The sequence below is a fragment of the Gopherus evgoodei genome, chromosome 6, assembly GCF_007399415.2.
Source record: "Gopherus evgoodei ecotype Sinaloan lineage chromosome 6, rGopEvg1_v1.p, whole genome shotgun sequence".
Lineage (NCBI taxonomy): Eukaryota > Metazoa > Chordata > Testudines > Testudinidae > Gopherus > Gopherus evgoodei.
This window is the reverse complement of record NC_044327.1, coordinates 16,875,193-17,163,550: the sequence shown is the minus strand read 5'-3', so window position 1 is coordinate 17,163,550 and position 288,358 is coordinate 16,875,193. Positions and strand designations below refer to the sequence as shown.

The 288,358-nt window shown below is 43.5% G+C and overlaps 1 protein-coding gene across 6 annotated transcripts; it reads left to right on the top strand.

Annotated features, from left to right (window-relative positions):
• The first annotated feature begins 112,000 nt into the window (after window positions 1-112,000).
• Window positions 112,001-234,677, top strand: LPAR1 (lysophosphatidic acid receptor 1). Of its 6 annotated transcripts, none has more exons than XM_030567458.1 (4): window positions 112,001-112,083; window positions 153,525-153,678; window positions 167,221-167,968; window positions 233,599-234,677. In XM_030567458.1, the coding sequence occupies exons 2-4, from the start codon at window positions 153,619-153,621 to the stop codon at window positions 233,898-233,900; spliced, it is 1,110 nt and encodes a 369-aa protein (XP_030423318.1). In that variant the 5' UTR covers window positions 112,001-112,083; window positions 153,525-153,618; the 3' UTR covers window positions 233,901-234,677. The 6 variants fall into 6 exon arrangements, with proteins under 6 accessions (XP_030423318.1, XP_030423319.1, XP_030423322.1 ...); XM_030567459.1 differs by lacking the exon at window positions 112,001-112,083 and adding an exon at window positions 112,582-112,893; XM_030567462.1 differs by lacking the exon at window positions 112,001-112,083 and adding an exon at window positions 113,492-114,154.
• The last annotated feature ends 53,681 nt before the right edge of the window (window positions 234,678-288,358 follow it).

Below are 288,358 nucleotides of genomic sequence, written 5' to 3'. Positions count from 1 at the left end.
AAATGGCTTGTTGGCTGGCAGAGAGCAGCAGCTGACCAGTCTGCAGCTGCTCATCTCCATCGTCTCCAGCAGGTGTTAATTGCAGGTGGCAGGAATTCCAAGAAGGTATCGGGTAGCTTGGCTCACACACTCAGATAATCCGTCGGCCTCTCTCTTTTACACATAATCATTGACCAAGAGTTCCCTGGATTTTACACTGTTGCTCATGATCACTGGAACGATCATCTCTAGAGCTGTAATGACTCCTGGGCCCAGATGCAAGTGGGCCCAGGTTTAGGGACACGCCTCTACTGCAAATGACTTTTTTCACAGCTTCGCCATTGCAGTGTGTAACGTAACTGATACTCTGTGCCAAGGATGCCCTGCCCACCACCAGATGAAGAATAACTACAAGATATGAGGGATTTTTTAAAAAATAAAATATTTATTAGAACACCACAAGAGCAAATGACTAACCCTGCATGCCAACAATCCCCCAAAGTGAACACGTACCATCTGTAATCTGCATCTACAGATTAAGGGGAGAACTTTGTACCCACCCCATAAATTGGAGTCTTTACTTGAAAGATGCCCCCTTCAGGGCTTCTATTCCCTGCCCCCCACCATTTAATCCTCTCCACAGTTGCTAATTGCCTGACTTTTCCTCTCTACTGTTCTCCATCTCAGAAGTGAGGTATTTAAGGGCGCTAGATGCCTCCTCCCTTCTTGGATTTCTCATCATTTTGCTATAAGAAGAGACAGCAAAGCCGTTCTCATCTACTGAGATCAGATTATGATATGGAAGGTGTGAGGGGCATATTCCTTCCCTCACTCTTCTGAAGAACTAGCCCCCGTTCCATGAGCTACAAGTCCCTTTTGTGAGGAAAGAGGGTAAACTTACATTGGGACCAATTTTATGGCCTATGGCCCTAAAAGTGGGCTGTCAGGAACAGTGAGGATGAAGGCAGAGACTCTTGTGGTAAAGAATGAGTGAAAAATGTCTAGCCTTGCTTTCCATGACCACTGCAGAGAAGTTAGTTCCTCTTCTGAACAAGGAATAGCTGCTTTGTCTGTGAACCCTGGAGAGATCACAGAAGCAAATTTTGGTTGGACTGAGTCCACAGTATTCTTGCTTCTTCAAAGTATTTTCAGGAAATTATATTGTGTGAGTGCTCTTGTGAAGATGTGAAGAAGAAAATAGTGCCAAGATTTTTGCAAAGCGCAGTTTTCCTATGTATGGTAGGCAAACTATTTGTAAGAATTCATTAGACATACTTAGCCCCCTTTCTGTTTGTTTATGAGCTGTCAGCAAACACATCATAATTTTCCTAAATCTAGTATTAATAATTTTCTGCAAGTCATTTGTTTAAATAAATTATGACCTATGATTATCTGAGAAATGAGTGCCCTGCCCTACAATTATTCAATGTGTGTGATTGGTCACTTAAATGACCAGTTATTGTGCCTATTTTCAGATTGGTTGACAAGCCTTTTAGATAAGAGAATAGCACATAGTGAATGTTCTTGCTTGCTCACAAATGCAGGTTTTCATACCCTAAACATTCTCATGGACAGAAAGTAGATCTCTCAATGTTTGTAGAAAAATAAAACAAAAAATGACCTCAAAATGGCTGAACCAAATCATGAGCTGGATTTCACAAAAGTGTTGCCGAAACCTTTCCCCCCACAATTTAGAGATGAAGAATGGTCCAGTGGCTAGGGTGTTAGCCTAGGCCTGGGGTGATCCAGGTTTCATTCTCTGCTCCATGGCCAGCTCACTGCATCTGACGAAGTGGGTATTCACCCATGAAAGCTCATGCTCCAAATCGTCTGTTAGTCTATAAGGTGCCACAGGACTCTTTGCTGCTTTTACAGCTCATTGTGTGACCTTGAGCAAGTCATTTAGTCTTTCTTTGGTAAAACTCTCACTGTCTTCCACAAGACCAGGATTTCATCCTCTCTGCTTCAGTTCCCCAGCCATAAAGTGGGGATAATAGAATTTTCCTACCACACAGGAGTGTTTTGAGGAAAAATACATTAGAAGATTGAAAGGTTCTCAGAAATTATGGTAATGGAGGGGCACATAGATAGCTTAGATAGATATTGATTATTCAAACATCTCTATTCTTTATGATAAAGTACTGTAAAGAGACAAAAACATTCATAGGGACAGGTTGTGGAGTCCTCCCCCCGGTGAGCACTCGGGTATGTGACTAGACTCACTGGCATCACTGGGAATGTTTGTGTCAGTGCTTGCCCATGTCAATTAGGATGTGGCCCTAAATAAGGGCCATTGATGGAGTTTGAAAATGGAATCCAAAAATAGAAAGGGAAGTACAACTCTTATAGTCCTAGTAGATCCTCTTCCACCTGTTCACTTCTGGAGTTTTCTCTCTGGAGACCTAGGTTGTCATTCTGACCTAGGTCACAAACCAAATGAATTTTGTCATTTCAACATAGTTCTTTGAGAACATCTAGCCATCTGACATTAAAATATCTCTCACAGAATTGTCATGAAAATGACAGTCCCTGTCCATTTATTTTGTGGACAAGGGGGATCTAGTGAATATAATGTACTTAGATTTTTAGAAAGCCTTTGACAAGGTCCCTGACCAAAGGCTCTTAAGCAAAGTAAACTGTCATGGGATAACAAGGAAGGTCCTCTTACGGATTGGTAACTGGTTAAAAAATAGGAAACAAAGGGTAGGAATAAATGGTCAGTTTTCAGAACAGAGAGAAGTTAATAGTGGTGTCCCCCTGGGGTCTGTTCTGGGACCAGTCCTATTCAACATATTCATAAATGATCTGGAAAAAGGGATAAACAGTGAGGTGGAAAAGTTTGCAGATGATACAAAACTACTCAAGATAGTTAAATCCCAGGCAGACTGCGAAGAGCTACAAAAGGATCTCTCAAAACTGGGTGACTGGGCAACAAAATGGCAGATGTAATTCAAGGTTGATAAATGCAAAGTAATGCACATTGGAGAACATAATCCCAACTATACATATAAAATGATGGGGTCTAAATTAGCTGTTACCACTCAAGAAAGAGATATTGGAATCATTGTGGATAGTTTTCTGAAAACATCCACTCAATGTGCAGTGGCAGTCAAAAAAGCCAACAGAATGTTGGGAATCATTGAGAAAGGGATAGATAATAAGATAGAAAAGATCATATTGCCTCTATATAAATTCATGGTACGCCCACATCTTGAATACTGGATATATTGGAATTGGAAAAGATTCAGGCAAGAGCAACAAAAATAATTAGGAGTATGGAACAGCTTCAGTATGAGGAGAGATTAATAAGACTGGTACTTTTCAGCTTGGAAAAGAGATGACTAAGGGGAGATATGATAGAGGTCTATTAAATCATGACTGGGGTGGAGAAAGTAAATATGGAAGTGTTGTTTACTCCTCATAACACACAAACTAGGGGTCACCAAATGAAATTTAAAACAAAGTTTAAAACAAACAAAAGAAAGTATTTCTCCACACAACGCACAGTCAACCTGTGGAACTCTTTACCAGGGGATGTTGTGGAGGCCAAGACTATAACAAGGTTAAAAAAAAAACTAGATAAATTCATGGAGGATAGGTCCATCAACAGCTATTATCCAGAATGCGCCGGGATGGTTTCCCTAACGTCTGTTTGCCAGAAACTGGGAATGAGTGACAGGGAATGGACCACTTGATGATAAGAGAGGGAATAACCACAGGAATATTAAAAGCCAGAACTGAAGTGCCTTAAAACACCTCCATGAGGCAGCTTACATAATTAGCCCCACCCCAACCCATACTATTTGTGGCTCATGTCACTCTTGTCTGTATTGCACTAAAAATCCCTACATGAAGAAAAGACAGTGCTCCAAATTTTTCTAAATTCTTGCATGTCAATCTTCACTCCTCAGGCTTGTGGACTAGAAAAGTGGGGAAGAGCCAAATTGTTTGGAAATGTCAGTATCAATTCTTTATCCATCCCTGTGCTTACTTGGAATCTCTTTCTTTCATTCTTTCATTCTCTCACTTTTTTTCCCCTGCCTTCCTTGTTCTGTTAGCTTGGTTTATTTGATTTATTATAAAGTCACTAGGGAAGCTCACATTACAGCTTTGAAGTATGCAGTGACTTCAGGGTCCTTGGCACGCAAACTCTTCCCCTGCTTCAGCCACAGCAGACTTTGTCCACTCTGAGAAAGAGGCCCTTTTTCTGATGAAGGAATTGTAGCTTGATCTTTACAAATGAACTATTAGGACAAAGGATTAAGATTTAATGAAATGTCATCATTTTCCTCACATTCAATTTATTGCATTACATGCAAAAAGTCTGCGCTACTCTAATGCCAAAGTGGCAAATTTAAATGGGAAAACAAAGCAAGAAATGTAAAAATAAAGGTACTAATAGCAATATTGACCTGACCACATTCCATGTAACGTTATGCAATTAACACCCTAATCACTAATTAATAAAAACACTATATACTTGTACAAAGTGGACAATTTAGTGTTGCTATTTGCACTTAGTATTTACTGGCATTTTTTTCTTTTAAATTTGCAACTGTAACTTTCCAGTAACATTGTTTTCTGCATTTAATTTCCTTGGTACGTGTTCTGTTTTGTTTTTTAGAGAACTAAAAGGAAAAAGAAGACCCACTCCAGAGTTGTAAAAATATGTAACACTTCATGGTTTTCATAGTGGTTTAGATACACAAAACACCATAGTCACAGTACTCGAAAATTGCACAGTAAACTTGTCATGCTGGCAAACCAGGTGCTAGCCAAGGCTTCAGGCCTCAGCTGAGCAGTGGGTGCTGCATGCATTAATCTCACTTGTAATAGCTTTATCATATGCTATAATATGATATAGATGTTTTTTCTTTGTAACTGTAAAAATGTTTGCTCTGGAACTGTGGCCCTATCAAGAAGGATAATCTCCTGATCATCATTAAGGCTTTCAAAACTAAATGGGCCATTGCTGAACATCACAATCATAGACTCTGTTAACTGCCCCTTCTCACCCATGGAGAAGCTATGTGCAAAGGACTTGTCCCCTCAACTTGAAGTGTGGAAGAAAGATAACTGATAAGAAAATTTTTCATCTCTTCCTGTTTGGACTCTCACAGGACTGGAAGCTATGAAACAGAAGCAGAGATCCCCAAGGTCAACCTGGGTTAGTCCCAAAAGACATTCAGAGCTGACAGATTGCTACAACTCTGTTACCTTTTGGACCCATAGACTGTAACTCTTATGTGTATATATGTTTGCCTGCTTTAACCTGTAAATAACTTTCTCATTTCTCCTTTCTAGTTAATACATCATTTGTTAGTTTACTATACGATTGGCTACAAGAGCTGTCTTCATGTGAGATCGGAGATACAAACTGACCTGGGGTAAGTGCCTGGTCTCTTGGGACTGGGAGCAACTTGAATCTTTTGTGGTCTTTGGTGTATGGCAGCCAACTATCACTAAGTCCAGCTTGCCTGGGTGGCAAGATAGACTGGAAAGCCCATGGGGATAGTCTGTGACTCCCTGGTAAGACTGTTATAGTGCTTCAGGAGTTCACATTTCTTACTGGGTTGTTGAAATCTAATTCTAGAATATACCACTTGTTTGGGGTGTCTGCCCTGCTTTTTGACAGTCTGCCCACTGGTTGGCACTTATGGTCACACACCACTCCAGACAGCATGACAAAACTACACCAATTAAATAACTAAAATTTTAATACATTTGTCATAACTTATTCCCAGATTTGGACCTTAGCGTCCAAAATATGGGTGTTAGCATGAAAACCTCCAAGCTTAGTTACCAGCTTGGACCTGGTAAAGCTGCCACCACCCAAAAAATTAGAGTGTTTTGGGGCACCCTGGTCCCCCCAACAACCTTCCCTGGGGACCCCAAGACTCAAATTCCTTGAGTCTTACAACAAAGGGGAATAAACCATTTCCCTTCCCCCCTCCAAGTGTTCCCTCCCTGGGCTCCTGGAGAGATATACAGAAGCAAGCTCTGTGAATCTAAACAGAGAGATTCCACCCTCCCTATTTCCAGTCCTGGAAAACAGAAGTACCGAGAGCTAATCTCTCTTCCCCCCTCACCCAGAGGGAATGCAAAGTCAGGCTAGTAAATCTAACACACACAGATTTCCCCCTGACTTCTTCCTCCCAGCAATTCCCTGGTGAGCACAGACTCAATTCCGTGGAGTTCCCCACTAAAGAAAAACTCCAACAGGTCTTAAAAAGAAAGCTTTATGTAAAAAGAAAGAAAAATACATAAATATGGTCTCTCTGTATTAAGGTGACAAATACAGGGTCAATTGCTTAAAAGAAATATGAATAAACAGCCTTATTCAAAAGAACACAATTCAAAACACTCCAGCAACTACATACATGTAAATACAAAATAAAAACCATATAAATCACTATCTTATCTTTTGTACTTACAACTGGAAAACAGAAGATTAGAAAAGCAGGAGGCAGAAAAATCCTCTCATAGCCGAGAGAGTACAGGCAGAAGACAAAGAACAAAGGACTCACACACAAACTTCCCTCCACCCAGATTTGAAAAAGTCTTGTTTCCTGATTGGTCCTCTGGTCAGGTGTTTCAGGTTACTCCTTTCCAGGTAAAAGAACATTAACCCTTAGCTATCTGTTTATGACAACATTTTTTACTAAATGTGCAAAAGGGAACTTTTAATCACATGTGACCAGATTCTGATATATTTTCTCAACACTTTATACTACTCAGCTTAATTCCCACTTCAGGGAAACAATTTTGTTGTTATTTTATTTTATTGTGGATTTTTTAGGGGTATTTATATAACTGGGTTATTTTAAGTTTCCCTAAAAAAAAAAATCTTTGGTTGATTTTTAAAACTTGAACCAGAGAAAGATGAACAGGAAAGGAAAGCACACACAAAAAAACAGTCCACAAATACAGAATTCTTCTTTGATCTTGATCCTTCATATGCTTTTGTGTGGACAGACACTTCTGTTCATGTGGAGTTATGTTAGGTGACCAGATGTCCCAATTTTATAGGGACAGTCCCAATATTCAGGACTTTTTCCTATATAGATGCCTATTACCCTCCACCCCTTCCTGATTTTTCACTCTTTCTATATGATCACCCTGAGACACACTGAACTCCATGCCAAGATTCCAAACTCCTGATTATAGCAATCACACCGGTCCAGGTGACAAACTTATTTGCTCAAAATCTCTTCTGATGCCCCTTACAAAGGCAGGTGCATGATTAGTACAATTCTGCACCCAATTAAGAGCCTGAGTTAGCAGTCAGCTTAGGAAATAAAAGCCAAGCTAACAAAGCAGTTTGAAGGTTTTGCTGACTTGAGAAAAGGAGAACTGAAGTGTGCTTTGAGTATAACAAGGCTGTAGCGCTGGCCTTAATCTCAGCACTAGTACCCACATAACAGGTATCTATTTTTCCTTTTGTGGTTTATTATTCTGTTTGATTTATTTAGCAGTTGTGTGCTGTTGAATTGCATAGTATAAAGGCAAAAAGCTGGCAGTTTAAGGGCCTCAAGTTTAATTAAAATCAAAGAAAGTTGTCCAATGATGGGCTCAGTCTCACAACCCTTCCCCAGCTAATCCAGGCTCCCACCAACAGTCCTACTGACTTCAGAGATATTAATTACGTTAGGAAGGGCTACAGAGTTGGGGTCTTTTGGCCAAGATTCTCAAAAGGAGGGAGTCTAAACATAATCACCCCGGTTTGTATGTAGTGCACTTAATTAAATGGTCTCTTTCTCAAAAGTGCTGAGAAGCACCACTTAGTCACTAAGGGATAATAAGCATTTCACAAACATGGCCCATGACAGAACCAATTCTGCACAGAGAAAACTCATAAACCAACCCAGAGCAATGTAAAAATAATCACAAACATTTCTCCAATCCATGGTTGAAGTTCACACACTGCCTTTTAGTCAGGGACAGAGCAGCATCCATCTTCCAACTAGATGAGGTCGGGATTAATTTGGAGAGGAGGAGATGGCATTTTCTGTGTTGCGTCTCAGTCCAACTTCACTTTCAAAACAGGTATAAAAATGTGGTGTAAATCACCTTCAGTGGAGCTCTGCTGCTTTACACCAGCCGAAGATCTGACCCATTGGATGCATTGGGAGACAAACATGAGTTGACCCTTACATAAGCCCATGTCCATTGTGCTCTGAGGTGTGAAGTGAGTGCTTGCGATCATTTTCAGACAAGTAACAAATACATCTCTGTCAGCTTCTGAGCTAACAGAAGTTAATCAGACACTTTTTTCTTAATTGTTTAAATACAGCCCAGCTGTGTGCCTGCAAACTCCTGTGTGGAAATGTGTATTGGCAGCTTTAGCTTTTTCAGGCACTGCTCTCAGAAATCACTTTGTTATTTTGCTGCACATTTAGCCTTTTCTGTTTTTTCTGTTTGTCAGTGCTGAGTTTTCATTATCCCACTCCAGCATCAATATTGCCATTTAAGGAGTGCCATTGTGGTCTGCACATAGAAAAACCTAAGACAGATGTAGAAATTGTTAACAGTGATAGTAACTAATCATTGAAATAGGCTACCAAAAGAAGTGGTGGATTTGCCTTCTCTGAAGTCTTCAAAGCGAGGCTGGATGCCTTTTTGGAGGATATGATTTAGTCAGACACAAGTTCTCTAGAGGCCCTTTTTGAGATCAAGGCCCCATTGTGCTAGGTGTTGGACAAATACATAGTGAGAGACAGTTCCTGCCTTGAAGATCTTACTTCTGAATAGACCAAACAGGGGAAAGAGAGAGAGAGAGAAAGGGATTTGCCCAAGCATAATAAAGGAGAGTCAGGAATAGAACCTTGCTCTCAGGTGATCTGATCTAACGTCCTATCCATTACACTACACTACCTCACACTATGATGGGGGAAAAAATGAGTCAGATTAACCAGTGTGTTCCAGTGAGGCAAAATAATCATAAACTGGCCAGCTGTACTGGGAGTGTAAATTCTTTGCATCACTAGAATGACACAAAGGAGCTAGAGCATCTGGGTGAATCTGGTCCATTGTCCTTTAGGTATCTTTTTGGATTTTCTCTCTCAAATGTACTAACTCTGTATCACTCGGACGTTGTACCTAATGCTGTCGTTTGATTTTGGCATTAACCCTGTAGCAATAGCTGCACTGTAGCAAGGAACAAGTGGTTTTTGGGCACTAATGGTCCTGAGACACTTTTTTCACATCTCTCCATGGTGCAGTCAGATTCCGTATGTTGTCGCCTAAAAAAAATGTTCAGCAAATCTGTGGCTAACTCCTATGTCTGTTATGAATTATTTAGTCTCAATCTCTGCAATGAATCTTGACCTATGTTTAGTTCAGTTAATGGCGTGAAAGGAAGTAAGGTACCATTCATTAGGCTCTGATTTTTCTCCAGTTCTTACTGAATCACATAACCAGTGTGTCCTTCAGAGCATATTAATTGCTGTACAGGTCTTTTTGGATAGTATATCAGCAAGAGCAGACATACAGTATTAGCAACATTAGGCATCAAATTGATTTTCAATCATTCTTTCACAGCCCATGGCCAGACAGCAGAGTAAATCTAAATCTCTTGCTTACAGTTCACTGAACTGTTGTGGTTTGGGAATTGAGGCCATAAAGTAGATGGTGTGCGTGTTGCCAGGTCCTAGCGTTAGTTCTACTCTGACTCTGGGCACACTGAGCAGGAATTTCATTCCACTGCAACTTCAGGAAGTACAACCCTGAACCGATTATGGACTCATTCGTGAAATTTCACCTTGTGTTTTACTTCATTTCCCTGTGTGCATCAGTGAAGTGTCCCCTTTTCACCTAATTACCGGGGACAGAATAATTTCCATTGTACTTTATCAAGCCTCACACTGAGGATGAAATTTCCCACCATGCAGAAGGCCAGCACAAAGCTTGTGTATTGCACAAGTCCTATTTTGAGGGATAATTCTCACTGCCTGTGATGGAGAATACTCCCCACACTGGCTTTGAGGTAGGTCAAGAGGGCCCAATCAGCCAATTAAGCTGCAAGATGGGGACATTAAGGGTGGGAGAAAAGCCCTAATGAGGAGGACAATTACCTAAGCAGAGGTGGGCTGAGCTAGTATAAACCTAGGAAGCTGGTAGCAGCAAGGGCTGCTGGGAGGAAATTTGCAATCACCCTGTGTTGAGAGAGAAGGAAGCAGGGAGCCTAGTGGAAAGAGTAGGTCCCTGGGGTCCTGGTCCAGAGGAAAGGGCATACCCTGAAGAGAGATCGGGGGAGATGTGTTCCTGTCGAATAGGAAACAGCCAAGGGAGTAAGCAGCAAGGTTGGGGATTAAACAGCCCTTGGTTGGTTGTTGTGGAGCTGGAATCCAGAGTAAAGGGTGAGCCTGGGTTCCCCTACCTGCCACTGGAGAAGTGGCACTGGCAGGGCAGTGAACTGGAAAATTGCCTGGGTTACTATAGCAGTGACAGAGACTTAGAAGGACTATACCCCACAAGGAGGTGAATGCTGAGTGACTTGGCTGGAGGGCCGAGTCACAAAGAGGCAGCACCAGCTCCAGGAGGGAGATAAGGTCTGTGGATTGAGAATAAGAGACAGAGGCAGTATGCAATCATTGGATGGTGTGTTGGTCTCACAGAGCAAACCCCCAGAACGGCCAGCAGGAGGTGCTATTCCAGCAGTGAATAGCACACCTTATCACACGGTTTTACTACTGGGCACTTAAGGAGCTCAAAGCGGGGTTTAGGGAATGGTGAAAACCTACATCATTTCTCTGCTTTATATTGAAAAACATAAAAAGAGGCATTTTAATAGCGATAACTGCTACAAATTGGGTCCCAGTCCTTATTTTGCCCTGCATTTAGGGAGTGATCCAGTGCTCATTGAAGCTCCCACTGACCTCAGTATTGCAGATCAGGGCCTCGAAACAGGACTAGATGCTTATGTAGAAGTGTGTAGTCCTGCACTGCTTCAGAATCTGTCCAGTGATGCACCACCTATTTAAGCAACACACTTCACAGCTTGATAAAACTTTCATGCCACTGAACGACCAACTACTCTTTATTTATTGTTTGTATCCCAGAAGCATTTAGAATCTTCAGCACCAGAATCCCACTGTGTTGTACATGGAGATTAAGTCCATTAATGGCTATTAGCCAGGATGGGTAAGGAATGGTGTCCCTAGCCTCTGTTTGTCAGAGGGTGGAGATGGATGGCAGGAGAGAGATCACTTGATCATTACCTGTTAGGTTCACTCCCTCTGGGACACCTGGCTTTGGCCACTGTTAGTAGACTGGATGCTGGGCTGGATGGACCTTTGGTCTGACCCAGTACAGCCATTCTTATGTTTTTATGTTCACACAATAAGGGACCGATAAAGGTAGGAAAAAGGTGATTCCAGACTCGCTTCATCTCTGCCAACAGAGTCCCCAAGTCACCAATTTGGGCTGCATTGTCATTGGTGAAATAGCAATGAAGAACTGCACATCTGATTACCAGTCCTCTAATAATATAACTCCCCAGTACTCCAGCTGGTTGAAAATGTTCTGTCAAAGCCCTTTTTTATGGAAAATGAGGGGGGAACCTGTTTTTGTCAAGCATTTGCTCTTTCGCTTTCAAACTGTAAACCCCCAAACCCAACAGTTTTAAATTAAAAAAAAGTTTTGTTCCAGAAATAAAAAATCAAACACTTTTTTTTTTGGGGGGGGGGAGAAAATTTTCAACAAAAATGGAGGTGGAGGTGAAATGTAATTTTCATCAATGCTTCATGACGGCAGGGGGGAAGGATCACTTCCCAACAAGTTCTGCTCAATACTCTTCTGTTTCTTAATTCATCTTTGTGTTAGTCTGCAGGAAATGTCTATTGTATTATATTGTATTTATTGCTGGTGGTTGTGATGTGGATTTGGCAGAGGAAGGGAGAGAATATGTGTGAAAACAATAGCAGGCATATGCTCTTTTATGATTTGCCCCAAATGTATACAGCAAGTTCAACACTCCTTTATTCAAACCATGCTTTTATATGCAGAGCACCAAAGTACAGTTTCTAGAACAGCCTTGCCAAAGGTACATCACAGTATGTTTGCCATCTGTTGTCAATTACAGCAGTAGACATGCCAGGCTTATGTAGTTAGGGCCCACAACCCCCAGTGTTCCATTCACTTAACAAGAATATAGGCAGATCTCAACAGCTGGCATAGAGCCAACTTTAGAATGCTAAGAGGAGTGTTTCTTGTTGGAAGATTCTAATACTTTGCCCTAATGGATGGTACTGAAATCTTGCTGCTTTTTCTAAGGAGTCGTCACTATGACATGGAAGAGTCTTGCCAAGGAACTTATGGACCATAAAACAATGTTGTGATGCAAGAAACATGGAGGTAAAAGGAACTTCCTCTGAAAACTGAAGCCAGCTTGCTACTGTATGTCTGTAAAGGGTGCAGGTACACCATGCATGAGTCATCAACAGAATCATTTGGCAATATGGAGTGGAAGGAAGAAGAAAAGGTATTGGGCCAATTATTGGAAAAATTATCTGCAATTATGTTTTAAGCACAGCGTTCAGAGGGAATGAAACATTAATATGGAAAAGTCTTTAGAAAATTACTTAACCCATTAGGTTATTTGACAGAAATGGCAGGCCTGCTTCTGATCTGGCTCTGGTGCAAATCAGGAGTACCCCTAATAGAGTTGCACCATGTAAGTCTGGTATAAATGAGATCAGAAGCGGACCTTCTGTCTGAAGCACAGTGTATTTTGTATCCGTGACCTGCCAGTGCCTTCTGTTTTTGTGCCTTCTGTGTCCTGTTTTTGTAGCTGATGAACTGCAGACAATGGCTGGCTTTACATAAAGCAGCTAAAAAGTGCACCCGAGCCATATACAAGCAGATTACATCGACATTGCTCCTAGAATTCCAAGCTACCCAGGGTGACCACGGTAGCTCTTGTCCACGTTGCTGCTCTGCGGTTCTCAGTAACGCAGCAGAGCAGAGGGAAAATTTAATACTGGAGAGGTTAGGTTACAATAACAAATGAACTTTCAAATTCTCTTAAACAAAAGAGGCTACATCATTAAGAAAGACAGGCTACTCTATTTAGTCTGAGGATGACATAATCACCCAAGCCAATATTTCATGTATTAAATGGCCCATTATCTTATATTTGGATGAGATTTTTTCTTTTCAGATGTAGGTAATGTGGTTTTATTATGCTTGTCAGTTTCAAGGTAAAAAGTGTTGGGCACTCTGAAGCCATGTCCTGTATCTCTGGAAGAACAACACCTGGAATAGTCACATCAAGTTGAAGAGAGAGTGGTTTACAATCTTCACTAGGGGAAAACCCCAAATAGAAATCATCATCAATGACTGGCTTCATGGAGTCTAATGGAATCTGACACATCATATGTACCACTGTAATATAGGAACTTTGCAGAATTACTAAACATGTATGACTTTAGTGCTATAAAAGTCCTGTGGATAAGTCCCATTTGACATAGAATCTTTTTGTGGCAGAATCTCCAACCACACATGTTAACCATATTTCTGAGATTTTTTTCATATTTTACCTCCTGCCATCTTTAATTTAACATCAGAATATTCAAATCCCAGACACAGAGGCAGAATCTATATAATTCTATGGCAGTATTTAAAAAAAATGGGAGTTTGATTCAATATTGCAGTGTTCAAGAGCTTTGAGCTCCACAGATAAAAAGGTGCCACATAAGAGCTGATGATGATTACTGTTAATTTTGTCCTTTGTCTTTTAAAATCATGTGGGCCGGATCCTCTGATGTAGGTGGGCATAGCTCCACTAAAGTCAATGAATCCTGTATACATCAGCTGATGATCTGGCATTATATGTGTAATGATGGAAAACACTCCCTCAGTGAAACAGTTTTTTGTGATACACAATAACACGATACTTTGTTTTTTGCCCTAATTAATCACGTATTCCTGTCTGAAATCATAATGTCAACAGTAAAAACTGAGCCAATAGTATAACAAAAGTTCCTCAAATATTAATTCAGATTGTGACAAAGTTCCTCCTCTACTCTGGTGGGTCCTGCGCTTATTGGCAGATTTGCTCACCTCAGTGATCTTCCCCACAGTCTGGATCAACTCCTCCTGTGTCAGATCAGGAATTGGGAGGTTTAGGGGGAACCCGGGCCCGCCCTCTACTCCGAGTTCCAGCCCAGGGCCCTGTGGATTGCAGCTGTCTATAGTGCCTCCTGTAACAGCTGCATGACAGCTACAACTCCCTGGGCTACTTCCCCATGGCCTCCTCCAAACACCTTATTTATCCTCACCACAGGACCTTCCTCCTGGTGTCTGATAACACTTGTACTCCGTAGTCCTCCAGCAGCACAGCGCCTCACTCTCAGCTCCTTGCGCCTCTTGCTCCCAGCTCCTCTCACACACTTCCTCTCCTCTGGCTCCTCCCTCCCTGACTGGAGTGAGCTCCTTTTTAAACCCAGGTGCCCTGATTAGCCTGCCTTGATTGGCTGCCGGTGTTCTAATCAGCCTGGCTGCCTTAATTGGTTCTAGCAAATTCCTGACTACTCGAGTGCAGCCCCTGCTCTGGTCACTCAGGGAACAGAAAACTACTCACCCAGTGACCAGTAGATTTGCCCTCTACCAGATTCCTATACCCCACTGGCCTGGGTCTGTCACAAGATTTAAAAACAAATTCAGTTTGTGTCCATGTCCCTGTTGTATTTGTAAATATGTGAAGTCCAGATTCAACAAAGCAGTTAAGCATATGGTTGGCTTTAAACCTCTTCTCAACTTCCATTGCTCTCAATGGGAGTTAGGTGCTTAAATACCCTCAAGGATCTGCTTAAAATTATGCTTAAAATTAAAAGTGCATAAAAGCTGTCCTGAATCTGGGCCTTGGAACCTGATCCAAAGCCCATTGAAGTCAATGGAATGAATCATATTGACTGAATTGGTTTTGGATCTGCCCTTAATAAGCAAGCTTTTTGAACTCAGATTGAAATTTCCTTTTGGCGAATACGCAGGCAAACTGTATAACAAGCAAATAGTAAATGTCAAACAAATATTTTTTGGAATGAGTTCTTGGCCTACTTGTGATCAGGAATACATTTTATGAGCACACAGGGCCACATCCAAAGCTAGTTTTCAGCAGTGTAATTCCATTTATTTGAACAGAGCTATGTGTAGTTACATGAGTTAAGGATCTGGCCCAATCTGTGTAATATATTTGCTGGACTAAACTATGCTAATGAGCGTCCCCAGCTGAGTAATCAATGGGAATCTCAGCCCACGTGTAAGTACACGTATCTGGCTAAGCTAAATCCGATTCCAAAGCACAATCCATCAAGCGTGGATTGCATATGGATTTGGATACTCTCTGAGGAACCTATCTTGGTATTATCAGAGGCACTCTACGTGGCTCTAATTCTGCTCTGACTGAAGTCAATGGTTGCTACCCTGACTTATGCTGAGGAGTAAAATGATACAGTAAATGTCACACTCTAGGTCAGGACACAGCCATGAACCAAACAGAGAAACGTGATACCTGCAGAGTTGTCTTTAGTGTGGCAAGGCTGTCAGTTAATTTTAAATAGAAACTGCTGATAGTATCACAAAGAAATATCCAGAATCTGGCCTTTAGGGTCTGTGTATGCTATGAAAATTGTACTGGAGCACAGCCCAGTACTGTCAGCACAGCCCTATGGTGTAGATGCAGCCTATACCAACAGTAAGAGTAAGACCTTCCCCAAATGACATTAGCTACATCATCAGAAGGACTTTGTGATCAACATAACTGCATCTACGTTGCGATTTATGTTTGACTGATGTAGCTATGCCAATGTAACTTTCAAGTGTATATCAAACCTCTGATACCTTGCACACATTTGAAAAGTGCCTCACTCCATGAGTGAATCCATTGGTTCAATGGGACTGCATGCAGAGAATGGTCATACCTAATGTTGGACCAGGTTCTGGCACTCACTCTCAGTCTGGCAGTCATTCCATCAGTCCTGGACCAGGTGCAAAGGAATAACCATTTAGGGCCAGGGGGACAGTGTTTGAGCACCTAGGGGATATATGGTGGCTCTCTAAGACATGAATTATGACAAGAGCAGGTCAACAAGTTTTCAGCTAAAATGTCTTGTCTTTGAAAAGTACAGTTTTGTCAAAATCTAAATGGTTTGCAAAAGCATTGAAATTTTAGTCAATTTTTCCATTTTTGATTAAAAAAATTGGAAACAATAAAATGAAGAAAATTTTGCTTTCAATTATTTCTCTTTTCTTTCCCTTTTTCTTAACTATCCATCCCTTTTTTCAACTGAAAAAGGAGGGGTGGAATAAAAAAGGGAAAGAAAATGAGGGAAAAGAGTTTTGTTGTTCCCTCCACTTTATCGTCCCTTTCCCCTCCCCACTGGAAATCTGGTTCCTGTTTCCCTCTCTGGACAGTGGGGGAAAGCCAAGGTTCTGCTCATCCCCTCCCACCTATTTTGCAGAAGTAGGACTAGCAGGTCATCATAAATTGTTCTGCCATCTCTCCTGCGTACACTAGAGTGCTATGAATAACTCATAATCATAAGAAAGTTCCTTATTTTCCCTTACTTCCTTGCACACATGGTTAGGTAGGAGGGTTTGTGACTGATCCCAGAATATGTGATTTAAAAAAATTCAGAGGTGTAGCCCTTATACAACATAACATACCAGAAATCAAAGTAAGCTTAAAATACATAAACTGTGACTATACTTTTTCACAGAGGTGGTTTTGGTTTATGTGCACATGAGTAAGTCTCTCACATATGGGAGCATGGCTACCACATCTGGCAACGAGTGTCACCAAGGGGAATGCAGTTCTGTGAAACAAAACTGGATATTTCAGCCACAGACACTGACTGGTAAAATACAATGTGTCTTGGAATTCCAGTGTAAGGAATATTCATGCTGATAGCAATGAAATGACATTCTTTATGGCACAATAAGGAAGTAAACGTAAGTGTATTTGCACTGATTGGTATAGTACTTGAATGTGTACAATGACATGGCAAAGCACTGTAAAAAAGTTGCCTAAGGCCATGGCTACACTTACAGTTTTGCAGCGCTGGTAGTTACAGCTGTGTTCGTACAGCTGTGTAGGGCCAGCGCTGCAGTGTGGCCACACTGACAACTACCAGCACTGCAGTGTGGCCACATTTGCAGCACTTGCAGCGCTATTGGGAGTGGTGCATTGTGGGCAGCTATCCCACAGAGCACCTCATCCCATTTTGGCGCTGTGGCTTGTGGGAAGGGGAAGGAAGTGTGCGGGTCTTTCCGCTTCCTGTTCCAACGCCCTGTGGTGCTTTGCTACACATTCCGAGCATTTTGCAGTCTTGTGAGTCTGCAGCGCGATTTCTGAGATTTCTGTTACAAATGGAGCCTGAGCTGCTGAGGACCTTGCTGATGAATGTTGCCAGCACATCACGCATGGCAGTGGAGCTATTCCTTCAGCTGCAAAGTGACAGTGAGGAGTCAGACAATGATATTGAAACGCCTGACGCTCAAGACACTCAATTGCTTGTGGCAGTAACAGACGTGCTCAGCACCATGGAACGGTGCCTTTGGGCTCGGGAAACCAGCACTGAGTGGTGGGATCACATCGTCCTGCAAGCCTGGGATGACGAGCAGTGGCTGCAGAACTTTCGGATGAGAAAAGCCACTTTCATGGGACTGTGTGCTGAGCTCGCCCCTACCCTGCGGCGCAGGGACACGAGATTGAGAGCTCCCCTGCCAGTGGAGAAGCGGGTGGCTATTGCAGTCTGGAAGCTGGCAACTCCAGACAGCTACTGATCGGTGGTGAACCAGTTTGGAGTGGGAAAGTCCACCGTTGGAATGGTGCTGATGCAAGTTTGCACAGCCATTAATCACACCCTGCTAAGAAGAACTGTGACTCTGGGGAACGTGCAGGACATTGTGGATGGCTTTGCAGAAATGGGTTTCCCTAACTTTGGAGGGGCAATAGATGGGACACATATTCCTATTCTGTCACCACCCCACCTGGCATCAGAGTACGTTAATCGCAAGGGGTATTTCTCCGTGGTTCTGCAAGCGCTTGTGGATCACCGTGGGCGTTTCACTGACATTTACTCAGGATGGCCTGGAAAGGTGCATGATGCACGCATCTTTCGGAACAGTGCCCTGTTCAGGAGGCTGAGGGCCGGGACTTTTTTCCCAGACTGCAAGATCACAGTAGGGGACGTTGAAATGCCCACTGTGATCCTTGGAGACCCTGCTTACCCCTTAATGCCATGGCTCATGAAACCGTATACAGGGAAGCTTGACAGGAGCAAGGACCGGTTCAACTACAGGCTGAGCCGGTGCAGAATGATTGTGGAGTGTGCTTTTGGCCGTTTGAAAGCCCGCTGGAGGTGTCTTTATGGGAAGCTAGATTTGGGGGAAAGCAGCATCTCCGCTATTATATCCGCGTGCTGTACCCTCCATAATATTTGTGAAGGGAAGGGTGAAAGATTCAGTGAGGAATGGACCTCCGAGGTTCGATGCCTAGAGGATGAATTTGCACAGCCAGAGAGCAGGGCTACTAGAGAGGCCCAGGAAAAGGCTTCAAGGATTAGGGATGCCTTAAGGGAGCAATTTGATGCTGAGAGCCAACAGTAATGTTTGGTGCCTTTGCTGTGCTCCTTTCTACCTTGGGGTACAATATTTACCACTTCCTGCAATAATAAAACGTATTGTAAAAGCCATAAAATCCTTTATTCAGAGTACAGTACATAAAAGGCCAGGGGGGTTAGAGTGGTGGACTGTACATTCAGAGGTTTGAATATGTCCTGTTTGGATTACTGTTCAATGTCTGCTGCACTTCAGGATTACTATGCTGCAGGGTAATGGGGGTGGAGTGCACAGGGTAAGAATTGTACTTATCAGGGCTGGTAGGTGATCATACAGGTGTTGGGGGCAGCTGGGGGTAATAAGAAACTGGCTGCTGGAGAAAGGTGTTTTGTGCAAATACTGGGGAACAAGAAAGAGAGCTTTGGGAGGGGTGTGGGTTACCACGGCACAGATCTACCTGCATGGCTACGAGAGACTCGAAAGACTCAGTTTGGCGAGCCAGGAGGCTTATCATCTGCTTTGAGGTTTTTTTGGTAGCCAATTCCTTTCTCCTGCTTTCTGTTTGCCTCCACTCATACATTTTCTCTCTCCATTCCTGCGTCTTCCAACTTTCTCTGTTGTAGTGAATCATAACTGCTTTGATCAATTCTTCTTTTGATTTTTGCGGATTTTTTCTCAAGTTCTGCAAACGACGTGAGGCCGGTGATCCGGCTGCATTAGTCAAGGTCACTAAAAAAAACATAGATAGAAACATGTAATACACAGAGGCTACATTGTTTATTATCACACAGTGAAGGAGTTTTTAGACTTTTTGTAGCATCCTTCCCACATACCTAACATAACACAGACAGGCCAGGGAAGTGAAGGCATGGCGAGCAATGGGGTGAGTGTTTCTGCCCCGAGTGCACCTGGGAGGGGGAATTGACCGATGGGTCACTGGGGTTTATCTGCACTGGATACAGGAGGTAGCTGGTGTCCTGCACAGGGGACAGTAGTGAACAGGAAGGTGGCGAGCTGCTGGCGGGGGGGGGGCGGTCCGCGTAACTGCCAGCCTGCTGGTGAGGGGGGGAGGGGAAATGCACAGTTGTGCTGGCTTCCTGCTGGGAAGGGGGGGAGAGACCTGTGGGCACTGCGGGGCTGGCTGCCTGCTGGGAAGCGGGAGGGAGAGACCGGAGGGCACCGCGGGGCTGGCTGCCTGCTGGGAAGGGGGGGGGGAGAGACCGGAGGGCACCGCGGGGCTGGCTGCCTGCTGGGAAGGGGGGGGGGGGAGAGACCGGAGGGCACCGCGGGGCTGGCTGCCTGCTGGGAAGGGGGAGGGGAAGACCGGAGGGCACCGCGGGGCTGGCTGCCTGCTGGGAAGGGGGGGGAAGACCGGAGGGCACCGCGGGGCTGGCTACATGCTGGAAGGGGGTGGGGAGACCGGAGGGCACCGCGGGGCTGGCTGCCTGCTGGGAAGGAGGGGGGGGAGACCGGAACGCACTGCGGGGCTGGCGGGGGGAACGCGAACCTGGCGCCCTGCACTCAAGTATCCCTAAATTCTCAACAGGGTTTCCTACTGCCAGATATATCACTGCTGCGTGTTACCTGGGAAGAGAGGGAGGGTCTTCTACAGCAATGTGGATTCCGCCCTGGCCCCTATGCAGCTTGCCTGTGTGCAGCCATGGTCCCCCCACCCCTTGCTGCACAGTGGATCGGATGAGTTAGCCTGACCGGGACAAGGACCACGGTGGCTCTCCCGATAAACTTGAGAAAGCACATTGCCCACGCTCTGGCTGCAACTTTTCAAGAGATTACCGAGGCAGATTACAGAGACGTGATAGAGCAAATCAATGGGCTATTCCACGTTTAGGCATGCATGCAGGCAGCCATAATCCAAACCCTCCTCTCCCAAAACATAAAAATCTGCTTACCCCGAGCATGCTCCTCTGCTTCTTCTTCACCAGCAACTTCCAGCTGCTGCGACTGGCTAGCCTCCTCCTGGCTTGAGAAGAGCTCCTGGCTGCATGCCTCCTGGGACTCCGGGGTGTCTCCCTCTACTCCAGTAGCCTCACTGTCGGCTTCCTCCACACCCTCCCCCACTTCTCTCTTCTCTGAACTCTCCATCGTGGTCCTCGGATTGGCAGTGGGGTCACACCCAAGTATGGCATCCAGCTCCTTGTAAAAATGGCAGGTTGTGGGGGCAGCTCCTGAGCGGCGATTTCCCTCACGGGCTTTGCAGTAAGCACTCCTCAGCTCTTTTATTTTGACCCTGCACTGCAACGCGTTCCGTTCATGGCCCCTTCTCAGCAAGGACTGTGATATCTGCCCATAGGTATCATAATTTCTCCTTCTGGAGCGCAGCTGTGCTTGCACAGCTTCCTCACCCCAAACACTGATGAGGTCCTGCAGCTCGGAATTGTTCCATGCTGGGGCTCGTTTGGGGCGTGGAGGCATGGTCGCTGATTGATAGAATGATTGATTGCACTCCACACCTGGCTGAGCAAACAGGAAGGGGATTTTTAAAATTCCCGGGGCATTTAAAGGTGAGGTCAGCTGAGCCCAGGGCAGTGGAGTGTGCATGATTACCAGAGAGGCTTCTAAGGTATACTGGGATACCTCCTTATACCCCGGATGTCAATAAAAGCGCTGGTGGGCATCCACGCTTGCTGACCAGCGCTGGATCACCAGCGCTGGAATCCCTACACCCGAGGCTCGACCGGGTGTACAGCCAGCGCTGCAACCAGGGAGTTGCAGCGCTGGCCGTGCTTTGCAAGTGTGGCCACATCCTAAGTTGCAGCGCTGTAAACCCCTCACCAGCGCTGCAACTCTCTAATGTAGCCATGGCCAAAGTCTGTAGACCGCAAAAAACAATATAATTTTATGGGACTATGAAATTACTGTACTAATTGCACTTGACAACTGTTTTGCATAGATAATGCAGAAATAGACAGAGGAACACAGTCCTCAGAACTTAATAGTCAATGGAAGTTGGTTTTGTGACATTTCATTGATCATATGCAAAGAAAAGCTGGTTTGCTAGGAATTTCATTTACATATATCCAGGCTCTCATTTTCTTTATTTACTGTAATTTGCTGATGTATCAGCCGTTAGCTGACCTCACTCAGTCAGTTTTCTGTTTCTTTTACGTTTTCCCAACATATGACATCCAAGCATTCAGGGCCCTTTGGAGTCAAGAAGCAGGTTAGGGAAGGAAGGGGTTACCTTTTAAGAGGGAAATGTGGTCACAGAAATAGAATTAATAAATCATCCTAGTCTAGTTTATTTATAACCTTAACTGTTCTAACAGTTGTGCTCCTGCAACAAAGCTGTAGGTGCAGGTGTTAGCACTTAAGCATCTTGCTACCTGACCTGTTTGAGCCTGAAGTAAATTCTGATCATCAAATGGTAGCAGACCCTTAACTACCTGACTTGTGGCTGTGATCTGAAATTAAACCAAAATCATTTATCTTTTTATGTAAACTAGTGTTTCTGCAACATATCACCTCCTCTTTTAGGGCCAGATTGTTCCCCACTCCCTGCCCAAGCTCACCAGCTTTGCACCTCTCTGGTGGTACAAAGCTGGCAGAAAATAGGCTCACGCAGTCAGTTGAAGATTCTTCTGGAATAGGGGGCATGTCATAAGGAGGGGATGTAGCCAGAGAATCGTTGACCTTTGACCTCTGGCACTTAACATCTTTTTGAGGCTTACGCAGACAAATATAATTTATAGCAGCCTTTGGACTGCTCTAAATTATCCCTGCAGCTGTCTCAACCCCAATCACCCCTCAGATCAGTAAGACAGGAAGTTTACATTCACCTTTTCATTGCTTCAGCTGTGCTGAGGGGAGTTCTGGCGCAGCTGAGGATCTGGCCCTAAGTCTGAGCCGCATGTTCTCACACACTGAAGGTCCTTCTGCAAATGCTGTCTGGAAAATATTTCTTCTTTTCTGTCTGAGAAAGCTGTGAAGGCACAGAGATTTTCTTCAATAGACTTGTTCTGCAGTAGTGTGTGAAAAGAGTCTAAAAGGAAAGAGGAGACTTTTTTTTAAATGGTATTTCTGAAGCCAGCTTGGCTGAGGAAAATACCCACTTTATGTAATACTATCTGCAGTACACAGAATTCCAAATAGTAGTCAAGAGATTTTTTTTTTCAAACCTCAGATAAACTTGGACTTTTGGAGACATTAACCGTACATCTGTGGGGGGTTTGTTTGTTTTTTTGTTGGCTTTTTTCTGCGGGGGCCGGCGGGGGCACTTCTGAGAAGATAACCGCAGCATCCGTGATGAACAAGATCTAAAAAGACTGCTCGCTAAATAACAACAGCTGCAATGACTGTCCTGTGCTCTAGTGACAGGAACAAACACAGTGCCTCTGCTTAGACTCAGATCATATGATCTTTAGCTCTCCAAAGACATCAAGATTTCCCTTAAGAGACACAAGTTCAGGAGATAAAGCCCTTACATGTTAAGCATTTTTTTAAATTCCCTCCAACACTTCCTGCTATGCACTGAAGTATTGCTGCTGATGGAATCCCAACTGGAATGAAAAGCCTGCGTCTCTTTGACTGGGCCCCTGTGAACTGTTGGCTTTGGTATCTGACAGAAGGACGTGCCAGCACAGTCCAGTAGCAGCTGCTGGAATCCACTGGCATGCCAAGATGTCAGATACTTAAGCCATTGGTTTCTGTGGCAGATTCCGTCACTTCAAAGCGGTGCGACCTTGGGAGAGAGAACTCTTGATTAAAAGGCTAAAATTAGGGGAGGGGAAAGGGAACAAAGAGATGACAGACCGAATTTATCTACTGAAATAAAATAAATCTATATAACCAAAAGGGACACCTAGTTTATGCCTACCTTGGGAGGCAACTGAAACACCGAGGGAGGGATATGCTGGAAAAGAGGAGAAAGAAAAATAACAGGGACAATGGTGTGACCAAAAAAGAAAAGACGAACCATCTCCTAACCATAGGGAGCCGGACTATGTGTCAGACACACTCTGTAATTAAGTGCCGCTTCTATTGGCTAGCTCAGCCACTATATGAGGCTGGGTTGTGTTTAGATCTGTATTTCTGTACAAATCATGTCATGCTGTAAAATTTAGTTTGCTTATTTTGGTGTTTTTTTTTTTTCCTGGAGGATTAAGTTTAAGTATTCTTGGCTATATGATTTTTGGATATAAAGTTTGGCTAACAATTGTGACAACAACAAAAAACCCAATAACAATGCATTATTCTCCCTACAGTGCTTCAAACATCAGTGCTTTGGTTTGGAAATGAGAACGTGTTCCTTTCTCACCAGCTTGTTGCAGAGCTACTGCCACAGTCCTATCCCCTTGGATAAATGGTCATTGGGACTGTTCAAATGCCAGAGAGCCACTTTGCAATCTAAGGATGTTTATAGCAGCATCTAAACAAATGTGTACATTTTTATGAGCTGTGTTTGCGATGAGATTCTCATTCATTTGCATTGTTTTTTTCATTCTTTATGCAGTAATTCATACACTTTATTATAATTATTTAATATATATATTGTATTAGCAACTAGAGTCCAAGTAGGTCCAGGGTCCCATTGTGCTTGATGTAAAATATTGTAAATTACAGGCCCTGCCCAAAAGGACATCCAGCAGGCTATGGGAGAACTTCACCATTTGATCTCCCCTACTCCTATCAGTCTAGCATCATCTGTGTGATACGTGGAGGTTGGCTGTGTGGTCAGCATTGTCATGTATTGACATGGCTGCTCTTTGACTCTGGATTCTCATAACCTGATTCACCAGTGCAATGAGTGTAAATCCATTGACTCAATGGAGCAGTGGTTGCCTATGCAGGTGGTGGCAGCAATAATTTGTATTCCCATATGGCCTAGGAGCGCCAATCAAGGACCAGGACTCTATTGTGCTAGGTGCTGTAGAAACTCAGAGGGGTAAAAAGGTCCCTGCCCCAGAGAGCTCACAATCTAAATGTAAGACCAGAGACAACAGACAGACCAACGGGGGAGTACAAGGAAACACTGAGACAATATTGGCCTCATTGATGCTCAGTAGTCACAGCACACCAGCGGTGTAACTGCTGTCAAGTTTTTTGTAGATTTCAAGCCAAAGGAATTTTAAGGAGGGCCTGAAAGAAGTATAATGAGGTAGCTTTGGAGATATTCACAGGAAGTAACTCCCAAGTGGGAGAAGCACTATGGGAGACAGCATGCAGGTGCTTGTTTGAAAATTTAACAAAAGGTGATGGCGACTGGCATCACTGAATTTAGTTCTCCATCTCTTGTAATTCTCTGCAGTCCTAAGACCTAAACTGGCAAAGTTCAACTCCCACTGGAGTCTATTTCAGTAGGTGCAAGGAGCTTGCAGGATCAGACCTGCAAGTAATGGAACTCCTCTGCTTGTTCCATTTACTCTGACCAAACCCTGATTTTTATTTTTTTTTTATTTTTTTTTATGCTTTCAGGTTTTTGTGGTTTGGGGGATTTATTCTTTCTTTAATTACTAAGCATCGTTGATGTGCTTGCTGCTGTACAAACATAGTAGGCCAGGTCCTGGCCGAAAGAACTTACAACCTAAATCAGATGCTTACTTTGAACGTCATGTCTTTCGCTTATTATGTGTCTTGTTTCCTTTAGCAATAGTTCGTGTGTGGTATTTAATTTTGCAGGGTTTTATTAACTCTTGCTGTGTCTTTCTAATGTATTTCTCTAAACAATATCGGCATGTCACAGGTTTAGGTTGTCATCCTCCAATTTCAAATAGTCTATCAATATTTCTCAAACTTCAAATCTGCCAGTGTTTGATGCCATCAGTCAAAATGAGTGGTCTCCTGGCTCCCAGATCAGGCTACTATCTCCTAGACTACAGCTATTTGTTTCCTCACCTCATTCTCTCCTCTCTCCTCCCCTCCCCTCCCCTGCCCTCCAACCCCCAAACACACTCTGGAGAACATTGCCTGATTTGGCTGAACTTGCCTCTTGATTCATCTCAAATGTAAAACATTCAACTGAATCTGGTACGCCTGAGAGCCGCTATGGAATCCATCCAAGGTGGCCATTGTTTGGAGGCTCAACCCTGTCCTCAGGGAAGTCAGTGTTTCCATTGGATTCATTTGGAACAGGCTCAGGCACTAGCTATGTTCTGCAAGATTCAGCCTTATCGACTGAATGCCATTCCCAATATTACACCATTTGGTCACTTTCTGTGGTGAGAACACTTTCAAAAGCACTTAAGTCCTACTGACTTTTAATTGGGTTTAGGCTCCTAAGTCACGTAGCTCCATTTGAAAATTTTGGCCAATTTCTCTTTGTCCTTTCTTTGCTTTTCTATAAGTTCTGGAGCAAAGCAAATGGAGGGAATCTGTTTTCAGTAGACAAGTGTTCACTTCCATCCCACTTGTGCCTTTACAAACTCTGCAGTGTCCTCTTCTATTCTCCACAGAGTATATACTCTTGACACTACACTTAGTGTGTGTCATAAACAGATAGCTAAGGGTTAATGTCTCTTTCACCTGGAGCAGCTGACCAGAGGACCAATCAGGAAACCGGATTTTTCAACTTTGGGTGGAGGGAATTGTGTGTCTGGGGTCTTTGTTTTCTGGCTGCCTGCTTTCTCTGAGCTTTGGAGAAGTAGTTCTGTTTTCTAATCTTCTGTTTCTAAGTGTAAGGACAAAGAGATCAGATAGTAAGTTATATGGTTTCTTTTCTTTGGTATTTGCATGAATATAAGTGCTGGAGTGCTTTGATTTGTATTCTTTTTGAATAAGGCTGTTTATTCAATATTCTTTTAAGAAATTGCCCTGTATTGTGTCATCTTAATACAGAGAGACTATTTGTATGTATTTTTCTTTCTTTTTTTTATATAAAGCTTTCTTTTAAGACCTGTTGGAGTTTTTCTTTGCTTCAGGGAAATTGAGTCTGTACTCACCAGGGAATTGGTGGGAGGAAGAAATCAGGGGAGATCTGTGTGTGTTGAAGTGGCTAGCCTGATTTTGCATTCCCTCTGGGTGAAGAGGAAAGTACTTTTTGTTCCAGGACTGGGAACAGAGAGGGGGAGTCACTCTGTTTGGATTCACAGAGCTTGTGTCTGTGTATCTCTCCAGGATCACCTGGAGGGGGGAAGGGAAAAAGGATTATTTCCCTTTGTTGTGAGACTCAAGGGATTTGGGTCTTGGGGTCCCCAGGGAAGGTTTTTCAGGGGGACCAGAGTGCCCCAAAACACTCTAATTTTTTGGGTGGTGGCAGCAAGTACCAGGTCCAAGCTGGTAGCTAAGCTTGGAGGTTTTCATGCTAACCCCCATATTTTGGACGCTAAGGTCCAGATCTGGGAATAAGGTTATAACATGGTGGTAGCGGTGGGATCTAGACAGAATCCAGAAGCCAGTAGGAATATTATATTTTTCTTTTCTCTGCTAAGGGCTTTTTAGCAGAGAGAAACAGTTGGTTTTAAAAGGGAACCAGAGAGAATTTCTTCTGCTCTCTCTGGCAGTTGTGGCTTGCATGTTAAGCAAGAAGCCATTACCAGACTATTAACAGTCTTTTGTCACACAATAGCACTCCCATTGAGAGTCATACCAGCACTATATAAATGCAAATAAAGTGGTTTTTCAGGTTTACTTAACATTGAAGATTAGCTAAAGGCACTGTTGCTAGGCAGACTTCAGGAGGCAACAGAGAACCTGCAGTTCAGAAGACAAACACCGGAGGGCACCCCAACACAAGAAAACAGGAACCATGTCTACCAAGGCAAAAAGAGAGGCCGAAGAGCAATTCAAAGAAGCTGAACACCGGCGACAACTGGAGCTAAAAGAAAAGGAAGAAAGCATCAAACTGGCAGCCTACCAAAGAGAACAGGCAGCCTTAGAGGCAGCACACAAAAGAAAACTAGAAGAAGAAGAGGTGGCCCACCGAAGGAAGCAAGCAGAAGAAGAGTTGGCCCACAGACGAGAAATGGAAAAACAACAAAAAGAAATGGAAAAACAACAAAAAGAGAATGAAGAGAAGGAAAAACAGAGAAAACATGAACTGGACTTGGCAAAAGCTGGGCTGCATGTGCCAGCTAACCCTAACAACCCGACACCAATTATTGCTCCACAGCACAGGAAATTTCCCACCTACAAGGCAGGTGATGACACCGAGGCCTTCTTGGAAAATTTTGAAAGAGCCTGTCTTGGGTACAGCATCCCCGAAGACCAGTACATGGTAGAATTAAGGCCACAACTCAGTGGACCTTTAGCAGAGGTGGCAGCTGAAATGCCTAAGCAGCAAATGAATGACTATAAACTTTTTCAAACCAAGGCCAGATACAGAATGGGGATAACCCCAGATCATGCCCGTCGGCGCTTCAGAACCCAAAAGTGGAAACCAGAGGTGTCATTTCCCAAACACGCCTACTACATTGCAAAAAACTATGAGGCCTGGATAACAGGAAACAACATTCAAACCTTGGAAGAACTGAACCTCCTCATACAAATGGAGCAGTTCTTGGATGGTGTTCCTGAAGACATCACACGGTACATACAAGATGGAAAACCCAAAGATATCGCTGAGGCGGGGGAGATTGGAGCCAAATGGATGGAACTGGCAGAAAGCAAGAAAGCTACTGTCAAGGGGAACGATTACCCCAGGGGGCACACAGACCATAAACCCTACAACCGAGGACAGCCAAAGACCCCACATACCACCCAAGTAAAGCCACAAACACCCTACCCTTCCACCTCACCAGTCTCCAGTAACTCACCTCGGCCCAGTGACCCATCAGATGGAAGATGCTTTAAGTGTAATGAACTGGGACATATCAAGGCTAACTGTCCCAAGAACACCATGCGAGTGCAATTCATTACATCACCATCACACCAAAGATCCCCAGGCCCGGATGCCTCTCAAATACCCTTGGAGCGAAGGGAAAATTTGAGAGTGGGCGGAAAGAAGGTTACTGTGTGGAGAGACACGGGGGCACAAGTGTCAGCTATCCACCAATCCTTCGTAGACCCCAAATTCATCAACCCAAAGGCCAAAGTTACAATTTACCCCTTCATGTCACAAGCTGTAGACCTGCCTACAGCTGAACTGCCTGTCCAGTACAAAGGCTGGTCAGGAATGTGGACTTTTGCAGTCTATGACAATTATCCTATCCCCATGCTACTGGGGGAAGACTTGGCCAACCAGGTGAGGCGGGCCAAGAGAGTGGGAATGGTTACCCGTAGCCAAACCAGGCAAGCTTCCAGACCCATTCCTGTTCCTGAGCCGTCCACAGAGGCCCCGTCTGTGTTACCAGAGACCCAGACAGAGGTAGTGGACCCGGATTCCATGCCTACCACTGAAACAGCCACAGCATCTCCAGTCCCAGGCCCGGAACTAGAACAGCAACCAGCACCAGCGATTGCAACCCCATCTTCAAACTCAACGCCAGTGGGCGCCAGCGAGCCACAACTGGCAGAAGCAACAGACAGCCATACCCAAAAGGCTCAGCCAGAGCCTGAAATACTCTCAGGTGCACCAGCGGAGAGCGGTTCACCAGCAACGGAAACAACCCCATCACCTACATCGCTTCCAGAGGGACCAAGCCCAAGTCCACAGTCTGAGGAAGAACTGGTGACCCCAGCCTCAAGGGAACAGTTCCAGGCTGAGCAGGAAGCAGATGACAGCCTTCAGAAAGCTTGGGCGGCGGCACGGAGCACCCCACCGCCTCTCAGCTCTTCTAATAGATCCCGGTTTGTTATAGACCAAGGACTTTTATACAAGGAGATTCTTTCTGGTGGACACCGGGAAGAATGGCAGCCGCAAAAACAGTTGGTGGTTCCAACTAAGTACCGGGGGAAGCTCTTAAGCTTAGCCCATGATCATCCCAGTGGCCATGCTGGGGTGAACAGAACCAAGGACCGGTTGGGGAAGTCCTTCCACTGGGAGGGGATGGGCAAGGATGTTGCCAAGTATGTCCGGTCTTGTGAGGTATGCCAAAGAGTGGGAAAGCCTCAAGACCAGGTCAAGGCCCCTCTCCAGCCACTCCCCATAATTGAGGTCCCATTTCAGCGAGTAGCTGTGGATATTCTGGGTCCTTTCCCAAAAAAGACACCCAGAGGAAAGCAGTACGTACTGACTTTAGTGGACTTTGCTACCCGATGGCCAGAAGCAGTAGCTCTAGGCAACACCAGGGCTAACACTGTGTGCCTGGCCCTAACAGACATCTTTGCCAGGGTAGGTTGGCCCTCTGACATCCTTACATATTCAGGGTCTAATTTCCTGGCAGGGACCATGGAAAAACTGTGGGAAACTCATGGGGTGAATCACTTGGTTGCCACCCCGTACCACCATCAAACCAATGGCCTGGTGGAAAGGTTCAATGGAACTTTGGGGGCCATGATACGAAAATTCATCAACGAATTCTCCAATAATTGGGACCTAGTGTTGCAGCAGTTGCTGTTTGCCTACAGGGCTGTACCACATCCCAGTTTAGGGTTTTCACCATTTGAACTTGTGTATGGTCACGAGGTTAAGGGGCCACTACAGTTGGTGAAGCAACAATGGGAGGGGTTTACGCCTTCTCCAGGAACTAACATTCTGGACTTTGTAAGCAACCTACAAAGCACCCTCCAACACTCTTTAGCCCTTGCTAGAGAGAACCTAAAGAATGCTCAGGAAGAGCAAAAGGCCTGGTATGACAGACATGCCAGAGAACGTTCCTTCAAGGTAGGAGACCAGGTTATGGTCTTGAAGGCGCAACAGGCCCATAAGATGGAAGCATCATGGGAAGGGCCATTCACGGTCCAAGAGCGCCTGGGAGCTGTAAACTACCTCATAGCATTTCCCAATTCCTCACTAAAGCCTAAAGTGTACCATGTTAATTCTCTCAAGCCTTTCTATTCCAGAGATTTACAGGTTTGTCAGTTTACAGTCCAGAGAGATGATGCTGAGTGGCCTGACGGTGTCTACTGCGACGGGAAAAAAGACGGTGGCGTGGAAGAGGTGAACCTCTCAACCACCCTGGAACGTCTGCAGCGGCAACAAATTAAGGAGCTGTGCACTAGCTTCGCCCCATTGTTCTCAGCCACCCCAGGACGGGCTGAACGGGCATACCACTCCATTGATACAGGTAATGCTCACCCAATCAGAACCCCACCCTACCGGGTGTCTCCTCATGCCCAAGCTGCTATAGAACGGGAGATCCAGAACATGCTACAAATGGGTATAATCCGCTCATCTACCAGTGCATGGGCATCTCCAGTGGTTCTGGTACCCAAACCAGATGGGGAAATACGCTTTTGCGTGGACTACTGTAAGCTAAATGCGGTAACTCGTCCGGACAACTATCCAATGCCACGCACCGATGAGCTATTGGAGAAGTTGGGACGTGCCCAGTTCATCTCTACAATAGACTTAACCAAGGGGTACTGGCAAGTACCGCTAGATGAACCTGCCAAGGAGAGGTCAGCATTCGTCACCCATGCGGGGGTGTATGAATTCAATGTCCTTCCTTTCGGCCTTCGAAATGCACCCGCCACCTTCCAGAGGCTGGTAGATGGTCTACTAGCTGGACTGGGAGAATTTGCAGTTGCCTACCTCGATGATGTGGCCATTTTTTCAGACTCCTGGCCCGAACACCTACTACACCTGGAAAAGGTCTTTCAGCGCATCAGGCAGGCAGGACTAACTGTTAAGGCCAAAAAGTGTCAAATAGGCCAAAACAGAGTGACTTACCTGGGGCACCAGGTGGGTCGAGGAACCATAAACCCCCTACAGGCCAAGGTGGATGCTATCCAAAAGTGGCCTGTCCCAAGGTCAAAGAAACAGGTCCAATCCTTCTTAGGCTTGGCCGGATACTACAGGCGATTTGTACCACACTACAGCCAAATCGCTGCCCCATTGACCGACCTGACCAAAAAGACCCAGCCAAATGCCGTTAAGTGGACTGATGAGTGTCAAAAGGCCTTTACCCAGCTTAAGGCGATGCTCATGTCTGACCCTGTGCTCAGGGCCCCGGACTTTGACAAGCCATTCCTAATAACCACAGATGCATCTGAGCGTGGTATAGGAGCAGTGCTCATGCAGGAAGCAACAGATCACAACTTCCATCCTGTCGTGTTTCTCAGCAGAAAACTGTCTGAGAGGGAAAGTCACTGGTCAGTCAGTGAAAAGGAATGCTATGCCATTGTGTACGCCCTGGAAAACCTACGCCCATATGTTTGGGGACGGCGGTTCCAACTACAAACTGACCATGCTGCACTAAAGTGGCTTCATACTGCCAAGGGGAACAACAAGAAACTTCTTCGTTGGAGTTTAGCTCTCCAAGATTTTGATTTTGAAATTCAACACATCACCGGAGCTTCAAACAAAGTTGCTGATGCACTCTCCCGTGAGAGTTTCCCAGAATTCAGTAGTTAAAAAGTGTTCTTAAAATGTAAAAGTCTGTTAGTTATATACTTAGTAGTATATGTAAAGGTGCATGTGTCGTATTAATCTGTTTATTTTCAAGTTCTAGAAGGAAATCGCCGCCAGTGAGCTTCCCCACTGTCTGCAATTTGGGGGGCGTGTCATAAACAGATAGCTAAGGGTTAATGTCTCTTTCACCTGGAGCACCTGACCAGAGGACCAATCAGGAAACCGGATTTTTTCAACTTTGGGTGGAGGGAATTGTGTGTCTGGGGTCTTTGTTTTCTGGCTGCCTGCTTTCTCTGAGCTTTGGAGAAGTAGTTCTGTTTTCTAATCTTCTGTTCCTAAGTGTAAGGACAAAGAGATCAGATAGTAAGTTATATGGTTTCTTTTCTTTGGTATTTGCATGAATATAAGTGCTGGAGTGCTTTGATTTGTATTCTTTTTGAATAAGGCTGTTTATTCAATATTCTTTTAAGAAATTGCCCTGTATTGTGTCATCTTAATACAGAGAGACTATTTGTATGTATTTTTCTTTCTTTTTTTTATATAAAGCTTTCTTTTAAGACCTGTTGGAGTTTTTCTTTGCTTCAGGGAAATTGAGTCTGTACTCACCAGGGAATTGGTGGGAGGAAGAAATCAGGGGAGATCTGTGTGTGTTGAAGTGGCTAGCCTGATTTTGCATTCCCTCTGGGTGAAGAGGAAAGTACTTTTTGTTCCAGGACTGGGAACAGAGAGGGGGAGTCACTCTGTTTGGATTCACAGAGCTTGTGTCTGTGTATCTCTCCAGGATCACCTGGAGGGGGGAAGGGAAAAAGGATTATTTCCCTTTGTTGTGAGACTCAAGGGATTTGGGTCTTGGGGTCCCCAGGGAAGGTTTTTCAGGGGGACCAGAGTGCCCCAAAACACTCTAATTTTTTGGGTGGTGGCAGCAAGTACCAGGTCCAAGCTGGTAGCTAAGCTTGGAGGTTTTCATGCTAACCCCCATATTTTGGACGCTAAGGTCCAGATCTGGGAATAAGGTTATTATAGTGTGTCCTTTAATTAATCTTTGGTGATTTATTTGGATTTCCAGGAAACAGCATCCACATCCTATTTTGCCCTCACCAGATCTCTGCTGGTTTACATCCAACAGAGTTTTGATATACTTCTGTATCAGGTGTTACCTAAATGGATTCATTCCAGTACTGACTGTGCTGCCCATATAACAGTGTGCCTTGACTCTGCAAGGGGATAGTGTCAAACACTGTATTTGAATTAGTGTTTCAACAATTGAAATACAAAGGTCAGACAAGGAGTCCTAGTAAATATTGTGGAGGGTGTTATTAGACTAGACAGAGATGGAGGAGTAGAAAAATACTTGATCAATTTACCACAGTTACAGTAACTGTACATGGCACAAAAACACTTACAAATAAGAAGGCAACCTGAGTTGGATGGGACATTGGAAAGTGAAGCTGGGTTACTCTAAAATCGTTGACTGTGGTTGGACCAAATATTTTGTAACTAACGTTGTCCTCTCCCAACATTAACTATGAATAGGGACCTGCTCCCCCCACACCTCCCCTCAAAAACACATGCATGAGAAATGTGTGAGAGCAGTTAGAAGAAAAAGCCATATTAATTGTACAATAGACGTTTGGTTTGATTCCCAAAGCCTTCATAACACATCCTAAGACAAGCAATAGTCCTATGGTGTGTTGAGCACATGTATTAGAACCTCTTCGCTCTTCAGAGCAGCTTGACAAAGCAAGGACCTGATCCATTTGCTTCAGTGGCCTTCATCTTCAGAAGCAGCTGGAGCAGAGTGAAAATGCTGCTTCCTGTCAGATCACGTGACTAGAGAGTGACGTTATTCTCCACTCAACTTTATTCCTCCTCGGGCACTTTTCACATTTTAGTGTAAACATTAACCCATTTTCTATCACTGTGCAAACATGCTGGCAATCCCCATCTGAGATTCCACGTTCACACTCAGGTACAGAAGACAATCCTCAGGTTTAGGGGGTATAGAAATAAAGGGCTAAACCAAATATGGGGTGACCCCCATTGATTTCAGGAGTTTCACAAGCAGTGAATCTGACTTGCTGTCTGCAAGACCATATAAGTCTCCTAACTTCTTGTGTAAAAAGGCCAGCCTGTTTCCTTTTTCTCCTTCCTTAATTACCTTTCTTTCTTTCTTTCTTTTTTTTTTCCACTGTAGCTGCCTGTTTCTGTAATCTATTCAACAGCATTTTATCCAGGGGCCTCAACTGTCCTCCCAGGGATCCAGTGAGGATTTGCCATTCTTCTTTCATATGGAAGTAACATTAACAAGTTAATAGAAAGGGTTGAAATCCATGCAGAGTGCATCTTTGCTATACCTCCTGGAAGTGAGAAGATGGGGTCCTTGCTCACAATATGTTTGATGGTTTGGAGGGCTCTGCATTTGCACTGTGGCAAATCCCTGATCCTCCATTTATGCATCAGGTTCCATGTAACATCGCCTAATGTTGGTCATCCACTGTCTTTGGCAGAGCAAGAATCCTGGCAATTTGATGCTCTGGGTTGAAGCTGGATGACAGAAGAGCTTCTCCAGCCACCCAGAATAGTCGGTGGGACTTAAAATGAGTGCAAGATGGGGAATAAGATTATCACGGAGTACGACCTTTTGGTTAGTGAGAGCTTTTTTTGTACTCATGCAACATAGCCATCTCTCACCAGATGGTTGGAGGAAGGATGTTTGCAAGGACTGGAAGCTAAGGTGGCAGAGTGAACTTCAGAGAGCCAGTTCAAATCTCATCTCCACATTAGCTGGATATCAACAAGGTCCATGTGTGAGCATATTCCCCAGATGGATGCATAATACTCAGCCATGGAATAAACTAAAGCCAGTGGTGCCATGCATAGTTTTCGAGCCTCAGAATACCAGCTAGAACCTGGTAGCTTCCAGATTATATTGATGCAACTCTTTGTTTTATGGCTCACCTCTTTCAGGTGTTGTTGATAGGCCAGGCTGCATTCGAGAGTGACTACTTGGGTAGCAGGGGTTAGGACATGAACAATTGCCTTGCCGCAGAAGCTTATGTTCCATATCCTCTTAGCTTCAGAATTGTTGAGATGGAAAGCTGACAGTACCATTTTTGATGGATTGGGTTTGAGCCGTGAATATTGAAAGTAGTTTTCCATCCTCTTTAGGTCAGTATTAAGCATATCATCTGCTTCTCTGAGCAATTTTGCCATTGATTTCTATGGAAGCAGGGTCCCATCCAGGATTTCAATTCTTGAAACTTGTCATGGCCCTCTGTGGGGCTGGGTGTTTTTATATAATGGTCTTTAAAAATATGTAATTTAAAGAAACCCTCATGACAGTATGTGATTGGACTGTATCCTTTTGTGGTATCTCTTCATGTTGCATGTCTAGAGAACAAGTGAAAAAAGTAAGTCGGAATGACAGGGAAATGCTGTGAGTCATGGGATAGCCAGATAGAAGAACAAGATGAATTGCCACAAAGCCAAAAAGGCTGTTTGTAATAAATGTTGGAAGATGTACAGATGCTAATCACCCCAGGTAGGCTGCTAGGTCAACGTAGCCGCACAGTGGCCAAAACCACTTAAAGGCAACAAATAGGCCAGACTCTAATGGTACTGAGCCCAGAATTTTATTTCTGGATCAGTCAGTAGTACCCTTGGGAATCTCGCAGACTTTTTAGAGCAATAGGTCTGACATGTAACCTTGAAATGTTTAAACAGGCCACATTTTAATGGGACTTAGGGTGTATCTGATTTTTTTTCATGTCATTTGATAGTTTGAGGTGATCCAAACTGATGTTACATTAATCCAAAAGTTTTTGAATGCATTATATTATAATGTTCTGAAGAGGCTATCCTGTTTTGTGCTGCATATTGAATATGGGATATTGTGTTGCATTGTATTGAGTGAATGTTTCTGCCTCTGGCACGAGGGAATGGTAAGTGGTATACAATTTAAGGAGATCAGAAGGATTGGCTATCAAGGGACTGTCCCAATAGGCCATTAAATTTCGCTGGAATGCTGAAACATTATCTACCCACCTCCAGTCCAGCCCCTTGCACTGCTCACCTAGAAGCCTTCACTGAATCTGACACCCACTAATTCATGGGAAAAGACATGTCTGCTGAACATTAAGGAGAGAGGGTCTTCCAAATTTTCAGACCAGACACAGCAGGGATGATGTAGTCCAGTCACAGGAAATATCTTTCAAATATTTCTTCCCCAAGGACAAGATGAAAAATTGTTTCCTTTTCCTGATACCCTTGTCATCCAGAGGCCAAGGAGAAAGTCCAGTGAAAGAAGAGGCTTAAACCTATCCATGACTTACTTGCATTTACCACACTGCTTACGTTTGAGTTTCATTTGGACCATATGATAGATCTTTTTTAGAGTCTATGTGAGAAAAAGTTGTCTACCTGGATTTAACAATAAAATAAACATTTGCTTAGACAGGCTTTTTATCCCCACAAATAATTTACAAAATAATTATACAGGAATGCTTTATCACCACCCCCTCCACTGAATGGCAAACATTGCTTTGATTTTTTGCTGGGGTTTTTTTTTTTGTTGTTTTTAAAACTGTTGCAGCAATTTAGTGATGGCAACCAGAGCTGGAATGTTCTTGTGGCAGAAAATGCAATTTCATTGAAAGCAACACTTCCTCTGGGCAAAAGTCGATTTTAATGAAATCTCATTACAAAGAATTGGAATAAAAACATTTTGGTAAGGTGGAAAAATTTCAGTTTGATGTTTACAGAACAGCATGTTTTGTCTTTTGTTGTTGTTGTTGTTGTTTTGTTGTTTTGAGATGACTTTTGTTTTGAAATTTTTTATATCTTTTTAAAAATGTTGACATCAAAATGAAATGTTTTGACTCAAAACTTTTTTTTAATAGCAGCAAAGAATCCTGTGGCACCTTATAGACTAACAAATGTTTTGGAGCATGAGCTTTCGTGGGTGAATACCCACTTCCTCAGATGCATGTAATGGAAATATCCCGGGGCAGGTATATATATGTGTGCTAGCAAGCAAGCTAGAGATAACGAGGTCAGTTCAATCAGGGAGAATGAGGTCCTGTTCTAGCAGTTGAGGTGTGAAAACCAAGATTGGAGAAACTGGTTCTGCAATTGGCAAGCCATTCACAGTCTTTGTTCAATCCTGAGCTGATGGTGTCAAATTTGCAGATGAACTGAAGCTCAGCAGTTTCTCTTTGAAGTCTGGCCCTGAAGTTTTTTGCTGCAGGATGGCCACCTTAAGGTCTGCTATAGTGTGGCCAGGGAGGTTGAAGTGCTCTCCTACAGGTTTTTGTATATTGCCATTCCTAATGTCTGATTTGTGTCCATTTATCCTTTTCCGTAGAGACTGTCCAGTTTGGCCGATGTACATAGCAGAGGGGCATTGCTGGCATATGATGGCGTATATTACATTGGTGGATGTGCAGGTGAATGAACCACTGATGGTGTGGCTGATCTGGTTAGGTCCTGTGATGGTGTCGCTGGTGTAGATATGTGAGCAGAGTTGGCATCGAGGTTTGTTGCATGGATTGGTTCCTGAGCTAGAGTTTTTATGGTGTGGTGTGCAGTTACTGGTGAGAATATGTTTCAGGTTGGCAGGTTGTCTGTGGGCAAGGATTGGCCTGCCACCCAAGGCCTGTGAAAGTGTGGGATCATTGTCCAGGATGGGTCGTAGATCCTTGATGATGCGTTGGAGGGGTTTTAGCTGGGGGCTGAATGTGATGGCCAGTGGAGTCCTGTTGGTTTCTCTCTTGGGTTTGTCTTGCAGTAGGAGGCTGCTGGGTACATGTCTGGCTCTGTTGATCTGTTTCCTTATTTCCTCATGCGGGTATTGTAGTTTTGAGAATGCTTGGTGGAGATTTTGTAGGTGTTGGTCTCTGTCTGAGGGGTTAGAGCAGATGCGGTTGTACCTCACTGCTTGGCTGTAGACAATGGATCGTGTGATGTGCCCGGGATGGAAGCTGGAGGCATGAAGGTAGGCATAGCGGTTGGTGGGTTTTCGATATAGGGTGGTGTTAATGTGACCATCACTTATTTGCACCGTGGTGTCAAGAAAGTGGACCTCCCGTGTAGATTGGTCCAGGCTGAGGTTGATGGTGGGGTGGAAGCTGTTGAAATCACGGTGGAATTTTTCCAGAGTCTCCTTCCCATGGGTCCAGATGATGAAGATGTCATCAATGTAGCGTAGATAGAGAAGGGGTGTGAGTGGACGAGAGCTGAGGAAGCGTTGTTCCAGGTCGGCCATGAAGATATTGGCATATAAGTGGAATCTCTCAGGCAGCAGGTGGGAGAGCTACAGGAGGAGGTGGCCAGGCTGAGGAACATCTATGTCCATGAGCAATTCCTGGACAGTATCCATGTGGAGACAGCTGACGGTGCTGTCCCAGTTGACAGGACTACTGACACTCCAGTGGAGGAGGAGGCTCAGGGTGGACACAGCCAGCTGGTTACTTCTAGCAGCAGGCAGTGCTCCACCGCTGCTGCGAACCCTCCTGTTGTGGTAAAAGATAACCATTATGCTCTTCTTGATACAGGAGAGAAGAAATCACCCCCAACAGTTAAGGGGGTGAAGCCTCGTACCCCTAAGGAAGGGAGGTCTGCTGCCACCACTGATAAGAAACATAGGGTAGTGGTGGTTGGAGACTCTCTGCTGAGGGGGACGGAGACACCCATCTGTCGCCCTGACCATTCATCCCGGGAGGTATGCTGCCTGCCAGGGGCCCGTATCCGAGATGTTACAGAGGCTTTGTCGAGGATTATCCGGCCTTCTGACTACTATCCCATGCTACTCATCCATGTGGGCACAAATGATACTGCGAGGTGTGACGCTGAGCAGATCAAGAGTGACTACAGGGCTCTGGGAGTACGGGTTAAGGAGTTTGGAGCGCAGGTGGTATTCTCTTCGATTCTTCCTGTTGAAGGTAGGGGTCCGGGCAGAAACAGATGCATCGTGGAGGTGAATGCCTGGCTGCGAAGATGGTGTCGCCAGGAGGGCTTTGGCTTCCTCGACCACGGGATGCTATTTGAGGAAGGACTGCTAGGAACAGATGGCGTTCACCTTTTGAAGCGGGGAAAGGCCTTATTTGCGCACAGACTGGCTAACCTAGTAAGGAGAGCTTTAAACTAGGTTCGACGGGGACAGGTGAGCAAAGCCCACAGGTAAGTGGGGAACAAGACCTGGGAGATGGGTTGGAAACAGGAGGGAGCACGGGCTATAATGGCAGAGAGGAAGGAGGGTCAGGGCAAAGCTGGGAGGCAAGATCAAACCAGTATCTTAGATGCCTTTATACAAATGCAAGAAGTATGGGTAATAAGCAGGAAGAACTGGAAGTGCTAATAAATAAATACAACTATGACATTATTGGCATTACTGAAACTTGGTGGGATAATACACACGACTGGAATGTTGGTGTGGATGGGTATAGTTTGCTCAGGAAGGATAGACAGGGGAAAAAGGGAGGAGGTGTTGCCTTATATATTAAAAATGTACACACTTGGACTGAGGTGGAGATGGACATAGGAGACGGAAGGGTGGAGAGTCTCTGGGTTAGGCTAAAAGGGGTAAAAAACACAGGTGATGTCGTGCTGGGAGTCTACTACAGGCCACCTAATCAGGCGGAAGAGGTGGATGAGGCTTTTTTCAAACAACTAACAAAATCATCCAAAGCCCAAGATTTGGTGGTGATGGGGGACTTCAACTATCCAGATATATGTTGGGAAAATAACACCGCGGGGCACAGACTATCCAATAAGTTCCTGGACTGCATTGCAGACAACTTTTTATTTCAGAAAGTTGAAAAAGCTACTAGGGGGGAAGCTGTTCTAGACTTGATTTTAACCAATAGGGAGGAACTTGTTGAGAATTTAAAAGTAGAAGGAAGCTTGGGTGAAAGTGATCATGAAATCATAGAATTTGCAATTCTAAGGAAGGGTAGAAAGGAGTACAGCAGAATAGAGACAATGGATTTCAGGAAGGCGGATTTTGGTAAGCTCAGAGAGCTGATAGGCAAGGTCCCATGGGAATTAAGACTGAGGGGATAAACAACTGAGGAAAGTTGGCAGTTTTTCAAAGGGACGCTATTAAGGGCCCAAAAGCAAGTTATTCTGATGGTTAGGAAAGATAGAAAATGTGGCAAAAGACCACCTTGGCTTACCCTTGAGATCTTGCGTGACCTACAAAATAAAAAGGCGTCATATAAAAAATGGAAACTAGATCAGATCACGAAGGATGAATATAGGCAAATAACACAGGAATGCAGAGGCAAGATTAGAAAAGCAAAGGCACAAAATGAACTCAAACTAGCTATGGGAATAAAGGGAAACAAGAAGACTTTTTATCAATACATTAGAAGCAAGAGGAAGACTAAGGACAGGGTAGGCCCACTGCTCAATGAGGAGGGGGTAACAGTAACGGGAGACTTGGAAATGGCAGAGATGCTTAATGACTTCTTTGTTTCGGTCTTCACTGAGAAGTCTGAAGGAATGTCTAGTATAGTGAATGCTTACGGGAAGAGGGTAGGTTTAGAAGAGAAAATAAGGAAAGAGCAAGTAAAAAATCACTTAGAAAAGTTAGATGCCTGCAAGTCACCAGGGCCTGATGAAATGCATCCTAGAATACTCAAGGAGTTAATAGAGGAGGTATCTGAGCCTCTAGCTATTATCTTTGGGAAATCATGGGAGACGGGGGAGATTCCAGAAGACTGGAAGGGGGCAAATATAGTGCCCATCTATAAAAAGGGAAATAAAAACAACCCAGGAAACTACAGACCAGTTAGTTTAACTTCTGTGCCAGGGAAGATAATGGAGCAGGTAATCAAAGAAATCATTTGCAAACACTTGGAAGGTGGTAAGGTGATAGGGAATAGCCAGCATGGATTTGTAAAGAACAAATCATGTCAAACTAATCTGATAGCATTCTTTGATAGGATAACGAGCCTTGTGGATAAGGGAGAAGCGGTGGATGTGATATACCTAGACTTTAGTAAGGCATTTGATACAGTTTCGCATGATATTCTTATAGATAAGCTAGGAAAGTACAATTTAGATGGGGCTACTATAAGGTGGGTGCATAACTGGCTGGATAACCGTACTCAGAGAGTAGTTGTTAATGGCTCCCAATCCTGCTGGAAAGGTATAACAAGTGGGGTTCCGCAGGGGTCTGTTTTGGGACCGGTTCTGTTCAATATCTTCATCAACGATTTAGATGTTGGCATAGAAAGTACGCTTATTAAGTTTGCGGACGATACCAAACTGGGAGGGATTGCAACTGCTCTGGAGGACAGGGTCAAAATTCAAAATGATCTGGACAAATTGGAGAAATGGTCTGAGGTAAACAGGATGAAGTTCAATAAAGATAAATGCAAAGTGCTCCACTTAGGAAGGAACAATCAGTTTCACACATACAGAATGGGAAGAGACTGTCTAGGAAGGAGTATGGCAGAAAGAGATCTAGGGGTCATAGTGGACCACAAGCTTAATAGGAGTGAACAGTGTGATACTGTTGCAAAAAAAGCAAACATGATTCTGGGATGCATTAACAGGTGTGTTGTAAACAAGACACGAGAAGTCATTCTTCCGCTTTACTCTGCGCTGGTTAGGCCTCAACTGGAGTATTGTGTCCAGTTCTGGGCACCGCATTTCAAGAAAGATGTGGAGAAATTGGAGAGGGTCCAGGGAAGAGCAACAAGAATGATTAAAGGTCTTGAGAACATGACCTATGAAGGAAGGCTGAAGGAATTGGGTTTGTTTAGTTTGGAAAAGAGAAGACTGAGAGAGGACCTGATATCAGTTTTCAGGTATCTAAAAGGGTGTCATCAGGAGGAGGGAGAAAACTTATTCACCTTAGCCTCCAATGATAGAACAAGAAGCAATGGGCTTAAACTGCAGCAAGGGAGATTTAGGTTGGACATTAGGAAAAAGTTCCTAACTGTCAGGGTAGTTAAACACTGGAATAGATTGCCTAGGGAAGTTGTGGAATCTCCATCGCTGGAGATATTTAAGAGTAGGTTAGATAAATGTCTATCAGGGATGGTCTAGACAGTATTTGGTCCTGCCATGAGGGCAGGGGACTGGACTCGATGACCTCTCGAGGTCCCTTCCAGTCCTAGAGTCTATGAGTCTATATTGTGGGGCCATGCGGGTGCCCATAGCAGTGCCACTGATCTGGAGATATATATTGTCATCAAATTTGAAATAGTTGTGTGTAAGTATAAAGGCACAGAGCTCAGCAGCCAGTTGTGCTGTGGCATCATCAGGGATAGTGTTCCTGACAGCTTGTATTCCATCTGTGTGTGGGATGTTTGTGTAGAGAGCCTCTACATCCATGGTGGCTAGGATGGTGTTTTCTGGGAGGTCACCAATGCATTGTAGTTTCCTCAGGAAATCAGTGGTGTCGCGGAGATAGCTGGGAGTGCTGGTGGCATAGGGTCTGAGTAGAGAGTCCATATATCCAGACAGTCCTTCAGTGAGAGTGCCAATGCCCGAGATGATGGGGCGTCCAGGATTTCCGGGTTTGTGGATCTTGGGTAGTAGATAGAATAACTCTGGTCGGGGCTCTAGGGGTATGTTGATTTCTTCTGGTGTTAGTGTAGGGAGTGTCCTGAGCAGATGCTGTAGTTTCTTAGTGTATTCCTCAGTGGGATCTGAGGGAAGTGGCCTGTAGAATTTGGTATTGGAGAGTTGTCTGGCTGCCTCCTTTTGATAGTCAGACCTGTTCATGATGACAACGGCACCTCCTTTATCAGCCTCTTTGATGATAATGTCAGGGTGGTTTCTGAGGCTGTGGATGGCATTGCGTTCTGCACGACTTAGGTTGTGAGGCAAGCGGTGGTGTTGTTCCATGATTTCTGCCTGTGCACGCCGGCGGAAGCATTCAATGTATAGGTCCAGGCTGTCATTTCGACCCTCAGGAGGAGTCCATGTGGAGTTCTTTTTCTTGTGCTGTTGGTGGGAGGGCACCCGTGTATCAGTGCACTGTTCAGTGTTGTCCTGGAAGTATTCTTTGAGTCGGAGATGGCGAAAGTAGGCTTCCAGATCGCCACAGAACTGTATCATGTTGGTGGGGGTGGCAGGGCAGAAAGAGAGTCCCCGAGATAGGACAGACTTTTCTTCTGGGCTGAGTGTGTAGTTGGATAGATTGACGATATTGCTGGGTGGGTTAGGGGTACCACTGTTGTGGCCCCATGTGGCAGGTAGGAGTTTAGACAGCTTACAGTCCTTTTTCCTTTGAAGAGAGGTGAAGTGAGTAATGTAGATCTCCTGTCTTATTCTAGTGAAGTCCGTTTGTATAGAAGTTTGGTTATTAATGAGAGTCTCCAGGTTGGAGAGCTCTTTTTTGATGTTTTCCTGTTTGCTGTATAGGATGCTGATCAGGTGGTTCCTCAGTTTTTTTGATAGAGTATGACATAATCTCTCACTGTGGTCTGTGTAGTATGTAGATAGCAGTGGATTTTTTACCTTTAGTCCATTTGGTCCGAGAATGGACACTCCCTACACTAACACCAGAAGAAATCAACATACCCCTAGAGCCCCGACCAGGGTTATTCTATCTACTACCCAAGATCCACAAACCCGGAAATCCTGGACGCCCCATCATCTCGGGCATTGGCACTCTCACTGAAGGACTGTCTGGATATATGGACTCCCTACTCAGACCCTATGCCACCAGCACTCCCAGCTATCTCCGCGACACCACTGATTTCCTGAGGAAACTACAATGCATTGGTGACCTCCCAGAAAACACCATCCTAGCCACCATGGATGTAGAGGCTCTCTACACAAACATCCCACACACAGATGGAATACAAGCTGTCAGGAACACTATCCCTGATGATGCCACAGCACAACTGGCTGCTGAGCTCTGTGCCTTTATACTTACACACAACTATTTCAAATTTGATGACAATATATATCTCCAGATCAGTGGCACTGCTATGGGCACCCGCATGGCCCCACAATATGCCAATATCTTCATGGCCGACCTGGAACAACGCTTCCTCAGCTCTCGTCCACTCACACCCCTTCTCTATCTACGCTACATTGATGACATCTTCATCATCTGGACCCATGGGAAGGAGACTCTGGAAAAATTCCACCGTGATTTCAACAGCTTCCACCCCACCATCAACCTCAGCCTGGACCAATCTACACGGGAGGTCCACTTTCTTGACACCACGGTGCAAATAAGTGATGGTCACATTAACACCACCCTATATCGAAAACCCACCAACCGCTATGCCTACCTTCATGCCTCCAGCTTCCATCCCGGGCACATCACACGATCCATTGTCTACAGCCAAGCAGTGAGGTACAACCGCATCTGCTCTAACCCCTCAGACAGAGACCAACACCTACAAAATCTCCACCAAGCATTCTCAAAATTACAATACCCGCATGAGGAAATAAGGAAACAGATCAACAGAGTCAGACGTGTACCCAGAAGCCTCCTACTGCAAGACAAACCCAAGAGAGAAACCAACAGGACTCCACTGGCCATCACATTCAGCCCCCAGCTAAAACCCCTCCAACGCATCATCAAGGATCTACAACCCATCCTGGACAATGATCCCACACTTTCACAGGCCTTGGGTGGCAGGCCAATCCTTGCCCACAGACAACCTGCCAACCTGAAACATATTCTCACCAGTAACTGCACACCACACCATAAAAACTCTAGCTCAGGAACCAATCCATGCAACAAACCTCGATGCCAACTCTGCTCACATATCTACACCAGCGACACCATCACAGGACCTAACCAGATCAGCCACACCATCAGTGGTTCATTCACCTGCACATCCACCAATGTAATATACGCCATCATATGCCAGCAATGCCCCTCTGCTATGTACATCGGCCAAACTGGACAGTCTCTACGGAAAAGGATAAATGGACACAAATCAGACATTAGGAATGGCAATATACAAAAACCTGTAGGAGAGCACTTCAACCTCCCTGGCCACACTATAGCAGACCTTAAGGTGGCCATCCTGCAGCAAAAAAACTTCAGGGCCAGACTTCAAAGAGAAACTGCTGAGCTTCAGTTCATCTGCAAATTTGACACCATCAGCTCAGGATTGAACAAAGACTGTGAATGGCTTGCCAATTGCAGAACCAGTTTCTCCTCTCTTGGTTTTCACACCTCAACTGCTAGAACAGGACCTCATCCTCCCTGATTGAACTGACCTCGTTATCTCTAGCTTGCTTGCTAGCACACATATATATACCTGCCCCGGGATATTTCCATTACATGCATCTGAGGAAGTGGGTATTCACCCACGAAAGCTCATGCTCCAAAACGTTTGTTAGTCTATAAGGTGCCACAGGATTCTTTGCTGCTTTTACAGATCCAGACTAACACGGCTACCCTCTGATACTTTTTTTTAATGTCAATTTTGTGAGAAACTTCTACACTTTTTTTTTTATTATTATGGTTCCGAAAGAAAACAAATCTCAATCATGGAGTTTCCCATGAAACAGAGCTCTGTAGGGACCAGTATTCCTAACACAACACTCCGCTACCTGTTTTTCAGTGTGTGGTATGTGTTGTCCTCTTTGAGCAATCCACCAAAAATACGAGTCTGTTGTAAGACCTCTCCCAAATCTCCTCTCCTTTAGTCCTAGTTCAAGCTGGACAGCCCTGTGCTTTTACTTCAGGAGGCCCCAGGTTCAATCCCTGATCATGACAAAGATTTTAGTCATCACAATTACATAACTGTTTAGGACATGAAGCAAAAAAGAGAAGATCTTACCAAGAGTTGAGCAAAAGACTTCACAATAAATAACTTATAGGGTGAGATATTATTTAGACCAAAGGCTTTTCAGGATTTTACAAAAATGCATCAGACATGTATGATTAATGAGAACATCCACAGTTATAGTAGAAAAAATTTAATAAAAAATAGCAATAACATTTGGAAAGGATATAAAGCCTCATGCTGCAGAACACAAAGCAAGATCTAGCTAATGGTAGATAGGAACATAAAAAATTGCACACTAGGGCTTCTTGCACCTTCCTTTTGAAGCTCCTGGTGCTGGTCACTGCTGGAGACTCAATGAACATCCAGCATGGCTATTCTGATGTGGGGTAAAGAGAGATTTGTTGAGCTGGAGACTGGACCTCCCAAGTTTTGCGAACATTGGCACTCATGGATTTAGTCCAGCTCAGTGTATAAACAAGGACTATTTGCAACTTCCAAATCTGGACCTTGGCTTGGATCTGAAATAGCCCCAAGATCCAAAATTTTGTTTTAAGCCCATCTCTATTCTAAAATAAGAGCAAAATTGGGCAGGGGCCATTATTATTATGACAAAGCTACTTTATGCTCATCAGACCATTTCCATCAAAAAAATAATTGCAGTAACATGCTCATTTAGGGAAATAGTTCCACATAATATTGTTTGGGTAGCAGTCAAACCTCTATAGTGTAGAGAGAGAAACATGCTTGTGGTGTTCCTTAATAAAAGCACCTGTTCACATTCTCTCTCCTTATAAATAAGAAGGTCTCTTATTTTGGGGCCTAATTAAATTTATTCACCCTTCACATACTCTCCCTGTTGCTCTCCCTTCAACTAAAGAGACTATAGCTACGTCCAATCCCTTTAGGAAGGCTTATTCAACAAGCCATTGGTTCCCTCCTCCTTTTAGCCTTGGTTTTATTTTATGCTGACCAATATTTCCAATACATAGTTCCAATATTTCAAAGTCTATTGGTCTTTAAGATTTCAAAGCTGATCCACACACTGCCATGTTTGAAGTACAAGCACATTTACCAAAGGCAAGAGACCCTTGATGCCAAGACTAAAATTTCCTGGCATTTCATTAAATACATTATATGAATTAAATGTCTGGCCTTGACAACAGGATTGCTCAGCATAGGCTTCATGTGTTCAATGGGATGAAACATTTGCGGTTTTGCAGTGCGAGTCTTGTCTTCTCTATCTGGTATGAGAAATCTGTTCTTGGGCGGATGCGCCTTTCGCTGAGGTCATGCAGCACAAACTGTGAGGATATTCCTCTTAGATAATCCGCATGCCTCTTTCATGTTTAGATTACCATCTACTACGAGTACTGTCACATAAACTAGAGGAAAAACACTGCAGAGAGAAGGAGCTAATTCAAGGATGGGAGCTTTTCTGATGACCTCCAGAGTGGATCTGATGTTAACAGCTTTTTAATGGTTTGAAGACAGAGGCACAAAAAGTCATGATGAAAAAGAAGGCAGATGTATCCCATAAGTTTACTCCCATTACATATTTTTTTAAAAAATACATATGCAGTATTTATAGACCACTTATTTGGGAGTTGATTTTCTTTCCTTTCAATGTCAATGAACTTGTGCTTCATCTTAAGCACATTGTAACCAAAGTCACATTCAACCTAAGGGAATCACTGTAGTGTGCTTTTCTTGGGCCGTGGTGAGCAGAGTACCTACAGAGAGTCCTCTCTTGCATCAGTGCGGGGTGCATGTGGATGGGTGAATGTGTGCCAGGGACAGAGAGAGGATTTGAACATTCAGCAGAGGAGCCATGTATCCCAGAGGAAAACAGACGTCCTAGCACACTCCTTTAGAAAGCCTGAAAAATTCAGATTGATTCGTGTCACATGTGGGACAGTGTTGCTTTTTCTTCAGCAGAATCTGTTATGGTCATTCCAGAATAACTGTAAGTGATGGAGGAAGAACAGGAGTAGCTGTGCCACCTTAGAGACTAACAAATTTATTTCAGCATAAGCTTTTGTGGGCTAAACCCCACTTCACTGGATGCATAGAATGGAACACCCAGAAAGAAGATATTTATACATATAGAGAATATGAAAAGGTGGAAGTAGCCATGCCAGCTGTAAGAGGCCAATCAATTGAGATGAGCTATCATCAGCAGAAAAAAAAAACCTTTGAAGTGATAATCGAGATGACCCATATAAGGTGTGAGGAGAACTTAACGTGGGGTAAGTGATGGGGCAACCATTCAGCTAGAGAAATCTGCAAGAAGAACACATTTTCTTGAGTTGCACCAGATGCCTTTATAGCTAGCCAGAACAGCAGCCATGGCTTGGCACCCACTGGTTATGTTTACTGATTTATCAAGCATATGTCTGGGATGGTGATTTTGCGTAGAAGTCCAGGCATATGCATTTAACACAAGACTGTAATGTGTTTGAGTAGGCATTAAGATTTACAGAAGTGGGGCAGTTGACTGTATGACTGAAGGTTTGATCACCACCAGGCTACTAAATCTCATGATTTTGGGGACCTGGCTCGTGATTTTTGGAATGCCGTGGGCTGGCAATACTGCACCTCCTTTCTTGAGTTCGGGGAGCTTTGCAGCTGCTCTTGCCATTTCAAATGCTTCCCTGGTCAAAAAAAAAATGGACCATAGTCATGGTGAGTGATATTGGCCCAAGCTACTCTATACCACTTAGACCCTGCAGTATGCCGGCAGACTGTGCACATGGATTGACTGCATGAAATGTGGGGGCTTCGTGCTGACTCTGAAGAAAAGGAAAATTGGGGATAGGCTGGGTATCTTGCTGTGTCACTCCTGGTTATGTTGGCTCTGGAAGGATAACGGGAGTGTTTTTTAAAAGGGAGAGACAGCAAAATCTTTATTGTCCTAAAAGTCAGCCGCTGTCATACTGAAAACACATAGGAAAGCAGATCTGCTGAGTAAGAATGTCCCATTTTTGCATTCACTTTTCAGTGTGGACCCATACTTTAAAAGGGACAGAAAGTGTGTGTTGAAGTCAACTATGTAATGAAGGCTGCATTGCCAATGTCAGATAAAGCTTAATTCTGCTTAGGAACCAGTCTTTATCTTGCGGATTCAGAATCCAGTAGAAAGATTTAAACCAGGAAAAGATAATACATAAAGCGATGCTTGGCCAAAATACAATGATAGTTTTTAGCAGCACAGGGAAAGACTAGACCCAAACAACAATGAGAATCTAATGCCCCTGAGATCAGTTATGTGACTTCATGTTTAAAATACATGCAATACTCCAAAGCTGGTCCCTCAAAGTAGTACAATCCATCCAGTAATCCTGTTAAGACGGAGACCATTGTCATGTGCCAAATACTGAAAGATTTTATGGAAGCAGTACAAAAATAAACAATTGGATGGGAATCTGAATACATCTGCATCAAAATGAAAACTAACAGTGCTAAATAATGGTGTACCATTTCCAGGCATAGGATGTGTATGTCAGAGCAGAGTTTCCGATGAGAAACACATTATTAAGCATTCTGCATTTAGGGCACAATTCTTGAGGGGGGCTGAGCACTCTGACTCCAATCCCGCAAAACATTTAAGCACATGTGAAACTTTACTTAAGTCTGTACTCCTGTTGACTTAAATAGAACTATTGAAGTGGTTAAAATTAAGCACATGCTCAAGTGTTTTGCTGGATCTGGACCAGCGCACTCAGCATCTGTTCATAGATTCCAAGGGTACAAGGGGCCATTGTGATTATCTAGTCTGCATCCTGATTATCACAGGTGACAGAACTTCCCCAAAATGATTACTAGAGCAGATCTTTCAGAAAAAACATCCAGACTTGATTTAAAAATTGTCAGTGATGGAGAATCCACCACTGCCCTTGATAAATTATGGCAATGGTTAATTAACCTCACTGTTAAAACTGTGCACCTTAGTTCCAGACTGAATTTGTCTAGCTCAGCTTCCACCCGTTGTATGGTATTAAACCTTTCTCTGCTCGATTGAAGAGTCCATTATCAAATATTTATTCCTCGTGTAGGTACATATAGACTGTAATCAAGTCATCCCTTAACCTTCGCTTTGTTAAGCAAAATAGATTGAACTCCTTGAGACTAACACTAAAGGCATGTTTTCTAACCCTTTAATGATTCTCATGGCTCTTCTCTGAACCCTCTCCAATTTTTCAACAACCTTCTTGAATTGTGGGCACCAGAACTGGACACAGAATTCCAGCAATGATCACACCAATACCCAATACACCAGTAAAATAACCTCTCTACTCCTACTCGAGATTCCCCACTTTATGCAGCCAACGATTGCATTAGCCTTTTGTCCACAGCATCATACTGGGAGCTCACGTTCAGCTTCTTATTCACCATGACACCCCAGTCTATGTCAGTCACTGCTTCTCAGGATAAGTGTGATAAGTGAAGGAGGGGGTCGCTCCCTTTTATGGACACCCAGCCAGCCAGTAGCTATAAAATCCCTATTAGTAGCTGTTCTCTAATTGCTCTACCTGTGAAGGGTTAAAAAGTCTCACTGCTTTGCATAGGTAAAAGGAAGTGAATGGCACCTGGCCAAAAGAGCAAATGGAAAGGCTAGAACTTTTTAAAATTGAAAATAGACTCCCCTTTTTTCTGTCTGTATGTTCTTCTGGGGAGAGCCCGACAGGGAAGCTGCTATGTTGTAAGAAGCTTGGGCCAGGGATGAAAAATCATCAATATCATACCTAGAAATTAATCATTTAAAACCCCAGATATGTAAATAGATCAGGAAATGTCTAGGAAGATGCAATTAGGTTTATCTCTTTTATTTCATTATGGCTTGTGGATTCCTCAGTGCTAACCCCAGGTGCTTTCCTTTTGCTTGTAAACTTTAAGCTGGCCCTCAAGGAAGTTATTCTTGGTGCTTAATCCTTGTAATTGCTCTTTTAAAATCTAGCAATAGCCTAAGTTCCCAGATGTATTCTCTTTTTTTATTAATAAAATTTGCCTTTTTAAAGAAAAGAATTGGAATTTTTGGAATTAGCTGGTGGCAACAGCTGATTTCCTTCTTTCTTTCTTTCTTTCTTTCTTTCTCAGCTCTTCCCTGGGGGAGGGAGGGGTGAAAGGGTTTGAGGGTACCCCACAGGAAGGAATTCCCAAGTGCGCCTTCCTGGGCTTTCAAGCGGTTCTTTACTTGGGTGGTGGCAGAATTTACCAACCCAAGGTCAGAGAAAAGCTGTAACCTTGGGAGTTTAATACAAGCCTGGAGTGCCCAGTATTAATTTTCAGAATCCTTGCAGGCCCCACCTTCTGCACTAGCAGTGCCAGAGTGGGGAATTAGCCTTGACAATAGAGTATCCCATTCTGTGTCTTTGCAAACTTTATCAGTGATGATATGTTTTCTTGCTGCTTAGTGAGTTATAAGATATTCACTATCATTTGCCTTGTTGGTTCCTTTACAACATAGAGACATAATTAATCGGAACCTTCTGGTACTTTGCCATATTGGTTGCTTGCAGCCAGCTGACCAAGCAACCCAGATCACTCTCTATCAGCAACTTGTCCTCTTCACTCTTTACTCCTCCTCCATTTTTTATCTGCAAACTTTACCAGTAATTTTGTTTTCTTCCAGCTCACTGATTAAAAATCTTAAAAAGTATAGGGCCAAGAACTGATTCCTGTGGGACCTCACTGGAAACACACCCTCTTGGTGATTTCCCATTTAAAAATTACATTTTGAGACGTATCATTTAACTATTTTTAATCCATTCATGTTAATTTTATACATGTTCTAGTTTTTTTAATCAAAATGTCACGCAGCACCAAGTCAAATGCCTTACAGAAGTCTAAGTATATCACATCAATACTTTTACCTCTATCAACCAAACTTGTAATCTCATAAAAAAAAATCAAGTTAAACAGGATCTAGCTTCCATAAACCCATGTTGATTGACATTAATTATGCTACTCTCCTTTAATTCTTTATTAATTGAGTATTATATCAGCCACTCCATTGTCTTCCACAGGATCGATATATCAGACTAACAGGCCTATAATTATCTGGATCGTTCCGTTTACCCTTTTAAAATACTGGCACACTGTTAACTTTCTTCCAGTCTCATGGAACTTCTCTGGTGTTCAAACCCTTATTGAAAATCAACATTAATGATCCACCAAACTCCTCAGACAGTTTTTAAAACTCTTGGATACATGCTAGCTGGACCTACTCATTTAAAAATGTCTCACTTTCGTAGCTGCTGTTTAACATTCTCCTGAGATACAAGTGGAATGGAAATACAACATATGATATGACTACATCTGTTTTTTCCCAAATACAGAACAAAAATATGTATTAAACACTTCTGTCTTTTCTGCATTATTATTAATTCTACCATTTCCATTTAGTAATGGATCAATACCACGTTAGGATTCTTTTTGTTCCTAATGTACTTTTAAAAAAACTCATTCTTATTGTCCTTAGATCTGCTGGCTGATCAGGTCTGATGTTAACCTGACAGTGTTCCTTTCAACTTTTTGGGTGAAATCTTGGCCCCATTAAGTCAGAGTGTTTTGCCATTGACTTCAGTGGGGCCAGGATGTCATCTTGTTTCCATACCACTTAAAGCTCCTTCAGCTCTATCCAAGCCTCTAGTCAGAGTGGACATCAGTGGATTTCTACCACTACCTTTAAAATGGTCCTGAGCACTGTCCAGTCTTGTGGATAAGTCTGATACACTATTTAGAGAAACAGGATATCAAATAATGGCACAGAGCATCTAAAAGCCCAGAAACCTCCAGGGGGCATGGTGAGCAGGCCCTTCATTAGATTTTTCTTTGAGTGGTAGCAAAGCAATCCAGCTGAAATTGGCCCTGTCTTGTCTTGCATTGGCTCTGCCATAAATACTGTAAGTTCTGAGGATGGGTGAAGAGGGCTACCTGCTGATGAAAGTAACATTAATCAGCTGGAGAATTCATTCATCACTGTTGACTGAGACTCCTCATGTACACTGCTGCAATTCCACACTCAGTCCTTTCTCTAAACCCTTTCTCCAAGCCAGCCAGAGACCTGGGAGAGTGACAGTGAAAAGCAACCCAACCATAATCTAAGCCTTTGAAACTCACTCCCTAGGGTGGCTCACTAGTGCCCAACATTTGGCAATTTTCAGAAGACAAGAGGTGTTTATTTAATTTATTTTTTGTTAATGTTTTCCTTCCCTCCCTTTGGTGGTCAACATACATCTGAAGGCAGTAGAGATGGTGTTTGGTTCAACCCACTGTAGAATGCTTATGTGTTTTTGATGCTTTTATAAATAGCACGACTTGCTACATACTGATAGTGGTGTTGTAAACATGCAAAACCATTTTCCGCAATACGAGACATATTTAATTTAAGAAACCCTGCTTCTCTTTACGTAGGATGACATGTTTTTCAAAAGGTTGTTCAATATTTGTTCTTTCACCACAAGCCTAACACCAGTGAAATAGCCATCAGACCTGTGAGGATTTGGATACCATAACGTTCAGCGGTATCTCACATGCTGTTTTATACATGCTGTATAATTAGAAATAAGTAACTTCCAAGCCAGTGTGCACTGGAAGTGCATTATTGGATTAATACTCCTAGGGCCATGTTGTATGATAGACTATTCCAGAAGATGCAGTGACAGGCAGAGCTGTTAGACTGGCTGCAACAAGATTGCTTCTGAAAATGGGAAGAGTGGGAAGTATTAACTGCCATAGCTAAGACACTTAAGATGGGGTTTTCAAAAGGACTCATTACTGAGCTTCTCCCACCAACTTCAATAGGAGACAGAGTAAGAGCAACACGGAGTGCTTTGAAAATCCCACCTTTCCTCTCTTCAAAACTGAGCGTCGCTCTTGGAGCCAAGGCCTTCCTGCCACCGGTGCTTCTGAAGCAGCGTTGGGGAGAGAGGGGCCACAGGGTGAGAGGACAATGGGTGGAGAGACCATCAGAAGGGCATAGCACCTGGAAGGTGTTAATCCCCAGAGTGACCAGGAGGAGGTGCCTCTAGCAGGGAGTGGACTCTGTGACACCATGTCACATATTTTGCTCAGTTTCCTCCTCTATAAAATGGAGTTGAGAACATTTCTGTGCTTCATAAGAGTGTGGTGAAGCTACTATGAAGTCCTTGAAGATGTTCATGTGGAAGGCACCATACAAGGGCAGACAATTATTCTCAATCCTCAGGGAAACTTTTCTCTCTAGCATTCAACAGGCGACCTTCCTCTACCTGCTAATCATAAACACCCATCAATTGTTAAGGACTTGCCTGAAGAAAGTTTGTATGTAATACTGAGACACCTGATAATGTAATCAACTTTAAAGCAAGAAAAATAAATGACCTGAGGGGGCTTTTGCATGCCTCATGGATATTAACCACACCTGCTTAATTCAGTTGTGTGTGTATATACAGAGAACTACATATGGGGCATAGCCTTTCTTGCAAGCTGTCATGCAAGGTTGACTTACTATGTATGTGTTGCTTATTAAAACTATTGCTATGAAGATAAAACTGAGCAAGAGACTTTCAGAGAAAAGACTATCTCACACAAAGTGAAAACATTCAGGTAACTGCTTTTAAGGTATTGATTACAAACAGAATGGGAAGGAATCTGCCTCATATTGCTTCATTTTACACATCTCTTTTGTTCAGATCAAATATATGTAAGAGAAATAGGTTTGAACCTATTCCTGTTGAAATAATGGCAAATATCCCACTGCCTTCAATTGGAACAGGAGTGGGGCCCAAAAGGCTGGGTCACAATTTTTTTCCAATAAAAATATTTTTTCATTGCAAAATATAGCTTTGTCAAAAATGAAATTCCCATGAAAAACTGTTTTCAACAAAAGTGATCCCATGAAGCAAAATGAACATTTCTAATCCAGAATTTCATTTTGTTGTGGATGTTTAGGGTGACAAAGTCCATGCCACTGTCATAATATCAACCATTCCCACATTTAGATAAATCCTGTAAATCTGGATTACAAGTTAAAAGTATCCTAGTAGATCCCAACTCTGCTCCCACCGAAGTCAGTGGCAATATTGCCGTTAGTAAGAAAGGGAGCAGGATTGGATGCATTTTGTCATTTAATCATACAGTGGTTTATTTTTTTCTGGCCTTCTCACTTCCTGTGTTGTTTATGGGGATTCAAAAATAAGATTGCAAAGTTTGCAGGAAACAGCTCTTGCTGTGAATCTGCACACAACACACAAAGGAGAGGTCTGTAACCCAATCCTGCCATGCAGGATGTTCTGACACTGAGTATGAACAACCCCAGGGAAGTTTTTTAAGAAGATGTAAGGGAACACAAATGGTCTGGAACCTCTCCTTTGTTCCCTGACAGACAAATCTGGAAAGTTGTAGGAGCTTGAGGCCCTTCCCCAAAAGGGGTTATAATAAGTCAATTGTGAATTACTGCCAGTGCTTTGCAAAGCCTCTAAATCCAAAGACAAAACACTGAATTGTGGAAATAGAAATCGGAGGGTCATTGGGCCCTTGTTCCTGTTAATCAATGTGCAGCAGCTGTCAAAAAAGCTAAGAGAATGTTAGGAACCATTAGAAAAGGGATAGTTTGTCTCATTATCTATCATAATGCTACTATAAAAATCCATGGTACACCCACACCTTGAATACTGCATGCAGTTTTGGTCACCCCATATAAAAAAAAAAAGATGTATTAAAACTGGAGAAAGTATAGAAAAGGGTAGCAGATAGAATACCTCTGGTCGGGTCTCTAAGGGTGTGTCTGTGCAGATTTGTTCCTGTGCTTCTTCAGGGAGTTTCTTGAGCAGATGATGCAGTTTCTTTTGGTAACCCTCAGTGAGGTCAGAGGGTAATGGTCTGTAGAATGTAGTGTCAGAAAGTTGCCTAACAGCCTCTCGTTCATATTCTGACCTATTCCTGATAACGACAGCACCTCCTTTAACAGCCTTTTTTATTATGATGTCAGAGTTGTTCCTGCAGCAAAGAGTCCTGTGGCACCTTATAGACTAACAGACCTTTTGGAGCATGAGCTTTTGTGGGTGAATACCCACTTAGTAGGATGCATGTGTTGTTCCAGAGGCTGTGAATGGTGTTGTGTTCTGCACAGCTGAGGTTATGGGGCAAGTGATGCTGCTTTTCTACAATTTCAGTCCCTGCATGTCAGCAGAAGCAATCTATGTAGAAGTGCAGTGTGTTTCAACCTTCAGGAGGAGTCCACTGTGATAAACTCAGGACAGATCGCTGCAAGGGAGGGGTAGGAATCAGTAACAGAAGGTTAAAAGGCCCTTCTCCTTATCAACTGAGAGGCAACCACAGGTCAATCAGGTTCAGCTGGGAAAGGTTACCAAGGTAGTAAATTAGAATCAGCTGAGGGGGGAGCTACCTGAGGTTAACTGGGACCAGCTGATTCCAACTTGGGGCTGCCTGAGACCTTTTTAAACCCTTCCCTGTGGAAGGAAGGGGAGGAGAGTAGAGAGAGAAGAAGCCCTGCTGCCAGGAGTAGAAAAACAGTGAGATCCTCCAGGAGGAGAGGCCGTACTTTCTCCCACAAGGGGGGGGTAAGAATTCACTAACCAGAACTAGTGGAGATGCAGGGAGCAAATTTCCCTTGTATCCCAAGGGGGACCGCATTACCTGAGCCTGTCTCACCAGGGCTGAAAGCAGCGGAGACTGAGGAGGTGCCTTGCCACACGACACAGAATCCTTCTTTTTGTAGTGTTGGTAGGAAGGTTTCTGTGGGTTAGTGTGCTGTTCAGAAGTGTGTTGGAAATATTCCTTGAGTCGGAGACGTCGAAAGTAGGATTCCAGGTCACTGCAGAACTATATCATGTTCGTCGGGGTGGAGGGGCAGAAGGAGAGGCCCCGAGATAGGACAGACTCTTCTAATGGCTAAGAGTATAGCTGGATAGATTAACAAAGTTGTTGGGTGAGTTAAGGGAACCACTGTTGTAGCCCCTTGGCATGTAGGAGTTTAGATAGTTTAGTGTCCTTTTTCCTCTGAAGAGAAGCAAAGTGTGTGTTGCAAATGGCTTGTCTAGTTTTTGTAAGTCCAGCCATGAGGAAGTTTGTGTGGAAGGTTGGTTTTTTTTATATGAGTTTCTAGTTTTGAGAGTTCATTCTTAATCTTCTCCTCCTGTTTACTGCCTAGGATGTTGATCAGGTGATTCCACAGTTTCTTTGACAGTGTGTGGCACAAAATCTCTCATCATAGTCTGTGTGGTATGTGGATTGTAATGGATTTTTTTACCTTCAGTCCTTTTGGTACGATGTCCATCTGTTTGCATTTGGAAAGGAAGATGTCTGTCTGTATCTGCATGAAGTTGATGGATTTCCACTTCATATAGCTAAATTCAATGCCTTGCATGTTGACAGGTTTCAGAGGGGTAGCCGTGTTAGTCTGTATCAGCCAAAACAACAAGGGGTCCTTTTGGCACCTTAGAGACTAACAAATTTATTTGGGCATAAGCTTTTGTGGGCTAGAACCCACTTCATTGGATGGATGGAGTGGAAAATACAGGAGCAGGTATAAATACACAGCACGTGAAAATATATAAATAAATAGCAATAGCTATTAGCCAAGATAGTCAGGGGTGTAACCCCATGCTCTGGGTGTCCCTAGCCTCTATCTCTTAGAAGTGAGGGAGTAAACATCAGGGGACGGTTCCTTGATGTGTAAACTATCACATCTCTATTGAAGTCAGTTAATACTAGCTGAGGCGCTGGTCCAAGATTCAGTCCCAAGTCTCAGATCATAACTCCATCAGTGGGATGATCGACTGGCAAACACAGAAAAGCAACATCCAGGAGATTCTTCAGGATTTTTTCCAAGTCAAGTTTCCTAAAGATGGAGAATAATAAAGTAAAGATTCCTAAAACCTGGAAATAATTGTGCTATTAAGGTGACATGTGATCTCATATTCAATTCATTGCTAAATAGGAACTGGATGAGAATGTGCTTGTAGAGGTCAGGACTGGAGCCCAAATGTCCCATTCCAGGTCTACATATAGATTCCTGAGGCACCTGGGAGATTCAACAATGGAAGTTTCAGTGGTTAATGAAAGACAGAAGGAACCATTTTCCCCACAATTGTTTCTTAGAGGAACTTATTTGCTGTGCTTTTCACGTTGGCCCTGATTCTACCATCCACACTCACACTGAAATCTCCTCTAAACTCTTAAATCCCCAAAACAGCTGGTTGATATTGAAACACAGATCAAATATTTTCATGAATAAAAGCCCTGTGTTTGCTGTTATCCATGCCATTGTATCATAAGTTATTCATGGGCATTCAGATAATCACCAGGTATTTTTGAAAATCTTTAAAGAAGTTTCACCAGTGTTAGCACAAATGCTTATTCTCCCTACAAGTGTATTACTTACTGCTTATCATTTATTACCCCCTAGTTCAGTGATACTCAGACTAAGGCTCACAAGCTGTAACTGGCTCTTTGATGGGTCTCCTTTAGCTCTTTGCAGTACATGCTGCTAAAACACTGTGTGATTTAATTATTAACCAGTCAGGATGCTTTTACTATGCTGTTAACCAATTGTAGATGATTTTTAAAAAATACTTGGTCTGTCATTTTGCTGTGAGAATTCCTTCGTGATTCAACGTTCTTGCATTACAGCGTCAATAATGCAATGTACCGTTTAAAAACTACAGTGTGCACTGGTGTCATAACACCTATTCGGAACTACAAGGAACTTACCGGACAAAACCTTTTATCAAGATGGAGTTATGGCTGGAGTTGTCACTTTTGCTTGGAACTTCTAAAAGCTTGGCTGTCTTCAGCTAATTGTACCTAGCTGCAAATTCCAATAAAAAGGACTCTACAAAGCAAACCCAGCCAAAAGTCAGGGGACTGTTGCTTACATTTTCAGTTTCAAACAAATCCAAAATATCAAAGAAGAAATCAGCAAAAGCCCCAAATGACACATAGGTTTGTGGTTTGTTTGTGTTTTCATCAAAAAGGTAAGAAACTGCTTATTTCTCATAGTTTGAATAGAAAACCATAAACTGGGCCATCTTTGAGCAAACTGGACCTTGGTTCACTTACTGCATCAAAACTTTTGATTGTGATCTGAGTTTGTAATGCCAAGAGGAGATTTTCATGAGGACTGAGGTTTGGTTGCAAACATTTCACACAGCTCTAAATTTCATGTCTTGACATCAACTTGTAAAATACAGATCTGTAGGAAACTATGACTTCTCAGGTGGTTTTGTGTATTTTAATAGTAATAAAACGGGCACTATGAAAACACGAATCTGATTGAGTAGAGATAATGGTATATAGCTGATTAGAACTTCATCATTTCAAAACACTTCAACCTGATCAAGGGAGCAAGGTTTGGGGGTCTGGAAACTGGAGAGCTGAAGGGATGAGATTCAGCCTGGGAAATCCTGGGAGTGCTGGGCCCAGTTTGAAACTGGTGTAAGATTTTGTGTTTGTTTTGAACAACCAGGGGACAGACACCACTATGTCCAGTTTCTGACAGACTTTGTTGCCAGCCTGCAGGGCCAGATTAAGGCATAAGCTACAGTTTAGGGCAGGGGTGGGTAAACTGCAGCCTGGGAGCTGTTTTAAGATGGCCCATGATCAGCACCAGCAGCTTGGCCCCGCTCCGGTGCTCCAGCCGGGGCGTTGGGTCGGGAGCGGCACTATGCAGCTCCTGGAAATCAGCTCTAGCTCCTACGGTGCTCCAATGGGACCTGCAGGGCAGTGCCTGTAGATGGGGCAGCATGCAGTGCCCCCTGGCCAGGCCTTCTCATAGGAGCTGGAGAAGGGACATGCCACTGCTTCCAGGAGCTGCTTGAGGTAAGCATTGCTCAGAGCCTGCACCCACTGAGCCTCACCCCCGCCCCAGCCCTGATCTCCCTCCTGCTCTCCAGCCCCTTCGATCCCAGCCTGGAGCACCCTCCTACACCCCAAACCTCTCACTCCCAGCCCTACTCCAGAGGCTGCACCCCCAGCCGCAACCTGCACCCCTTCCCAAACACCTGTTCCAGCCGTGATCCCCCTCCCGGCCTCTGAATCCTTCAGTCCCAGCCCAGAGCACTCTCCTGAACTCCAAACTCCTCATCCCCAGCCCAGTCCCAGAGCCCGCACACCGTCCTGCACCCCAACCCCAATTTTGTGAGGATTCATGCCCCACCATAAAATTTCTATTCCCCAATATGGCCTTTGGGCCAAAAAGTTTTCCCACCCCTAGTTTATTGTGGGGACTCTAAAAAAGAAAAAAACTGACTCCATTTCAATTTTTATCAAAATCAGCTGATAGATAAAACAGACATAAGAATATTTGGAATGTAGGCTTTCCTTATTTCCAGATAGCAGAGTTTTAAAATAGAGCTTAATATAAAGTAATGGAAAATGCCTTAAGTTACTAAATTAATAGAACAAATTTGGCAAATATTAATATGAATTTTATCAATTTTTATTAAAAAGTTTTAAATAAGGTAATAACTTGCTTACTTAAATGTTTAGGAGTGGGTGGGTGAGATTCTGTGGTCTGCATTGTGCAGGAGGTCAGACTAGATGATCATAATGGTCCCTTCTGACCTTAAAGTCTATGAGTCTATAAAAATACGATTATCTCTAAATAGACATTTTTGTTCAAATATGGCAAAAATATACACAGCTAGCTACACAAATACCCTTACTTTACCGTTAACCTTCTCTAACTGTTCACTGACAGGTGGTTGGCCAGGGCTGAGGGGGAAGAAAAGATAATTGCTCTTGTAAAATTAGTATTTCTAGGTGTTAAGTCTACTATCAGTCTCCTAAGGCAGTGTTTTGTTGGCCAGCTGCTACTGGTAAAATTCTGACCGTGCCTTCATAACTTATTTAAATAAATAAATCTACTGCCGATAAAATCAGGAAATATGTGAGGTCGGAGATGGCAGTGTAGAGAAGCAATCATGCCAAGCTCATACACGTATGGGACTCGTACTAGGAGTGACATCATGCATAGCATCCCCCTGGGCTAGTAATAGCCGGAAGGCCGCCATCTTTTGTTTATGGTGCAGCACACTCAGTTGTTTAATGCCTTCGCTCCTGTTTTTTTTTCCTTAATTTTCTTAAGTGTTAGTGTATTCTTTCTTCTGTTGGTCTGTAAATATGTACAATTGTGTATTTTAATGTGCACGCTGCTTTCTGCTTCATGCACTAGCCAAGCTTCACATGATTGAGTTTGCAGGTGATTGTCTTATGGACTTGGGTCGAGTGGATCTTGAGGAGGATAAATTTGTGTTGAGTTCCCTGGGAACCTTCACAGTAAATGTCAGAGTGCTGACAAAAGGATTAAAAACAGGGTTTTGAGGGAAATAAAGGAAGATATACATATATATCAATATATTCTGAGTACTTGGTGAGCAAGTTATATCAAACTATGTGCATATATGATTTATAGGCTATCAAAGTCTATAATATTAATTATATTTGCTTGAATATAGGCTAGTTTTTCTCACTTTCTCAATGCCCTTCTAGAGACTACCAGCCTTTTTTCTGGTAATTTTTTTCTCTTTCTCACATGTAGCTTGTTGTCACTCTGTCTGAGGCATTTACTCAAGAATAATTAGCGGTCCTGGGGGAGACAGAGGATAGAGAGATGTCTGCCTAGAAAATGCTGCAAGAAAAGCTATCTGCCCTCAGCATTCTGTGCATCGAAAGTGACCAATTCCACAGCTTATCATTTGAGGACGTCAGTTATTTTGCTGTCCAAAAACCACGAAAGAAAATATCTTAAATTTCAGTGTTAAAATTAATATGATGTGCAAACAGACATACTGCAGGTTGTACTGCTTCCATTATGTAAGCTGCTCTGTCTAACTGTAACTGCTCTGTTGTTGCTGTAGATATAAAGTTTTCATATCTACTAATTAAGACATCATAGACAAAAATGTTAATTTGAAACTATTTTATAATGCAAACAGGCATTGACTTGTTTTAGTTAGATTATTTTATTTTTACAACTTTGCCGTTGTATATATGCAAATATAAAGCTTTCATGTTTATATATTGAATGTCCTTTCTGTGGAAATAATAAATTTAATTTTTTAATGGTACAGGGCCTCTTACGCTTGACATAGTTTAGGGCCTCAGAATGCCATAATCCAGCCCTGCCAGGGTGAATGGAATGGTGAAGGGTGCTGAAGCAAAGGAACCAGAGATAAGAACAGCCCAAGCCCTGAAAAGAGGTTGTGGAGTTTTGTTAGTCAAGATGGAAGAGCTTTGGGCCTAGAGGGAAACTGGAGACTGTATGAGAGATTAAATAAACTGGATCCCACCCAGAAGAGGGAATTTTGTTTAAAATACGGTGAAATTTGTTTGAGACATTTGAGGGGGAAACTGAGTCAGGCTGCCTGTAAAATGACTTCTGGCCAAGAGGGGTTGCTCAGGAGATGGTGGCCTTATTACAGTGACATTGATGTTATCCTGGGAGACAGGGTGTTTTTGTTTGTTTTTTGCTGGACTTTGCCAGTTATGAAAGGCAGATGTCTACTTAACCACTAAAGCTTCCTGATATTCCAAGACTTCTCTTTTGTAGCATGACATGAATGTCATCAAGACCAGTGGACTGAGGGCAGCTCGTGGTTTTAGACTTGTTTCCGTTGTCCCAGTGAACCTCTACAATTCTGCTGATTTTCTTGGCAAAGTACAATGACAGTTCTATAGGTTGGGCAAGGCTTGTGTGTGGATATATGGTGGGAGGAGGTAAGAGGGGGTCATGTGCACATTCTGGGTCAGTTGGGCAGCTGACTTTGTAGAACAACTCTGCCAATGGTGATGTGGTGGTGAAGGTGAATGTGGCTAAGAGAAAAGGTCTTTTAGCTGGTCTTACAGCGTAGCATGATTCTGCAAGTGGGTCTAGATCAGGGATTCTCAAACTGGGGGTCAGGAACCCTCGGGGGTCGCTAGGTTATTACATGGGGGGTTGTGAGCTGTCAGCCTCCACCCCAAACCCCACTTTGCCTCCTGCATTTATAATGATGTTAAATATATAAAAAAGTGTTTTTAATTTATACGGGGGGGGGGTCGCACTCAGAGGCTTGCTGTATGAAAGGGGTCACCAATAAAAAAGTGAGTTCAATACTGGTCTAGAGTTTAGCACAGGCTGCATGGGTGTGATAAATAGAGGTGATAGAATGCAGTTATCTCATGAGAATTCTCACCAATTTCCCAACAAAATCCTAGCTAAACTAAATTCAGACCTGTACAGAAGCCTGCAACTATTAAGAGAGGGAAGTAATTAAAGAACTAGAGCAAAAGGTGAAGGCAGGAAAGTGTTGGCCATGACCATCTGAAAGAGTGACTGAAAGAAAAAACACTAATACAGTTTTTTTAAAGCACTCAGCTACTGAATAAAAATAGCTCTCTGAATACTATTTTTAGAGTCTGCATTAATTTGAGGAAGGCTATAGTAAAATACATATTTTAATTGCAAATCAGCTTGATATGGTCAGCAGAAACAGAACTTATAAGAGAGAGCAGGGAAGGAAATAAGCCCATCTGCACTTTACTATATTGTGCAGCCTCACGCTTGACTACATTCCTGGTATGCAGGGTATAAGGTAATATAATCTGAGTAACTGCTGTGTAACAATTTCATGTGTGATATGGGTCTCCTATTACAAAGGAAATTTTGGAATAATTTTAAATCACTTCTTATACGTATAAGTTATGCTTATCCCATGTACCCACTCTCCTTGGATTATTCAATGCAATTTGTCCTTCAGCCTTGTGCCTCAAAATATGTCCAATATTTGTGGATATCTGTTATAAACACATCTTAGTGTGTGTTATTGTGCATATAATCCATGCTTACACAGTTTGGCTCTGTCCCCCTTTAGTGGTTGGACAACCTAGAGGGTTTAGTCAACTACTGGCTTCAAGCTGACAGAGCCGGTTCTTTTAGATCATGCAGTAGATCAGGGGCTGGCAACCTTTCAGAAGTGATGTGCCGAGTCTTCATTTATTCACTCTAATTTCAGGTTTGGCATGCCAGTAATACATTTTAACATTTTTAGAAGGTCTCTTTCTATAAATCTATAACTAAACTATTGTGGTATGTAAAGTAAATAAGGTTTTAAAAATGTTTAAGAAGCTTCATTTAAAATTAAATTAAAATTCAGAGCCCCCTGGACTGGTGGTTAGGACCCAGGCAGTGTGAATGCCACTGAAAATCAGCTTGTGTGCTGCCTTTGGCACGCATGGCACAGGTTCCCTACCTCTGCAGTAGATGTTCACACTTTTAGATCCAGTATTGATCCAGAGGTTTTGAGTTCAATACTGGTTGCTGATGACCCACCTGGTCATAGTGTGAATTACATATTGAGAAGTCCTAAGAGGCCTGCTTCTGCCCCCATTGAAGTCATAGATGGTTTGTTACTCGATCTGGAGATGAGAGGTGGGATTCTGGCCATGTCCCAGTAGTTAATATGCCTATCAGTGTTTTTACAAAGGCATCCTTCAATCTACTAGAAAGGGAGCTTCTAAGGGAAATCTCCCTCAGATCTCCCACTTCAGGCTAACAAAGACATCTCCTGTATTATTAGTTATTGTGTGTATTGTGGTAGAGCCTACAGCCCCAGTCGTGGACCAAGGCTCTGTTGTGCTAGGTTGTAACACTCTCACTGAATGGAGGAGGTCCCTGGGTATCTTAACCTGAAAAGAATCCCAGACCAGAAAAGAGTCTGCAGATAGCTCTGCAAAATTAGAAGCTTGATGAGCGCACTGGAGGTTTGATAGGATTTGCAAAAATGTCGTCAACTGTGATTGAGAGGGGAAAAAAAAACAAAAACCAACCCTGGTAACTGATAAAGATGTTTAGTTTGAAGCATTCTAAACAATGGTTAGAAGCTGTTGATTCACAGTTTGCCTTGGCTTGGTGCTTGTTGCTAGGTGACAACTGGTTTGGAGAAAGCCACTAAATGCAATCAAGAAATGCACCCCTGTTTTCAGAGGATGATGTAATCTCTCCCTGGAACCCCACTCTTTGCCCCACCCCTTATTATGGATGAATGGCATGCAGCCTATTGTGCAACAGCTTGTTCTTTTGGCAAGGACTCTGTACTGCAAGTAACAGCCTCAAGAGGATGGGATCCTCCAGGGCCAAAGCCAACTGTTACATCACAGTGGGATGCTGGAAAACGTCCCTCCCTCCCGATAGTTATCTGAAAAAGAACCCAATGTAAATTAAGAGCTTTAGGTAATTCTTTGGCTTTACAACTGGAGCACAGGAAATATAGGGATTGGAATACCAGAGTCCGAACTCAGTCTATAAAAGAACCTAAAGCAAATCTTTACATATAAAGACTGGTAAACGTTGCCTGGTGCTATATGATCTCAGACTGTGCTCTTGAGAGCTGTGGACAATAGCATGGGAAAAAATGTGAGAGCCCTATGCTTTAAAACCTAGCTGAGGGCTCCTTCACTACAGAGCTCTTTGAAGGCTAGCCCAACAAAAATATACTGCATACCATGGGTGTCATAAAGTCTGTTGTAATGCACATATTATATACAAGTCCTCAGCTCATAAGAATAGCCTTGTAGAAAGACTTACTATAGACACTACTCCAGTATTTAGATTTACCAAGCCAGCACAAAGCAGCTTCTATAATACCTTACTTGTTATCCAGAAGCCAACAACACATTTCCCTTAAAGTAACCCCACCTTAGGCCTTCACATAGACACTCAAGTTAAATATGATGAAGTTTACTGAAAATCTTAATCATATAGAAAGTTATACCAATCCCAAAAGATCAGACACATTACCTCCCAGGTTAATGAATATTCCAGATCTTACCCAAATACACGCTTACAGCCAATTCTTATTAACTAAGCTAAAATTTATTAAAAAAAAAAAGAACATTGGTTAAAAGATCAGTATACATACAAACGTGAGTACAATTCTTGAGATTCAGATTCATAGCAGAGACGGTGAGCTTTGTAGATGCAAAGAGTTCTTTCAGAAATAGTCAGGTTATAGTCCAATGTTTATATTCAGGGCAGTCCAGTCAGCACTGGGATCTCAGTCAGAGTGGCTTAGGCTTCCCCTGCATTGAAGCATCAAGCAGATCTGAGATGACCCAAGCCCTTTTAATACAAATTTAGGCCTTCTTTGACCGGTTGGAGTCCCTCTGCAAACAATAGGCAATTATGAAGACCTATTTCCTGAGCACCACTGGTAATTAGTTACACAAATTAACATAGGGCAATTTATTCATTAGCCAGTTTATTACAAACTTCAAAGAGACAATGACATTATATCACCCTAGATTTATCTAAATGTTAATATTCCCTTTTAGATCTCTAAATAGCTATTGTGATAGACAGGAACTGTCTGTTTACATGGCTAGCATCTATAAGTAAACACACACAATTAGCATCATCTTTACTTTTTTAACAATACAGGTTTGTACTTCAACGTTCTAGCCTATTTATCATAGAATAGCCCTAATTACCATTCGCATACTTTCTAACATGTCTTTAAAGGTTGGCTTTGGGTTAATTTGCCTGCAAGCTGTTTCTGGCCATGTGGTACACTTTGTATAAGGTTTGTTGCAATTATATAACAATGGTAGCAATAATTTGCATGGCTATATTTTAATTGGACAATGTCACAATTTGCCTTCTGGTTTTTGCACCCTGAGGGTACACTTCAGTCATGTTTGCATGCTTTTCTCTGTGGCCATAAGTGCTAGAAACTTTTTAGAAAATATTTCTGAGCTTTCCATAAGTCACTTGACTTCAGATGCTGGGGCTTTACAAAAAACATCACACACTGCGATTCTCAGAATAAAATAGTGAGAGTTGGCAACACTGCTACTGCATAGAATTTCACCCAGTTATCCCTCTGATAGAGGAAGCTATTCTGTGGGCAAAAGGTGCCCAAAGCCAACATCACAGTTTATGGTTATTGACAGATCATCTACTAGGATCAGAATGGAGTTCTCTTCTCCTGAGTCTGTGGGCATGGACCCAGCGGCTATTGCAGCTCATGGGCTATGATAATTTACTAGAGGTTAAGATGTTTGTGAATAATTGTTCTTGCTCTTATCCTAGTTATTCTAAGAAGGCTGGTCTTTTGTCACAGCTCTTTTGGGAGTTTTGCACTCCTTTATTTTCATATTTTAAAAATGAGTCATAACTTTGATCTATTTAATTTTTTAACTTATTTTTTGCCTGTGATTAGGTAGATAGGCAGATGCAATGCTAAATCAAACAACTGAGCAGCTTTCAGAGGAAAGTGAATCAAAACCAAGTGAGACAGCATACAATATCAATAGATCTGTCGTATACATTTTAAAAATTTTAACAAAGAATCAAAGGATTTTATCTATTTCCTTTTATTTTCCATTTGAAAAATGAAAAGCCAAATCACTCTGATTCTCCGCTCATTTAAATTGCCTTAACTCCATTGACTTTATTCAATTATTCTAGCCTTTAGCAAACAAGCGTCTGCCTGTGTCTGTGTAGTGTGAGATGAATGACATTGAGACCATATTTTTTTAACTACTGTACAAGAAACATTCAAACTCAAGCTGAAATCTCTGGTCAACTTTCAGCAGATTGACAAACCTCTGATGAATTGATTTGGCTATGTGCTGAGAATGCCAGTGTGAGGTTCACTGGAGCTGCAGTTGTGGACTGATTTTGGACATTGCTATTGCCAGCTGTGACCACTGTTTTTATCATATTTAGGAAAGCAAGAAGAGAGAAAAATAGTTGCCCTGGGAAAAGGATGTGCTCTCAGTGAAGGAGTGGTGCATACTGGTAATTAAGGAGATGGCAGTTTTATTGCCTGCTCTCATGCTAACTTGCTGTGTGTGGCTGTGGACAACTAATTTAACCTCTCTGTGTCTCAGGCTTCATCTGCAAACAGATGTCACATCAATTTAAGTGACTTCTAAATCAATGTAGTTAAACAGCTGTAACTTCCTTGTGTGGACACTCTTAAATCAGCTGCAATCAAATCAATTTAGCTTAATCTGAGTTCAGACCTCAGAAAAATTAAGAATTCCATGGGCCAGCAGACTCCTGATTGATTTTAGGGGGGTTGATCAGGCCCATATAGGAGTGTTCTTAGATTTGTCTCTCCAAATTTTTACTGGCACCTATTTTTATAATTAGGCTCCTAAATACTTGATGTGCATGCACCCATCTGCATGTGCAAATACTGTATTTGCATGCACAGAATTAGAGGCCACTTTTTGAAATGTTGCCTCTTGATGGTGAAATCCTTGGCTGAAAGAAGGCTAGAGATGCAAAGTATTTTTTGCTTACAGCATGCCAGGTTTTATATGCATGGCTCTATTTGACCTTTAATGAGATCCATACTGCAAAAGCCCCATGCAGTGCATTGGGAATATGTGCAACTGCAGTTGATTGTTTAATGCCACTTACTTCAAAAACCTGTTGAGAAGAAAGCTTAAGGTTTGGCTGCCCAATTGGGATAATGAATGTGCAGGATGTGGGGGGTGGGGCTAATGGTGCTGTAAAATTAAAAGCACACTTGGAATTAATTATTTGCTGTATTGGCTTTGAGAATATTCAATGCTGGGTTTGTGGAGTGCAGCTGCTGATGTCATCTGCCATGAGAGCACAGTTGGAGCACAGCTTGAAGGCAGCAGATCCTCTGGACAGAATCACACTCTTGGTATTTCAGCCACAGCTACGTGCAGCGTTTTGGGAATTGATCATGTTTAAAGCAGAGAGAATCACTGTAAAAGCCGTTCAGTCCTACAGGCGAGAAAGTTTCCTGCCCAATATTCAGAGGGAATGTGCACACTAGCATAAGCTAGGCTCCTTTCCATGCAGTTTCAGGGTTGCCCAGGGTGGGGGAGCAAGTGGGACAATTTGCCCCTGGCCCGGCAATGGTCCAGGTCTTCGGCGGCATTTCGGCAGCGGGGGGCCCTTAAGTGCTGCCGAAGACGTGGAGCAACTAAAAGGCCCCCACTGCTGAAATGCTGCTGAAGACCCAGACCACCGCCAGGTGAGTACAAGCTCCACAGCTCCTCCGCTTTGCCCCAGGCCCCCTGAATCCTCTGGGTGGCCCTGTGCATTTTAGAGGCTCTTCTGTTTACTTTAACCTATTTGTGCCCACACACTGATGTTTGAGTGTAAAAGAGTCTGTTACTGTTATCTTCATTTTGGTAACACCTCAGGACCCCAGCTGAGACCAGGGCCTGTGGTGTCAGGCACTGTCCAAACACAGAGTAAGACCATCTGTGCCCTGCAGAGCTTACAGTAAACAAGACAAGACAGAGTGAGAGAAAAAATAGTAAATCCCTGGTTTATAGATGGCAAAACCAAGGCCCGGAATGGTGCCATGATTTGCCCGCAGTCACCTAGACACTCTGGGAGAGCAGACTGTAAGGGAACCAGATCTATTGAATCCTAGTGCAGCACATTCACCCCAAGATAGCCTTCCTCTCTATTGGTGAAAAATACTTGCCAAAGAGCTGGAAGAAGGGGTAAATTGAAGCTCAGGCATATCTTACTCTTTGTAACTCATTCCTATTGTAGCATGAGGATGGGAACTGGAGAAAGAGGGACACGTTTCAGATGGGACCTTGTTCGGTGTGAAATCTGTGGGCTCAAATGTCCAGCTGGGCCATGCTGGTACCAGACAAACAGCCTTCTCAGTATGCAACACAGGTCACCATGCTCTGTAAAGATCTTTCCTACAACTCTGCCTGCTTGCTGCATCACTGACTGCTAATGAAACATATTCCCTTCCATTAGTTGCTTTTTAGCTGCACCTCTGTCTTCTGACCACTTGTCCTGGGACTCATACAAGCAGAAGATTAGTTCTTTCTTACTCCAGTGTAAATAAGTAAAAACTCCACAAAAGTCAATAAAGGTCTCTTAATGACTGTATAAGGGGATGTGATCTATCCAGAATCTGGGCCTATTTAGTCCTCCCTGAGCCTTTTTCTCTTTGGGATTTCAAAGAAAAATGCTCACTGGATCTCTGTTTGAACCAAGTGAAGCTAGTACATTAGGAATACTGCAGCTGTCTGCACAGACCTACTGAGAGAAATTTTCTCCTTGCCCCACCCAACCCATTCAGGAGTAACAAAATAGCATTCCATCTCCTGTATAGTTCAGTAAATGCATTGTCACCTTCTCATTTAGGCTCTGCTATGCCACGGATTTTCTCTCTCCTTTGCTTTGGTGATGCATTAAACACACATAATTTTATATGCATTGCTGAACCTGGAGTGAAGGTTGGGGGGGAAAGAAAAAACCCTCTAGCATGCAGCACCCTTCTTCTAGACAAAGTAAAATAGGTCTGGTTTAGACAGGTGTATTATGCAGTACAGCACTGGCATGGTGGAGAAGCTCCTATAGTTGGAATTGCTTAGCCAGCAGTGATAGGAGAAGTACTGCTGATGTGTGTGGGGGCCAGGGCTGGATTAACACAGGGGCTTTAGGGGCAGGAGCCCAGGGCCTCGGGCTATGGGGGGACCCTGCAACAGGCCCGCCAACAGATGAGGCAAAGGGGAAAATTGCCCAGGGGCCTGGGTGATTTAAAAGAGCCTAGGGGCTGCCACCAGTAGCACAGTAGAGCTAAGGAAGCTTCCTTGCCGCCCTCACTCCCAGAAGTGACTGGCACATCCCTGAGGGTCCTGGGAGGAAGATGTTTCTGAGCTCTGCCCCCTCCCCAGGCACTGACTCCGCAGCTCCCATTGGCTGGGAACTGCAGCCAATGGGAGCTGTGGGGGCAGTGCCTGCAGGCAGTGGCACACCTCAGAGACCCCTTGGCCTTCCCTTCTAGAAGCCACTGCCAGAGGGGTGGGCCGGTTGCTTTCAGGAGCTGCCTGAGGTAAGGGCCAATCCCCTGGCCCCCTCCTGCATCCCCCACCCTCTGCCCCAGCCTACAGCCCACACCCCCTCAGACAGGGTCCCCACAAAATGTTATAGCCCTGGGCCCACAGAAGAGTTAATCCAGCCCTGGTGGGGGCAGAATATATTTTTAGTATTTAGTGCCCTAGTGCCTGGGGACCAGGAAACAGCTTGGAGGGTTATACTCCAGTTGTGCAAAACCTAAACAAATTCCAGGCTGAATTCTGAGTTGCCTCCTATAGAGCTCAGGCTGGGATCTCTCAGGGTTACTTGCCTGTCCTGACTGGGCTCTCCTCACCCACTGGAAAAAAAACATTACAACTTGCACAGCAGTTTGTCTCAAGTGCAAATGATGATGAGGGCAGGTGTCTTGGTGCTAAGCACCAACACACCAAAGTGGCTCAACTAATTACAGCTCAAAACCACAGGAAGTTAGTGTGACACCCTCTGAATCAGAAGTGTAATAACCACCATCTCTGCAGCAAATCCTTCTAGATCACATCTCTGTCAGGTGAGAAAACTGACCACTCTTCTGAGAAGTATTTCACACTCCTTGCAATGGCAAAATGTTCAGCCCAAAGTGGCCAGTGATTCTTTGAAAAATACAGTATGGGCTTGTAACCATACGTCAAACTGTTGCTGCAGCTCAGCTCCACAGATGACTTACGAGTCTGTCAGTGGCCTGATAGAACCATACAGCTAATTGCAAACACCATCCTGATTGCTTATTTTACTGCTCTTCACCAAGCTCTTGAAAGCAAAGATATTAAACTGAGGGGCCCTGTTGGCAAGTCAATTGGAGTTTTGCTGATTTACACCAGTTGAGGATCTGGTCCCACAAATGTGAAATATTTTTCCAGCTCCCAAACACTTCAAGCTTCTTCACCAACCCAGATGGGGGATTCAGTCCTCTAAGAGTGGGCAGGAAATCACATGTCTGGAACTGATCATAGAATATGGCCCTGTCAAATATTGAGCTCACAAACCTGGGTTTAGTAGGTCTATGCTCAAACCACTGAGCTATCCCTCCCCTGATAATGAGTGTGTGTAAGAAAGTTAAAGGAATGGTGGGTGGAAGTTTCCTGTTAAACACAAAGAGGGGGAAACCTGTGAGACAGAGGCAGTAAACGATGACTGTCATAATTCAGGCAGGCAGGCAGTTACATGCCAGTGCCATGCTATTTCTTCTATATCACTCCGCTGGAAAAGCTGAAGCAGTTTCCTCAGGGGTCAGCATTATGTTTCTGCTTGGTCCTGCCCTATACCCATTAAGGGCCAGATTAAGAAAATCTGGGTCCCTGTATCTCTCGTATGTCAAATTGGCTCAGTTTATTAACTATGGTTGTTGCAAACCTATCATCTGAAGGTTGGTCTGTTTCTTGGCTCTTGCATCTTCACCAGAGATAAAGATTTTACAGTTAAAACAATTCAACAATCCTGGCGATTATGTGTGAGTCAGATTATGTGTGAATCTAGTTTGCTGTCCTTTAGCTGTAGGGGTTTTGCAGTACTAGCAGATTTTAAAGTTATTTAAAACAATTAGTCACTAAGGCAAGCAGATATGATGACTGGGAATACGCACTCACAGCAGATCTACTAACAAGAAAGACATTTTGATCAAGTGACTTCTGTGACAATATCCTTACTTTAAGATGTCTATCATATGTTGGCTTACCACTAAAAGGCAAAAAAATCACAAACTTTTCAGCAAGACTGATTGCATCCAGCTGAGGGCTATAGCACTCCTACATGATCCACTACTTCACATACTAATGTGAGAAAGCACTTCTGATGTATGACTACCGTGTACCTGGATTTAGCTAATGCTATTCAGCAGGGATGGTCCCAAGCCAGGCCCTGCTATGTAACGGAGCTCTGAGTTCAGCTCTGGACTTGAACCTAGATTCAGGCTTCATTATGCTTTTAATGGTCCAAGCTATAATTCTGGATTGAGACAGCCCCAAACTTTGGAAATATTTGGATCTGAACTTTACAGTTCAATCCCCTCTCATCTGTTCAATCTCTTGCTTTCGTGAGTGTAAAAAGTCACCAATTCCTTTTTTAAGCATGCTTTTAATTACACAATGGTCCATTATTAATTTCCTGGACTTAATGTGTCATCTAGATGATCTGCATAGCGTGTTAGGCAACGTAACACAATAGGACAATGTAACTGCCCGTGAAACCACATCCCAGTCAGGATTTGCCCCAGGAAATGCCAAAAGGCATATTGGAAATGGTGTGTGTTCAAATTGGGTGGTATAGGGGAAGAAGCATTTTCAAATAAATCACCTTAAAAATGTGGGCATAAAATTAAAATGAATCATGAGTGGGGGAATGAGGTGGTGCACAAATCACATCCATACTTGTCTCTCCTGGTCCATCCTCACCGGAATGCTCCTGCCATGCACCTTCAGTCAGTGCCTATGCTCAGCCACTCAGCATGTGGCAGAGGAAAAGGGACACCATATCAGAATGTTCTGTTCTCCTCTCCCCAGGACCAGCTTCCATGCATCCCAAAACAAAAAAATAGAAGACCCCCAGAGTGCAGTTCATTCATTAATCCTGTACTGTGGGAAAAGATTTTATCCTGACTTCAGCTGAAAATCGGATTCTGCCTGAAATCTGAGAACAGGGAACACTCAGCAATCTGACCTCAGCTAGCCCAGTTCCAGAAGTTATCATTATTCCTAGAAATGTATCCTTGTTTTGAAAAACTTACTAAATGATTTGCCTCAATGACATCTTATGGCAGTGAGTTCCACAGGTTAAATGATGAAGAATTTGTTTAAACCAGCATTGTATGGTTGCCTAACATTGCACTCTTTCCTCCACCCCCTTGCAACTTGTCCAATCAGAAAGGCCATGACAGGGAAGTGAATGATACCAGGAACTTTCAGGGCTGCTGTTAGGATTTTGGAGGCTTATGTTCTTTCTTTCCCCTTGACAGTCCCTTTCCCACTGCAGCGCTGACTTGTGATAGGGAGTAGGATTGGTGGCTGATCTTCTCCCATGGCAGTCTCTTAGAGAGCATCCTGACACTGATCTGCACTCTCCTAGCTCCACTCAGCGTGAGGTACAGCTTGTTTTGAGTGTGTCAATCAATGCACACTGACAGCAACAGACCCCACACTCCCAAGGGGTGTGTGGGAGTTGAGTGAAGGCTACTCTTGGCCTATGGCTTTTGAAAATCTCAGCCCTGGGTATCCTGTTTGATTTAACCTTGTGCTATTGAATACATCAATAAAACTTAAAGATGAGCCAGAATTAAAACCCCAGAACACAAGACCACCAAACTTTTGAGAAAGTCCTATCTGGATCTGATCTTCACACCTGACTCTTCCCTCTGTATGGGGCTGCTCCAAACACCCCTGAACTTTGGGGAGGCTCATATCCAGCTTTGGCATTGGTGGCCCCAGCCCATCTCCCTTTAGAATGTTTCCAAGGCTTTCTCTGTGGGCTTTGTGTCTGGGTTTTTTGCTGGCATTAGGAGAAGTGGGGCTCTTTGCCTTTGGATGTTTTGTTTCACAGCAAAGCCCTTGTTCTTAAGCATTTGTGAGCCATGGAGAGAGAGAGAAACCGATGTGTCCATTTTGCTGCTTTTGTTTGCGGGGACATTTTGTTGAGCTTTGGCAATAGTGTTTAATTAGGCATTAATGATCTGAATGATTTTATCAATGGAGGCAACATATTTCCTTCAGCAAGAAAGATCAGCAGGTATGATTGGGTACATGGCAAAAATAATGGGTAGAAATGCTTTTCCATTCAAGACAAAACACTGGGCCTGCTGGAAGGAGAGAGTGAACCTCAGAGCCCTCAGATGTTGAGCTTTTGCTTTTACAGTGCACACAACTGCATGTGGAACACCAGTGCCAGGATCCAGTCCTATCCTGTCTAGAGAGGGGAACCCTGGAGCAGCACAGGGCTCTGTTTGGGAGGTGGGACAGAAGCATGTTTCTGTAAGCCAAAGCTTGCTGCAGACCCTTGGCATTGGATTTCAGCGCGACCACTGCTGAAGCACGGAGTGAGTTTGCTGACCTTGACAAACAGCAGCAAGGGGAGGCCAGCTTCCTTTTTTGTACTGCCTACAACAGGGAGGTGACGACAAGGGACGGCACCACTGGGAATGAAACTGTATCTGAGCCATTGCATCATGCATCCTTCGACATCAGTGTCAAGAGCTGGTCGAGTTCCACCAGTTACAGTATCTTCTAACACCAGGAACTTTATTTTTTTTCCCATTGATCCAATGGCCAGAGACTGTAAGGGAACATTTCACAAGGGGTGGCATAGTGGGCGGTGTGCCAGCCACAGACGAGGTCATCCCTTGAAAATGTTGTCACTCTTCAGACTGGCAAGGTGGCCGCTTCAAACGCTTTCGCGCTGTAGCTAAGATCCCCCCAGAAGCAACATTGACACAAGACCAGATAATCAGCGTGACACCATCCCTTAAGGTCTCCAAAGCACAGAGCAGCCTTTTGTTTGGCTTTGGAACTTAGAGCACATTAAAGCTCTTTATGTGGGAGCTCTGCGGTGGCCTATAACAACCACAAGTCATTGCATGGTCAGCCGGGAATGCAGCAAATGAAAGCTATTTTTGTTCTCTGGTGTTGGTAAATAGTTGATACCCATGGCCGTTTATTGGGCCGAGCCTGTGCATTTGGAGCCTGAAATGATCCAAGATAGTTGCAGAAAATGTGCTTTACTATCCCTTGCGAAGAAGTAGCCAGAGTTAGATACTGTAATGTGAGGTAACTCTGCACCGGTAACATACAATCTTTCAGATTCTCTGTGGGGATAATGTTCCATGTGCTGGTACAATATTGATTTAATAGCCTTTGGGCAGTTATCTAGCACTGTTAACAACCCTCTCTTTACCTCAAATTGTACACAGAACTGGTCTGTGCAAAAAAAAATGTTCATGCTCACTTCCTCCATCCAGTGGTCCCTCCATTCCCTGTCCATTTTTTTTCTCCAGCGTTTTGTGCATTATGTCAAACTTAGGCCTGATCCCATAACAGACTCTAGGTGGGGGGTACCCCAGGTCTGTGGGGCTCCATGTTAGTGTGGGAATCTGCCTACATCGAGTCATTTGCATGGTTATGACTTAAGATTGTATGCTTTTCTGGGCAGGCATTGTCTACTATGTCTTCAAAGCACCTAGCACAATGATAAAACAAATAATTATGAGTGTATTGTACCATAATTAGCCGAAGTAAGTGCAGACTTAATGACAACAACCTTTAGATGTCTGAAATGTCTAGGGACTGTCTAATGGGAATGAAGAATACATACCCACACATGCCCCTAATCCTTTACTGGCTGTAATAAGAAAGGCATATGATTTTAATTTTAACTGGCTGCCACCGGTCTGAAACAGGAAAGCAACATTCAATGTTAGAAAGTAGTAAGAGAACAACTCTGCCGAACAAAAGCTAAGCAATTTAAAATGCACCACAGAACAAAATAAAAAATTGCATCTCTTGGAAAATGCCGCATTGAGTAGGTAAGACAACAAAAAAAACTATTGTTTTGTTGTTTTTTTTTAAAGAGCTACACACATTTTAATGTGCCATTGTGTCTGTAATGTTCCGTTTTCCCTGTCTATTTGTGTGTTGATCTCTCTCTCTCTCAATAATCCAGTGAGTCAGTTGAATGGGTGCTGTTTAAAGATACTTTTCATCATTTTAAAAGTCCTTTTTCGTATTTGTTTGTTGTTTGGAATCACCCTGTGGAATCCTGAAACTGAAATCTCATTACCTGATCACCAGTGTTTACTTTCTTGAGTTGTACTTCCACATTTGTTTATTTTTTGTGGGGTTGCTCCTGGGGATTGAGCAGTTGCCATTTTAGCTAAAAGGGAAGTGGGGACAGAATGAAGTTTGAATATGCTGTAGAGAAAGAAATGGCAGGACCTGATACCAGGCTGGAGGTACTGGGAGAATGACTCCAAGGTTGTGAGCCTGGGTAAGAAAGTAGTGATTTCAAGTCAAGTGAAGAAGAGGAAAGAGGCTCCTCTTCTTTCTTCCTAAGCTTTTTTTTGCCATGTTGGGCTTACGTCAGAGGCGGGAATATCTCGGATGATAGGTCAGACCATCATAGATACACATAAGGAGACAGGTGAGGGGTAGTAAGTTTTCAGCACAGAGATGACACATGCAATACTAGAATGTAGTGTCTCCTGAGATGTGTAGTGGAGAAAGAGGAGCAGAGTTTGAGCCCTGAAGGACACTTTGCAGACTTTCTTTGGTTTAAAGCAATCAGTGTTTTTCCATGACATCACCTGCCAAGAGTCATGAAAGTAACATTGTTTTTAAATGATGTGCTAAAAGCACCTGTCCAGGCTCTCCCAATAAGCATTTCCAGGCTTTGGGTCATGGTTGTTAAGGCTGTCAATCTCCTGTTACCTGTGATATAGCTTGTTAGGGGGTAAATTTACCTTCTAGATTATTATTATTGCTTAAACCATTGTGCTGGGAGAAAATAGACCTCCAGAGCTGGACCTCCTGGCTCAAACTGGGCCAGGTTGACAACCCCTGAGAATCTTTGGAATCGGTTTCTTTTTTTTTTAAAGTAAGCCTAGCCATCATATTGCAAAGAAAACCTTGATAATGTGACCTGATTGTAACCAGGATAGCAATCGCATGCTTACAAAAAGTGTTGTCCGAAAGCCATTGCTTCCATCAGCACAGCACCTTCTAAAGCCATGCCGGGGAATTGTCCATACTGACACAGAAGGAAGAGTAACATCTCACTATCTTCACCAATCACTTCCTGAAGCACCATGACATTCTCCAGAGCTTTCATAACCGAGTACTCTTCAGGTCCGGTTCAGCTTAGTTTGTGAAACCTGATGTGATCAGAACCCAAGGTGATTTGATTACAGGCCAGATACATCATGATGTCCTGCACCTACACATAGAAGATTAATGTTTGGATCAGACATGGGAGGAAGGATAGCTCTGTGGTTAAGCTTAGAGTTGGGAGACCTGGGGCCACATCCCTGCACTGCCATAGACTCCTCGTGTGGCCTTGGGCAAGTCATTTAGACTCTGTCTCAGTTCCCCATCTGTGCAATGGGGATGGTAGAACTTCCCTACCTCGCAGGGGTGTTGTAAACATAAATACGGTAGAGTGAGAGCCGCTAGAATACAATGACAGCGCCAGATAAATCCTTAAGAGAGATACTAGGTATTGAAGCAGCAAATATATGGTGGATTTGTAGTAGGTGAGATATCTTCTGAACTGTGATATGATTAAAGTTATCACAAAGTTAGAAGTCTAAGAGTTTCTAATCTGCATATTTATTGCAGAACTTTGGTTTAACCCTTAACAAAGGTATGGAATTTTGGTGTTGATTTTATGTATAATGTACCTTTTTTGCTTTGAAAATCACTCACCAGAGTCACCCCGCGTTAAAGAGTGAATTCCTCGCCGGATTGAACTGGATTGTATACAAATACATCAGTGCCTTTGTCCCCTGGCAGCACTGAGTGGCCCTTGTTTTGCATTTACACAAATTTAGCTTGCAAGAGAGCTCCTGGAAAAATCAACAGAAATGTCAAGGGTCATGCTAGTTTATTCTCTCCCAGTGCAGTTCTATTTGATGAGACACAACATAGAGCAGGTGTAGTGCCTTCCCAAGTCATACACTAATGAACAGGAAAGTGGATAAAAAGCAGGAATCTACCTGTGTAATAGTAGTCTCTGCTTGCCAGGTGATAGACTGTAACACTGTTTCTAGGCGTCTCCATCACTCTCCTCGCTGTGGTATCTGGGTGCTGACCACCAGTATAAGCTCAACCTGTAGATTTGCTGTAAATCTTTCCCCACTTACAATGTTGGTTTTAGGCACAGCCATCTGTCACAGGAAGAAGCAATCAACTGGAGGTAAAACCTTGCCAATCTCCCCTTATAAAAGGGCGCAGCTATCTTTGCCATGATCTTCCCATTGAGAAGGATGGCAGTTCAGTTGAGCCCAGAACTGACTTTACCTTGGGCCAAATTGTGAGTTCTCTACACAGACAAAACTCCCTCTGCAGCAAATGAGAGGTTTTCCTCAGTCAGGGCTTCAGAATTTTGGCCCCTTGTAAAAATTGAAAGAATTCAATGAAAAATAAAATGTTTAGGGCCTTTGATTTGCTCACTGGCAGTAACACTGCAATGAAGCTGTGCCATCACATGTTCCCTGGCTGCAGCTAGCCCTGGAATCCCCCTTAAAATGGGTTCCCTGCTCCAGTGGTTATGGTGCTGGCTCTGGATTTGAGAGACTGGGTTCAGTTCTTGGCTGTGATTCCTTGCATGATGCTGGGGCAAGTCTCTAAGGGTACATCTACACAGCAAAGAAAAACCCAAGGCAGGCCTTTGCCAATCAACTTAGGCTCATAGAGCTTGCACAGACTGCAGGGCTGTTTCATTGCTGTGTAGATTTCCAGGCTCAGGTTGGAGCCCAAGCTCTGGGACCTCTCCCATTGCCCATCCTGAGCCCAAAAACACAACAATGAACCAGCCTTGTAGCCTAGGGTGACCAGACAGCAACTGTGAAAAATCAGGACAGGGGATGGGGGTAATAGGTGCCTATACAAGAAAAAGACCCCAAAATTGGGACTGTCCCTATAAAATCGGGACATCTGGTCACCCTACTGCAGCCTGAGTCAACTGACATGGGCCAGCGGCAAATGTATAGTTGCTTACTGTGTAGACATACCATAAGACTTTGTGCCTCAGTTTCCTCCATCTGTAAAATGGAGATAATAGCACTTCCGTACCTCACAGGGGTGTGTGAGGATAAAGACATTAAAGATCATGAGTTGCTCAGATATTATGGTAATGGAGGCATATAAGTGCAGATAAGGAGATTGTGCAGAGGGTCTTGATGGAAAAAGTAATACAGCCTGGCAATTACCATAGGACTGATGGCAGATAATGTGGTCCACCCATTCCCTGACTTCCTCCTGCCTAAGCTCCACACCAATGGTCTCTTGCAGAGTCCCAGAAGGTGGGTGTGGGAATGATGCTCACTTTTCCTCCATGGGTGGAAGGAGATGTAAACAGCGCTCTCTGCAGCCCAGGAGTTTACTTTCCCTTAGTAAGGATGTTGGATGGATATGCACAAGCAAAACTATCATTTTCGCTGTAAAAGAAAATTATTCACAGACTTGTTAAGAATAACACCCTGCTGATTTTTCTTTTGTAATTCCCCAACCTTTTGTCCTTAGAGCTTTTTGTAACTGGAACAGGTTTAAAATGTTCTTTTGTGCTGAGCATGACTCACAGCTTGGGCCAAAGCTGGGCTTTCGGTTTCCAAACCACACACAGTGTGTTTCCATCTTCCATGGCAAGTTTGCGGAGGCTTGCGAAGAGAGGAACAAGAGGGAGAGGCTTGTGAGAGGGACTGTTCTGTAGCCTAGTGGTTCATATATCTTTGCCTGACAGAAAAGGAGATCACTGGCTTATCTCCAGAATGGAAATGCTTCCAAACACCAGTTCTTGGGTGATGGACTAAAAGTGGTTTTTTATTTTTGTGCTAGATGGAGTGAAAATCAGAGTGCAGGTCAAAGGGTGACACCTCAGGCCAGCGCAAACTGACTTCAAATAAATAAGACTAAGAAAACACAGAACAGAGATGGTCCTAGGAATTTCAGTTAGTGAGAAATTTGGAAGTGATAGACAGAGGGACGGTTTTATTCTCATAGCCAAAAACCCCATTCATCATGTGGAATAAACACTAAACTGCAAAGTAAAATTTCATTTAGAAAATCCTCAAGAGTCCCAAACTGAACATAAATTCTAGCATGGTCATAACCAAGATAATATATTGTTAATATTTTCCCTGGGGCTAAAGCAAAAGCTACAAAAGGAAAGTATTGAGGACACAAAGTTTTATGTTCCTTTGAGTGAGAGCTGGCCATTAATCAGTAGCTTAGTTGGTTGTCCCCCTTTATAAATAAGTAAAGGGACGTATTTTGGATTAAGTCACTGAAGTTGTACTGCTGTGCAATAATTTCACCAACATATTAGTCACACAGATATTTTCTCCAACTGAGTGCTTTTCATTCCACCTTTTTCCCCCTTTATACACATTTGCCTTTGACAGAAGAAGCAAAACCTCACTCCCCTAGATCTGTTTGTTTCTTGTGTTCCTCAGATGGTAATGTTCCCAGGTAGTGATTATACAGAACAGATGTCTATGCCAAACCAATGGGCCAAAGTCAGCCCTTACACAAGCAGCTGCCGCTCTCTTGACTTCAATAGAGTTGCAGCCACTTGTGCCAAGAATTAATTTAGCCAAGCATCTTCTTTTTAAAATCTGATCTTCTTGACTTTAAGGCCTTAAGGGCACTTGATATCCAAATATCAATTTTAAATTTTGAAACGTTAATGGGTAGGTGCAGTGTTCCTGCTGTGGAAGAAGGAAAGGCTACTTTTAAACATACATGGTTCCCATTATCATAGTAGGTTAGTACCTCACAATCTGTAATGTATTTATCCTCACAACACACCTGGGGAGGATAGAGAAGTGCTGTTTTTCCCATTTTACAGATGGGGAAAATGAGGCACAGAGTCTAAGGCCCAGAACTGCAAAGGTGTTTTGGCACTAGACTTCCACTGAAGTCCATGGAAGTTAGTCCCAGATCCTCAAAGGTATTTAGGCTTCTAAGTAACTTGCCCAAGATCACAAAGTGAGTCTGTGATAGAGCAGGAAATTGAACCAAGATGGCAAACTCAGCTCTACTGAAGTTTGGATTCTGCCTTCCTTGCTTGGAGGGCCTGGGTTTGTAGGGGTTGGAGAGCAGGGGAAAGAGATGAAATCACAGAAAGCAGCGCCAAAAAAAAAAAATTTCACATGAAATTTTGTATAATGAGACTCTTAAATTTTTGCAGTGCTTCAGTGAGGACGTGTTCCAACAGATGCTCTGCTTCAAAGGAGAAAAATGTGATTCTTTTCTGATGAGAAAGCAGCTTCATAATTTCAGATGATAGAATTGTGACTCTAAATTCTTGGGGCTGGTCTGGCAAGGGAAGCCAGTCCACTGAAAACCTGCTCTCTAGAAGACAGCAGTCAGGGAGCTACTCAGTTGCTGTTTGCCAGCGTATACATTTGTGGGGTTATTTATTCATTCCTTACTGATATTTTGCCCAGCTCACTCTACTTTCAAAAGCCTCTTCATTTATTTACAGGCTGACTCAAAGTTATTGGTGCACCCCACTGACTTCAAAGTGAAAGTGGGGCCTGCAAGGAATGACGGATTTGGCCAATAATAGTAACGGGCAAACTAATTCCAGTCGAAGAAGGAGCCCCGAATCTGAGCACAGTTTTAGAACCAAACGTTTCTGAAATGTGTGGCTGAGTGTTTTTTCCAGATGGGTGCAAAACTGAATGTTCCAAAGAAGTAGGGGAAAGGCAGCTTCTGTCCAGAAGCAGCCTAGGTGCCAGCAATGCAAAAGAAGCCTGCATGTGTGAGATTTCCAACTCAGCTGTTCAGCCTTAGATTATTTGATCGGTTTGGTAAGCATCCCAAGGTTCGGTAGCTTCTTCAACCAAACCCAAATCTTTTGAGAGTTGCCCATTATTGATTGTTCCTGGCTGCATGTGAGACTGCTGTGCTGTCACATGAAGCCTGCTGCGTGCACCTGTAGCGTGGCCATTTCATTTCCGCTTTGAGCTGTGCAGCAGGGCGATGCTAAGTGGCGTGAAAAGCACTCCTAGAACGGTAATTAGTTACACTCGTTACCTTTTGACCCGCTTGAGAAATGTATCCCACTCCACTAAAGATATCTGAGAGCAATGCAAGCCCTCTTGGCATTTGTTTTTTCCTGCCACGAATCTTCAAATGTTGTGTTCCAATGCTTGAAGGCTGCAATGGGACGTGATGGGAATTAAGCACGATTTTTTTTTAACCTTTAATGGGCTGACTGAATTGTTCCTACTGTGCCAGCAGATGAAATGGATACTTTTAAACACCTGGTTTTCCTACTGCTCCCACTTTTACCTTGCAATGGTACAGCTAGATGGGTTGCACTTTAGGGAATATTAAATGATGCTGCCTCTGTCGCTATGTGACTCACTCTACGTGGTTCTCTACCTCCCTGTAGGGGAGGCTGGGACACAGGTTTGATGAGCCTGCTTTAGCCTTGGTTAACAGCCTTTTAGCTCAGGCAGGAGAGGCTCCTGCTTTAGGATCCAGAGATCCTATGTTCAGTCCCCATTCCTGATGACTCAAAGGGAGATGGGGTGGGAGGTGGTATTACTGTTGCTACCAGTGATGCTCTGTTCACCACAGTCAGGGCAGCATGTTTGGGTGTTTCCTGGGGAACACAGAAACTCAAGCCTGCCCTCTGGATCTCAGACAGCACCGCTGATGATCTCCATCAACCCAAGAGAAGCAAGAGAGCCATGACTGCTCAGAAACCCGGGTCTTCTGCAAGGCAGCAGGTCTCCCGCCACACTACACCAAATAATTTATTTGAAGCCATTTTTTTTTAAAAGTCAACAAATAGTCACATTTGCAGAAGTGCTGAGCAGTGTTCCCTCTAATTTTTCCCACCCGTGTGTGGAATGAATTTTGTTATGTGAATCAATGCGGAGGTGACGTATGACTCATCACCTCCATATTGGTGCACATAACAAAATTCATGTGGCGGGGTTGGGGCCAAGGGGGTTGGAGTGTGGGAGGGGGCTCAGGGCTGGAGCAGAGGGTTGGAGTATGGGAGGGTGAGGGCTCCAGCTGGGGTGTGGGCTCTGGGGTGGGGCTGGGGATAATAGGCTTGTGGTGCGGACTGCCTAGGGCCTATAGTGGGGAAAGAAGACTCTCCCTGCTCTCTCTCCCTGCAGTAGCACATGGGCTGGGGGCGGGAGGTGCCTCTCCCTGCTACGGCAGCTCCAGGGCTGGGGCTCTGGGATAGGAGGCTCTTCAACGTTGTGACAGGTCGGGGCCGGAGGTGGGGGGAGGGGTGCCTCCAGCAGCGGCACCAGGGTTTTTGGCGCCCTAGATGGGAGTCCTTCCATGTTCCCGGTCGGTGGTAATTCAGTGGCGGGGGGGGGTCCTTCCGCGATCCCGGTCTTCGGGGCACTTCAGCTGCGAGTCCCAGAGCAAGTGAGGGACCCGCCGCAGAATTGCCGCCAAGACCCGGAGCGCGGAAGGACCCCCCCTGCTGAATTGCCGCCGAAGACATGGAGCGCAGAAGGATCCCCCACCACTGAATTGCAGCCGAGGGCCACAAAATGCCGCCCTCCCAAATTCTGGTGCCCTAGGGAACCGCCTAGGTCACCTAAATGGAAGCACCGGCCCTGGGTGCCTCTCCTCACCGCAGCAAGTCTGGGGCTGGGCTGGGGCCGGCAGGGAGAGGCATCTCTCCCCACCACAGCCCTAAGCACCTGCGGAGTACTTAATAGATTGCTGCATGGCCACGCAACTTAGAGGGAACTTGAGTGCTGAGCACCCACAAACCCACTCCACATCTGTGGACTGCCTGAGCCAGATACAGAGGAGAAAGAAGACATGGGCTGACATGTTCCAGGAGATGGGAAATGCAGGTGTTCAGTACCTCTGATAAATCAGGTCACAGACCCCTTTTCCAAGCTGAGAAGAAAAAAAAACAGTAAATTCCATGAGGGGTCCAGTAAATCACCTTTTTTCCCAGTACAAAAGTTCAAAATGAGAAATATATATCTAGGTTCATTGATTGTGCCATTCTGAGTGCCTACCCTCTGCCTCCCTTTTACCCCCGCCTCCCCTGCAATGTCTTGTGTGTGAGCTAATTCCTGGTGGCACAGGAACGCAGGTTAGTGATTCAATATCAGCTGAGGATGAGCAGGGTCAGACTGGGAACATCCATGGAAAAAGGAGTGCAAGAGGACTGCACTGATGACAGTATAATGATGTCACTCTCCTGTTAGGAAGACTTATTGTAAGGAATTATGAGTGAGCTGATTTCGAATAGAAGAACAAAAATAAAATGTACACTAGAAGCAGAAATATCAAAATACTATGAGAAAAGCTGTTCTCAGAATATATCCTGACTACTTTTGCTATCTGATATAGCAAATTTTTTGGTTGCTTAAGAATGGTAGATTTTCTCTGAAAAGTGACAAATAGCACTTACTTCCTCTGCTGATCCCCTCCTCGTTTGTGTCACTCCTGCTTACATTAGTGACAAAAATAAGGTGTAAGCTGATTTCTCACTCTCATTAGCCCTCAAGATCCAACAGAGGTATGAGAGAGGGAGCTGGGTTCTATACTGTTCTCCAGTCTGTGATTGAGCTGAGTTCTTTTTATTATCAGGAAATGTCATGTTACATTGTCACTAAAATCAACCAGATTCAGACTGAACTGGTTTTATCATGGAGTCAGGCAACATCTGGAGAAGATAAACATTGTGACCTGGTCTATACTATACAGTTAGGTTGACACAAGGCAGCTTAGACTGACCTCCTTCTGCATGTGTCTGCACTTAAATTTGTCTCCATCTCTGGTGTTGAAGTAGGGATATGTGTGTCGTCTTTTGCTCCACCACAGCTCAGGAACCCCATTCCTGCAAATCCATCCACTATGTCCTGCACAGTGCTGAGAGTCCCAGTCCTGCGTAGCAGGAGGCAATTAATGGCCCTGCATGCTTGCATCACTATGGTACCCAAATGGATTTCCTGACTCCAAACTGATTCCCAACTGACCTGTAGCAATCTGGTGTAAGTTTCAACAGTACAATCACCACTCTCTTCTCCACTGTCAGGACAACTCTCATTTTGGTGTCCCTGTGCTTGAGGGCTGGGGCTAGCTCAGCACACAGATCCAAGAATGTAGTCTTGTGTGTCTGAAAGTTTTGCAGCTACTGTTCATCATTTCAAACCTGCTACTTGATCCCACCCAATCAGTGCTTGTTTTGGGGGGCCCAGAAGCAGCACTCCATTTGCAGCTGCTCATGAATGCCATCAACAACCTTGAATTGGTTCTCTCTATGTACCAGAGCCATCTAACCTCCAAAGAATCGTCATGTTCCCCACTGATTTGGTTCTTCTTGTAGCTCTGCAAATACTCTAGGATAGTGCAGCCTGTGCTTGAAACGCTCCTAACAATAGCGCAGAGCTGAGCAGGCTCCATGCTTCTGTCAGAGATGGTGGCTAGTAAGGAGAACTAAAAAGGAGGGCTGAGCCAAATTATTAGGCTCATTGTCTTGCTCAGTATCAGACACCTTGTGCCATGAGGTGAACTGACAGCCCATCACACAAAGAACTGTCAAAACCTCCCTGTCACAATATCCATTACAATAGCGAAAACAACCATGTTCCCACATGTTCGCCCACATAACTTTCCAGCTCCATCCTTTAGGAACTCTACAGGAAACAGCTGTAATGTCTACGTTTCGTATTGTAGAAGGTTTTGGAGTCTCATTTTGGCCACAAATCAAACTGCTGTAAACTCAGAAGGAGAATCTCCTCTGGCTTGCTCAGCCCTTCTTTTTAAAAATGATAAACAGAAGGAGAAGGAAGAACTTACATTAAAGAACGGCTTTGCAGACAGGTACTCTGTCCCCAGAACTCTGTGTCTAATTATGATCTCGCAATGGTGTAAACCAGGAGTTACTGTACTGAAGTATTGAAGTCAATACAGTTACACCAAGTGTAAAACAAGTGCCAGTGGTCAGACCTGAGCCCTAGGCACTGGATGTTCTCTCAGATGGAGATGTTGAAAATCACTCATTAACTTAATCATACCAAAAAAAAAAAAATGTGTGTGTGTGGGGGGAAAACCAGAATGCCCCCTCTGCTGGCTGGGATGAAGTAAGGAGCATTGTTTCCAGAACACACTGAGCCCAGAGAAGGTGGGTCATTTTACTGAAGGCGAGATCAAGAAGTTAGAGATCCACTCAGGCCTAATTTTAAGGTCTGATCTGAGCACAAGCTGACCTGAACCCTACCCGAGCCTGAGAGGGTTGAGTCACTTTCAGACCTGACCCAAATCTGACCCTTCCCCGCCCCCACCAAAACCTGTTAACAGTGATGCCTGCTCATCCTTGGGGCTTGACCTGGTGTCTAAATGTGACCAGTTATATCTTATTTGTGTGTGTGTGCGCGCGTGTGTGTGTGCATTTATATATAGGAATGTACGACTTTTTGAATTGATCATAGATTTAAAATACTCCTGTCTCTAGAGCAAACCCTACCCAAAAGGTCAAATAGTGCAATTTTCTGAATATAACATTTAAAAAAATGTCTGCATGCAAATCTGATTGATGTTTACACCAAGACTCCATTACGCCAATCTCTCCTTGCAAAGTGACCTTAAAATGAGAGTGATTGCAAAGAGGCCTTAGTGTAAATAAGATGTGGGCTCTCGATATACAAAATTTGTCTGTACGTGGCTAGCTGAGCTCTCTATGAATCAGACCATTCTGAAATTTGTAGCAAAAGGAAGAAGTTAAACAGAGCAAGCCAAACAATGTTTGGAGGATTCTTAAAATGTCAGCACACTTAAAAATGCTGGACACAGCCTCCCACAAACTCAGGTTTTTAGTTTACCACACAGCTGGCGAAAAAATTCTGTGTAGTGGCAGCTTAGGCTGTGCCAAATTTGAAAGAGTTCAGCTGGTTTTTGACCAAGGGAACAGAGTAACCCAGGGATGAGATTCTGGACTGCATCTCGCACAGAATTCACAGCCTAGGGGAGAGAGCAGGCAATGCTGGTTTTAAGCCACCTTTGTGCCCTCCCAATCGTCGGCTGCTTTGGGACCTCCAGCATTATTTAGACAGCCCTGGAGGACCTATCCAAGTTATGGCAGCCTCCCCAAGCTGTCCTATAGGCCACTGCACTGCCTGGAATTCACAGTGCTGCAGACACAACCCCCACCCCCATGCCCCCCTATATCAGAGCTCAGAGCGAAGCCTCCTGATTGTCTTTTGTTGTGTCTGTGCTGGGGGAATCCTCTACCACAACTGGGGCTTTATTCCTCTGCCACCCTTTTTATACTGCCTACAGGGACTAGAGAAGGGATGGGGAGCTTTAACAAGAGCCATGCTTCAGCATTAGCTACAGAGAGACGACACGTCCCCCCAGTAATGTGAAACATCACAGAACAAAATCATTTAATAGCGCTGAGAATGAACAGTTCCCTTTACAATCACTGTGGTAGCAATGGTGCAATATGAGCTCCTTTGTCATGCGAATTCAAGTGCATGTTGGCTGAAGGATTAGCTTCCTTTTCCTGCTTCCTATCTCAGGGTATGTCTACATCTACAATTTTGCAGCGCTGGTTGTTACAGCTATATTAGTACAGCTGTATAGGGCCAGCGCTGCAGAGTGGTCCCACTTACAGCAACCAGCGCTGCAAGTGGTGTTAGATGTGGCCACACTGCAGCGCTGTTGGGCGGCTTCAAGGGGGGTTCGGGGAACGCGAGAGCAAACCGCGGGGAAGCAGGTCTCCTTCCCCGCGGTTTGCTCTAGTGTTGAACCCCCCCCCCAAGCAGGTCTCCTTCCCCGCGGTTTGTTCTCGCGTTCCCCGAACCCCCGTGCAAGCAGGTCTCCTTCCCAGCGGTTTGCTCTGGTGTTCCCCGAACCCCCCTGCAAGCAGGTCTCCTTCCCAGCGGTTTGCTCCGGTGTTCCCCAAACCCCCCTGCAAGCAGGTCTCCTTCCCAGCGGTGTGCTGTCGCGTTCCCCGAACCCCCCTGCAAACCGCTTGGAAGGAGATCTGCTTGCACGGGGGTTAGGGGAACGCGAGAGCAAACCGCGGGGAAGGAGACCTGCTTCCCCGCGGTGTTCTGTCACGTTCCCCGAACCCGCCTGCAAACCGCGGGGAAGGAGACCTGCTTGATTACCAGAGAGGCTTCCTCTGGTATGCTGGGATACCTGTTTATTCCACGGAGGTCAAGAAATACGCTGGTGAGTGTTTACACCTGATGACCAGCGCACCAGCGCTGGATCCTCTACACCCGAATTTCAACAGGTGTACGGCCAGCGCTGCAAACAGGGAGTTGCAGCGCTGGTGATGCCCTGCAGATGTGTACACCTCCTAAGTTGCAGCGCTATAACTCCCTCACCAGCGCTGCAACTTTGTGGTGTAGACAAGGCCTCAGAAGGGCTAGGTTCTGCCACCCTTTCTCATGCCAAGAAGCATCTTCCTCTGCAAGGCATCCCACTGAAACCAAAGGAGGAAGATACTGCTTAGCATGAGTGAGGCTGACAGAATCAGTCCCATTACGAATTATTTATTCCAACACTTGGTGTGCAAAGTGCTGACAAATGTGCACAACCCTAAAGGAGAGAACTCAATCCTCAACGTTTAGAGGTTAGAAACTCAGCCAGGAGGTGAAAAGTTTATTTAAAAGCAGATTGAACAATTGAAGAGTGTGTTTCATATGCATACACATGATGCTATTAGCCATGTGTGTCCCCAAAAACTTAGTGGACTGAGTTCACCCCTGATGTAAATAGGAACAATTCCAGTGAAATAAACCAAGTTGTACCCGTTATATTGGGACTACATTTATCCCACTGAGCATGTGTATGTGATTTGTTTTTTTGTTTGTTTGTAGTTTTTGCCCAAATACAAAATTCTGGGTTAATTAAGGTACCGTTTAGCTACTTTCTTTTCATCCCCCATCAACAAAGTGTACAGAAAGGAAGGACAACTTTGTGGTTTAGGCACTAGTCTGAGATCCCACAGGTTTGGTTTCAATTCCTAGCCCTGCCACAGATTTCATGTGTGACCTTGCGCAAGTCACTTAGTGTCTCTGTACTTCAGCTGCTAATGGGGAAAATGGTATTTCCTTTCTCTGACTCTTTACGTGTCTTGCCTATTTAGATTGCCAGCTTTGAGCCTTTAAGCTAGGATGACCATACATCCCATTTTGGCCCGGACAGTTACCCTTTTCAGCTCTGTCCCGGACATGCCTACTTCCTCACCAAAAACTGGACAAGGCAGAGCAGAGAGCAGCAGCTCCTGGCCAGGGATCAGCTAAAGGTAGAGCTGCCCACGGGCGGCAGAAGAGAAATTTGCTGCTGGTGGGCAGCGTTGGCTTCAGAACTGAGCCCGTGGGCAGCGCGTACCTTGGTGCGTCCGCCCCAGCTGCGGGTGGCATTGGGCTCAGGCGCTTACCCTCAGTTCTGGGCAACACTGAGTTTGGGGGATCAGCCCCAGTTCCACTGCAGAGATGTGTAATTAATTCCTGATGTTCCATACAACCCAGGCCCAAGCCCCTTAGAAACTGCTAGGGTTTGTTTATATTTATGCATTTATTTTGTTTTTAAAAGAATAATGAGTTTTCCTCCTGCACTGATGACATTCCCGTCTGGCAACCTCAGTCCTGGCTGCTTTGATCCTGTGCTCACCTTTCAAAGCCTTGAAGAGGTCGTCTTTTATGTGAAAAAAAAAATCCAGCCAATATTTAATATGAAGGAGATCTTTATCAGGGCTGGCATAATTGCTTTGCTCTCTTTCATTGCACATGCAGCCTCTGAAGCTTTGAAGCACAGGCACAGATGAAAAGCAAAGGAGGTCAGCGACTATGTTTATTTTGAAAGAGGGACACTTGGGATAATGAGGAGGAATGCATGTTTGTGTATGTGTGTTTCTGATTCAGTCAGTCCCCTTAACCTTTGACTGCCAGTGGGCCTTGATTATTTCCCTAAACTGTCTCCTTGATTTAGGATATTACATTGGCCAGATCTCAATTTGAGATCCAAAATGTTTGGTGAACAGTTTAACTTTTCTGGACAGGACCTTTTTCCTCTTCTGAGGAGAAGGGACGCAGTGTAATTATCAGAGTTCATGAAATCACCAGCGGCTCTCCAAGGTCTTTGTAAAGGAAAGCAAAATGTGCTGTATTTTAAAATGATCATCCCAAAGGAGCTTTCCAGGTAGAAAAAAAAACCTCCTAGGCTAATAAACAATACAGAAACCAGCTGTGTTGCTCCCTCATTCCTGGGACATATGGATGACTGTAAAATGGAGATATCCCAAAATACCTGAGAGCAGTCCTTGGACTAAATGGATTTTTTTTTTTGGTTAGTTTATTTTCCAGACAATCTTCTTTCTCTGAGGAGGCAATGAAACCCAAGGGATTGTACTGCAGACAACAAGTAATTTTTGTTAGTACACATTAGATTTTTGTTTACACACAATTCAGTTTTTCACTTGCCTTTCAATAATCACTTATTTATAGTCCAAGAATATTCTATAATATTTCAAAGTTTCTCTCATATCTAATCTATTCAGTCTGCACAATCCAATGACATCTGTGTGCCCCACACAATTTTTTTGAACTGCTGCAAACAAAATATTGCTGATTAAATCAAGAAGGAGTGATGACCAGATTTATTTATTTGTAATGTTCCAGTCTCTCCCCTCTCCTCCTTCCCCTCCCCCCCCCACCCCAGGACCTTTTCCAAAAGTTCTCTTTCACATTCAAATTTAGTGGAAAAGAAAAACAGAAATATTCCAAGTTAGACTGTTTGAAGAGTTGTCTCAGAACTGAAGGGGGATTTTATGGATTACAGCTGTGCTTATTTTATCGTTTCCTGGCTTTTTACAGTTTTGCAGTGTACAGTCTCTAAGACTTCAGACTGCAGAAAAGAGGGTGGAGCTTGCGTAGAATGTTTCCAAGCTGTGATCTGATAGTTTCAAATCGCAGCACAGGGGTTATATTGGTATTGGAAAATGGGCTCAGTTGATCACATAGGCTTGTATTTCAAGTTCGTGCATTTCTCCTCTGCACAGTATGTATCTATCTTCTGTATAAATGAAAACTGAGTGTGACATTTTCACTACCAATTAGCAAAAAGAATCAGGCCTCATGGCTATGATGTCATTAAAGGGCTTTAATCCATAGCCGTGACATTATAGCTGTGAAATTACAAGTTTTTTCAAAGTGTGAGGGGAAACCAGGACTATGTTTACTTAAGTAATAGCATGTAACATGGTATGTCAGTAGTAGAAATTTATATCAGGTGCCAGTGCATCTCATGTGCATTGGAGGCACAGAGTCAGAGGCCCCCAGGTATTCAACCACCCAGCAAGAGCGGATATCCAACATATCATCATTCTTCATTCGCATTTATATTACTGTACTGCTCAGTAAAGATCAGGACCTACCGTGCTGGGGCCTGTAAAAACACACAGTACAGATAGTGCCTGCCCTGAAGAGCTTACAATCAATGCTGTTGCTTTCATAAGGTTTTATTCTTATGCTTTTACATGGAGTAACTAAAAACAGTGTCCAGGGGTGACAGGGGTTAAATCTATTTTGAAGCTGTAAAGATCACTTTAAAACACTGAAATAAAGTGGAAACGGTAGGATGAGGTTCTGTGCAGTACCTCTTTCATAGACCAGGGTGGTGGTGTGGGTGTGCTAACGTGGCTTTATTCCAGCTGATCCTGACCTGCTCCAGGGCCTGTGTAATTTGGACACCCCTGGGGACTGAGTTACATTATAAAAGCATCCCAAGACCATCCTAATAGCCACTACATAGCATGCTGAAGCAGCCCTATCTCTTACACACTTCCACAGCCTTGTCTCTGGTACGCAGCTCACGCTGCGGTTTGGTAGGAGCATTATGGCTGTCCTGGCAGTAGCTGTACCAAGGGAATCCTCCCCTGGCCTCAGCCAGCACACGGGATGAACAGGGGAGATAAAATTATGATGATTGTCAGTCTCTAGTATTCACAGTGGCACTGCTACCACCAACTGGAAGAGAACAGGATGAAAGGAGAGAAGAGCAGATGAGGGCAGCATGTCCTGGTGATGAGGACTCTTCCTTACTTCCAAATCTTTGATCCTTGCTTTCACGATGAGAGAACCAGACTTGTCTTGGGCCCAGATTCTACTCTCGGTTACATTCAAGAACATCCAGAGAAACTCAGGCATAACAAAATCCCCAAGGCTGGGAATCAAACAACTCTGCCTAAGGGGAAGCGGGATAGGAAAAACAGAATGCTGTTTTCCATCACTTTTTAGAGTCTTTAATTTTATTCTGTCAGCGATTTGTTTTGCAGAATGAGCAGCCCAAGGATTATTGCAATGCTGTGGGCCAATGTCACATGAAGGAGGAGAGTGCAATCCAAAATTATCTGAGTGACAAAAAGAGTATCTGGAAACCACCCATGTGGAACCAAAGTGACTTTATGGCTCTAGGCTTCTTTGTAATGTGCTGAAATACCAGGGTTATGGTCAGAGAATTTACTGTACAGCTGAAACTCCTTTAAATGTTAGTGCAAGTTGTGTGGTGTACTGTACTCCATGCACCAGGATGACAATATAGATCAGGGATCGGCAACCTTTGGCACATGGCTCACCAGGGAAAGCCCCTGGCAGGTTGGGCTGGTTTGTTTACCTGCCGCATCCGCAGGTTCGGCCAATTGTGGCTCCCACTGGCTGCGGTTTGCGGCTCCAGGCCAATGGGGGTGGCAGGAAGCGGCGGCCAGCACATCCCTTGGCTCACACTGCTTTCCGCAGTCCCCATTGGCCTGGAGTGGTGAACCACGGCCAGTGGGAGCCACGATCAGCCAAACCTGCGGATTCAGCAGGTAAAGAAACCGGTCTGGCCCACCAGGGTGCTTATCCTGGCGGGCTGCATGCCAAAGGTTGCCAATCCCTGATATAGACTATTTCATCTAAAGTTACTAAAAGGGTATTTGTTCCTTCCTAACACTGAGAACTTGATCTTGACTCCCAATATATGAGCATTCATCACAACAAGTATCATGTGCTAAGAGCATGGTCTGCCCCTTTAAGGGCCAGGGGGATTTGGTGCCAGCTAGCCCTTTTCTGAGGCAGAGCCCCTTTAAGTACTGGTGTTTGGGACTGGTGGAAGGGATTATCAGACCTATTTGTGAAGGGCTCGAGCATTTCCTATACAAGCTGTTGAGGTACAGGAAGCAATTACAGGATTCTATGAGTCTATGAAGCAGTTACAGGAAGCAGTGTCTGTTGGAGGGTGACTTTTAGGGAAATGGCTGGTAGAGCAGAAAGTTCTAGGGCAGTGATTCTCAGACATTTGTACTGGTGACCCCTTTCACACAGCAAGCCTCTGAGTGCAACCCCGTCCCCCACTTATAAACTAAAACCACTTTTTTATATATTTAACACCATTATAAATGCTGAGTGCAAAGCAAGGTTTGGAGTGGAGGCTGACAGCTCGCAACCCCCCATGTAACAACCTTGCAACCCCCTGAAGTGTCCTGACCCCCAGTTTGAGAACCCCTATTCTAGGGAATAGATAAACCCAGTCTTTTCCCTTGACTTGGGATCTTCTCCAGGGGCCTATGTACTGAACTGTAGAACAATGAAACAGACTGCCTAGGGAGGTTGTGGAGGCTCCTTCACTGGAGATTTTTAAAAGGAGGCTGGACAGCCATCTTGGATGGTTTAGACATAACAAATCCTACAGTTTGTCAGGGGGTTAGAGTAGATGACCCTTGAGGTCCCTTCTAACCCTGTGGTTCTATGATTCTATGTTTTACTGTGAAGAAACAAAGTTGAGGGCAAGTATCAGAGGGGTAGCCGTGTTAGCCTGTATCCACAAAAACAAGGAGGAGTCCAGTGGCACCTTAAAGACTAACAGATTTATTTGCACATAAGCTTTCATGGGTAAAAAACCCACTTCATCAGATGCATAGAGTGAAAATTACAGATACAGGCATAAATATATGTTGGCACATGAAGAGAAGGGAGTTACTTTACAAGTGGAGAACCAGTGTTGAAGGCTAATTCAATGAGGGTGGATATGGTCCACTCCTGGCCAATCCTCAAACTGAAGCAAATACTCACCAGCAACTACACACCACACCACAGAAACACTAACCCAGGAACCAATCCCTGTAACAAATCCTGTTGCCTTCTCTGTCCCCATATCTACTCTAGTGATACCATCATAGGACCCAACAACACCATCAGAAGCTCATTCAGCTGCATACCTACCAATGTGATATATGCCATCATGTGCCAGCAATGCCCCTCTGCCATGTACATTGGCCAAACTGGACAGTCTCTACGTAAAAGGATAATTGAACACAAATCAGACATCAGGAATGGTAATATACAGAAGCCAGTAGAAGAACACTTCAATCTCCCTGGACATTCAATAACAGATTTAAAAGTAGCCATCCTTCAACAACAAAAACTTCAAAAACAGACTTCAAAGAGAAACTGAAGAGCTACAATTCATTTGCAAACTTAACACCATCAATTTGGGCTTGAATAGGGACTGGGAATGGCTGGCTCTCTACAAAAGCAATTTTCCCTCTCTTGGTATTGACACCTCCTCATCAGTTATTGGGAGTGGACCACATCCACCCTGACTGAATTGGCCTTGTTTTTGCCCACAAAAGCTTATGCCCAAATAAATCTGTTAGTCTTTAAGGTGCCATCAGACTCCTTAAAGTTGAGGGCCTGAATCAGACTTTGGTTGCGGTCAGTACCTTCTGGGCTGGGGAGACAAGCCTGCAACCTGCACACCTCTAGTGCTTGTGTTCATAAGGGAAGCAATGCATCGCTGGAGTTAAAAAAATATATATACAGTGCACCTGTATTTTGGAAGGACAGGACTGGCCCTGGAGGATTGCTGTTGTTAATATTGTAGTTATTACAGTCCCCACAAGGTGTAATCTTTAACTTATTTTAGTAAACACAGCTTTGTGTTAATAACAATATAGATGGAGAACTGGTCACAGTTAAAGCTAAAAGAAAGAGACATGTACAACAGCTTTGCTGAATGACCAGCTGACATTATATTCCTGGTAGGTCATCACAATTATGGAGATAAATTTTTAAAGAATTTCCTCAATGCAATTACGCTTTTACATAGACACCATATTTCTAATGCTATGTTCTGTAAAATATACCTGCTATATATTTAGGTATTTCTCTGCTAAAACAAATCTGATTCTCACGTATTTTCTCTTGCCATACTTAGTTCCCAGAGCTCCTTCCTTTACCTGCCACTAGCTCTCTCACCTCAGAGTCACTCAGCCTTCTCTCCTACAAGCATGCTCATAGGAGACAGAGGATAATTCTTGGGACCGGGTGTCTTACGCCCTCATAATCAGTCTTCCTTCAAGGGAAAGACTCGTATTTCTTTCTTATGTTTTCCTGAAATCTGGTGAACATAGGTTTCAAAAGTACAACTGATTGTACTGACTTCTGCTAACAGTGGGTGAGCTGAGCATGATTGAGGGCTGCTCTGTCTTGGGTCTCCTGCTGGCTAAAAAATATCTGAAGTGTTTCATCCAAGCAAGGTAGTTTTTTGAGATATATACAGGCAAAATTGTATTTTTATGTGCCCTCATACTCCAGGGATGTGCTTGTGTTGCTAACTGCTTGGGGACAGCACACAAGTTCTTTCTTGAATTTTAGAATTCACACCTTTTTCCCACTGTCTCCCACAGGTTGGCTATGACATGTCACAAACCCATTGTTGGCCTAACCAGGTGCCAATCCATTAATGTAAATGGAGATGTGCCCATTTATGCCACGTCTAAATTTTACCCATAGATTGCTTATGGGTTTTATTCTTAAAATACACACAATTCGGTGGTCAAATAATGTTCCAAGACATGTCCTGCAACAGAATCAAATATTTCCTCTCACTTTACGCATACTATTTCTGATACATGTTTGCAAGTCACATAGAGCCAGTGCCTTCAGCTGGTTTAGGGCAGGATTTTGTGCAAATGAGAGGTGTATTTGTAGTGTTATTCTGCCTGCGAATCTTGCCCCATCATTGCCAACTGAAAGGAAGCAGGCATCGTGGTGTTTCCTGCCAAAAGGAAGCAGGCACAATACCACCTGCATCTGCATTCATATAATCAGGAAACTGTAAAATCCTGGTCCTATAAAATTCTTCCCGTCTTTCAGACATTCAGGTGGGATTCACAAAGGTACTGAGATGCCTAACTCCTCTCCTTGGTATTCTTCAGTGGAATACACCTGGTAGAATAGGAAATTCCATGCAGGATGGAACAAAGTTTTAAAAGATTTGGATCATATGGCTTAGTTGTGGGGCAGCAAGAATGGGCCATTGAGAAGTAAGATTATCACTGTACAGAAAGACTTCCCACATCTGACTCACTCTCTGCATTATGCCATTTAACCAGTTCCCCAGCTACGGGATTAAAATCCCATTGGCTTCAATGGGAGTTACTCTTTCTGAGTGAAGAACAGGGTTCTAATATGTCTATGTTGAGTGCAGATAGAGAAACAAACCCACAGACTTCTGTCCAGCTCAGGCATTTTAATAACAGACTTTTCATTAGCCTTCACCCTTTTCGGTGGTAAATTCTTCCATACCTCTGATTAATGTTCAGAGAATATTCAGACCTACAAAAGAACACTCTTGTGTGTCTTGCTGGAGGGGGATAAAGGGGACGGCTTCTTAATTTGGGCTCTGTTTATGTCAGCAAAGTGTTGACTGAAACCTGTCTCCTGCTTTTCAGTGAGCAGAAGATACAATGTGTACAATAAGAGGGGGGAGGGGGAAACAGAACATTCTTAGGTGCTCTATCTTGTTATTAACCACCACTGATTGTATGTGCCAAAATCAAAGTCTCTCAGTAACCATACAGCTTTATTGTAGTAGCCACATATCCGGCTGCATTTTTCTATTGTATCTATTTGGCTAATTATCCTTACTGCTAAGGACTTAGCTGTGATTCCATCTTGAAAAACTAGGAGCTGTTCTAAGTAAAAAAAAAAAAAAAAAAAAAAAAAAGTGTAAAATTTGCTAGTTTTGATTCAGTTCTCCAGTCAGAGTAATACCTTTCTTGTTCTACTAATCCCAATCAGTTTCCTGAAGTCAGTAGGAAATACATTCAACTCACCCAGCCAATGTTTCTAATTATTCAATCATCTTTTCCCTGAATGTGTGAGAATCTCTGTATTCTGCACCACCTACCACCATTGTGTTAAGGTCAATGCCCTCTCTCTGAACAGGACCATACATTTTCTGTCTAATCACTGTTTGTCATCTCTTCTGAACAGATGATAGATTTCCACACCAGGCTGGCCTAGAATCAGGCCAATGCTAATTGGTCATAGATTTTTAAGGCTAGAAGGGATTGTTATATCATCTAGTCGGATCTTCTGCAAAAGACAGGCCATAGAATTTCACCCAGTTATCCTTGTACTGAGTTCAGTACTTCTGTCTGATTAAAGTAATCTTCCAGAAAAGCACCCAGCCTTAATTTGCAATCATCAGGAGATTGATGGGAGTATGTCATAGAGCAGGGGCTTGAACTCAGGTTTCCAAAGACCCAGATAAGTGCCTTAACCACAAGAAAATCCATATTATTTCTCTGATGAAACTATAGGAACAAGCCTCCTAGATCCTTACATATTATCCCTATTGTAAGAAATGTTCTCTGCTTTGTCTTTATTCTTACATGACAACATAGTTAGGATAAAGCAGAAAGCCAAATTCTGATCTTGTCTCTACAAGTTTTATGGGGCAACTCAGTTGATAAAAATCAAATTACTTCTGATTTCCATCAGTATTAGCAAGATCAGAATCAGGCTAACTATATCTGAAAGAATTAAAGCAGGGAGTGTTAAAATGGCCTAAGCAATTTAGACAGCCAATTCCCATTAAAAAAAAATAATGGGAAATGGGAATCCGGACACCTAGGCAACTTTGAAAATAACCGCCCAAGTGTACAAGGAGAGAATTAGTGGCATTGATCAAAATGCAAATGCAGGGAAAGAAAGGATAGGCTTAAAACACAAATTGGGTTGATCAGTTAAAATACTGGGGCCAGATTCTCAGCTTGTGTAAATTGGCATAACTCAAAGGCAAGGGGGGTACTCCAATTTACACCGGCTAAGGATCTGGCCCCTATATTACATAGCCCCAGACAACACAAGCAAAGTAAATATCTCTCTGCTATTGAAACTAATAGATCTGTAGCTGTTCCCTGTCACGCTGTAATCTTGCTCTTAGACAGTAACTTAGGTGCGCACACAAACAAATGCATAAAACAATAATGTGTGCAGGTTTGCAAATACAGCCATTCATAACTGAAAGGTAATGGTTAATTGCAGGAGACCAGGGTCTTTAATTATTAATTAAAGGGGCTGAGATGACTGCCTACACTTTCTGTGTTATTTGTGGCAAGTGGAAATGTCTAACTGGGCAGCTTAAAGGGAAGCATGAATTTATTTGAACAGCAACACTGTATTCATTTCATACTGGTAGCCAATCTGAATGCAGCATTTCTAAGCGTAAGGGGCTCTTATTTTGCTAAGAGTGCTGTCGCAGTTTAGAAAAGTAGCAAATAAAATATACTTTTTAAAAAGCTCTAAAAGTAAAGCTGTGTTTAGTTTTCAACATTAAGGGATTTACACTCTGCTTTATCAATGATGGATATTCAGAGATCAGTCCCAAATGCGGCTGTGTTAAGGAGGACAACGACATTTAACTCATTGGGTATTTTTCACGCTTTTAGAGGCACAGATCTGAAAGATTTAAAATCACTCCCTTCTGTAATTTCCTCCCTTTCCGGCTTCTATAACGGCTTTAGACATCACACACTGAACACTGCACATAGGCAGAAGATGGCTTTTAAATAATTAACAAAGGTTATTTTGCTTCTGCTTCATAACTGGGATATTTGCCCCCGAGAGGTGGGCAAAGCACTGAATCTTCCCCGAGAACTTTCTTTCTCCAAGGCTGCCACCTTAGCCCTCCTGCTTTGTGTTCCCCACTCTGGTTTCCAGGCTGAAATCTTTTAGCCACTGCTCACCCTAATGGCCCTACCGTCCCAACCAGTAGTAACAGTTTCTCTCAGAGAAAGTAACCTTCTACAATGGGAGTCCACTAAACGTGCAGGTTAGACTGCTGGTATGCTGAAATCACCGCTGATCATGCCGACTGATATTGTTTCATTGTACTCCCCTGTCTGTCTGTATGTCTGCATCTATTGTTTCCCCTACTGAGATTGTATGTTCCTTGGACTGTCTTTTTGATCTGCACCGAGCACAATGAGGCCCTTGGTCCCTGACTAGATGCTCCAATAATATAAATACCAAGTAGAGTCCATCAGACTGGGACTCCTTTTGAGCAAACCACAGCAGGCCCTCTCGAGAAGAGAGTTGCTGGCTCAGCTTCTACAGCAGATTTCACTGCAGCTGTGCCCACACCCTGCTCCCATGTTCTGTTACCAAGAGGGGCCAGAGAGAATGACAGGAAGTTCTCCAGAGAAGGACAGTTAGCAGCTTTCTCCCTCTGATGAATCTGCTGTCTCTCCTCAGAGCGACGCCCTGCTCTCGGAGACTTTGCCAGCTCTGTGAAATGGGACTCTTTCTGTCAAGCTTAACACATCTCACTGAGGTCTGGGGGGAAATAAATGATGGGAAGGCCCAGATGTCCTCAGTTCTGGGAAGCAGAGATGGGCAATAGGGCTCCCTGCTATGTTTCCCCAGCCCTAGTGAACAGCCTTGCTCCCTATTCCCAGGCTCCCACTTCCATCTTTCCTAATCTCCTGTCTCCCAGGCATGAACAAAATGGACTGAGGATTGGAGTGGAACTGGGGGACCAGAACTTCCCTATTGGGGGTGAGGGATTTGAACTCCAGTCAGGCTGGGCATGGGTATGCGTGGAAAGCTAGCGTGCTAGCTGTCCACTTTTCCTGCCAGTTCCTACACATCCAGGACCCCTCTCCCCAGTTTGCTCAGCAGAAGTCCCAATCCAATAGGTCTGCTTAGGCCCAGGGATCTTGGGTGGACCACAGCAAGGTTAAGATATCTCACTGATAACGACAGAAGTGCAGAGTTACTCTATTATATATTGTTTGTGAATAAAAAAAAGGAAGGGGTCACAGTGACAGCTCTGCGTTTGAGCGTGGTTGGGAAGAAGTGGGCCTGTGCCATTGTGGATGGATATCTGTCCAAGCTGAAAGTGAGTATGTGTGGAGTTGTGCAAGTGGTGAGCAGGTTTGGTTAAATTATACCTAAGGCAAGGTTTAGCTGGACACTGATTAATTATGACTAGCGAGTCCCTTAATAAGAAATACATTTAAGCAAACTGTACTCTGGGTAAATGAGATGTTCTGTGAAGTCATCTCGTAAGGCACTTGAGAGACACTGTCATATCCAGATGAGATTTCCCCAAATATACTCCTCTATGAACAACCAGGGTCATATTCATCGCTGTGTTTAATTGAGTTACACCACAAGTGAATTTAGTCCATGCTTTAAAAGAAACCATTGTTCTTTGGTTCTGCATCCATTCGAAAACTGCATGACATATATATGCAGAGGTACTGAGCACCTGCTGGTCTCATTGCAACGAATGGAAAACAAGGCCTAGAACTGAATAATTATGGGAATAGTATCCAAATTTTTTAATGCTGCAATCAAATCATTACACACAGAAAGATACACAATCATATTCAAAACAATGAAAACATCAGTTCATTAATGGAACAGCTCCTGCCATCTGGCATTCATATGTTCCTTCTTGGAGCTGTTATTTCGCAGACATACATCTCCCAGTCTTGCCTCCAAGCAAAGGCTTTCATTAACTAAATGTATCCAAACCCTTTGTAGTTGGCTGATGTTACAGTCCTCCTTGTCCACTATTTTATATGGTTAAAGTTGCAGACTTTTGAGCATTGCAGATGCTGTGAGGTGTTCTGTACCCTCCACTCCCATTGAATTTAGTGATAATGGAGGATGCTCAACACGTCTCAGGATCAAGATGTAGGAGAAGGAAAGAAAAAGAGCTGAAAATGTATTTGTATTGTGCAAGGGGGGCCTTGCTGTGCAACTCAGCAAAATTCACTTCAGTTAAAATAATATTTAATAATTGAAAGTAAATACTATTGCATATATTCTAGCATGTTGTTAGCAGCCATAGTTAAACATGTCACTTGCACCTATTTCAGTTACCCAACTGGCAATGAGCTCACAACTCTTTATAAAGCTGGAATTTAAACAAAGTCATCACAAAAGCATGTGTGGGGCATTATGTGCACGAGAGAAGGATCTTTCAGACTTCTCCATATAAAACCTTTTTTCTGAAAAGGGGTATGTGAGTCAGTTGTTTAGAACTCTCTCGCTGTGGTGAAACAGCACACAGTTTTCAGTCCAAATACCATTTAAAAAATATAGACAATGGGGCCAGATTCATCATAGAAGGCTTAGGAGGTGTTAGTTACCCTTCCATGGGCCAACAAGCAATCCTCATGGGAGAACAGCTTTGCGTTATTGTTGGAGCTCCAAATCACACCCACTAAGGTGGTTGCGGAGGAGTGTTGATAAAGCGGCACCTCTCCAGCCAATGCTGTTCTTCTGCAGGGGCAATGCTAGCTTCCCTTCTTCCCCAGGGAGGGTGCAAACCTTCTCTGCAGCTGGAGTATGCAAGGAAGAAAGGTTGACAGCAGGGTCTGTGCTTGATTGTCTGAGAATCTATTCAGAACAACATCCTGGCTTCACTACCAAAACATGCACACGTCTGCTCACTTGCTGACTCTCTCTCTGTGTCTCTCACTCACACACACAGTTTTCTAATAATAATAGATGAATGAATTAAATAAAAATCGCTGAAATGCTAACAAAGAATCAATATCCTGATGGCCTTTTCAGCTCTGAAACTATTTGTGTAAACAACCAGCTTCCCACATCACATCTGCATCCAGTACGGATGTCAGTATTGCTAACTTTAAGAGATCAAAAATCCTGAATCAGACCTCCCCAAAATCATGAGATTGGCCAAAAAAATCATGACACTTTAAAAAAAAATCTTGTATTTTTTAGGTCTATCTCTTGGTTTTTGAACCACCCTTGCCTTGCCTATCCCCAGAGTGTGTGCATGTGACAGTGTTGTCCCCTCTCCCACATATACTGGATAAGGTGTTTTTGGCCCCTGCTGCAAGAGCTCTCACTCTCACATCTGCCTGTCACCTGTCCAGCAATTAATCCTGTCCCTTAGTCTCCCATCAGTTCTGTCCCTACCCAACCCTTCTCAATTCAGCCCCTCCCTCGTTCAGTGCCCCAGCCACTACTGTCATCACCCCATCAGTTCAGCCCCCTTATCCCATTGACCTCCACCACCCTCAGTTCATCCTCCCAGCACTTACCCTAGCTGCTCAGAACTCACTCTCAATACAGTCCCCACATCCCATCAGCTCCTCATCCTCCTCACTCTAGCCCACCTGCAGCCCCCAGCCTCACCTCTGCTCCTCTTAGGGCCATTTTGGGCCCTTTAAAGCTGCTAACCTGCCAAATGAAACTTGTGCATTCAGGCCAACCCTATGCATTTCTGCAGCCCAGACTGAATGTCCTACGTTCAGCTGAGCTGCAGAAGAGACCTGCAACTGCAGCTCTTGATGCCAGATGCTGCTGCAGTGCTTGCTGAGCAGGCAGCCAAATGACCCCAGTCTTGTTGCTCCGCCCGCTGGATCTGAGCTGGGAAAGAGTAATTAGGAGGAGCAGGCAAGGAGGTGGTAGCTGCACGCAGATGTGATGGGGAGAAAATAAGTCCTGGCCCCAGGCTTCACTCCCCCAACAGATCCCAGTTGCCCCCAGCCCTCATTCTTTCTTTTTTCTTTTCTTATCCCAGATACCATCCCGGCAACCCCACACAAACCCATCTCCCTCCACCCACCCAGACCTCTACCCCTAGCTTTCCCCAGCCACTAAGCTTACTTCCAGCTTTCCCTCACTGGACACCTTCAGATTTGGCATTTCCCTGGTGTGTCTGGCCACCCATCCCCTCTGACAACTGCCCAGACACCCCTACAAACACAGTTTCCCCTACTCTACACAGCCCCCATATGCTCACCGCACCCACTCACCGGCTGCACCATCCCTGTCCATCCACTCATCTTCCACAGTTGTCAAGTTTTGTGCTGCTCTGTGTTCAATCCTCATCACTGTTTGAGACAGAAACTAAAGACAACTAAAGAGAAATTGGAGGGAGTCCAGCGGAGAGCAATGAAAATAATCAGGGGGTTGGGGCACATTTATGAGGAGAGGCTGAGGGAACTGGGGTTATCTAGTCTGCAGAAGAGAAGAGTGAGGGGGGATTTCAATTACCTGAATGGGGGTTCCAAAGAGGATGGAGCTCGGCTGTTCTCGGTGGTGGCAGATGACAGAACAAGAAGCAATAGTCTCACGTTGCAGTGCGGGAGATCTAGGTTGGATATTAGGAAACACTATTTCACTAGGAGGGCAGTGAAGCACTGGAATGGTGATGGAATCTCAATCCGTAGGGTTTTTAAGGCTCAACTTGACAAAGCCTTGGCTGAGATGATTTAGTTGGTGTTGGTCCTGTTTTGAGCAGGGGGTTGGACTAGATGACCTCCTGAGGTCTCTTCCAGCTCTAATATTCTATGATTCTATGACCTTCAGCTGAAGTCTCTGGCCCTATGAAAATTGTATGTGGAGATGCAACATATGTAATGAACTCATTTGCATGCCTGAAGATAAATTGAGTAAAATGTTGTGCATGGATCTGCACAGACAGACATTGGTGCCTATGATTCCAAAGTAGCTTTGTGGCAGTAGCAATGAACACAAAACACCATTTAAAAAAAACAGGCATTTTAGTGATTTAGAATGATGTTACTCTGATGCTAGCCTCTCACAGCCTAACTGTGATCAGTTTCTGGTACTTCCTCTGCCTTTGCGGGCAGAAGGTATAATGTTCATTATTCAGAAATGATGACAAAAAACACACAAACTTGCTTCCAGTATGGTCTCACTATCCTTCACGGTACAGGCTGAGTGTGGCAGGAAGTCTGTAAGAGTCCAGGACTGGGTTACAAGGACAGTACAATAGTGAGAGACCCAAAGTGGGTGAGATAATATCTGTTATTCGACCCGCTGCTGTTGGTGAAAGAGAGAAGATTTTGGAAGACAGAGCTCTTCTTCAGGTTTGCTATATAACACTCACTAGGTCAACACTACAATACAATACTGTTAACTATTTAGGGTATGAATACTTTACAGAAGGAAACCAAATTTGGTAGATCTGACCAGGGAGAAGGTGAGGCTCTATGCCAGAGAGGACCTCGCACAGAAAACTCTTTCTTGCCATGAAATCTTTACAGATTTTTGGAGGATCTGCTGAACTGTGAGGCTGTGGTGCATGGTTTCTTTAAAATTGTTGCAGGAAGCCATGCAGGGTCAGCTGGGGAAGGTGCACACAGGGGCGGCTCCAGGCACCAGAGCAGCAAGCGCATGACTGGGGTGGCAAGCCGCGGTGGGCGGGCTGACAGTCACTGTGAGGGCGGCAGTCAGGCAGCCTTCAGCGGCATTTCTGCGGGAGGTCCGCCAGTCCCGCAGTTTCGGCCGCAATTCGGCAGCGAGTACGATGAAGCTGCAGGACCAGTAGATCACCTGCAGAACAGCTGATGAATCTGCATGACCTGCGTACCTCCCTCAGAAATTCCACCGAAGGCTGCCTGACTGCCATGCTTGGGGCGGCAAAAAACAGAGCTGCCCCGGGTTTCAGACAAGCCAAACCCTCTGCATTGAAACCCTGGTTTTCCTTCAATGGAATGTCCCATCTGCACGAAGGTTCTTCTAGAAGTAAATGTTCATAGGATGTTGGCTACCATTGTTATTTACTCAAATCTGTCTTAACATGCAGGCCTTACAGAACTTACAATTACTAACTACCATTCTGGTCTTAAATATATATAGTGGATAAAATATCAAACCCTGAAAAGCATTTACAGTATTCTGCATGAGTCATAACTACGCTGCATAACAGATGCTGGGACAATGCTGAACTGCAATGGTTTGAGAAATTACAATATTTTAAGAGCTGTTTATTTTTAAGGCCATTTCATTTGTTCAGCTAAACAATGTCCACTTAAAATATTTTTCCAGTGCAGTTAATTGCGGTGATGCTCACCTCAGACTTTTCTTAAGGTTTGGGATTTTCTTATTGCTTTATTAAAGAAAAAAATATTTGTGGTCTGACCTGAGGCATCAAAAACGCAATTAAGGCTGAGTTTTTCCTTAAAATGACCTGTTGCACCTGAAGGTAGCACATCTCATGTGAAATCATCCACTGTTAAAGGAACTCTTTAATATTACACATCAACAAGTGAGTGGGCAGAGACCAGACTTTCCATCTTAATTCTGAATTTCCTGGATTTGTTTGTTCAGTTTAAATCAAAAACATTAGAATAATTTTTCAAGCTCATGATGAAGGGGAATTAGCTGCCAAGCTTCTATGGGATTTTCATGACTAATTTTCCAGAAGTGCTGAAAGTGTATCAGTTCTAAGAATTAAATATAAATATGTTTGTATGTGTGTACAGGTAAAAGGCACTTATGATTTAAATCTACTTACAAAAATAGGAGCATAGAATTTAGATAACATATTATTGAAATATGTATTTTTCCAGGCTTTTAGATGTGAGAAACTGCTTCCATATTTAATCATATTCAGTACATCTGTACATGATTTTGTAAATATGCTCCAGACGTCTGGTCGTCTCTTGATATTAAATGTCTGCCTGCTCCCAAGATTCAGTGAAGATCTCATTTCTTTCATGGTTACAGCCAGTGTGAACAATTGTTATCTGATTATATGAGATATGGATAAATAACAAGTCACTGTTACAATGCTGAGTAAATATGTCTGAAATTTATAATAGATTTAATGTTAATTAAAAGATCACTGCTGGTTTAGCCACACCCAAGCAAAAGATTTGAACGTCTACCCTTTCAGTTAGGGAAGCCATTTGTCCAGTTTTAAGCTGGACGGTCCTCTTTTTCTGCAGTTTTGTCCCCTGCATGGTACTGAGACAAAACCAGATGTGCTTTTGTCCAGAACTGTGGACAGGGAACACCATTTTGAAGAGCATGCAGATCTGCCTTCACTGACATGACCTCATGCGCTCTTCAAAATGGCATCCTCTGTCAGTGTGAGGTCACACTGGCGGGGTGGCCCACGCTGTTCCCAGAAGTACTGGAATGTCTGATATTCTGGGGATGTGGCAGTGGCCACTTTACTTTCAATATGTGTCATTGTCTTTATATAGCTCCATCCCCTGCACAGAGAAGTCTTGTGGTACTTGCCCGGATATACTGCGAGGTCAGCAGTCTCCCATGAGACTGTCATTTAAGGTATGTCTTAACTGGCAGGAGAATAAAAGGTTTAACCTTCACTTGGGGTAGCTAACCCCAGTTAGCTGACTGGGATTAAAATAGCAATGAAGACACAGTAAGTTGACTTTTAACTTGAGCTACCAGCTCAGATTCAACCTCAGGTCCTCTATAGGTGTTAATTCCAGCTGCTAACTTGAATTAAAAGAAGAGCTGCTGTGTCTTCACTGCTGTTTTAACTTTAGTTAACTAATCCAAATTAAGAATACATGCCCCCTCGTCCTTTTTTTGCAGTGAAAACAAACTCTTAGAGCCAGCTGCTAGAGAGAGCTGAAGAACAAATCAGACTAGCGCATCCCTCCCACCCCATGTGATCATCATCATGACGGTTAAAAAGTGGCAGCTCCAGGCTTGCTTGCAAACATAGGCCTTGATCCTCCCAAGCAACCATACCCCTGCAAAGAGTCCCATCCAACTCCGACTTCAGAATCAAGGCTCCAGATCTCTCACGTGACAGAAACTAGCTGTGCCATCTCACCCTTTCTGTTACCCCACGACACAAGATCATTGTTACTATTAAGGAGTTCTAAAATATTAAGAAATAGGTTTTGGATTTTCAGGGCAGGACCCCTAAGGTCACACACACAAAAAGCACGTGTATGTGTGATATTACCCCACCTAGGGTTCAATCTGAATTGCTGAGCAGCTATATCCCCTCAGTTCCCCAATCTTGGATGCCTTTTACACTGCTTCGCAGTGAGTACAATCACTCCTGGCCAGTTCATACACAGCTTCTAGCATGCAAAATCACTCCCAGCTGAATTACATGAATGCTCTGGCCAGTCACTCATGAATTGAATACAGGATGACACCAGAAAACTTTCAGTCCCAGACTAGTCCCCAGAAATGTGCATCTTGTATTGCCCAGCTCCCTCCCCCTGGACAATACAAGATCATAGAAAGTCTCTCATTTCATCAATGGAAGATGATATGCACAGAGCCTGTTATCTCAAGTGGAGGTTCCCAAACACTTCAGTCCAATCAGACATCGGTTTACACAAAACAAGAAGTTTAACAACTTCAGAAAGATAGTTTTTAAGTGATTGCAAGTAATGAGGCATAAAAATCAGAATTAGTTTGCCTTTTACCTTTTATTTCCTTTGTAACCAACACCTAACTTAACAAGCTAAGTAAATTTAAAGCAAAAAGGGTTTTCTCACCATAAGCTACAGCAGTCTGGCTAGATTGCTTCAGCCAGGATCCCCCCTAGTTCAGTGGTGTCTTTCAAATACTGTTGATGTTGTGAGGAGAGATGAGGGAATAGAGGTGATTTGGGAGACTCTGTTTTCCATTCTTATACCCTTCCTCCCTCTTTGAGGATTACCTTCAGCTGGGGTTCAGGTGACAACCAGTCTGTTTACATGGAAAACCCCAGCGGTTCCATTGTCAATATGTAAAGTTGTTGCTCACCTCTTCTTCTTGCCAAAGAATGGCCGCTTTGCTGGGTGATTGTCCATGAGATTCCATTTGATTACGCTGATACCTGTCTGGGGTATTTTGTCTCTGAAGAACTGGTTTGGGCCTGCTTCTCTAACTTTGGAACATATCACAGCAATGTTATAGAGTAGAATCTTATAACTTAACATGCAGTATTGCTACATGTATTTTACCAGGACAATCATGTTCAGCAGCTTATGATTTTTCAAATGATACCTCATAAGACATTTTGTATAAAATTTATCATAGCCTTGTAAAAATGATGTACATAGGGGTACAGTCTGTCACAATATGTCATTGAATTCAGATTTTATGCACAGGTATTACCATGGTTGTGTGTGCAAATCAGGTATTTCTGCATGCAAACAGCCAGTTAAACGTGTAACTGGTCTTTTCATCATGGAGATAACCAATGTGCATGCTCAGTAGCAGTATTTCAGTATGTGAATTAGATGTGCAATTTTGTTTAAAAATTTGAATTGTTATTTTTGATACACCAACAATGCTGGGTTCTTCCTAATGCCTAACAACAGAGAGTTAACCAGATATTATATTCAGAGATCTGCTCATGTTAATATTGATGATCTTTGTAACAGTAATACCCCTGTTATATGACAGTCTCAGAATCCACAGACTCCAGAGGATACTATTATATTGATAGTGTACAAATATGGATGTAATTTAAGGAGAGTTAATGGTATTGTCTTCTGCTTCCTTTGGAAACACAATAAGAAATATTTTCTACATGACAGGGCTTTGAGATACTTTATAGTGTATGTTTGAGAGGTATTGCAGATTTTGTCTGTATTCCTTCTTTCAAGTATAAGGAATATCTCTTAAAGCTATAGAATCTTTCAAAACAAAACTCCATCACTGCAGCCACTAGATTATAAATGCTGGGGCAGGGGTAGTCTTTCCATTATATGTGTGTACAGCTCCTAGCACAGTAGAGCCCTGGTCCATAACTGGGGCCCCTATGTGCCACTGCAATACAAATAAATAAGTTATTTGACAGTAAAAGCTTATGGTAAAATAGCCTGCACAGTGGAAACGTTTAACCTCTTTTATGTAGCATACAGAGCTGAAATAATAGCCTGTTTCTGTCAAGTCATAAAAAGGCTCTAATTTCAAATTATCCATTGTGCAAATAAACAGAGCTGTGCAAAACCTGATTCATTTTTGGTTGCCTGGGTTATAGCATGGATTTTTATACAGTTTTAGCAACTCCATATTCTGCTTTGCATTTCAGATACATGCAGACCTACACACTCTGAAATACAAACTGGAAACACAACATTGCTGAATATTTCTTCTTCACCTTCCACTCTCAGTTGCTAAAACAATTCCATCATGGCTCAGTCCTCAACAAACACATACCCCGGGCCATGCTTTGAAAGAGGGTGGATGGATCACACCCTGCAACTGCCTTTCACACATGAACATTTACAAGGGTTGCTGAGGTCCACCTGAAAACTTGAATGCTGAGTTTCCTGACTTTTGCAAATTGATAATCTTATTGGTGCACTGAAGATACATCATCCTCATATGCTGTCTCTTCAAATGAATCACAAATAATATGGTCCCTTGTAGCTTTAGGAGGACAGTAGACTCTCCATTAGCTCTCAGCTATAGTAGTAGTCCTGACACACCCTTTCATGTATGCAGCCACACTCTGTGAAGTAGACCCATCATCAACCCCTGGCCCTCAATTGTCACAACACCCACTCTATAAGTTACAAGTGCTGAAAATGGGGTGAGGTGTAAGCTTTTAAATTCTTAGAGGTATGTATAATGTAGATAATACATGAATGCTAATATTGAGGAAAAAAATCAGCCAGTGTCGTCTTAAAATAACTTCAGTACTCCCCTCCCCAATTTAAAAACAAAGAGTGTAATTCTTCTCTGATTAACTCCAGTTGTATGAACTATTGAAACTTTGTAATGTAGTTACTGTTCCTTTACACTGATATAACTGCCAGGAGACTCAGGCCTGGAGTTTGTAATGAAATGCTGACAGAACTTCTAACGATGGGGTGTTACTCTAATACATTTTTGCATACAATAGGCAAGCAGGATTCATTATTTCATAGCATGTACCTCTCAAGGGTACATCGAAAACGCTGATATCTAGAAGACAATATGCAGTCTTCTAGATATCATTGCAACTGATCTTTGAGAACTGTCCCGACTGCACAGAATAAGCGATCCTTGCAAGATATATACAAATAATGCACAAAGGTTTAATCTGGTGATATCATAAATCCAGATTGGACTACACTTGATTTTAAAAACTTTACTTTTTTAATTATTATTATTTTTTGTTGTTGTTGCTGAGTAAAGAACTGGAATCCACTAGCAAGGAAGGGGATTTAGGGATTCATGAAGCCCAGAGATGCCAGGATGGAGAAAGAGAATGTTATTATAAGACTAAATAGGTAGCATGTTTGTGAAAAGCAAGAGAGTTTCAGACAGGAGGAGACTGTTGAGTTACATGAGGTAAGGCAGAGGAATGAATGGAAAGGGAGGGAAGCAGATGAGGCTTTCATGTTGTGAAGAGGAAAGGCAAGGAGATAGATGGCAAAAAAGTCTGTGGAGAAAAACTGAAGTCTTTATTAATAATCAGTGGATAGGAGGATGTTATAGGGGATTGGATTTATAAAGCAAGTGTACCCCATCCTCAATGTAATGATAACAAAACCAGCAGTTTTTGCATGGATTTCAGGAAACTGTTCCCCTCACCAATCCCGTGTGATATAGATGCAGCTTAAACTATAGTGCAGGGCTAGGCAACCTATGGCATGCGTGCTGAAGGCAGCATGCAAGCTGATTTTCAGTGGCACTCACACTGCCCAGGTCCTGGCCACCGGTCTGGGAGGGGAGCTTTGCATTTTAATTTAATTTTAAATGAAGTTTCTTAAACATTTTAAAAACCTTATTTACTTTACATACAACAATGGTTTAGTTATATATTATAGACTTATAGAAAGAGACCTTCTAAAAACATTAAAATGTATTACTGGCACATAAAACCTTAAATTAGAGTGAATAAATGAAGACTTGGCACAGCACTTCTGAAAATTGCCAACTCCTGCTATAGTGTTTGCTATCCATGAAGGCTGAAATGACTGCTGTGAGAGAGAGAGAGAAATGGAAGAACCGAATGAAACCCTGAGTCCTGGGAAACTATATGCACATGTACAGGAGAGAGAGAGAGAGAGAGAGTATGTGTGTGTGTGTGTTTTTGCGGGGAATGAATGGGATCTGGACAGATCACTGAGACTAGGTTTAATAAATACAGGTGCTAAAGAGGAAAAGGGAGAACCGGGGAGTGAATGGGAGGAGAAGCTGCCAGACACAGGGCACAGAGATTTCCTGAATGGGACAATCAGGGAGACAAAACGGGGGTGGAGACGGGGCAGAAAATACCACAGGGGTTAGGGGGGCAGGTGGGCCATGAGCATGGGCGTGGGGGACAGCTGGAACAGTGTATGGGGGCGAGGGCAACAGGAAGGGTGTGGGTGCAGGTGGGGAATGAGCAAGGGGGCAGCACGTGTGGGGCAGGTGGGAACGAGGGGCATGAGCATGGGGGCAGCAGGAAGGGGGTGTGAAGCAAGTGGGGAGGAGGCGCATGGGGGTGGGATGTGTGGGGCAGATGGGGGAGGGGCATGAGCATAGGGGCAGCTAGGGGAGGGGCGTGAGGGGAAGGGCATCACCACGGGGCAGGGGGCAGATCGAGGGGGTGCGTGAGGAAACGGGGTGTGCGGGGCAAGTGAGGGGAGGGCCCGAGCGCGGGGCAGCCGGGCGGATCACGGGGGCGGGCAGGGTGACGCCCGCGGCGGCCGGAGTGCGGAGGGGGGGACGCTCTCCGTGCCCCCTCGCCCCTCCCCGCGGCAGCAGGCGGCGCGGCCAGGCCCCGCTGCCGCGCGGAGCCCGGCGCTCTCGGAGCCGCTGCCCCTGGCTGGCGGCGGGGTGGGGGAGGAGGCGGAGGAGCCCGCCTGGGCGCGCCCCCCGCGCGGCTCTCCCGCCGCAGAGCGAGCGGGCTGTGCGCGGCTGCAGGCGGAGGGGGCGAGCTCGGCCAGTCCAGGTAACGGGGGGGGGGGGGACTGACTGTCCGGGTTTGCCTCTGTCCGTCCGTCCGTGATGGCCCTTTGTGCGCCCTGCCAGCGGCTGCTTTAACCTCCGTCCCCCGCTCCTCTGGCGAGAGCTGAGCATCGGGTCCTAGCAACCCCCCAGGGCTGGGAGAACCCCCCGCCGCTGGTCCTGTGCCGGTCAGCGATGGCTTTTGGGGTGGTGGGGAATGAAATGCTGCGGCGGCGGCTGCTGCTCAGACGGCGGTTTGGGGCACGAAGAACTTGCAGGCGTTTCACTGCTGCGGACACGTCTGAGGCTTTGGAGCGGCTGGGCTCCCGTGGATTTGTCTCGGCTCTTCGTCCAAGTGCAACGTGGGAAATGGGACTCGCTCCACGCAGCACGCGGGCTGGGAAAACCTACCTGATCGCCCGTGTTTTCCCACGCGGGTGGCACTGCGCGTTTTATGTTAAGCTTTATTCTAGTTAAGTAAAGTGGCTTTTTGTCTTCAGTGTGCTAGCCAGTGTCGAGCATCACTGAACGGGTCATAATGGTTTAGCTTTATTGTTTTTTTCACTGCGTTATTCCCCTCTCATGATCCCAACCACAGCTTGGCTTTTAGCTCCGACCAGCCAAAAGAAATCAAAGGAAGGGGAGGGACTTAGGTTTGAGTTGGAGGCTGGAGTTTTAGAGACTTGTTGCTCTGGAATACGGTGGTTCAAAGTTTATTTTGTGTCTTTTCTTTGATGCCATATGGTCTTTGATGTCCAAGAGTGAAGATATCTTAGACCTACTACTTCCGTCTTGGCTGAGGTGGTTGATACAGGTGAGGAGCTCCAGCTCTTAATGGTTAACCCTTTCATTGCCTGGATCTCTCCTGTACCCCCGCAGGTCTCTTACTCATGTTGCTGACAACGACATACCAGATTCTACCAGCATGGTTATTAATTCATACGGTCTTAAAACAAATGTGTGTATTTTCTATTTTGGTATCTCAGTCTTTGATCTGCTTAATTTATTGGTGCATGTATGTATGAATATTGACAGCATCTAACTGTCACCTATTACTCTGTGTGTGTGTGTTATATAGTGTGTTGTCCTGTAAATAGCTTACCACTAATCGTGTTTAATAGGCAATCTTGCTAGACAAGTCTTGTTTCTTCTGGACTAACGTAATTATTCAAACAGTTAAAAATCTGCCTGGAATAATTAATGGTCATTTCTTTCATTAATGGACATTGACAGTGCTGCCAGCATTGATTTACTTAGGGATAGTACAGCTTTTCCATGCAATGTCCCTGGATTTCTCGATACCAGACACACACTGAAAAGTCCTACTTCAGTGGTTGCCACCCCTTTTTTCTATCGGTCACTTAAAAGAAAAGCTTGCTCAAGAGAGACCAAAACCATATTGCCAACATTATCAACTACAGTCTGAGTTGTCTAGTGGAACTTGTAAAAGGAAAGGAAAAGAGGAGGGACTATAATTCAGTGAATGAAGAGCAGATGGGAATGCAGGCGTATGAACAAGTTAAGAGAAGAGTGAGCTGCAGGAAAGTTTGAAGACAAAAGAGTTGAAGTTAAACTAAAGGAGAAGAAAGAGGAGCAAGAAAGAGCGAGTAGAACCAGAGTGAAACAGGAGATGGAGAGACCTATTCTGTTCCTCTCCCTCCCATTATTTCCCCCCTTTCTACTTTTCTCCCACCTTTTGTGGTGACTTGGAAACTTCTCTGCCTGGAAATTCTATAGAAGATTCTTTTGATAGATTTTCTATCAATGTTTCTCCTCCCCAAACTCCCATTGATATGAACTGTCTTCATCATGTGCAGCTCCAGCCTTTAATCATGGGAGCCTTTCTCCTTGTTTTCTTACATCCCCTAACGTCTACAAAGATCCATGGCTTCTGTTGATTGAGAAGTAGAAACTCTTTTTTGATATTTTTCCCTCACGGCTATAATCTTTTAAAAGTTTGAGAAAATATGGCTTCTGAGCTTCAGTAGATGACATACCTTCTGTAACTTTTTGTTTAAATTTTGGCTGGCTGGCTGTGACTTGACTTCGGTTAGACGAAACTACTGGAAAAGAAAGTAAGCGGATCTTTAGAAAAAAAGAGACTCTCTCGTGCCAAGTCAGGTTTGTTACGTTGTCCCATCTGGTTTAAAATGAGTTACTAAGGTCTGAGAATCATGTTTCAATTTGGCAGTCAAAACTGCATGCCATGCAGCCTTCTACTAGCATGAGTATACTGTGTCATTAAAATGAAATATTCCAGTGGTTTCAGCAACAGATTAGGTACTGACATTAGTTGGAGACTCAGTACAGAACTGGTTACTGTGATTTTATTTATAAATGCTCAATTATATAACCCCTTTGATAGGTCCGTACATAAGATTTGTATTTACAGTTGAACCTCAGAGTTATGAACTGACAAGTCAACCACACACCTCATTTGAAACCAGAAGTACACAATCAGGCAGCTGCAGAGGACCCCTCTTTCTCCCTCCCCCCCAAAAGGCAACTCCGGTACATTACTGTGTTAAACGTAAACTACTAAAAAATAAAGAGAAAGCAGCATTTTTCTTCTGCATAGTAAATTTTCAAAGCTCCATTAAATCAGTGTTCTGCTGTAAACTTTTGAAAGAACAGCCATAATGTTTTGTTCAGAGTTAGGAACAGCCTCAATTCCCCAGGTGTTCATAACTCTGAGGTTCTGCTGTAATATAAACCTGTAAATTATATTAATGACTCAAAAGGGATCTGGTGATCTTGGGTGGTGTGTATGTGGTTTTTGTTTTGTTTAGCATTTAACCAAAATAATTAAGAAAACACATTTAAATGTACTTCAAAGAGCCATCTTTTTGAATTCTGCCATTTGATGTTGTTCACTTGTATTAAGTTTTTCATTGTTGGGGTAGTGGAAACTGGGTGCTTAACTCTTAGTTACTGACTCCCTGGAATAATTATCAGCTATGCAGAGAGAGTTACAGAAGAAAAACTTCAGGAGAAAAGTGACTGGTGACATTTCCTTTCCCCTCTATTTCAAAACACATAGTTTAAAAATGAAAAACAGCTTTTGAGCCAAAACATTTGTGAGCTACAAAACGGTTAGTAACTCAACCAGTGATCTGTGCAAGTAGGTAACAATTAACTCATGTTAAGAGGTGTGAAGAGATCTAGTCAAGATGAAAGGTTTGTCACTGGGAAGTTTTGCAGTGCATTATAAATACAAAACAGTAATTGCTTTCATGCTAAGAAATGCAAAGAGAAAATTGGACAACTGTTGAAGCACTCTCAGCACAGGAATGAAGCTTGTTGGAAAATGTATAATGCAGAGCTGAAGGAGGAATTGTTTGGAACCTAAACGTAGATAGGGCAGACAGTAACACAGTTGTGATGAACAGCTCAGAGTACCCTAATGAGGAGTGTGTTGCTTCAGAAGGGCCTGATCATAGGGCTTGTCTACACTTATGTTTTGTAGCGCTCTAACTTGGTGGCTCGGGGGGTGAAAAATCACCCCCCCACCCCCGAGCGCAGCAAGTCTGAGCATTTTAAAGCGCTAGTGTCGACACGCTCCGAGCACTGGGAGCCAATCCCCTCGTGGAGGTGGATTACCAGGAGCGTCGGGAGAACTCCTTCCCAGCGCTTGCACACGACCACACTCACACTTCAAAGCGCTTTGAAGTTTCCAGTGTAGCCATGCCCTTAATGTAACGGGTTTTGTGAAATCTTTCATTGAACTTAACATGGCCAAAGTTAAATAGAAATCTCTCATTTAAACCAATAGAATAATATTTCTTTAAGCAGCTTCCCTCCTTGGGATTGTTACCATTTTGTCTCTCTCAGTTCCCAGATGTTTTGTTCATTAACTTCCAGATGTGAGAGATTTCCATCAGAAATCTTAAGTGCTGGGGGTTGGGCAATGTTACGTGGTGTCACCATGCTAACTTTTTATAAAACATATTACAGTGCCCAAGCAGTAAATGCAGAAGTCATATATGGTGACTGATTATATGTGAATATAGCTTGCTTTCCCTCACCCCCCCCCCAAATACCTTGTGTAGTTTTGCATCTTAAGAAAGCATGTGTCCACTTTGCATACATACTTGATTCTGGTGGGTCAGGAACACCTAGAAAAAGCCCAAGGAATGAAATAGTTACACAGTGGGACTGGTATTTTTGAAAAATGGCAATAAGAATATAATTTGGGTCTGTCAACTTTAGCTGTCCTCTTTAGGGAATGAAAGCTGTATGTATTTTTAAGGGACACTGTCAATTCAAAACTTCAGACAGAAGTGCCATTTTTAACTGCAGTTGTGACAAATAATACCAAAATGAGAAATATGTAACTGAAAAAAAGTCTAGTCTTTTCAGTGTGTTTACTTTGTGGATTAACATCTTGTCCATAGTCAGTTTCATTGTCTCCCCCCACATCTCCTCCATACACAGTTTTCTCTTGTTTGTGAGGATCTTTTAAACAGCAAGAAAAGAGAGAAAGAGACTTTTAAAAATAGGAAAATGAGGTTGTAGATATTAGCAGAAACTCTTCTTTTAATTGACTAGATTTTGAATTGAAAGGGCTGCTTTAATATCAGGTGTTTATAATTTCCCTTTTGAATGGAAGAGGTTTGGGACTGACCCATTTTAGCTGTTGGAATTAAATGATATGGAAAAAAAAATCCATATTATTTCCCAGTAAATTTGCTCATGAGCTATTTTAAGTAATAGTCAAAATACAACTTTCACCATGTGTGTTTTGCAACAATGTGTCTGCATATGCTTTTAGGCAATGTTATATAAACATTGCATTCTATAATATTGTGGTGTAAGAACTGTACTGAAAATTTTCAAATAACTGGGGAAGTACAGTTCTTTTTAAAAGAAATTTTAAAGGGCTTGATCCAAAAGCCATGAATGTCAGTGATAACACCCTCATTGACTTCAATGGACTTTGAATCAAGTCCAAAGTTAGGATTTAGATGAGGAAGGCAAGATTGCTTCCAGAAAGGAAAGTAGTACTCCATAGGAAAAAACAAAAATAAAAAACAGCTGTTTGTGTTTTGAGAGATTTGGGTTTTGTTTTTCTAGGTTAATCTTTATGGTATAACTGCTTTAAAAGAAGTGGAAATATTGCCAGTACATCCTCAGTGTTTCAGTACTTGCGCTATAACAAAATGGTAACGTATGAAACAGGTCCACTATTTTGTTTTTGTTTTTTTTAAGTGAAGAAACAGGGAAAAGTGTATGAAAAATGTCTGCTCTAGTATCTCCAGCCTGCTTCTTCCTCCCTTTCTGTTCCCACCCACCCTCTTCCCGGTAGCTCTAAGCTGATTAGAAGTATCCCTGAATTCCAGATTCTTGGGTATTGTTGGGTGGAAGAATACGCTCTAGAATTTGAATATGTTCTAATATGAAAATGCAAATACTACTTTACACATTTGTAACCTGACCATGAAAAGTATAGTTTGTATGACAACAGTTTGTCTATATATGCTCCTTTCTCAATTGGCTTCTCCATTCTCAGACTGCCCATGGCTCCGCTTTTCTGTATGGTGGAACAATATTCTTTCTAAAATCAATATGACCTATTCATAGTTTTTGCAGAGATAGTTTGTTCTGCATGAACCAACTTGTTAATCATGCTGTATGTCCTGCATCCTCTTCTTAGAAAGTCTGCCTTTGTTTTGACCTCCACAATGCAGACAATTAGAGTAGTGGGTATAAAACTATGAGTAGTTTAGTTCAAGTGGTGGTTACTCTAGAGGAAAGAGGAATTTCTTCTTAAAAAGAAAACAAATGTTCTTCTTCTACTTCTGACAGGAAAAAAAAAAAACATTACCCTTAGACTTGTGTGTCTGTTCAGGTTAAAAGATCCTGGTTGGCTGGCATGTTTTACCTCTTTCTGACAGTGTGTGCAGACATCTGGTGCGGATATGATATCCATGTTGCCTCTGACTCTGTTTAAGTCAATTTGGGGATGAATGGCCTGGACAGAATCCTGCACTGGCAAATGTGGCAACACTTATTTTTAAAATTATTATCAGGGAAGTTAGATGATTAAAATTACCCCATTTCTAATGGGGAAATACAGGGCAAGGTGTGGCTCAGCATTGTCCCTTGCAGTTTCATAGCCTGCAGTTCTCACACAAGCAGCTATATGGGAGATCTTTTCAGTGGATATTTTGAGCAGAGAACAAAAAAATAGTTTGCAGTTACATCAAAAAATGAGACTAAATGATATTAGCGGGAACACTGTCTGGGCTGTCTGTAGCAATGAGAATTGAGTGGTACACTAAAGTTTTGTTCCAATGTTAAGATTTGTAAACATCTTAGAGCCCATCAGACATTTGGGAATTTTTTTTTAAGCTTGATGTACAAACTGGAGACTATCTTACCCATTATTAAAAATGTGTTGGTAAACAGTTTGCAAGTCCAGTATCTTCTTTCTGCTTCCATTTCTGATTAACAGGCAACGTTCTCTGAAATGATGCTGTGTTTTGTGTTTTTTTTAAGCTTACTGAAAAGAGTGCTGATGAGCTTGGTAATCATGTGGAGTGAAATACAGCTAAGAGGAGCCTATGCACCACTTAAGTCCTACTTACTCCTTATTTAAGGGACTGAGTGCTGTATGAACCCCTCTGCAGAGGGTGAGTTTCAGACATGGTTTAATAAATAAGTTAATTTCTTTGTGTGCTAGAAAAATCTTATACTATATTACTCAGAGGAACAAGCAAAAAAAAAAAAGGTGGGATTGGAATAAAAATCAAGGCCATTCTGCATAACATACTGGAGATTTAAGAGAATGGTAAAATTTGGCAAAGGGAATCCATGCTATTTTCCATTTTTAAGTGTTTTTCTGTCTTTCTTTTAGGGAGGACATGTAAAATAATGTGTTGGCAACCTGTTCTAAGGTAGCAGTAAGCAAAGACTTGGCCATTTGAAGATGGCTGGCTCTTGTTTGGTTTAAAAAAAAAAAAAGACCATGATTGTATTTTTTATTATGGAGATGTTGGTTATAAGCTCATAGTTAAGTGAGTTTTGCACTTAGAGATTCAATCCTCACTTTATATGTCGACTAGGGCTGTCAATTAATCGCAGTTAACTCAAGTGATTAACTCAAAAAATTAATCATAATCAATTGCAATTTTAATTGCACTCTTAAACAATAGAATATCAATTGAATTTTATTAAATATTTTGGATGTCTTTACATTTTCAAATATATTGATTTCAGTTGCAACACAGAATATAAGGTGTACAGTGCTCACTTTATATTACTTTTGATTACAAATATTAGCATTGTAAAAATGGAAACAAAAGAAATAGTATTTTTCAGTTCACCTCATACAAGTACTGTAGTGCAATCTCTTTATCATGAAAGTGCATTTTACAAATGTAGATTTTTTTTTTGTTACATAACTGCACTCAGTAACAAAACAATGTAAAACTTTAGCGCCTACAGGTCCACTCAGTCTTACTTCTTGTTCAGCCAATCACTAAGACAAACAAGTTTTCTTACCTTTACGGCAGATAATGCTGCCCACTTCTTATTTACAATGTCACCTGAAAGTGAGACTTTTGTAGCTAGCATTGAAAGGTATGAACAAGAAGTAGGACTGAGTAGGCTTGTAAGCTCTAACATTTTACATTGTTTTATTTTTGAATGCAGTTTTTTAATGTAATTCTACATTTGTAAGTTCAATTAATCATGATTAATTTTATTAATTGTGCCATTAATCATGCTTAATGTTCTTAATCACTTGACAGCCCTAATATAGACCTATGTATTATAACTTCGTACTAGATATTGGTGGCTATTTAATATTACTGAGCTTAACACAAATATCAATGGTAGAAATAAGTAACCTGTACCTGTAGTCCCTAGTTGATACTGCATAGCCCACTTTGACAACTCCTTTTATTTGGGGGTGTGCACGTGGGATGAGAGGGAACCAGTATGCGCGTTGTCCTGTTGGAGAAAGATATGGGCATAACGTGTCTTGCTTCTTTGTTTGACGTTGTCCTGTCTGTTATCATGGGATATCTGTAGGGCCCTGCCAAATTTACAGCAATGAAAAAAGTGTCACAGACTGCAAAATCTGGTCTTTTGTGTGCTTTTATCCTATCCTACACTGATTTCACAGGCAGACCAGAGGTTCTCAAATTGGGGAATTGCAGGGGGGCTGCAAGGTTATTTTAGGGGGTATTATGATACTGCCATCCTTACTTCTGCCCTGCCTTCAGAGCTGGGTGATCGGAGAGTGGCGGCTGTTGGCGGGGCGCCCAGCTCTGAAGGCAGTGCTCTGCCAGCAGCAGTGCAGAACGAAGGGTGGCAATGCCATACCATGCCACCCTTACTTCTGCACTGCCTTCAGAGCTGGGTGGTCGGAGAGTGGCGGCTGTTGGCGAGGTGCCCAGCTCTGAAGGCAGTGCTCTGCCAGCAGCAGTGCAGAACGAAGGGTGGCAATGTCATACCATGCCACCCTTACTTCTGTGCTGCTGCTGGCGGTGGCTCCTCCTCCAGAGATGGGCTCCCAGCCAACAGCTGCTGCTCTCCAGCTGCCCAACTCTGAAAGCAGCACTGCCATCTGCAGCAGAGAAGAACTAAGGGTACAGTATCACAACCCTTCCCCCCCATCCCCACAACACCTTTCTGGGTCAGGACCCCTACAATTACAGCACCATGAAATCTCAGCTGAAACAGCTGAAATCATGAAATTTGCTATTTTTAAAATCCTAGGACTGTGAATTTGGTAGGACCCTACGTATCAGTAAAGGTTCCACATGAATTTCAGTTGATCTGTCAAATATAATACCTAGCAGCTGAATGAGTTATTGGTGCTGGCAAAGTAATCTTCAATTGCCTTGCTGAAGTTTGACTTTTGGGCTGAGGTTTAGTGGTGATACTGTTGTTACATTGTTTGAAGTATATCCATTTTTTCCTTTCCCTCCAGAAGGAGTATTGTATTAAACTACAAATATTAATTATTTAAATCAGTGGTGCAGAAGAATGCAAAGGCCTGCAAATTTCAGGTCTAGCTGCATAGCTGGGAATTCTAGAAGGGCTGAGGGATTGATCTTGGCAGTTGAATCTCCGTATATATAACTTTTACTGCTACATTCAGCTAGCAGTGCCGGCACATCAACAAATTGTCTCATGGATACACTTTGTGGTAATGAAAAGCAAAACAGTATTTCAGTTTGCATCAGCTAAGTTTTCTTGGGACATAACTTTTTAAAATTGTGATTCTATTTTACCAATTATACCAGTGTCCATTATTCAGGTCAGGAGTGGTCAACATGGTATTTTTATTTGTATCTTCCTAGACCAGTAGGACTCCTCTTTTCACAGTCTGGATAGTAGAACACAGAGGTAAATTTATATGAGCTGGGGTTTTCTTGAGTAATTTGTGGTTCTCATACAACACAGGCATTGGGACAGGTAGGAGTTGAGTGATTCATTAGATTGATTAGGTGTGGTTTTTACAATGTGTAAGTAGTTGTGAGATGAGCTGTGTTAAATGGAAGGGGTGTTGCTTTGATGTGGTAAGGAAGCTGTAATGCAGGATGTAAATGGACAATTTGGTTACATTGCCTGGGGTCATGTTTATTACTTTAAACTTAATAGCATTTTGCAGTGTTTACTTGATAGTTCTACACTTCATGTTAATTACTAGAGTATAAAAGATTTCACATGACAGGTTATGGGGATAAGCAACAGGTGAGAATAACATCAGAATCAAAATAACATACGACTGATTTGAGAATTGCCCCTCCTCTTGTGTGAGTAGCTGTTCCAAAAAGCTATCACTCAAGTTACCAGTTCAGAATAACTTTCAACTATAATTAACGTGGACTAGATTTCTAATGTATGCCCCCCCCATTTCATTGACACTCAATGGAATATGAACCTTGTTCTTCAAACTAGTCCTTTTCATTGTCAATTAATCCACTGTCATGTAAACAAAACAAAATAAAACTTAACTATTGGAGGTGCAAATACCACTGATTCAGTTAGATCAGAGGAACATTTTTGTTTGTTGTAATGCTAGTCAGATGTAAACGTGAAAAAAAAGAATCACTAGGAAAACGAGGGGATTAAAAAAAGAAAAAAACAAATGACACAAACCATACTGGAAGAAGGCAACACAAACTGTTCAACCCATGAGATTGTGATTTGACTACACAGACTATTCCCTGAAAGATGTAGTATAACTAATATGTACATTGATCTTTTGGATAACTTAAAGGTTTGTTTGCAGGTTTTGACGGACACCAGATTGTACAGCTTTGCCAGGGTAGCTAAAACTCCAATTAAGATTTTTTTTACAAAATGCATGGATAGTTTTCTGTAATGAAATGCAAAGTATCTTTCCTACAGTCTGATTGAAGGGAGTCATTTTTGTACATGGTTGCTTGGTAACTTAAAATAAAAACTTGTAGTTTTGTATAAAAGCCAATAAAGACAGAAAAATGCAGCATCGTGTTGTGCTGCTTCCAGAATCTGCAACAGTTTCTGTCACTTTTAGAAAGCTGCTCGTACTTCCAAAATAAACTGTTAAAAACATATCACAACTGCTGCTATCTACTGATGGACTCTGGATTTGAAGGAACATGGAGTGGGTGGGGAGTGGATGGAAATTTCCATCATAGTCACCATGGATAGTTCATTGAAGATAGGTCTGCTGCATAAATTAAACCGCCAGTCTTGCAAGCTCTTAGGGTATGTCTGTACTACCCACCGGATCGGCAGGTAGTAATCAATCTATTGGGGATTGATTTACCGTGTCTCATCTAGACACGATAAATTAATCCCTGAATCAATACCCATACTCCACCTCGGCAGGAGGAGTAAGCAGAGTTGCTGGGGGAGCCGCGGCGGTCAACTTGTCGCTGTGAGGATGGCCAGGTAAGTCGAACTAAGATACTTGCATCCTAAATAATGGCACAATTGCGCAAAGTCTTCAGTTGCGTATCTTAGATCAATTCCTGCCTCTCCCTCCCCAGTGTAGACCAGCCCTTAGGCTGTGTCTACACTACGCAGCTTTTAGCAACACAGTCATGCTGCTAAAAGGTGCGCAGTGTAGCTGCTGTTTGTCGGTGGGAGAGCGCTGTTCACACTCGCACTGGTCCTCCACAAAACTTTTGTCTTTCGGGAGAGTGAAAGACAAAAGTTTTGTCATTCAGTTGCCAGTGTAGCCATAGCCTCAAGCAAGTGTGCAACTTTGCTCCTGCAGGTAACACCCCACCAACCCTCCTGATTGACTTCAGTGTGAATACTTGAGACTAAAGTAACTAAGGTGCTTAAGTGTTTGCAAGACTATGGCCATGGAAAAATTGATTAGTTACTACTTTTTACCCTGATCCATAATCTGAAAACAAGAAGTCATGCAATGCAACTTAAAGAGTAGTACATTTAGAATAAATGAAATAATACTATTCACAGCATTGTCAACTTGTAGAATTCACTGGAAAAAATGTCAAACTTTTAACTACAGTTTTTGGGTCTAAGTGCGCTAGAGAATTATTACCGTTAGCGATATTTATTTCTATGCAGTGTTAAGACAACAGAAGGCAAACAAATCTCCTGCTTCAAGGTGTAAAATGTTCACACAAGGAAAATGGGAAGAGATCAGGAAGTTCTTTCCCTTACCCAACATTTCTCAGCATGAAAAGCAGCAAGACCTGGCATGTATAATCATGTATATGAAGTTTGCAAACTCTTAATCTAACCTTTCAAAGAAAAATAGAAAGTGAAAAAAAATCATGCTTCTTTCATAGGTTAGAGGCTCTCTTTCTTAATTGAACAATTCACTAACATTCTTTTGAAGCTAATTTGCATTTAAACATTCAGATTATATCCTTTTCATTAGATATCTACATCTGCACGATAACAGAATATCACAATTCTCTAAACAATTGGGGGGGAGGGGCGCACAGCTAAAGCAAATACACCTTTCTTCTTCCACATCCACAAAACAGCTGCTCAATCTGCAGGCAGAATAAACTACCACAAAATACAATAATCTGGAATTGCTGAAGTCAAGGAAGTCCAGAATTAAAACTAGCCAAATCCCAAATTACAAACGTAACATCTGAATATAGATTTGCATGGATCCTGACCATGGTGTGCAAATGGGAGTTTAATTAATGTTATCTTAAATAGACATCTGCTATAGTTGTACACTGAAGACTGTCAAGACCTTTTTTTAATGGGTTTCAGGCTGACACTACTGCAGACACATCAGCCTGTCAAAACAAACTGGAAATACAAAAATACTTTCTGGTGTAATATTACTTTAACGTTTTTGTTGGTCCAGTTAATTGCTTATTTAATTAACTCTACACTACTGTATTTGGCGAAGTTAGGCTGGCTAAAGTTTTTGGCAACAATTGACAATAAAGAAGAATTATCTTAATAGCCTGGTTTAAATTCTCTCTTTTCATGTCCCTCCCTCCACCCAAGGCTGCAAACAAACTTATCTGATGAACAGAAGCTTCAGAGAAAGAAGATCATACCTTTGATCTTTGGCACAATACAAGGCCAGCAAACCAAGTGGCCCAGAACAACCAAAATCCCAACGCTGACAAATTAAAATTTTCATTACTTTCTGTTCATCTTACATGCTGCCGATGGGCTCTAATAAGTCCTTGGTATAGTACCAGACTGAAAATCAAGACTGATATTAGTTGCTGACATTAGTTTCTTATTTTTAAAGATCAAAAGCAGACTAAAGGGGATTGTTGCCCACCCCTCCACCACACACTTTGCTTTCCTCAATTTCTTCAATGCCACAACTCAGCCAGTTGTGCCCCATTCTTCATTTTTGAGGTTTACATATAGCAGATTAGGTGTGGGCTCTCTCAGAAGTGTTAAAGAATCTGCAACTGCCAAGAACATTTACTAGAAAGCTGAAACAGGAGGCAGGTTTTCATTTTTATTCTCAGGAAGGTCATGCTGGTCATTCAGTACATTCAGGATTTTTAAATGTGAATCAGTTCTAAAGCTTGTCCTGGAAAGGTTACATGTATTTCTTTAATTTTAATTCTCAATTCATTAAGTAATGTTTGGAAACAAGTTACCACATGCTGAAGACTTTGTGCAATTGTACCATTATTTAGGATGCAACGACAACAAAAAGATAAGGTTTTTGGTGGTTTTTTTGTTTGTTTTTTTAGCATACACCCAACTGAGCAATCTTAGTTCTCCGATAAACCAACTTTAAAATTCCCTAGTAATCCGCAGACTGGACAGAAGTGGCAAGCATTCTGATCAGAAAGTTTAGAAGATGCTCTCCCTGGAATTCAAAAACGATAAGTCTGACAGAAAATTGGAGGGACGCAGTCATCTTTTAAAATCAACACTACTTGTAACACTAGAACTCTCTAGTTGACAGCACCACCCATGTAGCTGATTTGGCTATTTCCTAGTATAGTCAATAAGTTCTCTCTTGTTTGCATGGGTCCTTCACACAGCAAGAGAGGAGGGGAAAACATTTTAAAGGGTAAGAAAGTGTAAAATGATTTTTAAAAAAAATCAGCAAGGAGATTCAGGGGCAACTACTGTAACTGTTTTTAACTCTCTAAAAATATTTGAAATGGCAGTTACCTCAAGCTCTCCCCATGGGATTTAGTGAACATTTGCATGGATAGAAATTTACACGTGCATACACGTCAGAATGATGTCATGATAGTTCTCAACCAAAGCGTAAATGTAAAGCACCGTAGAGAAACCAGTAAAACACATTTTTTTCATTGTGAAGATACAGTCAGAGTGCAAAGGAGTCCTAGGGATCCAGAGAACAAAAGGAAAATTAAACTCGCCTCAGACAGTTGGTTTTGGAACCACTGCACCCACGCTGATCTCTCTGTGACTTTAATATGGTGCTGCACAGGAGACTGGGGTCTAAATTAATAAATACGTCTTATTCCTGAAACAAAAGCTTTTTGTTTGTTTGCTTTGAAGTATTCAGAAAGGAACATACACGCATGCCATTGAATTCAGGCTTATCGGACAATAGCCATAGTCGCCCAGTACTTTGTTGCATGAAATGCCCTAAACAAAGTTAGTGTTGCATCCCACTTGCTGTAATTCCCAAACAACTTTGATTCTGGTAATGCTTACAACCAACCGAGTAACATGTTCTACCAAGGAGGAAAAGACTAGCCCTGTAACTAAGTAAAGCCCTCTCCTACTCCCTCACATGTGTACAATTATCTATACCTGCAAACCAGCCTACCACCAAAAGTTAGGGGTGCAGGCTTCCAAATCAGTCCACAGTTGGTATGGTTCTGATCAAATTCAAGTCCCGCAACTCACCTCCTTCCTTTTAACTGCTGGAAGGGAAGCAGGAACTTTCTGTCCATCCATTCCCCCTTCACTGACTACTTCTTCAGAGCTATTCACCAGCACCTTCACGTTCAGACCCTTCTTTGCTTGTTTTTCTTGTGAACATCTTGTTGACCAATTTTTGTGCACATGAAAATTTGGGGAAAGATTTTGAGGCATGCAAATACGTGTACAAATAGGCATATTCATAGCAGAAGGCCTCATTCCAACACTTTATTTTAAAACCATTTATTTACTGTTAGAGATATAAATAACATACACAGAATTACTGTCTGTGCATGTGATAAAAGAAAATTGGTTGTAAAGTTTCCTAGATAGGCAACTGATAGGTCTGGTTTATACTGCTTCTCTCACGCCTTCACTTAAGAAGGAGCCCAGCTACTTTTAAATTTGGAGTGGATGTACATAGCCAAATATAATCTATTTTATACAAAATAGAACAGGTAAAATACTTAATTGTCCTAAAGAAATCACAAGCCTCTTCATTTCTACAATATCTCTTCCCTAAACTGTATCTCCCAGGGGGGATTCAATGGCCCAGCTATTTGCAGTGGCTGGATCACCCAGGCATGGGACAAAAACCAGACTGTCATTAAAATGACCAAACAGCAATTTGAGATATTTCTATGAACAGTTTGCAAAAACCTGTAAGCTCAAAATAGGGCTCTGAAAGACTATTCACCATTTACAAGTATTTCTATTGCAGTAGTATCGAGAGGACTGAATCCAGTGCTCATGGTTGGTAGTGCTAAGCACTCCAAACAGCAAGAGGCAGCCTGTGCACCAAGAAGCTGACAAATGTAACACAATTAACAAACTAATTTTAAGAAAAAAATCACATCCAGTTTATGGACTGTTCACAAGAGAAAAGAAAATGCTCAGACAATCATAGAATCACAGAATATCAGAGTTGGAAGGGACCTCAGTCCGACCCCCTTCTCAATGTAGGACCAATTCCCAACTAAATCATCCCAGCCAGGGCTTTGTCAAGCCTGACCTTAAAAACCTCTAAGGAAGGAGATTCCACCACCTCCCTACATAACCCATTCTAGTGCCTCACCACCATCCTAGTGAAAAAGTTTTCCTAATATCCAACCTTAACCTCCCCCACTGCAACCTGAGACCATTACTCCTTGTTCTGTCATCTGCTACCATTGAGAACAGTCTAGATCCATCCTCTTTGGAACCCTTTCAGGTAGCTGAAAGCAGCTATCAAATCCCTCCTCATTCTTCTCTTCTGCAGACTAAACAATCCCAGTTCCCTCAGCGTCTCCTCATATGTCATGTGCTCCAGCCCCTCAATCATTTTTGTTGGCCTCCGCTGTACTCTTTCTAATTTTTCCACATCCTTCTTGTAGTGTGGAGCCCAAAACTGTATCAAAAGCTTTGCTAAAGTCAAGGAATAACACATCCACTGCTTTCCCCTCATCCACAGACCCAGTTATCTCATCATAGAAGACAATTAGGTTAGTCAGGAATGACTTGCCCTTGGTGAATCCATGCTGACTGTTCCTGATCACTTTCCTCTCCTCTAAGTGCTTCAGAATTGATTCCTTGAGGACCTGCTCCATGATCTTTCCAGGGACTGAGGTGAGGCTGGCTTCTCCGGAGTCTCCTCCTTCCCATTTTTAAAGATGGGCACTGTGTTAGCCTTTTCTCAGTCATCCGGGACCTCCCTCGATCGCCATGAGCTTTCGAAGGCAAGTAAACTTCCAAACTGATATTTACACAAGCTCAGCTCAAAGATTTTCTAAGCAGCAGAATGCAACTAAGGTGCCTGCTATCTGTTTCACAGCATCCCTCAGAATCCTCAATAGCAACATTGAAACTGACCAAATGTTTTTTAGAGAGACAAGGTGGGTACCATAGTATCTTTTGTTGGACCAACTTCTGGTGTTGCTCAAAAGTTTCTCTTTTTCAACAACAGAAGTTTTACTACCTCATCCTTCTGGTTTCTCTAACATCTTGGGACCAACATGACTACAACACCGCAAACACATTTTTTTTAGCCTCCAAACATGAACTGGTGCAGCATTGTGTTTTCTGTGGCAGCATACAGATCCAGCATTTCTGAAGCTGCTTGGGAAGAGCTCCAAGCATTAGCAAATATAATAGAGCAGTGTGCAGACTTTGAAGACCATTTTATACATCTATACCAGTGTAATACTAATTTTTTTAAATGAAAGCTGAAGATATTCTGACCATTCAAAGAGAGTCTCCTGTTCTCCACTGCTAAATGAGCAAGGGCATTTTGATCTCATTCTTCCCATCCTGAACTTTACATTTGATGGATAAATGAAGAAAGCGCCATCCGTCATATGGAAGTTAAGACATCTGACATTTTTCTTTAACTGAATGCAAGGTTTGCCTGAACAGTAATTGTACAGCCCTGAGCACAATAGGGTCCTTGGTCCATAACTGGGGCTCCTAAGGACTACCATAATACTACAGTTACCAACAAGATCTAGCCTCTTTTTAGATCCCATTGCCAAACATACTGTAACCTGGACACTCTTCATATGTATCCAGAAAGCCTATAAATTACAGCACATCAATACCTTTTAAAGAAGCTCAGAATCAAACTCTTCAGTGTCACTGAACAAGCTTCTCCGAAATTTGCATTCACTGTATGTAAACAATCAAAAACTGGCTAAAGCACAGGAAAAAAGAATAGGGATAAATGGCCAATTCTCATCATAGCAAAAGGGTAACAGCCAGGTGCCTCAAGATTTTGTGATAGGTCCCATATTTTTAATATATTTAATGATCTGGAAAAAGGGTTGAGCAGTGAGGTGGCACAATTTGAGATGACCGTTATTTAGACTAGTGAAGTCCAGAGAAGACTGTGAAGAGCTTAGGAGGGATTTAACCAAGCTAGATGAATGGCTGATGTAATGGTCTATAAAGGTCAGTGTTGATAGATGCGTAATGGAGGGAAAATGTGAACTCTGGAAACTCAGCTTGGGATAGGAACCTGGTCGTCATTGTGGACAGCTGAATGTTGGCTCTTTTAACTGAAGAATCCAGATCTGATTAGGCAAAGAGATTGGACTATTTTGGACACTTTTATTTCCGAAGGCCAGGGCTCAGGCACACTGGGACAGTGTGGGGAGACTGCTGTTGCTTATTTTGTACCTGTTTGGCAGTTAGTGGATTTCAGTCTTCAGTCTGGCAATGCAATGAAGTGCATTTTTCTAAACTGTCTTCTGAGTTCATGTCATTTATCAAATCAAGTACTCTGGGTTTGTCCTTTCAAAATGTATCTTCAAGCTACATAAAGCTTGGTAAAATGTGCTGTTCAGGTCTGAATTTCTGTTACTGAGGAAATAGGCTTCTTAGAGATAACAATCTAGTTGAATACCCTAAGGGAAGGGAAGTAATTGTTTTGTACACAGACAGCACAATCAAGAAAATTCTTTTCTTTAATCAGATATGCTATTGTTTATCTTACTGCATGCATGATGGGATGTTTATATGATTCGGAAGAGACTTTTAAGATAATTTCATGCTAGCACTAACATTTATAGCCTTTTTCTAAGGTGATCTTTGTACTTTCCATGTACCTTAAAGGAACATTGTCAAGGCTTGTAGAGTGGAAATCTGTTCTGATTTGTTTTCTTAATACTAGTTGCTATCTAATTCTTTTCTTGTGGGAGGGTAAATCCCTTACCCAAATGCTTCTGTGAAATATTTTTTTAAAGCAGAGCCGACATTATTTATGAATAATCAGCAATAACAAACCATTGTATGCTTACATGTTGCAGGAAGAATTACATTGGTTTCAAGCATTCAAAGAGTCCTAATAAACAGTAAATATCTAATTCAGAAATCTAGGATGGTATTGAAAAATGATCTGTGTTAGCCTAATTCCACTCCCATTGAAGTCAGTGGGAGCTCTAGCATTGACATCAGTAGGAGCAGTATAAAACCAGTGCTGAATGCTCATGAAAATCCAATTCATAGTGTTGCCTTCTTCTGCAATTCAGGACACTGGCAAGAGTATCTTTACACTTAACGGGTGTAGGATCATGCTCCTCATTTGACCGTGGGAAGCTCCAGAGAGACATGACATAAAGCTACTGGAGGGTGCAACAGCATATGTAATTAATTCAGTGTTGACAAATGCAAAGTAATGCATGTGGTGGAAAGGAATACTTTGAGCTACTCATAATCAACATTGTTTTAAATAAACCATTCTGGAAAAAGGCCTAGGTGTCATCATGCACAGCTCTTTGAAAGCCTCTTCATGTACAGAAGCAGTCAAAACAAACACAAAGTTATATAAAGGAGGGGCTAGAAAGGCATGCTCAAAATACAATGCCATTATAAAAATCAGCTGAATGCCTGCACCTGAAGTAATACTGTATTCAGTTGTGGTCACTCTATCTAAAAAGATACAAATGAAATAGAGGGGTCCAAAGACAGGTAAACAGTAGGGTTGCCAACCTTTCAGGAACTAAAGATTAATCTCTACTTAAAGATTATGTCATGTGAGGAAATCTCCAGGAGTGCATCCAACCAAAATTGGTAACTCTAACGAACGGAATGATTAGACACATGGAAAAGCCTTCTGTATAAGAGAGAGTAAAATGTTGAGGGCTGTTTGAGTTCGTTAAAATACTTGAATTATAGTTCAGATGATATTTCATAATGTTTTCTTCTCATAATACAATGACCTCTTCCCTGTTTCTTCAGAGTGCTCTCCTTACATGAGATTGTTCTGAGAACCTGATTCCTGATCCTGCACACCCTTATTTATATGAGTCGTCCGACTGGCTTTAATGAGCCTATTCCTAGCACTGGCTCCCTGGTTTGTACTACGGTGCTTTGTTGAAGTTAGCAGGTAAATGGCAGATGATTATTTAAAGAACCAATTGAATAACGGCAATAAAGAAGGAACAGTCTATTGTGCCTGTTTTCAGACAAAGCAGTATCCTTGCAGAGTCCGTGAAACTATTTGAATTATATGTGGAGGCTGCACAAAATACAAGTCTCTGCAGTTTGTAGTAAATTTGTTGCTGAATGTATTCAGTCAGAAAAAAGACGCAGTTTTATAGTATTCACAGTATTGCCAGGACAATGCTCTTTCCTTGGTTATCCATAAAGGTCCTATTCAAGAGGTTTGTCTGTTGTCATTTTTGAGCAAAGCTGAGCTGTGAACGCAACTGATGTAAATCAGCCCTCAGTCTGAGATCATCTATTGATTGTCATGTTGTGGAAAAATATTACGGCATGTGAGGGTAAATTTTGTTTAAAAAATAACTAGTGAGAGCTGCTTTTGTAGCAAGAAAGAACAAGTGATGGAATGCAGAAGGGAGAAGAAAGTGAATGGTAAAAATTAAATATAGGGATTAATTAGTGCAGAAATGGTAAATTGGTTGGCACAGAAGATGGTCTCTTCACAGAGCAGTTATACCCTGGGTAATCTGCTTTGCCAAGTACTCTCGTGTCTTGTATATTAAGAAGGTGAATATCTGTACAATGCTTGTGAAAGTGAAAGATTGAAAATCCTTTATATCTGCAGGAAGTTGGAAGCTTCACCAAAGCCCTTTTTAATAATTGTCTCTGAGCCCTGAGAGTGAATGGTATGGAGGCAGCAGGGTTGGTGGAACGGAAGGAGGCTGATCTGATTTTCTTTTTTTAATAACATGCTTTTGACCTTTTACCTTAATTAACTAGAGTTTGAACACACAGAACTTTTATTGAAGGAAGGCCCTCAGTTTAGACTTCAAGGAAACTTTTGAGGGCAAATATCTAGTGCTTTAGTAAGTAAACCAAGTAAAACTGAAGTCACTCTTGAAGGGGGATGTCCCTTACCTCCCTTTCATTCCATCCCATTGTTTCTTTCTGATTTGAGCTCAAAGCCTGTCTTTTAATAAATAAGCATGATGGAATTCAGATTGGGAAAACCAGTAGGAGACCTGAGATGCAATCTGTTTTGGTTCTCAGAAATTCTCCACTTTCACTAGTGGCCACTCAGGAGTTATGTAAGCAAAACTCTATCTGAGGGCTTGGCTACACTGGAGAGCTGCAGCGCTGGTGGTGGCTTTACAGTGCTGCAAGTCACTCACCGTCCACACTTGCAAGGCACATACAGCGCTGTATCTCCCTGGCTACTGCGCTGGCTGTACTTCACCTCGGCCTGGGGAATAACGACTGCAGCGCTAGTGATGCAGCGTTACTCCGCCAGTGTGGCCACCAAAAGCGCTGTTATTGGCCTCCAGAGGTATTCGGAGGTATCCCAGAATGCCTGTTCAGCCACTCTGCTCATCAGTTCAAACTCTGCTGCCTGGGCCTCAGGTGACCCGCCCTTTAAATGCCCCGGGAATTTTAAAAATCCCCTTCCTGTTTGCTCAGCCAGGTGTGGAGTGCAATCAGTGAATCTTTCCAGGTGACCATGCCTCCACGCGGCAAACGAGCCCCAGCATGGAGCAAGGGCAAGTTGCTGGACCTCATCAGTGTTTGGGGGGAGGAAGCTGTGCAGTCCCAGCTGCGCTCCAGCCATAGGAATTACAATATCTATGGGCAGATATCAAGGGCCATGCTAGAAAGGGGCCATGACCGGGACGCGCTGCAGTGCAGGGTTAAAGTGAAGGAGCTGCGGAGTGCCTATTGCAAAGCCCGTGAGGGAAACCGCCGCTCTGGTGCTGCCCCCACGACCTGCCATTTTTACAAAGAGCTGGATGCGATACTTGGGGGTGACCACACCGCCAATTCGAGGACCACGATGGACACTTCAGAGCAGGCGGGGAGAGGAGAAGGAGGAGGAGGAGGGACGGGAGGAGGAAACCGAGAGTGAGGGTACTGGGGTGGGGGGAGACACCCCGGAGTCCCTGGAGGCATGCAGCCAGGAGCTCTTCTCAAGCCAGGAGGAAGGTAGCCAGTCGCAGCAGCCAGTACTTGGTGGAGGACAAAGAGAGGAGCGGGTTCCTGGTAAGTGGCTTTTATTTTCAGGATGGAAATTTTTCGGGAGAGGAGGGAGGGTTAGGGCTGCATGCATGCATGCCTAGAGGTGGAATAGCACGTTGATGTGGTCTATCATTTCTGGTAATCGGCCTCTGTAATCTCTTCAAAAGTTTCAGCCAGAGCGTGGGCAACGCGCTTGCGCAAGTTTATTGGGAGAGCCACTGTGGTCCTTGTCTTAGTCAGGCTAATGTGTCCGCACCACCGTGCCGCGAGGGGTGGGGAGACCATTGCAAGACACAGGCAAGCTGCATATGGGCCAGGGCGGAATCCGCATAGCTGTAGAAGACCCTCTCGCTCTTCCCAGGTTACCCACAGCAGCGAGATATCTTCCAGGATCAACTCCTGTGGAAAATGTTGGGAGAGTGTTCAGTGTAGGTGCGCCCTGCAGCTGTTTGCTTTCCACAACGCACAGAAACCCCAAGGACAGCACAGCCCTGAAGCAATCCATCCCCCTTACTCACCATTTCGGGGCTCCTGTGGGTTATGTGCGCTCTCTTTGGTATGGGAAAATTATGCTATTGTGAAGACTGTAAACTCCTTCACTGTGTGGGAATAACTGTCTGATATAAACAATGCTGCCTCTGTTAAGTGTTGCCTTTTTTGCCTTTCCGCAAGCAGCCTTGAGATCTTGGCTGCCTGTGTTATCAACAGATCAAAGACTCCAAAACCTCCGGAATAAGTCGTGAAAAAACAAAGAAGACCTGCTGCAAGCAGTTATGGATCACTCTGTCACAGAGAATCAAAAAGTGCAGGACTGGAGGGAAAGGGAAAGCAGGATCCTCCAGAAAAACGCAGCGGCCAGGAAGAAAAGCACAAAGCAGCTGATAAGCATCCTGGCACGACAAGCGGACTCTATCCAGGCGCTCGTAGCCATGCAGGCAGAGCACTACCACGCCGCTCCCCGTCCCAGAGCTCTTTCCCTTGTGCCCCAGTGTCAGCTCAAAACCCCCTTCCCCAGCATCCAGGTTCTTACCACCACCCGCTGCCTCCAACGCCTGTACATTCGCCAACCAGCCCTGAGAACTACGACCCTTACCCTCTGCACTCAACCCCCATCACCATGCAGTATAGGCATCCTGAAGTGCAGCAGTCATTGCACAGCACTCCGGACAGGACATATTCAAACCTGTGACTGTACAGTTCCCCACCCCACCCCCCTGCCCTTTTAAGTTCTCAAAATGCTGTGTATCTGTCAGTAAAGTTATTTTCTTTTCAATAAATGAATTCTTGGCTTAGAAAACAGTCTTTATTATTGTCGAAAGTCAAAGATACCTTACCCAGAAAAGAAACAGGTACTGCAGATCAGCTTAGGAAACACAGATTCCTACTAACATTGTAACGACTGCACTTCACTCCCATGCAAGGCACCAAACATTACTGTTGGTTTTCAGCCTCAAATTCCTCCCTCAAGGCATCCCTAATCCTTGTAGCCCTGTGCTGGGCCTCTCTAGTAGCCCTGCTCTCTGGCTGTGCAAATTCAGCCTCCAGGCGTTGAACCTCAGAGGTCCATGCCTGACTGAATCTTTCACCCTTCCCTTCACAAATATTATGGAAGGTACAGCACGCGGATATAACCGTGTGGATGCTGCTTTCCCCCAGTCTAGCTTCCCATACAGAGATTGCCAGCACCCCTTAAACAGCCAAAAGCACACTCCACAGTCATTCGGCACCAGCTCAGCCTGTAGTTGAACCGGTCCTTGCTCCTGCTAAGATTCCCTGTATACGGTTTCATGAGCCAAGGCATTAACGGGTAAGCGGGGTCTCCAAGGATCACAATGGGCATTTCGATGTCTCCTACTGTGAACTTCTGGTCTGGGAAAAAAGTCCCTGCCTGCAGCTTCCTGAACAGGGCACTGTTCCGAAAGATGCGTGCATCATGCACCTTTCCAGGCCAGCCTGTGTTAATGTCAATGAAATGCCCATGGTGATCCACAAGTGCCTGGAGAACCATAGAGAAATACCCCTTCTGATTAACGTACTCAGATGCTAGGTGAGGTGGTGCCAGAATAGGAATATGCGTCCCATCTATCGCCCCTCCACAATTAGGGAAACCCATTTGTGCAAAGCCATCCCCAATGTCCTGCACGTTCCCCAGAGTCACGGTTCTTCTTAGCAGGATGTGATTAATGGCCCTGCAAACTTGCATCAACACGATTCCAACAGTCGACTTTCCCACTCCAAACTGGTTCCCGACCAATTGGTAGCTGTCTGGAGTTGCCAGCTTCCAGATTGCAATAGCCACCCGCTTCTCCACCGGCAGGGCAGCTCTCAATCTCGTGTCCTTGCGCCGCAGGGTGGGGGTGAGCTCCTCACACAGTCTCCTGAAAGTGGCTTTTCTCATCCGAAAGTTCTGCAGCCACTGCTCATCATCCCAGACTTCCATGACGATGTGATCCCACCACTCAGTGCTTGTTTCCCGAGCCCCAAAGCGGCGTTCCACGGTGCTGAGCATTTCCGTGAATGCCAGAAGCAATTTAGTGTCATACGCGTCAGGCGACTCGCTATCATCATCGGACTCCTCCTCACTTTGGATCTTAATAGCTCAACTGCCAAACGTGATGTGCTGGCGAGACTCGTCAGCATACTCCTCAGCAGTTCGGGCTCCATTTCCCACAGAAATCGCGCTGCACAGAAACTGTTGAGAGAGTCAAGATGGCGCCAAAACGTGGACGGAAAAACAAGGATTGCTGGGATGTGAAGCAATGCATCACGGGGCGTTGGGAAAGGAAGCAGAATGACCCGCACCCTCCACCCCCTTCCCACAACCCACAGTGCCAAAATGGGATGAGGTGCTCTGTGGGATAGCTGCCCATAATGCACCACTCCCAACACTGCTACAAATGCTGCAAATGTGGCCATACTGCAGCGCTTGTAGCTGTCAGTGTGGTCACACTCCAGCGCTTTCCCTACACAGCTGTACGAAGACAGCTGTAACTCCCAGTGCTGCACACCTGCAAGTGTAGCCAAACCCTCAGTAGAGACTGATTTTGTTGGAGAAAATGCCACTTACAAGAGAAATTGTCTTTTAAATAAAATGAGCTGAAAAGAGATGCCCAGTTATTTAATACCAAATCAAAAGGGGCAATTGACTATGTTTTAAGAAATAACGGGTTCTTCCCACTATAAGGAGAGGAAGACAGGCCTTTTCACAAAATATGGAACTGGATATTGGTTTGGATTTCAAATTCTGCTGCAAAATTCAGATTATGCAGTCTTGATTAGGATCTGCCTTTAATTTGTCTCTGTAAAGTTAGCTCCTCTGACAGTTCTCAAGACTAGAATAGAGGTACAGCAAAATTCCTCCCATTCCTTGCCAGTATGCCTTAATGACATGGAGGAAACTCCTGTAGAAGTGAGATAGTCGTTCGGTTTCTGTGCCTTTTCAGTCCGTCTTTGACCCCTCTGCTGAGACTTGATAAAGGTTGCCAGTTCCTTAGAACCAGTTATGGCATTGATGCTTTTTTGTGATGTGGATATTTGTCCTCTGGAAAATGGACAGAGACCACTACCAAAGGTGTGTTTTTACTGAATACGTTTATATGAGCTTTCACTGTATAGATTGACTCCTTCCCCTCCTTCTTTTCTTTAAGACACTCTAAAGCCATTTATATTTTTAGGCATATGATATGAACCCAGTTTACACAGTGTATTTTGCCTCAGATGATTTTCTCTCACTGTTTGAGATGTGCTGCTAACAAAGAAAGAAAAAGGAATGTGTGAGAGAGGTGGACATGCTAGTGTGTTGTGAATACTCTGGAGGTCATGGAGTTGTGTGTTAGTGTTCTTCAATATACAACATACAGCTGAGTTCTGTTCCATTACATGTTGCTTTAGGTGAGATGAAGGAGTTGTCTTTCAGTTTTCTGGGACTGCCTGCTCAGACTTTTGACAACTTTTATTAAAACTTCAGGAATTCATTTTCACATTCATCTGTAAAAGCTCAATGGGATAGAATGCACACCTCTGTAGCCAGCTGTTGTTTTTCACCCCTCTCTGTTTACTCCAATAAAAAATTCTTCCAATCAGTAGAATTGAGGGGCAGTTAGGGCTCTGGGATTATGGATACATATTTTATGTGGGAGAACATAGATATTTTTCATTCTGAGAAGTTATGTTAATATTGCATATCTTGTGAGGGTGGTGTTACTTGTGTCATTTGCTGTGGCCAAAACCATGCTGAACAGTTAATAGCTGCCTCTCCCTTTTAGGGAAAGGTGCAGAGCAATGTTGAAACCTAAGAACAACTCCTGTTTCTTCTGTCTTGTGGTTGTATGAAGTAGATTCTTACCTTCCTGGCTATCGAGGGAATTTCTTTTGCGTTACGCACTGTAATTGCAGATTTGCTGCTGTTTAAACTGGTTTAATTACAATACTATAAAAGTTTTCAAATAGTGACTAATAGAGAAATAGTGATGGTTGCCAAAATCCCTTTACCATGTTCACTATAATGAAGTCTGGTAAAGGAGTCAAACTAACAATATTTCCCCTCAGGCCAAAGTTAATTGAATAACACAATTCATAGAATAAAATTCATTCATGCTTGACTGTGCTGAAATACACCAACTCGACTTGGTAGCACTGCACTGTTCTAGGCACATTCTAAATAAAAAAAGAGGTACAGTCCTTGCTCACAGAAGCTCACAAGCTGAAGAGGAGAGGAGAAAGGGGAGCACAGTATAAGCAAAGTGATCCAGTGACTGACCACATCTTGGTAAGGCAGTGTTGTTAATTTAGCCTACTAAACTGTTTATTTCCAATTATCCCTCAAACTTGCCATTGAGAGTCAGCAAGTTTTGTTTAGGGATCATGGCAGAAGTGGGTTTTCAGAAGAGACTTGAATAGACAGTTGAAAGAAATGGGCCTCTTTAGTTAATTACTTCTCTGTTCACTGATCCTGAATTGATACACCACCGTAATGCCATCTTAAACTGGCAAAGCTTCAGTGCAGTATGCCTTTTGCAGCTTTCAAATATATCTACATTGATCTGAAAACCTTTTTCCTCTAAATAGCACATTGCAGATTTCCCTATTTAAAAATACATTGTAGGGATACTTGGTCTTTTAAAAAAAATGTTTATTTAAATTCTTATTCTGAGGTGGCGCTTCATATCATGTCCTGGTAAGCCCTCTCAAATTCAGCTATGAATTTTTTCCTCTTTTGATGAGGGTTGTGGGAGAATAGAATTTTGTAGGAGTTGTCTAAACCAAATATCTGGAATATCAGGTAAAATTACAGAACTTCTGTCATCCATAGAGCTGGCCACAGATATTAATATATAGGAAGTACTAATTTGATTTTTGTTAGACACATAGATGATCAGTGAATGATAAACACAGCTATTTGCTGAAATGAGAATGTAGATAACTGTCTATAAACAAATGTCTCTACACACTGGTTGATACTGGCTTGATAGATTGACACATCCTGGTGTGTTAACAAATAAGACCCAATCCTGCAAACACAAGTGAGTTGTCCCACTGAAGTCGGTGTACTTTGTTAAGTACTTTCATATGTTTTTGCAGGATTGGGACCATGTTTTTTTATTTACTTGAATATTCTTCTTTTAACTGTTATAAATTCTATTTATTCAGTTCTGGACATTTTGATAACTTTGCGAGAGCTTTGATCTTTTCCCACTAACTAAAAAGATTAGTTTCCCATTAAATGTGTGTGTTGTCAGCAAATATTTTCTCTTGCTCAAAAGATCTAAGTAATTTAATGTTGTCTAGTAACTGGTCACATCAATATCTTTGTATATGCATCCCATACTCTTCTCCTATCGCTTTCCCCACCCCCAATTATCGAAACAAAGGCATTATGTATTGTAATCCTTGTAATCGCCTAGCAATTGATGCAGAGTGCAGGAGTTTATCTTAGATTGCAGCTTCAGGCAAAATACATCCTGGAATGAGTAATAGATTAGGGGGGGAGGGGACGGGATAAACAAACATGCATCTTTGGGGTCATAACTGTTTAATCAATTTGAGTTGAGTCAGTGTGCTTAGCTAGGTCATTTGGTAAAGTTTCACGAGTTTAGCTTCTGCAAATTTATTTGTCTTAGTACAGCATGTACTGAACTCAAGGTCAAGATTCAACAATCTGCTCACTGCTACAAAGTAAGACTATGTCTCCTGATAAAACATTACTTTAGATATTGGCATAAAAACTAATTGTGCTTTCACAATTTTAAAAATACTGGTGCAGCCATAAAAACAAAAAAATAGTTTGCCATATTTATGCAGTGGTTTGTTTGAAGTAAACTACTGGAGAAAACTAGAATAGTTTTGCATAGAAAACTAGAATAACCAATGTCTGTTAGACAATTGGCCAAATTTAGACCTGTATCAAGTCACGGTGAAGTTGATAGATTTTCACCTGCATTTGCCACGTTTGACTTTTGGCCTGAAAATAAGACATTGTTTTCAAAGACCTTGTTGCCTTAATAAAAATATTGCCCTTGGTCACTTACAAAAAACAAAATGATGTATTTTTGTTGGTTTGTGGGTAATCACTTAAGCACTTTTTTCAAGAACGGTTTCAATTTGGTGTTCTTGTCTAATAGAAATATTGTTAAATTTCTTATAGCTACTTTAACCTAGTTGTCCATAAACTTGGTGTAACATGGTTTATGTTGTGGTGATGATGAAGGTAGAGGACAACATTTTATGGTTGTGGTTTGAGGTGCTTAAAAATGTTATTAGTGCCTAGCACTACTGTAATATAATAAAACTAAACTAAATTCTGTTTTGTAACAGCGCAGAATTAGATAAATTTTCTCTTTCATATTTACATACTTTATGGTGATGTTTGCTAACATATAACAGCTTCTGCAGTGACCAAATGATGCTACAAAAAAAAAATACAGAAAGCTACCAAGAACCACTGCAACCCTTTCTTCCTTCCTCCACCCCACAAAACAACCACATCTGTACATTTATGTATATAAAATAAATATCTTTAACAAACACACTTTTGAGCATTTTTGTGTTAATATGTATTACACTAGTGCCTAGATGTAATATTAAAACAGTAAAACTGTTAAAGTGAGCAGTGAAATCTTTCTTAGTACTTGCGTGTGCATATATAAAAACACAAACACGAAGCAGTGCATTTAGTTAGTGTGCAATAAAAGTGACACATACTGTTAAATATGGGGAGCAATGTGACTTACTTCTCATGTACTTCTAGTTTTAAAAATTTTGTAAAAGTATGGAGCACAATGGCAAAGAATAATTAGGGTATACACCCAGTTTCAGGTGGGGCACATAGTTGTTGGTATTTCTATTGTGCCTTCCATCCAAGTACCTCAAAGAACTTTCCAAAAAATAATGACATAAGACTCAGAACTCCCTAGTGTAGCAGGTAGTACTATTACCCTCCCCCACACTTTTGGTATGGAGAAAGTGAGCCACAGAGTGGTTAAGGGATATCGTTTCAGCCAATGGGTGCCCACCAGAAGAAGCTGTGCCTGGAAGAAGATGCAGAGGTGAGTTGCTACTATACTGGTCCCCCTGCCTCTCTCCCAGTGAAGAGGCATTTCTCCAGACTCTGTGCCAGAAGCTGTGGAAGGGAGTTCTAGGACAATCCAGGGACATGGGTGCATGTAGGGTGACCAGACATCCTAATTTTATCGGGACTGTCCCGATATTTGCTTGTTTGTCCCAGGTCCCAACTGATGTTCGGTCGGGACACTGAACAAACAAGCAATTTTACCCTCCACTCTGGTGCACAGGCGGAGCCCGGAGGGGCTCATGCCCCCCTCGCCCCGACTCCGCCGCCTCCTTCCCCCATTGGATCCCTGGCCCCGCCTCTTCCCCAAGTAGGCCGCGTTCCTCTTCCCTCCCAGGCTTGCGCTGATCAACTGTATGGTGGTGCAAGTGCTGGCAGGAGGGGGTGGCGCCCAGCACTCACCCTGTGAACTGCTCCAGCTTCTCCAGGAAGGTGAGCACGGCCCGGCAGAGATCCCGCAGCGGCTCCCTCCGCCCGAGCCCCTGGAAGAAGGCAAGGCAGGCCTGGGCCTCCTGCACCGCGCCCATGGCTCATGAAGCAGCCCGGCCCGGGTGGGGAGGGCGGCCGGGAAGTGAGCAAGGCTGCCCCAGGGATCTAGCGCAGCACGTGGGCTTGGCAGCTTCAGGCCAGGACGCGCTCAGCTGTTGTGGACACCACAGAGTTGGGTGGAAATGCGGCTGTGCCGCCTGGCGGTAGCCATCACAAAAAGACTCTGACTTGCAGGCGCGCCAGCCTCCCATCTAGTGCTGCAGGGGTCTAGCTGGGCTGCAAGGAGTTGCCACTGCTCACCCGGCTCAGATCCCCCCGGCCCAGCTCCTACCCGCTGCAGCCACCGTTGGAGAATTCTGTGGGCACAGCTCCATGTCTGGGACCCCGTTTCTGCTCCTCTTTGCACTGCTCGGCTGTGGTCCCCATCATGCCAGTCTCTTGCTGGGCTCCCCTGACACCTGTGGTGCGGTTGGAGAGGTTGGCTGAACTCGACAGTGGTTTTCAACTGGGGTCCCCGGCGGCCCACAGAAGATGCCTCAGGATTCCAAGGGGTCCCGAGGCAAGCTGGTGCGGGGGGGCCTCTGGCGGCATTTTTTTTCCTCCGCGCCCTCGCAGCCCACGTCCCGATATTTCACCTTTGTCATCTGGTTACCCTACATGTCTGCAGATCTATCTATGTGTTGTTGTTCCTTGGAAAGATCTCCCTGCTTGTGGTTGGCATAATTTGCTTGGGGGTGAAGGCCGCTTGTGATGGAATGCAGGCAACACTAATGCTGCTTTTGCCGTGCATACAGTGTCAATGCCTAAATGGGGTGGGGGGACGAGGGTTATGCTTTGGTCTAGAACTTGGCCCAAGGACAAACATTTTTGTCTTGGTGTCCTCCTATTCCCTCCACTTCTTCAATACCTATTTATAACATCCTCTAATGTGTGTAAAATTGTCATATTCATCATGGGAAAATGTTTGTTCTTATAACCAAATGTAGTAAGTTAACTGCCTCCTGCTGAACGAAGAGCAATGATGTTTCCCTTATGTGAACTCTTCTGTCAAACTGCTGTAATGGGGGCTCACTAAAGGAAAAGATTCTTTGTCTCACTTCTGTGATGCCCCTAAACGCTAACCCATGTCAACGCCAATAAAATGTCATCTTCAAGTTACATGTGTGCAGAGAGAAAAACAAAACCGTACACAAAGCTGTTGTTGCCGTTCTTTGAGCCTGCCAGCACATCTTGTTTTGTTTGTGTCTGTTTCTGTATTCTAAAGCTCTGTTGGTAAGGATAGTCTTTTACTGGGGTTTATATTGTTCTGAACAAACTAATGTTTAATAAACAATTGTGTTTAGAGATGCAGGCTGCAGGGGAAGAGTGAGGAGACAGACAGTGGGTACTTCTTGCAGCAGGAGACTGCATAAAATCTGGAATGACTCCTAAATAAGACTTGAAAATGGAACCTGTGTCTCAGATCTGATTTTGTTGTTGTTAACTTGCCCTATTACATGTTTACATGTGTCTTTTTCTTTTTTCCCCTTGACAGTCTCAGGATTTTATCCTGAATGCTTCTGGTACACAAATGGTTATAACTGTCCTTTTTGTAGTCCCGCTTATATTCCACAGCATTATCCATATTCAAAATGGATGAAATCAGGATAATTTTGTTTCAAGGCTATAATGGAACCATGTAATAATAATAATCAGGATCAGCATCTTCTGATACAGATTGGCATCTCACCAATCTAATCCAGAGTCTCTCATGAACTCTCTTCAGTTGCATTTGTCTTTGTTTCTTAAGCCCTTTAGTAAGATGATTTTATGATGTAACCTTTGACATAGTAAGTTACTTTTCATCCCCAGGAAACTTATTCTCCAAAGTAGTCTTTTGTTCCCATAAAAAAAAAAATTATTCTTATATAGCAGGGGTAGGCAACCTATGGCACGTGTGCTGAAGGCAGCGTGCAAGCTGATTTTCAGTGGCACTCACACTGCCCAGGTCCTGATCACCACTCCGGGGGGCTCTGCATTTTAATTTAATTTTAAATGAAGCTTCTTAAACATTTTAAAAACCTTATTTACTTTACATACAACAATAGTTTAGTTATATATTATAGACTTATAGAAAGAGACCTTCTAAAAACGTTAAAATATATGACTGGCATGCAGAACCTTAAATTAGAGTGAATAAATGAAAACTCGGCACAGCACTTCCAAAAGGTTGCCAACCCCTGTTATATAGTATATGTAACCACACACGCAGCCAAACTGCATTACCTAGCTCTCATTTGGGTTCAGTGTTTAAAACTGTAACGTTGCAGCAGATCATCAGAGAATGTGGCATGGTGAAAAGTTACGAATTCCAAAATCCCAGTTTATCCTTTGGCCTAAGGAGTCTGCTTATAACAGCTTCGACTTCTTTCCAATGAAGTAAATGTATACTTAGGGTCTCAAACAAATTAGTTGTGGTTCTCAAACAACTTGCATGGTCCTTTGTCGCATGTACTTCCAACTTCACCTTTACTTCTATACAGAGATCTATTCTTCTACCTTTTAGAAATAACTTAAAAAATGACTATTTTGTTCCTCTTCCTGCTGAGTCTGGGACAGGTGATCCAGAGATTAACGTGATCAAGTGCAACATTTTTTGAGAGAGATGCACTTTATTCATTAGGGATATTTGTGTGTTGTGTAGGTCAGATCTGCACTACAGTGTCAATTATCTTAACTGGTTTTCTTAGCGAACCCAATGCTTGAATTTTTAAAATAAATGAAGCTTTCTAGATGCTGAATACTGTCTTGTGGCCACATAGCATCTGGCAGAGATTAGTCATGTTCATAAAGCAGAAGAAATTCCATAATCTGCAGTTTCATCATTAAATGTATGGCTCCTATGTAGCTCCCCATATATAGTTATCTGTTTGCTGGATATGTTTACTGTAAAGATAACCATGTATATAAACAGTAGGAATAATTAGAGTAATATTTGTATTAAACACCTGCCATTTCATAGTTTGGTTATGATGTGTTTGAATCTGCTCACTAATTCTTGGCACTCTTTCAATGCCTTGTAATACAGCAAGCTGTCAAAACCTCATTAGTAGGAAGCTGCCCTTGTCCTTTTGTGGTTCAGACTTGTTCCTCTTTAATAAACGATTGCATTTTCTGGCACTGTGCCTTTTTCCTATAGTAAATTTGTCTGAGGATCCTATTTTCTGTATTTTCCCCCCAGGGGCTCAGGGCCTGATTCTGTACTCTCACTGATTTTATATCCATGTAACTTCATTGACTTAAATGGAATTATTCCTGATTTTATACTTATGCAAGACCATAATCAACTCCGTGTGTGTGTGTGTGTTTCTACAGCAGTGACTATTGTACATCATCCAGCCAGAGTTGTGGAGTATTTTTAATATGGACATATTAATTTCCAGCTGGAGCACTTTCAAGAATCTAATCATCTATCTGAAGCTTCTCACCGTAATAGTTCTCTTAAGCAGGTCAAGTAGTCAAGCACTGTACAAGCAGGCAGTATTGACTTTCCCCCTACTTAGTTTGTGATCTGACCTTTATAATTTGCCTACACAATGGTTTTCCCGTGTATTTTCAGGTTTTATGTTCTATTATTTTATGTTAAATCTGGAGAGCTCTTAGAAACTGTCTTCACCTTTACTTGGAAAGATTTTAAGATTTTTCTTGTCAACCAGCGTTTTAAAAATGTACCAAATGCCTATATGCTAGAACAGGGGTAGGCAACCTATGGCACGCGTGCCGCCTTCGGCACGTGAGCTGATTTTCAGTGGCACACTGCCTGGGTCCTGGCCACCGGTCCAGGGGGCTCTGCATTTTAATTTAATTTTAAATGAAACTTCTTAAACATTTGAAAAACCTTATTTACTTTACATACAACAATAGTTTGGCTATATATTGTAGACTTATAGAAGGAGACCTTCTAAAAACTTTAAAATGTATTACTGACACGTGAAACCTTAAATTAGAGTGAATAAATGAAAACTCGGCACAGCACTTCTGAAAGGTTGCTGACCCCTGTGCTAGAAGATGATATAAAAAATGAAGGGGTGCGGCTCACAACAGTGTGGTTCTAGGCGAATGCTCCGGTGGGAAACCCACCTATCCGGCCACCACCAGCTGGATTCCAGCCAGGGTTCTATATTTAATACATAAAAATGAGTTACTCAGAATAGTGCAGGTTGCTGTGGCAACACATGATACTAGTGTTGGGCTGTTGGTTTTGGTTAATCTGTGTGTGCATATCTGACTGTGTCAGGGACTTCAGTATTTTAGTGCTGTTCTGACATGTTGTCTACTGGTTTTGGCTGTTAAGTCCTGATGAGCTGCTGAGTCACTACTTCTTCAGTAACTTCTCCTTTACTGCACATGATAGGCTAGTTAAGGAATTCAGATAAGCATTCTATGAAAAATATATTCAGCAGAACTATACATATGTTTGTGTGTGATGTGGTGTTTGTCATATCCTGTTGCCCCTTCTGTTACAGGGATTTTCTGTGGGTGTGTGCTATTTGTGTGTATGTGCATATATACATTAAGAGAAGAGAGAGTTCCATTTGTCAGTGATTTTGGTTAATACGTTGTCCCCGTCACTTTTCAGTATTTTGTACTTTTGTATGAACTTTGATCTGTTGGTTTCTTGTACTTGGTGTCTGCACGTTCTGAAACATGGAGGTATTTTTAACTTCACGTTCATTGAGGTTTGTGGTCACTCTGATCTCTTCAAGAAGCAGATCTTCTCAAAAGCTGTCTTCTGCTCACACAAGCCTCACTCCTGAGGTTGACAATTAAATTGCTCCAGTGAAGCGCAGCCATTGTGGGAGGCCGTGGTCACACAGAAGTAGGCAGTCCCTCCAGTAACTTGTGCTGTTCCCATGGTGGACGTCAAAAGTGAGTTCTGAAACCTGGTATTCAGTGGCAAGACAGTGAAGAAAGTGGAGCACTAGGGCGAGGTTCATTGAATCAGCAGGCTACTTTTTACTTTGATTGGACCAACTTCTCAGCATGTGTAAGCTCGAAAACTTCTCTCTCACCAACAGAAGTTGGTCCCCTAAAAGATATTACCTCACCCACCTTGTCTCTCTTATATACTAGAACCAACACGGCTGCAACAACAATGGACGTTAACTGCAATACTTCTGTGATGGGGTGAACACCACACCCAAGCCCTGAGCAGGTTAATGTGGGCCAGGCGGGGCCAATTAATCTTAGATGCTGCAGGGGAACTAGGGATTGATACGGCCTAGGGCAGATGAAACCTAGCTGGGCTAGGAGCATAAAGCTAGGAAGTGAGAGCAGGAGGGGGGATGCAGGTATGAGGTCTATACTCGTTCCCTAGAGAGAAAGGAGTTGGCCAAGGTCAAGGAGGAAATCCAGGGGGAGAATAAGACCTGGGTCCTGCCTAGACTGGGCAGTCTTACAAGAGGCCTAGAGGGGTGAAGTAGAAACAGGGAGTGGAGAAAGCTCTTGGGTAAACTCAGAGATTGGCAAGGAGAGAGAGGAGGGGTAGAAAGGAGCCCAGGGAAATAACAACAGAGTGTGAGACTAAACAGACTTATATTGCTAGTTATAGGGCCCCAGGGCAGGAATCCAGAGTAGAAAGCAGGCCTGGGTTCCCTACCAGTCACTGAGAGAGTGACGCAGGATGTGGAATTGGAATGGAAGACTGTTTGAAATAGCATATGGACAGCTTGTCCGACGGGACTTTATCTGGACGGATAGGACTATCTAGTGACCTGGTCGGAGGGCAGAGTCATGAAGAGAGAATGGGGCCACAGCCTGAGTAACCGATGGAAGGAGGTGCCAGATGGGGCAAGAGTTAATTCCCAGATCTAGCCACAAGGAGGTGCCCCTACAGGAGTTTTGAATCTCTTCATAACTTCTGATACTTCCCTCAGTTATCGTTACAGAATTCTGTCTGTCGAGAGAACACCACTACTCTGTTTTTCACTAATCTTCATGCTGTATAACCCAGGTTCAACATTTTCAATCTCTCTTCACTTCTCCAAAATGTAATACCAGAGAGCTGTAGTGGTGTCTCACACTTCCTTGTTTTTTAGTGGTATACTACAATGTATTAGTAATATACAATTATTGATAGTACTTAATTTAACTGTTTCATTATTTAAAATATATAGGTAGATATATCTATATACTCTGTTTTTTATATAGGACAAATATCCATGTCAGGTATGAACTGCAAAAGACCTTAAATGCCTCGTACAAATAACCACTGTAACCTATCTTTAAATTACAAGCTAATTTAAATCTAATGTTTGGTCTATCTTGTTGCCTTGAAAACCCATCCCCAGTTTTCATTTTCTAAAAGAAAATTTTGGGAGTGGGAAATGTGCCTTTTGTGTAGAATGAACTCAGTCCTCATAAAATGAGGTTATGTATTTGATTTTCCTAATAGACGGACATACAATTCAAATAAAAAACGGTGCTGGTTAGTTCTTCAGTCTCATATGCAAAGTAAATTTTCAGAATGAGGAAATTGTATGTAGTACCTGTGACTGTAGCATTAGAGTGATTCTTGTTTGCCAAAAAAAACCCCATAAAATAATAATGCAACCCATGTAGAGGCCTGAGGTCTCAGTTTTACTTCTCAGCTCTTAATATTGTGTTTGAACAGCTCGCTGCAAATAAGTCACCAGGTGGTAAAAATTAGCCATATCCTTTTTGATAGCAGTTGCCATTTTCACTTGCAGAGACTTTCTCAGATTCTTTGGTTCTCTTTATGGTCTGCCGCCGCCTCTTTCCTGGCTAGTTCCTGCATATTACTGAGTACTTTCAACTGCCAGTGCAGTGAATGAGAGTTGAGGATTTTATAGGGCCAGTCTCGATTTTGGGGCCTTTTTCTTATATGGGTTCCTATTACCCTCCAACCCCTGTCCTTATTTTTCATATTTGCTGTCTGGTCACCCTAGATACTTGGCATCTTGTGAGTCAAGCCTGTAGCCTCTCTGGTACTGTGCTCAACATTTTAAAGTATCTCTAATGCATCTAGTCAAAGTATCTAGAGTATGTAACAAATGAACAAACTCACACCGCGGGACACACATTCTAGTACAGCCCTCGTTGTATCTGGTGGCACCCTCTGCTGCTTAAGCGGGTGATTCCCAAAAAAGTCTTAAAATACTTGTCTTTACTTAGCTGTTAAACGTAGTTGGTGAAAGAAATAATGCATATATTTGTAGAAGCGATTAAGTATGGCTAAGTGAATAAATAGAAATGTGTGCTCAGCGTATGTTGAGGAATTTTGAATTAACTCCGTAGTTTGTATTTGTTTGGAGAAACCTTAAAACAAATCATTAGTGGTTATATCTGTTTCCATAAAAAACTTTCTCTTTATTTGAGGAGTAATGAGCCAAGATGCATTAAACTTCTAAATAAAATCAAATTAAGATAGCATGTAATTGGTTTTAAGCTGTGTGTGTTGTATCTCTTACTTTTGTACAAGATACCGTGAACATAACCAATTTAAGGATCAATGGATTCAGAATCTTTTTTGTCCCTTGATACTGTCTGGCGGGTATAAGGAGATAGGATTGCCAGGTGTCCGGTTTTCGACCGAAATGCCTGATCAAAAGAGGACCCTAGTGGCTCCAGTCAGCACTGCTGACCGGGCCATTATAAGTCCGGTTGGTACTGGGCTGGCAGGCTCCCAACCTGGCTTCACACAGGTCCCTGCAAGTGGTGATATGTCCCTTGGCTCCTAGTGAAGGGCCAGCCAGGGGGCTCCATGCACTGGCCCTGCCTCGAGCGCCAGGTCCGCAGCTCCCATTGCCTGGGAACCGCAGCTAGTGGGAGCTGCGCTAGCAGCGTCTTTGGGCAAAGGCAGCGTACTAAGCTGCCTGGCTGTGCCTCCGCCTAGGAGCCGAGGGACGTGTCGCCACCTGTGGGGAGTCACCTGAGGTGAGTGGAGCCCATGCCCCCTCCCACACCCAAACTGGCTCCTGGAGCCTGCACCCCCTCCCGCACCACAATCCCCTACCCCAAACCCCTCCTGCACCCAAACTCCCTCCCAAAGCCCACACCGCAAACCCTGTCCTATGCCCCAACCCCCTGCCCCAGCCTGGATCCCCTTCCTGCACCCTGAACCCCTCTATTCTGGCCCCAGCCCAGAGCCCGCACCCCCAGCCCAGAGCCCATACCCCCTCCCACACTGCAACCCCCTGCCTCAGCCTGGAGCCCCTCCCACACTCCAGACCCCAAGCGATAGAGGGAGAGGGATGGAGTGAGTGGGGATGGAGCCTTAGAGAAGGGGTGGGGCATCGGGGAAAGGGGCAAGGCAAGGCAAGGGTCTTCAGTTTTGTGCTATAAGAAAGTTAGCGACCCTATAAGGAGAAGGACAGAAAATGGTAACTTTTTCTTATCTGGTAATCAGATTTCTGTGACTTCTGTTCCAAGCTGGACAGCTCTCCCTAAATTTAGTAAAACAGAGTTTTTTGCTCATTTGTTTTGAATTTTCCCCTTTTTTCTCATTAGAACCCTGAACACTATTTTCTAACAGTAACAACATTTGGGGAATAAAAAGAGGCAAGAAGAAGCAATGTGAAAAATATAGTGTGTGTGGATCATTATCTGACTTTAGAGAAGGTAGTAAGACCTCATGAGGCACTTGGGCCAGGCTTACTGAGGCTAGGGAGAAAGTGATAAAATCTGTCAAATCAGTGGCAGGGGAAGTTAGTGGCCTAGGACTAGAGAAGATCTTTACTGACATTCGTGTTTGATCAAATAATGAAGTTTATTTTGGTTTAAAAAATAAATAAATGCACACTAATATTCACACAGTGTTAATCTGCTTTCTGTTTGTCAGAGGGCATTGTGTTTAGTCCAAAAATCAGAGAGTTATAAAATAGCTACAACTGTGTTTTTGCAAAGGATTTGGGAGTTTTAAAGTGCTCTGTCTTGGTTATTTAGTTTCCTCCGAAGGCCTTTTGGGGAAGGTGAGGTCTCCATGTTTTTTCCTCGACGTGAGGACAGTAGCAGAGATCTGGAGCAGAATGCCGTGTGGAAAGAATGAAAAGATTTCTTGCAGGAGCTAAGCTGGGGAGAAGAGGGCTCAGTGGAGAGCTATATAAAGAAGGAAAAACTGACCCTAGTGCATGGAAGATGATCGGTTTCAGTTACATGTGATATAAGCATGCTGGGCTATGTATGAAATTGAAGCAAGCTTTCTAGGATGACCCTTTTTAAGAGGGAGGAATATCTTACACAATGGCAGGCAGAGACTGAGCTTAAACAAAAAAAGACATGACTGACTCAGAGAAGCATGTGGAATTCAGCTTTCCTGCATTACTATCTGCTCTTACTTGGCATGCTAAATATATGTTGGCTTTGAGAAAAGTGAATTAAGAATAGGAAAATTACTGGCGGGGTTGATCTAGATGACTACACTGTGGCCTCAGTCTGATAAATACCAATTAACTCTTTTTTTTTGCATATCTGATGGATGTTCAGTACAGTCAGTGGGAGCAGTTTTTCACAACATCTTCCAGGAAAGGCGATGTTAGGTAGGGACAGCATTAAGTTTACCTACAAAACTTTTAAATCTTTTCCATGGCCATTAATATATATCAGTATACAGGGACGCTGGGGATTTTTGTTTTGTTTTGCAAATGAAACTGCTAAATTCCGTTTTCAAGAGTTGAGATCCTGGAATTTGATCATTATCTTAAAACCAGTTTCAAAGAACACACTAACTTCATTTCTTTTCACCATTCTTTATTTCATTTTTTTGTACATATAATGAAGGGAAATACACAAAGAAGCTGGTATAACCTCAGTCAAAGCAACCTGAATGGGGAACTCTTTTGCATTTCACTAACAAATGTGTTTTCCTGTTGCACCTTTGTTCTTTATCTTTGGTTTGTGGGAAAAACTGTAATTAGATTTGTCTTGAAGTGTGCTCCAATACTAGAATAATAGTTCAAGGACTGAAATAGCAGTAAAGAAAATCACTCTCCATACCTCCTTCAGAACATGTAGGAGAAATGTCTTGAGGTTTTTAACAAAGGTATTGGCTGTTGGTGTGTTTTGTATTTGGTCCTGAGCACCATTATTCTGTCTGTGAGTGTAAGTTCCATAGTGTAGGTCCAGCTCCTCTGAAAGTTCTGTCTCTGGCACTCCAGGAATCTCCCCAAGTTATTCAAGAGTTGTGGCATGTGGCCATTGTCAAAGGTTGCCATGGTTGCCAAGGAAGAAAACATCTCTTGGGCACCTAGTGTTGATCCTATGAAGGACTTTAAGCAGGACTGAGACTTTGAACTGTACTTCATGTTGAGTGGGAAGCCATCATAGCTTGAGGAGTACTGGTGCAATGTGCTTACGTTGACCTATATTCCTAACTGCACAGGCTGCTATGTTGTGTATCACTGGGAGCTTTTTCAGAATGTGGTTTCATTCCTAAAGACGACTTGCAATAATCATGCCCAGAGTTTACAAATGTGTATATCTCTGCCTGAGACCAGTAGCTCAAACTACATTTGAGTACACCTTTAAATACCTGCAACTTAGGTGAGAGAACATTTGAAGTACATTAGTATCAGATGCATAGAATGTTGCTACTGTACTGAGTGCATGTGTGTTAATTACCAAGACACAATGGTGTTTGTTAAACTTCATCTTAAATCTCCTACTGTTGTATTACTAGCTATACTAGTGGTAACAATGGTGGGATCAGGCAACTGCTGGCATTTTTGCCAGAATGACATTTAGACTAGCTTTGGTAAGGGTGAGATGACGTGAGGGTATAAATTACAGTGCCTTGTCTACACTCATGCCACCACCATTGTTACTGCTTCTTGAACTGCACCAGTGGTAATAAAATGCTGTAAGATCAACAGCACAACAAATCTATGCTAGACACAGGCAGCAGAAGGCCAGACTTCAATTTTTTCAGAAGAAGGGTCATTGCAGTTTTCTGAAATGGTTTAGCATGCTTATTGAAGTGGCAGACTCTTTTAAAATATCATTTTATGCACTCAATTAAACTATCCAGAGAAATTATCTAAAACTATATGAGAGACACCGGATAAAAATGAGGATGTTAGAAAGAATATATCTATGGCAACAGAAGACAAAGTTAAAATGTTTGACAAAATTTTCACCCCATAAAACAAAAGTCAGTCAACAATTGAACCTTAAACTAATAAGTGACATAAGGAATACGTTTCTCATACTTCACAAAAAAACAGTTTGTTTGAGTGGTGTAAGTAGCACAGACAAAAAAGAATGAATGCAAACTAAAAATTATCAAGGGCTGCTGTACTTCTGTTCATCCTCCAAATTATTTCAGCGTGTCTTGGGAAAGCTGGGATCATTATATTACCTTTAAATGCAAATGCCTGTCTCCTTTAGAGATGGGTAACGAGCAGTAATGTTTGTATTTTTTTAAAATATAGCACTGAGGTGTTTCTGAAGAAGTTGGGGGAATTTTCAAGTATTTAATTGCACTCTTGAGTAAGCATATTTTGCTTTTAAAACTGAGTATCACTTATGATGAGACTCAAGCTTCTAGTAGTTACTCTATATAGATGGTAAAAAAATATGCAGTTAATGTGATCATACTGTATTATACTGCAGTATTTAGACAATTTGGAGGGGAGAGGAGATACTTTCCATTTTTGAAATTTGTCCCTGGTTTACAATTAGAGCTATGAGAGCAGTTATGTTATCTTGTTTCAAATAAAAAATAAAATGTTGTTTTATCATGTTGGTACTTTAGAAATTGCTAATATAATACAAGTTGAAAACTAATTTTTCTGAAACAATTTTCTTGGTGAAGAAATGCATGCATATAATACTGGTACTATGTATGTCATGATATTTCATTTCTTTTAAAACATACATTGGAATTTTTTTGTTAACATGTTGCTGGATTCAATATGTTTCAATTTAGTTTTACCTGGCTGGGTTAAATATTTTATTATCCTGAACCAAACTTTCAATGTATCTCTTGAAACATCTCTTTCAAGTCTTCTGTAAATGGTCATGCATCCGATAGGCAAACTGTGCCATGCAATTAAATTAATCGGAGATTGGTTTGGAGGCAGTTTGGTATTTGGGTGGTTATGCTTACATGGCTTTCTTGATGATCTAAAGATTTTTTCCTTTCTTTCTAGGAGCGAATGCCAGCATGATTGAGATCTGACCAACTGTGTCAATACTTCAGGTGTGGAGGAGGGGCCTAACATATTTAACGTCTGCTGAGCTACCATGGCAGTCCCGTCTGCTTTGGTGCCCTCCTCAATGATGTCACTACCACAGGTAATTGAGGTGAGTAGACAAATACAAAATTCTTGTAGAGTGGAATTGATCAAACTTGTGTGTGCAAAGGTGTTAAGATTAGATTCCTAATCATTGGCTGGCTTGGTTTCAAGTCATTGATAGAATTCCTCCTAATGTTTTGTACTCTGGATATACTCAGCATTCATTGTATAATGTTATCCTTTTTGTGAAGTGATACTATTCTGTTCTTAGCGCCAGTACTTTATTAATAGATGCTAGTTCACAGTCCACTGTTGTTTGTGTTTTTGTCACACCTTGAGGTCCCAATTGGGATCAGGGCCCAATAGTTGTAGGCACAGTCGTGTGTGTGTGTGTGCATGCGCGCGTTCGTGCACGTACACACACACACAATTACTCTCCGTTTGTTGTTGTTAATGAGAAAGCTCAGGAAGTCTCTATTGGCCAAAATATTACTACTAAATTCACATCCGTCGACCAAATATTGCATGAGCTAGCAGGTACTATACTACCCCTACATTAGAAAAAGAACAGTTCAGCCACATGTAGGGTATGTCTAAACTGCAAAAACAAACAAACAAAAACTTCAAACAAAAAACCATAGGTTAGTTAACACGAGTTAACACACTTTTTTGTGTGTGTGCAGTGTACACACTGTGTAGATATAATCTCTAAACACTTGTGAGTTCATCTCTTTTATGTGTCTTTCTTATCACAGCACTATTACAAAACTAGACTCTGATTCTTCATTAAGATCTGTATAGGTGTCTGGATGAATTCCCATTGTGATCAGTGCACCTGCATGAATCTGACTTTAGGATTGGGGTGCTAGTCAAGTCAATTTAAAATGTGTAATGACTGTAAATCAACTGGCATATAGCTTGTAATATGCTATGTCATCCAGGATCACTGCACGTGGGGAAAAAAATTACTATGTGAGATTTTGAATGCTGCTATTTGTAGGCTAAAGTAAAGTGGGTTTTTTTGTTTTGTTTTTTTTGGGGGGTTTTTTAACAGCGGGTATGAACATAAGGAACCAAAATGGTTAATGGAAAAGATGATTAGGTTGGAACCAAGTCAGTTAAAGCAAACTGCAAACTAAACACACAGAGATTTTTCTAGCTGAAGGGTGGTGAATGTTCAGGGCAGTTGGCTCATCCAGATCTGAAACCTGATATAAGCAATCTCTGCTCCAGGAGGCTGTTCTGCACATTAAACAAATGCATTTTTTTTAATTCCAGTAATTCATAATGTGTTCAGATGTTTTAGGCATTTGTGGTTTTCCAATAGATTTAAAAATGATATAGTCACATTCCACAGTATGGACTTGTCTTCCTAATTTCAAAATGGTTAGGCCATTTTATTTCTAAAAATCTTATTGTAAGAATTTTTAATATTCTTACTGGCCACGTATTTTGCTGGAGTTAATTAATAATGAATAACAGTAGAAATCCTTGAGTGGTACCTTCTTACTGAAGATCATCCTACATTAGCCCCAAACAAGTTTCTTTGGATCGATCACATCTTTGAACATGGGATTTAAAGAGTTAGTCGAGATTTAACTGGTATGAAAGATCAGTTTTTCCATAGTTTTTCTTTGGTACAAGCATATCTTATTCATAATCTGTCCATGCTGTACATTAATTTTACAATTGAATTTGGTATAGCTGTTAGCTCCTCTTTTTTTATATTCAGTATCTTATATGATTCACCACTAACTTGAAAAATAGGTAATGTCCCTCTCAGCCTTCAGTGCCTAAAATTTATGCCCCATTTTAATCTTTCTTTTGTTTAATGTGAAATATGTATGGATCAGGAAGAATGGTTATGGCAATTTTGCAACAAAAAAACTTCAAAAACAGACTCCAAAGAGAGACTGCTGAACTCGAATTAATATGCAAATTAGGTACAATTAACTCAGGCTTAAACAGAGACTGGGAATGGTTGGGTCATTACACTAATTGAATCATCACTGGTTCTTTCACCTGCACATCCACCAATGTAATATATGCCATCATATGCCAGCAATGCCCCTCTGCTATGTACATCGGCCAAACTGGACAGTCTCTACGGAAAAGGATAAATGGACACAAATCAGACATTAGGAATGGCAATATACAAAAACCTGTAGGAGAGCACTTCAACCTCCCTGGCCACACTATAGCAGACCTTAAGGTGGCCATCCTGCAGCAAAAAAACTTCAGGACCAGACTTCAAAGAGAAACTGCTGAGCTTCAGTTTATCTGCAAATTTGACACCATCAGCTCAGGATTGAACAAAGACTGTGAATGGCTTGCCAACTACAGAACCAGTTTCTCCTCTCTTGGTTTTCACACCTCAACTGCTAGAACAGGGCCTCATTCTCCCTGATTGAACTGACCTCGTTATCTCTAGCTTGCTTGCTAGCCTATATATACCTGCCCCTGGAAATTTCCACTACATGCATCTGAGGAACTGGGTATTCACCCACAAAAGCTCATGCTCCAAAACGTCTGTTAGTCTATAAGGTGCCACAGGATTCTTTGCTGCTATTTCCCTATGTTAAGTTCTCCTCACACCTTCTATGGGTCATCTTAATTATCACTTCAAAAGGTTTTTTTTTCTTTTTTCTCCTGCTGATGATAGCTCATCTCAATTGATTAGACTCTTCCTGTTGGTATATATACTTCCAACTTTTCATGTTCTCTGTATGTATAAATATTTCCTGTCTGTGTGTTCCATTCTATGCATCCGAAGAAGTGAGCTGTAGCTCACGAAAGCTCATGCTGAAATAAATGTGTTATTCTCTAAGGTGCCACAAGTACTTCTGTTCTGGTTATGGTTTGTCACTGTATGTAGTACAGTGTTTAATATAATTGAACTCCTTTTTGTTAAAGCTTGCATGTAACTTAAAATGTTTCTCCATCTCAAGTTTGTGCTCACACTGTACATGAAGATGTGTGCACATCCTGATGGCTATGCAGATTAATTCTTAGATGTTTGTGAAGATTATGAGCTTTAGGAGAAGGAGATGACTAGGAAATACGAATAACTTGTGTTAAAGCTGCTCACTGTATGTACCAACACCTCTCAAATCCTTCAAGGAAAGGCATTTGAACAATGAAAGAATCTAAGAATAAATCTCTCAGGTGCTTGTTACTTTGCCCACATACAGAAATGGATAGCAGTAAGTTGTAAGTTCTTTGCAGCAGGGGCCATCTTTTTGTTTTGTGTTTGTACAACATCTAGCACACTGGGATCCTGATTCATACTTGGGGCTCAGAGGCATTACTGCCATACAAATAACAATAGTAAAAAAAATCACCCCCCTTAGCTGAAGTAATAGTAGAGACACAAAGTAACAAACACTTGATAAACATGAGTCTTCATCTTTAGCTTCTTGGACTGGTTTTTGTTTTGTTTTGTTTTTAAGTGTGTGACTTCCTCCTACTCCTTTTTCCTCCTTCTTTTCAGCCAATCTTTCCCCCTCATCTTCATATAGGCAAAAATGCTACACAGGGAGATACACTGTAGGAACCCCATAGTGTAGTAGGTAGAAAGGTTTACTGAGTGGCCAGCAGGAATCTTGAGGAAGCATTTTAGGATGCCTGAAAGGCCGTATATTGTTTGCAAGGGGAAGCAATAATTAATGATGTTCTAGATAAGATAATTTACTGCATAGAGTGATTAGAAGGTTGTCTTTAAAGATGAGGTGGTGGGTAAGGGAGAGAGGATTATATTTTTTCCCCACAGTGGGAAATTAGAGGCCCGAAACAGTTTATCCATTCTGTTTACACTTCACAGCCTCAAGAAGAAATTATTTGCTCTTATGAACTAAGAGCTCTTGGAGCACTTCAAACACGCTAGAAAGGCCGTTGTTCTCTTGTTGTGTTTTTGTTTACATTTTGATTTTTGATTTTGCCTGCCAGAGCTACCTAGAGCTAGATTTAAATGGGAACACACAAATAAATATCTGGAATTGCTCTAAAAGGGAGTCCAGAAGACCGCTTTCATTGTCCTCTCTGTGCTTGCCAAACCAGTCTTCAGAAAGCAATTCTCCTCCTTTTGAAATGGAGTATGTTTTTGTTCCCCTTTCCTCGCCATGTATTCCTGCTTCTGCATGTGCTAATGCTATAACTTTTTAAAAGTGTGGCAACGAGCAGGAGGGGAAAAGGGCAGGGAGAATGCAATGGTAGCTGATACCGGACCTATGTATTTCCAATCCCATTTCTAGCAGCCTTCTATTGGCACTGTCGCTTTTCATTGTAAATATTCTTTCAGTGTCCTTAATCTGAGCTCTTTTCCCTGTCTCATACTGAATAATCTTTAAGACATGCTGACCTCCTCCTTACACTCCTCACCCCCATGGTGAAGGTGAAATCTTGTAGTTGAGATATCATGACCTTTAATGTAGGTGATGTGAAGTGACTGTTTGCTCCAGAAAAGGGGGAAATGCACAGCAGTGGAGTTTGCTTCTTCAAAATGTGACATAGTAGAAAATTCCAGTCACTGACGTGTGGCTAAACGGTGGTAGCGCCCGCACCTTTGAACTCTTTAGTTGCAGTACGATCAGTGGAATTACATTGACGGTGTTGGAATAAAATGGAACAACAAACATGAGAGGGGAGAAATGTTGATACATTTTTAATTCCAGTAGAAAGTGTTGCTGGAATTTAAACAAATGAGACTATCTCCCTAGACTGTTGTAGGATGATTTGGGTGATTCTGCCTCCACAGTGGCTATTCCTGCTTTTGATGATAAACTTAGTTTTAATGCTCATAACCGTTGATGCCTGAGAACAGCCTTAATGTGTAAAAGAGCAGCAAAGCTGCTATTGTCCCCTCCGCTTAGACAAAACAGCATTGTCTGTGATTTGGGGTTGGCTCCCAATTGCAGTACTGAGCAGAGTGAAGTATGTAGCATTTCCCCCCTCCAGGTGAGTAAACAGATTAAAGACATTACCAAAACAGATCTCTGGTAGCACTGAGTACTTTGAATGAGAGAGCAAATCAGCAGTGGTCAGACAGGCCAGGAAATGAATAACTAGTGATAAACATGAATCCACCCAATTATAGGCATTTCATAAGGGGAAAGTTAAACACTGTGTGGCTTTCTCATTGCGCCAAATGAAATGGTCAGTGTTCAAAATATGTATTCATGGTTACAGAGTAGAATAGCATTGTGTTTTATGGACTTCTGGTTGGTCGGGCTTGATTGTGTCATTGATAGAGAGCCCATTGTTGCCAGTGTCCCAAAAAGAGAAGTTCTGTTATGTACATCTTCATATATTCTGTTTACACGTGTTTCATGAAAGAGTCCATCAAAGCAAAGTAAACTGAGAGATGGATCAATGCTGTCTGTGTACGCAAAGGTCCAGTATATTGCCAGGAAAAAATATTTCAAGAGGTAAATACTGAGTAGTCTTATTATTTCCATTTAAAAACTTGTTTTCCTACCCCAAGCTAAATGTCCTACACTAGTAAACATAATTCTGAATAAACATTTTCCTTACTGGCTAAGTTTTCCCACATGCTTACCTTGCTTGTACACTGCATGCAAAAGCTGCTAGTTGCATCTTATTTGGAGTTAGAGAGTGGTCCAAGCATCCTATTGTAGAGAATCAATCTTGCACCCATGGAAGCCAATCAGTATTTTGATATAAATAGGATTGGGCACAAAGTCTACACATTGCAGTTCACTATGGACTGAAAGTCCTCTGTGAAGGTATTTTGATAGCTTCTTTCATCCCAAAGTACATCAGTGCAGAGACTGCATTAGTACAGCACTTAACACAATCAGGCCTTGAACCTGATTGGGGCCCCTGGGAACTGGTGTAATTACAAATATTTTAATAAGAGCTGTAAACCTTCAGTTGCCAAATGAATATCCCGACTTGCTTTGCAATGCAGTCCAAAGACATCAGAGATTTTCTGGCCAAGATTTCCAAAGGTAGTCATGAGTGATTTATGGCTGCCTGGCTTGACATCTTTTAAAGGAGCCTGATCATTTTAGGTTGGGTGCTCAGCATTATCTGAAAATGGTGAGCTGGTACCTCTTTCGTGATGCCTTCTTGGTCTAGAATATAGCATTTCATTAACAACAGTCACTCTCTAGCGGTTATGGTTGCTGAAGTGCATTTGGGCCACATTTTCAAGGCTGGCTGGTGCAGTGAGGTGTACCGTCATTTGCAGAATCTGAGACTGGACTCGCTATGTGTGGACTGGACTAGTAATCTCAGTGGATGTTAACTCAGATGCCTAATGCAATACTTTTAAAGGTTTCCATTGTTAACTATTTCTCTGCTCATCAAAGCATGTACAAATAAAGGACCATATTATGAAGACCTGCACAATCTACTGAGTGACAGTGGTATTTTAGCACAAGAGAGTTGTCTTGGAAGAGTGCCACACCTGCCCTGTCTTACTCCTCAAACCCCTCCCTCACCCCCAGTGCTTGTTTTTTAATTTCACTTTTTGAAATCTTTCCAAACTTTTTTTGGCTGCTCATTTCCCCCAACTACCTTGGACAACAAATTCCTAATATGTTGTTTGGGTTTTTTGGTTTTGTTGTTGTGTTGTTTTTTGCTGGCCTGGTGGCAGGGAAATGCTTTGGGCAGTGATAGTGAGCGTATCTGCGGGGGACAGGGAGCATGCGGTAGTAATGTTTTAAAGGGTTAACTGGACTTGACTGAAACAAATTTGCAACCTTAATTCCTTTTACCATTCAAAACAAAACTTCAGTAAAATTGCCGGTATTCCATTTATCTTTAGCAGACTGCTCAACCGTCCTTTGGTAAGAAAGGGATTTTGAGAGTCAGAGAGCCAAACTTCCTGCTGCCTGTTCTTTTTTTATTCCAGGGGAACTATTTTTGAATTTTTCTTCATAATAACTTTACAGTGAATAACCATTAAAGAAGGTCAACACCCTCTTTGGTTTTACAGGCAACCTGTGGAGGTCGTAATCGTGGCTTCCAACAGGATCTGTGTCTCCAATGAATTATGCTTTCTTGTGGTAAAACTGTTTCTTTCTGCACAGTCCCCAGTGGCTGTTCGTTCCTTACGCTCCCACATAAACCTCTCAATATTGAGGACAGATGCTACACTCCATCGTCATTCAAGATTTCACTGGGCCACAATACAACTTGTTCAAAAAGTGTACTAAAGATATTGGAGTATTGGGCTTGATTCCAATTGACACAAAGGCCTCTTTTACATTGCCAGAGCCATGTACAAGGACCTTAAAATAGGTGTAAATATAAGAATTGCCACCCCTTTGAGGCCTCTTTACATGGTTGAAGGGGTTTTAAATGGCTTCAGTATAAACGAGAGGCAGAGCCATTGTTAATAGAACTCACAGCCTACATCTTGAAGGTGTCTCAAAAATAAATGACTTTGGAAATATGAATTTTCAGCCTCAGAAGAAAGAATAAGGTTTCAGTTGCTAGACTGTTACTTGGGTTGGCTTGGGAGAAATAAAAGCACCAAGATAGTCAGCCAGGGTTTTCTTCAAAGGATATTGTTTATAAGCAGAAGACCAGTCATGCAACATAAGTAAAAAACAGAGCAACAGAAAACTCCCCTGCACTGGGGTTCAACCCAGACATGTGAACCTGGATCCAGAGCCCAACTGTTACTGACACATTCTCCCTCTTCTGTGTCTCAAGCAGCTAATATATAGTCCTTTTCCTGAGCGCCTGTGTGACTGGTAGAGGACATTGAGCTGGTTAACTTCTCTGGGAACAAAGTATTGTCTCTGTACATACTCAGACAACCCAGTGGGCTTACTGGCCTGTACTGAAGCTGTTCTACCACGTTTGCACTACAATCATTACCTGTGCTAGCTAGGTTAAAGCTAGCACAGCTATGCCTAACTGTGCAACAATCACATCTTTACTTTCACTGTAGATGTACCAAAGGGCTGGTCTGCACTACCGTGCTGAATCGATCTAAGTTACGTAACTTAACTTACATGAATAACGTAACTGAAGTCAACGTAGTTAGGTCCACTTATCGCAGTGGCTACACTGCGCTGTGGCAACAGGAGAGCGTCTCCCATCAACTTCCCTTATGCTTCTCAGGGAGGTGGAGTACAAAATCGATGGGAGACTGCTTTCTCATCGATTTAGCGCATCTTCACCAGACCTGCTAAATCAACACTTGCTACATCGATTGCAGATCTACCGGTAATGTGGACATGCCCTTAGAGAGGAGCAGTATGGTTATTAGCACTGCCCATTCATGTACATGAGCAGCCAGACTTGTTCAATGCTGCACCACAATGTTGTCTGTAAAACCAAATAAGGTGTTGACACTCTTTCAGTGCATCTTTTGGGGGTTTGTAGTGGTCTCAGCAGTCATAGGCTGTGGATGTTCTGGGCATGATTCTCATATGGATTTAGAGGACAGACTAAAATGACTGTGGGAAAATCGATATAAAGTGCTACCAGATAATGTTTTACACTCACATTGTAAGATGTAAATACCTATACATGACGTAAGGCAGGGGAGAATCAGGCTCTCTGTGTCAAAGTTCCCTCTTTTGTGGACTTCACAGCCAGCATTTACTTTCTTCTAAGTTTAGGAAGTTGAAAATAAGGGTTAATATCTTTACTCAGACATACATTTAGATGAATATATTTGTGTAAAAAAAAAAAAAGGTTTTTTACATTTCGTTTTTGTACCTCCTCTTTATTTTGCACTCTACAGCCAAGTCATTTTAGTCTGTGCTCTAAATCCATGTTTACCACTAACCAGACCCTTTTCAACTTGCAATGTTCGTTTTCTGAAATATGATTTTGTAATTATGGGATGGGTGGGGAATTATTCATATGCTGACTAACCTTTTACCCTTTATTCTGGGCCCTTGGCTGGGATTGCTGGTTTGTCTCTCAAGTCTAGTCTTCCTGGTGCATCGGTAGATTTTAAGTCATGTAGTTAAATTCAAAGCAGCAGCACTTTTTTCCAGACAACTTCTATAGTAAACACTCTATGTGAATCCAAGTCTCTCTGAGTACAGAATCCCACATCCTTCCTGACTCTAAATTTCTGTTGAAGAAACTGTCTTCTGGATCTCTCTGAGGGCATTCAGATTACTGCTTCTCTTGGTGGTCTTTGTTAATTAAGGAGCAAGGTAGTCAAGATCTCATCTTGCAAAAGCAATCAGTCTGCTCTGAGTTTCATTGGCTTGAAGAAGGCTGTATGCAAGTTGAAACTCTTGTTGCAAAATTTCAGGCCTTGAGTTTTATTTGATGTTTTGTTATAAGCATGATTTTGATCCCTCCCCCAACTTTTAAAAAATCCAAGAAGCCATCATCCCTTCTACATGTTTTCTAACAACGTAAGAAAAATGTGGCCGAATTTTTAATTTTAATTGGAGATGAGCTTTTCGCTTTGTTGATGAAACTTTTTGGGAGAATTTTGAAATTTTTTTGTATGCTTTCAGTAACACTTGAAAATGGCTCATTCTGGAATTTCTCAGGTCTGAAAATTACACAATGAGAAATGAAAAATAATGCACTTGAGTGTTCTTTGTTAGGTAGGCTGGGTAGCTAATTTTAGAGCTGTTCACTAATGAGCTCTGAAACTGTCAGGTCCCAGCAGGGTTTATATACCGAGACCATTAACCCTTCAGACCCTCCCAGTGCTAACATATGCTTCATTTAGAAAATATCAGTCAATTGCTAGTGTTCTGAAAACTTGTCAACGTTTGTTTTTCACCCTGAAAATCAGGTGGTTCCCAGTCTTGCTGCAGTGAATTTCCAGAGCTCTTATCTCAAGTTCCTGCTTCAGCTGCCAGCACCTCCTCTCACTCACATTTTCTACCAGAAGAGAAAAGGTGGTGATGGAATCTTCACCAACCTCAGATATCCTTGTCCTCTGGACTCACTGGCTCCTCTTTGCTGGCCCCTAAGCTGCTCTTGTGACATTCCACAGAGGGAAGGAGTGGATGCTGTTGCAATTCTCTTAATACCAGGGTTTTCATGCACCTGGCAGAGGAGGGAAAGTAGCTGAGGCAGGATGTTGGTTCCCCACCCCACTGCAGGGTGGTCACAAGATGATATCTATGATTTGGCCCTAGTGGGGTCTTTCAAAAAGGGAAGTTATGAGTCTAAAGAAAAAAGATAGGAAATAGCAATCTTTGAGCCCTGTGCAAAGTTGGCTTTCCTGTAAAAGTGAAGATTGGGCATTGCTTAGAGGGGCAGAGTGAATTTTGTTTATTAAATCTGAGTGCTGAATCTCCTGGCCCTTTCTTACTTTGGTTAGAACTATTTCTACTAATGTTTTAATAAATAAGATTTTACAAATGTGACGGTCTCTTAACAAATTCTTTTATTTTATTTTGTTGGGAGGAATTGGCTCTTTGAGAACTAAGCTCAGCCTGATGTGCTTAACCAGGTACTCTGAGTTTGGCTTCCTACTCTTCTGCCTTTCATTTGTCTCATCTATGCTTCATAATAGACTTATTTCCTGAACATTAAAATATGTATTTAAAATGAACATTTGCAATTCAGTTTAAATCAACTTCTGCTGAAATCATCTATTAAATGGATACGGTAAAGTTTAGGACCTTGAACATCTGTTTTTAACTGGGCTATGAAATGCTGAGAGTGAAACTTCAGGAAATTAAAATATAAACTTCCCTGCCTCTTTCCTGAAGGGGCAGGAGCTGGGGACGGGTCTGTCTGTTTGCTAATGCCATTATGTTAGGTTAACCCTTTGGATGTCCAAAGACATCCCCCATTCTTTTATTGCTTGGCCATAAGCTGTCATGTAGAACTATTCAGTATATAAATGCATTGCCTTGGAATCTCAGAGTCAATAGATGGGTGGTTAACTCTTCTATAAAGATGTGTGCTGGAAAGAGGAGAGCTTGATCAGCTGCAAGCTCCCCTGCTTACACTATGTCCGCAAACCACACCTGATTACTATCCCAGATGTGCCTCTTGAGGTCTCTTCAAACTCCAATAGAGAGCATGAATAAATTGCCCTTTTCCTTCTCAAGAGCAAACACCTGCATGTCTGAAATGTGGAAATGCCTTTCTTTCCCTTGGGAATAGAGATGATTCTTGCCAGCAGTTACAGACTTTAGACTAGCATCCACTGAAAAGCAAAGCTCCTTCCTTTGAAACTCCTGGAAAGAGCAATTTGTAGAGCACTGTGTCCCACTGTCTTCAGTATTATTAGACTCTACAGTCAGGTTCTTGTTAGGATACTCAAGTTCTGTAGCATTCCTGAATTTAACCAATCCTTGTTTAAGCATACCCTATATTCATATATGCATTGTGTGTGCATATATTTCCGGCTGGCTTGGTGATTGGCTTTTTATACATAACTGAGATACATTACACTTAACATTGCTACTTGTAATGCATTCGTTTTATCATAGCTTGCTGATGTGTGTTTGGAATGGTGGGGGTTCTGACAGGAAGGGGACAATGCTATGCACTCGACTGTTATATGGATTGCATTTTTTAAGTTAGCTCTATTTTGCCGAACAACTACAGAAATATAATCCTCAAAGCTGTATTTGCAAGAAAAACTGGCTTCCCTAATCAGTTTGCGGAGAGGCAACAGTGAAGCTCAGATCATAAATATGGGTATTGATTAGCTGAAATTTCTTTTTCAGATACTAAACTTAGTACGTGAATGCAACAGAGAACATTCATTGATTGATTTAAGACCAGAAGGCACCATTAGATCATCTAGTCTGACCTCCTGCATAACACAGCCATTAGAACTTCATCCAGTTTACTCCTGTAAAATTTGCAAAAAGTTTGGTATTCATATAATAATGCAGATTCTGGCAAAGCTTTTTATAATGTTCACTAATTAAATACTATACGACTTCCCCTCTCTCCAAAGGGCTTTTGTACTTGAGCTATTATTCCCTCACAATCTTTGAACAAAGAATTTAAAGCCATATGTGTTATGTCCTTAAGTCTGGCCTACTGAAGGTACCCACTGAACATGAGTCGTCCTATTCAATTGAGGGATTCTATAAGAGATTTTAATTGATAAATAATTAGGACTCAAAGGCCAAACTTCTAGGAAAGGGCTTTATTTGGAGACTTATAAAAGTTAAACTCAGCCTACTGAGCAGTGTTTAGGGTGGAGGGTAAAATTATTGTAACTAAAAGGATATTTTTATTCCTTAACTGAAGCTTTACCTTCTGTGCAACACGTTTTGTGTATACATGGAAGGTTTTTGCCATGTTGGTTTACAGGAATTTCCCTGGTAGTATTGACTTTCACAAATGAACATTAGTGGAAATAACTTTTAATAATTCCAAAGAAATCTTTCAGCTGCTGTTTTTACTTAGCTCCACCCACTAGTTCTGTTTCCCAGTTGTGCACATACTTAGTTCTCATGTGTTAGTAATGCTAAAAGTACAGGTTTACACTTAGTGAATAGAGTTGACTGAAAAATTCTGAATTTTTTTGAGGAGGATAAACAATTTTATCATTATTTTTATGTATCAGTAACATGCTTAACAATTCTTTTAATACTGTTCAAAGGTGTGAATAACAGTGGGGGAAAATTAGCGTGGCCATGTACATTGGCCAAACCAGACAGTCTCTATGCAAAAGAATAAATGGACACAAATCAGACGTCAAGAATTATAACATTCAAAAACCAGTCGGAGAACACTTCAGCCTCCCTGGACACTCAGTTACAGATCTAAATGTTGCAATTCTTCAACAAAAAAACTTCAGAAACAGACTCCAACGAGAAACTGTGGAACTGGAATTAATTTGGAAACTGGACACCATTAAATTAGGCTTGAATAAAGACTGGGAGTGGATGGGTCATTAAACAAAGTAAAAACTATTTTCCTATGCTAATTTTCCCCCTAGTGTTACTCACACCTTCTTGTCAACTGTTTGAAATGGGCCATCCTGATTCACTACAAATTTTTTTTTCCTCCTGCTGATAATAGCCCACCTTAATTGATTAGTCTTGTTAGAGTTGGTATGGCAACACTCATTTTTTCATGTTCTCTATGCATATATATCTTCCTGCTGTATTTTCCACTGATGAAAGCTTATGCCCAAATAAATTTGTTAGTCTCTAAGGCCTGGTCTACACGGGGGGCGGGGGGTCGATCTAAGTTATGCAAACTTCAGCTACATGAATAACGTAGCTGACGTCAACGTACTTAGATCAACTTACTGTTGTGTCTTCACCGCGGTGAGTCGAATGCTGCTGCTTCCCTGTCGACACTGCCTGCACCGCTTACCGAGCTGGAGTACAGGAGTCAACAGAAGAGTGCTCAGGGATCGATTTATCTTGTCTAGACTAGATGTGATAAATCGATCCCCGCTGGATCGATCACTGCCCGCTGATCTGGCCAGTAGTGAAGACGTACCCTAAGGTGCCACAAGGATTCCTCATTCTTTTTGCTGATACAAACTAACACAGCTACCACTCTGAAGCAATTGTAATGTCATCTTGGATATGAATTTAAATACGTTGTCTGCAGAATTATTCATGTTTCCTTGTTTCAGCATCTGCCTTACTTGTAGAGGCAAGTTTGCAGTCACTGGAATGCCGCTTTCAGTTCTGATGTCTGTTTTCTTTTTTTTTTTTTTCAGTCCACAGTCATGAGTGAACCCCAGTGCTACTACAATGAAAACATTGCCTTCTTTTATAACCGGAGTGGAAAATACTTAGCCACTGAATGGAATACTGTCAGCAAGCTTGTGATGGGACTGGGTATTACCGTCTGTATCTTCATAATGCTGGCCAACCTCTTAGTTATGGTGGCTATTTATGTCAACCGTCGCTTCCACTTTCCTATTTATTACTTAATGGCCAACTTAGCTGCGGCGGACTTCTTTGCAGGGCTGGCCTACTTTTACCTAATGTTTAACACGGGACCCAACACTAGAAGATTGACTGTAAGCACCTGGCTTCTTCGCCAGGGTCTCATTGACACTAGCCTGACGGCCTCTGTAGCCAATTTGCTGGCCATTGCTATTGAGAGGCACATTACCGTCTTCCGAATGCAGCTGCATACTCGGATGAGCAACCGACGAGTGGTGGTAGTAATTGTTGTCATCTGGACTATGGCCATTGTCATGGGTGCTATACCAAGTGTCGGCTGGAACTGTATCTGTGATATCACTCACTGCTCCAATATGGCACCACTCTATAGTGACTCTTACTTGGTTTTCTGGGCTGTTTTCAACCTGGTCACTTTTTTGGTTATGGTGGTCCTATATGCTCATATCTTTGGGTATGTCCGCCAAAGGACTATGAGAATGTCCAGGCACAGTTCTGGGCCCCGCAGAAATCGGGACACCATGATGAGTCTCCTGAAGACCGTGGTCATTGTGCTTGGTGAGTATCTACTTCAGCAAAAATGTTTCTGTTTCCCGTAGCGTAAGTTAATAAAACATTTCATTAGTGCTAGAGGAGAACTGGAACATGCATGCCCAACCTTCGCGTTGGCACGTCATAAATTTATGGGGGATGGGAAAGGGAGTGAGCAAGCAAACACCAAGTGTTCATACCACTCTTGGAATTATCATATTTATGGCAGTGATATCTGAACCTCAGTCATTCTATAATTCAACATCTGTCCTGGTAATATCATTTTTTTAAGGGGAACACTTCAGGGAGTGATGGAAAACAGGACGTGGATTATAACGCTGATATGCAGCCCCTTCCACAGGAGAAGCTTCACTTACATTTCCTGGTCCATTATAAACCTCCCCAATGCAGACATACCCTCTTTCATAGAAACTTTATCCCCTGCATGTCTTCGTGGTGCTAGATCTGTGTACTTGGCAGAGCTAAGCAGCTGCAGTACAGAAGCGGCACAGAGGTAGCTGCTACTTGCTGCATGGTTTTCATCTCCTAGGTAAGTACTCGCTGTGTTTTCCCTTTCAAGAAATGGCATGTTCTCACAGGTATCTGTTGTCATATTTGGAGATAGTCCAGGTAACAAATTCTTGACTTGTTTCTGTGGCACAAAACCTTTCCCTCTGTTCAGTGACGGATGTTGTCAAAAACTATTAAATCTCACTAAGTGAAGTCAAAATATGTCTAGCTAGGTGCAGATCTCTGTTATATAATGTTCAGATGCATGGACATCTTTGTTATATTATTAGTTACATTAACATGAATTGGTGGAAGTTTATAATTAACTGTCTGCTGATTAATCTTGGAGCAAGAGGCAAGAATCTGTGCTTTAGTTTCATAAATACAAGTAGGTAAGTGTTGATGTGCTCACTTATCTAAGGGTACATCTACACTACGGGATTATTCCGATTTTACATAAACTGGTTTTGTAAAACAGATTGTATAAAGTCGAGTGCACGCAGCCACACTAAGCACATTAATTCGGCGGTGTGCATCCATGGTCCGAGGCTAGCGTCGATTTCCGGAGCGTTGCACTGTGGGTAGCTATTCCGTAGCTATCCCATAATTCCCGCAGTCTCCCCCACCCTTTGGAATTCTGGGTTGAGATCCCAGTGCCTGATGGGGCAAAAATCATTGTCGTGGGTGGTTCTGGATAAATGTCATCACTCATTCCTTCCTCCGGGAAAACAAAAGCAGACAATCATTTCGCACCCTTTTTCCCTGGATTGCCCTGGCAGATTCCATAGCACGGCGACCATGGAGCCCGTTCAGCTTTTTTTTTTTACTGTCACCGTATGTGTACTGGATGCCGCTGACAGAGGTGTTACTGCAGCACTACACAGCAGCATTCATTTGCTTTTGCATGATAGCAGAGACGGTTATCAGTCGTTCTGTACCGTCTGCTGCCATTGTAAATTGGCACTAAGATGACGGTTATCTGTCATTCTGTACTGTCTACTGCTATCATGGGTGCCCCTGGCTGAGGTCGGCCCTGCCTAGAATATGGGCAAGTGTTCTAGAGAACCAGTGTATCAGAGAACCAGAGAGCACAGCCACTCCGTGTCAGATCCCGCTGAAGTGATGAGCTACATGCCATTCATGGGGGTGCCCCTGCAACAACCCCACCCATTGCTTTCCTCCTCCCCCAACCTTCCTGGGCTACCGTGGCAGTGTCCCCCCCATTTGTGTCATGGAGTTATAAAGAATGCAGGAATAAGAAACACTGACTTGTTAGTGAGATAAAATGAGGGGGAGGCAGCCTCGCGGTGCTATGACAGTCCAGGCAGGACATTAAGCGGTGCAGGGGAGAGGAGTCCCAGCATGCCGCTGCTATGACAGTCCAGGCAGGACAGAATCTTTTCTTTACACAGGAAAGGGAGGGGGCTGATGGAGCTCAGCCTCCAGTTGCTATGATGAGGATGGTTACCAGCCGTTCTGTACCATCTACTGGGAATGACAAGGAATCATTCTTATTTTTACCCAGGCACCCCCAGCCAGCCTCACCTGAGGTTAGCCAGGAGCACTCACGGGCTCATGACGCAGACGGCTAGCAGTCCTACTGCACCATCTGCCACCAGGGAGGGGGGAGGAGCGGATACTGCTCTTCACTGCCGCAGCATCGCATCTACCAGCAGCGTTCAGTAGACATAGGGTGACATTCAAAGAAGTCAAGAAACGATTTCTTTCCCTTTTCTTTCACGTGGGGGCGGAGGGAGTAAATTGTCGAGCTATACCCTGAACCATGCCGGACAATGTGTTTGACCCTACAGGCATTGGGAGCTCAGCCAAGAATGTAAATATTTTTTGGAGACTGCTGGGGACTTTGGGATAGCTGGAATCCTCAGTACCCCCTCCCTCCCTCCATGAGTGTCCATTTGATTCTTTGGCTTTCCGTTACGCTTGTCACGCAGCACTGTGTAGCCTGGAGATTTTTTTCAAATGTTTTGGCATTTTGTCTTCTGTAACGGAGCTCTGATAGAGCAGATTTGTCTCCCCATACAGCGATCAGATCCAGTATCTCCCATACAGTCCATGCTGGAGCTCTTTTTGGATTTGGGACTGCATCGCCGCCCGTGCTGATCAGAGCTCCACACTGGGCAAACAGGAAATGCAATTCAAAAGTTTGCGGGGCTTTTCCTGTTTACCTGGCCAGTGCATCCGAGTTCAGATTGCTGTCTAGAGCGGTCACAGTGGTGCACTGTGGGATACCCCCCGGAGGCCAATACCGTCAATTTGCAGCCACACTAACCCTAATCCGATATGGTAATACCGATTTTAGTGCTACTCCTCTCGTCGGGGAGGAGTACAGAAACCGATTTAAAGAGCCCTTTATATCGATATAAAGGGCCTCGTAGTGTGGATGGGTACAGCGTTAAATCGGTTTAACGCTGATAAAATCGGTTTAAACGCCTAGTATAGACCAGGCCTAACACTGGAGGAGCAAATGTCTGTGTGCCATAGCAAGAACAAGCTGGAAATTTACCAGCAATCCATGTTACTGTATCTTCTGTTTACTTGCATCATTATCATGTTTTGCTTTTCTCTCTAGGGTAGAAAAAATTGTTTTGAGTTGGAAAGGATAAAATGAGTAAACTTTCCCTTGATTCATGGACTGCCCTACTGCACTCAATGCTGTTTTTAATCCCGACCCATTCTACCTCCCTTTCACCAAATTCAAGCAGGCAGATGAGGTTCAGAAGAAAGCTTCAGCTCTGAGCATATCTTCCAAAAGCAAATCTATATTTTCCCTTTTGGATGAACTGCCACTCTTTCCAACTGTGAAGCAGTAAAGCACTTCCTGTCATATAACTGGCTGGTTAAATCTCGTAAACCAGACAAATAGTAAGCATTTTTATCAGTGCTTTGAAATAGTAAAAAATACTGAGTAAATCTCATTTGGTAGTTAATGCCAATACAGCTGTGCCACTGTAAGACTGCTTGTGTGCCTCCAGTACGCTGACAGGAGAGAGCTCTCCCATTGGCATAATAAAAGCAGGCCCAACAAGCGGTAGTAGCTCTGTTGGTGGCAGATGCTCATGTGAGTGCTTATGCCAGCAAAACTTGTTGCTCAGGGGAATGTTTTTTTTTTCACACCTCTGAGCAACAAAAGTTTTGCCAACATAAGTGCTAGTGTAGACCTGGCTGTAGTCCCATAAAACATCTCTTAAGAAGTCTTATAAATAAAATTGCTTTCTTTAAAAAACAATAATGAATGTGGTTCTCAGGTTACCACCACTTTACTATGTTTGTTTTACTATATAGCCAACTCTTTTATGAAATGTGTATCCTGTGTGTAACAGGCTATTAAGTATAGGACTTGAAGTAGCCTTTTCAAAAGAGATTAGATGCTTACATGAAAAATGGAAGCTGTAGTTAACACTTGCTAGGACAATCTATAAGGGCTGTGAATCCTCATGAACCAGGGTATTGGGTCAGGAAGGAACTCATTGTACCACTCCACTGGGTGTATTATTGCTATTAGCTATATGTATGTGGGGCTTCTTCTGGACTACCTGACACTGGTCACTGTGGGGACCAAGGGACCGAATTAGGTAGACGACCAGTCTGTTCCAATAATTTTCCTTATCTGTAGAAGCCAATTAAAAGTCAACAGTCAGCAACCATAGCCACACAGTTATTATAGCTATCACTTTTGTGCCTGTGGTTTGCAAATGCTGACTTCATAGGGATGACCACTGTAAGGATTATCAAGAAACGTAAAAATTAATATTTGAAGCCAACATATTCAAACTTGGGTCTCTAAAGTTAACCATACAGGCCCCAGTTCAGCAAATCACTTAAGCATGTGCTTAAATCCTGTCGGGTCTTAAGCACATATTTAAGTGCTTTACCGAATGAGGGCTTTGAAGAGGTTGCATGGTTTTCGTAGACGTTGATGACCTGCACAGTCACCAATGCTGAGCACTCTGAAAATCAGGGCACTTGCCTATGTATTAAACATGGACTTAGCTTTCCCACTCTGGCCTTCAGTTTTGCTTTCCTCTAATTCTCAGATGAATTATTCCTCAGTATTAAGGGCAACAGTTTGTTGGCATGGACTAATGGTGATCCATCAGCCAGTGAGTGATGCCTTTCATGCAGCCACTGCACAACAGAGGTGGAAGTTTCTAGCTGGGCTTTCCAACGAGACTCTCAAAGCATAGCTTTCTATAACCACACTGTATTATTCGCCAGTATGGATCTCAGTAAGAAATCAGACTGTTGAATGGCGGGTTGGGGGGGGGAGGAAGAGAAAGGAGGTAACATAATCTTTACTTCTAGGGGCCTGCTTTTAGGTCTGGTTGAAAATGTTCATGGTGAGCGAAATGAGCTTGATTTCAGTTGTAGCAGCTTTTAAATGTCTTTCTGTATAGAAACCCTACCGCACAAGGACATCATAGGGAAACTGTGCAGGGATTGGTTTTCCCAGCCTTGGGATAAGATATATTTTCAGACCCGGTGTGGAAAAACTCATGGAATATTTATCTCTATGCTACTTGGCTCTTTCCAAATCAGCTTTCTCTTTCTGCCTCAGTACATTACACAGAAGAGGAGAACTTGGGCTTTCTTGATTGTCTAGCTGTTAATGCAAGGTAGTGCATTAAAGTCTGAGGCAAAGCTCAGCCCCTCTACAGAGAGAGGAGAAAGGAAGTGCCTTGGTTTTATTCTCAAAAGATCTTCTTCCCTGAAATTCCTTGCAGCTGACTCAAGAATGCAGTTGGTGCGTGCTAGCCCTCTTAAACTGGAAGATTGGGTTTGCTCAACACAGAGCAATAGGGGGAGGGTAAGGTGAGGATCAGAATGAAAAATGAGTGGAGGGAAGGGGCTCTAGAGGAATCCTCAAATATAATTCAACAAACACTGCAAAGAGATGTAATGTTGATCTTATTTTATGGTCCCCTGAATCCACAAATAACCACCCCATAAGTCAGTCAACAAGAGATTCTTTCACTTGATTTCTAAACTTACATAAGCTGGTCGTTCTGAAGTTAGCCAATGAGCCTAGAATTTTTTTTCATCTGTCCCTACAGCAGTTTCAAGGGCAGGCAGATAAACAAAAGCACTTCTTGTTTATCAGCCTCAGTAAATGCCTAACGCTGTCTGCCATCCCCACATCTCATTGCCTTGCTCCAAGAGGATAGCCACCCACAAAAAAAAAAAAAATCCTCTTCTGATGGCTATGCCGTCAGCATGTGTGAGGTGGAATCAAATTGAGTTGCATAAGAGGACTCATTGTTTTCCCAATGACTAAGAGGGGTTGAAGCTCTGGCTGGAGCGGTCGGGAGCTGGCACACTGCGTCATCCCACAGAGCTGCTGGGATGTTGAATCCTGGGACTGAGTCAAAGCAGAAAACAGATTTTTTTTTTTTGCCTTTTCTTTCTTTCTTTCTTTCTTTTTTTTTTTGCTTTTCATTCCCTTTTATGTTTTTTCCTTCAGTAAAATATTTTAAACAGAAGGAAGTGATTTCATAGTTGAGTCCTTTCTTTTAAGAAGGCTCCTTTTGAAATCTGCAATGTAGCAAGAACATAAAGCTCTTTCTCCATAACATGCCTTTTTGCTCTGGGGCTTATGCAGAATTGATTCGTATAACAAACACAGACATAAAATTGGGTCTCGGTTAGGCTGAGACTCAGATCATACCGAAAGCATTTCAAAATTTCAGTGTGTTATTAAAGTAGAAAAGGGAATTTGCAGAAAGAACCTAACTGATACAAAAAGCTTAAAACATGCATCTTTTTCCTTTTTATTGCTTATCTTCGAACACTCTTTTAGGATGAAGTTAAACCAGTTTTCCTATTGGGTTTTTAGTTAAGTTGTTATCTGAATCTTCTTCACTAGCCAAATGCAAGGCCGGAAACATTCAGTGCTTTATGAGAAAGACAGATATTAAAGCTGTGAACCAGGAATCCAGAGATCGAATTCAAATCCTAGCATGATCTTAGACTACTTGTGTGACCTTGGAAAAATTACTTAAGGCCAGATTTTTTTAATGCTATTTAGGTGTCTAAATATACAGATAGGTTGCAAGTGGAATTCCTAAAAACACTGAAGATATATCTGCATATTTAGAGGGATAAAGACATTTAAAAATCTGGCCCTTAATCTCTGTTCCTCAGTTTCCTATCTGTAACATGGGGATACACGCAGGGTGAGCAAAGAAGTGTCTTATCTATTTAAAATGTTAGCTGTTCATGGCAGGGACTGTCTCTCCATAGCTCTCTATGGCAGGGGTTCTCAAACTTCATTTCAATGCGACCTCCTTCTGACAACAAAAATTACTACATGACTCCAGAAGGGGGGACCAAAGCCTGAGCCCTGCTACCCAGGACTTGGGGGGCATGGGAAGCTGAAGCCCAAGCCTTGCCACTCCAGGCCGGGGAAGGGGGGAAGCAAAGTCAAAGCCTGAGGGCTCCAGCCCCAGGAAGGGAGCCTGTAACCTTCAGCCCTGGGCAGCGGGGATCAGCCCTTGGACTTTGGTCCCGGGCGGTGGGGCTCAGTCTTTGTCTTTGGGCACAGGCGAGGGGGTTGGGCTTAGGCCCCGGGGCACAACAAGTCTATTGCCAGCCTTGCTGACCCCATTAAAATGGAGTTGCAACTCACTTTGGGGTCCCAACCCACAGTTTGAGAATGGCTGCTCTATAGTAATGCAAATGAACTAATAGCGTGGGTCATTCGTGGCGCACATGCAGTCTCATTAGAGGCTACCCATAATGCAGTGTGGTATTGCTGCTGTGCTTCCATAAGAGGGAGTCAGTGGGCAGGAGCAACTCTAGCTCTTTTGTCTCCCCAAGCATGGCAGTCAGGCAGCCTTTGGCTGCTTGCCTGTGGGAGCAGCCCAGTCCCGCGGATTTGGCAGCTTGCCTGCGGGAGATCCGCCGGTCCTGCGGATTCGGTGTACCCACCACTGAATCTGCGGGACCAGCAGACCTCCCACAGGCCTGACTGCCGCCCTCAGAGGGACCGGCTTGCCATCCCAGGCACGCGCTTGGAGCGCTGGTGCCTGGAGCAACCGCTCTCATTGGAGCTACTCAAAATAGCAAACACTACAGCCAGTAATCAGAGTTTGCAGAATTGGACTCTTGTGTCTGGCATCGAAATTACAGTAACAACTCTTCCCAAATAAATGATAGAAATGTGACAAAGTTGTCTATAACTGAGCCACAGATTTATTCCTTCCTTTTTTAGCCTCCCTTCCTGCACATTGTCAATATTATTTTACCAAAATTAGTTATGTATATTGACTTTAACTCCGTAGCTGCCTTCTGTAACATAGGTGGAGCAAGCAATGAATTCCTGATTGCTTGCACCTAGACTTCCCTGGGAACGGGGAAACCTGCACGATTTGTTTTCTCTGAAATGTAATGGCACTGGCAGTGTGTGAGAGTGATCAGTTTGATTTAACTTGCAAGACTTGGAAATAGAGATGGACGCAGGATTATAACGAATTTTAGTTGTTGTTAACTGTTTTACCATAAAGGAGTGTCACTTCCTTTAAACGCATCCCCTTGCTATTGCAATGGAGAGATAAATGTGATGGAAACATCTGGGAGTTCAGGGTAAACATCTGGAAGGGTAGAACTGTTTGTTGATGGGGGGTTTTTTCTTGCCACAGTTATGAATTGCACAAGAGACTTTAATTTTTTGTACTGACTCTGAAACTCTTTCACAACCAGGGTACCAAACTGAAATGAAATACGGCAGACAAAGCTAAGGTAATATAGTGAGCTCTTGCGAACCTAATTAATCCTCAGGGCTGGGAGGTAATTTTCATTTTGCTTGGTTAAAGGAATGTAGCAGGAAGTCACCTACTTCTCAACATATGCAGTTGGTTAAAGCAAATTCCACTGTATTATCAGTAACTTGTCCCCTGGCAAGGTGATTGATTGGTTGACAGGCAGTCGTTACATGGTAGGATGAAAACCAGCCAATACTGTGGAGACTGACTTTTTAAAAAGATGTTTTCAATATGTATGCCGTCTGTCTGCTGTAACTGACATACAGTGCACCTCACAAGTGTTTCTACACGTCTCTGTCATGCATTAGAGAGGTTTGTTGTTTAAATATAAAGCAACCCCCATATCATTTAGCAGTTTTAATGAGCTAATTCCCCATGCTGGCATATAGACACAGCTCATATGATGGGGATCACTTACTTTTCATGAATGTCTATTACCTCCTCAAATCTTAAGGTCACTCACTTTTTATTAGCTGGATTTCATCAGCTCTCAGGTGAGTGGAGTCAGGGAGTGAGGTGAAGGCAATATTGTCTAGGCAGAGCTTGCTGTGGCTTACTCAAACTCTGGCAGACCTTCTCTGCCAATAGACCATTATTCCTATGATCGAAATCAAACACTATGTTGTAGTCGTGTGACACGTAAATATCAGGATCTTTTAGTAGAGCAGGGATTTAACTTGACACTCTGTTGACTGGAAACTCAGGGTTGCATCTGTTCATCCTGTCCCTGTAGAGTTTGTGACACAAAGAGCACTGAAGCCTTGATATCATTTTCTCTGAGATCATTCTTCTTAGCATATGTGTAACGTGCCTCAGGTGGCACGTGACCAGGATTCGTCACTGAATATGGTCCACTGATTGGATCTTTAGCTTCCCCGGCCTAGGCCGGGTGCTACTGAAGAGTGCGACCTGGGTGCTGATCTGTGTCCCCCCGAGGAGAACACTGAAAATGTGCATCTCTTCTTAACTTAAAGCATTGTTCAACTTAGCAGGCATGGCCTGATTTGGAGGGTTGTTAGGGATTTTCTTTTAATGTTGATAGAGAAGGCAGTCGTGGTGTTGGTGGGGGGCTCTGCTTCCCACAACCCACTCTGCAAAGGGCAACTTTAAGAACCGGGGTGCTCCTGGAATTGGGAAGCACAGTAGAATCTCTTCAGTGTGAGGGGCTTGTTCATCCTTCGCCAGCCCTACACAGTAATGCTGTTTTGTATGTTGATTCAGGCCTAAAGGGAAAACAAGTTCTGTAAACTCAGGAATTGGCATCAGGAGTCAGAGTCTGGCCATCAATGACTTTCTGTTCTAAAACAGGAGGAGCAGTATTTAGTCTCCTGGTGTTTTTAGATCGGTATATTTTAAAAGTGCATAGACTGTGAATTTAGCCCACGGTCGAGTAAACTGGGAAGTTGCAGCTGATGATCTGTAGACTAAATTGATCATATCAAATGTATTTCATAGGATTAATTCTCTTATTATACTGTACATATTTCTATGTGAAGAAACAATGAGTTTGTAACATACTGTAAAATCATCAGTTATAAATGACGGATATGGTACATGTCTGATAACTATTATATTATAATAGTTATATATATATTATATCAAAGATACTATTTGAATGAAAAAGTGAAATCAAATTTGATGCCTTAAGGATTTCTGCACTTTAAATATGTTTGAGAGAGGTCTGATTTTTGTTTTTACTTTGTGTTTTTGTTTGAGATTGTTCGAGTTGGGTTTTTTTGATGATTTCGTGTAAGCACTTTCAGAGCAATTGTGACTTAAAACTAACACACGTCTAAAGCTCTGATTGAAGGAAATAGCTGCTATACTTCTTGCTTTTTTTTGTTAAAGATGATATATGCTGCTAGTTTTATAATGCAGCACTTTTTTGCATGTTTCCTGCATAAAATTGTGGCTATTGTTATGTAGAAGGTTGAGTACAATCAGTTTGTGAGGATGATAGAAGAGGAAAATCCAGCTGTGCTATATCTTTGCCATATAGTTTGCCATACATGTCTTGAATTTTTGTCATTACTGTCATTGTGGAAAGAGTAGGCAGTTAATTTACCAGCCCAGGCATAAAATCTTTCCTGATTTTTTTTCCTGTTTAGTATATCTTGACTCTTGTATCTAACTGGTTTAGACCCATGGGAAATTAAAAAAATGTTATGCAATTGTTAAGTCAGCAAACTATAGGTCCAGATTCTCAGCTGTAAATCTAGATAGCTGCATTCAAGTCACTGGAGTTATTCAGACCTGAGGATCTGGCCCATAGCCTGTAAATTTATCAGGGGATAGAAAAATAACTTAAGTTTTGAAAGTCACTTAGTGTTTTGGTTTGAGAAAAAACACCATTATTGCATGCACTCTTTCCATAAATAATCTCTCTAATGAAATTTATTTTCTTGCAACTCATTATCGTTCATCTCTTATTCTCCATGAAAACAGGTTTATCATAACTAATTTAATACTTGTTTGGCAGTCAAGGATGATACTTTAATGAAAATGAATTCTGCTAGTCTACTTGATCCTCAGAATAATGGAGATTGACATATTGGACACTGTTGGCATATGTCTGACTCAAGGCTTCACAGCAGTTTTGTTTTCCAGAACCAAACCAATGCTCGCTCACATAGCTGAAGTGACTGTAATTTGAACTTCGAGTTTAGAAAATGCTGTGGCAAGTCCTTTCTGTGAACCCTAAATCTGGTTTGATGTTCTGACAGTTTAAAGCTGTAGATATTTCTTTCTTTCCCCACTGCCCCTCTTAGTGAAATCTGCTACATCCACAAGTAAAACCAATGCATCTTGAGTAAGCAACTTTTCTCTAAAATATTCTAAGTATCCTTGTTGAATTTGTGGCTTCATCATGGGAGAAACAATGTGGAAGTTTGGCCCCTTTCACGTAATAGGACAGATTTATTTTCCTTTTGGTTTCCTTTGAGACTATGGTTTGAAGAACTTCTGTCAGTGCCTAAAGCAGGCATGTGGTTTTATATTTGGGGATTGGGGGCTGGGGGGAACGAATCCCTGTAGGAGGGCCAATACCTTACAGTGAGAGGAAATGATGCCTCATTTATAAAAGACCCTTTCCTAAATTCAGTTCAGATTGATATCTTTTGTAGGGCACCACATATTGGCGGGAAAATGGAAACAAAGCATTCAACGATGCATGGGATAAAGATGAACCTTGAGCAGGGCTGGCTCCAGGCCCCAGCACGCCAAGCATGTGCTTGGGGCGGCATGCCACAGGGGGCGCTCTGCCGGTTGCTGGGAGGGTGGCAGATGGCTCCAGTGGACCTCCCACAGGCGTGCCTGCAAAGGGTCCGCTGGTCCCGCTGCTCCGGTGGAGCATCCGCAGGCACGCCTGCGGGAGGTCCACCGGAGCCGTGGGACCAGCGGACCCTCCGCAGGGACACCTGTGGGAGATCCACCGCATGCCGCCCTGCTTGGGGCGGCAAAATGGCTAGAGCCGGCCCTGACCTTGAGTAATCCTCCTTGTTCTGTACTCTTTCTCCAAGTTCAGTTCTTGGTAAAGAATCTAAGAATAGTGACTTGTAGAGACTCTTACTTTAAAAGCACTTTTTAGGATCTCTTTAAATGGATTTCTTTAAATAGCAAAATTGATGCTTTGGGGCCTCTTTGTCCCATCAGTGCGCTCAGATAACATGTATTAACAACAAAAATATTGGGCATATCCTTCCACCTGGAGTGCAGAAAATAATGCTTTCTGCTGGGCAAAGTTGAAATAATGAACACTTGGCTGAGGAGTAAAACATAGCTGCTGAAAGCCCCACCTAAAGGAAATGAAATTGTTGTGAGTAAACTACTCTCCTTCAGCGGCATTCCAGCCAAGGATATACTTAGGGTATGTCTACACAACGGGATTACTCCGATTTTACAGAAATCGATTTTTGGAAGCAGATGATATAAAATCAAGTGCATGCGGCCACACTAAGCACATTAATTCGGCAGTGTGCGTCCATGTATTGAGGCTAGCATCGATTTCCGGAGCGTTACACTGTAGGTAGCTATCCCATAGTTATCCCATAGTTCCCGCAGTCTCCCCCAGCTGTTGGAATTCTGGGTTCAGATCCCAATGCATGATGGGGCAAGAACAGTGTCTCAGGTGATTCTGGGTAAATGTCGTCACTCAGTCCTTCCTCCGTGAAAGCAACGGCAGACAATCATTTTGCACCCTTTCCCCTGGATTGCCCTGGCAGACACCATAGCACAGTAACCATAAAGCCCATTCAACCTTTTTTTACTGTCACCGTAAGTCTACTGGATGCTGCTGACAAACGCAGTACTGCAGTGTGCACAGCAGCATCCCCTTGCCTTTGCAAGTTAGCAAAGATGGTTACCAGCCATACTGTACCATCTGCTGCTGTCATGGCTGCTCCTGGCTGGCCTCGGTGAGGTCGGTCGGGGGTGCCTGGACAAAAATGGGAATGACTCCCCAGGTCATTCTCTTCTTTAAGTTTGGTCTAATGGAGAGTCAGTCCTGCCTAGCACAGGCAAGACTGAATCTCCATTTGTGTGTGGGCCTTTGCTTGACACTGGTAAAATCCAAAATGTCCCAGGAAATGTATGTTGGGGGACAGTTCTAAACAGCAGCTTAATTTTTTTATTTGTAGCAAAATGTAGAGGTCTAAGTATCTGATTGTGAGCCCTGGTAGCAAGGGATAGGCTGTGGCAGATGCGACCGTGCGGTGCAGCTGACTGGGAGAGCAGCCTGAGGCAGAAGCCTCCAACTGCTGTGATATTCCAGACAAGATTGAATCTCCATTAGACAAAACTTAAAGAAGAGAATGACCTGGGGAGTCATTCCCATTTTTGCCCAGGCGCCCCCGACCGATCTCACCAAGGGCAGCCAGGAGCACGCACGCGATGACGATGACAGATACCAGTCATACTGTACTGTCTGCCATCTGCAAAGCAAGGCAAGGGAATGCTGCTATGTAGCACTGCAGCACCGCGTCTGTTAGCAGCATCCAGTAGACATACAGTGACATTGAAAAAAGGCGAGAAACGATTTTTTCCCCTTTGCTTTCACAGGGTGGGGCTGACAACATATACCCTGATCCACCCACAACAATGTTTTTTGACCCTTCGGGCATTGGGAGCTCAGCCCAGAATTCAAATAGTTTTGGAGAGTGCGGGAACTGTGGGATAGCTACAGTTGTCAGTGGCCCCTCCCTCCATGAGCATCCATTTGATTCTTTGGCTTTCTGGTACGCTTGTCTCAGCTCCTTAAGTTTCACACAGCACTGTGTTGAGTCCCTGTTGTGGCCTCTGTCCATCATGGCCTTGGAGATTTTTTCAAATGTTTTGGCATTTCATCTATTGGAACGGAGTTTTGATAGAACAGATTCATCTCCCCGTACAGAGATCAGATTCAGTATCTCCTGTACAGCCCATGCTGGAGCTCTTTTTTGATTCTGGGACTGCATGGTCACCTGTGCTTATCAGAGCTCCACGCTGGGCAAACAGGAAATAAAATTCAAAAGTTCTCGAGGCTTTTCCTGTCTACCTGGCCAGTGCATCGGAATTCAGATTGCTTTCCAGAGCAGTCACAATGGTGCACTGTGGGATAGCTCTCAGAGGCCAATACCGTCGAATTGCAGCCACACTAACCCTAATTTGAAATGGCAATGTCGATTTCAGCGCTACTCCCCTCGTCGGGGAGGAGTACAGAAATTGATTTTAAGGGCCCTTTATATCGAAGTAAAGGGCTTCATTGTGTGGACGGGTGCAGGATTAATTCGGCTGAACACTGTTAAATTCGACATAAACTCATGGTGTAGACCAGGCCTATGAGAGACAGGATGATGAGTAATATCTTTTATTGGATAAACTTCTGCTGGTGAGAGAGACAAGATTTAGAGCTTACACAGAGCTGCTCTTGTAAGCTCAAAAACTTGTCTCTCCCCCCAACAGAAGTTGATTCAATAAAAGATCATCACCCTCTTTGTCTCTTTAATATCCAAGGACCAACACATCTATGACAACACTGCATACAAAAATATACTTGTCTGTCTTGACACCTCCAAAATACTAGAGGTTGAGACCTTATTGTGAGAGAATCTCTCTACCCCAAAGATCTTACTTAGTGAGCAATAGGAAGATCTGTGATGCTGTGAAAAGGTGGCCAAGTATGTAACTTCATAATTAGAAATTCAGTGGGTATAAGAAGATCTACATGTGATATTTCAGAACACAAGTAAAACTCTTTGATTAGAATAACCCACGCTCAACATTACAGTTCAGTAGGATCTGTTAAAACAGGAGGAGGACATTTAGACTATAGGAAAGATGCCTATACCATGTTTGTATTATGGTTTCATCCAAAATGCCATGTTTTTGGAAAACATGTTCCCATGTGGTTGTGTGGTTTGAAAGCAAAGGATTTGGGAGCTCAGAGGATCTTGGTTTCTTGTCCAGGCCAAATCTGACTCATACTGTAACTTGCACAAATCATTTGACCTTCATGTACCTCAGAGAACTTAACTAGAAAATAGAACTGAAACCAAAGGACCTTACTAAAAACTAGAATGCTGGGGGGAAAATTAGATGAATAAAAATGTCTGCTATTAACTTTTGTCAGATTGTGTAATTCTTGTGCTAAATGAGTCATGAAAATTGGCTTGTTCAAAATGTGTTGCCCAAAGTGTCACAAATAGAGACATTCTTTTAATGCTATTTGAGAGAGTTTCTTTTTTATGAATAATAAAGAAGTACAGTAAACAATACTTGTTGTTGTTCCAGGTGTCATTTATTTAGGATCTTCCAGCAAAGCAAGAAAATACTTCAATATGTAGATGCATCCCAAAATAACTTTTCCTTTCATTATAGCCTTAATGCAGTGATGGCTATTAAAGTTAACATTTGCCAGCAAAAGTACACAGAATGGTATCAGATACCAGTTTTGTATATCCCAACATATAGAATAGGAAATTGTCAGTAAATGTTAGCTTTCAAATGCAGACTACTGTATGTACGGTATTAGACTTAAAATTAGAATGTGTTGGAGAGAGTTATTTGATGTTGATGTCTGTGGCTGGTTTTTCTCTGCTCTTGCAAGAAGAGACAGAATATGGATTTAAATACACCCATGTTTGAAAATGCTGGCTTTAACATCTGTATTTGGAATTTTTGCAACCACTGTATTGTTTCTGTGATAGTGAACTCTATAACTAAAGTCTGTAAACGTGACTTAAGCAGAAACTGATAACAATCAGTGAATGCCTGATTTTTCAATCTCACTATGGAAATAAGTTGCCATCAACATGTTCATAAATTTGATGTGCTTAAAAATAACATAAAACAAAAAGTCCAAGGAAACCTCACTACGCATGTTGCCCGTAGTCCCTACTCATGCAACTAATCCCTCTTTAAGGCCCTTTCAAGTCATTCACACTATTTGTACAGGTAAAGGCTTGCTAAAGGAAACACGGAGGAGTGTATGCCTAAAACTATACAGTAGCTGATAGAGAAAGCAGGTTGTTAATGCAAAGACTGACATGTTGGCACTCCCTTATGATAACAGGAACACTTCCACGGCCTTTATCCACAAATCACTGTGAACACAAAGTATTCTCTCAGTGATGCCTTTATTTCTAGCCTGACAGCCTATGTTTGATTTAACAACTTTTCTTTCACTGAAAAAGTATGAACCATGTGTATATATATATATATATGTGTGTGTGTGGTTACTGTTAGTCAGACCTGCTACTATAGAAAGTGCAATCTACCACAGACTGGAGAAAATTGCAAAGAAAACATAGTAAGCAGTGATAGCATTCAGGCAGACTTTTCTGCTGGACTGATCTCTTTCCTAAATAAACAAACACACCTACAGTCCTCCAAATAAAGCTTCAGAGTCATTGTAAAACTAATGCCAATTGATGGCATTTGTTTGGGATGTGACAGATCATCAGTCTGAGGCAAATTTTCTTTGCAGTCTGGCAGAGCAGTGTTAGGAAACATTCACAGTTATGTGAAGTCATGTTTCTTATAGGCATATCAATTGGGTTTTCAGTTAGGTCAGTTTTCCTGCTTCAGATCCTTTCTTAAAAATACCTCTGCCATGGTGTCATTACAATTTTTGGATTACGATTAGGCATCTTATGTTGGTTCTACTACTTATCCCACTGTTCATAACAGTCTCATTGTTCCCTTGTGCTCTGCCTACCTGTTGTATCCATCCATTATCCTCTTGTCTTATACTTGGCTTGAAAGCAATTAATGGCAGAGACCATATTTTTGTTGTGTTTTGCCTAGAACTTTGGGGCCCTGATCCCGAGTTAAGGCACCTCAGCACTACTGAATTGCAAGTCATTAGTATTAGGCCTGGTCTGCACTATGCATTTAAATCGATTTTAGCAGCGTTAAACGGATTTAATGCTGTACCTGTCCACACAACGAGGCCCTTTATATCGATATAAAGGGCTCTTTAAACCGGTTTCTGTACTCCTCCCCAACGAGAGGAGTAGCGCTAAAATCGGTATTACCATATCGGATTAGGGTTAGTGTGGCCGCAAATTGACGGTATTCGCCTCCGGGCAGTATCCCACAGTGCACCATTGTGACCGCTCTGGACAGCAATCCGAACTCGGATGCACTGGCCAGGTAACAGGAAAAGCCCCGCAAACTTTTGAATTTTATTTCCTGTTTGCCCAGTGTGGAGCTCTGATCAGCACGGGTGGCGATGCAGTCCCAAATCCAAAAAGAGCTCCAGCATGGACCGTATGGGAGATACTGGATCTGATCGCTGTATGGGGAGACAAATCTGTTCTATCAGAGCTCCGTTACAGAAGACGAAACTCCAAAGCATTGAAAAAAATCTCCAGGCATGATACAGAGTCCGCAGCACAGTGCTGAGTGACAAGCGTAATGGAAAGCCAAAGAATCAAATGAAGGGAGGAGGTACTGAGGACTCCCGCTATCCCACAGTCCCCAGCAGTCTCCAAAAAGCATTTGCATTCTTGGCTGAGCTCCCAGTGCCTGTAGGGTCAAACGCATTGTCCAGGGTGGTTTAGAGTATAGCTCGTCAATGTACCTCCTCCCCCCCACCCGTGAAAGAAAAGGGAAAAAAATCGTTTCTTGACTTTTTTCAATGTCACCCTAAGTCTGCTGAATGCTGCTGGTAGACGCAATGCTGCGGCAGTGAAGAGCAGTATCTGCTCCTCTCCCCTGCCCGGTGGCAGACAGTACAATATGACTGCTATCCGTCGTCACCATCAGCCCGTGAGTGCTCCTGGCTGGCCTCAGGTGAGGCTGGCCGGGGGCACCTGGGTAAAAATAGGAATGATTCCTGGTCATTCCCAGTAGATGGTACAGAATGGCTGGTAACCGTCCTCCTCATAGCAACTGGGGGCTGAGCTCCATCAGCCCCCTCCCTTTCATGTGTAAAGAAAAGATTCTGTACTGCCTGGACTATCATAGCTGCGGGATGCTGGGCTCCTCTCCCCCGCACCGCTTAATGTCCTGCCTGGACTGTCATAGCAGTGGGATGCTGGGCTCCTCTCTCCTACACCGCTTAATGTTCTGCCTGGACTATCATAGCAGCTGGAGGCTGCCTCCCCCTCATTTTATCTCACTAACAAATCTGTGTTTCTTATTCCTGCATTCTTTATTACTTCATCACACAAATGGAGGGGACACTGCCACGGTAGCCCAGGAAGGTTTGGGGAGGAGGGAAGCAATGGGTGGGGTTGTTGCAGGGACACCCCCTAGAATGGCATGGAGCTCATCATTTCAGCGGGAGCTGACATGGAGCGGCTGTGCTCTCTGGTTCTCTAGTACACTTGCCCATATTCTAGGCAGGACTGACTCTATTTTTAGATACCATAAAGGAGGGATTGACTCGGGGAGTCATTCCCATTTTTGTCTTTGTGCCCCTGGCTGACCTCAGCCAGGGGTACCCATGACAGCAGCAGACGGTACAGAACGACAGATAACCGTCATCTCATTGCCAATTTACAATGGCGCAGCAGATGGTACAGAACAACTGATAACCATCTCTGCTGTCATGCAAAGGCAAATGAATGCTGCTGTGTAGTGCTGCAGTATCGCCTCTGTCAGCGGCATCCAGTACACATACGGTGACAGTAATAAAAAAGATGAACAGGCTCTATGGTTGCCGTGCTATGGCATCTGCCAGGGCAATCCAGGGAAAAAGGGCGCGAAATGATTGTCTGCCGTTGCTTTCCTGGAGGAAGGAATGACTGACGACATTTACCCAGAACCACCCGTGACAATGATTTTTGCCCCATCAGGCACTGGGATCTCAACCCAGAATTCCAAGGGGTGGAGGAGACTGCGGGAACTATGGGATAGCTACGGAATAGCTACCCACAATGCAACGCTCCAAAAATCAACGCTAGCCTCGGACCATGGAAGCACACCGCCGAATTAATGTGCTTAGTGTGGCTGTGTGCGCTCGACTTTATACAATCTGTTTTACAAAACCGGTTTATGTAAAATCAGAATAATCTCATAGTGTAGACATACCCTTAGTCTAAGGCTGAACCTACAACCCTTCTATTCATCTAAATCTTCCTCATTCATGTGAGTTATCTGTCTGCTGTCAGTCAGAAAAACTTGAAGGATTACCTACGAATCACAAAGGTCGCCAGAGCTACTTTACATCCCCATGTGTCTGCCACAAAATACATTGCATGTTAGTTTGCAAATTGGCCTATTGAAATAACTAATAGACCATTGGCTGTTACTTATAGCCACTAGATATCTTAACGTTTTTGGAGAATGGTGTATTCTCTCTGAAATCTAACTCGAGTTTAGTAATGCCCTACTGCTGCTATGAAGTTTAAAAACTACCTCAAACAATGCAACTTCTGGCAAAATCATAAGATATAATAACTAACCAGACTGAAAATGGGTCTCTAAAGGTATATCTGTACAGCAAAGAAAATCCCACAGCTGGAGTCCAGGCTCTGGGATTCTCCTTTCTCCTAGCCTGAGACCAGAAGTCAGCAACGAAGCAACCCAGCAATCCAAGGCCCGCAAGCCCAAATCAGCTGACGTGGGCCAGCACGGGTGTCTAGTTGCTGTGTAGACATACCCTAAGAATGGAGTTCAGTGGGGGAGGGTAAATGAACAACTTTTACTGTTTCCTTATAAGCTTTGCATTTGATTAAAACCCTACAATCCCATTTTATTATATTAAAATACAGTCTTCTATGCAGTGTTTGTTAATGTGATTAACAACCCGGGAATAACTGCAAAGATATATTAAAATTTGTGAGGTAATTTCCTCCTTTCTTTTGAAAGAGATCTTTTAAAGAAAAGAAATCACAGCCTTCAGAAACAGTAAAGTCTGCTGGTCTCCACCTTTTATATCTCTTGGAGCAAAAATAGCTTTTTTCCCTCTCTCCTCTGATTCAGTAGTTTCCTTTTTCTGTTACTCACTCTTTTGCTTGTGCGTTTAAGATTTTGATGTGGTCTCAGCACCCGCTCAGTTCTATATACAGGTTTGTTATTTTTTCTTCAGTTGATGTTTTTTCTGAAACTCATGTATTTTACACTTCCTTTAGCTATCCAATGAATAAAGTTTAGTTCTCTTGTCAGGCCTTTAAAATGAATATGCATATAAGTCTATTGCATTTCTGCATAAGAAGCTACTACTTTGCACAGCTAAATTAGATAACTCGAAAAAATTCTATATCTAAAAGAAACATTCAGCCAAATAGCAAATTGCTATCTGGGTCTAGGAATGAACCTGAATTAGTTGAATGCATTTTTGCTTTGTAATCAAGCAAAGCAACATCAAGAATACTTAAATTGTGCACATATTTTTTTTACTAATATTTGTCCTGAAATACGAGGACCTAATTAAATAACAAAAAGTGAAGAAAATTCTGTGGAACACAGTCATCTAAATGGTGGCAGCTGTGCTAACATTCCAAGAAACAGATTTATATGTAGAGTCAGGATCACAGCTCATTGCCAGTCTTGTAAGTAACTCACAGGTCAAAATAGGTACATTTTAATATTGATATAACTGTATACATATTTCTGGAAACTATAATAGTTTAGGAATGATAGCTACATATTTACAACAAAAAAAACCCATAATTTATAAATCATGTGAACCTAAAAATGAAACAAATTGTGTTTTGAAACATTTTATCTATTCCACTGACATGCAGTGTGAAAAATGAAAGGACTGGCTCATTACTAAAGTACAAAGTAAATTGTGTTGACCCCATTAATTTACACAGGGTTCTGAAGAGTCTGCTTTTGGTTTAAAAAAAAAAGAAAGGTTGAAAATGTACTAATGTGCATACCTGGATTTGGGCAAGTGCGTAGGTGATAAGGCAATTGACCATAGAAGTACAATAAACACATGGCAAAATATTTCTTTCCTTTCACTGTACGAGACCATTTCAATATTAATGGTGTCTTCTTCCCTTTGTTGCTCTAATTTAATTGGCGAAAGGGTTACAAAGAAGGAGCTTAATTCAAGCCTGTGAGGAGAGGATGGTGGAGGAGAACAGAGCACAGGCTAAAAGTGTAGGTCTATCCAATTTAGAAAATTGTACCACTTGAATATAGTTAAAGTATCAGAGGGGTAGCTGTGTTAGTCTGGCTCTCTAAAAAGCGACAGAGTCCTGTGGCACCTTATAGACTAACAGACGTATTGGAGCATGAGCTATCATGGGTGAATACCCACTTCATCAGATGCATGACGAAGTGGGCATTCACCCACGAAAGCTTCTGTTCCAGTACTTCTGTTGGTCTATAAGGTGCCACAGTTTGTCGCTTTTAACCCCCATACAATGGCGCAACCTCCCTAATGTGGTCATAGTTACACCAGTCTAAGCACTTCTATACTGATATATCTTATTGCTGTGTTAGGTAAATAAAGCAAGTCCTCACTCACCTCTCCAGCACCCGAGTTCGTGCGGAGTTGGTATGGGGCACACAATTCTGTCAGAGACCAGACACCAATGCGTTGATCAACGGGCTCACACTATCCTTAGCTCTAAAAGCTTTAGATTAAGTGTGGCCCCTTTATTAGGGGTGAGCATCAATATTTATACACAGAAGTAAACAAAGTGATTAACAAAAGATAATGGTCATGCATAATCAATCAAGATTTTACAGGAAAAGCAAGTTAACAAGTAAATGCATAGAGATAAAGGCTAATGGCTACTTGATAAAGGGGGTTTCATGAGTAGTTTGCAGGTCAGTGTTTTGTTCAAAAGGGTTCAGGAAGGATTATGCAGAGACAGCCAGTCTGGGTGTGTTTTGGCTCCCCAAAGTTCACCAAAAGTTTAGACCCAACATTCCTCCATTTGTAGCTTTGGGATAACTATTAATCAAAAAGCTACACCCTATTTCAAGATCTCAAGGGCCGCTTGGCAATTTCAGCCTGGGCCAATTCGAAGAGAGTAAGGCTTTTAGCTGAAGTGGGAAAAGAATAAACTGACTTACATGAGTTTATGAGGGAGGGGACACACTGAATACAGCAACACAGTATTATAAGGACTACTATGGCCCCAACAACACCCACCAAGAGTTTTTTAACCCACCCAAATCCGGGCAGCCAATTCCATAAGGCTCCCCACCAATCATAAGGTGGCTGGCCAGAGGAGTAGTTTTTAGCCATTTCCCTTAGGTGTTTGGTACGTTGAAAAGTGTCAGAGTAGGTGTCATTTACAAAAACACAGCATTCTTCATTTATGAGGGCGCAAGTTCCTCCCTGGGCTGCTAACATTATGTCTAAAGCCATTCTGTTTTGCAAAGCTAACTGGCGCAGCTGGGACATTTCCCCGGCCTGATTTTCAAATAGGGTTGCAGTTTCATTGGTCAAAGATTCTAATAGTCCCTGTAGACGGATGATAGCACCCTTCAAGCTAGTGTGACCAGCCCACCGCTGCCAGGACAAACCATCACGGAGATTAATATCTCTGTCAGTTTCATGGATGTTACGAACGTGGGGAAAATGAGGGGGAGTGAGGGAGATGCGAGAAGGCGGTGCTAGCCATGCCAAATAACATGACCCTGCCCAATCAGGGGAGAGAAAATAATAAGCTTTGGGCCCGCACACCCAGTATGTTCCATATAATGCGTTTTGGGTATTCCATTTCTCAAAGGAGGAGGTAACCCACCACCCGTTGTACCACTGTTCCCCTGGTAACGCAGAGGGGTCGTTGTGTGAACTGCAGAGGCACAATTTGGTAGTGTTGTTCTCAAAGGGCAGTGTAGTACTGCTTGAGCAGTTGTAGAAGGCAATTGTGTATCCTTTAACAATTAGTTGGACACCCTTGAGATCTGAACAGGGCTTTTTAAAAACTGACTCTGAAAACCTGCCCCTCCATGAAAAAGCTGAAAAGGTTGGATCGGGGTGAGGGATCCACATATGGGATAAGTGGGATGCGCAAGGCTTGAAGCCAAGATTTTTACTAAAGGCGGTGCCATTAAAATATATGTTGCATTTACTTGTTCCCACAAAAGTTGACCCTTTTCCTTTAACAAAACACAGTGATCCTGTTTGATTGGTTACCCTGAGATATTTGTTAATTGGCACTCCTGTTTTGTCCCATGTAAGATTGGGTTGGACTGGATCTTTTATTCTAGTCGGTGGCATCCAAGTCATATTAGCAGTGGTTAGGGGAATGGGTGTGAAGGGGAGTCCCTGTGCTGCATTTACTGGAAATTGAGTACATACCCAGCAATTACTTCTATTTCCTAAAATACGAGTTTTAACCTCGTGGGAATATCTAATAAAAGCATTATCTTCATAAGCAGAAAATAAACTAAAAAAGCATAAAAAAAAAACATACAGTTGTCAGAATAAAGGGTCCTCTCATTTTTTTCGAGTCAATTTAAGTCTAATGTCTGAGAGAGGTAAGCTGGTCCACTGGTCAAAGGCAGTGTCCTCAGTGGTGACAAGAGCTGCTGGTCCGTCACTGTGGTCCACTACGGCTGGCTTGACGTGGGAGTGGTGGATCCAAGATTTGCGTCCTTCCAGGAACACTGCAGTCTGGGTTGTCAAAAGAACCTGGTGGGGTCCAGTAAACCTTGGCTGGAGGGTGTCGTCACGAACGAACTTTTTGGCCCAGACAAAGTCCCCTGGTTGGAACGGGTGGATCTGTTCCTCCAGCGGCACGGTCTGGGAAAACTGCGAGGCTTTCCAAAGGGTACGGAGGCGAGCCTGTAGGGAGAGAAACTGACACGCGGTCATATGATCCCCTCCCAATAGTGAAACATCAGCACGTGGTAGCGCCCCGCCTTTGAAAGGGGGGTGTCCATAGAGCAGTTCAAAGGGGGATAATCCCAATGCGCGGGTTGGGCGAGTACGAAGGTGAAACAGGACCAAAGGAAGTACCTGAGGCCACTTTAATCCTGTTTCCTGACAGTATTTAGCCAATGTAAACTTAAGTTCCCTATTCATACGCTCAACTTTCCCGCTAGACTGGGGTGGTAGGGTGTATGAAAGGAGTGTGAAATGCCCAGTCCTTGTTCTAAACGGCCAAGGACATGACCAGTAAAGTGAGGTCCGCGATCTGAGTCGAGCACAAGAGGGATGCCAAAACGGGGTACAATGTCTCTAAGGAGAATCTTCGCCACTGTGGCAGCAGTACAATTAGCAGTAGGAAAAGCTTCAACCCAGGAAGTCAGAGGGCAAACCAAAACAAGGAGGTGCTTTTTCCCAAAAGCCTTTGGCATATCTGCAAAGTCAATTTGAAGATGTTGAAATGGAGCAGCAGGCGGAGGTCTTCCACCCTTAATTTTGTTAAGAGGCGGAGCAGGTCCATTACGCTGACATGTGCTGCATGCTTTCACTATTGATAGGCAATAGGGTTGAATGCCTGGAGCATACCAAAAGCGAGCGATGGTGTCCACGAGGGCGTGCGTGCCGTAGTGACCCCCTTAATCATGGTGCCAGCGAACTGCCACGGGGTATGTGGAGCGAGGGAGGCAGGCTCGGCCATCTGGCATAAGCCAGGTCCTTTTGACCAGAGTGGCCCCGAGGCTCTCCCACGATTGTAGTTCAGCAGCGGGTACTGGTACGGGGTGCGGTGGAGTAAAGGAGGAGGCTGCAATAGCCAATGTGGGCATGGCTAAAGGTAAGGTGGCAGCCTTCTTGGCGGAGGCGTCAGCCAGGGCATTCCCACGGGTAACGGGGCTACTATCTTTAGTATGGGCCCGGCAGTGAACTACAGCCAGGACAGAGGGTTTTTGGAGGGCGTCCAAAAGCTTGTGGATGAGGGGGAGGTGCTGAATGGGTTTACCGGCAGCTGTCAGGAAACCTCGAAACTTCCAGAGGTGGATATGACAATGCACAACTCCAAAAGCATATTTGCTATCAGTAAAAATGGTAACGGTCTTACCAGCGGCCAACTGGCAAGCTCGGGCCAGGGCATAGAGTTCAGCGGCTTGGGCTCCCCAGTTGCCTGGCAGTGAGGCGGCCTCTTGAATGTCCCATTCAGAGGTGACAGCATAACCTGTGAAACGCTTGCCATCAACATAGAAGGAGCTTCCGTCCGAGAAGAGGATGCAATCGGGATTGTCCAGTGGCACGTCAAACAGGTTGTCTCTTATCTGTAAGATGCTGGAAACTACTTCCACACAGTCGTGCTGATCCTGGAGGACTGGCAGGTCAGGAAGCAAGGTAGCTGGATTAAGGGGTCCACACCTTTCAAAAATTAGGTTAGTGTCTTCTAAGATTTCGGCCTCTAGCTGTTGCTGACGATGGGCCGAAAAGACTTGGGTTGTGCCCCTACGCAGAAGGGCTGACAAGGCATGAGAGGTCCAAACCGTGGTAAAATGACCCAGGGTTAGGCTCTTTGCCTTTGTGATCAGCAGGGCTGCTGCTGCCAGAGTCCGGGTGCAGGATGGGGTTCCCTGAGCGACAGGGTCGATTTGCTGAGAGTAAAAAGCAAGCGGGAAATGGTGGGGCCCGCTCAGCTGGGTAAGGACACCACTAGCAATTCCGCCCCTCTTGTGGACAAAAAGGTGAAAGGGTTTGCTGTAATTGGGGGGGCGGAGAGACATGGAGGAGGCCACACTGTCCTTGAGTAACTGAAAGGCTTGAATAGTGTCCGGGGACCACTGCAAAGGGTCAGGAGCAAGGTTAGCAGTGAGTCGGTGGAGCGGTTTGCTTAACTCCCCGCAGGACGGCAACCAGGGGCGACAGAAGCCAATTAATCCTAAGAAACCTCGAAGTTGTTTCTTGGTGTTCGGTAGAGGGCAGTTTTGAATAGTCTTTATGTGGGCTGGGTCCATCTGTCTTCCCTCTGGGGTTAACAGGAAGCCCAGATATCGGACCTTCTGTGAGACCCACTGAATCTTTTTAGGGTCTACCTTGTGGCCTCTGGTGTGTAGGTATAATAAAAGTCCCTTACCATCGATGCGGAGGGCAGCTTCTTCGCGATTACCTAATAGGATGTCATCTACGTATAGGACCAATGTGGATCCCTGCGGACTGGTGAAACCTTCCAAGTCGTGGCGGAGGCACTGGCTGAAAATCGTGGGGCTGTCTCTGTAGCCTTGAGGAAGTCGTTGCCAGACATAACTTTGTCCCTCCCAGGTGAAACCAAAGAGATACTGAGAGTCTGGGTGCACAGGAATGCTGAAAAAAGCTGATTTTAAGTCAATAACAGTGAACCCACTCAGCATCCCAGGGGATTTGGCTGATGATAGTAGCTGGGTCAGGAACTACTGCATGAAGAGGGACCACATACTGATTAACAACTCGTAGATCCTGTACAAAGCGCCAACGAACAGGGTCTCCGTCCTTTTTAGGAGGCTTTTTGACAGGCAGTATAGGGGTGTTACAGGGAGTGCGCTGAGGGCGGACTAGCTTTTGTGCAATGAATCCCTCGATAATGGGGCGGATGCCCTCCCGGGCTTCCAGCGACAGGGGGTATTGAGGGACTGACGGGGGGGTTAAGGAAGGCTTCACCTGAATCCTTACGGGCTCTGCCGAAAGGAGCAGGCCAACATCAGGGTCAGAAATTCCCCAGAGGGTTGGAGGCAAGTCAGTGAGGTCGGGAGAGAGAGGGGGGTGTTTCCCAATTACCCTGAGTAGGGGCCGAATCTCCTAACACTGTCATCAATAATCCTACCCCTTCAGGGGTGCAGGTTAAAGTAGCCTCAAGCTTACAGAGTAAATCCCGGCCCATCAAAGGGATCGGACAAGCTGGGGAAAAAAGAAAACGGTGAGGAAAACATTTATCAGCATAAATAACATTCAAAAGCAAAGTGAGTCCCAGAGACTGTGGGTTGCCCTCCACCCCAGTCGCAGTTTTAATCTCAGAGGATAGCCAGGGAGAGGGGGCATGATTTAAAAGAGAGAAAGTAGCCCCAGTATCAATGAGGAAAGAGACAGGCAGTCCCTGGACTGAAAGGGTTAAACGAGGCTCTTTGCTGGGAGGGGAGAAAGTGAGAAAGGAGCCGGCTAAAGACATTAAGGAAATAAGACCATCACATTGTTTGCCTTCGCCCCCGGGGTACCGTCATTGAGGAGGCTGAGTTTGCTGCGGCTGCTGCTGTTTCCCGTAGTTGATCCAGGCCTGGGGAATGGGCTGAGCTGGTGGTGCAGGGGTGTATTCCTCACTTGTGTAAGCATCTGCGGATGCAACCAGACCCTCTGGGTGTCCCCAGGGGCATTCACGTTTAAAGTGACCGGGCTGTCCGCACTGAAAACAATTTCCTGATGGCTGGGGTCACCAGGACCCTCTTCCCCGAGCACCCTGGAATCCCCTGCCATGACCACGGCCTTTGCCTCGAACACCGCCGTGAAAAGCTAAAGCCATCAGCTTATATTCTTCCTTTTTCTCTTTCTTTTTACTACTTTCCCTTTCTTTCTCCCAGGCAAAATCAGCTACGTCCAACACTGAAGTGACTGACTCACCTCCCCAACCCGGGCGAAACTTTAAGAAGTAATCCCTTACAGGGGGCACCGACTGATTCACAAAAAACGAAATAAGAGTAGGGTGGTCTGCTTCTCTCTCAGGATCCATCTGAGTGAACATTCGGGCCCCCTCCAATAGCCTCGACCAGAACTTTCTGGGCGGCTCATCAGATTCCTGCCGAATCTGCATGAACTTAGCCTGATTAGGCGAGCGGCGAGCCATTTCCTTGAGTCTCTCTAACAATCGCTCTCGATCTGTTCGCAGCTGAGTCAGCCTTGGCTGAGTCCAGTCTAGGGGATTCCAGCCAGCGGCCAGATCCCGCCTATCCATCCAAGTAAGATTAACTGCATTGCTATCTCCCCATGTCCTTTCTGCCATCCACAATCTACTACGTTCCTCTCCGGTCAAAACTCTACTTAACAACTGATCCACATCCGTATAAGTAGGATTATAACTTAAAAACAATCTTTCTAGAAGTTCTATGATCTTTCGGGGATTTTCCCCAAAAGACCCTGACAACCGTCCCCACTCTTTCAAATCCCATTCTAGCCATCCTTTATATTCCACAATATTAGCATGTTGTAACCGTCCATCATTGCCCATATAAGGTTGATCGTGCACCTGTAAAGGCATCTCTCTAACTATACTTTTATTACTCGCAAGAGATTTGACGGGGACATCCTCTGGGCTATCCTCGGGGGGGGGGGGGTGGCATGCACCCTGCTGTATCTGCTTGGACATTAGCCTAGTAACTACTCCTCCCGAGGTTTGCCCCTTCATTTCCTCCTCATCCTTCTGCAGAAATTCCAATCTGGGATCCTGCAGATTCCCCTCTGCTACATGGAGAGAGTCCCCCTGCGGAGGAATAGGGGCAGGTGCAGAGGGGACCAGCTGACGAGTCAAAACACGCCGTGGTCTACACCCTTCATCGAAATAACCTGGAGGGGGTTCACTCTCGGGAGAGTACCTGACTGCCATAATTTTTAAAGATTTCCACAGCTCTGCTGCTGTGTCCCAACAAAACCAGTAACATAACTGTCCCGGATGGTCTTTTTCGATCTGGCTCTTTACTCCTCTTAAGGCAGCCTGTTCGAAAGAGCCATACGAAGGCCACCTCATCTCCGGGTCGGCCAATACCGCGGTATACCCAGTCCAATTCCTTACACATAGTGTGTACAACTTCTTCCTAGACATTCCTGTCTGTACTGGGAGTTTCCCTTCGTTCCATAACTTATTTACAATCCCCAACGGACTCCCAAGAGGCACGCTAGTCCCTTGACCCATGGTGTCTGACAGGAGCCCTCCAACTGGCGTTTACCCTGCTGTCCAATACACGACCCCTCAATATTGAATTGGCTGGGAGAAATCTCCTGTGGCGCCTTGCCAATTCATATATGAGTGGTCTGACCACTGGACAGAAGTACCGCACCAGAAGGAATCCCGGACGAGCCCCCAAATTGTTAGGTAAATAAAGCAAGTCCTCACTCACCTCTCCAGCACCCGAGTTCGTGCGGAGTTGGTATGGGGCACACAATTCTGTCAGAGACCAGACACCAATGCGTTGATCAACGGGCTCACACTATCCTTAGTTCTAAAAGCTTTAGATTAAGTGTGGCCCCTTTATTAGGGGTGAGCATCAATATTTATACACAGAAGTAAACAAAGTGATTAACAAAAGATAATGGTCATGCATAATCAATCAAGATTTTACAGGAAAAGCAAGTTAACAAGTAAATGCATAGAGATAAAGGCTAATGGCTACTTGATAAAGGGGGTGTCATGAGTAGTTTGCAGGTCAGTGTTTTGTTCAAAAGGGTTCAGGAAGGATTATGCAGAGACAGCCAGTCTGGGTGTGTTTTGGCTCCCCAAAGTTCACCAAAAGTTTAGACCCAACAGCTGCAAGGGAAGGGGAATAAGATATACCAGTATATAGGGCACCTTTAGACCAGTATAATTGTGTCCATGCTATGACTTTTCCCAGTATTAGGTAAAAATCACACCCTAACCAGCATAATTATACTGGTAAAACTGGCAGTTGAAGGCCAGACCTAGGATTCTGTTGGGCTGCTAAGACATGGAGTGCCCTGCAAGTATTTATTTGGGGTTTGGGATTTGTTTTTGGTTTTGTGTGTTGTTTTTGGTTTTTATCTTGGGTTTGTCTGGGGGGTGGGTGTGGCGGTGTGTGTGTGTGTGTTACTGTTTTGTTCTATTGTTAAGATGAAGTGTGTGTTTTGTCTTGTTTGTGGGAGGATTAGGGCATGTAGAAAGAAACACAAATTTTGTTCCAAGCCTTTTATTTCTGGTTTGGTAACTCGTCCTCTCAGCTGAGAGTTCCTCTGGTATGGCAGAGACAACGCCATGCTCGCAATCATTTTATTCAGTAAAGAGCTTCCAAAATGGAGGAACAGTATGCATGGACCTGTTTTACTCTAATCCACTCCTGTTCCTGTCTGCACCTGTCCCCTTTGAAGCTCTCCAACCACTGGGTATGCAATGCAGGTATTGTTTAAGATGGAAACAATAATTTGAAGGGGTTGTCAAAAATCCTAATTTACATGACAAGAGATGCATTCCACACTTCCCCCAAGTAAAGTATGTAAGAATTGCCTGCAAATGGGCCAGGTTGTTTTTATGATTGGGCCTTTGCTCTTTTATACTGAGGAGGGCCAGTGTATTATTGATTCTTGGTGGGTCTCTTCTGAAGTAGCAACAATGCAAGAAGAGATGTTTTGAGTCAGAGATTACAGGGTAAATTTTCCACTTATTATTTTTCCTATGACAGAGCCTCAGACAATCCCAACCCAGCTTCTCCATTGCAAGCACATATTTTATTCACAGGCAATTGCTCCCAGAAGAAGACACTGTAGATTTGTTGGAGATTTTCATTGCTGTGTGAAATACGCTTTGAGTTTTCCAGAGTTTACAACTTTGAGAACTGGAGGGAGAGGGAGGCAGACTTTATACTCTGCACAGATGAGATGAGCCCAGGTTGGGGTAGGAAAAGCTTAGAAGTGTTTTTAAATTACACTCCCTGCACCAGCCCCGTTGCACAAAGCTGGCAGATTCAGAGCCAAGAATTTAGCCCTAGAGAGTCTAGTTTCACAACTCCTAAATCCAGCAAAGTACAATCTCCTTATCCAGAATGGGAGACTTGAGGTACAGGGATGAAAGGCCAAATTTTTAGCCTGCTCGTGATCAGGCTTCCATGTTGCACCTGCAACTTAGCTAATATGGATGTCTATTTAGCAGGTTGAAGCAGTTACTTTGCGATGTTACTGATTTTGATATCTGAGTAGATAATTGCAGCCATAAAATAAAATGCTTGTTTGTTCAGGGTTTTTCTTGTACTATGTGCTGTACAACGTTTAGCATGATAGGGCCTGTACCTCCATATGGCCACTATGCAGATAACACATGAAACTTTCATCTGACCTAACTTGCAGGTGCATGCTGTTGTGAGAGCAAAATTATGCCTGCAAAGAGTTTCACCTGCATGTTATGGGCATAGAAAATGGCTTTCAAAACCTGATTTCAAGTGACTTGCCCCAAGTCACACAGGCAGTTCATGACAGAGCTAAGAATAGAACCAGGGTAACCTATCTCCCCATTACCTCTCAACAGGCAAGTTGGGGGTGGGGGGTATGGGGGGAGAGAGAGAGAGAGAAACAGTGGTTAATACACCAAACACATCAAAATCTGCAATGTAGTCAAGACCATAAAGGAAGAAATGTTATTTTCATGGTTCTAAAGGGAAGCATAAACAAAAATAACCAAAGTCCAGTAATGTTTTTTTTTGAAAGTTGACTGTCTTAAATGTTAACTAAGAAACAAACGAATCTTTTTTTATTTCTGCTGACTAATATCAAAGTGTATCAGTAAATTGCCGAATTACATCACAGCAATCAAACATCTTGCTTAAAAGTCTTGTTCTTAATCGTAGGAGGAAGTATATTGTTAAATGAGGGGAAGAAAGTGCTTTCCTACGTCATTGATAGTGGTATGGTATGTACTTTGTACAATATACAAGAGATCAGCATTTGTTCACAGTACATAGCTTCTGGAGCTTATGTGATTATTCCAGGAAGAACTCTGCACTTTTAGGTCAATAAAACAGCCCGTTAGAGTTATATCTTACTGTATATAAGTATGGAATGTAATTTTGGCTCGTTATTGAGGCAATAGTGTTGTTCATTATATAGATATTTTGCATGTAACACATCTAACCAGATGGTAATGAACATGTGGAAATGAGGACATATGCTTCTGGAGTTGTACCTCTGTTCAAGTGTCAGTGTCTGCCTTCTTCTGCAGGACTTAACTTGGTCTGTGTATACCAGCTCAGGGAATTAAATCCATATCTGCACTATAAAGATAAATAGCTTGTAAATTATTTTGAAAATGAATGAATAGAATGAAAATATCCTAGTTAGTTCCGAGTGGGCAGCTTCTTTGAATGTTGTGCAGAGTTACCCTCTCATCTCCTCCACGCTCCCGAAGACTGGAAGCCCTTTGTTCCAGTTAATGAACTTATAAGAACCAAGTGTGCTTATTGCAGCATCAGAGGTGGACTGCTGAGTCGAGGTCTAAAAGCATAGGCCACGGAGGACTTTCCTGTTCCCTTCGTGCTGTCAATGGCCAGCCTCCAAGACCAACTATTACTTTCTAACTGAATGTAGAGTTACACCACTTTCAGTTTAAAAATGACTTAAAACACAAATTCATTTCTGCAAGTGTCCTTTTAAATTGATGCTACAAACCAAACAGCAGTCACAGCAGATTAGATAGCTCTGCATATAGGTTATGGGGCTATAGGGCCTTGTATCTCTAAATAAGAATGAGTTAATGGTGACCAGAAATTTATCTTATGCTGGCTATTTGATGGTCTGCATGAAATAAGATTTCTTAGCTTCAATCCCAGTTAGTAATGACTGAAAGTTTTTACCATTGATGGCTATATGGTGTGGTCACGGCAATTTGTAGGGGTTGAGGTGTCCATTTAAAAATATATAAAATTAAATTAATCGCTCCCGGTTTTAGTTTGTTGCTCTGTAGCTAGAGGACTTCAGCTGCCCTTACTGTCAATCCAGCAAATTCACAAGCACTAAATTCACACCATTTTGTTGTGGTGCAATTTTTAACAAGCAGAAGGCTTTCACAAGTTCAATCCCGCTTTGCCTGTCCTGCCACATAAGCATAAGTGGTGTATGTAAAGCTGTATGTGCTTAGGAAAACGTGACCTCTTAAACACATTCCAGAGAATACAGCAGTGATTCATGTTTTGCCCCTTGTGACTTTTCTTTCTTTGGTTTTATTCTCTACCGTTTCTTCCTTGTTCACATCTCCACTCCCTTTTTTATTTTTAACCTTATCTTCATGACCTTGCTCCCATTCAGATGGCGGGCAAGAGTTACACTTTTCAGAGCTTGCCCAGATGCTGGATGGTAAGTGGGAGAACGGGTTATCAGGAGATACTGCAAAAGCATTACAGTCAGCACCTCTCAGCTCAGACTCAGCACTCTCCTGCTTCTGTGGGCCCAATCTCAAGTGGCTCAGAGCCCTAGGAGCCGGACTTGGGTGCCAAACTTTACTTGGGTTTTTGTCCTGGCAGTGCATAGTAATTCTGGACCTGTTTTATAAAATGAAACATAGCTGTCTTGTTGCAAAACCTTATTATGGACATAAATATCCTTGCACTTCCTTCTTCACATTCAAGATTGAATAAGCATGGAACGTGACTACTGAAAGAAGGCTGGCTCTTTGCCAGTATTTGCTGTATTGTAACCACTTTTGATAAAACAAATGAATTTAAGATATCACTAGAGCTGATCGATATCAATAATGTCCATTATGGATTCAATCCTTTAACAAATGGTCCATGAACTAATTCTGATATAAGTGCCTGATTCCCAGACTTGAAGAAGAGCTCTGTGTAAACTCAAAAGCTTGTTGATCTCACCAACAGAATTTGGTCCAGTAAAAGATATTACCTCACCCACGTTGTCTCTGATATAAATAACTGCTGTAACGGTTAATTAGTTACTTGTAAGTATTTGCTGAATAGTTTGGATAAATAATTTTCAGCCACTAGGCTATTTGCAAACTGCTAATGTTGGATAAAATTTTCAAAGCACCCTAAATGCTTTAGAAGCTGAAGCTTCTTTTTCAGAAGTGTGCTAGGCATTTGGGTTCCCATGTCTCTTTTGGAAATGAGATTTAGGGACTTTTGAAATTTTTACTCTTAATTCCTTGCTATTGAATATTTGTGGTGTTTGGTCAGACACTGACGTTACATGGTATTGCCTGCCACTCACTGACTAGAAGAGCTAAACTTTTTAAACAGGGAGAATAAGAATATTTGTCTGTGTGATATTTGGAACAAGTAAACATTTACGTTAAACTTCCTGGATTCAAAAATTTTCACTAAGCCTTAGTTGGTCTCTAAGTATGTGTGAATAATGAACAATATGAGTTTATGAATCGTAAACTTGAATCGAATTCGTTCTTTTATTTGTGAAAATATTCATTAATCAAGTGATAACTGTTCAGCCATCTGTAGTTATCAGTACTATGGAGAGTGTTCAAGATGAACTGTGGTATCAAATTCTACAATCTGGCAGACTAAGAAAGTAGTTTAATAGCCTCAATATATTTGAAAAGCTCTCAATTGTATGAAGAGCCACTCTGTGGCTTACTGTTATGGCAACATAACTCAATCCATCTTTTCTCAGTCTGCAAAATGTTATTTCTTAAAAATTAATCACAAACTTGCTCATGATCATATCTGAAATGTGAAAGAGACCATGACATTGCAAAAGAAGGCCTGTTACTGTGAAGTTACTGCTTCACAGTTTGAACTAATCTGTGTCAACAGAGCACTGAAAAATGCCCGTTTGTGAAGTACCAGTAAATCTGTGATAAAATTAGTTATCTTTAGTAAGTAATGCCATTTATCAACAGTAATTGTTTTTTACAATCAATACCATGATTTATGAGTCATTTGGTTTTCCCTTCAAATGGTACTTAACAACCCACCCTCTCTCTCTCTCTCTCTCTCTCATATTACTGTGTAGTAACATTGGGTGCCATGAACTTGATCCAAAGCCCATTGAAGTCAGTGGAAGGATCTATGACTTTAACATTACAGGCACATAAAGTACAATTTTCAGAAGTGCCAACATCCCATTGTGTTTTAATGGGTCTTAGGCTCCTAGTGACTGGGGCACTTCTGAAATTTTTACCCCAACTAACTTTTTAAATTCCTAAATTTAAAATCTTCTTAATTTATCTGAGCAATGTTGTCTGCCTGTCCCTGATTGCTCCCAATCCAAGGAATTAATCAGGCACCAACAACAAGGGAAGCTGGTCGTGCTGAAACTCAGACCAGGGACACTGACCAGTCAGGACTCACTCCAGGTAAGAATTCTGACTACTGTAGCAATCTGTCCATCACCTGAGGGCTAGCTAGTTTCCTAAGATTTACAGGATACTCTGAAACATCTTATATTTAACATTTTCCCCTCCTTTTAGGAGTACAGATGAGCCCGAACCCAGTATCTGAACACTCTCAATTTAAATCCTATTCCATTGACATCAATGGGAATTTAATTCTTGACTTTGTTGGCACTAGGATTTCACCTCCTGAAACCTGGTGAAATTTGGCTCTAGAAGTGGACCAGAAATTGACTGGCTTTTACTGTAACTAAAAACCTGGAGCCAAAAACCCTCAAAATATTTGGCCCAATCCCATTTGTCTTTAATAGAAATACCTTTTGAAAGAGTCTTTAAAAACTGCAGATCATGATTTACTGAGTCCCCTGCACCCATCCACTCTACTGCTGGCATTCTAGATCATTGCTGTTGTCAAGAGATACTTTTTACAAATTCAGCAGCTAGCAGCTTGGAAGGAATTGCACATCTGATACCTTTATTATGTATTTACATTAGCACTGTCAGGCAATTAAAAAATTAACTGCGTGATTAATCACACTGTTAAACAGTAATAGAATACCTCTTGTTTAAATATTTTTGGGTGTTTTCTACATTTTAAAATGTATTGATTTCAATTACAACATAGAATACAAAGTGTACAGAGCTCACTTTATATTTATTTTTGATTACACATATTTGCACTGTAAAAAACAAAAGAAACAGTATTTTTCAATTCACCTAATACAACTACTGTAGTGCAATCTCTTTACCATGAAAGTTGAACTTACAAATGTAGAATTATATACAAAAAAAACTACATTCAAAAATAAAACAATGTAAAACTTCAGAGCCTACAAGTCCATTCAGTCCTTTTTCTTGTTCAGCCAATTGCTCAGACAAACAAGTTAGTTTACATTTGCAGAAGATAATGCTGCCCGCTTTTTGTTTACAAAGTCACCTGAAAATGAGAACAGGTGTTCACATGGCACTGTTGTAGCTGGCGTCACAAGGTATTTACATGCTAGATGCGCTAAAGATTCATATGTACCTTGATGTTTCATCCACCATTCCAGAGGACATGCATCCATGCTGATGACAGGCTCTGCTCAATATCAATCCAAAGCAGAGTGGACCAGCGCATGTTCATTTTCATTATTTGAGTCAGATGCCACCAACAGAAGGTTGATTTTCTTTTTTTGGTGGTTTGGGTTCTGTAGCTTCCACATCAGAGTGTTGCTCTTTTAAGACTTCTGAAAGCATGCTCGATACCTCATCCCTCTCAGATTCTTAAACCTTGGGTTGAGTGCTGTAATGATCTTTAGAAATCTCACATTGATACCTTTTTTGTGTTTTGTCAAATCTGCTGTGAAAGTGTTCTTAAAATGAACAACATATCTGGGTCATCATCCAAGACTGCTGTAACATTAAATATATGCGGAATGCGGGTAAAACAGAGCCAGAGTCATACAATTCACCCCCAAGGAGTTCAGTCACAAATTTAATTAATGCATTATTTTTTTAATGAGCGTCATCAGCATGGAAGCATGTCCTCTGGAATGATGGTAGAAGCATGGACGGGCATACGGAAGTTTAGCATATCTGGCACGTAAATACCTTGCAGTGCCGGCTACAACCCCCCCATGCGAACATCTGTTCTCACTTTCTGGTGACAAATAAGAAGTGGGCAGCATTATCTCCTGTAAATATAAACAAACTTGTTTGTCTTAGCAATTCGCTGAACAAGAAGTAGGACTGAGTGGACTTTTAGGCTCTAAAGTTGTGCACTGATTTGTTTTTGAGTGTAGCTACATAACAAAAAAAAAATCTATGTTTGTAAGTTGCATTTTCACAACGGAGATTGCACTACAGTACTTGTATGAGGTGAACTGAAAAATACTATTTCTTTTGTTATTTTTACAGTACAAATGTTTGTAATAAAAATTAATATAAAAGTGAGCACAGTACACTTTGTATTCTGTGTTGTAACTGAAATCAATATATTTTAAAATGTAGAAAAACATCCATAACAACATTTAATAAATTTCAATTGGTATTCTATTGTTTAACAATGCGATTAAAATTGTGATTAATCACTATTAGGTTTTTTTAATCACAATTAATTTTTTGAGTTAATCACATGTTAACTACAATTAAAAAATGAAATTAGAGGAAATGGGGGAATGATTGCCATGTTTGTTAATTTGAGTGAACAGCAGCTCAGATTTATCTGGAAAGGCAGCACCCACCACAAGCACAAGAATGTCAATACAAGCAAAAGCTTCTGGTGACTTTCTAGATTTTTGTTAATCAAGTCATCAGCATGAGGTGGACACTGAATTTATCAGTAAAGCATTGAATGCAGAGTTGGGCATGCAGCATTTATTGTACTGAGTACAAATAATTCATTTGCTTACCTTAGTAAATCCATGGTATTGTTCTGTGTTCTTACAACCACAAAGCTTCAAGCCTTACTTCTCCACTTCATTTACATACCATCTTTCCAAGTCCCTGGGAAATAAACTTTTCATCAGTGCATTAAAAATAGAGGTGGGAAAAACAAATGGAAAACTTAATTGGCAAAGATAGGCCGTTGCCAGTGGTTGAAAGAACTACTAGAATGAGAGAGGTGTTTCCAGGCTGCTAATTGGATTCAGAAACATCATCATGTACTAATATGATAGCTATCAATAACAGACACCTCAAACATTTCCTAGTATAGTTTATTGCAAACATTTAGTTATAACCAGCTGCAGATGCCGAAGACTTATGTGGGCTAGATTGGGCCACTGAAGATTTTTTTTTTTTAAGTAATCTTGGTGAAACTTGCATCCCTCACAGAAGTTCAGTGTACACTGGTCTTGTGCAGGAGATGAGGGGACAGTCACAGCCACAACCAACATTTCCTGACAAGACTTAGTAGTAGTGTCATCAGCACTGCCTTCGAGAGGTGGTTACTGCTAGTGGATCCTCACCATTAGTGAGCATAATGGCCTTGTCCTCGGTTCAGACCCAACTGCTCCCCAACTGGAATTTTGCCATCCACAGTTAGGTGAGTTATTTTGATTGACCACTCTAGGATTCTTCAATCTCAGGAAGGGCTTGGGAAGCAGATTTATGGGAACTAGACAAGTTTAAAGACAAATATTATGAACGAATGGCCCCGTACTTCTGTGTTACCTCCGGTAATTGTGCTTTTTATTGTCTGGTTGGGCTTCCAGGATTGTACAAATTAATCATATTGAAAAGTAGCAGCATTATGGGGTTCTGAAATGGAAGGGCTGTTGTCTCCCTCCTCTTTTATTGCCTTTCCTTTGGGTTGGAGAAAGACACCGCAAGATAAATAGCCTTATGGACTGGAACTCGTGCCAGTAACTGGTAGAAGAAGCATAGGAAATGTAAGATAATTTGACAAGGTTTTGGATGCAGAAATTACCATGTGCAGAGATCTTGTTACAACATGGTTGAAATCCAATTCATTCTTGCATGCTCTGTCCCTCTGCTGAACTACTTCCCTGTTGCAACTCAAGGCTTCAGAGAGGCTCAGGAAAACTGTGTAAATTAAGTCCCTGTCCACACCACAAAATGAAGCTGCGATTTTTAACCCTGTCAGGGGACTACCATGTTGTGGCAAGGGCACTGCATGTAGTATTTAGTAAAATAATCTTTGTATAACAATCTAGTCTAGCATGGACAGGGAAGGGTGGGTTATTCAAAACAAATGGAACATGGTGAGAGAATGGCAATCTGTATAAAAGAGAAAATACAATGTAGGTTTAGTGTTGCTGCAGGTTAGATTTGTCATTTTGCCCTGGGGTTACTAAAATGTACATTTTTATTGTCAAACTTGAATAGAATTAGTGATTTTTTTTGTTGAAACAGACCCGAGTCAACTGCAGAGAACTAGTCATCTTTACGCCCTCGGTTTATAATGGCTATCTCCAAGATGAATGAGTTTTTGGATTAGACGGTCTTGGTTTTATTAGTCTCCTTCTGGACTAGGCACATGTGTCGTACCCCAAAAGAACAAGATGCCATGAAGAGATGCAGGATTGGCTGGCCTGGCTGCTCTTCTAGAACCCAGTGGGATGCTTAGCTCACATCCTGTCTTCTCTTGAGTATGCTTTAATTGGAGGAGGTTTCCTGTCTTCCGCCTCAGCTCACACGTGTGGGAGTTTTGCCCTAAAGCAGGATGGTATTTCAGTACGATGCCCAGGGAGTTGCAGCACTTTTCTTTGTGTTAATAAGGAGAGTGTTTGCATCACTGAAAAACTGCTACAAAGTCTTCAATTAAAAAATAAATCCTCTGTCACTAATTAATTACCAATGCTATGATCAAACAGATGTCAAAAGTAACATTTGTTAAATGAGCTGCAGACATGGATTCAAAATGCTGGGGATTCTGATTCCTTAACCAATACTCTTCCCCTTCCCCCTACTTATCATGTTGCTGGTCCCTTTGACTGTAAATGGGAGTGTCCCAGAAACGCTATCAAACTGCTGTTTTGATCAGGAATCAGTTTGTCAGCACATGTTACCTGACACTGTTTTCTCAGCTTTGTAAACAGTGGTTATATGATTTGGCTACTCAGCACAGGAAGACAGCTCAGCCTCTTGTGACAATAGCTGCATAGGATGGACTTGTTTCATATTGGTACTCATCAGAAAATGAACGATGTACAGCCAGGAAAAATGCTAAGGAGGTAGCAGCTCTTAACTAGCTTTTCGGAGACAGTCGTAGGACTTCTGTTTGGGTAATGACTTTTTACCTCATTTGTTACAGATGTTTTTGATGCTTCACTCTTTTTTTCCATAAATCTTGAGATTTATTTTTTTTAAAGTACCTTCTCTAGACATTTAGCCAGATCTGTTCTAGTGATGCTAATACTGTGTACTCAGAAGAGAGAAGCACATTGGTTTCTTATGTAAATTGATAGCATATATGACAATCCCTCCACTTGTTTGTTGTTCATGGCATAATCTTAGTATATACAAGCTTTGCAGACAAAGCCATTTCTTTCCTTGTTTTGATCTCTTAGTGCAAGTGAGTTTCTACTGAACAAAAGTCTTCCATACCTTTTGTGAATTATTGAACTTGGCATAACTGCAAGCGTAACTTAAAATATATATCAGCACATACTTAATTTTTCACAACTATGGTGTGTCTGATACATAAGAAAGTATCACTGATTGCACTGGACACATTTCTAAGATCCCCATTGCTGGAATAACCCTGGGCATTCCTTCCTAGGTTTATTCTTAGGCAAGAGATGTCCCTCTGTGGGAGTGTAGCTCTCATGCCTCCTATCCTCCATCATGCTCTCTTATTCGAAGAATCAGGATCCAAATGCAATCATGGGCCGTGCCTATCCATTGGGTAAACATTTCCAGGAAGAAGTGTATCTTGCGACATGTCTGAAAGGTAGTAAAACTCGGGTTCAGAAGTCAGTTCCACTGCTGCAGGCCTGGCATTGGAAAAGCTCTCCTCCCATACCCTGAGCTCTTAACCCAGTGTCCTCGATGAATACAGGGACCATTCCATGATGCAGAACAGGAGGGGGCAGCTGTTGAGGTAACCAGTCCTCAGACCACTTAAGGATTTATAAATGAACAGGACATTTAAATGGACTCAGTTAATAGTCAGCCAGTGTAGAGCATGAAGCACTAGTAAGACATGCCACGGCTCTATCATAGTTAATAGATGGGGTGCCGTGTGCTTTAACATCCAGGTGGCCTCTGTGAGCAGCCCAAATGTAGTGGATTACAATAGTCTAGCCTGGAGCCAACAAGCAGATAGATCCAGCGGCTAGAGTTGCAACTGCCAGATGGGACACTCTTCTGACTTGAGCAGGAAATAGTGGTCACACACACTATCTGGCTGTGTGGGAGCAGACACAAGTCCAGCAGGAATGTTAAACCATCCACTTCCTTTCACAGTAACAGATAAGGTGCACAGGCAGAAAGATACTGCTCCAGGGCCACACAAAAATTCTGAATCCATCCACCAGCAGCACAAGCAATTCTTGTAAGGCTGTCACTGCAGTAAAGGATACACATGGAGCTTTCTTCTTCTGCTCCTCCTCACTCAATGCAGCAGAGCTGTTTTTGTGTAATAAACCAGCCAGCTAGTCAACCCAAGTTGCCTAGCCCAGACATCAGACCCATCAACCACTGTGAAAAGCTGTCAGCGTACTCCACTGATGAGAACAACCAAATATGCATGGAGCTAACAGAGAAAGGAAATACTTCCCCGACCAGGTTGTATTATCTGCCCCAATACCCCGAGAGAGCTTGGCCCCATCGGACATGCTGAAGCCCTGAAAAATGCTGGAATCATTTTAGAATTGAATGCCTCAAATATCTGAGAGACCAGATGAGTGAGGTAATATCTTTTATTGGACCGATCTCTGTTGGTGAGAGACAAGCTTTTGAGCTTACCTAGAGCTCTTGTTCAGTCAGTGTGGAGGGAAAGGTAAACGCATGTTTGAGAGCTTTTTGTCTAGAATATCATCAGGTTGAATCATCACTGGGATTTGTGGTCTGTCACCTTCCACTTTTCAAGTTCTCAGCCATTTTTTACTTTTGATACACACATGATTTTATGAATTATAGTTGTGAGACAGCATGATCTTTCTGCTGCTAGTACTGAAATAAGTTGGAGGGTGGTTTCTCTTTTAATGCTATTATGCCTGTCAGATCAGTTAAATTCTGCAATTACTTCTGGAACTTAATGGGGTTGGCAATTCCGTGGGTATCGCTCAGCCAGAGCACTGCCCCTTCCATGGATCAGATGTGATCTAGTTTGCAGAGGATGATCAGTTTTGATTATCACAGCTGTGGATCATGCAAATAGTTTTAGACTCCAGCTGGTGGGGATAGTGTGCAGAATCAATAAGAGCTGCTTTGAAAAACCCAGGAGCCACGCAGCAGAAATTAAGGGTTTGTTGGTTGCCAGTATTTTGCCATCCCACATGCACTCACTGGCATTTCTGGTGTTTCACAGGTGTATGTGTGTGTGTGCGCAAGCACGCGCTCATGCACACACTTTGGACTGGAGGGGCCTTAATGTGATATCTGACACATCTGCATGATCGTCATTCATATGCCACCAGGAAATGGTAAAATATTATTGTAGCATATTTGTAAAGGAAATGAATTATTAGGACATGGGATTTACCATACCAGCTTGACCCTTCTGGAGTTTACATCTCAATACATTGTGTAAAATATGTCTCAACACCTTGATATCCAAGCACAGGAGAGAATATTAGAAAACACTTGAAATTAAAATTTCTGAAGTACATTTCTTATACACATGTCAAAGGCACATGTCCTCCACTGAGGACTAAAATCCATGGCAAGTGGGAAGTCTGCAAAATAAGCAGCTTTTGAGTTATCCTCATGAGAAAGCAGGATCACAGAACTCCGAGGATGAATAAGGGCATTTGAAGTTAGTAGTAATTATAATTTATTACCGTCTGAGAGTTCTTGAGTGACCTATGAGAAACAAGTGATCTCAGTCTAGTCTGAATCCCAATGGACAATAACTGGCACCTTAGTGCCAATAATTGGTCTTAGTGGAGAATTCCGTGGACATGGAGGCAGCAGTACCTTTTCATCCCTAGCAATGGAACCTCCAGAACAAAGCTGAGACAAGTAACAGAGCTTGGTAGGAAAGGTTGCAGCATTGCTGCTCCCTTCCTTACCTGTTCTATGAGAGTGGACTGCAGTTTTCAGTATTCTCTTGTCTGACGCTTGTCATGAACACTGTTGGTGGGGAATAAACCCAGTTTTGCCCTGCTAGTGTTTCAATCATCTACCGTGCTAGTACTGTGATTTTATTACTAGATTAGAATGACTGTTGTGCTGAGAAAGAAGACTGAGTCAGCACTAGTTTTTGATTCCTTTCTACCATAGCCAAAACCTAGTCTTTCATCATGACTTTACAGCAAACAGTGAATCAGAGGTTAAAATAGTCATATTGTCAAAAATATGCAGACTGAGCAGCTTTCCAAATATTAAGACTGGTGCCCTTTGTCATTATTATCAAAAGGCTATTGTCAAGGCTAATTCCTCATTCTGGCACTTTGAGTGCAGAAGGTGGGGGCCCGCAAGGATTCTAAAAATTAATACTGGCCATTCCAGGCTTGTATTAAACATCCAAGGTTACAGCTTCTCTCAGACCTTGGATTGGTAGATGCTGCCATCACCCAAGTGCAGAATCCCTTTGAGAGCCCAGGAAGGCGCACTTGGGAATTCCTTCCTGTGGGGTACCCTCAAACCCTTTCACCCCTGCTCCCCCAGAGAAGAGCTGAGAAGGTGGGGGGGGGGAGGAAATCAGCTGTTGCCACCAGCTAATTAAACATGCTCACAAACCACTTAAGACACAAAAATCCAGTTCTGTTCTTTTAAAAAGGTAAACTTTATTTTTAAAAAAAAACAAGAAAATACATTTGAGAACTCAGGATATTGCTAGATTTTAAAAGAGCAGCTACAAGGATGAAGCACCAAGAATAACTTCCTTGAGGTCCAGCTTAATGATTACAGGCAAAACAAAAGCACCTGGGGTTAGCACAGAGGAATCCACAAGCCATAAAGAAATAAAAGGGTTAACCTAATTGCGTCTTCCTGGACATTTCCTGATCTACTTACATATCTGGGGTTTTAAATGAGTAGTTTCTAGGTATGATACTAATGATTTTTCATACCTGGCCCAAGCTTCTCACAGCATAACTGCTGCCCTGTCCGTCTTTCCCTGGGAGAACAACAGACAGACAAACAAAAGGAGAGTCTTTTCTCCATTTTAAAAAATTCTAGCCTTCCCATTGGCTCTTTTGTCCAGGTGTCCACTCACTTCCTCTTACCTATGCATCGTATTGAGACTTTTTAACCCTTTACAGGTAGAATAAGAGGGATTTTATAGCCACTGGCTGGCTGAGTGTCTTTAAAAGGAGCTACCCTTCCCCCCTACCCGTTTAATTTATCACAGCTATTTATACATAGTTTTTTAGCAGTACAGCTGCTCCCCGGGTTACGCAAGACCCAACTTACACAAATTCGCACTTACGGAAAAGTTCCATATGCCAGAAATAGGATTTTCAAATTGCGGACATTTTTGCGTAATGTACGGGTATACGTTTCTGACTTACGCAAAATTCGAGTTAAGCAAGGCTTTCTGGAACGGAACAATTGCGTAAGTCAGGGGGCCTCTGTGTCATAATGACTCAAAGATTGTGGTAATGTCCACAGCTGAAAGGCAAATGCTGTTCTCGATGTGAGAGTGTTCTTGGTTTTTTTTTCTGACAGGTGGATTTAGAATATTAGAGCACATTGCTGAGTGACCTAAGAGAGGCCTAGGTCTATATTGTTCGTGCAGATTGATTAGCAACATAAAAATGAATTCAACACTTTGAGCCAGGTGTTCATATCTTACACGCCGTGAATCTGAAGGAACTCTGTTAGATTCAGTGGATTTATTACATCTGCACCAGTGAAAGCTGAGAATTATCTACAATAGATAGAACTTTAAATGAATTAAACCTCTGTTAACTCATCTATAGTGGTACAGCATCTCCAGTACATGCCATCTGCCTCTTTCTGTTGCTTTTAATTTCCCTGGCAGTAAAAGGAGCTTATCCAGACACTGCCAGTTAGTCAAATCCTAGGAAAACTTGAAAGAGCTATTGAAACTGTGAAGTAGAGCCGGTCAAAATGTAAGGTGCAAGCTAAATACAGTCCCCAAAGTGCTACGCTTTGTCATGTCGTCTTGAATCCGGAAGTCCAGGCTGGAGGCTATATTTTCCAGCATATTATGGTTCAACCTGATCTAGGCCACCTAGATCCAATGTATGTAGAATTAAACTTGCTCTGCTCCATTTCAGGCATATTTGTACTTAGCCTTTGGACTTCTGACAAGTTGCCAGTATAGTGCTCGTTAGAGCAAAGTTTGGGTGCCTTTCCATTGACTTTCTTCCGTGACTAAATGGAGTTATTACTGTCTGTCTTTTGCCTTAGGGTTTTATACTGCTGCCAGTTACCATAGTATCTGACGGTCTTCAACATGAAGTTGGTAGCAATAGTGAGGTCCCTTCCAGACTTCATGGAGCCTCTGGCACCTCTCCCTATTCAGGGTAAAAACTCTGTTTGAGGAGGTAAAGTATATGGGATGTGTTTGTTTAGTTACTTAGTTTTCATTAATTTACTTTTTCATTAAAGGTTTATTGGTTTCAGGTTAACTTTGTTTTTTGGTTGATAGAGGCTTAGGGCTTGCCTACGCTGGCAAGTTTCTGTGCAGTAAAAAGCAGTTTTTTGCACTCAAACTGCAGGCAGGTACACCCTGCCAAGCCACTTTGTGCGCAGAAACTCCTGTTGCAGTGCTGCAAAAAACCCATCTCAAAGAGGCTCCAGCGCTCTATTGCCACTGTAGATAATTGATTGCTTTCTGCGCCGTAATTGGCCTCCGGAGCTGTCCCATAATGCCTCAAGTGATTGCTCTGCTCATTGTTTTGAACTCAGCTGCCCTGGAGACGTGTGCCCCCTACCCTTTCAGAGCACCATTTCTGACAGCCCTTGTGTGCTGTGCTGATCTGCTCTGGGATACAGAGCAAACCATTAATGTGGAATGCTCATGCTGTTGAACACAGAGGCAGGTGTGTGTGCGTGCGTGTGTGGTTTACCCTTCTCCCTGCCTTAGGACTGGTTGCTTCCTGTCGCTGTCTGAACTTACAAGACAGCATGCTGACACACACTCTGTCCCCCAAACACACACACCACGCTGCCTGTCACAAACACTTTCCCCTCCCCCACACCTTCAACTGAAAAGCAGCTGGCAATGTAGTAGGATGCCCATGGAACAATGGGATTGGGAAACCTGCATCATGTGATGCTGTGCCTTTCCCGCAAGGCATAGCAAACCCTTCCCAAAGCACCTGCGGCCAGTTGCACAGTGGGATAGCTACCACAATGCACTGCTGTCTTTGCCATTGCAAGAGCTGCTAATGTGGATGCACCTCCAGTGTCACAAGGAGCACAGTGTGGACACGCAACAGCGGTTTAATTCCAGCATTTTAATAAAAGTGGTATAACTTGTGGCACAGAAACTTGCCAGTGTAGACATATCCTTAGAGGTAGAAGGGGTGTGTCATAGCTGATTCTCATTCTTATGATGGAAAAGGCCTTTTCAAACAGGAAGGTATTACAATGTTTCCTGCAAAAAGGCAGTCAGATTTAGGCTTTTCCTCATCTCCCCTGGAAGTTTTTCCTTAGCCAGATCCCCCTTGGCTGAGAGTGCTTCGTCCCCAGCTCTTGTGTGTTTCGTTCTGGGTGTATTGATCTATGTTGCCCCAGAGGAGTGCAGCTGTCAGTGTTTCATAGATCAAAATTCAGTATTTAATGTAGTTGGGGCTTGATCCATGAATTGTTTTAAAAGATGACGATCGTTCCTTAACTAACTAGTCATAATTGGATACCATTCAACTATAACTGGATGGGAAAAAACACACCTGCATTGCTCATAGTTGAGTTGGAATTTGAATCTAATCTGATCATTGCAATTGTCTGTCTTAGATTCTTGTTCTGTTCAGATTTTCTACTACCTTCATGGCTATAATGTCTGAGTGCCTTCCAAAAGTGTGTTAAGTTAGAAGCAAATTTAGCTGTGTTAAGGAAACCAAGAGTTTCCAATAACTGCTATCGCTACTAATTTCATCCTACTTATAGTGGGATCACATCGGCTTCTAACATTTAACTTCATACACACATAATTTTGTCAGAAACTTATGTTGCAGTTGGAGATGATCCAATCATAATACACGTAATGCTTAAGGACTTTAACAGCAAAAGAAATCACATTGAAAAGATATTAAACAACCCATATTGTTTCAATGTAGCATTGTGATTGAACTTGGAGAACTACCAAGATACTAGAAGCAGGGGGAGGGAGGGGAAGGACATTTTAAAAAGAAAGTTCTTTCAACTTCAGCATGAAATAATGTCCTGTGATTAAAAACTGCAATCCGTGTGGGAGTAAGGAAACACCAAATTCTTCAATGTGTTAAATATACATTGCAGACTCAGGTGCAAACAAAGTCTGGTAAGCGACTTCATTCAGCGTGCCAACTGTCCACTCTTTGCCTCAGATGACCTCTTGTGGTGAGCCCTCGTGTTTGCATAAGCATGTCTACTGCTGTAGCAAGGTTCAGAATGGCTTTTTTTAAAAATTAAAGGGGCACCAACTGTCAAAGAAATTCACAACAGTGAAATTACTTTTAAAATTCCCAGTATAAATTCAGGTGTGCTTAATACCATACATAAAAAGACCTACTTGACTAAGTGCTTCTGCTTAGACATATATGGCCAGATATTCAAACTTGCATAGTGATTTTGTGTACCTACTTTTTGCAATGTCCAACTAGAGGTATCTCTAGACAGGCCAGATTCTCACAGAGTGGGTGCTCACCACTTTCTGAAAAGGAGGTCGTTTTAAGGTGTCTCAAGTTGGCACCTCAGACTCATTAGTCATCTTAAAAAATCTTGGCCGTAGTAGTTGTAGGCCCCTTTTAGTCGAGGGGCCTCTGAACATTCTTGGGAGTATTCCAGTTGGGAAGATCCTGTGCGCTGCAATCTAGCCTTAGAGGCCACAACTCCCAGGAGGCCTTGTGGAAAGATTGCTGCTGTGGAGCTCTGCCCATACCAGGAGCTGCTGCTAGGAAGCCAGAAGCTGCTGTTGAAAGCCTGTAGGGGCTTTAATTGAGCAGGGAGCTTCATAGGGGGTTGATGGCTTCCCTGGAGCCAGGGCAGAGACTATTGCTGTGCTTGGAGCTGACTGAAGTGGGCCTGCAGTGAAGGCCTGTGAGTAACCCCCACTCTGGTTTGGGAAAGTACTTGCAAGAGGAGGGACACAGCAGAGAGACTGAATCTGAGGAGAGGCAGAGTGATCATTGCACCAAACCAGGACCCAGAACTGCTGACGTTTGGCGGGGCTGACTCCAGCTTGTTGCAGCTTGTTACCTTTGCAGGGCTGATACACAGAACCAACGGAGCTCTGTCTCCAGCTGCAGATCTTCCAGTGCACCCATAAATGTGTCTAGGACTGAAACCCAGAGGAGCGTACACTCCGGGGTGGAGTAAACAGTGGCAGTATAAATGCCAGTTAGATAAGTTTCATTTATTACTGTTTAGTATATTTAATTGGTTTTATTCAACTGCCCCTGTGGATTTAAATTAGTAGTGACATTTAATCTTAGTTGGTTACACCCTGTTACTTTAAGTTGTTAGGTAAAGATGTGTTAACTCTAATTTAAGTATATGGGATGTATATTATTTATTATTGGTATTTGAGTTAGATCCATGCCACAGGTGGTGGTTATTATAATAGGTTTATTCCTGGAGGTTCCCAAGACACGCCCTTGAGTGTGTACAGGGGCCCGCCCGGGGGAGGCACTGTCAATTGTAAATTCCTTTAGGAGTAAAGGGACTGCAGCAGAGGGGTGAATAGAGGATCCCCACCTATCCAACATCACCACTGGGATACTCAGGATTTCTTTTACAACATCAGGTGCCCGAGCACACAGGTGAGTGTTGCCAGCTCCCGAGTAACCCAGTGAGGAAGAGGGGAGGTTGTTACATAGTCTACTAAGCATTTGCTTCAGATCAACTAATATTAATTACTTCACTTGGGGGGGGGGGCATTTTCTTTAAAAAAGAATGAAAGAAAAGAATACCCGCTGATAGCCATAAGATATAAATGTGTATTGTCCAGCTGCCAACAAATAGTTAAATCCAGCCTAAAAAGCTGCAGGTGGGAGGGATGTATGTACTGAAAATATTTTCTCCTCTTTCCAGCTCTCCCCAAATCTGAATTCCTTTAATCATCATCTGCTTTTCCTTGACCCCTGTCCAATGTGTAACACAGTATTACATAGGTCTGTGCCAATGGCACCAGTACCGCAAAGGTCTGACTCTGCAAGACCCTGTCATCGACGATATTTTATGCACCCGTTCCAGCCAAGTTGCTATTACAGGCAAGATTGTGTCACGTGTTGTGCTTATGAAGGCGCGCTAAGGCCATTATTTAACTGTTGCAAGATGATGATAGACACCAAAACTTCCTATTTGTGTCAGGTTTTTGGCAAGGGTGAGGAGGGGAAAAAATTTATGGAGGGGGAAAATATTTAAATGTCCTTGGCAACAGCTGGACCTCATTCATTCATTAGCTTCCTATATCTTTCTGATTTAGAAACCAGCCAAAATCCTGACCATTGTTACTTAATGATTTCCTGTTTTGTTTAAAATGCTTTTCTATAGATAAACAGTTTACTAAGGAAAAAATGAACTCAGTCATTCATGAATCTCACTAAATTCAGTTTTGGATTAATGGTGAATTAATTTTTTTCCCTTCAGATCTGTAATTAAGAGATTTTAAATGTATGTCGCTAAATTGTTTCAGCCCAAGATTTTTCAGTTCTTCTTCGAGTGCTTGCTCATATCCATTCCAATTAGGTGTGCGCGCGCCGCGTGCACGTTCGTCGGAGACTTTCTACCCTAGCTACACTCGATGGGCCAGCAGGTCGCCCCCTGGAGTGGCGCCGGTATGGCGCCTGATATATACCCCTGCTGGCCCGCCTGCTCCTCAGTTCCTTCTTACCACCCGTGTTGGTCGTTGGAACTGTGGAGCACGGTTAGCCGTTCTCCACCTCCCTAGCGTTTCACTCTTCTGCAGTTTAGTGTATATAGTTCAGTTATTATAACAATAGTTGTAGTTATAACGTTAATTTAGTGTAGTTGTAAATAGTTATACTGAGGATTGGGGGTTCGCCCCCTTTTCCTCCCCGTGGTGCCAGAGCCCATGCCCGGTTCACCCGGCTTTAAGCCTTGCGCGGCCTGTCATCGGCCGATGCCAACAGGAGATCCGCACGACTCCTGCCTGAGGTGCCTAGGTGAGTCCCACCTTGTGGACAAGTGCTGGATCTGCAAGGCGTTCAAGCCCCGAACGAAGGAGGGGGACAGTCGCCTGAAGCAGATCTTGATGGAGGCAGCGCTGACTCCCCCACCGTCGGCACCGACTCTGGCACCAGGACCAAGTGTCGCCCCCGCTCCGGACCGCCCGGCGCCAGCGAAGTCTCCAACTTCCCGCTCGGCACCGGCCCGGCACCCTAGCCGGCACCGTTCCCTCTCCCCGAGGAGCAAGAAGCACAGGGCTCCTGCGGTGCCTACAACTGCACCACTGTCAGCGTGTGCCTCAAAACCTGACCGCCCGGCACCGTCATCCGCCGCGGCACCGAGCGTCGTCGCACCATCGACTCCGGCCCCTCAGAGGCAGTTGAGTCCTGTGCCTTTCAGCTCCCCAGTGAGGACAGGGGTCGAGCTTGTCGCGCCCTTCACGCCGGAGGCCTTCTCAGCGGCACGCGACCTCATCACACTGACAGAGCCCGAGCTGCCCCAACCCCCGGCACTGCCGGTGCGGGTTATCCAATCGATGGGCAAGCCCGCCATGGTACGGCCGCATTCACTGGGTACTACCGGGCATCGGTCCTGCTCCATATCGAGGGACCACTCCCAGCGTCGCCGCTCGAGATTTAGACGCCGCTCGCAGTCCCGGGACCGCTACCTGAGGCACCGGTCGTACTCGCGGCACCGTTCAAGATCCCGGTCGCCGTTGTACTACTCTCAGCACCAGTCTAGATCACGGCACCAACGTTCCTACCGCAACCGGTCCCGGCACAGCAGTGGATGGCACCGGTCGACCTCCCGGCACCGAGCTGGTAGCAGGTCCCGGTCTAGATCGCGGTACCGCCATGACTCCCGGTACCATTCACCGGCACCGCGCAGCGACGTCGGGATGCGCAGGGGCCTGCCACAGTCTTCGACAGCTCCTCCATGGCCTTCGAGGAACTCGTCCGCTTCTTCCCATATGGACAGCGCCTCTTACGGGGGTTCGGATGTTCACGCCCGCACGGACCAGGGTCCACCTCAATGGTCCTTTTGGATGCCCTGGGCGTACCACCAAGCCCAGGGCGAACCTTCGGGACAAGCTCGCTCCAATCCATCGGAGCGTCGTGCGCCAGAGGCCACAGTCAGTCGGCCCCCTCCCCCTCAGGTATGGAGGAAGACCCCACGGATCCCCTGGTGCAGCAGGATGCCTGGGAAACGGAGGCCCCTCTGGATGAGGCTTCCGTGCAAGATCCACTCCTCCCTGGGGTGTCTTCGTCCTCGTCCTCGGATGAGGCGGTAGCGGGCACATCTTCATCAGGGCCCCTGCCGATTCATCTCCAGGCGCATCAGGACCTGCTGAGGTGAGTTGCCCAGAACATAAACCTTCCTGTAGAGGAAGTCCCGGAAGTAGAGGACCCGGTAGTAAGCATCCTCTCGGCAGAGGCACCGACCAGGGTAGCCCTCCCCTTCATTAAGTCGATCCAGGCGAAGGCGGACCACCATCTGGCAGTCTTCGGCCTCCATTCCACCCACTGCCCGCGGCGTGGAAAGGAAGTATATGGTACCATCAAAGGGGTATGAGTACCTCTACGTACACCCCGCTCCCTGCTCCTTGGTGGTACAATCAGTCAACGAGCGGGAACGCCACGGCCAACAGGTTCCTGCACCAAAATCCAGGGAAGCCAGACGCATGGACTTGCTGGGCCGTAAAATTTATTCTGCTGGAGGCCTTCAGCTCCGTGTGGCGAACCAGCAGGCCCTCCTGAGCCGTTACAGCCACAACACCTGGGAAGCTGTCGGCAAATTTACAGAGCTGCTCCCCCAGGACTCACGCCAGGAATTTTCATCTCTCCTGGAAGAGGGCAGGAGGGTCGCCAGGACCTCGCTACAGGCGTCCTTAGATGCCGCAGATTCAGCGGCGAGGACTCTGGCATCGGGCGTAGCCATGCGCCGTATATCGTGGCTGCAGTCTTCCAGGCTATCGCCAGAGCTACAATACATGATCCAGGACCTGCCATTCGATGGGCAGGGCCTCTTCTCTGAAAAGATGGATCCCAGGCTACAGAGCCTGAAGGATAACCGGGTCATCATGCGTTCACTGGGAATGCACACGCCCCAGACTCAGAGAAGGCCATTCCGCTCTCGATATGAAGGATGCGTACTTCCACATTGCGATCTTCCCCCCGCACAGACGGTATCTCCGCTTTGTGGTGAATCAGGACCACTACCAGTTCAAGATCCTCCCCTTTGGGCTCTCCTCGGCCCCCCGGATATTCACCAAGTGTATGGCGGTCATCGTGGCTGCCCTGCGACGTCGTCGTATCCATGTCTTCCCTTACCTTGACGACTGGCTCGTTCGAGGCACGTCGGAAGCGCAGGTGACCGGGCACATCACCATCATCACGGAGCTGTTTACGAGCCTAGGTCTGACCATCAATCCGGACAAGTCCACTCTGGTGCCTACGCGGAGCATAGAATTCATAGGGGCAGTGCTGGACTCCAACCTCGCGACGGCCAGCCTCCCCCGGCACCAATTCCAAGCTATAGTGTCCATGGTCATAAGCCTGCGGGCCTTCCCGACCACATCTGCTCGAACGTGCCTCGCTCTCCTGGGGCACATGGCCGCATGCACCTTCGTCACCAGACATGCAAGACTCCGCATGCGCCCGTTGCAGACCTGGCTCGCGTCGGTCTATCGACCAGGCAGGGATGCCATAGACACAATCGTAACGATTCCACCGAATGTTCTAGGCTCCCTAGGCTGGTGGACAACGCCCTCCCACGTGTGTGCAGGCCTACCGTTTCACGCCCCACAGCCCTCAGTATCCCTGACAACGGACGCATCATCGCTGGGCTGGGGTGCGCACCTGGGGACCCTGCGTACACAGGGTCTGTGGTCGCAGAGAGAGTTGACTCTTCACATCAATGTGCGGGAGCTACGGGCCGTTCACCTAGCATGCCAGACATTCCAACGCCATTTGCACGGCCGTTGTGTTGCGGTATTCACAGACAACACAACGGCCATGTATTACATCAACAAGCAGGGCGGGACCCAGTCCTCCCCGCTGTGTCAGGAAGCAATACGTCAGTGGGACTTTCGCATAGCCCACTCTATTCATCTAGTGGCCTCCTTTCTCCTGGGAGTGCGGAACACCCTTGCGGATCACCTGAGCAGATCCTTTCTGTCCCACGAATGGTCCATCCGTCCGGATGTCCTCTATGTCATTTTCCAGAGGTGGGGGTTTCCCCAGATAGACCTGTTTGCCTCCAGATCAAACAGGAAATGCCAGGTATTCTGCTCCCTACAAGGTCGCTCCCTGGGCTCCCTGTTGGACGCGTTCCTCATACAGTGGACGGGTCGTCTTTGCTACGCCTTTCCACCCTTCCCTCTCGTCCATCGAGTCCTGATCAAGGTCTGGAGAGACAAGGCCCGCCTCATCCTGATCGCTCCGGCGTGGCCGCTGCAGCCTTGGTACACCATGCTGCTCGACCTGTCCCTGGCGAACCCGATTGCCCTACCTCTTTGGCCGGACCTGATCACGCAGGACTTCGGCAGGATGCGCCATCCGGATCTACAGTCCCTCCATCTGTCTGCGTGGCTCCTGGCTGGTTAAGCCAGTCCGAGTTGCGCTGTTCCGATGCAGTACAAGTGTTGTTGGGCAGCAGGAAGCCTTCCACGCGTTCAACCTACCTAGCGAAGTGGAAACGCGTCTGCTGCTGGTGCAGTCAGCACGGCCACGACCCACTCGCCGTGCTAGTCCCCACCATCTTGGACTACGTGTGGTCTCTCAAGCAGCAGGGCTTGGCGATCTCCTCTCTACGCGTCCACCTCACGGCTATAGCCACCTTCCACCCAGGCGAGACTGGCAAGTCCGTATTTTCTCACCCAATCGTGTCAAGATTTATCAAGGGTCTGGAGCGGCTCTACCCTCAGGTCAAACGGCCTACCCCTACTTGGGACCTGAACCTGGTTCTAACCAGGCTAATGGCGCCCCCCTTCGAACCCTTAGCCACATGCTCGCTGCTGTACCTATCCTGGAAGGTGGCCTTCCTAGTCGCTATTACGTTGGCCCGGCGAGTCTCGGAGCTTCGGGCTCTGACCGTGGACCCTCCGTATACGGTGTTCCATAAGGACAAGGTACAGCTGCGACCGCACCCGGCGTTCCTCCCTAAGGTCGTCTCTGCCTTCCATATTAACCAAGACGTCTTCCTGCCAGTCTTTTACCCAAAGCCGCATTCATCCCGAAGAGAGCAACAGCTCCACTCCTTGGATATCCGAAGGGCTCTCGCATTCTACATTGAGAGAACTAAACCCTTCCGGCGTTCACCACAATTGTTTGTGGCAGTAGCGGAACTCATGAGAGGCATGGCAATCTCCTCCCAGCGTATCGCATCCTGGGTCACGTCCTGCATCAGGACATGTTACGACTTGGCCAGTGTGCCAACGGGACCCCTTACCGCCCATTCTACCAGGGCTCAGGCTTCCTCGGCCGCATTTTTGGCTCATGTCCCCATACAAAAAAATCTGCCATGCGGCCACATGGTCTTCTGTACACACCTTCGCATCACACTATGCACTGGTACAGCAAGCTAGAGACGATGCTGCTTTTGGCGCAGCGGTTTTACAGTCCGCAACGTCTCACTCCAACCCCACCATCTAGGTAAGGCTTGGGAATCACCTAATTGGAATGGATATGAGCAAGCACTCGAAGAAGAAAAGACGGTTACTCACCTTTGTAACTGTTGTTCTTCGAGATGTGTTGCTCATATCCATTCCACACCCGCCCTCCTTCCCCACTGTCGGAGTAGCCGGCAAGAAGGAACTGAGGAGCGGGCGGGCCAGCAGGGGTATATATGAGGCGCCATACTGGTGCCACTCCAGGGAGCGACCTGCTGGCCCACCGAGTGTTGCTAGGGTAAAAAGTCTCCGACGAACGTGCACGCGGCGCGCGCACACCTAATTGGAATGGATATGAGCAACACATCTCGAAGAACAACAGTTACAAAGGTGAGTAACCGTCTTTTGTTCAAGGAAGGTAGATTTCATGCACCAATCCTGAAGAATGCCTGTGTTTCACATATAATTTATATATGTGAAACACAGGGCTTTGTGTCCTCCTTAATTTAAAAAATCTATTCTAATTGGAAACCTATATGGTTTACTTCCATGTCCATTCAGTCTTTGGCTTCTCTTGGAAGCCTGATAATGGAGGTGATCCCTTACAATCGTGACAGAGACTCTCAAATTTATTTCATGTGACTGCTAAACAGCCAGCAGACAGTAACTGCTCTCAGCTGGCACTGATGCTGGACTTGAACCCACAACTTAGAGATAAGATGATCAGTCTTGCTCTTTGCATCCCCACTGCCTCCCATTTTCTTTTTTCTCTTCATATTTTCCTGGGTTTTTCCTGTTGCTGTGAGATGTTTCAAGAGCGCTTAAACCTGAATCAAAAGTGAAGGGGCGTTTGGTGATTTGCAAGCATTAGACCAGGGATCAGCAACCTTCCTCACACGGCACGCCAGGATAAGCCCCCTGGTGGGCAGGGCTTCCATGTCCGCAGGTTCAGCTGATCCCGGCTCCCACTGGCCACGGTTCGCCACTCCAGGCCAATGGGGGTGGCAGGAAGCAGCACGGGCCGAGGGATGTGCTGGCTGCAGCTTCTCCCAGCCCCCATTGGCCTGGAACGGCAAACCGTGGCCAGTGGGAGCCACAATCAGCTGAACCTGTGGACATGGCAGGTAAACAAACCAGCCCGGCCTGCCAGGGGCTTGCCTTGGCTGGTCATGTGTTGAAGGTTGCCGATCCCTGCATTAGATGTAATGGAGCCACGGACAACACAGAGTAGCAGCCATGGGACATTAAAAAGGATAGAAAACTTTATTGTTCAGCTCTTCCCCATCTACACACCATGAAAGAATCATGCAAGTGAATTCCTCCCATCCGCTGAGCTCACAGTTCAGAGTACATGGGAGGGAACAAATAAAAACCTTAACAAGAAGGATCTGTATCTCTATGCTTCTTGGACTCTGGATTGTGAGGGGGAGGTTTTCTAACCATAAGAAAGGCTACTTTACCTGGGTTAGCCCTAAAAAAAATCTAGAGCTTGCTTATTATAGAAACTTCTATTATCTTTTGAAACTTAAGATTGTAGCTCATTTGTGTGTCTGGTTACCTGCTTTAACCTTGTAAATAAATGTCGTCTTTCCTTTTCCTAGTAATAAATTAAAATAAGTGGTGTCTTTGGTATGACATCGAAGATGTAATTTACCTGGGTGAGTGACTGATACTTTAGGGACTGGGAGTGACCTGAATATTGCTGTGATCTTTGATGTACGGGACCTGTCACAAAGGAATGTTTATCTGGATGGCGAGACTGAGGAGTACCCCAGGGGACTGTCTGTGACTCCATGTCAAGGCTGTTATAGTACCTCAGCAGTTTACTCTTGATGATTGGTTGGTGCAATCTAAGGATCGAACTTGCAGCCAGTTTGGGGGTTTTGCCCTGTGCATGGTACCCAGGCTCTTCAGCCACCGCAGGACAGCTTCACACTTCTGTTGAGCTGTCAAGCAGGTAAGTGGATGGTGACAGGAAACCAGCAGGGGAGAGATACTAAGAGGATGGAGGAAGTTACAGACTGAGATTAACACTTCAGAAAAAGTCACTTTCTAAAATGTAGAACTGTTGGAAGCATAACCAAAAGCAAAAAGAACTAGCAACATATACAATTTTTAATTTTTTTTTTAATTTTTTAAGATTTTAAAATTATGGACTCAACCTAAAGAATATATATAGTGAGGAAGTGAAAATCACGTATACATATATTATGAATTATAAATGGTTTAGAACATGTGATGACTGCTGTAGGTAGAGAACAGAAAAAGAGTTCAAAGATTAACATACGCCAAAGAATCCTGCATGATCCCTAGAAATACCTACTGTACAACACACTAGAAACATCAATAATGTGGAAAGATGGAGTGATATTTTTTAAAAGAACTAAAGGGTAAGGAAGACAAAGGTGAGATATTAAATATCAAGCCCAGGGATGAAGTCAGCCCTGTGAGTCCACTAGATATTGGCATCTTATTTTGTTTGCACTGGTTCCCAGCACAACCAGAGCAAAAGCAGAGCATGAAGGAGGTTTTCACAAGATACACACTTCAACATTCTAATGACTAAGTAGGTGCTTTAAGAGGGGAACAACCATGGTCCTAGGAGAGTGTTTGTTGACAGAAGAGAGAGACACACATTGCTAAAATCTGAACAAATTCTATGCCTAAGTGATCAGAGTCGGATGGCAACAGATATCAAAGCAGACATGCTGGATTTCCTAAGGGAGAGGAAAGAAATATTGGAAAAAGTTGGGATGCCTGTATAATAGGTAATCTGGGTATTATATTGTGTGAAAATGCACCAAACTCAACATCCTAACAGTCTGAAGAAAGAATCAAAAAGAGATGGGGTTCAGGAAGAAGAGGGATATAATCTTGGTAGACACCATTTATTGAAAATTCTCTTTGCTGCTTTCTTTGGTCCATTTGCAAATGTGATATTTGAGGTGAAATCCTGGCCTCAGTGAAGGTAATGGGAGTTTTGCTATTGACTTGAATGGAGCCAGGATTTTACAGGTGATGCTGGAATGGCGATGTCTATCAGGAGTTCCAGTGGCTGGCCTGGTGAAATGATGCTGGAAACACTGATGCAGTAGGATGACCATTTCTTGGCTCTTTGTAGTATTCTGTCTGGCATGGTACATTCTGGATGCCATCTTTCCCTCATTCCACGTTGTATCACTTCCGCTCTTTGCTTTGGTTCTCCTGCTCTGAATTCTCTTACAATATATACGTACTGTTTTATGGTGGGATGAATATGGCATGTTTTTTTGATTTTATTGTAACTGTTACAAATCACGTTTGCCTCTTGCATACAATAGAAGCATTTAAGTAAAAGAACAATTGGTGGGAACTGCAGCAGAGCATACAGGACAATGTATATAGGTCAGAACACAACCATGCCTTCAACAAAATACGGCTGTGTTGGTGTACAGTAGTGTCATGCTCACACACGAACACATTTCTTATTCCATATTCATTCAGCAATATGTTCCAGAGGGTCAGCTTGCTCAGATGAACTCACTGAAAGTGGCAGAAACTGTTGTGATGGCATTTACTGCTATGTAAAATTTTTTTGCCCTGTGTTCAACAAAGCCACTGTCCCTACATATGTTTATCAGCTAGCTCATCCTCAGAGGAGGGATTTCAAATCTGGAACTTGCATTCCCTTTGATCTGCTGGAGCCTGAGTTTGTTGACTTTCTGAGTATTTTGTTCGGGAACATCTCTTTCCCTAGACACTTTCTGAGGGAGTTGGTGGAAGGGCAGAGCTCTTGTTGTGTTGAGTTGTGGAGAGCTAGAATTGGTTTGGTTAGAACTTGGCCCTTTTTTAATATATCTTCATGGAGCTTGAGTTTCAGACAGGCACATTTTAGAAATTGAAATAAAAACAAAGTGAAAAAACCTGACTCAAAATTCCCAATCATAGTAATAAGTATTTGTTCTTGAGCTGAGGGTTTTGGGTGATACCTTAGCCCTTTTGGAGCAAAATCAGGGATCAGCATGTCTGGCTAGAAATAGAAGAAAAATTACTCCTGTATATTTGCAGAACCATTAACTGTGTTCACCATTACATGTCACAGATAATAGTATTCAACTTGAGAATGAACTTTCTGAATTTTGTTTTAATGGAAAAAGACAATAAGCTATAAATTAATGCTAACATAATTAATTGGGTGTTTAGCTCTTTGTGCTACACAAAGAGAATTGCAGCCTAAGGAAGCTTACTGATATCCAAGGCATGAAAACCATCTGGCTGTCTCCTGTCTAATTAGCTACATTCCAAGTTACTGGAGCTAACCATTTTCCCTACTGAGAAATTAATCATACTTAGCTATTTAGCATTTGTCAGGCCTAAAATCCTAGAAATTGTCATCAGTATGGATGCTATCCCTGTTGCTCTGTTTGACTATGCTTTGACTCCTATAGGATTTGATCTTTCTGAGCCTCATTTCTGCCTTTGTTTTGCTCAATTCAGAGATGTTTCCTGCTTCACCTTGCCCTGAGTGACAGTGCTAACCCAGTAAAGTGTAATCCCTCCTGCAAGCGTATGGTACTGCTAGTCTGGGGCTAATTTTATTGCAGTCATTTTTTTCCCTGTCCTCTACAGGATGCCACATCCCAATTCACTTTCACATCCTTCCCAGGCAGAGTTCCCACCACTGAGCAGGGGTTTCTCCACTCTTTCCCTTCCCACCCCAAAAGTCTCCTGACCCTGCATTTTCCACCACCAACCTGCAGAGGATGCTGCGACACTTCTTCCCTGCAGGTAACCAGCTGCAACACCTAGTATCCTACTCACAGCTGCAGCACTCCTCTTCTCCTAGTCCTAGCTCTGAATGCCTCCAGCGGAGTAGGGAGTGGACTCAAGAGAGGCAGCTGCCTAGCCAGAATTCTGTCATGGGAGCAGGAGGAGAGGGGGCCAGAGGAGACTGGCTCAGTGGAAGGGGACAAAAGTGGGGAGGAGTATGGGTACTGGGAGAGCACAGTCCTGTGCAGGGGAGAGTTGGATGGACATACCTATGGAAGGATAATGTGGAGCAACTAATAATACAGAGGACTTACAGTAGTTTATAGGTAAATAAGCACTTTTCCTGGGTGGATAAGTATCACTATTATTATTTGTTTGTCTTACGGTAGTGCCTAGGGAGTTCTAATACCGGACCAGGATCCCATTGTGCTCGGAGCTGTGAAAACACAAAACAAAAAGACCTCCCTGCCCAGACAGCTTCCAGTCCAAGTAAGACTTTACAATGTGAGTTGTAGTCGCCCCAGTTTTCAAATGAGGAATCAAGCATGACAAGGTTAAAGACCTTACTTGCAAATGGCAAATGCAATGCTACAGCCAGGCCTGGGACAGAGGGGAGTATGTAGGGGGGAAATTACATGGTTAAACAGGAGCAAGTGAGTGCTTCAGAATAAATCACATCTTATCAGAGCTGTGGAATAACTTCCCTTTCCTTCCTCCTGTCTTTCTTTTAGATTTTATTACCTTGGTCTCTTTCATTCCTTCAGGCTTTGCCTTATTGTTTTCTTGTCCAAGCGAAACCCACTTTACTTTTGTATTTGCAAGAAGTGCTGATACTCCTCTCCCATTTGGGGGGCAGGAGCGGGGGAATTGTTGAGCTTGGAACACTGAGAATCGCCGAATCACTGTGGTGCGTGACTTGGCAGGGATCAGACACCTTCTATCTTATGTTGCCGTTGTAAAGTAGGGGGAAATGAATGTTCATGGAATAAATGTAATCTTATCCCATTTTAGGCAAAAGGGAAAAGAGCACTCATGAGGATACACTTCATCTGCTAATTGGAGAACTTTTTAAAGAGTTGCCGTTCAGTCTGGTAACTTGAAAATGAGCATGTGTGGGTTAATGTGGGAGAGTGTGAAGGTTTGAGGCGGTTCTGTGACTTAAAACCACAGCAGTAGGGAGTGGTAGAGAGACACAGCAGCCCATTGGGAATTCTTGGGTGTGTTGCCTAGACCCAGAGGAGGAATGTGGCATCTGCACCACTCTTTGGTGCCATGTGTTCTCTCCCACTCAGGGCCAGCTCCATTGGCACTGCCCCTCCCTTGTGTGGGGAAGCCAATGTCACAGGTGGGACTAGCCTGGAATAGTCTATTACAGGGCTCGGCTCACTTGAGCCCTAAGGGAACAAGCGGTCTGTGAGTTTCCAATAACCTCATCAAAGTGAAGCTTAATACAATATTATATTGCTGTTTTCACACTGTAGCTGTAATAAAAACATCTGTGGAACTAGAGTAGAGCTCGCAGAGAGCCTGACTTGTGCATGCTGGGGTAATGGCTTGAAGTCCATTTACCCTCACTTGGTTTTGGATCTGCAGTGTGTCTGCTTCTCCTTTTAAAAAAAATCCATCAAACTGAAAATGTTTTCTCTCTTCTCAATCACACTTGTCAGATCTGCTTCCAGCGGTGTCTGTTTCTTCAGAAGCGGGCCTTTTGTTCTTACGTTGACTCTGGTGATATTTGTGTAAGCAAAGCCATTGGTTGAAGACAACATATATGGATAGAGGAAAAATAGACTCTCCTCAATGATTGACCAAACTGACAGACTCTGACTGGTTGATGTAAAGTGTGTCTGTGACTACTATACATCTCACATTCAAGCAGAGACCTAAATAAACATCACTTTGTTCAGAATAGTCCTTTATGTTCTATGCTTTCCTCCTGCAGTATCTTTTCATAATTAGCATTAAGATTTTGTCACAGATATTTTTAGTAAAAGTAACGGACAGGTTGCGGGCAGTAAACAAAAATTCACGGAAGCCCGCAACCTGTCTGTGACTTTTACTAAAAAATAATGGGGGGAAGAATTGACGAGGGGACAACTGAAGCCAGAGAGAGGGAATAAGAGCCTAACCCAGGGCTGAAGCAGAAAATGTCACAGAGGTCTCTGAAAGGTATGGACTCCCTGACCTCCGTGACATAATCTTACTCTTACATATATTAAACATTTTTTTCTTGTTGATATTCCAAACATTAACAGTAGGAGACTACATTCCCTCTGAGTCCAAGTAGCTAATAATGTTGTATGCTATCTGATCAAAGGTTTTATTCTCACGAGGCATGCCTTTCAAAAAAAAAAATAATTTCTATCACAGTTAAATGTTTGGTACCGTACATCTGTTGTACATTATTGTTCACTGTTTGTAAATCAGTTATGTCATATTTACCCAAGCCATTCCAAATTTGGAACATACAACACCACAGATCGTAGAACATACATGAGGACAGACAGGGTCAGACCAAAGGTCCATGTAGCCCAGTATCCTGTCTTCTGCCAGTGGCCAATGATAAGTGCCCCAGAGGGAATGAACAGAACAGGTAATCATCAACTGATCCATCCCCTGTCACCCATTCCCAGCTTCTGGTAATAGCCATTGATTGATCTATCCTCCATGAACTTATCTAGTTCTTTTTTGAACCCTGTTATAGTCTTGGCCTTCACAACATCCTCTGGCTGGGAGTTCCACAGGTTGACTGTGTGTTGTGTGAAAAAATACTTCCTTTTGTTTGTTGCCTATTAATTTCATTTGGTGACCCCTAATTCTTGTGTTATGAGGCGTAGCTAACACTTCCTTATTTACTTTCTCCACAGCAGTCATGATTTTATAGACCTCTATCATATCCCCCACTTAATAATCTCTTTTCCAAGCTGAAAAGTCCCAGTCTTATTAATCTCTCCTCATATGGCAGCCATTCAATACTAATAATTTTTGTTGCCCTTTTTTGATCCTTTTCCAATTCCAATAGATCTTTTCTGAGATGAGGCGACCACATCTGCACACAGTATTCAAGATGTGAGTGTACCATGGATTTAGATAGAGGCAATATGATATTATCTGTCTTATTATCTATCCCTTTCTTAATGATTCCCAACATTCTGTTTGCTTTTTTGATTGCTGTTGCACATTGGGTGGATGTTTTCAGAGAACCATCCACAATGACTCCAAGATCTCTTTCTTGAGTGGTAACAGCTAATTTAGACCCCATCATTTTATATGTATAGTTGGGATTATGTTTTCCAATATGCATTACTTTACACTTATCAACCTTGAATTTCATCAGCCATTTTGTTGCACAGTCACCTAGTCTTGAGAGATCCTTTTGTAGCTCTTTGCAGTCTGCCTGAGACTTAACTGTCTTTAGTAATTTTGTATCATCTGCACCTCACTTCACTCTATACCCATTTTTCGAGATCATTTATGAATATGTTGAATAGGACTGGGCCCAGTACAGACCCCTGGGAGACACCACTATTTACCATGCTGAAAACTGACCATTTAGTCCTACACTTTGTTTCCTGTCTTTTAAGAAGACAGATGGATGATTTTTGTTTGTTGTGATAGCCCCCTAAATGTGGTAGGTATTTTCGAAACATGGAGCGACACAGTCTCTGCCACAAAGATATCTCATTTGAATCCTAGACAAGATGCATCATGTAAGAGCTACAACAGTTGGAGAAATAAGGTCTCATGGCTACTTTGTTGCTATGTACACCTGTAGCCTGATATAACTCGACCTGATATAACATGAATTCAGATATAACATGGTAAAGCGGTGCTCCAGGGGGGCTGCGCACTGCAGTGGATCAAAGCAAATTCGATGTAACGCAGTTTCACCTATAACACAGTAAGATTTTTTGGCTCCCAAGGACAGCGTTATATCAGAGTAGAGGTGTTTATCCTCAATATTTGCAAAGAACCCATTCCCTGGGGGAAAAAAACACACTAAAATCCTCTTGGTGGACCCCTGCTCTTTGAGTATCCATTCTGACCTTCTTCCTTATACAGTCCTTGCTCCATGTGTCAGACAAGGACAAGTCATTCCAACAGTGCTCCATGCCTTCCTCAGTAATCTATCCTTCCATATCACCCCGGACATCAGTGATTCCTAGGGCTATGAATCATAGAATCATAGAATATCAGGGTTGGAAGGAACCTCAGGAGGTCATCTAGTCCAACCCCCTGCTCAAAGCAGGACCAATCCCCAACTAAATCTTCCCAGCCAGGGCTTTGTCAAGCCTGACCTTAAAAACCTCTAAGGAGGGAGATTCCACCACCTCCCTAGGTAATCCCTTCCCGTGCTTCACCACTGTCCTAGTGAAAAAGTTTTTCCTAATATCCAACCTAAACCTCCCCCATTGAAGGCTGTATGAAGGTTGCCTTTGCCTCAGTCTTTCAGTGAATGGGAGGTGCCTGATGAGGAATGATGTCTGAAAGTTCCTTTAAATTGTGGTGTTGCTTTGGATTGGTCTGGGGATAGTGCAGTCAGCGCATGGCTTTTTTTTGCTCAACCATTTTGAAAAAAAGATAATTGAAACTTCACCCAGAGGCACCCAGCACACAAGCATGTCTATAAATGTAGGTGACAAGAGAACAGTGCACCCCTGAGTCTTCTCATGAGTGTTCTGGGGCCTTCAGTCTGTTGGAGCAAGGTCTGTGGCTGTACAGTGGCCTGTGTGAAATGAGTTTGATGGCCTATCTGTTGCCCTAGGTGGGAATAACTAACACCTTCTTGGCAGACACAGCACAGAGGCTGTGGGATGAATAGGCTATGCATAACCTGTTTTCCCCCTTGAATTGAACCCTCCAGTCACAATGGGGGCACACTAACAGATACCATAGTGATGGCTGCAGTATAAGAACCTAAACAGAATAGAATTTACAGGGCAATATACGGAAGCTTGTATTGTCGTTGTCTGTGCTAAATATGTCTATCCGTAGGGACTTTATTTTTCCATTGATGTCAATCCAGCAAATCTCAGGAGCATTGAAATCCCCCCATTTTCTCTCTCTCAAATATTTTCATGTCAGAGCTTCCTCTTCTTTGTATCTATTGCAAGCATCCTGAAGTGCTCAGTAAGAGAATACCATACCTAAACTCACTGTCCCTATTAAGATAATAGCTACTTGAGTTCATCCCTGCACTTAAATACAGAATTTTGTGCTGAGCTTTACCCACACTCTGTTCTGCAAGTGTTGAGGGTAGGGGGTGGAGGTAGAGAGAGAAAGTGTTTTAATCAATGCAAGATTCTTTGGCAATCATGCTACTGAAGCCTTAGGAGCTTCTGAAGAGAGCTCTAAGAAAGGAAATAAAGCCCTTGAAAGGACTATCTTTCAGTGCACGCAGGGCATGTTTAGTACTTTCCATTACATAATGGGCCTGAAATGGATTAGCAGGACCCAAACAAATTCTTCTTGAGAATTACTCCCTGCATCTCTTCTCTCTTTCTTCTGCTTCATTCACAGCTCTAACAGAAAAGTTGTCTTTGTTGTTAGCTTGAGAAGTAAATTGCAGCATTGTCTCCCGGGAGCACGATTTAATCGAAGATCTCTAGCTGAAGTGGAAAAATGCTTCTCATTATCACCTTTAAATGGCAATATATTTGCCAAGGAGGGAATATTTAAAGGGGAGGGGTGGCTCTTTTTCTGGTTCGAAGTGCTACCAGAAAACATTATTTTTGGATTTTAAGAGATAAACCTCTCATCATGTCACTGAAGAAATTGCTGGGAGTATATTTATTGTAGAAAAATAAAATTAAACATTGCTGCTGGCAAGAGTCCCTCTCCACTCTGAACTCTGGGGTACAGATGTGGGGACCCACACGAAAGACCCTCTAAGCTTATTTTTGCTAACTTAGGTTAAAAACTTCCCCAAGGCACAAATCCTTTCCTTGTCCTTGGACGGTATTGCTGCCACCACCACCATGTGATTTAGACAAAGATTCAGGAAAAGGACCATTTGGAGTTCTTATTTCCCCAAAATATCATGCCAAACCCTTTCATCCCCTTTCCTGGGGAGGCTTGAGTATAATATACCAACCAATTGCCTTTAATAAAGTACAGACCAGACCCTAAAAAGAACACTAAAATCAATCAAATTCTTAAAAGAAGAACTTTATAATAAAGAACAAGTCAAAGAAGCAGCTCTGTAAAATGAGGATTGAAGGTAATTTTAGAGAGTGATAAAAAGATTTAAAACACAGAGGATTCCCCTCTAGGCTCAACTTCAAAGTTACAGAAACAGGAATAAACCTCCCTCTTAGCATAGGAAAAATTCACAAGCTAAAACAAAAGATAATCTAACGCATTTCCTTGCCTTTACTTACAATTTCTGTAATTTTAGATGTATCATTTCAAAGTATATTTTCAAGAAATGGTTTACCTCCTTGGTGTCTCTCTATCCAGAGGGAACCAACAAAGAAAGCACAAACAAAACCTCCCTCCACCCCTAGATTTGAAAGTATTTTCTTTTCCCATTGGTCCTTATAGTCAGATGCCAACTAGATTAATTGAACTAATTAGTTCCTTACAGGTAAAATGATTCTGTACCTCTGTCTGTACCTCTGGCCAGGAGGGATTTTATGTTACTGCACATAAAGGTTGTTATCCTTCCCTTTATATTTATGACAGCTGCTTTTGGTCAGATCATTTATACAGTCTGTTATGTGATCAGAACATTGATATTTGATTTTTCTTTCTCACTAGGTGCTTTTATAATCTGCTGGACCCCAGGATTAGTCTTGTTACTCCTTGATGTTTGCTGTCCTCAGTGTAATGTCCTGGCCTATGAAAAATTCTTCCTGCTACTTGCTGAATTCAACTCTGCCATGAACCCCATCATCTACTCCTACCGGGACAAAGAAATGAGTGCTACCTTCAAACAGATCCTCTGCTGTCAGCGCAGTGAGAATGCCAACGGCCCCACCGAAGGCTCTGACCGCTCTGCTTCATCACTCAATCACACCATCTTGGCTGGAGTACACAGTAATGATCATTCTGTGGTTTAAAAAGAAATTGAAAGATCAAAAAGAACCACAGAGAATTTTTATTGATGGATGAACAATAACAGGCTAGAAAACCACATCGAGAGGGCTAGGCACAAGGAAAGTAACAAACTTACAAGACATTCTTAAATACTAATGGACACAGTATTCTCTTTTTCCAGAAAACCCACCCATGCACAACACCAGCCATGTATGCAGAACTGGCCGTGCTATAGCCCTCGTCCTTTCTTCTGCTTTCTGAAACTAGAAAGCAGATTCCTTGCAATGGAATTCATAAGTAGCACTAGGAAAGTCTTATTTAGACTACACTAACTAGACTCTGTCAGAATATGCTTTGTCTTGGTGCCAGTTGAAATCAACTCTGATTAATTAAGCGTATACCTGCTTCACTGCATTTACATGTAGACACTTAGTCTTGTTTTTAAAAAAAAATGCATTTCATTTAATAAATACTTAATATTTATCACCATCCGCATGCTTGTGATGGACATTAACTGTGCAGGGAGAAAAAACATGCTGTAGTCTTTGTATTCTTAGCTACACTGCCATTACTACAACAAAACAAAAATATTTTTCTAATACTGGCCACAGGAAAATGATGGAAATTCCGACTCTTCCTACCTTCTTTACTGGTGTTAGAGCACACTTGTTCTGTGTGATGGTGGATTGTTTTATTTCAAAAAAAGATGCTAATTGTAACGTCCGCAGGAAAGTAGAAAAGCATAGACTGTATTACAGTGTTTGTTTAGATTATGAAATAAACAGTACTCTAGTCACAAGGTACAGTAGTTAACTTTCTTCTTTGAAGTGTGGTATTGAAATATGTAACATACACAAGGGGTCCCAAGTTTGTTCATGGTCAGCTCCTTAGAGTAGGATATGTCTTTAATGTTCTAAAAGAGCTACAGTTGTGCGGCTAAGCTGAAGCACAGGAGTGTTTTGTAAGATGTATTTATAGTGTTGGAGTGTTTTTCTCATTCATTGTGGAATGCAAAGGGATTTTTTCAATGCATAATATAGTGTACTTCGTAAATGCTTTTTTTTAAAAAAGAAATCTTTTTTTTGCACTGAGTGAGGGACATTTTTGAGGGTATCTAAAAAATTATTTACCCTTTATCTCATAAACAGTAGTTACTTGGAGCTACGGTACAATTTTATTTTTTAATGAGACCAAATATATAATCGGTCAAACAATTGAAACCTCCATTATGATAAGCTAGCCAAATATCTGGACATCTCGTACATGGCTGCTTTTAAGAAGAGATACCACATATCCAAATATAAACTCCTATGAATTATTAAATACTAATGAAAATCCATAGTCTGCCATCAAATACATTTTAATGAAGAAGAGATCTTTGTATTAAAGAACTTGGGACCTTTGTATGTCAAATTACTTGTTTGTGTGAGTGCGCCCATATGTGCATAACAATGTAATGGACCATAACTAAAGTTCCTGACAGGCTGTTTTCCATGTTGTTAGATGCTTAAATAATAACTTGCTTGAGGTTTATCAGTCAGTGTAATGCTCTGGAATGTTACGTAACAGGTATTGGGATACTGTCATGAGGCTATTGTGCAGAGGTCGATAGAGTATGGAGATTTAAGAAGGATGCCTGAAAAAGAGAATTCAGCACCCAGGAGGCAGAATGAGTGTAAAGTTGCCAGTATGTGTGAAATCAATGGGAGTTTTGCCATTGACTTCAGTGGAGCTAGGATTTTCACCTGTAATGTTTAGCAGGTGTGCAGGGGCTGTGTGAAAGTGGGGGAGATGAGAGCAGGTGGGTGGGCTTAGAGAAGGTGTCCAGGGATCATGTGTCAGTTAAACAAGGGATGGATATTTATGCTTACTTTGTACAAAACACATATAGCTATATTCTTTACTGAGGTTGAGAACAAATGAATTCATGATTTTTCACACATGTAACTACAATGAGAACTAGAAGATGGGCTGTTTGAATTTAGCGGGGGGAAAAAACCCTCCACATAAGCCACTAATAAAGTTTTCTCAATGAGTGTACAATGTTTGTTGTGCATACCTGTCAGTGCTCAGAGAACAAGGATGATTCCCCAAAGAGGGGAATAGGTTTGGGGAGAATGTCATCTCTGTTCTTCTGGCCTCAGTGATCTGCTCTCCCTTCTGCTGGTTGCTTTAGTGAGGAGGCATGATAGAGGACTCAGCACTTGAAGAGTCTTCCCGGCTTCCAGTGTCTCCTGCAGCAAAATGGGGGACACTGCACCATCTGGGTTTAATAGTGGTTTTCCTCCTTTCCTGCAGGCATTTATGATGCCACGTGTGGGAGTCAGTAGGACTGATGGTGGAAATTCAAAGTTGGTGGGTTGTCATGGAAGGAAGGGAAAAGGGATCAGCCGATTGGTGAAACAGCCAACTCTAGTCCTGGAATGAGGTTCAGAAGACAGCAGCAAACACCTCTCATCCCCCAAAATATTTTAAAATGTGTTGGAAAGTTTTGGAAAGGGTATGGGAAAGATTGAATCAGCAAGAATTGTTTGCAAAAGACAGAAGAGTTGACAAGCCTAGCATGCGTGAGTGTTTTGTGATTTTTCTGTTTCTTCTTCAAGTGATGGTCCCTGTGTGGATTCTAATTGCTGGGACGATGGGCAGAAGTCACCACCTATGTCCTCTAACCACTGTCCATTTCCAGAGTGACAATAGCCAGTGCTGGAAGCTAGAATTTTTGAACTTGCAACAGCAATTACATCTCATGCATCAAAGAGATTAATCCAGGAACACTTGTTACACAGGTGGCTTTTCACTACTTAAAGGTGAACTACAGAGGTTTGCTCAAAGTTAACAGAGTGCAAAACTTATTTCTAAGATTCCACTGGAGGAACTGAGCATGTGGCTTTTTAAAAATGTAATTGATGCTGTATGTTAATGAAATTACCGCCCTATATTCTTGAGAAATCTGAGTTGCCAACTGCATAGTTTTTCTGGAAGCTAATGTAATCACAGCTGCCATGAGCAAAGGAAATGAAAACACAAGTTTGGAATAGAATGATTCTTTCAACCTCCTGTCTATGATGGTTCTCATGCCACTTATTTTGTCAGAGAAACCAAGAAATCTGTCATTTGAATTTCTCAGTTTCTTTAGGCGGTTGTGTAATTGTCTCCAGTTGTGTTAAAATACAGTGCGAAATAATTTTTTTAAACAATGGTTCTAGGAATCCTATAAAAGTGTTTGGGAGACTTTTTAAAATTCCAGAGTTTCTCCCAGCATCATTAACATACTTGTATGTCTCTCCCAAGCAAATATTACCCAAGTTCAAATGTAGTGGTGTTTGCTCAGACAGTTGTAAGCATGGGAGTTCTTTAGTGAGGTGAAATGTTTGATGAGGTCATTTGCATGTCAATAACCAAAATGTTTTTCCCAGTTCAGTTATTTGGCAGCAGCACTAGCGTCAGAGTCCTCTGTGGACAAATGGAAAGAGTTAGCAGCAGTTCTAATACTGTGGGTCAGGACCCCAAAGTGGGTCGTGACCTTGTTTTAATGGGATTGCCAGGGTTAGCATTAGACTTGCTGGGGCCTGAGGCTGAAGCCAAAACCGGAGTCCCACTGCCCGGGGCTCAGATTACAGGCCCTCCGCCCCGGGCTGAAGCCCTTGGGATTGTGTAGTAATTTTTGTTGTCAGAAGGGGATCACAGTGCAATGACGTTTGAGAACCGCTGAGATAGGGTATTCTTGGGGGGTGCCACAGATTTCTTTGCAAGCTACAAAATGGAACGTTCACTGAATGTTTAACTTCCTTACCTCCATTGTGTTCCATGTTCCCTGTTTTTACTCTAAACGGAGTAGATAGCTACAGTTGTCCTGATATCTACTTTCATGATGAGGCAGAGAAAAAATGTTGAAGCCATTAATTGTACAAATTTACATTAGTAGACAAACTATTCTACATTGTGTTCTAGCTGCAGCCTCTCTTTTGTTGTGAACCCTGCTTCTTGATCAGTCACCTCTGACATCTCTTGAAGAGCTCAGATTCTGTAAGAACTAGAGATGTGCCCAAACCGAAAACTGTAATGAAGTTTGGAACAGAGCTGACCTTTACTACTGGCTCCTCTCACTAAAACCAAAAACTACAAATCCAAATGTACCTGAGGTCAAGACCTATATCTAGAGTGAAATGCCTGGGGTCACATCCACAAACAGGCATCGCCGCCAGTTATCGTTCAGTCGAGCCAAGTGCAAGCGCAAGGCATTTCAGAAGGCAAAGCGGCTGCAGAGAATTTTTCTCCATCAAAAGTTCTCCAGTTTAAAGGCAAGGTAGTTTGCACATCAAAGAGCCAATAATTTATTCTTAAAAATCTGCATAAACTTCAAACAATATTGAACAGCATATCTATATCTATAGATATAGATATAGATAGATATAGATATCAGTCGACTATATTTGTAGGGCTCCCAGCATCATCTTATCATAATACTGCCTAAAACAATTTTTCGATAAAAATATGTGCAAAAAAGTTCTCTAGTGATGTTAAATGGGACACCATGGTTTTGAGAGGTTTAAATGTGTGCACACACAATCTCCTTGAAGGAAATGAGAATAATACAAGATTGAGGCCTGGTCTACACTGGGGGGAGGGAAAATCAATCTAAGATATGCAACTTCAGCTACGAGAATAGCGTAGCTGTAGTCGACATATCTTAGATCAAATTAAAATTACTTACTTCGCATCCTCGTGGCGCGCAGGGGCTCCCCCATTGACTTTGCTTCCACCTCTCGCCGAGCTGGAGTTCAGCAGTCGATGGGAGAGCAATTGAGGATCGATTTATCGCATCTGCACTACACACGATAAATCGATCGATTTCTACTTGCCGATCTGGTGGGTAGCGTAGACGTACCCACAGTTAAGAAAGACTTACTACCCTTGGACACTTAACCAAGCCATGAAGGTGTTTTGTATCTAGCATTCTGTTTTGTTCTTTCTAATCATGAAATGTGATGGGGTTGCCTTAAAAGTATTTTCATTCTTTACATGTTGCATCACAGACATAATGAATTACATTTATATAAATGAAATACTTTGCATTTCTTTAATGCCTTAATTAAAGGATTGTCTACACTATAATTTGTAAGCCTATTTTAGCACATTAACTAATGAGATTGCAAATTGTAGTGTAGTTAAGTCCTTAATAAAGGCACTGAAGAAATGCAAAGTGTTGTTTAGGATGAAACACAACTAGTGATAAATGTTCGTTCTTTGTCTACTTGAAATTGCCAGGTATGTTGTTTAACATGTGTTAAGACATGATTATACATTGTAGTGTAGACAAGAGCTAAGAGACGGTCAAAGCTCTATATAAATATTAATGGAGCCTCACAACGTCACATTTTAGTCTTCCGTTCCTGCAGTAGTGATTAGTTTATGTGATTGAGGCTACCTACCATTACAATCTACTCGATTTCCAGCCAATGCACCCAGATTTTACATTAATTCAGCTGACCAGTTTTAGAAGAAAGTCCTTCTAAAACATCACAAAAGTCTCTCCAAGTGTTCAGCCACCTCACTTCCAGAGACGATGCCTTGTCATACCATATAGCCCTTCCTCTCCTTTCCTTCATTTACGGGCTTTTAGACACAGTTGCTCATCCCCATAAGTATTTCTAAAGCTACCAGGAAAAAAAATCCTACAATATAAAAATACAGCTGAACAAATATATTGTGATCTTAAACCATCATATTGTCTGCTATATTGTCCTAAGTAAATCCGGACCAGTGATGTGCTGCCAACACCGTAACAAGAGGCTCTCACAACATGTTCCCTCCCTGCCTGTAATAAACTCCTTGCAATGAGAGGTGTATATGTGGGAGATTAGGGAATCTGGTTATTTTTCCGCCTAATTAAATTAAAGTACTTTCTCATAACTCTTAACTACAGATGGAGCAAACACTACTTGGCAAACCAATGGTATGTCAAATTCATATGCATGTTTATAGATTATACCTACTATTGGGAAGTGTTTGGCATGTATAATATGAAGTATGTGAGAAGACCTTTTAGGGGAGCTCTGCTGTGGGGAGTATTTATTACAAATATGTCTGCATCTAGGTGCAATCAGCTCCATTCCAGCTGGCAATACACTTCTTTTTGGAGCTCCGGGATGATTTAGCAGCATTGTGGAATGTTTATTTCTGGTTAATCATATTAAAATCAAAGCCAATTTAAATGTTTTACCTTTTGGCATGGAGTGTAGCTCCATATTCTCTCTCCTCTTCCAGCCTGTCAAACCCCCATTGGCCCTTATTCTAGGCTGCTTAAATCCATGATTGTGACATTTTAATCTCAGGTGGTCTTCATGCCTCGGAAAGGGTTACCTGGGTGCAAGTATATCATGATGCGCCAGGTGGGTTGTTGGTAGCGGGGATCAGACTCAGAACCTGAGGCTCTAAAACCACAGGCCTCGACTGCCTGAGCCAAGAAAATCCATCTCTATTAGCTCACTGCCAGTAGCAGACTCATAAATCTCACTATGTGGTCCAGCCATGAAAAGAGAACAGAGAGCCACAATGTGTAAATGTGAGTTACGCCAGCATAATGGTAGGTTTGGTTACATAGGGTTGAGTTTTTTAAGCCAGGAGGGAAAAGAATTATGCTTGTGCTTTCTATTGTTGCTCTGTCATTTCTAAAGACCTGATAGTGGTTGAGATTTTTTCTGCTTGATTTTCACAATAGAAATTTAGCCTTTTTTTATTATTTGCATTACCATAGTACCTAGCATTTCCAGTCATGGACCAGGACCCCATTGTACTAGGTCCTATACAAACACAGACCCCCCAACAAGCTTACAATCTAGGGCGCACTATGATGACACAAGAGCTTGTGAATGGATGGCACCACAACAGCTGGGTGAGAAAATTAAGCAATTGAGAAGGGAAGGGATTTTTACTTGGGCCTTCTATACAGACAGTAATAACTAAATCAATTTCAGTTATCTTCTACTATTGTGGTGCAAGTCTATGTAGACACCCATGTGGGAATGTGTGTCCCATTGTGATTTGAATTAAGTAGATAAAATATCAACTAAAATTAATCTGAAATAGGACACTTAGATTCCAAAATCAGTGTGTTTACACACAGACTTGCACCATGATAAGAAAGAGAATGGATTGAAACTGATTTAGTTATTTTTGTGCCATTTGTGGGTAGCTCAGCCCTCAGACTGCTTAAGAACTGTTCATTTTTTTGTTAACTAGTCAATGTTAAACAGAGGTTAAGCTCTTTGTTAAAGAATCAGCAACCCACCCAATGCCTTCAATTAAGATAGAAAGCTAACATTTTATATACTGTGAGCTGAGTAAGTCCTTCAGCAAAACCAGAGTTGACATGCCTGGGGAAAAAACCCTCTCACACTTTAACACCTCATAAAGATGCAAAAAGGGCACAATCTCAATTTTTTTCCAAAAGTCCTTTGTGTAATATTTAAAACATTAACAACGGATCCTCCGTGACATGTCATGTGCAACATAAAGAGGCTTCATAAAGTTTGCCTTGCCTTGACATAACGAGTAGGAAGCCAAAATAAACAATTACTGTATAAATCAAGCCTCATGGAAACATTGTGGTACTTCTGGGATTTCTTTTAGACCCAGATAACCATTTTCTGGGGAAGTCAGACTATTTATATTTAAGTCTGTTAACACTGAATAAACAACATGTGCAGTGATGCAGGGCACACAGGCCAGGCCTGCACTCAGCACCAAACTGAGAATGAATTTGGAGAAGTCTAGAGCAGTGGTTCTCAACCTGCGGCCCAATCAGCACCGAGCTGCGGCCCATGTGACATCCTCAGGGCCATACAATTAGTATTGAATGCAGCCCCCATAACACATTCTGAGCCACACCTGCAGCCAACAGTGGTAAATAGGTTGAGAACCACTGGTCTAGAGTTTAGATACCAGGGCCCAGATTCTGCAATGAGTTTCATGGGTTCTCCCAAGTCTGCCCATTTGGTGCAGGGCCCAAGTCTGGTAACAGGAGGTGCTGTGTCATCTATTAAACATAAGATAAGAAGGACCTGAGAATCATAAAGTTAGGGCTGCAAAGACCTACTAGGTCGTCTATTTGCTCCATCTCTGCTGGTGCAGGATGGTTTCCTATGGAAGACCTGCCTAACCTGTGGGATTTGGCCAGAGCCTCTCATTCCTGTTGTTCTCTGGCCTGCTGCCCATATATATCTGGATTTTCTTGGCTGGCTGCCAACATTTTATTGTAAATTTTTGCTTCCTGGAGACTGCCAGGCAGGCGAGAGGCCAACAGCTGAGGCTTCCTTTCCTGCTCCTCTTGGCCAGCCAGCCTGTCACCCATAGCTCTCTCCCATCTTGGCTTCCCTCCAGCTCCCATTGTCTCTCTCAGAGCAGGAAAAGTTGAGGTGACAGACTTTTGCTAGGTGGAGGAAGTCTCTTGGTTGGCTCAGAGGTGACAAGCAGCCAGCTATATGATCAGTCCTGCAGTTCCAATCCCCCAGGGAGCTGGGAGGGGTGGTTAAATAGGAGACTAGCCAATGAGGGAGCTTAAGGGAGAGCCAGACAGAGATGGGGAAAGCAGAGGATGGAAGGAGAAGACAAAGGCAGGGAGAATCTTGAGCACAACTCTTCTTAGAACCCATGAAGCATGTGACCACAGGGCCCAACCTGGAGGAAGAGAATGAAGATTTTCAGCTTTCAGACCAAATGAGTGCATATGCAGATAGCCTTGGAAAGGTAAATCTTATGGTAGGTGTAAAAAGAACACGCAGCTGATTCTGATTCTGCAGCAGGTGGCCGAGGGCGACCTTCATGCCTGCTCTATGTAAAATGAGTCCATTATCTATGAGGTATACCCCCATGGGATCCTCTTACTAGCACTCCCCAAAATTCTTAGCCTGGTTGTGTGAGCAACAGAAACCACGGTGAGGGAGCATCTTGAAAGCTGGCCCTGCTGTGAGGAAAGAGAGAAAGAAGGGAGACCACCTGAGTAGAAAGAGAGACATCTATCTGTTGAGATATGCAGGGTCCCCAACTCTATAGTATCTCAACTTCCCCCAGTTGAAAAACAGTCTGTTGTAACTGGTTATCAGATCACTTGTGGTCTAGTGTGGACACAGTATTTCACAAATGACTTAGGGGCTTTAACCATCATGTAGACAAGATCTTAATTATACTCCCTAGCACTGTACTGCCTAATTCTTCCCCTTCCTGGAGGTGTTTGCCCTTCAAATATCTATGTGCTACGTGACTGGCATGTTCTCTACTCATCACTTACCCAAGCAATATGTCTATGTAGCTTTTTTACTTTTCCCGCATAAGACTCCTCCAGCCCTTTAATCATTTTTGTTGCTCTTTTCTGGAGTCCAGGTTGTCTACATAATTGTTCATCGTGAGGTGCTCAGAGCTGAACATTGAGCAGCCGACAGCCTTGCCTGGGGCTCTGTGGAACACTAAGTGAAATGGAGTGATTTGAAAAGTCAAGAGCAAGGGAAGGGAAAATTTAAAGAAAGAGAGAGGAGTGAAACCCTTTCATGCAGAGCTGAGACTGTGATTTCTTCAGGGGCTCTCTGGCAAGTTCAGAGAAGGCTTTTTGTTTTCAAAAGGAATCATGCTCGTTGCCTGGTATGGCTTTTTCCAGATGGAGGCTAAAAGACTGTGTGTTATTTTAGGTGCATTTCATTTATTAAGAGCTCAAAGAGCCAATTTAAACAAGGAGAAGACTTCCCTTTTCCCACCCACATTTGACCTGAAGTTCAACTATTTTTAAATAAGTGGCACTTTACCACTAACAATTGAAGGATGCTGAAAAGCTTGAAAATCTGTGATTTTTCATTGCTCTGATTGTCCCAGCATCACACTTTCTAGGTATTGGGATGGATTGTTCTTCACTGTTAAAAAACTTGCAATTTTTTCTCTTCTCCTCAAGTGTCATTTTGGGATCTTTTACACACACACACACACACACACACACACACACACACACACACACACACACACACACACACACACACACACACACACACACACACACACACACACACACACACACACAGCAATTCAAGAGAGTTGCTCAAAAATGTGCCTGAGTTTGAGCCCTTCCAGCTGCTATTGCCTTCTAGACCACTCTGCCATTTGTTAACAATGAGGATTGAGTTGGAGCTGTTGCTGGATGCTAGCAGACGACACTTATTTTGTTAAAAAATTCTTGTGTCGGGGGAGCTGCCAGCATCAGATACATGATCTTATAGCTAATGCACTATCCCACGAGCAAGCAGCCTACCTCAGATGGAGTTTCTTAAAAAGGCAAATTAAGAAAACATAGAGTTTCCTGACTCAGGGTGGCTCGAGGCTTAAAAGTGACTGACTTGGGGTTGGGAGACTCATCACTATGAAGTCAATTGGAATGTGGCTTGGGTAAGGAGTGTTTGCAGTGGGTCCTAAGAAGCAGGAATCAAGGAGGAAGGTGGAAGGTGGGGTTTTCAAAAGGGCTAAGTGATGGCCTACCTCTGGTAAACGGTTGACTTCCCTGGGCACAGAGTTACCCACTGACTTCAGTAGGAACTGAGTTAGGCCAGTGCTAGGCAGTTTGAAAATCCCAGTCTAAATAAATACTTATGGGAGGCAGCATGACCTAGTAGATGGGTTACTGCACTGGGATTTAAAAGATCTGGGCCAAAATCCTGGGCCTGCTGAAGTCAGTAGGAGTTTTGCCATTGACTTGAATGAGGCGAGGTTTTCACCCTGGATTTTATTCCCACCTCTGCCACTGACCTGCTATAACCTTGGCCAAATCACTTCACCTCTCAGTGCCTCTGTTTTTCTTCCCACCCTTTGCTTCTCTTAACTATCCAGATTGTGAGCTTCTCTATTTGTATACTATGTGTATGTACAGCACCTAGCACAGTTACATCCATGAGGCACGGCTGTTATATAACAACATTTACCTATCCAGCTACAGGTGAGGGGAGGCATGTGTTCACACTCCCATGTGCATGTGAGAAGGGTAGCAATATTCTATGTACAGTAGGCCATGATCCAGACACCTGAGATTTGGGGGGTGAGCAGGGAAAAAATAGTTGTTACTTCCACTGCCGGGAGATGAAGGAAGAATCTGTGGAAATAATCCTTTCTTAAATAAAGATTTTTACAGGTTACGGAGTGAAGATTATTTACTTTGTTTGATAAGGGGGAAGCTAGGAATGTAAAACACTGGTTTGATATAAACTAGTCCATATCAGCAAAATCCAGAGGATCATTACTGCTGATAAATATCATGCTGTTCATATCCAGTTTACTTTATACTCTCTTGTTTTCATGGGGTGACCCGCAGAGGGCAAGACTTAATTCATCTTAAGTAGCCAGAATTGTTTACATGAATTAAGCGATATTTGGTTCAGCTATCTAGTGACCCTGCATATTTTTTCCAACAATTTACAGATTTCCAACTAGCTAGCTGGCACACACTTAAGGAACAGGCTCTGTGTTTCATATACTTCATAACTTGTATTTAAGCTATCTGCAAAAATAGCAGTCAGTCTAAAGCCATATTGATGAATGCGTAAACCTGTTTTTTACTCAAAATTAAAATAAAGAGAATTCTACCAGCGGGATGTAGGGTTTGAAATCAAGTATCAGATGGGTAGCCGTGTTAGTCTGGATCTGTAAAAGCGACAAAGAGTTCTGTGACACCTTATAGACTAACAGATGTATTGGAACATGAGCTTTCGTGCCTGTTCTCCTACAGGTTTTTGTGTATTGCCACTTCAATCTCCCTGGACGCACAGTAGCAGATTTAAAGGTAGCCATCCTGCAGCAAAAAAACTTCAGGACCAGACTTCAAAGAGAAACTGTTGAGCTTCAGTTCATCTGCAAATTTGACACCATCAGCTCAGGATTAAACAAAGACTGTGAGGCTAGCCAACAACAAAAGCAGTTTCTTCTCCCTTGGTGTTCACACCTCAGCTGCCTCATCCTCCCTGATTGAACTAACCTTGTTATCCCTAGCCTGATTCTTGCTTGCATATTTATACCTGCCTCTGGAAATTTCCACTACATGCATCCGACGAAGTGGGTATTCACATGTGAAAGCTCATGCTCCAATACTTCTGTTAATCTATAAGGTTCCTCAGGACTCTTTGCAGGGTTTGAAATGTGACTATTTACATATCACACCCTTTTACGGCTATTGTAGGCCACTTCAATAAAGGAATCTTCTGTAATGAACAACATCAGGCCTTGAAAAAAAGGATTCATGGTGTGGTGTGTCTTTTTGCTCCTTACACAGCAATAGCAACCTGAAACAAACAGACCACCACCACTGGGTTCCAAATAGCCGTGTTTATTAATGATACACAATCCACTGCTGACCTGGCTGGTTTTTGGCAGCTTCTAAAACACAGAATATGCTGAGCACAATTAGAGGGCTCATGAGCCATTTAAAAGGGTACGACCCTCTATCTATATACTGTAAGGTAAATAATGTGGTCCCTTTTATTGGACCAATAAATTACCTATACAATACAAACTTTCTGGCCCAAAAGAACTTTAGGTTACTATCTATATTACAGTGGCACGTTGGAGATCACTTCCAAGAGCAAGATTCATTCATCGTTATGAAATCTCTACAAACACAATAAAACACAGTCCCTGCCATGAAAAATGGATAATCCAGATAGGCAAAGGGTGGGTATCATAACCTTATTCCCAGATTCTGGACCTTAGCGTCCAAAATTTGGGGGTTAGCATGAAAACCTCCAAGCTTAGTTACCAGCTTGGACCTGGTACTGCTGCCACCACCCAAAAAATTAGAGTGTTTTGGGGCACTCTGGTCCCCCTGAAAAACCTTCCCTGGGGACCACAAGACCCAAATCCCTTGAGTCTCACAACAAAGGGAAATAATCCTGATTCCCTTCCCCCCTCCAGGTGCTCCTGGAGAGATACACAGACACAAGCTCTGTGAAACTACGCAGAGTGAGTCCCCCTCTCCGTTCCCAATCCTGGAACAAAAGCACTTTCCTCTTCACCCAGAGGAAATGCAAAATCAGGCTAGCAATCCAACACACAGCTTTCCCTTGATTTCTTCCTCCCACCAATTCCCTGGTGAGTACAGACTTAATTTCCCTGAAGTAAAGAGAAACTCCAACAGGTCTTAAAAGAAAACTTTATATAAAAAAGAAAGAAAAAATACAAATGTTCTCTCTGTATTAAGATGATACAACACAGGGTCAATTGCTTAAAAGAATATTGAATAAACAGCCTTATTCAAAAAGAATACAAATCAAATCATTCCAGCACTTATATTCATGCAAATACCAAAGAAAAGAAACCATATAACTTACTATCTGATCTCTTTGTCCTTACTCTTAGAAACAGAAGACTAGAAAGTAGAAAGTACTTCTCCAAAGCTCAGAGAAAACAGGCAGACAGACAAAAGACCTCTTACACAAACTTCCCTCCACCCAAAGTTGAAAAAATCCGGTTTCCTGATTGGTTCTCTGGTCAGGTGTTTCAGGTGAAAGAGACATTAACCCTTAGCTATCTGTTTATGACACGCCCCCCAAATTGCAGACAGTGGGGAAGCTCACTGGCGGCAATTTCTTCTAGAACTTGAAAATAAACAGATTAATACAACACATGCACCTTTACATATACTACTAAGTATATAACTAACAGACTTTAGATTTTAAGAACACTTTTTAACTACTGGATTCTGGGAAACTTTCACGGGAGAGTGCATCAGCAACTTTGTTAGAAGCTCCTGTGATGTGTTGAATTTCAAAATCAAAATTTTGGAGAGCTAAACTCCAACGAAGAAGTTTCTTGTTGTTCCCCTTGGCAGTATGAAGCCACTTTAGTGCAGCATGGTCAGTTTGTAGTTGGAACCGCCGTCCCCAAACATATGGGCGTAGCTTTTCCAGGGCGTACACAATGGCATAGCATTCCTTTTCACTGACTGACCAGTGACTTTCCCTCTCAGACAGTTTCTTGCTGAGAAACACGACAGGATGGAAGTTGTGATCTGTTGCTTCCTGCATGAGCACTGCTCCTATACCACGCTCAGATGCATCTGTGGTTACTAGGAATGGTTTGTCAAAATCCGGGGCCCTGAGTACAGGGTCAGACATGAGCGTTGCCTTAAGCTGGGTAAAGGCTTTTTGACACTCATTAGTTCACTTAACGGCATTTGGCTGGGTCTTTTTGGTTAGGTCGGTCAATGGGGCAGCGATTTGGCTGTAGTGTGGTACAAATCGCCTGTAGTATCCGGCCAAGCCTAAGAAGGATTGGACCTGTTTTTTTGACCTTGGGACAGGCCACTTTTGGATAGCATCCACCTTGGCCTGTAGGGGGTTTATGGTTCCTCGACCCACCTGGTGCCCCAGGTAAGTCACTCTGTTTTGGCCTATTTGACACTTTTTGGCCTTAACAGTTAGTCCTGCCTGCCTGATGCGCTCAAAGACCTTTTCCAGGTGGAGTAGGTGTTCGGGCCAGGAGTCTGAAAAAATGGCCACATCATCGAGGTAGGCAACTGCAAATTCTCCCAGTCCAGCTAGTAGACCGTCTACCAGCCTCTGGAAGGTGGCGGGTGCATTTCGAAGGCCGAAAGGAAGGACATTGAATTCATACACCCCCGTATGGGTGACGAATGCTGACCTCTCCTTGGCAGGTTCATCTAGCGGTACTTGCCAGTACCCCTTGGTTAAGTCTATTGTAGAGATGAACTGGGCACGTCCCAACTTTTCCAATAGCTCATCGGTACGTGGCATTGGATAGTTGTCCGGACGAGTTACAGCATTTAGCTTACGGTAGTCCACGCAAAAGCGTATTTCCCCATCTGGTTTGGGTACCAGAACCACTGGAGATGCCCATGCACTGGTAGATGGGCGGATTATACCCATCTGTAGCATGTTCTGGATCTCCCGTTCTATAGCAGCTTGGGCATGAGGAGACACCCGGTAGGGTGGGGTTCTGATTGGGTGAGCATTACCTGTATCAATGGAGTGGTATGCCCGTTCAGTCCGTCCTGGGGTGGCTGAGAACAATGGGGCGAAGCTAGTGCACAGCTCCTTGATTTGTTGCCGCTGCAGACGTTCCAGGGTGGTTGAGAGGTTCACCTCTTCCACGCCACCGTCTTTTTTCCCGTCGTAGTAGACACCGTCAGGCCACTCAGCATCATCTCCCTGGACTGTAAACTGACAAACCTGTAAGTCTCTGGAATAGAAAGGCTTGAGAGAATTAACATGGTACACTTTAGGCTTTAGTGAGGAATTGGGAAATGCTATGAGGTAGTTTACAGCTCCCAGGCGCTCTTGGACCGTGAATGGCCCTTCCCATGATGCTTCCATCTTATGGGCCTGTTGCGCCTTCAAGACCATAACCTGGTCTCCTACCTTGAAGGAACGTTCTCTGGCATGTCTGTCATACCAGGCCTTTTGCTCTTCTTGAGCATCCTTTAGGTTCTCTCTAGCAAGGGCTAAAGAGTGTCGGAGGGTGCTTTGTAGGTTGCTTACAAAGTCCAGAATGTTAGTTCCTGGAGAAGGCGTAAACCCCTCCCATTGCTGCTTCACCAACTGTAATGGCCCCTTAACCTCGTGACCATACACAAGTTCAAATGGTGAAAACCCTAAACTGGGATGTGGTACAGCCCTGTAGGCAAACAGCAACTGCTGCAACACTAGGTCCCAATTATTGGAGAATTCGTTGATGAATTTTCTTATCATGGCCCCCAAAGTTCCATTGAACCTTTCCACCAGGCCATTGGTTTGATGGTGGTACGGGGTGGCAACCAAGTGATTCACCCCATGAGTTTCCCACAGTTTTTCCATGGTCCCTGCCAGGAAATTAGACCCTGAATCTGTAAGGATGTCAGAGGGCCAACCTACCCTGGCAAAGATGTCTGTTAGGGCCAGGCATACAGTGTTAGCCCTGGTGTTGCCTAGAGCTACTGCTTCTGGCCATCGGGTAGCAAAGTCCACTAAAGTCAGTACATACTGCTTTCCTCTGGGCGTCTTTTTTGGGAAAGGGCCCAGAATATCCACAGCTACTCGCTGAAATGGGACCTCAATTATGGGGAGTGGCTGGAGAGGGGCCTTGACCTGGTCTTGAGGCTTACCCACTCTTTGGCATACCTCACAAGACCGGACATACTTGGCAACATCCTTGCCCATCCCCTCCCAGTGGAAGGACTTCCCCAACCGGTCCTTGGTTCTGTTCACCCCAGCATGGCCACTGGGATGATCATGGGCTAAGCTTAAGAGCTTCTCCCGGTACTTAGTTGGAACCACCAACTGTTTTTGCGGCTGCCATTCTTCCCGGTGTCCACCAGAAAGAATTTCCTTGTATAAAAGTCCTTGGTCTATAACAAACCGGGATAGATTTGAAGAGCTGAGAGGCGGTGGGGTGCTCCGTGCCGCCGCCCACGCTTTCTGAAGGCTGTCATCTGCTTCCTGCTCAGCCTGGAACTGTTCCCTTGAGGCTGGGGTCACCAGTTCTTCCTCAGACTGTGGACTTGGGCTTGGTCCCTCTGGAAGCGATGTAGGTGATGGGGTTGTTTCCGTTGCTGGTGAACCACTCTCCGCTGGTGCACCTGAGGGTATTTCAGGCTCTGGCTGAGCCTTTTGGGTATGGCTGTCTTTTGCTTCTGCCAGTTCTGGCTTGCTGGCGCCCTCTGGCGTTGAGTTTGAAGATGTGGTTGCACTTGCTGGTGCTGGTTGCTGTTCCAGTTCCGGGCCTGGGACTGGAGATGCTGTGGCTGTTTCAGTGGTAGGCATGGAATCCGGGTCCACTACCTCTGTCTGGGTCTCTGATAACACAGACGGGGCGTCTGTGGACGGCTCAGGAACAGGAATGGGTCTGGAAGCTTGCCTGGTTTGGCTACGGGTAACCATTCCCACTCTCTTGGCCCGCTTCACTTGGTTGGCCAAGTCTTCCCCCAGTAGCATGGGGATAGGATAATTGTCATAGACTGCAAAAGTCCACATTCCTGACCAGCCTTTGTACTGGACAGGCAGTTGAGCTGTAGGCAAGTCTACAGCTTGTGACATGAAGGGGTAAATTGTAACTTTGGCCTTTGGGTTGATGAATTTGGGGTCAACGAAGGATTGGTGGATAGCTGACACTTGTGCCCCCGTGTCTCTCCATGCAGTAACCTTCTTTCCGCCCACTCTCAAATTTTCCCTTCGCTCCAAGGGTATTTGAGAGGCATCTGGGCCTGGGGATCTTTGGAGTGATGGTGGTGTAATGAATTGCACTCGCATGGTGTTCTTGGGACAGTTGGCCTTGATATGTCCCAGTTCATTACACTTAAAGCATCTTCCATCTGATGGGTCACTGGGCCGAGGTGAGTTACTGGAGACTGGTGAGGTTGAAGAGTAGGGTATCTGTGGCTTTACTTGGGTGGTATGGAGGGTCTTTGGCTGTCCTCGGTTGTAGGGTTTATGGTCTGTGTGCCCCCTGGGGTAATCGTTCCCCTTGACAGTAGCTTTTTTGCTTTCTGCCAGTTCCATCCATTTGGCTCCAATCTCCCCCGCCTCAGCGATAGTTTTGGGATTTCTATCTTGTATGTACCGTGTGATGTCTTCAGGAACACCATCCAAGAACTGCTCCATTTGTATGAGGAGGTTCACTTCTTCCAAGGTTTGAATGTTGTTTCCTGTTAACCAGGCCTCATAGTTTTTTGCAATGTAGTAGGCGTGTTTGGGAAATGACACCTCTGGTTTCCATTTTTGGGTTCTGAAGCGCCGACGGGCATGATCTGGGGTTATCCCCATCCTGTATCTGGCCTTGGTTTGAAAAAGTTTATAGTCATTCATTTGCGGCTTGGGCATTTCAGCTGCCACCTCTGCTAAAGGTCCACTGAGGTGTGGCCTTAATTCTACCATGTACTGGTCTTCGGGGATGCTGTACCCAAGACAGGCTCTTTCAAAATTTTCCAAGAAGGCCTCGGTGTCATCACCTGCCTTGTAGGTGGGAAATTTCCTGTGCTGTGGAGCAATAATTGGCGCCGGGTTGTTAGGGTTGGCTGGCACATACAGCCCAGCTTTTGCCATCTCCAGTTCATGTTTTCTCTGTTTTTCCTTCTCTTCATTCTCTTTTTGTTGTTTTTCCATTTCTTTTTGTTGTTTTTCCATTTCTCGGCGGTGGGCCACCTCTTCTTCTTCTAGTTTTCTTTTGTGTGCTGCCTCTTGGGCTGCCTGTTCTCTTTGGAAGGCTGCCAGTTTGAGGCTTTCTTCCTTTTCTTTCATCTCCATCTGTCGCCTGTGTTCAGCGTCTTTGATTTGTTCTTCGGCGTCAATCTTTGCCTTAGAAGTCATGGTTCCTGTTTTCTTGTGTTGGGGTGCCCTCCGGTGTTTATTTTCTGAACTGCAGGCTCTCTGTTGCCTCCTGAAGTCTGCCTAGCAACAGTGCTTTTTTCCTTTTCTCTCTCTAGCTAATGTTCAATGAAGGGAAACCAGAAAAACCACTTTATTTGCATGCATATAGAGTGCTGGTATGACTCTCAATGGGAGTGCTATTGTGTGACAATAGACTGTCAATAGTCTGCTAATGGCTTCTTGCTTACTATGCAAGCCACAAACTGCTAGAGAGAGCAGAAAAAAAAATTCTCTCTGGTTCCCTTTTAAAACCAAACTGTTTCTCTCTGCTAAAAAGCCCTTAGCAGAGAAAAGAAAAATATAATATTCCTACTGGCTTCTGGGTTCTGTCTATATCCCGCCGCTGCTACACCATGACATAACCTTATTCCCAGATTCTGGACCTTAGCGTCCAAAATTTGGGGGTTAGCATGAAAACCTCCAAGCTTAGTTACCAGCTTGGACCTGGTACTGCTGCCACCACCCAAAAAATTAGAGTGTTTTGGGGCACTCTGGTCCCCCTGAAAAACCTTCCCTGGGGACCACAAGACCCAAATCCCTTGAGTCTCACAACAAAGGGAAATAATCCTGATTCCCTTCCCCCCTCCAGGTGCTCCTGGAGAGATACACAGACACAAGCTCTGTGAAACTACGCAGAGTGAGTCCCCCTCTCCGTTCCCAATCCTGGAACAAAAGCACTTTCCTCTTCACCCAGAGGAAATGCAAAATCAGGCTAGCAATCCAACACACAGCTTTCCCTTGATTTCTTCCTCCCACCAATTCCCTGGTGAGTACAGACTTAATTTCCCTGAAGTAAAGAGAAACTCCAACAGGTCTTAAAAGAAAACTTTATATAAAAAAGAAAGAAAAAATACAAATGTTCTCTCTGTATTAAGATGATACAACACAGGGTCAATTGCTTAAAAGAATATTGAATAAACAGCCTTATTCAAAAAGAATACAAATCAAATCATTCCAGCACTTATATTCATGCAAATACCAAAGAAAAGAAACCATATAACTTACTATCTGATCTCTTTGTCCTTACTCTTAGAAACAGAAGACTAGAAAGTAGAAAGTACTTCTCCAAAGCTCAGAGAAAACAGGCAGACAGACAAAAGACCTCTTACACAAACTTCCCTCCACCCAAAGTTGAAAAAATCCGGTTTCCTGATTGGTTCTCTGGTCAGGTGTTTCAGGTGAAAGAGACATTAACCCTTAGCTATCTGTTTATGACAGTGGGAGAACAGAAATACTTTCCCTTTTTAAAGGGGGGCAAACACAGATAATGACTTGCTCAAGGACACACAGAAAGTCAGTAGTAGAGCCAGGAAATGAATCTATATCTCCCAAGTCTTAATCCAGTGAATTAACCATTCGAGCATCATTCTTCTCTACAGCTGGGCCCTAACCTTAGTTGAATGCTAATGGATATATGGGTTAAAAGCAGCCTTATGAGTGACTGGTTAATTTTAGCACTGCAGAACTCCAGCATAAAAGTACTATATCCTGTATGTGCAAATTATTATTATTCCTAGTGCTATTATTACAACATGTGAAGTCCAAATGTTTGTAACATCACAATCATCTCCATAGCCTCAGAATGCAGTGCCAGAAAGGGCTGGTTATCAGGGAGGGGGAATAGGCCCATGGGGGATCTGTATTGTAAAGAAGAGTATTTGGGAGGAATCTAGACTGGGGAGTAGGCGTCTTGGGGGGTGCACCTGGGAGCAGCTTGCCTGAGGATCTGGATGGGCAGAACTAGTAGGGCAGGGGTGCTTGGTTCCACCCCCTGCAAACTCATGTACACCTGTAGGAGGGAGACAGAAAGGAGAACGGGACCCACAGGGGCTGGACCAGTTGCTGCCGGGCCCAGGATTGGGCCAGGGAGGAGGAAGATGGACCCAGGAATCTATAGGATCCCCTGTGACCTTCGTTCTCAGCCAGAAGTTGGCTCTCCGCCGACAAGGCTCAGTATCTGTCATCACTCCTTTTACTATCTCTCTGTGCCCCCAATTCTCAGGGACCATCTGCCCTCACCTAGCAAACTTACAGTACTATTCTGGTCTTGGTCACACGTGTGAAGCAGCACTGCCACTGAAGTCAGCGGAGTTCTACTGGGCTGAGGTAAATAAGATCAGGATCAGGTTGGGGCTGGTAAAGAAACCACAACTAGGGGAAAACCCACCTGATTTTGGGTTTCATTACAAAGGCTCATTCAGCTTAACTGATGAATGATGCTCTAATGCATGATGGGACCGGCCTTGTTTTTGCCCTCGTATGCTTGAGTTGCACACAGCGTTAGCTAATGAAATCATGGTTTTCTTTATTAAAATCATACATCATCATTAGTTCATAGCAAACCACATGGGCTTCGTAGTAAATTTATGCACAGTATGATTTTTTTCCTCACTGCTAATGAAAAGCACACTGCTGTGTTTGGAACAGCTCCATATTTTTTGACGACAGAGTTACTCACTGAAGGTGGAAATGGGCAGTGAGGTTGCTTTAAACATTAACATTACTAGTAAAGTCACTTACTCCAAAGACTGGCTACTCTACGACTATCTTGACTAGGAGTAACATCTTCAAAAGTGCCTGAGTTAGGAGCCTAAGGGCTGGTTCTCACAAGAAAAGTTTTACTGGCATACTTATGCCCGTTAGGGGTGTGGGTTATTTGCCACCATAGTTATGATGGTAAAAGGCCTCGTGCAAACACATTTATACTAACATAAAGGTGCCTTCTACTAGTATAGCTTATAAATAAGATCTATTGGTGTAAGTGTTTGTACACTGTTATAACTGTGCACACTACAGGCTACTTCAACTGTTGGCATAGTTAAAGCAGCAACATTTTTAAGTATAGACAAACCCTAAGTCTCATTTTCAAAAGTGACTTTGGCACTAAAAAACCCAAATCCCACTGACTCCCAGCTGAAGTCATGTCACTGAAACTCAATGAGACTTGGGCTCCTAGGTCAGTTGGGTGCATGTGAAAATCTCACCCTAGGATTTAACGATGTGCTGTTACAAGGTGTTGGTTAAGACAGTCTAACTAATGTTCGAAGACAATAAATCCATGGTACGCCCACATCTTAAATACTGCAGGTAGATGTGGTCATTCCATCTCAAAAAAGTTCTACTGGAATTGGAAAAGGTTCAGAAAAGGGCTACAAAAATGATTATGGGTATAGAACAGCTGCCGTATGAGGAGAGATTAATAAGACTGGGACTTTTCAGCTTGGAAAAGAGATGATTAAGGGGGGATATGATAGAGGTCTATAAAATTGTAACTGTTGTGGAGAAAGTAAATAAGGAAGTGTTAGCTACTCCTTATAACACAAGAAGTAGGGGCCACCAAATGAAATTAATAGACAGCAGGTTTAAAACAAACAAAAGGAAGTATTTTTTCACACAACACAACACACAGTCAACCTATAGAACTCTGCCAGAGGACCTTGTGAAGGCCAAGAATATAACAAGGTTCAAAAAAGAATAGGATAGGTCCATCGGTGGCTATCACCCAGGTTGGGCAGGAATGGTGTCCCTAGTCTCTGTTTGCCAGAAGCTGGGAATGGGTGACAGGGGATGGATCACTTGATGATTACTTGCTCTGTTCATTCCCTCCGGGGCACATGGCATTGGCAGAAGACAGGATACTGGGCTAGACTGATCTTTGGTCTGACTCAGTATAGCCGTTCTTATGTCCCTTGTAGCCAAGGCAGTGTATACTTTTACCGAGTGCCAGCTGGCTGACATGTACTCAAGGGTGTGGAGCCTAGGTGACAACTCATCACCTAACACATAGTAAACGCACATACTGTCTTGTGTACACTTGACTTTTAGACCAGGCTATCTCACACCTTCTAACAACAGACTTTTACATCCCAGTCAAAACAAACCTGTAGGAACATACTGGGCCAGATCCTCAGCTAGTGGAAATACTTTAGCACCTTTAAAATCTCTGGAATTACATTGATTTACACCAGCGGATGAGCAAATTCACAAGATTTACGATTGCTTACAGGAAAGTAAGAGCTGGAAAATAAATTGCGTAACTCCACTCCATTACACACCACTCTCAGCTCTGTCACAAAACTTCTTTGTTTTTAACTACCACAACTAAATTTGCACAGGGGTCAAAGGCACCTTCCACAACACAAACAGCAGCTGATGTTTTGCAATCTGAATTTCCTAATGATAGAAATGTAGCTCTGTCCCCTTCTTCCCACATCCCAAGCAACACACTTCCTCTTCCATGCTGCTGCATTTGTAACAGTGCAAACAGTGAGATGTGTGAATGAAATCCATCAAATTCTATTCCATTATCTGATTCACTCTGGAAATCACAGGTTAGATTCAGAAGCCAAGAGAGCCTGTTCTCAAAGTCTGCAATCCTTTAGCACTGTACGTCATTCGCTAAAAGCTAGGCCATTTCTAAGGACAGCCATAAAAGAAGGAACTTTGCTTTCTACTGAACCTTTTTGGGTTTCCAGAATCAAACCCTTTGTACAATTTCAGAGCACTTAATTACATTCAGTGGGTGTTTCATTCAATGCCTGGTTTCAGCCCAGCTCCCACAAAAAATAATATCTATTTTGATGTTTTTATATTTTGCCTATTCATTGTTAAATGCCTATCCTCTGAACGTTCACGATGTTTGGATGAGTAAAATGGGCACGGTTTTCTTTCCAACAACGGCAGTCCAGTTGCACCAATATTTCATTTAGTTACCTAGAAACAGTCAGTAACTGGAGTAGTCATTTGCTGCTGGCCTCTACCAATCTCAAATGGTGGAGTGGGTGCAACCCAGGCTCTCATCTCCGGAGAAAGCAAGCAAGCAGAGAGCACCCTCTTACACCCTGAGTACCCATAAAAAAATCAAAACAATCTAAATGTTCTTACTCCCCTGCATGTGCGTCATCGTCCAGCCTTTAGCCATGCTTCGAGCCTCATTTCTTCACCTATCAAATGGAGATATTAATTCTTTTCTAGCTGACAGGAGAATAATGAGAAGGAGCTGGATAGTACTTGTACATACTTTGAGATCTTCAGGTGAAAAGCATAAGAGAAGGCCAAGTTGGATATGAAGGAAGAATCACTCTACCCATCTCAAAAATGCAGCCACCTCTGGGGGGTAAGACAGCAACCATTTAACTGCACACTGCAGCATTGCATGGCAAAAAGACACAGATGCTGTATACAGCTGAAGCTACGCAGGACTGTGTTTATAGGAAAGCAGAATGAAATTACCTACTGGAATTTGGTCAGGGCTCGAAACACGATGATCTAGGAAGAGGGTGAAACATAAACAGCTTTCGCTGTTGGCAGATGTCAGGGTGAGAAGAATAAAAACATGAAAAGTAACCGGCTTTCTGCTTTAACTGTGATGTGTCTGACGATTCGCCAGCATTAGGCCCCTGATCCAGCAAAAGCAACGAGAAACATGTGAGCGCCCATTAACTTCAATGGGACTATGCACATGTTACAAGTTAAGCGCATGTTTTCCTAGATAGTGGCCAGAGTGCTCAGCACATTGCAGGATCTAATGTGAGGGATCTTTTAGGGCTTGAGTTTTGAAAGGGTTGAGCACTCACACTCCCCCTGAAGTCACAGAGGCTGCAATTGCTCAGCTCCTGTGCAAATTGGGCCCTAAATCAGTTCCCTGCAGAACGAGTGCTGTATTTTCCATAGGGGCTTAGAAGGTTTAGATTAGTTATTCAGCCAGACACATTCTCATTTCAGTGCCTGAGAAAGAAGAAGGAAAGTCTGAAAGCATCCTCCGGACCTGAGGTCTGTTGTCATTACGATTCCCTGATGCCATAGCTGTAGAAATACAAGAGGAGGGAGGAGAGAATTTGCCCTGACAGAACAGTAAGGGAAGGAACAGAATAATAAAGCCCTAACATGTGCTGTAGACCCTAAGGGCATATGTTAGAGCAGACACTTTACAAGTAGTGAATTATTGAGGCCTTTCTTTGGTATCTCTTGCAGTGAATTCTTTAGCTAGCCATGTGGTTGTCAGATGGGATTATTAATCCATGTCCATTTAGTGTAAAGCATCACCAAGCTATGGTCCCCGGTTTTCTGTAACAGGCGTGTTCATTTCATACATGTGAAGAGAGAGCCGCCGGAAACACCGCTACGAAATCTTCAGCCTTGAGGAAGATAAGGACTCTAGTTACCATATCAAAGCAGCCCTCCACTAGCCAGCTGCCAAGTTGTTGTGGGGTGTTTTCTATTGGGCATTGTGTAGGATACAGCCCAAGTTGTCAGGCTGCCAGCCCTGTGTTTCCTGTTTTGTTTTTTCCCCTTTGTGCCATATGGAAATGTGTTCCCCATTTCTTCTGCGGAGCCAAGAAAGCATGATTGATATGCAAGGCATACAGTGCAGGCATTGAACTAAGACAATCGGTCTACAGGACAGCAGCACTGGAGGGACCAGGAATTTTGAGTGCAAGAGCTGAAGTGAACAGCATTACTGTGCACTCATGTCATTATTTACAGACAGGCCAAAAAGCAACCCAGGCTTCACACAGGCAAGCATAGGAACAATAAAAAAGGCCTTATCATCACAGCATCTAGCCGTGCTGCTATAATCAGTGGCAAACTCGGTGTTTGAGAGGCTTTGTTTCTAGAGCAAGTGTTTTAATGCAAGAGGCTAAAATCTGGAGTACCAGGTCTCAGCCCACCTGTGAATCTTCTCATTTACATAGTTTTGATAGATTTTGATTTTTTTTAATGGAAAAGGACCACAGGCCTGATTCACAACCCTGACGACAGAGGAAAGACGCCCATGGACTTGAAAGGGCTTTGGATTGGGGCCCTACAGCAGGGGAAAGGTGTTAATCTCTGACGTTACTGGAGCTTAGAATCGTCTGGTCAGCCACAGGTCATGTGAAGCACAGTGAGTGGCAGCCCACAGTTCCCGACACGGCCAGGCAATATATCCACCATGATGCTGAGGGTGAACGGATGGTTCAACCTCGGTGCCCACTCAGTCCTTAGCCTTCTCAGTGGAGGCTGAAACAAGGGGATCCACAAATAATGGAGGTTGTGGTGGTGATGGTTTAACTGAAACCTTTCAGCAGAGGACTGGATTGAAACCAACAAACTCACTTCATACAGGCCAATGATCAACCATCAAGTGGTAACAACTTTTGGGCAGCATGGGCTGAATTAGAATTGGTGGTAAAGAACGCCGTATCCTTCCACCCCTCTGCCTCCTTCCCCGAGTCAGTCCAGTCATTCTAAAATGAGAGGAAACCATTTTATTTAGGCCTTTGTCAAAGCTCTCTTTGCACCCTTGCAAAAAACAAAAAACAAAAACAAAAAAACCAGCCTGCTCAGCAGCAGCGAGCATTTTCAAACCGTTAAAGATTAGACGATCTGAATAAATAATAAAAATGCTGAGGCAAGAGCAGAATTTTGCTCTCGGCCTTTTTAAGTGCACCAGACACTTTTAGAAAGGTGAACTGAGCGTGCTGCACTTTGTTGTAAGAGTGATTGCTGCTTCTGCTTTCATGAATTTGGTCTTCCCGCTAATTATCCATGGCCTGATTCGGCCTAGGACCAGCAAGGGAAGCTTTTTCACAATGCACTTCTGAGTTAGAGGTTAGTGCCTTCCCTATGTCCATGCAGTCCTTACTGTCTCCAGCACGACTGCTATAGGGGTCCATTTAGTGTTCAGTTGAGGTGGTAATTCCGTTTTGTGTCCACTAACTAAAGTGGGCCATCAACTCTTTTCCCATGGACCTTGAGATGGTCCTACACTGGGCTGGATTTAAAATAATGACCAATGTCAAAGGCTTTAATCCCAGAAGCGGTCTCTCTTTATGATATTTTATTTGCACTGCCATAAAAAACCAAGAATATGAAATATAAAAAGTTATGTTGTAATAACATTAATGACCAGATTCTTGGCTCATGTACACAGGTATAAATGTGGAGTAATCCCACTGCAGTTAGTGGAGTCACTTCAGATTTACATCTCCATAACTAAAGGAGATCTTGGAGTCATCGTGGATAGTTCTCTGAAGACGTCCACGCAGTGCGCAGAGGCGGTCAAAAAAGCAAACAAGATGTTAGGAATCATTTAAAAAAGGATAGAGTGTAAGACGGAGAAAATCTTATTGCCCTTCTATAAATCCATGGTACGCCCACATCTTGAATACTGCGTACAGATGTGGTTTCCTCATCTCAAAAAAAAATATACTGGCATTAGAAAAGGTTCAGAGAAGGGCAACTAAAATGATTAGGGGTTTGGAATGGGTCCCATATGAGGAGAGATTAAAGAGGCTAGGACTTTTCAGCTTGGAAAAGAGGAGACTAAGGGAGGATATGATAGAGGTCTATAAAATCATGAGTCGTATAGAGAAAGTGAATAAGGAAAAGTTATTTACTTGTTCCCATAATATAAGAGCTAGGGGTCACCAAATGAAATGAATGGGTAGCAGATTTAAAACAAATAAAAGGAAGTTGTTCTTCACACAGCGCACAGTCAACCTGTGGAACTCCTTGCCTGAGGAGGTTGTGAAGGCTAGGACTATAACAGGGTTCAAAAGAGAACTGGATAAATTCATGGAGGTTAAGTCCATTAATGGCTACTAGCCTGGCTGGGTAAGGAATGGTGTCCCTAGCCTCTGTTTGTCAGAGGGTGGAGATGGATGGCAGGAGAGCGATCACTTGATCATTGCCTGTTAGATTCACTCCCTGTGGGGCACCTGGCATTGGCCACTGTTGGCAGACAGGATACTGGGCTGGATGGTCTTTGGTCTGACCCAGTATGGCCATTTTTATGTTTTATGTTAAAACCAGAATCCTGACTCTGCTCCTTTTGAAGTCAGTGGTAAAACTCCCATTAGCTGAAATGGGGCTAGGATTTTACCCAAAGGTGCTTGGCACTGAGGCTGCCATTCAGTCTCTGAACTCACGGGCAGTGGAAAGTATTGAACGTCTGTGTATTACAACATGCATGGCTATCAGATGGCAACTATACTTAGTGTGACAGACCCAGGCCAGTGGGGTACAGGAGTCTGGTAGAGGGCAAATATACTAGTCACTGGATGAGTAGTTTTCTGTTCCCTGAGTGACCAGAGCAGGGGCTGCACTAGAGTAATCAGGAATCTGCTAGAATCATTTCAGGCAGACAGGCTGATTAGAACACCTGCAGCCAATCAAGGCAGGCTAATCAGGGCACCTGGGTTTAAAAAGGAGCTCACTTCAGTTTGTGGTGGGTGTGTGAAGAGCTGGGAGCAGGAGGCACAAGGAGCTGAGAGTGAGAGGCTGTGCTGCTGGAGGACTAAGGAGTACAAGCGTTATCAGACACCAGGAGGAAGGTCCTGTGGTGAGGATAAAGAAGGTGTTTGGAGGAGGCCATGGGGAAGTAGCCCAGGGAGTTGTAGCTGTCATGCAGCTGTTACAAGAGGCACTATAGACAGCTGCAATCCACAGGGCCCTCGGCTGGCACCCGGAGTAGAGAGAGGGCCTGGGTTCCCCCCAAACTGCCTAACTCCTGATCAGATACAGGAGAAGTTGACCCAGACTGCGGGTTCCACCAGAGGGGAAGATCACTGAGGTGAGCAAATCTGACAAAAAGTGCAGGACCCACCAAGGTAGAGGAGGAACTTTGTCACATTAGCTAAGAGTTGATTTTAAGCTATAAATCTAGAATGTACCTCTCTTAATTTTGTGCCCTAAATCAGATTTAGAAATAGAATTTGGCCTTTTATGTACTGCCCTTGTATAACTGTCTTTTGGATTAGTTTTCCCCTGTAAGTGTTGTCTAAGAGCTTGATCTTGCAAGAGGCTTACTGTGCACAACTCACACTGAATCCACAGCATTAGCCCCTTTAAAGATTACTTGCCATTCTTTCTCCCTCATCACCTCCATTTTTACCTTCATTCCACTACTGCCTGGTGGTTTAATGGTAAGGACCATCTTGTGTAAGATAACCGTGTTGCCCTTGCAATGTTGTTGCAGAGCATCTGTTTCCAAACAGCCTCTGGTGCAGTTTTATGATGGGCTCTTCCCATAAGGTGTTTGAAAAAGTTTGCACAGCTGGCAACATGCTGATTCACTCATCTACCACGCACTCACACGCAAAAATCCTCACTGTGTTGTAATGTTTATGATAAATAGAGGCCACAGGATATGAGAGGGAGGGAAGCTTCAGGAATGTATAGGAGTTTGGTTCTCAGTGCTTCTGAAAATACGACGGATGTTTTTGGCTTGTGTGTTGCTGGCCAAATGTAACTTTCTTACTCCACTGGAGAATTCTCAAAATTCCAGTCACGAAGACCCTTTGCAAATAGCTAACATTCTTGACCTACAAGACCAAATGCCTGTCAGTCACAGGAAAAAACCCACCTCATGGTTTGCTCTTAAATATCCCAGCGAGCACCTCCGCCATCTCCAGCTAAGTAGGAGTGTTACAAATCCAGAGTTACTCATTGACTTTTCACCTCTTTGGACCTCTGAAGAAATAAACACTGCATACTGCCAGGGGGGATAGAAATAACCTTGCCAAATGGGGCAGCACTGCTGAAGGCCCTTCTGAACATGATCCATCAGATATCAGCACAACACTTGAGTGCTACCAGGACCCTCTTTCCCATTACCTGCATAATTTGACCATTTCCTATCATTTGTGAGTGAAACGGATTGAATAATGAGGGAAGATTATAGGATTAGGTAAAGCTTTGCTGAGAAATGACTCTGGAGGACATGCATGACAGCGGACAGAATGACTGAAGGGTGTAAATGCTAGGGCAGGAGGAGTTATTTGGAGAGTGGAAAAAAGAGGATATAAATAGGAGGGTGAGGTTAGGAAAGGGAACGTTGAGACTGACTATTAAAAAAAAAAAAAATCCTGACTGCCAGGAATTAATGATGGAGGTGCTGTTGCTGTGACTATTTCAAACCGGCTAAAACACTGAATTAGAAAATGTATTTATCTGGATTTAAACAATCACAAAACATGTCCATCCATTGGCTCTCATGGTGAGGTTTCAAAAACGCTTAGCTGGGATTCCCTCTGCTCCCCTGAAGGTGAATGGTCAAACTCCCACTGACATCACTGGGGGTAGAGTTAGGACCATAGTGAGAACATCTGAAAATCCGACTCTCTGTGATTGTGCCATCAATTAGGAAGACAAGGTGAAATCTTCACCCCCTTGAAGTCAGTGGGAAAACTCCCATTGACATCAGTTGGGCCTAGATTTCACCTGCTGTCTTTGCTCGCTAAAACCAGTGCAAGTAAATCAGCAGCACTATCCCCTGTCTGCACAAAAATCACTCCACTGTGCCAATTCCCAAAGGACACCCAGCTGCCCAGAAAACCGTGCCCTGAGATACAGGCTTTGTAAGTAGCCAGAAGGTAAAGCTGTTCCAGCTGTTTTGCACTAAGATGGGGGATGAATTCCAAGGTCAGAGACTTGTGAAAATCTTTCTGACCAGCAACCATTCAGCTTCCCCAGGAGGCTTCTCTCTCCAGCACTCAAACTTTCTTCCCTCCGGCTGTGTCTTTTACAGGCCATCCATGAACTGCTGTGGGCTGCGAGAACGAAGGTGTGGAAGGGGAGCCTATGGTCACTCTTCCAGGACAAGAGATCATTATCAAGTTGCGCTCAGCAATTGACAGATTATAGGCTGTTGGCCACAAGCTATTTATCCTAACTCCTGTCTGGGAGAACTCGGGCTACATGAGATCCCCAGACCCAAACAGATCCCCAGCAGAGCTGCACAGAAGTTTTTTGTGGGGCTGGGACAAAATCTGAAATGGAGGCCCCCTGCCAACCTTCCAAAAATATTACCATGGAGATGAAAGTGTTAAGAAGATGGGAGGATATGGGGGGTCAGAGAAAGTCAAGACTGTGGGGTCACTGCCATCCCCAAGAGGATGAGGATCTCTGCCCTGAGTGCAGCTGTGGGACCTTTCCCAGTCCAACCCCTCCCTGAGCTCCAGCTCCACTGCCAGTGGGAGAGGATCCCACTCCTACTTCTTGGCTCTTGGCTCAGCGGGTTGCCTTGGGCCCAGCAAGATGATGCCAGCAGCGATGACGGTGGGATCTGGCCCCTGCCAGACTAGGTGAGTCACTCCCTGAACTAGCAAACCTGAGTGGTGCTCTGAACCCATGAGCCAGGTTGCAATGACTCCCTTGAATTGGGGCTACTCACCCCTCTGTCATTTTGGGATCCTGGAGCAAACTGCCCCTTTTCCACCCCCTCCCCATCCTCAGGTGGTCCTGATTCTCTTCCTCAACAGGAGAAACTGATCCCAACTTCAAACCACAGAAAACAATGATTGGACAATGCTGTGGCTATAACATCTGATCCTTCAATCTCCAATCCCAACCCAACCAGCAGATCCAGAGTGTGGCCAGTTCTAAGCATTGTTAGAGACATTCCTGTGAGGGTGAGGATATGTACTAGTTCATAGGAATGGTAAGGGTTTTCCCATCTTTTACATCTATGAGTCACTTAATGACCTTTGGAGCCAGGTTTTCAAATGATTAAAAAACACAGCTGTGCACAAAATTCATATGCAATTCTGCACCTAATTTGGAAGCACAGCTGTATGTGCAAACTGGGGACATGCATATATAAATGTATCTAACTGGTCATTTGCATGTGCATATCCCCGGTTTGCCTGCACAGTCCTGGTTTATGCATATGCCAATTAGGCACAAGGGTATGGCTACACTTACAGTTTTGCAGTACTGGTAGTTACAGCTGTGTTCGTACAGCTGTGTAGGGTCAGCGCTGCAGTGTGGCCACACTGACAGCTACCAGCGCTGCAGTGTGGCCACATTTGCAGCACTTGCAGTGCTGTTGGGAGTGGTGCATTGTGGGCAGCTATCCCAGCATTCAAGTGGCTGCAACGTGCTTTTCAAAAGAGGGGGGTGGGGTGGAATGTGACAGGGAGCGTGGAGGAGACAGACAGAATGGATTTTTGGAGTTGACACTGTTCTCAGCTCCCTGCCTTGCAAGTTCTAAGGACTGTGCCTACCTTCAATCATTTTAAAAGTTCTAACTCCCTTCCCCCACTCCTCTCTCATTCACTAAATGCAAATTATGTACTGCTAAATACCTGTCAGACCAGATCAGCAACTGCTCAACACGGACTTCCCCCTCCCCCCTGCCATGTGAGAGTGCTGTTTCTCTCTTCAAGCAAACAGCTGTGAACATTCCAAAGTAATTCCCCCTGCCTGCCTCCGCTCGCTCAGCAAACAGGAGCTGTGTTTGTTTTTTAAATAAGCAGTTTGGCTGAACTCCGAGCTCTCCCTTTCTTCCGGTTTGTTGTGGACAGGAATTCTGGGATACCTCCTTATACCCCGGAGGTCAATAAAAGTGCTGGTGGGCGTCCACACTTGTTGACCAGCGCTGTATCACCAGCGCTGGAATCCCTACACCCGAGGCTCGACCGGGTGTACAGCCAGCGCTGCAACCAGGGAGTTGCAGCGCTGGCCGTGCTTTGCAAGTGTGGCCACATCCTAAGTTGCAGCGCTGTAATCCCCTCACCAGCCCTGCAACTCTCGAGTGTAGCCAAGCCCTTTGTGTGTGTAGTTGGATGCCATACACTTTGACAATCATGCTCTTAATGATCTTTCCTGATACTATAATCCTCATTAAAAAGGTTGTGGTGCACAGACACACAATGCAATATTTAAATCCTGCTATACTAGAGTATTTAAGATATGTCATGTTCTAATTAGCTAAAGGAATTCATTTGTACTGAAAATTAGTATTTTGTACATCTAAAACAATGACTAGACAAATGCAAAACACAAAACCAACCCCCCCCCAGTGAGTATGACAGATGTTTTTGTTTTTTTACATTCCACTGATTCAGTATATAGTTTTATCTTTAAACATTACAAACACTCTCAGGCTGGCACTTGGCATGTTAAGGTTTAGCCTGCAATATGTTGTTATATTTAACAGAATGGTTTAAAATGGAAATCAAAGGGGAACTGGAAGGCTCAGAATATTGGTGCTGGTACAGAGGGGCTGTGATTCGTTCCTGCCACTCCCTCCCTCCCCCCGGCAGGCAGGGGCCACAGCCAGCTGTGTTCATGAATGTTCTGCCAGCCACTCATGAACCAACAATAGAGAGGCTCCAGCCAGCACCCCAGCCCAGGACCCCAGAGCTGTACCGTCCTGCCCTGGTCAAAAGCCCAATCAGTATATATGAGTTATTACCTAGTCCATCATTTCTGCAAAGGAAAGTGGATGTGCACCAACTCTTGTTCCTGAGCTAAGATTTTTCCCCAAGCACTTCACTCTAACCACACAGTTTTAGGTAAAAAAAACCAACAGATTTTAAGTGATAGCAAACAGATCAAAGATGGTTACCTAAGAAATAAACAAAATCACAGTCTGAGTCGTATATACTAGATAGGATTTGAATCAAGCAGTGTCTCACTGTTAAATAGCACAAACAGTCCATCATGCTTCCATACACAAGTTATAAATCCCATCTACTTCCCCCAGTTCAGTCTTTTTCCTCGGGTGTTTCCAGGTTTTCTTTTGTGTGGGGAGTCTGGGGCCCAGTTATGATGTCACTCCCCCATTTTTATATTGTTTTCCCACTTGATGGAAAGCTCTTTTGCTGTGACCTGGGTCAAACAGTTCCCATTGTGTAGTGCTAGTGCTGAGAGGTTTCTGTTGTACCCAGGTCCAGGGGTAATCCTTGTGAGTGTGTATTTCCTCAGTGGGCTATCAGCATTGTTTGGCCTTTTAATTGTTGTACCTGAAAGGGGACCTTGAGCACCACAGATGAAAACTGCTCTTTGTAGGCTGATTGCTCACAATGTAAGAGTTCCACATTTTGCCCAGCCTGTGGATGCTGAGATATTTATTTACAGTTTCAATTAATCACCTTCTCTTTCAATCCTTCCAGGCGCTCCCCCTAGCTTCCCCTCATCAAATACAAGCTTCTTGGCATCCCTATTAAGGAACGTCAGAGCTTGGCTCCAAATGTATCCACCTTATCACATTAGCACCTTATCATATTACCCGCCTCTTGCAATATTCACCCCCCATTAGCCCACTTCTCCCTCAGGAACCTCTATGCTATCTCCTAGGCCACCTCTTATGGGTGGTACATGTTCCTGTAAAAATGATGGAGCCATCATCTTTCTCTCCTCCTAATCTCGCCTTAAGACTGGCTTCTCCCATGATGCTAGTGTAACCTATGCTAATATAGTGTGGCTCTTAGTCTCCCTTTACTGGCTTAAGCCCCCCTTTAGATGTTGTCTGAGTCCACTACTGCCTTTGAGCTAATGGACCTGGTTGATTAACTCAAGTGAAAGAGGTTTATGCTTTTAGATCCAGAAATTGCAGGGTCAACCCTGTAGACGACCCAACCAAGGGCATCAATACAAACCTCTATAAGTGATCTGGTCACCAGAGGACGACCAAGAACCATGCTGCATTAGCATGGGTTATACCTACAGAACATTGTCATCTGAGGACAGTGAGGCTGCTGGTGATCTACACGATATGTACAGCTAGTCTCTTTGAAAATGTGCTCGGCTTGTTACCTCATTCCCTCTGATCCACTCCTACCATTTGTTTCATCCACCTGTCGCATCTTGTCCTTAACGTGGGCAGGGAATGTCTTTTTATTATATGTTTGTTCAGCCCTTAGAACAATAGGGCCCAGATCTTTGATGGGGGCCTCTAGGAACGGTAATTTTATAGTACTGTATTAAATGCTGGTAATAAATGTGCCTAACGAGCTTTGTAAAAAGCAGTCATCTCAGGTAAGAGTAGGATGATTTGTCACAATAGCTGCCCTAGTAGAAAACCAAACCAAAACCAAGACTGATTTGGAGACATCTGTGTTTTGTTTAATGAAGAGAGCAGATTTAGATTTTTAAAACACATCAACTGAAAAATCCAATGTATGGAAGGAAATTTGTGGGAGATATTAATATGACTGTCCACCTATGGCAAAGGAAGGCAACTAGAACTGTCTGAGACATATGTTAGAATCATATTTGATAATGGTGAGAACTGGCAAGCAGAAAGTTCCATCTCATTCAGCTGCTGAGCCTGTCAAGATGCTTTTGGACAAATACCGTTAATCTTCAAAGGACACTGGTTTAGCTATTAAACTGCCAGTTGGATTTGAGGGCACGTGAATCAGACTAGATGCTGCCAGCTGCTCTCTGGATTCCACCACTTGAAATGATCTTGCTGGAAAAAAAATATGAGCAGGACTGCGGGGAGCCATCAATATGGATGTGAGGAGCTGCATGCTAATTGTGCATTTCCTTGACTTATTTTTCCAGTCCTCGCTCATGTTATTGCTGTGCTAGGAGTTTTCCTTGGCCATTTCTTATATTTTCCTCTTTTGCCGCTGTGCCGTGAAGAAATGGATGTGCTCAAATCGAAATGTAAATGTCTTCCCATTTATCAGATGACACCTATGTACGACCTGATCCTCTAATCCAGTGGTCCCCAACCTTTTTGTGTCCAGTAGCACATTCATGTTGTCAGAAGAGTGTGGTGGGTGCCAACAATTTTTCAAGGCTTATTTTGTATTTGTACATTAAATAATATGAAAAACATCATTTAATATTACATAATATATGAATCCATAAGATAAAAAGGGTAATTTTACATGTAAAATTACCATTAATTAATTTATTTGGCAATTACTCTTTCACCTTACCAAGTGAATTTGCTCTTTTTTATCTACTTGTAAGAAAAATTAAGGAGGTTTTACAAAATAAATATCAAACAGTTTTCATCTTATGTATTTTAAAATAGTAAAACATTGTTGAACTGCTGGTCCAAATATTTGTTTATTCTTACTTTAATATAGAATGAAGCCTGCAGCCCTGGAGTTCTGTCCCCAGCAGGCGCGGGGCCGTGGTTCCTCTTTGGCTTAAGCCGTGGCCCTGCACCTGCCAGGGACAGAGAACACCGGCACCCGCAACCCCAGAAAAGTCGGAGAGAAGCCCCGGCCCTGCACCTGCCGGGTACTGAGAACACTGGTGCCTGCAGCCCCGGAGAAGCCGCAGCCCCACGCCTGCCAGGGTCAGAGAACGCTGGCTCCTGCAGCCCTGGAGTACTCTGTCCCCAGCAGGTGTGGGGCCGCAGCTTCTCTCTCCTTCTGGGCACTAGGCAGGCCCCGTGCCTGCTGGGGACAGAGAACACAGGTCCCCACAGCCTGCAGCCCCGCAGTTCTCTGTCCCCAGCAGGCGTGGGGCCGCAGCTTCTCTCCCCTGCTGGGCACTAGGCGGGCGCACATAATGTCCCGGCGGGCACCATGGCACCCACGGGCACCGCGCTGGGGAACACTGCTCTAATCCTTACTCAGGCAAGTAGTCCGAGCCACTGTCTCAGCTCCAGGCACCCCGCTTGGATAGTTCCCCTAAGGAGTCTCGCTAGGACTTCCAGGCAGCATAGTGAGTGGGAAGAACAAGAGTCAGACATAGCCAATGGATATCTTTGGACAGATCCCCCTGGTTTGACCATCTATGCTATCTCTCAGCAAATCTAATCACTCTGCTTCTAAAGCTCAATCGCTTTATAAATAATTTATAAAGCTAGGGCAGGGGGTTGGGATGCAAGGGTGGGGTGAGGGCTCCAGCTGGGGGTATGGGCTTTGGAGTGGGCCTGCAGATGAGCAGTTTGGGGTGAAGGATGTGGCTGGGGCAAGGTGTTGTGGGGGGCAGGCTCTGGGAGGGAGTTTGAGTGTGGGAGGGGACTGCGGGCTGGGGCAGCGGGTTGGCGTGCGGAAGGGAGGTCAGCCATACAAGAATGGGCATGTTTGTGTGCACCCCCAATCTTTTCACATGCCCTCATCAAGAATGTATCCTAATATTGTTGCACATGTCTCAACGTTACCACCATGGGTTTGATTCTGCTTCCATTGAAGTTGATAGGTGTCGTGTCATTGTTAGTCCCAATCTTGTTCCCTGTAGAAGGGTGGGACCGGGGATCAACACTCCCTGAGGGGTGGAGGAGAGCCACACCAGCTCGCCACACGCTGTTGGCCCGGTCCCGTGGCTTCAGAGTTGAGGCGACAACGCTGAGTCCCTTGGGAGCTCAGGCCTTCCTCTGTAAGGCTGAGCAGCAATAGTCTGGCTTCCCAGAGTTAATAGGCTCAGGCCCTCAGGCAGGGCTGAGCAGCAATCAGTGAGTTTATAGGCCTGGCCCTGGAGCAGGGCGGGGCCCCAAGCACTTCAAGCTCAGGCCTAAGCACAGTATATAAGCCCAGGCCCTTGGGCAGGGCGGGGCAGTAAGCAGTTCAGGCTCTGGCCTTTCAGCAGGGGTGAACAGCAAAGTAGCCAGTACAAAAGGTCTCCTCAGCCCAGGAGGGAGGGGGAGTCTGCCACCCTTGGAAGGGTGGCAGGAGGGGACGCAGGCCCTCCCACTCCACTGCGTTCCAGCCCGAGGCCCTAGCAGCGGTAAGGATTCGCTGCAGTCAGTGGGGAATCCTGGCCGCAACACACTGACATAGGCTCAGGTATATCTACAGCCTGATTGGGGTCGGCTACCCCCAGGCCACTTCCAATCTCCCTCTCACTGGGTACCTGCCATCCACCAGCGCCGTCCAGTGGGTCCTAGACCATGGGTTCCTCAGGATACCAGGCGTCGGAAGGTCCAGGCCACTCGTCCGGGTACCGGGCGTGGGGAAACTCGGGCAGCTCGTCCGGGTACCGGGCGTGGGGAAACTCGGGCAGCTCGTCCGGGTACCGGGCGTGGGGAAACTCGGGCAGCTCGTCTGGGTACCGGGTGTGGGGAAACTCGGGCAGCTCCTCCGGGTACCGGGCACGGGGCAGGTCGGGCCAGCGCTCCTCTGGGTACCGGGCGTGGGGCAGGTCGGGCCAGCGCTCCTCTGGGTACCGGGCGTGGGGCAGGCTGGGCCCGGCGGGAGCTCAGGCACTAGCATCTGTCCTCTCCAGCAGCCTCCTCCTAACTGAGCACCAGGGCCGGGCTTTTATACTTCCTGTCCCGCCACTTGACTTCCGGGCGGCGGGGACAGGTGATGGTGGCTCCGCCTACTGCCGCACCTGTTCTGGCTTGTCCCTCTCAGGCACGGCAGGGAGTGAGGCCTCCTCGCTACATTCCCACTGAAAACACACTTAAAATAGAGCTGAGCCAACCACATTAGATAAAATAAGAACTGATGCTTCACCCAAGTCTTCATCTGTCCTGACCCCAATGTCTCTATGTGTTGAAAATATTTGGTTTCCCTTTTTTCAGTCATTTTCTAGTGCCTATGCTTTTGGAACCAAAATATTTTGGCACTTGTGATATTTCTAGCTCATCTGAAAGCAGAAATCTCATACAAGACCCTGATCCAGGCATGGTGATTTAACTAAACTTCAGGAAAGCATCTGATCCAACTCATCAAACTTTTTGGGGTTCCCCTATCATCAATATTTCATAGAGCCACTGATTTTTTATACACATTCAGCATAAGCCCAAGTCTTTCAAGTTGGCTCCAGCCACTTGGCTTTGTATCTGCTACATCCTGTAAAGTCATTTAAAATGGTTTAAAAGTGCACCTCAGAGTTTTTATTATTATATCTTGTGCACAAAATCCTGTGGTAAGGATAACTAGGCCTGTCTCTAGACTTCTGCTCGTTAACTGCAGGGTACTTTTGTTCTTTGTTTGCATCTTGTACAACCTCCTTGGAGTGTCTGGTTATTTGAAACAGGTGATCAGGTTAGCCTGCTCGACAAACTCATAACCCACAAAGGAGTAAGTAACCCCTCCTATTTGGATTAATTAAATCAAAGTAAAAAGGCCTTTAAGATGCATAATTTCTTAATCAATTTATAGGAAAGCAGGGCAATGAACAGAAGACAAACTGGTAGGATATTGGTTCAGTCTTAGTAACATAGGAACACATGGTATTAGGATGGCCTTGTCATAAACAGATAGCTAAGGGTTAATGTCTCTTTCACCTGGAAAGAAGTAACCTGAAACACCTGACCAGAGGACCAATCAGGAAACAAGACTTTTTCAAATCTGGGTGGAGGGAAGTTTGTGTGTGAGTCCTTTGTTCTGGTCTTCTGCCTGTCTCTCTCTCGGCTATGAGAGGATTTCTGTTTCCTGCCTTTCTAATCTCCTGTTTCCCAGTTGTAAGTACAAAAGATCAGATAGTTATTTATATGGGTTTTTTTGTATTTACATGTGTGTAGTTGCTGCAATGTTTTAAATTGTATTCTTTTTGAATAAGGCTGTTTATTCATATTTCTTTTAAGCAATTGACTCTGTATTTGTCACCTTAATACAGAGAGATCATTTTTATGTATTTTTCTTTCTTTTTACATAAAGCTTTCTTTTTAAGACCTGTTGGAGTTTTTCTTTAGTGGGGAACTCCAGGGAATTAAGTCTGCTCTCCAGGGAATTGGTGGGAGGAAGAAGTTAGGGGGAAGTCTGTGTGTGTTAGATTTACTAGCCTGACTTTGTATACCCTCTGGGTGAAGAGGGAAGTACTTCTGTTTCCAGGACTGGAAACAGAGAGGGTGGAATCCCTCTGTTTAAATTCACGGAGCTTGCTTCTGTGTATCTCTCCAGAAACACCTGGAGGGGGGAAGGGAAAAGGTTTATTTCCCTTTGTTGTGAGACTCAAGGGATTTGGGTCTTGGGGTCCCAGGGAAGGTTTTTGGGGGGACCAGAGTGCCCCAAAACACTAATTTTTTGGGTGGTGGCAGCTTTACCAGGTCCAAGCTGGTAACTAAGCTTGGAGGTTTTCATGCTAACCCACATATTTTGGACGCTAAGGTCCAAATCTGGGAATAGGTTATGTCAGGCCTCTTCTACCCTTTTGTGGGATGTACTTTCCTCTCGGCAGCTCATGATGATCAGAATTGAAGAGTGGTTATGATTAGAAAAATGGCCATGGGAAAAAATATCCCTTATTTTACTCTGCTCATCTATTCCCTGAATGGCTTGAAGTCATATCTGCTTCCTTTATTGACTCCTGTTAGCACAGCAAGCCTCCTACAGCTATGAGAGAATGAACAGGAGGCTCTGCTGTCTCTTGAATCACGCACCAAATTTCCAGCTATGATCTGACTGCAGAATCTATGTTACTGGTGACAAGGTAAAACACAGAAAGAGCAGCTTGATTACTAGAGTCCAGTTAATTTTGAGGGCATAGCAATAAGAAAATAATCATCTCTTGACTTCTAAACTGAAGATGTTTGATATTAGAGTTATCAACCGCACATAGATCTGGAACCTCTTCTCCGCAGCAGTGCAGCACTTACAGAGTAATTTAAGTGATCTATTCAACTCCCCTTTTTGCAACAGGAGTTACATACATTTGAGGAACAGTGGTTAGACAAAATAATTAAAAAATGAGGAGATCAAAGGGAAATGACAAAAAATTAGTCAGTTGCAAGTGTGGATTGGAATGTCTCTCCTTAGAAGTTGTGCCTCATTGTTGAGTGGACACTAGGACAATCAGTATAAAATCAGAGAATGATGAATATTTGTGGTGTATTTGAACTTTTAGTTGTAGATTGCCTGTTAGAATATAGGATAAAAGTTTAACCATTAGGTGGCAGTACTTCTTATTATCAATTCTTACTCTCTGCATGCTTTGGCTGTATTGTACTTGAAGAGAACCTTTTATTACAAATGAAAGCTAAGATTCTCACCTAATCACATGACTCCTGGAGCTGGGGCTTTAAGAAAAACACTAAATATCACAAGACTTGGGATCAAATTATGAGAGTTGGCAACACTGTCAGATTGAAACAGGATAGGGAATCTTCAGTCTAACAGGAGAGGGAGCTGTGGAAGAGTGTACTTACACAAGCCAAGAAAAGAAGGGGAGAGTTTTCTCTCTACTTTTAGATAGGAGGGAGAGCTGTGTTACTTTACTTCCCACTTCTTCAAATCTCACTGAATTCCAGTGGAAGTCAGGTGCTTAAGTCCCATATGCTGCTTTGAAAATCCCAACCTACTCCTTCAAGAATGGTTCAGCACCCAATTTTCTGTCACTGGCTTTCAGGTGGGAGCCTGGAGAGCTGGCTACAACTAGTTTTGCAACTAACTCCTGTTTGGATGAAGAAGCTTCTCTGAGCCAGTTACACAGCCAGAGAAGGATAGTCAGAATTTGGTTCTACGTGTAGCAATATGTTGGTGAAAGCAGCAGAGAAGTCCCTCATAAAACACCAGTTTATGGAGGTTTCACCTTGCTGCCTTTCCACATTATGGTATATTTTTATTTTTGGAAGTCCGTTTTAAGAACAAAGATTTTTTAAATTTGTGTTTAACATTGTTATTGAGGTTGATGTTCTGCTCTTTTTGGAAGTATGCCCACAACATGTAATAAAGAAGATCGTGGGTGGTCCAAAAGGCCGTGCAGAGGCCAAGAGATGTCTATTGCTTTTGCAGGATCGCTTTTGACCTCTGGTTTCCTATAAAATGTAGGACTTAATTTAGAATCTGGACACCAAAGCAACAAAACAATATAAGTCGATAAGCTGTGTGGAATGTTTGTTTAATATGGAGGATGTGGAATTATTGCTTTTTTTTTTGAGATTTGTTTTGGATCAGCAAGGGCTCAATTCTCTTGCTGAGCATCTCTTGCCAAGGATCGGGTCCGATTTTGTTTTCAACTGACGATAACATTAATAGTGCTGTTTTTTTCCATGATGCCACTATTGCTTAAGAGGATCTGATTATTAGAACAAGTCAGAGAGAGACAGTCATTAGTTATATGGAGCCTAGACTAGATATTGTCTTGAAACTCTTAGAACATTTTAAATTCCAATCTCCTGATTTTTGTTCATATAGTTTAACAAACAAAAAGAACGGCAAATCATGTCCTTTCCCTTCTCCAGCAAAAACAGAGGGCTCAACTGTATGTGTACAAATGTAAAAAATGTGTATGCAATTGTTGATCTATTTTGCACACACAATCATCTAACGAGATTTGCATGCATGATGGCAGTACCTGGTTACAGTCATGATAATTGCTGGCAACAATTAGGTATGAAATTGCATGTGCAATTTTGAATGAGACATAGTCTTAATTAATAATATGAAGTGAATGTAGAGCACAAATACTATGACAGGGCTTTTGAAAGGATTATTTACTTATCTTCATTAACCCCATCCCTGAAAAGAGCAAAGAACATAGTAAAGAGGCCTTTTGCATTTAAATCTATTGATTGGTTTTGATCTGTCTTTCACAGGGGCTAGAGTTATGGAAGTAATTGTGTGTATCTTTTGCTTTTTACGCAACAAGTGTAATGTACAGGAACCATCTGGGTACAGAGGGGAACAAATATGTTTATTACATACTCACAACATGCAAAGCCTAGCTACATATACACATGCCTGTTCTGGCTGTTTTCTGAAACATTGAACACCAGGAGCACCACAAGAGGACTCACAAACTCTTTAAAGGAATACTATCCTATTCCTATACACCCTTGATTTACCGTGGGGAGAAAATGTGATTGGAAACTCTATTTTGTTCTGGTTTGGGACTTTGGGACAACTTGCTGGGTGTGGGAAGTAAAAGCGTAGCCTGTGAAAATATGGAGGGTCCCACTGAAGTCAATGGCAAAACTCCTATTGACTGTAATGGGTCCTGGATTTCTCCTGAAGTGTTGTTTTTGTTTTCCTCCAAATGCCTGTAAGAGCACTCACCTGGTCTGAGGCAACATTAAAATAGAGTGCACGTCCTTCGTACTGGCCATTTTTAGAATTCCATTGTTTCTTAAAGGCATGTGTTTGGAAGCTTCCAGCATCCAGCTCTGTCACCCTTACTCGGGTGCATATTCTAACTGGAGTCCGTAGAAGTACTCACCTGAGTACTCACAAGAAGTCTCTGTCTGGAGGCCCATGAACCTGAAATACCCAGGAGGTCACAACTCTACTTCCATATTCTAGTCTATCTGGCCACATGCTGAGTGGACAGATAAATAATACTTGTTTTAAAGAAGCTGTCCTGAGTCACTGTAATTTCATACCGTTCATGGGCTCCAGGACAGCAGTCTAAAGCAGGCATAGGCCACGGAGGCAGGGGGCCCCCCAGAGAATGGCCCAGCCACTTTTCTCTGGGCCAAAACCTGAGTAGTGCTGTAACCCCCTGTGCCAGGTCTCAATGCCACTCAGTCAATTTTGGCCAGATGGGTGGCCAGGTCAAATCTGGGTGGGTGGGTTGTTTTGCAACATGGGATGCAGGGTCATAGTCCAACTCAGGTTTGGCCCAGATTTGAGAGATGCTGCTACCTCATGCACTAAGCCACGACCCCCCACAGTCAGATTTGGAGGGGGAGAGTGTAGGGACTGTTGGGCCATGGGAGTCAGGCTGTTGTGGGGAGGGAGCTGAGAGGGGAAGATGGGGGTCAAGCAGGGGTATGCAAATCTATGCTCTATACACACCCACTTTAAATGGCGTTTGCAGCTCCTGATAGCAGGGGCCCAAACTGCAGGTGACATGGTTGGTAAACCGGGCATTCTTTAGCTTGGCCAGTACAGTCTTAAAATGGTGTGAATTGCAAGATTCTACCTTAAGAGAAGTACAGGTATAGACCTGTCACGTGGAAAGGGTGCCGAGAGAGAGAGAGTGCACATGCACACACAAAGGTACAGCTTCACCTCTGAACTGTAACAAACTCATTTTTGAAAAGTATGTGTGATGGGGCAGCTGCCCTTCACTGGCTGGCAAAGGGTTAATAGCAGCCCTTGCAGCGGCTGTTTAGAACCTGGCCAATCAGAGAAGAGCAGAAAGGCAGCCAATCAGGGCCACACTGGGCCCTATATAAAGGCTGCAAAGCAAAGGCGATACCAGTCTCTTCCTGATGAGCAAAGGAGAAGGACAGGTTCCCTGTAGACAGAGCACCTAGGCTAGAGCAGCACTGGGCAGGCTCAGGGGAGCAAAGAGAGAACTCCAGCCTGTTACCTGCCAGTGGCCCCTGATGAAAAGGGGCCAAGAAGGTGCATGGGCCGAGGGGAAGTGGCCCAGAGCAACCAGGGAGAAGAGAGGGTTGAAGGAGGGCAGTGGGAGGCTGCTGCTAGAGAGTCCCTGGGTCAGGACCCAGAACAGTGGGCAGGCCTGTGTCCTCCCCTCCCCCCTTACACCTCACCTTACCATGGAGGAGAGAGACCAATGGACTGTGCCTTGTTCCTGAGGCAAGGGACTAGTCACTAGACTTTGGGGTGGCAGGTGGCCATGAAGGCAGGTGCAGACTGAGGACTGCTGATAACCCTGGAAAGGGGGAGAATAGAGCAGGGGCACAGCTGGAGGGCTGTGTCCAGAAAAGGATGCTGCAAGCCTGGGAGCAACGCGGGTCCCAGACAGCACAGCAGAGCAGGCAACGGGTGGGACATCACCCGCAGAAGATGCTCCATGGCTAAAATGGAGCTAATTAGCAGAGCGACCGGCAGGAGGCGCCGTGGTGGTGAGTCTGTGCTGCGTTACACATGGTGGAAAATGCAGGCCTCCGTGGTTCCCCCCCTAATACAAAAGGAATAGAGTAAGGACTGGGCAAACTGTGCCGTGTTAGAGACTTGAGAGACCAGGGTGGAGAAGATGGACTTTACCAGAGGGCCTGTGTGGCCCAGCTTGCCGAGCAGCAATGGGGACTGTTCTGGCTGCTTCAGGGTGGGCACATGGACCTCATGAGAGGCCAGGCACCAAGGGCGGAAGGCCAATGCCAAGGCAGAAGAGCTGTTTTGCCTGTAAGCAACTGGGACACTGTAAAAGGGAGTGCCCCTATCGGGTTGGGGCACAGAGGCCACTCCCGGACAAGGAAAGAATAGGGAGCATGCCCCCTGTGAGGGAAACGGGGGTCCCAGGCTTATTGGGCCTGTAGGGAGGGCCATGGCAAAGGGAAGGAACGGGAGGTGTTTCCACTGCCACAACAAGGGCCATTTAAAAAGGCACTGCCCCCAGAGATGGAGGGGAAAGCCAGAGCAGCGGGCCAAGTCTGAACCTGCCCAGGCTGGAGGGTCAGGAAAGGATGAGGTCCTAAAAGAGAGAGGGACTGGGGCTAAGAGGCTCCAGCTAAACTAGGGAACTCATATGGGAGCTGGGGAAGCTACAATAGGGACCCAAATGGAGAAGGAAACCCATGTGGGACCTGAGCAGGCTATGGTGGGGACCCAAACACTGGAATAGGGAAGCAAGCTGTTCCAGAGAATGGAGAGGGATCTCCTGTGCGCCCAGCTGTGAGGGAAGCTGGGGAGGTAGTCTTAAGGGGGAGGGTGTGTGATGGGGCAGCTGCCCCTCACTGGCTGGCAAAGGGTTAATAGCAGCCCTTGGAGCAGCTGTGCAGAACCAGGCCAATCAAAGCAGGGCAGAAAGGCCGCCAATCAGGGCCACACTGGGTCCTATATAAAGGCTGCAAAGCAGAGGTGAGAGCAGTCTCTTCCTGACAAGCAAAGGAGAAGGACAGGTTCCCTGTAGACAGAGCACCTAGGCTAGATCAGTGCTGAGCAGGCTCAGGGGAGCAGAGAGAGAGCTATAGCCTGTTACCTGCCAGGCGGTGGCCCCTGACAAAAAGAGCCAAAAAGGTGCATGGGCCAAAAGGAAGTGGTCCAGAGTACACAGGGAGAAGAGGAGATTGAAAGAGAGTAGTGGGAGGGTGCTGTTAGAGGGTCCCTGGGAGGACCCAGGCCTGCCTGCTACTCTGGGTCCTGACTCAATACACTATGCCTTACCATGGAGGAGCATGGCCAATGGGCTGTGTCTTGTCCCTGAGGCAAGGGACTAGACTTTGGGGTGGCCATGAAGGCAGGTGCAGACTGAGGACTGCTGATACCCTCGGAAGTGGGGAGAGTAAAGCAGGGGCACAGCTGGAGGGCTGTGTCCAGAAGAGGATGCTGCAAGCCAAGGAGCAAAGCAGGTCCCAGACAGCACAGCAGAGCAGGCAACGGGCGGGACACCACCCACAGAAGGCACTCCACAGCTAGAACAGAGCTAATTCCCAGAGCGACTGGCAGGAGGTGCTGCGGTGGTGAGTTTGTGCTATGTTACAGTATGATTCTGAAGCTATTCTAAATTACTGTTCTTTCCTCACTTTATATTCAGAGTGCTTATAATGATGCTACAATCTTGCTTTAGTATCCTAGTATAGCCTAAGATAGCAGACCTAAGGCAAACTTTTCCATGCGTGACATGAATATGGCATCTGCTGCAACCCACATTAATTTCAGATGCCTCTGATATGTTCTGTTTGCCCATTTCATTCTTTTGTAATGTCAAATGCAGATCCCAGTTGGTTAAAATCTCTTCAGTAGACTATATATCTTGCTTATATGTTGTTGAGTTATTGCAGAATATCTTTAAAATTTGTTCTGTATCTTTTTGGAATTTTTGGCTTACGTCTATTCTTATCTTTCAAAATCCTCTATCGCTGCAAAGAATGTTGTGTGCATATAAGAAAGTACAGTAGAACCCTGCTAATCTTCATGTTGTTAATTTGCATGTACCATTCACATCAGAAATGGTGGTTTCTCCCCATATCCCAACAAAGATTGAATAAAACAACATTCCAGCTGGGCCTTGTATTACCAAAATGTCATTGTTTTTGTAAAATAGTCTGTGGTTTGTTTCCTACAGCTTTATAGTTCATTTATATACTTTTGACTAATTTTTCAATAGTATCATAAAAATAGTTGTCAAAATAATTTAACTAAGTCTGCTGTTATGCAGCATCCTTGGTTTTCTTTATTGTGTTTATTCACTCACTAAATCACAAAATTCAGTAATTCACAATACTGTAAATACAAATGAAGGTGGTTCTTCTGTGTGCTGTATGTGAAGGCTATATTACTTGACATCTTTTCATAAGGACTTATTAGAACATATGTAGCATTGGAGGGAAAGATTTGTTGATGGAGGGAGTGGTTATTTGATGTAAGAATCCACTTCAGCGGTTAAAAGCACTTCTTGTATGAACATGGTGGAAGATAGGTGACTTCATGTTCAGGGTTGTCCCTAGCTATTCTGGGGCCCTGCGCAGCCCTCCCTGAGGGGGGAGCAGGTGGGTTGGCCCCAGGTCTCCATGGCTTGGGGGATAGGGGGAAACCACCCCCCAGCGGCATGGCTGGGGCCAGGTCACTGCACTCCCGTTGCTGGTGAGTGCAGCCCAGGCCCTGCTGCAGAGCTCAGGGGATTGGGGGTGGGGATGGGGTGGAGGCAGGGAAGAGGCAAGGCAGAGCAGGGGCAGGGGTGGCTTTAGGATGTGCGGGGCCTGATTTGAAAGAACTGCCGCCAAAGATAGCGACGGCAATTTGGCGACAGCTCAATTGGTTGCCGCTGTTTCCAGTGGCACTTCGGCGGAAGGTGCGGGGCCCCTCTTCCGGATGTTGTGGGGCCCTCTTAGGCGCGGGGCCCAATTCCTGGGAATCGGGGATGGGGGGAATTGCCCTAAAGCTGGCCCTGGGTGGGGGTCCTGGGGAAGGGCTGGAGCAGCACGCAGCCCCAAATTTTCTGGTGCCCTATGCAGCTGTGTACTTTGCATATGGGTAAGGATGGCCCTGCTCTTCGTACTAGATGTATTGACTCAATCCTGCAAATACTCACCAGGCATAGTGCTTACTGCCATGAGCAGTCCTGTTCTCAGTAGAAGCAATCATGATTATGATCACTATGCCTGGCAGTAAGTGTTTGCAGGATCAGTATTCCTGGGGAGCTCCTGTGTTAAACCCTACTTTGTTTATGCTTAAAATTCTATCTATCTAAGGTAGTCGTGACTGCTGTATCTGAGCACCTTTAACCTCCCAACACCCCAGTGCAATAGAGAAGTGCTGTTATCCCCATTTGACAGATGGTAAACTGAGGCACAAAGAAATGGCATGACATACCCAAAGTCACAGAGGAAGCATGTGGTACAGCAGGGACTTGAACTCTAGTTTTCCAAGTCCCAGGCTACTGCCCTAACCATTGGACTACCCTTCCCCATGACCCGCTAAGACCAAAGTCATTGGTGATATAACTCATTCAGTTGGAATTACACCAAAGATGCATTTGTCCTATTAAGTTAACTTATTTTCCTAAAAGGCATCTCTCTAATGTAGTTTTTAACCTAACCTATTCCACAGGGACTAACTGCTCTGTTGTAGAGGAATTGCTGAAGCAAAGTCCTGACCTGAGCATTATGAAACAGTTGAAATGGCACATTTTTTGCAGAGTTGGCTTCCCTGTCATGTATACAACAGTTGAGAAGAGTACAGTATATTAAATTAAGCAGAACTTGGTTTTTCCCCTGTTCACTGGCAAGGACTCCTTAATTCCTAGACCATTTTATGAGTCCTCCAGCATCTAAAATTTCAGTCACTTACCACAATCTCCAGAAACCATTTAGAAAGCTTTTCCTCTTCCCACTTTCAAACATAAGCACCAGTTGAGAGTCAAAACAGCTGGAAAAAGGAATGGCATTTCAGCATATTTCTAGATTGGCCAAAAAACATGTGGGGGGGAATGCTTAAATTGAGGCATTTCTTGAATGCAAACTATTACTTTAACATTGTGTAGTTATTGTTCAAAGTGGATGGATAAAATACCAGGAGACCTCTAATCTATTATTGGTATTTGTATTATTCTAACGCTCTGGGGCCTCAAACAGGATCAGAGCCCCATTGTGCTTGTCCTTATCTTCCTAGGGTTCTGGAATCCCTCAGCTCAATCACAGCAAACTGTCTCTTGCCCTCTGTTCATTCCTTCAACTGCCACAGTGAGCATCCCATGGTTAAAACTTAGTCTCGATACTTCATGTTTTTCCCCTGCATTGTTTAAAATATCTTTGTTTTAAAGCTTCTCCGCCTGAAGTGGTTTATAAGAACGTTATGTGAAAAAGGACCTTCTGGCTTTGTTTTTAGAGAATGAGCCTATTTTAAAGTTGGAGGCTCTTGCCAACGATTTATTGTGCAGGCTCAAAAGTCAGCTCCTTCAGACGAGGCCTGCGTCCAACTTCCAGGAACAAATCTCTTATTCTGCAAAGGCCAGGGGAGCCTTTAGAGATTTAATGTAATGCATACAGACATGTCCCAGCCGGAGTGTTCCAAAATGAGATTAAAAGCAATCCCTCATTCTCCGGCACAAGCGCCACCATAGTATTACAGCCTCCAGTCCTGGATCATCCCACTCACCAGGAATTTGAGCCTGACTGAGCAGGGCTGTAATCTCCGCAAGGGTCACTGTTTGACACCTTTTATGTATTTAGGGTGTAATAATGAGGGAGGCTGGATGGACCTGTAGTTGAGGCACAGGGCTGTGAGTAAAGTGATCAGGGTTCCATGCTGGGCTCTTATGACTAGGTGCGTAGGCCACCATTTTCTAATGTAGGTGTCTAAAACTAGCTGTGGGTGATCAGCCTCTCTGAAAACTAGGCTATTTAGATGCCTCAATATGGATTTAGGAGCCTAATTTTAGGGACCACGGTTTGAAAAATGTGACCAAACTGGGGTGTATTAATTCCTCACCAAACCACACAGTTATCTATGTGCTTTCTTTAGGCTGGGGGCTGCCTTCTCCGGAAACACTAAGCACTTAGCAAGGTGCCTGAGTCAATGAGCCGACGATTTGACAAGGAATATTGAATGCCTTGTTCCTGTGGCTCTTTCCTTCCACTTCCCAGCCGAAATGGTGTTGCCAGTAATTCTGCATCCTGGTATCTTGCAATATCACACATTTGGAGAGAGCATATTAGCTCATCAAAAAGAGTAATCCTATGTGATATATATGAGCCCACAGATGCTTGGAGGTGCCTAAGTCTTCCCAACCTGGCAAATATTGTCATTGGCCAAAATTGCTCTGATCCAAGAACATAGGAGAAAATGAAAGCCCTCCATCTCAACTGCTCCTTGGGTTAAAGTGGTGGGAGCTAGTTGATTGCTGGGTGGCAATTCCCCTCTCTTTCACAAAATGTTCTGACAGAATGGTCCTGGAGGACCAGTAAACAATGGTCATTGAGATCCCACCTCATGACTTCTGCTTTCCTGCCATTCTTGTTTCATTCTCCTCCCCAAAAATATGCTGTGCTGTCTTTTTGTAACAGTACAGTATATTGCTGTGGTTGGAGCATGCATTGTATTTTGGCATCAATGCTTTTCCAATCCAAAGCTCCACGGTGTTGAACACAAGAGAATAAATGCACACTAATTCCAAGACTTCCATAAAGACGTTAGTACTTAATCAGCCCTTTGCTTGGTGCATCTGCATCTTTTTTCCACTGGACCTCAGCGCTTTCCATTTAACTGGTTTTGGTTTCAGCAGCTGCAAATTTTGGTTTTTGTTTTTGTTTTGTTTTGGAGAACATTTTACCCTCCACCCCCAATCATTTCTTGGTTCTTTTTTGGAGGGAAAGAGAGTACTTCTGTTTCCCTTTTCCCCTCCAACATACAATATTTTGCCTCCTTTGTCCCTTACATCTGCCACTTGGAGATGTGATTGATGGTGCTATAGACAAGTGGGAGCTAATGAATGGTGGGACAGTGATGACACACAAGGATTTTCTGCAGTGGATCTTGCCACTACTGAATGTGATAGTTTTTCTTCACCTCCTCCTATCCTCAAAGTCCAAAGATGTCAACTCATTCTCCTCTGAATCTGAACAGGGAGCTCCTTGTAATATGACTGGGAGGGAGTATGCACATATGGCCTGATCCTATGTCCATTAGAGTAAATGTGTGTTTTCAGCACCTCTCAGGATCAGGCCCATCAAGAGGAGAAAAGATCCCAAATCTGACAGGATTGTGAAAATTGCAGGCATTCAGCATGAAAGCCAATGAATCATTTCATATTTCTCCAGTTTCCTTTGTGGAGAAGGTCAGAGAGAGGGCCAGATTCATTAAAGGAACAGTAGCTAGCAAGTGGCCCTCCAAACTGTGTGGTCCAGAGCATTTCCAGGTGATCCATGGAGCTGCTGTAGTCAAAATGTTGTTAGTCTTCGAGCAGTTATGTCTTCCACTAAGTGTACCCCAGCCCTCGAACTCTTTTAGGGTTTTCAAAAGGTTTCTCTAGTGACCGTTTATGCTACACTCCGCACTGAAGTATCTGAGAGAAATGAAGAAGATTCACTACTGATAGAAGTGAAGTTGTTCACCCAAAGACAAAAGTAACAAGCACAGATAATCAGGGGTGGGAAGAGGATGGCAGCAGACATTCCAAGCAGGCACACACATCACATTTAAGAGAATTATGTTAATCTTGTTTCCTTAATACCATTTTATTTTGTGTTTACATAACTTTAGTGACTGTATCCATCTCCCATTGAGGCCAATGGGAATCTTTTCACTGACATGAAAGGGAGTTGGATCAGGCACTAATTCTCTGACTCTACAGATAATTCTGATGATTACCACATTTCTGTTTTCATTTTAGTCCAGATTAGGCCACAGTGTTGGGAGAGAATGAAGAACATGGCTGAACATTTCTAAGATACATCCCATTTGTTTGAACATTTATTTTGTAGGTGTGTCGTTTCCAGGCATCTGTGGATGTCAGGTTCGAATTGTTCCGCGGTCAAATACTAACCTTTTGTGCTTGAGATGGGTTAAGCTCCAGATGCTTTCATTTCAGTGCTCAGTTAAGCACTGACATCTGTGACTGATAGTCAACATCTCATATAAACTACTCAAATGGGATTAATTACTAGTCGGAACTCGATCCATCAATAATGAGGATACAACATTTCTCAAAGCTGTCCAGCATTTACAGGGGTATGCCTTATTCCATGAAGTAAAGCCAAACAACCAATTGACTGTGGTAGGTCTAGTGAAATTTCCATTATGCTACTGTGTGTTTTTATGCCTCATTTGGACAGCCAGTTGGGTAAATGGCTTTTAAATAAAGCTGTGCTAGGAAAAGGCTGCTGGGTGATTTAGTTGAACCCCAACTCCATCAATATGCCACAGTAGTTGTATGTGTAAATTCTCAACCGCAGACTGAGAGCCCATCACTCTTGATTCTTCCAAAAACCATCACATCACAAACCAGTCACATTTCAACACTTTGCTAACCTACTGTAGATAGGTATCAGAGACTCTGCACCACTGGCCCATTTGGCTCCTCTTGGCTGGCTCAGTCCAGGAAAGGCCTTCTCGTCACCCAAATGAATGACCCTGGAGTTTAACAGCTGGGTGGAGGTGAAATGACTGATGATGAAAGTTGCTTGCTTGATGGCATTAGAGGCTGAAGCCAACAGAACAGGTACAGCATGGGGTGCAACAGCTTTTCCATAGCACCCTGCCAATGTGCTTTACCCATACTCTCGGCAGGGCACTGCTAGAGCTAGGAAGAAGGTGCCTCTTCAAGCCTTGGCCTCTCTGTGGAGCCCTCCAACAGGCTACCACATAATGCCATTGATGGTATAGACCTGTTCTCTAGGACTAGATTGAGACCACCGGCTCATTTCATGAAAGCCAACCCCAGAGCTACCAGATGGCAGCAGCTTTCAGTTTCTACCAGCACAGGCTGGGCTGACAACAGCCTAGCCAGGAAGGAAGTGTTCAGCCTGTGAACAGTGTTCATTCTTTCCCATCCCAAACACACCAGCCCATTCCAAGACAGTGATAAACTCTGTACCATAGACAGCAGGGAGAGGACAGTACAATGTAACTGTGTTGCTTTGAGACTGTAGCATATGAGTGCTTTTATACAGATGCGTGTGGAAGATACCAGGAAACAGGGTCCCACTTGACTATATTTCAGAAATGTTTTAAAGAGGATACATGCAGACATGTTGTGTTTGTGCTGGAGGTATCCACTGAGATCACCTGTTGTTATCCTAGCCAGTCACTGGATGCCAGTGTTGTTCCTTACAAACATACTATAGCTGGGGAAAATAACTGAAAAACCTTCCATTCATCTGCCAACAAAAGCTGGCAGATGAATGGAGAGTATATGACTCTCAAGGGAAGCCATTCCAGGAGACAGTTTCAGCGTGTTTGGATATCCAGCTTGCCAAAAATGAGTACTGTATTTGGAATTAGACAAACTGTCTGGGCCCCTGAACAAACATGTAGCCAGCAGATCTCTAATGGCAGGTTAAGAAGCTGCCAAGGAAGGTCAGTCACAGGTCACATTTATATAACTTGCAGCAATTCATAAACTTGCATTCACTGATTAAAACATTCCTGCCTCCTCTCACCTTAGCTGTAAAGCTTTATCTTGCATAACTACAGACATTCTAAAACTGAGATTTAGGATGGGATTTTCTAAAGCACTCAGTGTTGGCCTAACTCCTCTGTTCCCAGTGCAGTTAGTGGTAATTAATTCTGCTCCCACTGAAGTTAATGGAAGTTTTATCATTGGCTGCAATGGCAGCAGAGTTAGGCCAAATCCTGAGCAATTTTTTTGAATCCATCCTTACTCTATTCCATATATAGGGAGAGAAGGTGATGGGGGGGAGATTACCACAAAATATTGCCTTCCTTCTCCCTCCCCGGGAAATGTCACACAGCAGAGATGAATGATGTACTGATATTCTCACTTGCTCCTGACTAAGTAACACAATCTGCCTGGGTCCCCAGAAAGGTGAATTCGCTGTCCAAATATATTTAAAAATTTCTGGTGATGAATCATAGATTATTAGGGTTGGAAGTGACCTCAGGAGGTCATCTAGTCCAACCGCCTGCTCAAAGCAGGACCAACCCCAACTAAATCGTCCCAGCCAGGGCTTTGTCAAGCCAGGCCTTAAAAACCTCTAAGAATGGAGATTCCACCGTCTCCTTAGGTAACGCATTCCAGTGCTTCACCACCCTCCTAGTGAAATAGTGTTTCCTAATATCCAACCTAGACCTTCCCCACTGCAACTTAAGACCATTGCTTCTTGCTCTGTCATCTGCCACCATTATGAACAGCCTAGCTCCATTCTCTTTGGAACCCCCTTCAGGTAGTTGAATTCCCCCCTCATTCATCTTTTCTGCAGACTAAACAAGCCCAGTTCCCTCAGCCTCTCCACATAAGTCATGTGCCCTAGCCCCCTGATCATTTTCATTGCCCTTCCCTGTATTCTCTCTAATTTGTCCACATCCCTTCTGAAGTAGGGGCCCCAAAACTGGACGCCATACTCCAGATGTGGCCTCAGCAGTGCCGAATGGAGGGAAATAATCACTTCCCTCGATATGTTGGCAATGATCCTACTAATGCAGCCCAATATGCCGTTAGCCTTCTTGGCAACAAGGGCACACTGTTGGCTCATATCCAGCTTCTCATCCACTGTAATTCCCAGGTCCTATTCTGCAGAACTGCTGCTTAGCTAGTCGGTCCCCAGCCTGTAGCAGTGCATAGAATTCTTCCATCCTGAGTGCAGGACTCTGCACTCGTCCTTGTTGAACCTCATCAGATTTCTTTTGGCCCAATCCTCCAGTTTGTCTAGGTCACTCTGGACCCTATCCCTACCTTCCAGTATATCTACCTCTTCCCCCCAACATAGTGTCATCCACAAACTTGCTTAGGGTGCAATCCATCCCATCATCCAGATCATTAATTTATTATTTAGTGTGTCCATTGTCATCTAGCCAAGCAATGGCATCTTCAGTAGCGTGATGCAGTTCTTCTAGGCCACTGTTGAACCTAGTCAACAGGCATTCCTTGATAATGTGCATCATTGTCTGTGTTGTGCCAAAGCTGCACAAAGGGCTATCACGAAGACCCCAGTGATATTGGTTGGCTGCACAGAGACCTTGCCTGTCCAGAACCTGTTCAACAGGGACCACTGGTGATGGGGCAGGTCAAACCCAAGTGAGCAGATTGTGAAGTTAGCGATGAGAGACTGGTTGGGGATTATAACAGATACCCATTCCACTTGCTAGAGTGTTTCTGTCCTAACATCCTGGCATGGCAGATGAGACCATAATGGGCGACGTGATGGTAAACATGCAGCTGGTGGCTTAAAAAGGTCATTGTGCAGCAGCAGGCTTGAGTTGGCACATACTTTCTCCAATAACTTGCTAGTGGCAACCTCTCATCTGATATGAGGAGGAGCAATATTGCTCAGAACTGGAACCCATGGGAGTGGAGTTGGACACAGGGTGCCGGAGCTGATACACATAGCGGCATGTAACTGCGTATCAGTCAGTTTGGTGTGTGAAGATCAACTGATGATCAACTTCCAGATGAACGATTTGGGCTTTGCAGATCATTAATGAAGATGTTGAACAAAACCGGCCCCA

Bases quoted from the DNA above. Each gene is read 5' to 3' on its own strand.
- LPAR1 (XM_030567458.1), top strand. From the start codon at position 153,619: ATGGCAGTCCCGTCTGCTTTGGTGCCCTCCTCAATGATGTCACTACCA. The intron at 153,679-167,220 runs GTGAGTAGACAA...TTTTTTTTTCAG, and splicing joins CACTACCACAGGTAATTGAG to TCCACAGTCATGAGTGAACC. The intron at 167,969-233,598 runs GTGAGTATCTAC...CTTTCTCACTAG, and splicing joins GACCGTGGTCATTGTGCTTG to GTGCTTTTATAATCTGCTGG.